The following is a 238,941-nucleotide window of genomic DNA, read 5'->3' as shown; positions in this document are numbered from 1 at the left end:
CTTAACTCCAGCACCAGCAAACAAACCCATCTGAATTCTGCTATCCTAGATAAAAAGTGCTTTGGGCTTGTTGTACTAAAGGTGGACCTTCTGGTCCCCAGCCTGGTCATCCTCCACCAAGGTAGGTCCATCTTCTTGCTCCAGATTTCCCCCTGGTCTCAGGACCCCGTGATTCCTGAAGGCTGGACTTAACCAGAAAGATGGTGGCCATGGGTGCTTCAGCCTTTTTTGGGGGGTCTTTTGTCACCAGCTCCCCAGTCCCATTTAGCGTGGGCCCACCAAAGGTGAACTATGGGCTGAAGTTTGTATTCCACCCAAGTGCCATGTTAATAAGCAGCAACACAATCCACTCACCAACCCTCTTCACCAAAGGGAAACCAAAATGTTGTGCAGCACCAGGAATGTGTAAAAGCCGAGCTGACCAGTTACCTGGCTGATACTTTTTATTTGGCTGCAATTATGATACTTGTTTTTAAAGAAAAGAGCTCAAGCTTCTTAAAGCTGTGAGCATTTCTGCTGCTGCCTCCATAAAGAAAGGTCTTCCTTAGCTTTTGCTATTTCTTAGTGGGAAAGGAGCAGCTGAGGAGCTCGGGGTGTTCAGTCTGGAGAAGAGGAGGCTGAGGGGAAACCTTACCACCTCCTACAATTATCTCAAAGGAGGTTGTGGAGAGGTGGGCGATTGTCTCTTCAGCCAAGTGACAGGTGATAGGATGAGGGGAAAAGGCACATTCCTTACTGAAAGAGTTGTCAGGGCCTGGAACAGGCTGCCCATGGAGGTGGTTGAGTCACCATCCCTGGATCTGTTTAAAGAAAGGGTAGATGAGGTACTTGGAGATATGGGTTAGCATAGGACAGGAATGGTTGGACTTGATGATCTTAAAGGTCTTTTCCAACCTTGTGATTCTGTGAAAAGATGCTCAGAGATTCAAATATCGCTAGGAAAGGCACCTCCTTGACCTTCAGCTAATCAAATAAAGAAAAAAAAAGGGAGGGGTTAGAAAAGAAGAAATGGAAATCAGGCAAGGCAAATGAAAGAATCCTGTATTTTGGTCTATGGAATGAATTTATTCATGTCTCTAGCCATGAAGAGGAAACAGCTGTCCCTAGGTAGACACTCTAATGTCAGGATAATGTTAGCTGAGGCAAGAGGTTGTAGGAGTTGGTGTTTTTTGCTTGTTTTTTTTTTTTTAAAAAAACGTGCTGGCCAATTTTCTTGAGGGAGTTCCCTTTACTTTGCTGCATGAAATCGGAATCTAGCAGCACTCTGAAACGCTGTTTGCCTGCCAAGATTTTTGGGATCACTCCCTCCCCACCATTTTCCTTTTTAACAGACTTAACCCTGAAAAGTGCATTGAGCTGTTTTTTAGGAGAAGTTGGCTGGAAAAGGGGATGGTGGTGTATGTTATGTTGGTGGTGTATGTTATTGGTGGTGTAGCTCGAGAGGCTGGTGTGTTGCTCCCCCCCCCCCCACCACATCCTCACAAAACTAAACCGAAATTGTGCATCTTACCCTCACCTCCCACCCCGTGTAACCCACTTTGCAGATGTGAATTAGAAATGAACTATCCCCTTTCTGGATCTGTGCTGCACAGCTGCTGAAGGGCATCCAGCCTGGGTGCCCAAATCATACCTGTAGCCGGCAAACTCCTGGTATTCTTCTTCCTCTTTGCTGTTGGGGTAAGGACTTCCATGCTGTCCCGTTGAAAGATCAGTCTGTATTTGGTGTTAACACCCCATCACAGCAAGCAGGTAACAACCAGAGAACACAACAGGCTCTGAGCAGGACTCTTGCTTGGAGCTGCTGTGGCTCTAACGGGTGGGAGGGCTTTTGTGTTCTGTGCAGGTTAAAGGTTTTCTTCACCAAAAAAATCCCTGAACAGGAACTGTGAATGTTTGGAGCTTAAAAGCCACCCTCCCCCAATAAATCTGCAAACTGAAGATTTGGGTGAGTTATTATCTGAACCAGCTTTCCAGAAGGTTCATCTCTGCACTAAGCTGGAGCCTTCCCATCACTATAGTCAGGGGCTGTGGTCACCTTTTGATCTAAGCTGTGCTGAGTTTCACAGGTCTCCCAGATGCCTAGAATTATAAGGAAAGTTAAAGACCTATTTTCTAGATAAAAATCTATGGCTCATTACAACTTACATGGGCTATGGATGCTACAAATAGTAGAAATAGAATTCTATAAAGGTATTTTTTTGAGTTCCTGAAATTTCCCCATAGTTCAAGGGTAAAATCTGACTCTTCCAGGAGGTAAGCACTCCTTTTGATCAGATTGCTACAGGTAATAAATCCCACACAGATCTTAATTCGCATTATCTCCTAACAGAAGGCTGTACTAGCACCTTAGCTGCTGACACACGTGGACATTTGTGTACAGCTCGATACACACTGATACGCAAACACATTTACATATTAGGACTGTTAATCACAGCAATTTGGTCATTTGAAGGGCAGGGTACATACAGATGAACTTTGGAAGGTTTCTGAGGCGGCTGGGAATAAGCAACACAGACCAGCGCAGGCCAGCAGGAGCTCACCAGGCCCCAACCGTCTGATTTCCCCCAGCCTTAAATAACTCGGACAGAGCTTTTTTTGAGGCAAACAAAGGGATACAATTATGCCTAATTTTACAGCTAGGTACACCTGGGCACCTGCTGTAAAGCTGTTGTCTGTGGCTGTTTTAGTCCTTCAGGTGCAAAGCAACACAAATGCCTCCTGTTTCACACCTCCCCCTGCTGTCCACTAGCAAACCCCTCCCTCCCATCTTACGCCACACCCCACACTGACTGGAAGCCATATTCCTTTCAGCCTTACAGCAAATTGGTGTGCAGGAATAATGGCCAGAGATGAAAAATTCCAGCATGGAATTGCCTCATCCCCATCTTTCCAGCCCCAGCGACACACCTCACCAGTTTTAACACTTGGTCATGGGGCGCTCTGATCTCCTGTCCTCTCGCAGGGCTCCTTACAGCTGCTTTCTCCCAGCGTGGGGCTGGTTTTTCCCTTCCTAGCCCAGCAGTGTTTGCTGTCAGGCAGTACCATTCCTCCCTGAGACTCTAATCTTCTAGGTAGGCCGGCACAGCTGCGAGCAAGAGGGCCTAACACAGCACACCTCCTGCTGTGAAGAAACCTACACCAGCTCCAGCAGTGGGAGTGTCTGTCTTTGCTCACCCGTTTACTCATTGCTAAACAAGCCCATCTGCTGGCGATCACAGTGCCCCAACTGCTCAGCGTTCTCACAGCAGCAAAGCTGAATGGGCACAGTGGCATTTCTGACCTACTGCACTGGCTTTCTATTTTCACAGCTGGGAGAGGAATTGGGAAAAAATAAATCCGTGAGGCATCTATAAGGATGCACTTTCAGTTCTTGATGGACAGGACTTCCCTCAACTTCCAGATATAGCTCTTGATCTTCGAGCATTAGCAGTGGTACCTGTGGAAGTTTCCATCTGCAGTGGCTAAGTTAGGAATGAGTACTTCACCTACTCAACCTAAACTCTCCCAGCCCATGGGTAAGTTTTCCTGAGGTGAAGACTAAGAACAAAACACCAACCCCTCTATTATTTGGGCATGAACTAACGCCACTCTTGCTAATGAGCTTCTGCTCTCAAGCCACAGTTCATAAAGCTGATGTTTGATCTGTACAGGACAAAGTACCTGCTTTTTTATACCTGAAAAATACTGGTAATGCAATAAAAGCTCAGCAAGAAATACCTAAGAGCATGAATGTAATGATCACTCACCACAGGTAAATTTGTCTTTAATTCTCTGCCATTATGATGCTTTGTTCTGCAGATGGAGAACAAAGCTTGGAGCTTCTGGAGGTGTGAAATAACAACGGTGTAAAGAAAATCTGTAAAGTACTCGGACTTTTTGAGAATTCAAATGGGGATAAAACTCCCCCCCTGTGCAGGGATGGGAATGAGAAGCCCAGTGTGCCATCCAACCGCCTGGAGAGCCTAAAGCTGCTTTGAGCAAGAGGTTTAATTGCCTAGAAACATCATCTAGGCTGTATCTGGTGGTCTGGGCCTCACCCTAATTGAACTCCACAAGAAAAGGCAGGGATATCGCTGCTTAATTGTGAAGTTACTGGTTATTTCATTAACTGAAGAGAAAGCCAAGCCCCGGTGTGGTGAAGCAGATGCACCACATGTGTTGTAAGAACACACCCACCACACATGTCAAAACACAAAGGACAACCTGAGCTCTGAAGAAGAAGCAGAAAGACAGCAGTGCTGCAATACACAAAAGTTTATTTTCAGGTTTTTCTTTTCTGAAGGCAAAATATAATAGAACCTAACATCGATGTATTTTGTACAACAAAACAGTTTTTATATGAGAACAGACAATCCATGAAGAGTTTTTAAGTCTTAGAACTGCTTCCCTTTTTTTTTATCATGCTTTCTTGTGGTCAACAAAAAGTTGGCACAGAAGATGTCACGGCAGTCAGTCAGTGGGCGTGCTCCCTCAGATCCTCGTCAGCTGGTGCCACAGGCTGGAGGGCAGGATACTCTCTACTTTTTCCATCACAAAATTTAAAGGGGCGAAGAGGGTGCTGAGAAACTGCAAAGAGACCAAATAGATACACATTCAGATCAAAATCCAGGAGAAAAGAGAGAAAGCTGCCCAATGCGATAACAAACAGTTGCTGCACTCCCCTGTAACAACTCTAGTGTGATAAAAATTACATAACTCGTGTACAAAGACTTTCTGTCAAATTCTGAGTCTTGCATATAGAAAAGAGCTTTGAATTTTGCAGTACAGACAGATAGAGCCCCATCTTTATGAAGATCAAACTAACTACTAAAACTTCTCACATCCTAGATTCAGGCTCACACTGAAGCCACTAAAAGCTCAGAACAGAACCTACTGAAGGCAAAGAGGTTTTTTTCACAATGGCAGAATCTGCCAGACCACCTCTCAGAGACAAAAAGCAGGTCTTGAGACTCAGGTTTAAAAGGGTTCTGCGTTACCTATAGATCTGCTACGTACCTTGAGGCACCACTAAACTGGAATTCATCTTAACTCCTTCCCTCTATTACAGACCGCAGTTGGCCATGTTGAAAGAGGTTTCAATAGATTAATGTTAAGACAGGGATATGTGACAAAAATCAAACAAATAGAGACCATTTGATCATGAGAAAAACACTGCCAGCTACACATCTCTAGAACTCAGGTACTCAAAGTGCTCCCAAAATTTTGGGAAATACACATTAACTGTGCTTTATGTTAACAGCAATTCAACCATACACACAGCTAAGCCTGTGGCTTCTAACCACGCGAGCTGAGGAGGAGTTGAGGGAGGGGGAAAGGGAAGGAGAAGAAAACCCAAGGAACCAAAACCTTGTGGGGTGGGATAAGGGTAGTTTACTGGGATAGCAGAAGAATACATATAATAAAAGGACCTTATAGGAAAACATACGAAACTGGTGATACACAGTGCAGTTTCTCACCGAACTGCACAGCTTGGGCCATACAGCTCAGGGCCATCCTGAAACCGGACTGTCCCCAAAACTGCTGTCCTCAAAACCATGCATCCTGGAGCTGCCCACTCCTTTCCTCCCCCCAGACTCCCTTTTATGCTGAGCATGATGTAATTGGTATGGAATACCCCCTTTGGCCAGTTCAGGTCATCTGTCCCGGCTGTGTCCCCTCCCTTCAGCGAAATATGAACAACTGAAAAGTCCTTGATTGCTTCTCAAACAGCTAGAAACAGCAGTGTGCTATCAGCACTGCTCCCATCCTAACTCCCAAACAGGGCATTCCATCCACTGCTAGAAAGACATGAACTCCATCCTAGCCAAAACCAGGACAGACATGTTCACATACAATCTGGACACTACATAATGAACAACTTGAGCACCGTGGCAAAACCAGGCAACACCATCACTGGTAATGTGATCTTGTCACAAGCTCAGGTTGAAGAAAAAGCCTCTTCTGGCTGAAGCCAAACAGAGCGTTTCGGTTGTAGTGCTGAAGGTCAAGCTGTGCAGCGTGAATCGCAGCTGAATTCAGGCAACGCCGACTTACCTCATCTCAGAGTGTGCTGTGACTATTTCAAGTGGCTGTAGCCAAGTGGAAGCACTCCCTCTGGCTAAGCTGACAACTAGTTTAAACAAACACGTCCCTTTCATTTTGCCAAATGCAAAAGGATTTTAAAATCTCCTCACCAGAGGGTACGTTCTGCTCTTTGAGTAGCACTTGATCCATGTGGTAAGCTTGTGCTATCGCCTTCACTTGAATACAGCTCAGCTCTGAAAACAGTGCAAATTACTCCTTCTTAGATCAGTGAGACAAGAGCAGTTTGCCTGACAGTTTTATTGCAATCCACAGGAATTTTCTTGCTGAAGTAGTTTGATTGTGTCCTATAAAAAACTCAGCAAAGTATCTGTGGCTTAAAACGTGCCAAGATTTCCCTCTACCTGGAAAATGAATTTGTCTAAAAAATCCATTTAAACTCATGGATACCAACGCCTGGCTTCACTGAAGGCTGAGCAAAATGTTTGCTGACAGCGTGAGGTACAAGCCCAGGTAAACAACATCTGCGCTGGGGCTGTCTGGCCTTGGGAAGCTCCTGCCCTCAGAGGCAGGCAGGCAGATGCCTACCTGGCTTGTCTGCCACACAGTAACACCCAGGAGGGTTTAGTCTGCCTGATACACGTTGTGGTTTTAATTTTTAAAATTTTTTATTTTTAGCCTTTCCTTTTGACACTGTTTGTTGCCTGGAAGCACCTTCTGAACAGGTACAAAACAGTCCTTGTTAAGGTTTTCCACCACATTGCTGGTGTTTGCACAGACAAACCAAGTGTTTATTGGTCAGTCCCTGTGATCTGATCTACATGGTTCCCACCTCAGCATCTGCAGAGGTCCAAGCAGATGAAACATCCCCCTGGGCAAACCTGCCTGCTGAACTGAGGTCGTACAGATCACACAGGAAATGCTGAAACACACCACGGCAGTGATCTCAGGCAAACACAGGGATCAAATCCAAGAAAAAACAGTCTTTCTGAAGTTTACCTCATTAAAAAAAATTAACCAGGCACTACACTACCAGACACGACTGTTGACTCTAACTGTATAGCAACTGCCTTGTTAATACAACTCTGTTTTATTTAAGATACATTCTTATTGCTACCATGTTATGAAAGGACCCACACTTACATATTCTAATGTTTTCCCAGATATTGTTATATTCTGCATGAGAATGAAAGAAATTTAATACCCACACTGTGCTGACCATTTTATCCCAGCCATGTAATCAGAAATTTATTCTCCTTGTATTCATACCTTAAGTGACCTCCAAACCCTTTTGTTAGAAAGCACAGCAAAAATTAAAACCACAAGCTGTGAACATGTTTCTCCCCAACTCTGTGAAAATGCTGAGGTGTCCTGTGTCCTGGTTTCAGCCAGGATAGAGTTAATGTCTTTCTAGCAGCTGGTGTAATGGTGTTTGGGAGTCAAGAGGAGAGCAGTGTTGATAACATGGTGATGGTTTTAGTTGTTGCCAAGCAGTCAAGAACTTTTCAGTTGTTCACATTGCCCTGCTAAAGAGAAGGCAGGGGGGCTCCCAGGAATCTGGGAAGGGATACAGCCAGGACAGGTGACCCAAACTGGCCAAAGAGGGTATTCCATATCAATTACGTCATGCTCAGCATAAATTGGGGCTGGTGTGGGAGGAGGAGCATGCAGCTCCAGGACATGCAGTTTTTGGGGACAGTCCAGTTTTGGGATGGGTCTGAGTTGTACAGCCTGAGCTGTGTGGTTTGGTGAGAAACTGCACTGTGCATCACCAGTTTCATATATTTTTGCTATAAAAGTCCTATTATTGTTATTTCTCTCTCTGCTGTCCTGGTAAACTGTCCTTATCCCAACCCAAGAGGTTTGCCTTTGGTTCTTTTCCTTTTCCCCTTCCCCTTTCCCCACCTCCCAGACCAAGCATCTGCATGGGGCTCAGCTCCTGGCTGGGGGCAGAACCACAGCACATGTGCACAGTTTCTCAGTGTCACATACCACATCATGAGTACCAAACGTGCAGGGTAACTCGACACACAGAACCACAGCAAGAGTCAGCCTGCCCATCTTTTAGCTATTTATGAAATCAGTTATTTATGAAATAATCTTCCCCAAAATTGAATGGGAAGAGGCAGAGCTGGCCAACCTCTTCTGTTCTGATACAGCTGGATTTCAAAGAGATGCCTGCAGGTGTGCCTGCAAAGGGAGTGCTCCCTCGTTTGCAAAGGAGTTTGAGAAAGCACTTAACAATCTGGAATCTGCCAAAGCCTTTCAGCCTTCCCTCCTCCACCCCATCCCCCACGCCCCCCAAATCAAACGGACCAAAGACATTAAAAACAAGTCCAGGAAGCTATTCTGGAAACACAAGACCTATACAAAATACAAATATATTTGAGAAAACATATTAAACCAGAAGATACTCAGCGTTTCTTGGAGAAGGGGACAGGTTTTTTATTATGCTAGAACTACTCTCCAAACTGATTTTTCATATCCTGCCACACTGGAGCAGTGATATTCTTCAGTTTGGGGAAAGAACACAGAAAGTTGCCTGGTTAACAGCACACTCTATTTCTGCACTGGAAAGCACAGCACTGTCAGGGGTTCTGAAAGCCATTACTAGTTTATTTTATTGGATTATATATGAAAACAAAGCTACTCCCTTCTCCCACCAAACCTTTTTTCCTTTTCTTTTTTTTTTTTTGGCAAAATCACAAGAAACCTAGCCTAACAAGAGCCACAATGAACCAGAGAAGACAGGCAGTATTGTGCTTTACTGATTAACTCTCCTACCAGTTGTTCAAATGTCCTCCTGCTCAGACATTTCTGGATGTTTTATTTATACAACTGAACACCCAGCAGTATTTAGGCCAGATCTTCCTGCATCCCTGTATCACCCAGAGGAGAGCAGCAGCAGAGAATACTCACAGCTTTTGCGAAGACCCCCATAAGCTCTGGGAACTGATGTGTCAGGAGGGCGAGCATGGCTGTGAAAGAACATAGCCCAGCAGTGAAGAGGATGAAGAAGGGAAGCTCTTTCTTGGGGTAAACTGAAACTTCATGAAAGGCTGTAGGGGAAAAAAAAAATGAGAAGGGGAATGCAGTATACATCAAAAACCCTAACAACCCAACCAAAACCAAACCAACATTCTTATGTGGTTTTAACAGAGACACCCAAAGATGCTTTTTAAGGAAGAAAGAGATAGGTCTGAAACATCTACAATCTTTCATTTTTGTGTCAGTTATCACACTGCCAAATAGATTTCATCTAAAGGTCATATTTCTGGCTTAACACTGACTGGTTCTATGCACCTGCTACTTTTCTTTGTGTCAGCACTAACTATAACGAAGCTGTACAACAGGTACCCCCAAAAAACTAACTACAAATAAAAATCCCCATTTTTTAAATGCAGGTCACTTACTATAGTCACATGGCTGCATGTTTGCTGATGTTGATACTCAAGAGTGTGCAGAAACACACACCCAGGAGTAGCAGTGAGACCGGCTCGCAGAAGCATTATAGTATATTGGTAGTATACTGGTTAAAGCAGGGTGTAAAAAATACAGCCTCTCTAACAGGAAATTCTGAGGGTTCGTTCTCCAGAACCAAGAAAAGTTATCCTAACAGTAGGACCTATAAACAAGGACTTTCAATTCAGATATTCAGAATTCTCTGTATAAATACAACAATACAACAACTTTTTGAAGTGTTAAAACCTGAAATTTAAGTTAATAGTGAATTTTTAAGTTGTTTCTTAGTGTACATTAAAATGGATACAGAAATTTCCTTGACTCTGGTAAGAAAAGTCGCTCACTGGGCTTTGGAGAAAGCAGAACTGTGAAGGCTAACAGGGTCATCACAAGAGGATACTATTTTTCAGGAACAACATATCCCTTAATGTTTTATGGTGGCTCAGATTCAAAGTGAAAATTTGGCTGGGTTGGCAAAAGGTCTGGTGGACTCCTGTCTGGCTGCTTCACTCATCCAGTCCAGAGTCTGGCGCTGCAGTCACAATAAATGCCAACTTGGAAACATTTTTTCTCATCCCAGACCAGCCTCCAGGCTTCCCACATACTCAGACCCTGTGACTACTACACAGGAAACATCCCTCTCATTTTGCCTACTGTCCTTGTTTCAGTGACCAGCTCTCATCTCACCCTACCTGCAGACAACACAAGCACTGGGTAATCCAGCAGCACGGCAAGGACAGTGTTCTTGTCTGCATTCATCCGGAGCGGAGTGGTTTCCAAAACCCACAGCAGGAATTCGTAGGAGTTTAAATTAAAATATTATCAACTAAAATATGAATGATTTCAGGGGTCTGCTAGTTCATTCAGTTTATAAGGAAAAATACAGATAATCTGCAGCTTCTTCTTTGATTCAGATTAAATGTAGAGATGAGGAAATGCCAGACTGTGGACTGTATGAGTCTAGGATAACTTACACTCAGCTTTTCATGCTGGTTTTTGACACAGGCTCAAACTTGTAGTTTGGGTCTGTTATCCAGTCATGGCAAAAGTTTTGTGATTGATATTTTTAATTCAGGTAGCCTATCAGATCTTATTGTTCTGATATAATTCCATCTGACTCTCCCTTAAAGCACACGCAATTAAAGGGTGTGGACAGGTATGCAAAACCCCTTGAGCTGACCTGCGCCTGTCACGGTATGTCAAACCCTGCCCTACTCAAGCCCAAGAGATTCTGCAGTGAAAGGCATTTCCCATAACTGCTGGAGCTGAACAGGACTGTCTCCATATCCTGTTAAAGAGTCCCTCGCTTCTAGCATTTGACAAGAAAGATTAGGTTTGCATCTAAAAAGAGAACACTGAGCTATTCTGCATGACTCTGTCATTCCCAAATCTCCTGACACTCCGCCCTCCCCAGCTCAGCATCCCTCTGAGTAAAGCAAGCAGAGCACACTAAGAGGTGTTGTTATAATTACGGTGATTATAATGGGGTGGGGATATACTGTCATTTGCCAAGGATTTCTGTGTAGTATCAGTGAGAACGTACTGTGAAGGAGAGACTCACAATGAGTGGATTTTCACTGTATTATTCTCACCTAATGTTTACTCACGTAGGCTTATGAAGTGTGGCAACACATTTTTCATCCCAAAGCAGAGAAGTTCTGAATGAAAAACTACAAGGAGTGAAAATGCCTCCAAAACCAGCCTTCACACCAGAAGAAGGCTACGTTTTCCTTTTCCAAAACAGATTTCTCTTTATTCCTTCTTCAGGATAGAGAAGGTGAGAGACTAATCTCCTTCTTTGGATCATCTTGTATTTGCCTCCTCCAAAAACCCTGACCCTGCAAACCCCTCTGCACTTGTGTGTGTTCCACTTGCGCTCACACAAAATCCCACTGACTTCAGTGAGAAAACATGTGGGAATGAGGCATAACTGTTTGCAAGATTGGCTGCTTCGGCCCTTCCTCTACATTCCTGTGCTTCACTGCATGCACTGCAAGACGTCCCATTAGCCTGGGCTGTAACGCTTCCCAAGGGCGGGACCTGCCCTCGTGTCTGCATCTTGCAGAGCACTGGGAACACTGCTGGCACTTTGCTAATGCATGCCATAAACATATATAATGAATGACTGAAGCAATTCATATCAATCTCTCTGTAACAGCACACACACCATTACATGAAGAAACCCTTCCTTGCTATTTAAGACTGATTTTCAGAAAACGTCAGCATAACCTGTCAGAATAACAGCTGCGTTAATGATCCTGATGTCTTCGAGCAGGCTGGATCCTGCCTTGGAATTTAAGTAGCTGGTGTGTCTACAAAAAGTGAACAAGGCTGTGCCACTGGTCTGATGGCTTGTTACTCTGGGTGAAAGATCAGACCTACTTTCCAGTGCTTTGGCAAGAGAGAAGAGCAAGATCTAACTGATTTCTGTGTCTTCAGTAATGTCTCTCCTTGTCCCTACACTGTCAACAGCAATAAAGACAGCTAATTGTTATGAGCTATGACTAGGGGCTGCCTCTTATACCATCACAGGAGCTCCAGAGACTCACTGTCAACCCAATTATTCTAATCCAGGCAGCAGTGGAGATCAGTGCTGCAAGACTCCAGTAAACGATTCTTTGATGTCAACGATAAGAGAAGCTGAACGTACATGGTAGTAGTTCTCTATCTGCAGTTTCTGTACAAATAGGGTAAGGGTAGAAAAGATGTCCTTTTTCCAGTGGATAGGGGATCATTCTGAAAGCTGAAAAGAAAAAGACACCGTGTACAAGTTACTGTGAGGCAGCCAATGCACATAATTATATTTACGATTTTGAAAAACACACACAAAACGTAACATTTATATTTAGCTGTAAACAGCATATAATTTGCTTAATGTAATGCCAAATACAAATCTACACTTAGCTTTTAACCCTGCAAACCCTTATGTTTAATTTTATTTTGGGGAGAAGGCTTATGACCCTCAAGGAAGGCCATATTACAAGTACATACAGAGAAATGTTTGGGTGATCAGAGTCTATCGCACTTCCACAGCAATAATTCCATAGGCAAATTTACACAGGCTTTTAGGCTGCAGAGTTTTTAAATTTCAAGGGAAAGAAGCGTATCTGATATAACAGGTATAGCCTACAAAAATGACCAGCCAAGTTTGAGAATCCAGTTCAACACTTGCCATCCCTGTGCATCAAGTGTTGCAGGAATTTTGCATGGAAAAAAGCAAACTGTTTTTTTTCCCATCACACTCCAGCAAACCAGGTAACGCTGATAACTTAAGTGCAGAGAACCACTTTTCCAACACAGTCATGATTTCATTTTATATTTGGCAATCAAAGATTAATACTGAATTATTAAAACCAGGTTCCTCACATGCATTCTTTTTAAATTCAGCAGATCAAGTCAGGTTTCCAATATAAATCTTCAGGTCATGGATTAAATAATACTTAATCTTATGCAATTTTAAAATTGAAAATAATAACAGAGAGGGAGGGAAATGGATTACTAAATCTGGCTGGTGATGATGTCACAGGCCAGTCAGATTGCCTGTGGTTTATGGAAACATCAGAATACTCGACTGAATTATAGCTTTGCAATCAAGGCATCCTTTTCCATTATCCTATATATTATTCTCACCGTTAAAATGTCATCAGCGTGTTATTCTCACTACTCCTATGAACATCAGTCACTGAAGCAATATTTTCCTCACCAGATGTCCTAGAAGCACTATATATTTCAGAGGTTAGGTACAGCCCACCGCCACACGCTAACACTCCATTATCTCTTGCTCACAAGGCAACGGAGGAATTAGTTTAAAACACACAAGATCCCCGTGTTTTCAGCTGCTCACGCTGGACTTGAAATAAAGTTCAGAAATCTTCAGACTCTAAACTACTCTGGGCTGGAATCCTCTTTTAATATTCCTCCCTGCAAGCACCCCAAAAAGCCAAGTGCAAATACAATAACCCAAGCCTTGCATGACCTTCACATGCAACAAATGAGTATCTGTACAAAAACACATGTGGAAGGATGTTCAATGCTCATTACTTTGAAATTACTGACACAAGGTTTTCCTTCCAATTTAGCTTAATATGTAAACAGACAATCAAGTCTCTTCTGCCTTACCCTAAATCACAGTAGTATTAAGATCCTAATTGAAATGAAAAGGGACGGTAAGATGCTGCTTTTACAAAACAAGTGTAAAACACCTAAATAGGATCTTCTGAACTTAAAGTGTCATCTTTAACATGCAACCAAAGAGGGAACATTTAGGGCCAAACAGTTTATTTAGCAAAGTTACCAGCCATGGAAGAAGGTGCCCTGGTTCATCTGGATTGGTTTGTGTTTATGTAGGTACTTCTCTGCCTTACTCTTATGGGGATTATCTGATCCTACTTTACATTCATCAATTCAGGTAGCACAGAGGCAGTTTGCCATCTAACTGATGCTTGTTAAAAGCTACTGTAGTATTTGAGAGTTGCTGGGTTTTTCCTCTTTGCACAAAAAATAGGAACCACAACACAAGTTGGGTAACCTCACTCTTCTCAACTGATGAATGCAATTTGGGAAGAACACTGAGAATTTTGGAGTTTAAAATATAGCAGAGACTTTTCTGCATACATTTTGGTAAAGGCTGTCTTAATTAGGAGTGACCTTATTCTCTTCAAAATGTACCCCCCCCCCCCCCAGGTGAATGACTTAGTGTACTTGATTCTGCCCAGTTCCCAAAAGGTCAGAACTGAACAGCATATATATGTGAGCATTACATTCCTACATACAAGCTACTAAGGAGAGACTTGTGGTTATTTACTGTAAAGACATGGCAAGGACATAAATACCTATAAAGAAAATGAGGGCAACTGACCATGTACTGCCTGTAGATTGTTGGTTGGAACTAGTATTTAAGTAATTTCTCTGTCATGTTTCCATTGGTTTTAACTTACAATTGTACAAAGATGCCAAGGAAACCTTTTAACAGTAAAGGACCTGAGTGACATAAATAGTTCACTATGGCAGTAAAGAATATTACCCAGACTAAGATATGGACCAAAAATGATGATTACTGGACTAGATACTGGTAAAACCATTAAAAACCATGGGAGTCTTTACATGTGAGCAAAATCTGAGCAAACTTTTTGAGGACTGGTGCACTTCTCATCTCTCTCTGAAACCACTGTGCCCAGCACATTATGGGTTTTTCTTCAGAGGTTACACAACAATAGACATTTACATCATTGCAGGCGACTATACAAGTAATAGCTAGTAATGTACATAATCAGATTGCTGTGGAGGTGATAAGGAGAGAAAGCACTTAATGCAGTTAGATGGCAATGCCCTACACTGCCTTCAGACACAGATGACTACAATTCCTAAGTGGCAGAAGGACTGCAGGGCAGCCAACCTCCTGTGCCAAAAGCTGGTCCTTGCAAACAGTCTCTTAGGGACTCCCCAGCCTGACAAAGCAAAAGAGGATCTACCTATTCAGGATTCCCTGTAAAATACTGCTACATAATGAAGGGATAATAAGCTGTGGGCTAAAGGACTTCTGCAAGTATCTTGGAAAAGAAGAAACACTATATAAAAGCAAACCACTGAACAAGCCACTGGGAAGGAAGCTCTGACACAGAAAATAATAAACAGGGAGAAATGTCAGGAAAAGAGCAAGCAGGTAGGGCAGAGAACAGTGCAGCAGAGCAAACCCCAGGTGGCAGTGCTATGGATTACTAAGCAAGGTGTTCTATACACCTAGAAAAGCCAATTAAGTCATTGCTCCCTCAGGGAGCCTGTATTGCAAATTAGGCAAGTTCAGGCCATTTCATAAAGTGACTGAGACAGTGAGTCACTTCTACAATGGAGGTATTAACTGCATTTCTGTAGGAATTATCATGGTGACAAACTTATCTTTCCTAACAAAGCTAAACGGAGGAAGCAAAAAAACCCAGGTGGTGTAATAACACATGGAGAGGCTGAGAGAGAGCCCAATAAAGCAGAACAGAAAAGGGGAACTAGATTACACATGGAAAAATCTGCATTTAAAAAGAAGCCCACAAAGTCTGGTTATAAACACTACTTTTTAATTCTCTGAAACCTGAAAAAAAACCACACCTCTGAGACAGGATAGGACAGATTAGCAGGTCAGTATATGGCCCCTGGAGGTCATATACTCCAAGCTCCCATGCAAAGTAAGGTCATCTCAAAGTTAGGACTTTGACAGAGAGCCATGTCTTGCTGAGCTCTGAGTATCTCCAGGAAAGGAGATTTCACAACCTATCAGCAACCTGTTTCAATACATCACCACTCATTCCTAAAATATTTTTCTGATGTCTAGATGAAATTTCTCTTGTTTTAACTTCTGTGTATTGCCTCTTGTCTTCCCACTGTGTCATTCTGCAGACCCTGACTATGTCTACCATAACATCTCTGTTGGGCAACTGGATCTGTCCTCCACCTACGTCTTGGGTTGTCAGATGACAACCTCCCAGAGGTTTGTTCCAAATTGAATAAAACCAGCTCTTTCAGCATCTTTTCAAAGATCAATGTTCCAGTCCTCTATATATCCTAGTAATCCTCCAATGGACTCACTCCAGTTTGTCAATTAAAAAAAAAAAACCTCATAAAATACTGTATTGTTTTCTACTACACATTAATACTTATCTGCCTATAAAGCACTTTCATAATTTCCCATCATCAAAGAATTCATAGAGTGACAGAATGGTTTGGGCTGGAAGGGATCTCAAAGACTATCTAGTTCCAACCCCCTGCCATGGGCAGGGACACCCTCTACTAGACCAGGTTGCCCAAAGACCCACCCAACCTGGCCTTGAACACTGCCAGGGAGGGAGCAGCCACCACCCTTACTGTAACAAACTTCTCCCTTATGTCCACTCTAAATTTACTCTCTTTCAGTTTGAAAACATTCATTCAAATAATGACAAACAAATCTCTACAACTCTGGAATGAGGAAGGTAAATCATTATCCCCTTATCCATGAGTAAGAAAATATGTCTCAAAGATGGGAAATGTTGTTCAGTATTACATAGAGAGCACCATTCAGCACTTCAGGGCCCTTTTTCTCATTAAAGTTTGTATTTTCAGCTTGAATTTCAAATATTTCAATGCTGGTGAGAGCATATACTGACCTCCAGAATTTCCACATACCATACCTCCCAAAAAGCTCTTAGTTTCTAATGACATTCAATAAAAATACTTTATTAGCTCCTTTGTAAGAAAAAAAATTACTTACTGCCTTCCCATGTACAGTGTAAGAGATTCAATGCCCCCTCTACTCTTTTCCAGTGTTGAAGATGAAAGAAAGCATATGCTATTGCTTCACTGTCCCCTCTCTTCAGAATATGTTCAGGGGGCAGAATTAAGCTTTTCATTTCTAGTAGATACTGCAATAAAAAATCAGAGCACAATTATTTCAGAGGTAATAAAAACCACACAAAGCTGCCTGCAGTTCTACAATGCACACTGAAAGGGCTATTTCCCTAAGTACTTTCCCTCACAAGTGTTTCATTGAATGTGTAACATCACCAACTGCACTTGAAGATAATTATTGAATTATTCCCAAAGACTAAGATATGCTGACAGATGGTTCATGTTCTGCTCTTCAGCTGTAGTAGAGGGACTACAGAGAATTTCCAAATGAGATGTCTCTCATCAAAGGAGATGGAAAATAGGGCTCAAAGCAGAAGAGAGAATCTAATCACAAGAGCTTTTTAATTAAAAGTGTTTATAATAAAATTAAGAAGACATTAAGCAGCTCAATGCACATAGTCTTTCTGTAAGGAAATGCACAGTACTAATAGTTTCCACAGAGATTGCTTTACTGCATTGCCATTGAGTGGTTGCTACTTCTATGAACATGGGAGGCTGGCAGCCACCTAAGTAGCTACCACCAAGCCACAAAGTAAAGTAAGTTACAAAATGTAACAAACACCCCATTTCCAGGAACAAAAAAGCATTGGATGGTTAAGCTTACTACTTGAAATAGTTATGGAAAATGATATGTAAAAGAAAAGCACCACTGACTAACCCCACAAGCAGTTTTCCCCATATACTAGATCCCCCCAAACAGAAGTGGAAGAAACGCAGAGTTCATGCCACAGGAGAAGACTGAGGTCCCTGACATTATTCAAGCAGGTGATTTCTCCTCCTCCCCCAGCCCATGACCTAGACCACTAGGAGTTCAGCAAGCATTACCTCATCACTGGTATTACTACATTTCAGTTAGTGGAGGGGAAAGATACAGCAGAGGGGAAAGATCCACCGCTTGTTGGCATGTTCTACAGGAAAAGGAGTGATGGCTGCCAAATCCAGCCCTGTTTGTCAGTTCTCTGAGAAGCCTAATGTTTCCCTGCACTGACTGCTCTTCAACAGCATGGCAAAACCATCACTCTCTTCCAGGACACTCAAGAGCACATGTTCTCCCCACCACATTATTTAAGTTAACACAAAAGGCATCCCGTGAGTCAGGCAGCAGACTGTCAGGCCCTTTCCTTGGAAAGTTATGGCTAATGATTGGCAAAAAGACAGTGAGTGTGCAGAACCTCCATCTCACCCTGTGCCCAGGCACCAGTCTGGAGGGAGGGCCTAGGGACTGATAAACCAGTGCAGACACCCACAGGAAGGCAACCTGAGACCAGAGGTGAAACAGTGCAGTGGGTGGTGTTAACCTCCCGCAGCTCTGGCTGAACACTGACTTTGGTGAATGTGATGAGGAAGAGGAGAAAAGAGGGCAAAAGAAATAAGCAGGAATTGAAAATCAGTCTTAGGGAGAGGAAGAGGAGAGGCCAGAAGGAAATTAGGCCCAGTAGCATGATGTCATAGATAGCATCTTAGAGGAGAAGGAGCCTGGAAGGAGTTAGCAAACTTGTAAAGGATTTGAAGAGACCATGATCAAAGCAGAGAACTGTCAACCCTGGGAAATACACAAATACATCAGAGAGGAAAAGGAAATCTGTTTCTGATGCAGGTAACAATATTGAAGAAGGAGAAACTGCATTGCACTGGGAGCAGTTAAGTGAGATATGTGTGGATTTTCTCTAAAGCATTTCAGAAAAATCTGAGACCACAGAGCAGGTGAATTAATGAAGAAAGCTCCAATTTAGTATGTAGGCCAGGGGATTAAGAGTGACAGAGAGAACAGAATAAATAGCTGACGAGGGAGGGAGATACAGCAAACATTCTTATTCATGCCCCTAATGAATGTACCATCCTTTTAAAAACACACATTACAACTTCTGAGCGGAATGGAATACAGCTACTAGAGCTGTAGGTTTCTATCTGTTTTATTAATTTAGAACAAAATTCTTTTTTGCCATATTTTTTTTAAAAACTAACAAGAAAGTAAGTCCTCAATATTGCAATATTTAATTGAAAGAAAAAAACCCCACAAAACAAACAAACCCAAATCCATGTCCCTATTTGTAGGAAAAGAAAAATCAGGAAGAAATGTCCTATTTCTAGGAGCACTGAGAAGCAAACATATCTTGATTCTTATGTTTTGCTTGTTATCAGCAATTAAAAACAAATCAAGTGACAATACCAGATGGAAGGATCTATCTTGACACTTGCAAATCATTCTTATTCCTCACTCAGTTGTGTTAACTTTTCAGTCTGCTTTTTTTCTCAGTTTCAGATAGAAAAACCTATTTTTAAGATTTCCTCAGATCCAAAATGTGAAACACTCCTCCTTCGTTACTCTAGCACAGCAACGTTCCCAAACAAGAAGCCCATCATCTGTTTTGGTGATATTCAAGGAGACCCACACACAAAGCTGATGGATGGCAAAAGTCTCGCTTGGGCCTCACAACAGTTTCTGTTTTATGCACAAGGGTCAGCCACACCTTCTGAGCACACAATCTGTCAATGAATTTATTCTGGAAGCATTTCCAGCAGGAATGCTAATTGTACGCAGCCCCAGAGAAACCTCATCTGGAACACTCTGTACAGTTCTCATCAGGCACTTTTAGAAACGTGAAGATCAAATTCTACAAGCACAGAATAGAGCTAATCAAAGAAACAGCAGGTCTGCTTTGTGAGAGGGCACTTGAAGGCCTCCATCTGTTAGACTTCGCTAAGTAGGACTAACAGGTACCAAAAAGGTACCTAGCTGTAGGTATGGCTTGATTAATACAGAAGGAGAGATATGACTGTTCGTGAAAATTAGGATGGTCTTGGTGTCCTAGAATATCACATCCATTCATTCACTGCTGTGTTTTCAAGGAGAGATCAAGAGCTGGGAGGGCATTCAGGTTCCAGGAGCTTTTTGCTGACAGGAGTCAGGGTCTACTGGGAGACAGCATAGCCTGGGGCAGACTTGCGTGGCAACTGCAGGCTACTGGCACCTGGGTATTTGACAGGCAGGACTGAGTCTTAGCAACCTGCTGGGTTTCTAGCAGGCTGTCCGTGAGATTAACATGGTCCTCCTGAAACATTTTGGATTGGACAAGCAAAGTCCAATGAAATTAAATGAAAAAAAAAAAAAAACCTTTCTTCAAAACCTTAAAAAACAAGCTGCAGTTCTTATGCTGATCACATAACGTGTGAACCACAGTCCCAAGGACTGCTGTATGCAACAAGTATCTCCAGCCCTTGGAAAAAAAATCAGCCAAAGACATCTGGTTGTAGTTTCCAAGAGGCTGCTGTTATGCTTAATCCAAGATAGACCACTGGACAGGTACAGTATTCTCCTCAGGCACCAAAGACTTCAGGGTGGGAATCTGACTATATACATCTCAACATTTCCAAAGGCCTGAGAGTCCAGAGCACAGTCTTTTTTGGTATAGGACTAATATGGATGCAAGATCCTACCATACCCTTAAGAATCATACCAGTATGAACTCCACCTATCTTTCCACAAAAAAACCACCTACATCTCAACAGAGTCCCTATTTACTGACTGACACACTGGCATCCCCTCAGATCCCCCCACAACCTTCAGAATTCACATAATAAAACTTCCCTACCTTTTCAATACTTTTAATACACCAGAAAGACAGGAGCCCTCTGTCATCCTTGGCAGGGCTCTGAACCTAAGCATTGTTCCACTTCAGAGGGAGAGCCAAGTAACAGGCTAAGTAAGAAACTTAGCAAAGAATTAGCCATCGTGGAGGAAATGGAGATGGCAAGCCCAACACATCTCCAGCTGCATTTATTTGTCAATGATGAATGAAGAAGTTTAACTAGAACAGGAAACAGCATGTCACCACCACCCAGGGTGACCATGTTCCTGTGAAAAAAAGGAATCAGCTCAGAAAAGACAATCTAGAAAATTTCAGCCAGAATGACCTAATCTTCGTCACATTATGAGTGAATGCTGAAGCTGCACAATGATTTCTGTCATCAATAGATGGCTCAATCAACCCTTCCCCACTGTGTTGCTTTGGCTTGGATTTTTTTGGTTGCCTTTTTTGTTTTTCTGGTCTCTCTCATCCCAACCTTTTTCTTGTCAAAACCCTTTATTTTAGGAATTACAAGGGTAATGTAATTTTTTCATGTGCTGCCAGGGAGGGCTTCTGGGCCAGTTATGTGACATTGTATTAGACACTGCTCAGCTATGACCGTTCTGTAGAGGGAAGGGCACGTGCCTTCTAACGAGCAGTTGGAGGATGACAATGGACCTTGTGCACATGATATGCGACGTGGTCGAGCTCATATTTCTCTTACTTGAATTGACTGAATAGACATTATTTATTTCACAACACTGACAGCCCTCTGGCTACTAATTCTCCTCTGCTGGGAGTGCTTTTAACATTCCACATTAATGAGCTACTTCAGTGCCCTTTTATAAAATAAATCAACCTATCTCAGGCAGGTTTCCTTCTTTTCCTCAATTGTGCAATTTGCCTCTGAAATTACAGCTCAGGCTGCAAAGAGGCAATAGTCACTCCTGCACCTGTGACAGCATCCCTCCGGGGCCTGAATAGGAGAATTTAACATTGTTTGAACAGGAACTCTCCTCCTCCCAGCGGGATGAACAGCACAAGCTTAAAACAGTTCCAAAATACTGGTTTCTACATGCCCAGAGAAGCCACTCTCAGGTCACCTTATAAGTTCTCATTGGATTGATGGTAATGAAGAAGTTGGGCCTTTTTGCTGGAGATAGGAAAACACATCACTGTCTCACCAAACAGTTAAAAGCTCTCTCAAAACATGTCTGGAATAGTTTCTCTGTAATATCATGGGGTGTGCAGGACAGAAACTTTTCCCATCTGGTATATGAATTTGTTTGCATTATTTGTTTCTATTAGCAACTACAACTAACTAGTAACCACACAAGCACAGACAGACACAGTTCTTATTGAAAAAAATAAGAGGAAAATAAATAAGAAAGTAGTGAGAGGGACAAAATGGAGAACAGTCTCTAAAAGTGTTTAAGTCAATGGTTTGTTACATCCTGTTAAGGAAATGTTTACACAAAGCCTGGAATTTCTTAAGAGTAATATCAAGTTGATCGATTCAAATGTAGCATCAACTCCACCAGCTACTCTCTTTAAATCAACTCAGCTCCTGGCTTATGTGGGAAAACAAACAACTGTGTGCAAAGCACACTTTTGAGACACTTTTAACAATTAGATACATGGATCATCATCTGTTTTCCCTTCCTTTTGACTTTATTGACCAGCTTGTGTCTCATAGATTACAGAAAAGAGGGGGGACTTTTCAGGAGGAGTTTGAATGCAGGGAGGGAGTCTTGAGATCTGTTCAGAAAGGGTGTTCCACAACTGAGGAATGTCCCAGAAACAGCTACAGTACTTTATCAGCGTTAGCTTGGGACGGTTGCATTACACACAAGTGAGGAAGCTCCAATCACAACATATAATAATACTGATGAAGTCGTGTGTGTCTGTGTGTGTGTATACACATACACTTCTTTTTCCACCCACTCCACAAATTACGTACTCCCCATGACACAGGATGTACTACTCTCTTTTCCACACAAAGCCCTCTGGAATTACAGTGATATCCCAACTGTTTCAGTGGCAATAAAAACCTTTTCATTTAACCCCTAAATTTCTGAGCAGCACTTTGTTCACCAGTGTCAGCGTATTTCCTTGGGACCAACATTCCACAGTGCATGGCACTACACTAAGCCAGAAGGACACCAGTCCATAGGACCTCACTTAAGACAAAGATAAAACAGATAAATCTTCACAAAAAAGTGATCCAACTTGTGATTCTTCTCATAGTGAAAATCACAGGTCTTTGCTTTGTTCTCTTCTGCTGTACTGCTGATTTCAATCTACTATTGGCTATGTCTTCCTTCTACTAAAAAGACCTCTGAAAACACTCTGTCTGGTGAAGTGCTTTCTTTTTACATAGGCAATCTCTGCCAAAGTATAAAGCTACAATTTTCTGTGGCTGAGTTGTTTCAGTAACATAAGCAAGGCAAACTATAGGCAGATATAATATCCTTCATCAGCTATTTTTTCTGATACAGCTTCAAAAATTAAGCCACTTTCAAGCATAGAAGCCTTTTTACAGGTAAGATGTCTTCAGAATGAGAAGTCTTGATCAGTTTGACAGTGGTTCCATTTTTAATGCAGTCAAGAAGGAGATCATGGTTGACACACCTGAGCTGGCCTTACCCTGCACAGCTCAGATTCCAGAAACAGCACAGTGGGTTGCACTGAGCTTTGTGTTGCCTTTGTTCACTTAAACCAAATTCCGATACCTCAACATGCTACATCTTGACTCCAGGGTATTCCAAAACCAATGAGAACTTATCAGCTATGGCTGAGATTTAAGGGACTGATCTCTGGGAATTAAATTGTCATAGAAATGTACTCAAAAATGGAAGAAGCAACCTATTTCAAAAGAAGGTTATTTGCTGGAAGGGTGGCTCTCTGAAGAAAGACTGTAAGCCTTATTAGGTCTCTGTAAAAGACATTTTTGTGGAGACAGACAATAAAAAGCAAGGTAGTAGCCATCTAGAATTGATGAAACCAGATGCCAACATCTTCATGACATAGGTACTGAGAAGACTCCAGAACCATGCACACACACACTGGCTTCTACATGGAAGGTAGGGGGTTTGTGCAGCGTTTCTCACCTCTATGTAAAGATGGAATCTGGGACTTTTAAAGTGCTTCTTCTTAAGGGGTTCCTACATCTTTAGATTACACTCAAAAGAAAGTGTAAGAAGTGTATCTGACCTCTGCAACATCACTATGGATCACTGGGCTGCAATCTGGCCATCATCTCCTAGGGAAAAATCAGCAGCATAGTAAGAATCCCATGGTTGTTTTACACAAACCTGCGCTGGGTCACAACAGGAGACCCATTCACCCTTTCTTCCTAAATCCAGCTCAGCAGCATCTCTCAGAGTGTTCAGTGTGTGTCCCCTGTGCTCCTTTTGTCTCAGAATCATATCAGAAAAAAATCTGTTCTTTCCAGTGAAATGGGTTGAAAATTCATATCTAGGAACAATCTTTTTAGTGATTTGCACTGAAAATGGTAAAATCTCCTTTTGAGACAAACTAGAAACGTATCAAGCCATTTTTTCCATCTTTAATAGTGTTCTTCCCTGCTTTCAAGGCTTCTGCTGGGAACTCTGCAGATGCTTTAAATAATTTGTCATCTTTGTAATTTATTTCTTCCTCAGTCTGAAGAAGAAACTTAGCAGTTGTTTAAATCCTAAAGAAGCTTTGAAGTTCAGCTGCACTGTTAGATTTCTTGTGATACTGCTTGCTAAAACTCATCTCCATTTCATTAAGAACAAATTGGATATGACTTAATTGAGTGGAAATTGAAGTGTAATATCCATACTGTGCATAAAATTAAAATACAAAATATACTTTTGCCACATTAATGTTCTTTAGCTAATAGCAGAAAGAAGTAGGGTGAAATCAGCAGTGCTGCATATTAATCTGTATTAGGTTACACTGTTTTACTGTTAAAATAGGAACTAAAAACCCCCAGAGTTTGCTCCTGTTACTGCCTTGTTATCTTGATAATTTATATTTTGCAGAAAGGTTTTCAGTTTCAAAATGACAACTGAAAAACTGAGGGTATCAATTACCAACGCAAACTGACTGGAAAAGCTCAGGAACCTGAAGTGGAAGAGGACTGGGATTTCTTTAAATCAAAAGTACTGAAAATAAGCCACAATCTGCATTTCACACACAGGGATACTTGCCAGAAATGAGATTCAGTCTTGTATTGAACAGCCAGCTGAACAGAAGCTGGCTAGTGAGAAGGAGGTGACAAGCAATGAATGACAGTACTGATATACAAGCAAAGCAGGATCTTGGAAGTCTGGAAGTACAGAGGTTATGGAGCAACTGCCACAAATTACAGTAAGGTAGATTTTGCCAAGAAAGTCAAACCAAAGAAGAGCAAGCTCTTAAGTATAAACTGAAAAAGAACAAGACAAAAGGTAGTAAATGAAGACTTGGCCTGAGTTTCATGGCAGTGCAGAACATGGAGACAACAGCAGTATGGACATTAGAAGCATGTACAGGAGTGGAGGACATTGCAGCCAGGATCTCTGTCCCTGGACAGTGAACGAACCAGTCCCAGAAATGGCCAGAGTAGCATAACTGCATTAAGGCTAAAAAAAAATCCCCACTCAGAAAGTGATCCAGTGATGAAAGAAGTAAATGCAATGCCTTTCATCCAAGAGAGGGAAACTGTATCTGTTAATATGGAATCATTAGTATGTGAACTGTTAAGAAAGATTCTGATTTAAAGAACTATCAAAAGCATGGAGGTAAAGTGATGAAAATGGAACAGACTTCTAAGGATTGCTCACCACAAGCTGAACTGGCATCTTTGCTTGGCAAGAGAGATAATTTTTTAGACAGAGAGGACAGAATACTCTAACAGGGCTTCAGTATAACATCCAGAAAGGTTCACCAGAACAGGACTGAAACAGACAGCAAACAGGCAACCAGGCAGAAGAGAAACATCAATGGTTGTGTTGGTGCAATAACCATTGGGATGGAAGAAAGTAGACAGAGTTCCACAGAAGCACTCCTGGAACCAAACTTCATTTAATGTTTTCATTTTATAGCTTGGCACAAAAATAGAAGATCAGCTAATAATACAAAGGGACTCATCTCACCTAAATCTTGTTGTCTAAAAATCAGGCTTTTACTGGAAAATAGTTGCTCCTTTCATAGTCAATGCAGAAACAGGCACCTCGGAGGGAAAGTCTGTCTAGAGATGTCTAAGATAGTTCCTTCTTTCCACTGCCTGTAGAAGAAGCCTAGATGATTTTATTAAACAACTTTCTGATAGCTAAACCATGCTATTTAGTGGTTGGCATAACAGATACAGCTCACAGAGAAAATATTTAATTCCTACAACACATGAGAATTAACTTTCTGCAATCCATGTGTACATATGGAAGAGTTTGGGGTTGATCTTGACCAGACTTGGTGTTCAGCAGTACCTGATGCATAGACTCCACATATTAACACACACCAGCCTTCTGCTCTCCAGCGGAGGCTGCTTACTTTCAAAGGGCAATGCTGGCCCAAAGGTTTGTGGGGTGAAGTTCAGAGGCAGATCTCCAAGATCTCTGTCTTTTGTTTGCCTTTACAACGAACTTACAGGCTACGATACTGAGTATCAGGTGATGAAATAATAAAATACATGAGCCTTTTGTAGCCCCTGGGCAACAGTCTTAGTGCTGAGATACATATCTAGAGAAGGGATTAGGGAATTAGAACATAAATCCCTTTTCTTACTTTGTAGTTCTCAGCAATTGTTCATCTCTGAGCTTTGCATTCTCAGAACTTAATGACAGGGTGCTGCGTAAGGAATTACTAATGCAACTTATATGAAGCACACCATGAACTCCAAACATAGGTTCCTTTGTACAGCATGCCAAAAACATATTCCTACATGTAATCATCAAAACAAATAAAACATGCTATTTTGAATTAGAAGATCTTTAATGGCTATTTGGTAAATAATAATCTGTCTTTATGTATGGTTTTGCTCTCCAGTGTAGCTTTTGCTGGTGTCTACCACTGCAATCCACCATGTAATTGTTACTCACAAGGAGGACTGGACTTCCACTAAGATTTCAAGTTGCATGGCTCACAGTGAAACACACTGAATGTGAAATACCAAATGAAAAAACCTATGCATACTGCCTGTTTCTTTCCCTTCCCATTTTTTGCTCCCCTTTCCACTTTATCACTTGTTAATCTAACACAGAAATTGGGAGTTAGGTTCCCAGCAGTATTAAAACTTCAACAGTGCTTTCTCCATACTCACTTTTGGCACATGTGGATTAAATTCTACTGCTCTGTGAATAGCTTCTACTGCATTCATCTCTGCAGTACTCAGCCCTCGCCTTGAGGCAGCCTCTGGAGAAAATCTACAAAAACAAAGAAACAAACACATTAGGTCAGAAATGCAAGTAAGAAAAAGACAGAAAAGGAATCTAGAACATGGGCCCGTGTAACCAAACTGAGTCAATTTCCTATGCTCTCCAAACTTCCATAGCAAGTGGAAACTCTGAATGACCTATTACATCAAGGCCAATGAATAACCCAGCAGAAGTGGAAAGCATGTTTGCATCTAAATCATGGCAGAAAGTCAGTTCAAACAGTCCTTTCTCTGTCACTAATCTAAATTAGCTCTAGGCACCTTGCTAAGGGGCATGTTCAAGGGTGAAGTTGCAGAAAAAAAAGAAAAGAAAAAAAAACCCCAAACCAATGCCAAATTATCATTGGGGGGGTTTCTATTAAAAACAGGTTTGGGGGAGGTTTTAGGGAGGTTCCCAACCCAATGCCCCTGGGTCAGGTTGGGACGGAAGCACGATGCAGCAGCAGTAGCGGGTGGTCTACTGGCCGCAGCACCATTGAGGGTAGCATGCCCAAACGGTGGGCAAATCACCTGCCCCAGTGAATGAAAAACCAGACCATGCAATCTCTTTCTCACCTCACACCCCACGGCTAACTCCAGAGCTGTACTTGGCAGGCAGACACCACAGGGAAAGCTGTGACAACCTTAGCCCTGCCCTCCCAAGCTGGAGTCGCTGTGTAGGGAGGAAAGATGTTGCAGTAGGTACTGGCGATCTACAGGATAAAAAGAATGAAAGAAAATTACTTAGATCTTGATGTGTACATACACTTTAAAAGCAAAAACTGTCAGGATGTCAGTCAAGAAAATGGCTTTCCACTCTACTTGCTTTCCAACTTTAGGGAGGAGCATTCGACCCTCAGGTGCACAGACACAACTCTGCCTGGGATTTGTGTGAAGGCACCCGAGAGCAGAATTGGGATTTCTGAGCTCCATCTCACAAGGGGCTGAGCACCCCTTCGCAGCGGGCCAGTGCTCTCAGGGCCACAGGCATCAAGCAGATGTGCTCAGCACCTTGGGAGGTTGAGACCCAAAAGAAAACCGTAACAGGAATGAGCAGATACTTGTGTCTCTAAAAATATGAACGTCGTCTACCTCTCAGAACCCCTGACATAAGAATGCTAAATCCACCTACCACTATTTAAGTAAATGAGCAGTTTTCTGAAAACACCTGTAAAATGACATTACTACCAGTGTATCCACATTTATTTATTACCTTTTTACGGACAGGTTTATACACACTTCAAGTTGCTCAGCCACACAACACCTTTTAGTTGCATCTTCATTATACTATCTAGGAAGTGAAAGCTCACCCAGACAGTATACGTAAAAGTGAAACAAGAATTGAATTTATGCTATTTCTCTTCTTTTCTTCTTCTGTAATATTTGCAGTGCAATGTTAGAACACTACAAATTTTTCTTACATAGAAAGTAATGCTATGAATTTACTGCAGGACTGAATTCTCCTGCTAACCCAGCAGATTGTTAGGGTGTGGGCTCAGCTGAGAGAAATCTCAAGTTAAATCAGGAATTTTTCTGGACAGTGGTACTTATGCACTTACTTGTCAGAGACAGCTCTGGCTTTGAGCAATGCAGCTGTGTAACATATTGTTGCTGATTTTGGTAAGCTTATATCTGTTGAAAAGAAAGAAAAAAGTAAACATCTGAAAGTTTTAAAAGTCTTTAGAAGGAAAGTGTTTGATACTTCAGAGTATGCATAACACAGACAAAATCATTACATGAATTCAGAATACTTTCTGATCTTGGGACTTGTAGTCCTGTGTCATGGGGATTTTTAAATTTCCATCCAATCTACAGGTTTTAAAACCTGCGTTAATGACCACTGGAACCGCCACTGAAGCAGCAACTGGGTTCATTAGAGAGACGTGACAGAAATGTAATGAAAGAATTCATCACTTTGTACATAAATGTGTAAGTAACCTGGAATACATGAATCTTTCCAGAGTTCACAAAACATCTAAGTAATAGCTGAGGGCTATCTATTCACTCTTCTTGTTTTCACTCAGAAGCAGTTGTCTAATATGTGGCAGCTATACAAGTTAAGACAGCTATTTAAGTTATAATAGGTTTGACTTACAAGAAAACAACCAATAGACTTATTGCAGTTAAAGATCAACAATAAAATAAGGTGTTTTGCCTCTTAAGGAAATCTGGGACCAAAACAGTCACCAGTCTCTGGCCCTTTTATGCAGGGAGACATAAACCTGACTCAACCCATTTGTTCAACTTAAATTATACCTGTTCTCCACCAGCAGATTAGCACAAAGCATCCAAAAGGTAGAGAGAAATTCTGCTTAACAGACTGGAGTTATAGATTTGTTCCTGCTGTTACAGCAAGGAATTGACTTCCACACTGGGAATCTACCCAGCAGACACATGCTATACATCGGGAATTAAATATTCCAGCATTAAAAAGTTAAAGATTACAGCTAATTGAAAAAAACCCAAACAAACCCACAAATGAACAACATCCCCTGAAGTCTGGCTTCTGCAAACACTTGTGCACACTGCAATGTTATAGCTTCTTACAGTACGCAGCAAATACACAGCGTGGTAAACACAAGGCACTGGCTTAGGTCCTCTGTAAAAGTGAAGAGCAGCTAATCTGACTACTCCAAGAAGCTATCTATGCTTCTGTTTGTCATTAAAGTTGATTAGGAAGATGAAATTACCCTACAGCTCAGTAACTTTTGGGTTAAGAGAAACTTGTGATTTACTGAACCCCAGTGCCTTGCAAGACAGGGCTCCAAAAAGGAGTTGAAGAGGACAAGCAAGTTGTATCTTAGTGATCACCACCCTTCGCTTACTAACAACCAAGCAGCCAAGCAGAATGTTGTTCTGTTAGACAGCAAACGCTGCCCAAATGACCAAGGCACTCTGAAAACACTACTTGTTAAATCCTCTCTATTGTCTTTTCATGCACTTGCACTTCAAGTATAAGATGTGAAGTTCTCGTTGAAAGCACCTGTGTAATACATTCCAACTGCAATTTTACTGAAGTATGTAACTGTAGTGACTAAAGTAATTAAAATCAACAGCATGCAAAGCAGTCTGGGTGATAGATATGTTAATTACTCCATTAATAGAAGCTAGCTACAGACACAGATGTGAGCATATCTTCAATGATAGGAGGAGAAAATATTTACAGGCACCTTCAATAACTCTGCTTATACCAGGTTTTCCTTAACATTAGGAATTAAAAGTTATTTCCAGTAAACAGAAATGACCTTTACTGGAACGTACCTGTCTCTGTTTTTCAGTTTAAGCCTTCCTCATCAAATCATAAATGGAATGAAAGGTAGAGTAGTGGAAAAGAAAAAAATAATCCAAGAAAGCCAGTGATACGCTGTCATTATAATGTCTTCAACTGGTCAATAGAGTCCCTTATTTTCCCCTTACCTGTAAGTGTTTCTCTGGTCTATCAAGGCACCATTACCTCATAGGAAATATTTCCCCCTGCATCAGTTCAAACACTGGTTCAGGATCTGACCTTTACAAAATTTTGCACGAGTGACATAGAAGACATCTACCTAAAAAACCCTGGGAATACATTTTCCCAGGCAAAAGGCAAACTCCACAGATAATAAAGAGACCAAGAAGAGAACATTTGCCTGGACTTCTTCAAATAATGTAGTGAGATCACCATTTTACTTTTCTATCTGTTTAATGGAGCTGAGAACTAGGAGAAAACAAGAGGTCTGGAAAGTATAACTGATGTAGCAGAGGAAAAAACAGTTGTTATGCTGTTGAAAGCTGTCCACTCAATTTCATCCAAGAAAGCAGATATGCCAGCAAAAGCCAGAATGACAGTAAAAGAATGGCAATTCAGTCATTAACAACCCATGATGTTAAGCATAAGACCACTCAAAACACGAAAATCACACGAATAAAGGCTGGTTTCTGCCTGAGATCATTGGCACTTGAATGGAGCATGTTCAGTGGAAGTTGCATGGACCAAGTTGTGAGGGATATTGCAATTTTTGACTATGAGATTAAGATATCATACAGTAGGAACTGAGCTTGGTGCATGGTTAAATATACTAAAACAAACCATCATTATGAGAAAGCCACATATTCTAGTAAGCAGCAAATGCTCCTGAGCTGGACACATCTGTGCATGTAGATTGCAGAATGCTCCACAATCAGCTGCTGGAAGGGAAATGTGGTGAGGTAAGGCTCAGGTCCAACACCTGGGTCATTCCTGCAGAATAAATGGGATTTCTCAAGGAATGTTGTGTTCAAATCTGATCACCAATGGTCAAGAACAACAAAAGTAATCAGAAAGACTGATCGTTTTTTTACAACAATCCAAATTAAATAAAGTCTAAGAGAAGACAGAGCTATTTCCTAGGCATTCACACAAGGAATACCAGGAAAGCAAAGGGGGTGCTTAGACAAGGGATAATGTTGAAACAACAAACAGCTCTGAATTAGGTTTAGGCTGGAGAAAAGAAGGTTTCTGGGAAGTGAATTTCTGAGACAGATTTCCAGGAAGAATAGTGGGGCAAACAAAATCACTCAATCTAGGATGGAGTTTGCTCAGCTCGTGGAAGGGGTAATATAAGTAGTGAATGCAACAGCGGGGAACCTGACTCACCCATGAGGCCTCTTCCAGCATTATGCTCCTAACAAGCAAGCAGCAGTTATTTGAGGGTAATACCTACAATCCCCTGGCAATGGAATAAATACACACAAATGTTCATGTTTATGTTGCTGTGGAGATAGCCCTCAGTAGGTCCATGCCCACTTCCCTCCAAAAGTGTTTTGCCTCTTGTTTGCTCCGGATTAGAACATAAGTATTTGGTTATATTCTGGTCCAATCACTACAATACTTCAAAATCCTCATGTAATTTAGGCTTCGTCTCCAAAACTGGACCCTCATATTTTAGAGAAAAGAATAATAAGATTATGTATGGTTACAGCTTGAATTTAGCAAGGGAATCAAGTCTCAACTAGCCCTAGGAGATACATCTTCTGTCAGGAACCAAAGTGAAGTTTTTCATAAATGACTGTGTCCGGCTTTGTGAGCCATCTGGCAAAGTATATTCACATGTACTTTTTCCCACCCTCCTGTGATTACTTGAGGAGCTCCCACGATGTGCTGAAAGATGTGCCTGCTATTCTGTTGTCAAAACCATCAGGGCGTTTTTGCCTAATAAGAACTGATGTGTCAATCTAAAAAAAGGCTCTCCTTCATCCTTACTGCTTGTATCTTTAAACAGAATTAAAAATAATCTAGTCTGAATTTATGATCATTTTCTTTTGATTAGCCCCAGTCAGTTATGGGGAGGGTTGGGAAAGTGAATTCTTACTGGTCAGTTGCTTCTTAAGCAGTTGCTTCTGGGAGTGAACTAATGGAAAGATGCTTTGGATAGAGACTTGGTGCCAGAATATTGCTACTTCTTTGATTCAGGATATCCAGAACATGCTATATATCATCTAAATAGGTGACAAGGTCTACTGTTAAAATATCAACTAAAACAATAAATTATCAATTTGGATATGGACTGGTACAAGATCCCCTGTCCAAATCATCAGAAGAACCTAAATACAGAGACAGGCACGTTGCACTTGTTTTTGTCATTAATAAATGCAAAATCTAAGGCACTAATCAGAAATTACCCCATAGTGTATGCTATTCCCAAATCAACAATATGGATTTATATCAGCTTAATTTCAGATAGGTAAATACTTTCATTAGCATTAATAGGACTTAAATATTTGCTGAAATAAGCTGCAGATCTGGGGCCATTATTTGCACAGTAGGTTCCTTCCAGTCAAACTGCTAGTTCTTCTTCATATAGCACTGGAGAGAGACTACATTCAGTTGGAATCATGCACATTTTCCAAATATGTAACTGAAACTATAGCAACAAATTCAAAGAAGTTATGACAAGAGGTAAAACAAAAAATGATGGAATACAGGGCATATATTGTGCTACAGTTTGGGGGTGAACCCCAGCTCTGATTTTCTCTCTCTCAGCCTGTCTGTAGACTCTCACAGTTACGTGATAGGCCAACGCTTGCCCTGTCAGCACAGCACGCCCCCAGTTCTCCACACCTGCAGGCTAGGTTGTCAGCTCTTGTACAGGTGGTAGGAAGAACTGCTTATGAGAAAGACTGAAAAGGCTCTGGGAAGTAAGTATGTGCAGGCTGGATCACTGATAACAGAAAAGAGATGCAGTCACCTATAATGACACAAACATTAAGGAAGAAGGGGAATTAAACTGATACAAATGGTTAAAAGCAAGAGCAATGGGATGGAATTCAGTAAAGGAAAGCATGAGCTGAACATCAGGGGAAAAACACTTTGTCTAAAAACATCTAATATCCTGTAGTATTGTCTCCCATGAGGATGGTCATTGCATTTTTCCACAAAACGTGGTAGAAAACATGCTGGAGGGAGAAAAATACGAACACAATGATCTAACGCTTACTTTGTGCTTGGAAAATAAAGCAGTTATGACTCTCTGTACTTTTGACATTCTTCCTCATCAGTGGGAAACACCCCAATTAAACACAAACATATAGCCACTGTGTATGCTAAAGCTTGGATTTTTGTCTCCTGATAGGATGGGAAACACATTTCAGCACAAACAAGAAGTGCTTATTTTTCCATAACCACAACTAAAACTTAAAGTCTTCAGTTATGGAAAGGTTTTGATGGTCACTGCTCATTATAAATGCTTCATATTCAACTCTTGATGAGAGGCTTTTCTCAGTGACCAGGCAGGTATCACCCCCTTTGATTTGACCAAGTTCAATCCTAAATGCATATAGAGGGGAAGGATTTATTTCTCCTATAGGAGATCAGAAAGACCAAGATCAGTAAAATTAGTTTAGACTTTCTGTGCTTTTGCACAAGCAGGAGAAACAAAACCCCCCACAGAATCATATGGCAAAAGAAAAAAAGAAGAGAGAAAGACCAGATGGTATGAACAGACACAGAACTGATGCAGGGACCTAGTTGAAGTGACAAGTGATTTTGACATGGAGGAAAGAAACTAGTTCTTTGAAGCAGAAGCTGAAAAAGATGTTATTAGGAAAAGAGACAAACTATTCTCTTGATACTGCTATTATGCAAACTGGAGGCCTTACCTGATTTGCATCTCTTGGAGAAGGTATACTAGGCTTTGGTATGATCTTAAGTAAAAGGAACTTTCTCTTAAGGTCTCTTTCAATGAAATACAAGAATTATAAAATAGTGTGCATGAGGTAATGGATGCTTCCCTATTGCCACTTACTCCATCTTTAACTCAGAAGAAAATGCTTTCTTGCTCTTAGAATATCTACCTAGTTAGCTCCACCAAGTAAAACATCTTCTCAAAAATACCAAAAATAATCATGGCAAGTAATGAAACTGATGGAGTGGAGCTGTCATCTCAAATACATACATACACACAAAACCCCTGGGGACCACAGCTAATACAACCATACAATCGATCCCCAACTCTTATAAAAGGAATGCCTTCAGGGTCAATGTAAGTAGAGTTTACTCATATCACAAGTCTGAAAGGACAAGAAGTTGTTGGACCAAAGGGAACTGGAGAAAGGAGAGTAGCCCTTAATATGTTACATATTAGATAATTAATTTCTCAGCATTACCTGTTTGGATTTCACTAAGTTTAAAGTATTCCAAGACAAAGAAGACTCCGTTTCTATTTCTTCAAAGGCCTGCATTGTGATTTGACATTAATTTAAAGTGGGACTCTTTGAAGTAAGCCATTGCCAAATAAAAAAGTGTCTGTGCCTAGAGCAGAGTAAGACCTTCCTTATTTTAAAAAAACCCACTTTCTTTCTATGTATCCTTTGGTCTAAATTATCTTCTCAAATTAACTCTGAATTTGGGACTCTGTCTACATGTTGACATGGCCATTCTGCTTCTTTGCAAGTGTGTAAGGAAAAGGAATCTGTATAAGGTGTTCCTCCTGCAAACCAGAAGGCTTACAGGCTCACTGGAAAACAGTGTAATTTAAAAAAAAAAGGAAAGGACAGGTTTAGGGAGGAACCATTGCATCACTGTGACTAAATGCATCTGTTCTTTTTATATCTGATTTTCAATTGCCCGAAAGGTCTGAGCTTTCACACAGTGCCCAGGTTACCAGATAGTAACAGTCAAAGCAACTGGCTGCCCAGGGAAGTTAATAAATCCTTTGCTCTAAGCATCACAACAAGCAGACCTACTCCACTGGAAAACAACCCATTTAAAAGGGAAAGGAAGAGGAGCAGAGAAACTTTATCTACTATGACTACCAGAAGCTTATTCCATCAAGTCTCTTCAGCAGCCATAACTATTTCTGCTGTAAATAGCATGGATATGTGTTAAATCAGAGCCAAAAATCTTTTCAGAATTCAAGAGTAATTAGGTCATCTGCACTCTATTGACAGACACTGAACTCTGAAACCATAATGATGTAGCTCAGCAACAGTGCACGCGTCCCACTAATGAGGCCCTTTTTCCATGAATAATGAGCATGGACATCAGCTCTGTTGCCAGGTACATAATATAAACACAATTTAACACATGGCTTTTGGTAAAGCAGTGTGTCTGCTTGCAGAGGCTGAGGTTTTGCATAACTTGATCCAACTTTTTAGCCCAGGGTGGGGGCAGAGAGCTCAAGGAAATAATTTGTTCATATGTTATCAAAATACAATAAATCAGGTTTGCTCTTCGTCAAAAAAAAAAGAGAAAAAAGGAAAAAAAAAGAAAAAGGCAGTGGAGTGGGACCAACAGAAACTGCAGATAGGAAAGTATAAATGAGTTCATTGTTTTATATTCCAATAAATCTTACAACACATGAAGTTGATGAGTTCTAAAATGAGCTGGGACTCCCTGAGATGGGCCTTCTGAGACTCATGAACTGTTAGGGTTATACTGGTTAAGCCTGCATTTGCTGAGTCCTCCTGCATACCTAGTGTGTGCACACACCTTTGTTTATATATGGCAAAGCATGAGTTGAAATTGCATGGGTTCAAACAAAATAAGAATTTTGTTTTAAAAAGCCTCATCCATTACATCTGCATCAGTTTTCACCGTATCAGATGCCTCTGAGAAAACAAAACACACCTGCAAGTTTTATCAACTTCCATGACACAAAGTGCCACCATGGTATCAACACTAGGGATCAGTGCTTTAGTATGCAAAAGTAGAGCTGGCACAAGAGTTTAGTCTGAGATTTGGGAGGTCATGGCTTAATTCTCTGTTCTGCACAGTTCTACTATCTCCCAGGACTATTATAACAACAGTAAAAACTAGAAGGTGCTAACATCCTGCAGTGCCTGGGGCATAAAAATGGGCATTTCTATTTACTTCCTTCTTAATGTGCCAAAATAAGCCCATGGGGATCTACACCTGTGTCACAGGAATTACTGAAATACAAGAAGTTAGAAGAAAGACTCGGATGTTACCACAGTTCCTCAACCAGACTAAGCACAACCACAAAGTATCTGAGACTCATTACTGCTATTGGGTGGTAGTCCTCAAGGGCCTGGGTGACATTCTGATCTCTGCTTAGAGTGATATGACTTTTTCCAAAGTTGAAAACATTCCAGGCTGGACTGGTAGCAGTGACTATCACTAATGTTGCCTGTAATCAGCTGCTTATTTATCTTTCATTAAATAACCTCAGGTCTGCCACAGTCTACTGCAGGGGTCTGACATGTGGCAGGATGATCACGTCAGTAACAAGCCAATGGTCTACTGTTAGCCTCATTAAAAATTATCATTATTTATTTTGAAGTGGGTAGTAACACAATTGGAAACCGATGGCTGTAGGATTCCTGATTCACTTGTTGCAGAAATTGGAATGTGGATAGGGAGTAAGCCAGGGACTGCAGGAAGATTGGCACCGTGCAGGTCGATGAACGCTGCTCAAAAGAATGAGATGGTATTCCTGTTTCTGTCAGAAATTTTCTACACAATACAAGGAATACCTATTTAACTTTAACTAAACAAAGTATGCCAGCTGGTGCTTCTTACTCTGTCCTTTCTCTATTTGAGACCCCGGTGTCTTGAATTTGAGTTCAAAGGGCTAGAGCTGAAGTCAGCAGGAGCTGTGATCACGTAAAATAGTGATGTAATGCTGCATAAACCAATGCTTACTGACAAATACTGAAAATGAGTAAAAAAAGTTCACCTAGTCTCCCAAGCTTTCCAAGTTCTCCCCATAAGACATGAAGGCTGCTATTCACTAGACTGCTATGAAGTTAAGTCAATTAACGTTTGTACAGCACTTGTATGCTACAGAGTTAACACTCATAGAGAAGTCCACAAGAGAACTGATAATCCTTCCTTCAGACAAGGTTTGAATAGCATGCAACAGAAAGTCTGCAGGACCTAGATAGCTGTTCTTTAACATCAACAGGAAGCAAAGGATGGACTGAAGAGCTGCTAGTGAGTTCCACTACCCTGTACAATGAATTCAGCAGGGCTTGGCAGAAACCACACACAACATTTAATCTTTGGATTAAGGACTGTGAAAGGGGATCTGAGAAGCTCATGCCAATCACCTTAATTACAATGTTTCCTATATTTTAAGAGTTTGACTTAGAAACATTGCTTCTGTATGTACCATACAGAGAAAATACAAGTATAGATGAACTTACCATCATACTTTGCTAAGACTGCCTGGACATCTGCATAGGCTTGCAGTTCCAACAAAGCCTCTAACAGGTTTTCATGGATGTTGAACATGCTGAGCAGAGGAAACTCCTTCATCAACTAAAATCAATAACATATGAAAGGGTTAGATTATTAACATGGAAAAGAGTTTCTTATTCAAAATGCATTGAAATAATCAACACCAAGTTAAAACCCCTCAGTTACCCTTGTTCTTGGCTCTTTCCCAGAGATCACTTTCATCTCATACATTTTTGAACTCTTAATGGACATTGGGTCAGGCTCTTGGTAAGACCTGCTTTGCCTAGGATGTGATTAGCCAAGTACAAGAACCCAGCTGTCTGAATACCTAACTATTTAGAATGCAATTACAATTGTGGCCAATTAAAAAAAAAAAAAGAAAAAAGACAAAAAGGCAGCAACAGGAAAAGTCAAGTCCACACAAATCTAACACTATAACTGAAGAATCCATCTTGTATGACAAACTGAATGAAATGTGTAGTTAAAATAATTTAATCCTTTCATATCTAAGTGCCTTCATGAACTAACCCTTGGAGAGATATCAGAGATTTGTTCTCAGACATCCTCAGTTTCAGCATCTGCACACATTCGAACGGCTGCAGCTGATATTCTGCTGTATCTCCTTATCAGAGTCATCCATGGTTTTTACTGCGGAATTGATCAAATAATAGTTTTTATTGTCTAATTGCTTTTCTGAAGAACTGAAGTGTTAAGAGATCTTTGCTTCCTTGTATCCTCTCTATAGCTGTTACACCTTAACTGCCTATACGAGGTATACTCAACCAGGTCCAACACAGTGTAGAACTAGGATAGCTGGTAATATACTGCTGTTCTTCAGGAACTCTTAGGAGAACACCATCATTTACAGTCTCTCTGAAATGGTTTATGAGAACAGAAATACTGTAACAAGTCAAGTAAATAAAATGATTGGTCAGCCTTGCTCAATGTGAAAATGGTAAAGTGGACCTAGAAACTGTCATTTAATAAACCTACCTTTGAAGATATAAATAGAGAAAAACTGATGAGACCCAGCAAATCCTGATGTCACAAACAGGTAACAAACAAAAATGAGCCAGGAATGAAACAAGAGAGGTGAAGATTCACCAAGAACTTTAGAAAATGAGAAACAGGTAGTGCACCAGAGCTTCTTCACTCTTCTGTTACGAGAGCTGGTGCTTACAACTAGAACCTTTTCTCTTTCTTAACAGAAAGAGATCTTAACATGTAGACAGAGCAGCAAGGTGCAGAGTACTCCTTGTGTAAGGATCTGGCATAAGCTAATGTAAGAACTATTCTGACCCTAAAGGATAAGTCTGTCTGGGTAGTACTGACCTTTTGCAGTTTGAAGATTATTAAAATAACAAAGGCAAGGATAGCAGTGTTTTAACAGATTATGCTCTCTCTCTGGAAGTGTATGCCCCCTCCCTGGCAGTGCTCAAGGCCAGGTTGGATGGGTCTTTGGGCAACCTGGTCTAGTAGAGGGCGTCCCTGCCCATGGCAGGGGGTTGGAACTAGATGATCTTTAAGGACCCTTCCAACCCAAACCAGTCTGTGATTCTAGTATTATATAAATTTCCAGTGAGAATCACGATCACTGAGACAGCAGCTGAAAGAGTTCATTGAATGTTTGATGCTAGTGGTATAGGATGGCCACAGAGCTCCTAGTTGTAATGCTAGGAGCTGAACCTGTGAAAAAGAACACCAACAAAACTACAAAGTTGGCAGGTTTTCTTCCTTCTCCAGTTTTGCAAAACATGGACCAGAGGCCTTGGTGCTCATCTAGGTAAACTGAAGGATTTAACAATTAAAAAAAAAAACATTAGGTCATTGCTCATGAAGAAAAATCACTGCAGGTGAAAAGTCACATTGCTGGATTCATCAGTTAAGGACCCAGCATAACCTTACTTCTCTTCATTCCTGTCCTTACTCACTATTGCATTTTTAATGGAAGAAGCTACTATTTGGCAGGAAAATGCATGACAGAATCTGGCCCTATGTAAACGGTGATTTAAAATTCAGAATGAATATATTGCAAAGAAACCCCTCCAAGGGATTAAGAAAGATTACCCCTGCTCATTCAGAATGAATAATGGCTGGAAGAATAACATTTCCTCCATCAGTGAAGAAAAGGGGAGAGCGGCAGCTAGTTATAGATGCGCTGTGGCCAGTAAAAGCTCTTAATTTGCTTCTCTGTTTCTCACTGACATCACTCACTGATTATTTTTTTCTATTTTCATTAGGTTCTGTCAGAGTGATAAACCCTGCCTAAACCAGCAGCAGAATAAAAGTCACTGTCTGGACTGCCAGGCCTTCAAACTGACAAGTGTTAATAAAGGTTTTGTTTGGGAAAGGTCAAATGTTAAGACATTAACTGACCCAGTTGTAATGGACCCAGTTGATACTTTAGCTACAAAAATGGAACACCTCTTCAGTAACCACTCAGCTATTCGAACAATGACTATGTACAAACAGCAGCACCTCTGCTATTAAAAAAAGGAAAAGAAAAAGAAGAGAGGAGATGAACTCCTTTCTCTATCATCTCAGGGTGTAGACTATATAATTTTGGCTGCAAGTAATTTTCAGTCACAGTAAAAAAGGTTTTTTTGAGAAACTTCCCAGAAAGTAAAGCCACTTAGATGGAAGAATACTGTGTCAGGACACCTTTTGGGCCTCAGAGTGAAAGCAAACACTGGGGAAGACTGCTGTAATTATTGCAGCACAGGCTGGCTGGACAGTCCAGGCAGGTCAAATACTGCATCATGTTGAAAAGCAATGCAGAGTGGACCGTGAGCTTGCTGCCTCCCTTCCCTAGCAGATGGGGAGGGAGGCTGGCGTATATTCACGCAGAGATGTGAAGATGGGCATGCTATCCCTGAACACAAGATGAAGAATGCACTCTTGATTTCCCCAAACCTGTACAGCATCGAGCTCTGATCTGGACTCTAGTTGAAGAGTCACAGACCTCCCTTGGCACCCAAAGATTTGCTTCCTGTGAAGTTACAGACTAACATTTGCCAAATCATTTGTCTTATCAGTTTTAATTCTGTTTCCGACTTCACTGTAGCCTGACAAATGTGACAAATGCCTTCTCTTCAGTGGCAACCACTGCACTTAAAGACAAAGACCCTGTTATCATTCTTCTTTACACCTTAAGATCTCAAGAGACAGTTGTCAAATTCAGCTCTCAAGATTTCTCACCAGAGCTGCTACAGCTTTTTACATAAACACCAGTTAGGACTAAAAGTTTCATTGTAAAATTCCAGCTAGTTAGTTTCTCAGCTGGTATGAAACTAAGCTCTGCTCAGTGGAGCACAGCTCTTTCATACAATATGAAAACAGACACCAAACAGCTATGATCATATTCCTCCTTCACAGCGTAAGGATGTTCAAACAGCTATTGAACGTATCATACTAAATCTATGTTCACAAGGATTCTACTTTGAACCTGTATTGCTCCAAATCCTTTCTAGTCATGGAATTCAGCCCTAGAGATGGGTTAGCCCATATGCTGTTCTAATTGCTCTGCATGTTTGGGGGGAAATAGATACATGTGTAGAGAGTGGAACTGCTTTTTGCTGACTAAGTACACCGCAAATAGACAGAGATGGTGGCTTTTGCATATAATTAATAAATTTCTCTTTTTTTTAGATAAATACTATTTTGGGAGTATAAGTCCACAGAAAAAATCTGGAAATAAGGCTGACACAATTGGTTATCCTATCACTAGTCCTGGGAGGGCCGTATTTCCAGATTCACCCCAATCCATATTGCAGGGTGTAGGCTCAGTGATCATTGTGATGGATATGAAAACGTGATGAGCACAAAAAATGCTTTATGGTGCAAGGAAATCCACATCTGATTTATGGGATGAGAAAAAAGTTGTATCTTCCAAAGAACAGTTTAATGAAGAGGACTCCCTTCCCTAAAAATATTTCAGTCATCAGCATTTTCTCATTTAAACCTAATTTTTGAAACATTGGCAAGGAATGTAGCTTTAACTGTTGCAATTGTGATGACACTAACATCATGCATCAATTAGCAACGATCCATTATTTGTGTAGAAAACAGCTTTAAGTTACAGCTTATGCCTACAACTAGACCATGGGACTCAAGGGAATACAGAGGTGGATAAATGAACAATCTTTATATATAACCTGGTGTTGACACATTTATTCTCCATTTGCATTATGGCTGTATGCATGGTCACATATTTTACAGACAGTGCATACAACAACTCAGTGCTGCTTACATTCCTATCTTCTCAACACACACACAAACCCATTTTGAGATCAATGCATTCAATCAAAGGCATTCATAAATACAAAAAGTTAATTCAGATTAAAATGAAGAAATAACAAGAAGCAAACAACAGACATTCAATGCAAACAGTGAAACTGCTACAATCTCAATTCCTAGTGTCTCTGTTCCCACAGTGGGTATTTGATATGGTAAAATCGGTCTCCTAAAAGAGGAATCACTAAGGCTGCCATCTTCCAGGTGCAACTGTCCACCACCATTAAATCAAGCACGCAGTATGGCTGGCTCTGTTATTTTCACAAGTGCTCTGCATAAACTGCTCTCTGGTATATAATTTATAGTCTGTAAGAATTACTAACTGAAAAAAGGTAGAAAAGGCAAAACTCCAAGTAATTTCTGAATAGAAAAACAGAAACTTCCCTTTCTGTGGGCTTCACTGTCTACAGCTGAGGTTTCAGAAGGCTGAGCTCTGACTGAAGTTTACCCTGGGCTTGAGGCGTTTGCTCCACTGTGACACCCTGATGTCTAGGAAGATACATAATGCTTAAGTTTTTCTCCTGGCCATCTAACCTGGCAAGGACAGAAGGGAAGAGGCATTGTCAGCAGACTAAGGCTAGCACACAAAAAGGCTCTGTTGACAAGGTCAGATGTTTAAAATTAGGCTAATTCCAGGTCCTAAAAGTGCAACTTATTCCAATACAGTCTCATTGTGAGTGGGATTCCTACGACGGCGACACTCTCGTAGCTCTTGGACCTGGCAGATGATCTGAAACACGCTGTACCTACCTGAATTACAGTTCTGATTAATTACAGCAAAAGTAGGATTCTGTCATTTCATGCATTTATGTGCTGCATTCCTTTTGGCAAGTAATCACTGTTTTGTTTGGAAGCAGCTCCGCGGTTACTCTTTCACGGCTCAGAGAGGGCAGAAACTAAGAAGCCAAATCTGACAGATCCTGTTCTCTAGAGCTTGGAAACGATTAACATATTTTCATTCATATGTGGAATTCAGGGAATTTGACATGTCATCTATATGGTTAAACTTCAGAGTGTCAGTAAAAGGGACCCAGATCCAGTTTACACTAAAACTGGGATGGCACAGGTATAAAATCTGCTGACGTTCCATTTCAATTTGACAAATACTTAGTCCTAGTGCTCTACAATATTCATGGATAATATGACTTCTCTTCAGTGCAGGATTAACAATGAGTCAATAAAGTGAAAAATATCTTACCAAGTATGCAAACTCTAAGGAAATATGCTAGAGCATACAGCCTTTATGTTCTCTTTTAAATGGAGGATTAAAGCCTTCAAAGTATGACTTGAGTTCTTTAAGGACTATAATTATGAAAATGCTTTTATTTGGAATGTGTTGTACAAATTCATGTATTTCAGGAATAAAGAGAATTTTAAAGGCAAGATGTGGCATGAAACCAGAAGAGCGCAAGTTGTTCCAGATGTAAATTTACTACTAAACAGTAACTTCACATAAAAGTAGTAACAGTGATAAATTACAGTTTGCTACATCAAAGATAAGTAACTTTCTAAAGCATGAAAATCAACTTGTTACAGCCCTCTTCAAAAAAACATTACTTTTATTTGCATCATCCCCAAATACTTTTTGCAGAAACTTTGCATATTTTTAAAGTACATTTTTAAATGAAATTAAAGTGAGGAAATTGTTTAGTGGCTCAAAAATGAGCTAGGAGATTCCAGAGAGCTGGAAGAGCATAATTATAAGACAATACAAAGTCCCAGAACATGGAGTGATGCCAGAGGGCAGACAAAAATGAGTTCCAAGTTATCAGGGCTACTACCAAGACTATATGACTATATTATAAGACTACATTTTATCTTAACAGATTCATATGCTGGAAACCCATACAAAATGAAATCACAGAATCACTAGGTTGGAAAAGACCTTTGAGATCATCAGGTACAACTGTACCTGTTCTCTACTAAATCATATCCCTAAGCACCTCATCTATCCATCTTTTGAATACATCCAGGGTCGGCGACTCAAGTACCTACCTGGGCAGCCTGTTCCAAAGCCTGATAACCCTTTTGGTGAAGAATTTTTACCTAATGTCTAATCTGAACCTGCCCTGGTGCAGCTTGAAGCCATTCCCCCTCATGCTATCACCTGTCGCTTGGGTGAAGAGACCAACATGCATCTCTCTACAACATCCTTTCTAGTTGTAGCCAGTGATCAGGTTTCATCTCAGCCTCATTCAGGCTAAACAACCCCAGTCCCCTCAACTGCTCCTCCTAAGGCTTGCTCTCCAGCCCCCTCACCAGCCTAGCTGCCCTTCTCTGGACATGCTCCAGGACCTCAGTGTCTTTCCTGTAGTGCCGAGTACAGAGACACAGTCACGTTCATGGACCTACTGGCCACACCATTTCTGATACAAGCCAAGATGCCATTGGCCTTCTTGGCCACCTGGGCTCACTGCTGGCTCATGTTCAGTCAGCAGTGAATCAACACCCCCAGGTCCCTCTCCACCAGGCAGCTTTCTAGCCACTCTTCCCCAAGCCTGCAGTGCTGCACAGGGTTGTGTCCCAGGTGCAGGGCTCTGAACTTGGCCTTTTTGAACCTCATCCCACTGGTCTCAGCCCATCGATCCACCCTGTTCAGACCCCTCTGAAGACCCTCAGGCAGATCAACACTTCCTCACAGCTTACGTGTCATCTGCAAACTTACTGAGGGAACATTTGATCCCTTCATCCAGGTCACTGATAAAGATATTGAACAGGACTAGACCCAGGCCTGAGCCCTGGGGAACACCATCTGTGACCAGCCTCCAGGTGGATTTAGCTCCATTTACCACAACTCTTTAGGTCCAGCCATCCAGCCAGTTCTTTACCCAGCAGAGGCTGCGCCTTTGTAAAGGAAACACGTTCAGGTAGTAGTCACACAATTTCTAGTTTTTCAGGGTTTTGCGTAGGATCACAGCCATGACAAAAAGTGAGGGCTCCAAGTCACATGCAGGTAAAGGGAAGGGATAAACACCATCAGGGGGTATCACAGGAGTCTCAGTTTTATTTAAGAGACCTTTCAAATGAAGGATGTTTCAACCTGCCCTTCTCACTTACCCGTAACAATCTGTGATAAAACAAACCACATTTGAATTAACAGACATATGGAAATGTTTAGATCAGCATTTATCACTTGTTGCTACTGCAGTGCTTGTGTGTCAGAATAAGAATTAACTGAAGATACTACTCAGTGGTGGAGATTGGCAAATGTCACCATTCACAAGAGTAGCACTCTTCTAACATTTATTAGATAACTCATAGTCTCATTTAACTAAGAAGTACCTACCTTTCCTTCAAATTTTAATAAACAGTACTTTAAATAACTGCTACAGATGTTAGTAAAGCTAGAATCCCACTCAAGGCAGAGCAGCCTGCTTAACCCGACCTGTGTAACACAAGCCAAAGAATCTGACTCACTAATCCTTGCCTCAAGCACAGAAGTCTTGGGGAGAGACAGACAGTAGCTGCGGACAGAAGTAGCTGCAGAAGTTGTGTTGTTAAGTTGCTAGGGATTGTAACATCTTTATTAGCAATTAGACTCTGTTTCACACAGCTTGATAATTCAAGGTGCAGAACACTGCCTCAGCTATAGATTCCCATTACCTAAGCGCAAATCAGCAGTGCACGTAATAAAGAATTCAAGAGAACATGGAACAGAAAACCTTATTCAAAGCCCAGCACAAGAGGTTGCCACAAAAGTATGCTAGATTTGCAGAACCATCATAGAAGCAAAAATCACTAGTACCACTGGTCATAAAAAGGCAACTCAATCTACTCCAAATTTAGTGAGGTTAAGTACCCTTTTGAAGTCTTCATGTGACACAACCTCTTAAACCTTTTTAAATGCTTAGGGCAGCCCACAGCTAAGCACACAGCACTCTAACAATACAAGCTGCTCAGGTACTGGTAATTCCTCAGTGTCTCCTGTGGCATAATATATGCATTCAGAAACTACACTCTAGGCACTGAGATGTCACACATAAACACACCCAACTGAACTATCCTCAGCAAGGCACACAGAAGTAGACTTCCAGGTCCTTTATTGTGTTCTGAAGAGTGATTTCTTAGCAGATATGACTGATCCCAGAAATAAAATGCACTTTTCTGTCCCTTGAAAAGTGTTTTGGTTTTTATCCTCCAGAGCTGAAGAAAGACCTGGAAATTCTCTCCCTAAACCTCTCTTATTTCTAAACAAAGCTGCAAAGCATGGGGCAAGTTGCAATTCCACTGTCTCAGAAACATATACTCGTTAAGACCACAAAGCAGTCTTCAGGGGAGTGCAGGGCCATAGGGTAGGAGATGAAGACACTCTAGAATGAGTTTCTTTCATCTTCTCTCTGAAAGAGGAAGAAATTAAGATCTTCTGTTCACTTTGTCCGCTAGCATGCCATCTGTCTGCCACCCTTCTCTTACCTAAACATATACAACCCTGCAATGAAAGCCTCTTCCACATTCCAAATGTTCTCCAGAACAATCCCAAGAAGCTCAAATTAATTTGACAATTCACTTTCTTTCATAGTACATTTTCACCTGGATACTCCAGTGACCCAGTCAAGGGAAATAGTGTGCTGGTCTCTTCCTGAATGCAGTAAGGCAGTCACTGATCCAGTCCTCCACAAAGTGCAAATGTCTTTTCATACCCTTCATACCCCTCTGTTTATAAACAATGAAAAACACTAAACGCAAACCCAGCACACTTTTGTTTTCTTCCACTGTAACAGTGATGGAACCAGCAAAAAGCAGAGAGTGAGCAGCTGGTACAAAAGCTGGTACTGTTGCTCATCAGCAGCTCCACTTGGAACATGGTCCACAATAAAGATTCAACGTGAAGGAATGCTGAAAATTCCCCACAGCCACCATTCAGGTCTTTCACCTCTGAACATACCAAATTTTCCAACATTATTTAGAACACACTAGTTTAAACCCCCCTAACACAATCAGCACAACAAATTAAACAACCAGCACTGTAGACATTCTCCTCAGAGACAGTAAGAGAGATCTAGTTTCCTCACAGACCATATCATGCTCTGTATAAACAGGAATAACACTGGAATAACTCTGTTGACTAGACTGGAATTATTCCAACAATACCCTAATCAAAATGAGATCATAAGTTAACTCAATATATACAAATAGTGACAGCTGCTGGTTTCTATAGCAAAATATAGTAAATAATTATCACCAGAAACACAAGCAAAAAGCAGTACCTATACAGGATTCAATTATACGCTTCCATGAAAATTACACGTTCGCAATTCTCATTAATTCAGCTCAGTTAAATGAATGACATCCAAGCAGCCAAGCTACCCACACAATGCTACCTCAAAATCAGACATGGAAGCAGTGGAAATTCCTACCCATTTTTCTTAAATTAGGAAAAAAATTGGTTTCAACAGGGGTTTTTTAACAGTTTAGTATCTTCAACATATTAAAGAATATAATTTTCCTATCAGCAATATATAGAACCATAAAACCAAAATCTTAAGTCACCAACAACTCATTTTCTTTCCATTTAGGTGTTTTAAGCAGGATCTCAGCCTTTTCTTGCATGAAATTCAAGGAAGACGATCTAATCCATCAGTAATGTCCTCAAGATGGCCTCCTATATGCAATGAATTAAACACTCTCAAATATTTTATTTTTTCAAAGTGGCAAAGACTCACTACATCCCAATCATATTTCCCAGATGGTGTCATGAACCTCTTAACACTTCATTTCCATCATGTTCCATGTCTTGAGAAATCTGTTTTCAATCTTTCAAACACAAACAGGGCCTCCACCCTCTGTCCCCTGATGCTGGATTCAGCAGTCCCCAGCCAACATACTCTTCATATTCTTTTTAGGGTGAATAAATTCATCTCCTCCCTCATCAATCACACAGAAACCTTCAATGACACATTCATGTTCTTCAAACTTCTTCCTAAGTATATTATTTATGTATTCTATGAAGAAATGGAGGATATGCATTCATCAGAAATAAGTAGCTCCAAGTCAGTCTAAGAAAAGCAGCTGCAAAGCTGACTTGACCCTACTCTTGATCCTAGGGTACTGGAGCTGTGACCTCCAAATACTGCTGCTTTTATATTTCATCTAGGGACCTGCTAATTCACAGCTCTGCTTGCTCACAACAACAAACTCTAGAGACATCTAAATTCAGTTCTGAGGATTTGGCTCAGTGTCTGTATGTGGAAAAATACTGAATGCATTGATCTGAGTTGAAGCCCTTGAAGCTGAAATTCTATCTTTATACCTCCTTTGTTTTGCACCCAGGCCTTTCATTTTAGGAAAAGGTTGATACTGAGGAGAGTGTTTTGCATCCTTCAAGTGTCTCATAAACGACAACTCGGGGCTGCCTTTTGAGATCCACACTGTACTTAACTTCAACAGCACACATGTTTCTCTCTAGTGACAGAACCGGCCGTACATTATAATCAGAGCACTCTGGGTCTCACTGTGCTTAAGGAACCTCGGGCTAGATGGACCACCAAGTCCCCGAATCCAGGGCTCTGCATACACAATTAACCATACGCACTGCCATCAGCAGGAGGCAGCTTCACAGGGTCTCTGTCCCCCATAGGCCTATCTACAAATCACAAAACACATTCAGCAGCCCACAGTAAGCTCCAGAAGTTGCCATAATTATGAAGTGTGACATCTGAATGTGAAATTAAAAAATTTTATCTTTGTTATATATTAATGCCAGAACTTGGAACTGCAGTGTTTGTCCCCAACCATTTCTGTATTTGTCTCAGAGTGCCTGTATAAAGAAATTAATGAAGAACCAGTGGAGCTGGCTGAACTGAAAAGAGAAATTTTGGAAACCAACATTCTCCCATCTGACCACAAGACTGAAAAACCAGGTCTTTCTTCCTCGTCCCTCTTTCTCACATTCCTTGCTGTAAACTGGCTGGGTTTTTGACAAGTTCTTTCTCAACACCTCTGCCTGGGAGGCTAGTGATTCTGGGGAGTGAGCTGTGGGCCTCAAAACCCCCAGCTAACAAAGGGAAACAAAAGGTACTCACAGTTTATCTTCTGGTAGATTATTTAGGATGAGGACATGGATTATTAAATTGAAGTCAGGTCAATGGTTTCGAAAATATTCCTAAGTGTCCCAGTTCCAGAAGAAGATGCTGGGTACTGGATTCCAATCTGGCAGACATACTTGTCCTACTTGTCCTTTTTATTTTAAAATTCCTACTGATTCACAGCAAGAATTTCCCTTTTCACTAGGTAAGTTTTGGGACTGTTCATCTGAGCTGCCTAAAGCACACTTTACAGATGCTTTACTCTGGCCTGGGATTCCATTTTGCACATTTAAAAGTTAGATCCTTCAGCTTCATCTGCAGCACTCTGAATCTTGCTGGATTCATCTCTACCTCACTTTCGTGGGAGCTGGGAAATGAAGTGTAAACAAGGAGAACACAGGAAAGGGGTAAACAGTTTTACCATCATTCCCACAGAGCTCTAGGGTTCCATTCCTCCTGTCACAGACATGCTACCTCAGGTGAGGTAAGTCACTTCCTCACAGAATTGTGTTTCTAATCTGCATCCAGGGGATCTCACTTGAAGACATGCTGGGAATTCGCAGCTATCTCTAAACCTGAGCATTTTATATACTTTACACATACACAGTGCCTTATGTGGATAGCTGCCTCTCCTGCTGTCTACAAAATAGCAACTGGTTGGTGTTGCAAATTTTGTAGCTTACCAACTTATGACTACCACTGGTAGCTCCCCTGCCTACAGAATAGGGATATAGTAGTCATTGCCCATCTCAGAGGGAAATTGGTTCATTATAGATTAATTACTTGGTTTTGGCTTCTCAGTAATAGGTTTTGCATGAATAAATAACACTGTCCTCAGATTTGACTAATGTGATGTAAAGAACACTCAGAACAAAATTGCAGCTTTGCAGGGAGGAAACAGAATACTAGGACCTGTTTATTAAATTATTGGCATTCATTACATGCTTCAGAAAAAATGTTAGTCACCTCATGATCAAATAATTAAAGATGCACTCTACTGCACATGTACCAGAATGGGAAATTCAGCCTGTATGGGCAACCATCCATCTCGTATTTTGTGACTTCACCGTGTTGCTTTCACAACCTTATAAATAAATAATCTCTTAACTTAATCTTTATGTACATTACACATACAAAATTACTATCAGCAGTGCTGCATGTAGTGGGAATGGATGCTAACCTGTAAGCAAATCCTACACTATTATCTGAGTATCATATGCAAAACAAATCCAAACTCACATCTCTCATCATTTTCACTGCTTCCCTGGTCCTTCCCAGCTTCCTTGCACACATTGCCAGCCTTCTCTTTATGTAAACTAACACATTGGTGTCCCTTCCTGTGTAAGAGGAAAAAGAAACAGCATTAGGATAAAAAAGATCAAACAAATGTTGATTTAATATTCCAATACAAAAGGAAACAAGAGTTTTCATGCCTTTTGTTATCTGACATCATCAATGCCTCCCCAATAATTTTAATAAAAATTGGATGTGGCATAACGTCACTGAAATGACTCCAGGTATCAATTGGCATAAATAAGGACATTGGTCCAATAATGACTAAGGTGTTTGACCTTATACCTATGAAATACAAGCAGTTCTGAAGGTACAGAGAGCGCTATAGGCTACCAAGTAACCAAGTGAGGCAAGGAGAACCCCTGTATAGCTAGCAGTGGCACAAAACTCTGTGGCCCCACACAGCAGCCCTAAATTACTTACTAGTTCACACACAGAGTTAAGACAGGAACATCCACGAAAATGCATGTTATAGCCTGCCTTTCTCTAAGTCATGATGTACATACTTGTTAACAGAGGATGTAGCAAAACAAATCCTCATCCTCTGACAAATTTTTTCTTAATGCTGACAAAGAAAAAAGTATATGCTGAACTTTTTGTTTACAGAACATTTACTTGTTACCCAATTATCATCTTCAAATTCCTCACGCCACTGATTACGGATGGCAAATTAACATGTTTCAAATGTGACAGTCTCGTGTGCTGGAAGATGCTCCAACAGCAGAAATGACAGAAAATTAACAGCTGCAGTAATTATTCTGTTGGAAAATTCCTTCTCATTTCATTTCTCATTCTCCTTCCTATAATTCAAATGTGTACACTTAACATGCTTCTGGACCAACAGATAGTGAGGGACAGCTCGTAATCTATAAAATTATCACATCATGAAAATATAAGACACCTGCTACAAATTATCTTTGTGTGTAGTATTCAGCATGTAAAGATTTTAGCCTGTTCCTAACAATTTCAAACCTTTCATAATAAGAACAAGATGTGCTCCAAAAACATTCCAAGTACCTACAATTTGTTTTAAAGCTGTGATTAGAATTTTCAGATAGATTAAGCAGCAAGTTGAAAGGGTCTGACTTTAGAAGAACAAATAAGTAACTGAAGGAATTTCTTTAGCTGTATTTTATATTATGCAATTCCTTATCTCTGTATTGTTTCCTATATATTTAATAAACAATTTATTAGTTTCATCTGTTTCAACATGTTTATGTAGTGTAACTGAGAGATATACATTTCAGGCCAAGATCCTTCTAAGTCTTTTCAGCAGGAATAGTCAAAAGGCATTTACTTACAAAATCAAGATAACCTTTCAGGCCAAGATTTTCTAGGGTGACTAACATGAGCCACCTTAAAAAGACTGCCTGCACTTTCTATAAACTATCCATTTTTGCAAGAGGTTAAGTTAGGTTATCGAGAGTCATTATTTACTCTTCAAATTCACAGTCTACCATCAAAAAAAACCCCACAACTGTGTGAAGGAAATGGAACACATGAATAAAAAGAAACAAAAAGCAGTGTTCTGGAAATTGCATACTATTTTTCTCCTGTAAAAGATGAAATTCCCACTTTTCATCCCAAAGTCAACCTCAAGGACCAGAAATGGAATGACAAACATCTCAGAACCATCTGCCCGTGGTCCTTCCTCTCTAAAGAGATCTGAGCCCTTCACTTTTCTAAACTACGCAGAAAACCAGAATATAATCAAGAGAATCCTACTTGAAGCCACTATGACCAAAGCACCACATGAGACTGGAACCACCCTACCTTGCGTGGGTGCTCGCTGACATCATCAAGGGGAAACTGGGTGGTACAGAGAAGTGCCCAAATCTACCCCCTCCTGAAGCCACAGTCAGAGCTGGTGGTCACTTTTGAGCCACTCCTGCTCTGTGGCAACACACTCCATTTTGCGGTTCAACTGGTTATTTCCTCTGCTTTAATACTGAAGGTTCAGGGTGCCAAATTTGACGATGGCAGCTGCCATCTATCACAAACAGGTTACAAAAATACCATATTTATTATTTGTCTGCACAGACTTAACCAGGTTATCTTGGACATAAACATCATGATAGGGCTTAATTACTCTTAGTGTGTATTTTTCATAGAATCACTGTTATTCTTTGCACTCAGGATGGACTGAGTGCCCAAATGAGGGTTTCATAGACAACCATGAGCTGGCTAGAACCTGAAAACACCTCGAGGGCTCAGATGGTCTCTATTTTTATTTTCTAAAAAAAACCCCACATCACCCTAAATGCCATTTTATAAACAACAAATGTTTAAAACACTATCCCTAAGCTTTACAAAATCTCAGGTTTTCAGGTCTAGACCTGTGTACGCTTTTGAAACAAGAGATCACAAACAATTTCACTATGTACAATTCTTATCAGCAGTCTTCAAATTATGTGAGAGCCAGAGGCTGTGAATTCAGGTCCTGAGAAACCTGAAGATGCCCAAAGTATGCTAGTGCTTGTAGTGATGTAATTAACTGGTATTATTTTTGCCTGAGGTAGCCATTGTAGACTAAAAATAGCCTAGACTCCTTTATTTATCTTTTTGTTCATTTACTGCTAGTGAACCCTCATGTACTTTCTTAGGTTTAAGAAGCATCTAATAAATATCATCATGGCAGCTAAATCTGCTTATTCACACTTTTTTTGAAAACAGTAAAAACCTGGACTTTCAATTAGAGCACTGTATTATTCCAGTTGTTAATTTTTATGTTTCTGTGACCTTTCTTAATGTATGCAACTAGCTTTTCAAATGTCACCCTGGATAATGAGTCTCATTAACTTTTACACAGAACACCGTGGTGTGAGTATTACCCTCTCAAATGATGCAAAAATGCTGGCAAAGCATCACTTCACTCCTGTTTCCATCATTCTTTACTGCCATTTCACAACATAAGCTCATAGTTTCAAAATGGCTAAAAGCACTTCAGAGCCAATCCCTAAACCAGCATCCAGCATTTTCTGAATATCAGATTTCTTTTGGCTCTGCTACCTGTCCTGTTAAGTTCATGCTACAATATATTTTGCCACATCAAAGAAAAGGTGCATCTGTAATCTGAGCATCACTAGCTCAGCAGAAGAATGAAACAAAACCACTGAAACAGAATAGTCTGGTTATAGGGCCCTATTCCAGCCAACGTTGAACACCGAATACATAGTTCTGAGAGGGAAAAAAAAGGAAAGAAAAAACACAACCAACCGAAAAAACCTCCCTGAGTTCTTTGAACTGAGTTCCCTGAACTTCTCTCCCTTTAGAAACGGCTATTGCCTCCAAAGAAACTTACTGTGTTGGGCTTCATACTGGGCACCATGGTGCTGCAACTGCTGACTGCGCCTGTAACAGCCCTCTCCAGCTTTCAGAGCTTGCTTGAACAGCTTCTCTGCTTCTACTATTGTTGTTGCTTCCTCTTCAGCCAAAAGAATATAGGCAGTAGCACATCTGCAAAAAATCAGAGGAAAAATCATAAGAAAGCTGCATGAAGTAAAAAATAAATGAAGATATGCAGACTGGCAAGGATGCACCAAATACAAAGGCTGTGAAGTTTTGTCCATATACCTTTCTAATTAACTACTCTGATGAGTAAATATTCCGGCAACCAGATCATGACTCTCGCTTGTAGGTACTCTATCGCTCCGCCACTTGAATAAACCCACTGACAACTGCCCCAGAAAGTAAAGCTGTCTCACTAAGCAATCACAGCCTACATCACTAAAACTCCCTCTAGAAACCAAGACTAGTTTTATGCACTATTGTTTTAACACAAAATGTCTCCATTACTGTAATGGCATTAAAAGAATCTACAGTTCTGTAACACTTGCCATAGGCAAAGAACAGATTACAAATGCAACTGTGGAGATTAGAAAATGCAACAAAACAACCCCCAAACCCCCCAGACAGGAAAGCAGCCTTAGGGATACACAGGAAGGGTAAATGCGTAACGGCAGTCACCTCATCCAGGTTTTTAGCTGCATAATTTAGAGCTCTAAACTATCTGTGTCTCTCTGCCTCCGTTAAGGGGCACCATCACAAAGCCATTCATTCCACATGTTTAAACATCTGCCTAAGAATAGGGTGAATTGCTGAATGGAGACATCTCTCTCATTGACTATAGAGGGAGCCCAGGGAACTACTATGAACTTAACAGCCACATTTTTAGCAGCTGAAGCTATGTGGGATATAGCCTGTTGACTTCTCTCTGATACAAAGCACATCCCTGTTAAGATTCTTCCTTATACAGAAATAGAATCGGGCTGTAGCTGTGTATCACAAAGAATCATCTGCTGAGGAACAAGAAGCAACAGGTCGAGGTGCAAACAAGTTTCCAGGCACCAGTACTTTGTGTGGGCCATCCAGCTGTAAGGCAGCTTTGTAGAAAAGGACTCGGGAGTCCTGATGGACACCCAATTGTCCTTTGCTGTCCAGCAAAGGTGGTGAATGGTATCCTGAGCTGCATTAGGAGGAGTTTTTGCCAGCAGGTGGAGGGAGGTGATCCTTCTCCTCTACTCAGCACTGGTCCCACACCTGGAGCATTGTGTCCAGTTCTAAGCTCCCCAGTACAAGAGGCACGAGGACATACTTGAGAGAGTCCAGCAAAGGGCCATGAAGATGATTATGTGACCAGAGCATCTCGTATATGAGGAAAGCCTGAGAGAGCTGGGACTGTTGAGCTTGGAGAAAAGGCAGCTCAGGGAGATCTCATCAGTGTTTGCAAATACCTGAAGTGAAGGTGCAAAGAGGACAGAACCAGGCTCTTTTCACTGGTGCCAAATGACCAGATCAGAGGCAACTGACAGAAACAAAAGCCCTGGAGGCTCTGTCTTGAACATCAGGAAACACTTTTTTACTGTGAGGGTGACCAAGAACTGGCACAGATTGTCCAGGAGGTTGTGGAGTCTCCCTCCTTGGACATAGTAAAAAGCCATCTGGACATGATCCTGTGCATACTGCTGTAGGTGACCTTGCTTGAGCCACAGGGGTGGGGTGTACACCAACATGATCTCCAGAGGTCCCTGCCAATCTCAGCCATTCTATGATACATGAGTAGAACATGAGAGACTTATAGGTCACTTCTCCAAAAGCCTTTTATGCTACAAGCTTTCTCAGTTAAACTGCTGTCCAGGAACAAACAATTCTTTTTCTCCTTCTGATGAAACACACAAGGACAATCCATAATGCACCAATTTATGGAACTGTACAACGCAGTAATCTCTGACAGCACCCTAAGGGACTCTCTCCAGCATACATGCTTTGGCAACATTTATGGAGTTTGCCAGGCCAGTAAAGCATCACATAAAGCACTGAGTTTGCTGTGGGATCTCAGAATACTACACTTCTCATTGAGAAAATAAATTGCAGACCGAAAATCCCAGAAAATTACATCATATTCTCTCACACTATGAAATGAATATTTCACAAGGTGTTTATGAGTCCCTTCTTTCTTGCCTCTGTTCGGGATGACTGAGGAATCCAAAAGGGAACTCTCCATCCCATAAATGCATATTTCATATGCTCATCATGAGGCAACTTAATTAGCACTTTGCTATGCTGATCCAAAGCTTACTGACATCAATGGGAAGAACCCCATTGTCATCGCTGCCCTAAGGATCTTCTGGGTGGCTAACACAACATGCAGCTGTGCTTTTTTCCTCCCATTGTAGGCCTTCCTGTGACAGGCCTGTAATCATGGTTAAAAATGACTGTAGCAAACCCTCTGCCTTAAGCTATCATCAAATGGATTTTTAAATGACAGGAAATAAATGTTAATGTTGTTGTCACTCACTCATTCAATTCCAAAGCTTCATGTGCTGCAGAAATTCGGGCTTGGGGGTTTCTCTCTCTCCAGGCCTTTTGCATTACTATTCAATAAACAAAGCAGAACAGGGGCATGTCAGTCATTACAGTGTTAACAAGGAGAATCTACTGTATTCTAACAACAGAATTTATTCCTCTCAGACTGACTCCAGAGTATTTCAAAGAGGTCAGTAATGACTCAGGATATATCATCAACATGAACTTTTGTCCTAAATACTCAACTTTATTCTTTCATTTAATTGATTTTTTTTTTTTCTGGATGAGAGAGATCATGCCATCTGCACTGTCACATACAGAGGTGGCAAGCAGCTTTTTCCTCGTGGGGTACTAACTTCCACAAGGAATACAAGGATAGTTGAGGTTCTTATTCTAGTTCCTTACTGTGCTGTTGCTTCAGGTGAACGTTAAATGGCAACAACAGTCAGCCTAATCAGACCACCTCATAATTAGCCCACCAAGTTCAGGGACCAGGATTCATGTTTATCATGTGTCAAAAAAGCATAGTATGTTTATTTCCTTTGTAATTGTGGCCTCTCAATGGAGCATCTGTCAGCATCTCTCCTTTTCTAAGAGACAAAGAAGATTTGTCTCTTCAGAAGCAAATTCTGACAATCTAAATCATCGTTGAAGATTTTCAGCAAAAGCGAAGTCTGCATGTGGACTTAACAGTAACAGCTGAACACAACTAAAGCTGCTTATATCAAATTCAGCTGTAAATATGTTATTCCCATTTTTTACAAAGCTTCTAACTACATCAGGGAATGAAACACAGGACTCAAGTTGTACATAAGCTGTTTCTTTTCTGGCAGCATAGACTAAATCGGACCTGGATAATGTAACTCAACATACTACATGGCAGCTGAAAAGAAATTAGGCTACATGTGTTTCAAGCCACTTCAAGAGACAGAAGGAAAAAAGTCTTTACACTTGCAAATGGTACCTTGAATGACTTCATCAAGAGAGCAGAACAAAATAGGGACATGAATTAGATAGTTTATATCTATATAGATAATTGTTCAGATCTAAAATACTATGAATACAACAGCAATGTCTTTGCAGGCATGATCAAACTTTTGCTTTTCCTTATCTACCCAGGAGAACTGTCTGACTGCGTTTTTCTTGCATCAGTTCAAAACAATCTTTAACCTATTAACAAAAATAGTTGTTCACATGTTCTCTTACTCGCATCTGCTGGCCGTAAATGATCTGTGTCACATGTAAAGAATGTCTGATGGTCCTGTGCTGAAAGATTCATATCGTAGTAAGTCAAAGGTTCTCTCCCTGTTACCCATGTATACCTGTGAACATGCCAAAAAAGAGACATTTTGGTTAATGAGGTCACATTCAGCAAAATGAATCTAGACAAGAAACCTAAACTTTAGAGACAGGCATAGCCTACTAAGGTCACCCAGGCAATCTCGTAACCAGCATACATCACATTTCACTGTACTGTGATGGAGCAACAGCTAATGAGGATGTTGGAAAGTACACACTGGAAATTGGTAACACACATATTTGAACATTAAGACTGCATGAAGCCCAGATATAATTAGTAGTTTGTTTGCTATAACTGATTTGAATGGAATGACTGTATTATCAGTAGCAGGTACACGGCACTTAGGTTTTTCCATGTTTTATGAGGTAAAAAAAAAAAGCAGAAATAACAAGTGCATGAGCATGAATTAAAATTCCTTTTCATTTTACAAATGGCAGAAAAAGATGGCATGAGAGCACATTTGTCCACAGTCAGTTTTGGTTTTCCATCTCTGAGTTAGATTAATGGAAAAGTAGAGTTAAGGTCCTTAACCCAACACTATGCCTGGGACGGTAACATCGTAACGCTTACCGATTATATTCAGCTCCTCTGAAGAGGTTTAAAGGATTTCGCCAGACTTTGCACTCTGTCATAAACAGAAACACACAATAATGAATCTCTCCAAAATTACAGCACTGCTTGAGCTTTATCAGAAACATCAGTTACCTTCTAACGAGCCTTATCAAATTACTTTTTTCATTTTTTATAGGTGCAATGGAAAAAAAAAATCAAGAGCACAGAGATGCAGGTAACCAGACTATTCTTCCTTTTTAAATAATAATTTCATTATAAATTAGTGTCAACAAATGTAATCATTCCAGACTAATAACCACTAACAAAGCTCCAAATGCCAGATGAAAAGATAATACTGATTAGTGCCAGGACTCACATTTACCATAATGCAGAACTGAAGAGGGATCACACTGGGTTATTGCACTGAAAAACAGCAATTAACTCAGTCCCTATGGACTTGTTATTTCTACAGAAAAACGTTCCTGTCCAGCTAATACTGTAAATCACTGAGAATCTCGGCTACAGTTGCCAAATTTAATTCCTCCTCAGCTCATGAAGTAAAAAATCCATGGCAACATCTGCTGACCTTACTCAAGTTATAAGCATCCCAGGGTTGACAAAGGCTGCTGAAGTTGATTAGCTGAGAAAAGTTCATCGCACTGCAAAGGTTTGGGAACACTAAAAGCATTTCATACATTTCTTTCAGGGGGAAAAAAACTGCAAATTCTTCACACTGAATGTAAGAAGAGACAAGAAAACCTACAACAATGTAATTTAGAACAGAAATAAAAACCTTCACTAAAATAAATTTCTAGAGCTTTTGAAAAGGTGAGGTCTTGCTTCTGGCTTTTCTTCCTTTAATTTAAAACCAGACTTGTTCTCTTAATTTCAACAAAGACAATTTGCCCCAGTGAAGGTGAGACCAGTATTTGCACAAAGACTCACCAAGAGGCAGCATGTCATTCCACCACAGATCTGCTACTTAATGATCCCTCACACTGTGCTCTGCAAAACCTCATCAGCAGCACTGACCCTGCAGCATTTCACCAGCTGCTTTTCACCACCAAAAGTCAACCCGCACATTTTTCCCTATGAAATTTTGTGACATCATTTCTAAAGAGCTCACAGCAACAGTTTTCTGGTGGGATACTGAGTCAGCAGGGTATCTACCCTACTTTATTTAACACTGGTAAGTATATGGCTGTTCCCTTTATGGCTGTTCCATTAATAAAAGAAACAGAAACACAGAATGGCAAGTCAAGCCCTTTTCTCAGAGACATAGCTCCCACTTCTGAGTACAAGGCTAAAGCGGCACAGACAGAAAGCATTTTACACAAATTATTTGCAGTAACATAATGAAACCCACAGCTACACAACAACTACTCAAGTGGCATTGGAGGTGGACCCTCAGCTTGCTGCCTCCATCACTTAAGCAAGTGGGAAGAGTCAGTGTGCTGATTATTTATCTGCATCTTTCAAATAACCATCAGTATCACAGACAGCTAATACTAGCTCCACGGGTTTACTCAGAAGAGCTTGATCGACATTCAGCTGTTCTGTTGTGTAGCCAGAGGGTACAGCTGTTTGACAAGCTTCAATCTGACAGTTTTTACATGACTTTCAAACCCCCATAAATACTAAATCAACATCACATCCAGAGGTACAATTCAACAGCTTGGCTTACTCTATCTGCAGCCAACAAGATTAGGCAACACCTATTTGATCACAGTGACACTGCTCTTCTTGCTCATCTTCATTAAATTTATATCTGAAGTATGCAATACTTCAGCCTTGTAGCAGGTAAAAGTGGAACTGGGGAATAAAAAAGGAGGCAAGGAAGAGATTTTATTACTACCTCCCGACCTGGGGGTAGTTTGGCATCTGTCTGGCTAGTTAAAACATGATGGGCTTTTTGTTCCTTTTCACAGAATCACAGAATTGCCTGGGTTGGAAGAGACCCTTTAGATCATCGAGTCCAACCACAGCCTAACTCTGCCTAGCCCACCTCTAGATCATGTGCTTAAGGACTTTATCTAATACGCCTTTCGAATACCACCAGGGATGGAGACTCCACCACCTCCCTGGGCAGGCTGTTCCAATGCCTGACAGCCCTTTCAGTAAAGAAATTCTTACTAATATCCAACCTAAATCTCCCCTGGTGCAATTTCAAGCCATTTCCTCTCATCCTGTCACTTGTCATCCAAGAGAAGAGACCAACCCCGGCACCTCTGCAACCACCTTACAGGTAGTTGTAGAGAGTGAGCAGGTCTCCCCTCAGCCTCCTTTTCTCAAGGCTGAAGAAAAGTCTCAAGCCAGCTGATGAGGTTGCCTTTACTGTTACATTTCAAACTAACAGTATAGCCATGTCCTTATTTTATATAAGCAATTGGGATTTATTGAAAATTAATCTTTCAGCTCCTTGTTCAATGATGATGTTTTGAGCACCACTATCTTTTTGAAGGCATGATTAACAGGTTATCTGTACAGACACACTACCCAGAGACACTGAGAGAGTTCCAACTCAGAAACAAGTGCCAGAGCAGTGAAAGCAAATATCCCCCCCTGACTATTTCTTTGTATCAGAAAAGTCAAGATGCTTGGGCAAACCTGACTAGTCAGAACACTGTGCCTTCTGCTTTAAAACCATGGGGGCTATTTCAGAGCTGCTGAAATGTGACTTGAGTGCACTGATGAACGCACACAGGTGTTTTCAAGCCATCTCCTGCTTTCTGCCAGTTCACCCAAAATCTAATAGCCTGGGCCATGCAGTGCTGCTATTCACAGCCTCTCCTCAGATAGGAATGACAACAGCTGAATCCGCTGTGCTATGTGGAGGCTTCCCTAAGTAGAAATACTCTGTAGAGAGCAAGAGGCTACCTATTCTATTTAATTTAATTTTGTTTTCTGGTTTTCCAAGCAGTGAAGAACAGAAATAAAATTTGCCAGGTAAAGACATAGGCACCTCAGCTTCAAAACAAGAACATTTGTCCCATAAGTAAATTTGGGGTTTTTTTTCATTCCCTGTTCCTCACTTGTTAATTCTGATATATTTTAAAAGCTTGCAGATGAATAAATTTAATGAATCCATAATTGATTCTACAGGCACATCCCTAATTAATGCTGAAATAATTTCCAATATTAAGATTATGGTCTGTGAGCCAAGCTAGAGCTGAAACAGGTAAGCTTCATAAGATTGTTTCATAAGATGAGGAACATAAGCTGAGATGCTCCTGCCCTGACTTTCATTAACAATGAGCATCTCCAACTCAAGCCAGAAACAATAGTATTTCAGCATCTTCATCACTCAGTTCATCCCCCTACCACGCAGCTGAGTCACCCAAGCAGGGAGACAAGTCCCCCTGGGGCTTCTCTTCAGTACCCAATCATCAATGCTTGGGGGAGGGAGGTGGGTATGATTCATTTTAGGCAGGCTGGCCTACCTGTCAGAGGAACCACCTCTGGGAAACTCAAAGTGCTTCAGCAGAACCCCAAGCCCTGTGACATGAACGAAGTGACCTGTGGGGATATAGCCCTCCTGCAGCAGAGCTGTAACAGGACTCAAGCTGGCTCAGTTCAAAACTGACATCCTCCCCTCCATCATGGATGAGTTGATTTCTTCTAATTTAACATTTTCTTTTTCACCAGGGGAATTAATTTTGTGTTCATTATAGTAATATGTAAACACAAAGTCAAAATCACAACTCATACATTTATACTGCTCCTATAAGGCTCTTGAAACATTGCCTCATTCATACATTCATTCAGAACAACCATATGCACTAGAAAAGAAGCCCTAGAGTGTCAAGGTCAGCTTTTTAAGGGTTGAACTGCTTAGACACTTTTGGCCTGATTTGCAGCACCCACTCCCTGCACTGAAACTCACAGGGGCTGTGAATACTTAGAAGCTCACGAAAATTGGGCCCTAATCCCTGAAACCAGGCCGCTAAAATGAAGGCCTTTTGAAAACCGTGTGTTATGACTTGCCCAAAGTCACAAATCACATTGGTAGCAGAGTCAGGAACAGAACAAGCCCTTAAGCGATTGAGAGACATGATGCTTCCACTTACTAAAGTGAAATCCAAATGTGGTTTACATACTGCTTACTTGATCGGGAAAAAAAGTGATGCAAAAGCAGATGGGCATTCCCAGTATCTTTTCTGGTTTGGGTTTTTTTTTGCAGCTTTGTTATTATTCAAAAGAATTTAAGTACTGCTTGCTTGTAGAAATGATACTGCAGAAAGAGCATGGTACAATTTAGCAGAGCTCTCAGAAAAAGGGAGAAACAGATGCATTGGCAACACGGGCTGAATGATAACCACCGCATGAATTTGGTAATATATAATTAGTCAGAGCAATTAATGGAGCAGCTCTGCCTTTTATTTGACAACAAAACAAGTTTAAAAGAAGCCTTATCTTGCCTCACGGCTCAGCGTGAGATGGTGTTTGTACTGCAGGCCTACAGCGTGCCGCCCGAGGCACACCAGGCTTCGCTGCCACAACAGGCCTGGGTGAAAGTCAAGCATGGCACCTTTGGGTGAAGTAAGATTGGGGGCAGGAGGGCTGCCTGCACACAGCAGCAGCGTCAGGCCCAACTACCCAGCAGCCTCACCCTGCCCCCAGCGCCACAGCCCACCAAAGCCCTGGCCAGCTGGCCGCCAGAGAAAAGAGCCCGTTGTATGCCTCCTGGGGCACGTAAAGGGCTCTTTCCACCGGACCAAGTGGCCAAGGGCGCGGGGGAACCTCTAAGAAGCAAACTTTCAGCCTCACACCGCCTCGAAGGCCGCGGGGCGAGGGCTGAGGGGCCGCCCGCCTCCCGCCCCCCCCCTCCCCTCCCCTCCCCTCCCCTCACCTGAGACGCTCTGTCGGTTGGAGTCCGCGTCCCCGTTGGCGGCGCTGGCGGTGCTGGGCGCGCTGTTGTCCACCCCGCCCAGCAGAGGGCGCAAGTGGCTCACCGAGACCTGCTCGATGAAGGACGTCCCGTACTTGCGGAAGTACCACCACTCGAAGATCTGCAAGACACAGGGAGAGCGCGCCGCGTCAGCGCCCGGCCGGGGCCCCGCCCCGCGAACGGCCGTTAACGGCTCCCCTGGCTCCTCAGCCCCTCGAGCCCCGTCCCTCAGCCCCGCGGCGGAACTGTAGGAGAAGGGAAGAGGTTTCCCTCCCGCTCCTCACAGATCCGCGCCCTCCGCTGGCACCCTCAGGGAGGCACCTGCCAGCCTCGGCCCTGCCCGAGGAGCAGCGGGTCCCGCTCGCCGGTGCTCAGTGACATACCGAGACCTGACGTTTAACCCGAGTTTGTGCCGACCGCTTTAAAAACCTGGTTTTCTTGAGGAGGAGAAAAATCTCAGTCTTGTCAACAATTTATTTATTTATTTATTTTGAAATCCAAAGACCCTTAGGTCGAATTATTTCTTTTAAAAGGCATTTAAAATGGCTGGGAGCGGTCCTTTTAAAAGTGACTTCAGAAAAACCAGAAGCTCAGCTCCGGGCTCCGTCTGAGACCAGCTGTGTAAATGGAATGCTGGAGTCAGGACTCCCGCCTCATCTTTTCCCCAGCTCCCCCTGCACTCAAGCAAAAGCGAGGAAGAGCCGGTTTGTTTGTTTCTCCCAGTAACAACTCCAAAGGAATTTACCGAGTTTAACTTTTAAAATGTTAAAAATACCAAACAAACTCCAGGAAGCCGAATCCTGTTCCTTTTAGGATTTTTGTTTTTTTTTTTCCCCACCAGCTGAACTGTGTTCTGTTTTGTTTGGCTGACTTGGGCTGAATCTGAATTATTTTCAGGCTTTGGGTTCCGTTAGCTAGGAAAAATTACTATTTACAGAGCTCTACTTGGAAATCGTTCCACAGGCTAAAAGAACCCTTTATAATTGAAATTATAGAAATAAATACATATTTGTGGGATTTTCACTGAGAAAATATATTGGGGAAGAATATTGTGTATTTCAGGAAACCACATAAACCTGGAAAGGAGTACTATTTCATACATACAGGGAAAAGGTTTTGACTGTAAAATTTGTAAATGCGTGCCTACAATGAGCACGGAAAATCAGTGTGTTTTGCAGTTGCACGTGAGTCATCACCCAAACATCTATATACCAACTGAAACAAAAGCAAATCAGAAGGGTATTGAAAAATCTGGCATTACTTTGATTTAATATTGATTGCAACAGAAATCGTGAATGAGTGATCTTTGCCCTGTCTGTATTACTCAGTGTCTCCACGTTTCATGCCAGTGCTGAAAGCTTTTGCAAAATCTCTACCAAATAATAAAAAAAAGAGGTTAATTATTAATTCTTACTACAGCTAGGCACAATCAGCAACAAGTGAAAGGATTGTGTTCACATCTTTGACACCAGCAGCACGCTGTTGAGCAGGTTCTGGTGGGCTGGCCAGGAGCCAGCAGGCTCTGGAAGGCCTCTCTCAGGAGTCTGTCTACCTGTTCCAGAGAGGTTCAGGAGGCTGGGCTCCACTCTCTCCTTCCCATGGAATTTTTTCATTTTCAAGCTCCATTGAGCTCCTTACATAATTTAACTGCCTAACCGACTTCTATCTCCACAGGACTGCCTGCAGACCACTTTTTAAATTTATTTGTCCCCCTTTAAATCATTCCATGGGGAGTATCAGAAGGTAGAGCTTCTGGCATAGTAAGAAAATGCACTTTCCCAAAGGATACTCCAATGCATTCTGCACTGGGGCTTCTCCTAGGTTCAGCTGTGTTGTTTAAAGCACCTAGAGCATTCCTATGGACAAAGCTGACCCTAACTGCCCTGGGATGGAGTGGCAATGTAGCTAGCGGCCACTCGAGACAAGATCATGCAAGACTGCAGGGCAGTCCAGGAGATCACACAGTCCTCAAAGCAATCTAAAGGCTCTTCTAGGAGATGCCAACAGGGAAGAACGGATCGGTCTGGTGAGGAGCAGACAGAAGGACTATGTGAACGCATAAAGGTCACAAGCACCTGGGACACCAAACGGATGGTCACTGAGAAACCAGACATAAACACTCCCAGATCTTTGTGAACTCTGCATCCCAGGCAAACCGAAAACCCACACAGCCTGGACAGTTCCTCCTCACACATGCTCCACAGTGCGTCTGTCACTCTGCCCATCCCAGCAGTGCCCAGGCAGGAATCCTGGGAGCCAAGGACAAAACGCTGAGGAATATTGCTGAATGCTTGCTCCGTGCCCATACGCTTCCCTCGGCACACAGTACTGCCTCCAGATGCTGGAGATGGTGGGCAGGGAGCTGGCACAGACGAGCCGGCTTTGGGTTGAGCTGCTGTCATGCTCTTAGGCACAAAACACTTTTTGAAGGGTTCAGAATTTAGATCTTAAGATATGACAGAGCATCTTAACCTAAACAGGCAGCATGTGGCCAACCCTGAGAGAAAAACTGTGCCATGAGATACAGTCACAGATCTGCTGTGAGCATTGTTTTCTGCTTTATCTCTGGCAACGCTGAAGCTTGGCCAAATCAATGCACACAAGCCACAGTTGTACCTTTCCAAGGCCCCAGAGGGAGTGGCTGTTAGGAATCAAAGATTCAAAGTCTTGCACTTGGTAAGAGTATCGCTGTAACATTAAGTCAGGGACTGAAGTAGAGCTGCCAGACTGGCCATTCAAAGCTCTTGGCAGTTACAGATCATGTCTAACAGGCTTTGTACTTTAAGAGAAGGGGAAAAAATAGATTATTCAAAATGTGCTAATAAATTCCTGCTCAAAATCAGCTTTTAGATAAAAAGTCAGTAGAACCCAGAGAGGGAGAGTAAGCAGCAGAAGAGCATGCTTGAGCCCACGTGCCCTGCACAAATGTAGACCAGCTGGGAAACTGTCACACTGAATTTCAATGAAACCAAGGGTAGAAGCAGAAAGAATATACATATATATATAATATATATATATGTGGTCACTACTATAGTTCAGCTGAGTGACAGGAACTTGCTGTAAGTCTGCCTCCCTAGACTTACAAATACATTAATTACTGAAAAAAATGGCATTAAAGCTCATAAATTGTTTAAGGCAGAGTTGTTTTGTGATGTTGAGTGAATCCAGCTCATCCAGTGCCAGGAAACATCAGCCAGATCTCAATGCATACAGGCTCTTAGAAATTATAGCCATAAATCATCATCATATAAGCCTTTGCTTATGGAGTGATTTGTTCAGGGTGTATGAGAAGGTAATCTGTAACTTGGTACTGAGGTCAAAACAAGACATTCTCTTCACAGAATTTCTGCACCTTCCTCAGACAGTGTCAGCTGTTTTGAAACCTGATTTCTATAAATCAAGTTTGATTTCTAACTGTACCAGCCGGTTTGAAAGCAATGTGAAGTCAACAAGCTCTTGGTAGTTCAGAAGATGAGAGATCATCTGGCAGAGTAATTGCTGACTATAAGGATTAATTACCTATTGAAAGAGCTCTGGACTGTAGAGGAAATAAAGGCAAAAGATCGTTTCTGCAGCACTTCTGAAAGAAAAGGCCGTCTTGTTTCTATCATATACATACAGTGGGGGGAAGCTCATCTTCACAGACCTTGTCCCATTCACAGCAGGGTCAAACTTCTCTGTGTTCTTTCTAGTTGGTGCCTATGCTTTCAAATCCCAACAGGGTCAAACACCTCCAAACCCTCCAAGGATCTTGAAAACCATTGTGTTCACAAAGGCCAAGTTAAAACCATGTTATGAACATTTCCAGCTTTGTCTTTAGAATTCCAAAGCTGGAATTTTTGGTTTTTTATCTGGTATGGGTAATGGTTGAAGTAAGAGTATTTGATTTTGGAAAACTCTTACTGAGGATTTCTACAAATGCATGGCTATGAAAAAACAACTTGTAGATGACATTTGGATTAAGTAAGAGCTGGTTCATCATTCATAACTCTTCTTAATGCATTTCACATACTTGCTTTGGACTTTTTTTGTATTTGCTTCTCCATGCAGGTACTTCTCTTCCCCTGTGCAATGAAAACATGGCAGTCATCCACTTTCTTATCTCTGCTCTCACATACAGACAATCCTGGGTAATTTCACTTCTCTGTGCAGCAACAAGTCTACTCTGCATCACTTGGATATCTGATCTTTCTGCCTGTTTTTTTTCAGAACAGATATTCCATCGTAAACACATCCGTTCTCAAGGGGTGGTTTCGATGGTGGTTCTCTTTGGACCAAGTAGTGATGTCTATCAGTGATTTGCATTATGCTTTCCTGTTTATCACATCTGAGACAGGCATATCCTCTGACAGCGAACACTCTGTAGTCCTCTCCTAGTGTACTTAGTTTTCAGAAGAAGCACTAAAGGATTCTGCTTGCCATCAACTTCCAGAGCTCAGAGTTCTCATTCAGCCTTGTAATGAGGCTTTCAGGTCTCAGAGGAGTAAGCTTTCAAGTACTCTTCTAATACGAGGGGTGGTAACAGCCAATCTAATGGATTTAAATGAAACTTACTCTCTTGAGGAACAGGATAACAACAGCAGAACTTGATTCCATGGTTAAGCCTACTTTATATATACAACAGGACTGCTGGACTGGTTTGACTGTTTGCTAGCATGCTGCCTGGCTCATGCCAACCCTCCCGGGTAATGACTGGACACTTTCTAGGACTATCACAGCCCAGGGACTGCTTCCAGTAGGCAATACGAGGAAGATCATCCTGTTTTGGGAGGCAAGAGCGCTTATCCATATTCGTGTGATTATACAATACCACTTCCCCTGGTCTGGCGTATTTAGCTGTTAGGAGTAGCCAGTGGATCAAACAGATCCTCCCATCCTGCCCTGCTTGGTTCTAGGAAACAACAGGCCTCTGAGCATGCTCTCAGTGTATCAGTCTTGAAGGCTGTGCAGCCCATTCCTTCTGGATGAAATATATCCAATTAGCATCCTCTAGACTCTGCTCCTGGTTTCAGAACCCCCATTAGTCTTATCTCAAGCAGTCAGTGTGAGAAGATACAGGCAGTGCTAATGAGCAGCTTATTCAAAACAAATAGGTATTATACCTCCTCTACCTCTGGAAATACAGAAATGGGAAAGAAAATAATGCATTGGCTGGACTAAGTACAGTACTTCTCTCAACACTGGGTAGGCCCTAGCTATTTATGATACCTTTCTTTTGTCTGTGGATCGGGTTATAGCCTGCCTTCCTACAGACCCTTCCTCTCTCATCTGCTCCTTGGTGTTTCCAGTTTCTGAGGAGCTCCCGACAATGATTCTACCCTCCATGACCTGTCAGCCTCCGCTGAGAAGTGCAGAAACTTTGAACAATTACCACGTACAGCTTTTCAGCCACCAAAGATTGTCCCTGCACAATTGTCAGCCTTTCCTGGCGCCTGTGGGAACACCCAGAACTCAGTCACCTTTGTGTAGCCTCCCTGCAGCAGACTACACAAAGGTAACGAAACAAGCAAAAGAACAATTAATATCTACAGAAAATAAGACAGGTCCCTTTTGTGTTATTCATGCCCCCTCTCAGACTTCTTGTATTAGCACCACTGGCTACAAAAGGCTGGGACTCTCACATACTATACACATACCCAGGGAGTAGCAGAGAGCTCAGCTGCTCAATGCTAACCAATGTGTAAACTCAGCACTTAGCGCTCTACCTCTGTAGACTGGCTTTCTAATTATTATCTCTGAGAGACCTGACATTTGTGTATTGCACAATGCTTCTCACCATGTAGCAGGAACTCTTATTTTTGTTCCAAGCTATAGCAACAAGACATTCTTGGTGGAGATTCAAAACTGGGGTTCACTTCACTTCTGCCTGTGCTTTGTTAGAACTGAGACTCCATCCATTTCCAGTGCAAATGCCACCTGCATTTGCTAAACAACTTTCAGTCTGGTGATTACTGTATGTTAAATACGTGGCCTTATTTAGAAATCTCAATGGCATTTACATAGTTCCAGTTCACAGCATTTACTGGACGTCAGTTGTGCTTCATGACAGCTTTATTACCCTACCTGTGGAAAATCTTAGCCTCTCAGGCACCAAATACAATACAGCTCATTGTATTCCATGAGACAGAACGCTGTTTTTTACTGGATTAAAAGGAACTGTGGTGGAACCAAGTTTCCAATACTGTATTTTGCATGCAGCTCAGGACCTAATTTGGTTCCTGGTTTTGATGCTTAAAATAGTGCAGGGATGAACCCAATAACTTGTTCATTTTGTACCATGTGCTGTAGTCAAGTAATTATTATGGAGAATGCTTGAGATAGGAAAGAATGATTCTAACTATCCAGAAACAAAAAAAGCTCTGAAATCCTTGCTTCATTTAAGTGACATTGCCTACAGCAAGGCCAGAATTTTACCTAAGGAATGAAAACAAAGTAAGAGTCAAAATAAGACGGGGGAGTAGTGTTTTGCAAGGGAGTCACATAGCATGCAATTGCCCAAAGCTGAACTCTGTAGTCATTGTTTCATGACCCAAATGAAATAGGAAAAGCATTCACTTTCTTGTTGGTTACACACTTCTGAAATGATGGAATTTTCCATCATTTCATAACCTGCAGTGCTGTGATTTCTCCTCCTGATTAGGAATTGCAGCCAACTGATAATGGAAAGAAATCTGCCAGACCATATGGTGGAAAATTCCAAGGAATATTAGTACATCTAATCTGAAAAATACCCCAGTGATGTAGTTTTGACAAGAGAATGTTTATTTTATAAAAGTTTCACTTAATATCATTAGCAGGATTAAGAATCCTTTAGAACTGCAGATGCTATGTAACAGCCAGATAAGTAGATGGTAATGCAAGCAATTCAGCATGTTACAGGGCCACTGGTAAACAGCAAGATTATTAAGCAATAATTAATCCAAAGCATAACTGGGCTAGGGCTACCTCACTAGACCTTAAGCAGCATCTTTCATGATGCCTGGTCTGTTCAGCTTGCAGTTTCTTCTTTACATGACCATGGCTGCTGAGTCCCTTTTCCATCACACAATCACAGAATGTGATTTGCAATTTGCAGACCATATGTTGTTCTCAGTTGGTCCTCGGTCTCAACTGTCTACAGACATCCTAGCTGTTACCTGCCTGGCCTATGTATCTTTTGCACATATGGGATGGTGGCATATGAACAGCAGACAACAACTGATACCAGTAGTGAAGGTCTGCAAAAAAGGCTTTCAATCTTTCAATCTGTGTCTACATCTCAATCACCTTACTGTTCCTTCAACCTGTTCACAGTGGACTTTGTCATACAGCATTTAGTGAATTTAGTTGGCTTACTTGCTCTAATCTCTTCTTGGAAGGCTTCTATCAGTGCCCTTTTCTCTCTTCTTCATATCACAGTCTTGAACGCTCCTTGCCACTTCCTTCTTGTACCTTCCATTGAAGTGGAGCACTTAAGAAATTTCTTTCTCACAAGTCTCCTAATGAGCTCAATCCTCAGAAATTGCCTTGATCACTACAGTACCAAATGTACCTTCATTTGCAATCATGATATACAGAGAATTCAGTTACAGATAATTTAGTCTCTAGTGCTTTTGTTCCTGTTTGATTCCATAGGGCCCAAACTGCCTTTTTTTTGCTGCCTCCTTCTGCCGCCTTCACTCTCCAACAAAAAATAAGGAATTGTGGCGGTGGAACCCATGTTATTTCTCTCATTCCTTCTCATCTTGGTGATGGGGCATGGCTTTTTGAAGCGTCCTTCTTTCTGAGTGACAGTACTGAATGTAACATTCAGTATTGTCCTCCCATGCATTTGAGTGAGTTGTGCTGAACTGAATCCAATGTTTGGCTCCTGCTCATATTCTGAAAGATCTGCTGATGTCTCTGGAGCTCTGTCCTGTGCTTTGGGGCTCAATCCAAACAAGGATGATGAATGCCCAAGGTGCAGACATCAAGTAATTGCCTTCTGCTACAAGGAAACCCCAGAGCAAGGCACAGCAGCAGTGCACCTGATGCTTTATACTTGAAATCACCGAAGTGATGAGAGTCTCACAGGCATTCAGGAGTCAAGGATGCCATTTCTTTGTCTACATCAGCTACAGGCAATGTGGAAGCAAGAGGTGTGTATTTCCCATGCCAAACTGCAAACCAATACAGTTTAGCTAAGATCCTAGTCACTTTCATGCTTCTCTGAGGTCAATAGATCTGAGGTGACGTGAACCAGCCCCTAGCCATGTCTGTCTCTATTTATCACTAGGTCTTTTTCTACTTACTACACTTAAAATTGGTCTCATTGGTGTCCCAGTTACATGCCTAGTTTGGCATGGTGAGGGAGGGTCTACAGCTCATATCCAGCAGATTTTAGAAGGGTTCAACTTGTTTTTAGACAAAGGACCTATGGCTGAACAAACAAGACTAAAACAAAAACAACTTTTCCCTGAGGAGGGGAAGTGAAAACAGTAGTGCTGATCTCTTTTCTCCTGTATCCAGTGACAAGACATGTGGGAATGGTTCAAAGCTGCACTAGGAGAGGCTTAGACTGAACATTAGGAAGCATTTCTTTACCTAAGGGTGGTCAAGCACTGGAACAGGCTTCCTGGAGAGCTGATCGATTCCCCAAGCCTGTCAGTGTTTAAGAGGCATTTGGACAATCCCCTTAATGTTGTGACTTTTGGTCAGCCCTGAATTGGCCAGGCAGTTGGACTAGATGATCTTTGTAGGTCCTCTCCAACTTAAATAATCCTGTTCTGCCCTTCCCTCCCCTCTCCTCCTCCACTCCATTCTAGTAAGTAGAAAGCCAACTCTCAGTTATGAGTAAAGAGAAGAGCCCAGTGTAAGCATAAGACTGTACATACACCATGCAGATACTTACATTTTTTAAAACTCCATTTGCTTCTGTGAAGACATTGAATAAAATGCAGAGCAAATGCTCTGCTTTCAATCCCTGCACTGTGATGTTACTATGATTCACTCCACTGCATCGATCTACACAATGAAGCCTTCAGGGATTGCATATGGGAGGAGGGGTTTTTAAATGGTTTTAAAATACTCTTCAGTCTTTTAAGCAAGTAGACAGATAGGTATTGAGAAAGATTTTAAAAGTGAAGATCTGAAATAATTATCCCTTGGAATTCCAGCACCAGAATTGGGTTTACTGCTAATATGCTGCTCACTCTTTCTCTAATAAGTCCTGCCATAAAAGACAACCATGCTAAACTGAGACAGTTGGTACTTCTATTCCTCTTCTTTTTACCCATCCTTTTACTTCTGTTGTACTTGTTGATGGAAACACTTTTCGTGCAAACACTTGTATGAATTACTGTAGGGTTGTTACTGGGGCACATTGTCCTTCAAGACCTTTTCTTCAAAGACACATAGCACTGAAACATTTTCTCTCCCCCCTGCCCCATTCTCACAGAAAAAGAAGTATAAACAAATAAATACAAATTGTATGTATTGCAGAAATGTAAGTTTAAGGAAAGAAAAAAAAAAAAAGACACCTATTAATCTGGATAAAGCCTGAAATCCCATTTTGGATAATGAAATAAATGTGTAAAGTGATATTAATATGTTTAGTACTTACCAAAATGAGTCCGGAGATTAATGAAGAAGTGCCTGTCAGGGCAACATAGAACTTGGGGGTTAATGTGTTCAAAAACATACTCACTGAAAAAGAAAAGAGAGGAAACCATGAGTACAACAGCAGGACATGTTCTCCACATGTGTCCCCCCCTCCTTCCAACTGCTTCTCAACTTCAGATAAGTTATCACCTTAGCTCTGATAAAGGCAACAGTTTAAAGAACATCCTGTTCCATCTGCCCAACATGTGTTAACACACAGCATCACCCTGCCACGTGCAGAATTTCATTCTCACACCAGAGTCAATCACAAAGCCTTGTGAAACAGTTGCACACACGTTTGGATCTTTCCTATTCCAGTCAGCACTCCACTGACACCAAGTGCAGGATTCCCCATGATATATAAGGCCTTTTATTATCTGCTTCGCTACTCCATTCTAGTTAGAAATTTTAGGGGTTGATCTCAATGTCCTGTACAATCTTGGTGAAGCTATATGGACAATTTTTTAAAAGTCATTTACTTCTCCTTGCCTCAGTTCCTCACAAAGTAGGAGATAACAGCACTCCCCTAAGTTGTTCCACTGATTTAAGGTTGGTGAACCACTCAGCATGACAAGAGCGAATAAATGCATAGAACAGGTTAGGAAGAGACCTAACTGGCTTTCTGATAATCAGGGGTGAAAATCATGATAGCTGTCCAGATTATCTGGAACCCAGGGCAGAAGCAAAGCCAGAAAAGCTGCAAGGAATGGCATTTCAATCTATATGGACATCTGGAAATTCAAACGGCTTTTCTAGTTACATTACATTTTGGAAGCTGCTGAGAGAATCATCAGGTAGTCATGGTCACCCTTAAGAGAATAAAATCATCTTTTTATAGGTTTAAGATCACTCTACAATGAGAACTGGAGCTTCACCACTAAATTCTAGATATTTAAAGAAAAAACCCTCAACTTCCCATCACCTACATCTTCCACAAATGAAAACATCCTCTGGTAAACTATATGGAAGGTTAGAATATCTTCTGTAAAAAAACCCTACTGGTCTCATCCTTAGCCAGTGCCAAAGTATTTCTCATATCTATCTATCTATTCATATATATTTGTATATGTACATGCACCTATGACTGAGGGAAGAGATGATATTTAGCAGGTAAATTTAAAAGGCTTGTAGCAGACTACCAAGCGGTCACTGACAAGCACCGATAGAAGACCTGGATCCGTAGGTGGGAGACCTGCAGTTCATTCTGTTCCCTTCAGAAATGACACTTACTGAAATTAAATAATGCAGAGCCAAAATACGAAGAGAAGACAACAACAGCAGGATACAAATCATCAAACATATGATTAATTTCCCATGACTAGTAAAACAGAAAATTGTTTTCCAGCAATGCATCACTGAAAGAGACTGAAACCCTGCAATTCTGCTGCTTTGTTTGGGTTTTGGCTGCATGTTTTCCCTATTTTTTTTTTTCTTGGAAAAGCCATAAACTGTTAAAATGGAAGTGTCATTTTCTGCTCCACTGAAGTGGCATGAAGCACCAAGCTGATATAATAAAGAAATTGTTTGGTGGGTTTTAATTTCATAGTGCAATTTTTTTTTTTCCACAAATGAGCTGGGTGCCAGGTTTTTGGATAGTGTAAATCAGCATAACGTCCCCAAATTTACTGTGTGCAACACAGCTACACTGATTTATGCTGGCTCCAGCTCAATAGCCGGGGTTTTCCCACATCTTTTTTCTTTTTTTCCCTTGTTCCCATTCTTTTTTTTTTTTTTTTTTAATGTCTAATACAAGCTGACTTTGAAATAGTAGTCCCTGCTTTCTCCAGCCCCAGTACCTGCTAAGAAGGAAGAGAAATGGAGAGACTGAAATAGCTCTGGCTTCTACAAACCACCCGTGAGTCCTTTAGAAGAAACATTCCTCTTTCTGGAATGCAAATGTAAGCCAGAGACATAATCAAACTGTGTCACTGGGGAAATTTCTGACTGCCAGTGAAATTACTTCCTCTGCTTAGGTCAGGATATTCCTGAGAGAAAATATGCTATGATAGGATATAGATGTTCATGTCCCCCACGTAGCACAGTGCTGCTGCAGTGCCAACAATAACATGAAAAGTCAGGCAGCAGGAGACTTTACAGAGATGCTTTCTCTTCCATTCCCCCACCATGGTTTCACAGCTCATGGAATGCTGGAATTTTTCCTATTGAACTGGGTAAGTTTTCACATTAACCTGAAGGAAATTTGATTTCCAAAGCAGTGAAGACACCTCAGCGTCCCATGTTTCAGAAGATCCCACACGAGGATATCCATCATGTAAGGATATAGTCCATTTGCTTTAAATTCTTATTGCCTGTTTCACTATGAAACACAGCAAAGAGAGCATTTTTCTACTCAATGATGAAATACTACTCATCATTACTGACTGCCATCAATAAAATGTATTCCCATTTGGAAGAGCCCTCTCAACAAATTAGCTCCACAGACCTCATCAATGGAGTAGAATGAATGAGGCTCTTAAGAAGGGCTGTTAGCGTAGCTCTGTCACTACTCCTTTACAAGCAATGTATACTGATTTATAGACAAACCCTCAGATCTGAATGGAGGCAGGGTTTTCTTTCCCTGGCATCTGCACCAGCGTTACTGCTTACTGCTCCACTAGCATGTACGCTGCTGCTCCTCTATGCTCTTTACTACAGGCTGCCACAGTTCTTCACTCCTGCAGCTTAGTCGTGGGCACTGGCACGGTGAACAGGCTCCCAGCTACCTGCAGTAGCTCCGCAGGTTTGCTGCAGTGTCACTCAACTACCAGAGCTGCTTATCAGGACTGGATCTCCTGAATCCTTTTGCCATTCTTCTTCCCACCCATTAAATATAAGAATCTTCTGTTCCATTATGAAAACTATCAACTTCTGCCAATTATTAGCTACCCTCCAAGTCCCTTTGTCTGCACAAATATTATTAAGAAAAACAAACATTTTCTAATAAGAAACATATCTCCAGAACAGTAAAACTAAGCACTGGAGGATCTGTGGTCAGACTATTTTTGTTCTGAAGGCAATGAGAATTCAGTGGAATTCAGTCATTGTTTCAGTGGAAACTACAACAAGGCCCCGTTCTCATAATATTAATCCCCAAAGTAAAAATCCACCCACTTTTGGGTTATCTGATATGTATCACCATTCAAAATAGACTATTTCTTTACAGTCAGCATTCTGACACTGGAGATAGCACTATCATATCCAGTGTCTGCATCCTGTAGTGTAGGCAGGTTTCCTTCAGGGTAAAGTAGAGCCATCAAATAACACTAAATGTCCATCTGCCTAAATTTGGATAGCAGTCTTTTTCTCCTCTATTTCAGTTTGATGAAATAGCAGGATTGAGGAGCAGAGATTTCTGAGAAGTGAGAGTTGAAGATACTGGCAGACGATGACTGCAGAATAGACTGCCAAGTAGAATCACCAGTGAAAGTTGGTACTGTATGTCCTTTTTTCTGAATTCATAACATGCCAGTGTATGTTTAATTATTTCTGTCCAGAAAGGGAAGATGGTGAGTTATTCAGCTTGGAGAATCATCTCTCGTCTGTAACTTGGTAGGACTTAAAGAGGGCAGCTACTGAGTAGAGAAAGAACCTCATCTGATGTTCTTACAGTGCCTGCTCATTTGAATTACTGCTAAATCCCAATTATTCCCACAGATTTTTGACAATGAATTATTTATTTTAGGAGTGTTAGTAAAGATGATGGAATACAGTACTGCCTGCTGTGGGGTTTTCAGAAAGAAAACAAGCATGATCTATAAATGCTGTCTAAACAAGCCAAGCATGTCTGCTTAAGAGAGGCTCCTGGCCTTACAAATACCCACCCCCATTTTTCTTCCCTTCTCTTTATTGCTTTCATTTCCATCATGCCTGAGTCATCCAGAACAAGGCGCCATTCACATTTCCAAATCTGCCTATGTTACATCGATAAATCATTCCACCCTATTGTACAGTACCTAGGGAAGGACTGTTATTTCACTGTTAGCTGTGCATGATCACAAGATGAATTTACATCCAATTCAATTCATGGCAGATAAGCTAAAAAAAAAAAACCCACACAAGTCATATCTATCATCCTCTGTTGAGGCTAATCAAAAGAGGTGATGGAAATGTCCTTGAAGCTGATGCTGTTTCATTCCTGTTAACGTTATTCATTGCCAATACTCGTGATTCATTTTGAACATGGGAATAAACATGAGAGGAAAATCCCGCTATTTTTCACGTGACAAAATCCATGTAAAATGTATCACTTAAGGTGATAAAGCACCACGTTGCTTTACAAATTTAAGGCCTTTAGACACTCAGATTTCAAGCATGTGAGGAACCACAGTAAGAGGGAAATACTGGGGTTAAACTGCACAGAGTATCATCATTATGCTGGTCTATCAGTTAATTACTTTAGAAGATCGTAAGGGGAGGAAGTGTTGCAAACTACCTTCTATTCCCACATGTGGATCTAATGAAATTACAGCCCCATTACCTACTTCTGAATGTGAGGCTATGTAGCTTGCACAGTAAGGTGCAACTAAAAATCTAACAGCAGGGTTACACAAATCATATATACAGACTGATTAAGCAGAGACAGGACTGCATCATTTACTGTACCTGTAAGAGGAAAAATAATTCCCTCAAACAAAATGTTATCTTGAAATACATATAAACTTAAATATGTAATGGTATAGATAAAAAGATGCATTACAGACCCAGACTCAAACACAAGCAACCCAAATATACTGAAACAGACATGAAGGCACAGCTCATTTTGTGCCACACTATGCCCCTAAGCGGGGTCAGTAGGAACTTCTGTGAGAACAAATAGCCAGAAAACACAGAAAAGCCTATAGACACAGAGCCATTTTATGCATCACCTGTCCTTACAGCATCATAGCTGTAACATCTCCATCACTAAGAAATTTTGCTGCGCTTTCTGTCTTCACCCTCCATAATACTTGCCTGGTATGCAGACCAATGTGAATTCTTGTAACACTAGTGCCAAGAGCCCAAATCCTTTAGGCAGGTGACAAGCTAAGAAACCTGTCATTGAGGATCTCTGACACATTAATTCAACTTCTTTTCACTGTGACCATCCTCTCAGGCTGGTGTTCAAACATGGTACAGAGGATGGGGCAGCGACCGCCTTATTTCACAGGGGTCTCATCGTGGATGAATGCAGCCCCTGATTCAAAGTTGTTGCCTCAGTGAGGAACTTTCCTACCAAACTGTGAGCAGAGAGGGTAAACTCAAGTTCAATGAGTGTCTTTTAATGTATGTATAACACTCCCCTCTGAGTACAAAGTGCTGCATACTCCTGACTGCAATTGAACTATTTATACATAACCTGTTTGAACCCTCAACCCATTCCTCATAAGAATGTTAACAATATACAATTGGAAAAGCAGTCTGAATTATGCATTTTATACTGTGATGGCCTCCAGCTCAATAGCAACACAAAACCTGCCAGATTTAAAGCAGGCACAGGGTATTGTCTCAGAAACAAAATATCTTTTACCATTTACCAGGATTTTCCCTGGGAAGCTACCAAATATTTTTTTTAACCTTCTTCAGACTTCTTGAAGATACTACCAGAAGGGAAGTAAGCATTCAGAGGTCTAAAATGCTGCAGAGGGAGTTTAATTTTTACTTGCTGCGAACTCTACAGAACTTCCTTCTGTGAGGCCTTTGGCTAGATCTGTTTTCACAACTTGAAAAAAAAAGTAACTGTCACCTAGAAAGAAACACGTGGCCATTCCAGGCAGAAACAGATGGTGACCCTATGCCATGCACAAGGAAATCCAGCCACCCACTCTGCCCGAAAGGGATGAGACTGAATGAGAGTTACATTGAGACGTCTGGAGCCTAAGCTAATGGCCAGTGAAGTCGTCTGTTGCTCTCAGCAAATGCTGGATCAGAGCCCAGGTGAGAGAAAATGGCCATGTGCCAAAAGCTACCTATTACTTCAGATAAATAATGAACTCTGGTTGACTGAACAGTTTTGCATAATCAAAGTTCTGCCCTTACAGATAGTTCTTTCTGGACTGGAGAACATCACACTCTTACTTTCATGCTTCCAGTCTTAAATGTAGGTTTTCCCTTTTAACAGAATACCTTTCCCATGACAAAAAGGTAGAGTGAGTAGGGATGGTCTGTTCTGGAAAGAAGTTGGGTATCATGAGAGAGGCCTTAAGCCACAAAGCGCAGCCCAAAGAGAGGAAAGAGCAGAAGGCAGTAATATACCACCACTTCCAGGTCAAAACCATTCAAGATCATTTACTCAGAACTGAAAAATAAACAGTTTTGAAGGTTGCAGATTATTGCAATAATATTCTCTCCACCTAATGACCCAGTGGCCCAGTGAGCAGAGAATCACAGAATGTTAGGGGTTGGAAGGGACCTCGAAAGATCATCTAGTCCAACCCCGCTGCCAAAGCAGGATCGCCTAGATTAGGTCACACAAGAACATGTCCAGGCAGGTTTTGAGTATCTTCAGAGAAGGAGACTCCACAGCCTCTCTGGGCAGCCTGTGCCAGTGCTCGGTCACCCTCACAGTGAAAAAGTTTTTCCTTATGTTCACATGGAACCTCCTGTGCTCCAGCTTGCACCCATGAGCAAATTACGTGTGGCACAGAAAACTGAAACAGATCTCAGCAAATTCAGTCCATCTTTTCTCTAACAACCCCACCAGAGGACTGCTAACAAATTCAATTCAATCGTTCTCCTCAACATTTTAACGCATTAAATATTTGAAAACCGAAGTGACACAAGGATTGGTGCTGGCCTGCCTTTCCACACCAGGACTATATTCTTGTTACAATGTCCCAAAGTTATCTGGCTCAAAGTTCTGGCTCAGTCCTAGCAGAGATTAGTCTGTGCTTGTTGTGGACCCTTTGGGATTTACATTAATATACTGCGCCCTTCAGAGAGCACAAACCATTAAGCCTGTTTGACATTAAGATTGTTCATCCCAACTGAGACTAATATACAGGGAAACAGAGAGATAAGAGCTCTTATCTCTGATAAGAGACAAAAGCCATCACAGAGCTGAGGGCAAAAGGACATACAGGTGAATCAAGGACACCAGATTTGGAAGACAAAAAAAACCCACACAGATGCTACTGTGACTTGGGAGAGGGAAAATGAAAGAAAACCAGATTAAAGGTAGACAAGTAGAGCACAGAGATGTGCTAAAGGAAAATTTTAAAAAGAAATGGTGATAAAAAGGAACATGTGTAGAAAGGAGATAGAGACAAGAACAGCAGAAGCATGAAACACACAGAAGAAATGACACATGCAACATGAATGCAAATAAAGGCTATTTTTACTTTAGCAAAAGATGGCTGGCGATTCAGAAGTAGCTTTTCACTGGGAGAAATAAGGCTGCCAACACTAACAGCTTTGGTCATTTAGGCAGAGATGCTGTCAGCAAGTTATCCCATGGTATAAAATACTCCCCAAAGCCTTGTCTCACAAACTGCACTTAACGCAAGATGCTACTCAAGATTCCCATTCCTAACTACGTTTTCCCAGAATGTCCAGTTAAGATCAGCTGCTACACTTTCCCCCAGAAACAGAGAGACTAGACCTAAGGGCACAGGCTGCATCATACCCGATCCCAAAAAACCCCTCCTCTCATGTGAATTTAAATACTAAAACCGACCTAGGACAGCTAGACTCAGGCACAGTATTTTGCTTTTCCATTTGTCTGAGATCATGAACTCCCTACCTTGTGGATTTGGGGAGAATAATAGTATAGAGAAAAAAAGATCAGCTTTCCCCCATAAAGCAGCTAATTATAATGCAAATTTGCTGCCATATAGTTGCCCCTGCCAAGGGACAGGGGCATTTCCTCTTGCTTTCACAATGCAGTGGTGACATGAGTTAATTACACGGCTCCTGTTAATTGCAGAGCATGATGCATGAACAACAAGATTTGCTAATATATTGGCAGCAAAAACCCTTTTAAAAAAAACCAAACCAAAAAAACAATAAATAACAAACCCCCACATACAGAAATTCTCCCAAAACCCCTGTAAAATCCCACAGCATTTCCATTTAAAGGGAAAAGAAAAAACCCAAACCAAAAAAAAAAGGGAGAAGAAACCATTTCCTGGGACCTACAGCTGTCAGGGCTTGAACTACTGTGCATTTCTTTATGACCATCACCATATCCTAATGCTAAAAGCAGACTCCTGGTATTAATAATGTACAAGTGGAAGAGAGGAACCGGGCCAAATAAGAATGAGGCATGAAAGATGAGCAATGACATACTGAGTAGAGATATTAATATCTGGATTTTTAAGAGATGCGGATGTGTAAAATTGGGTTGTTGCTTGGTTCTTAGTCAAAGTGTCTTGCAACACTCTCAACCTCAACTCTTCTGAAATCAAGTTGCTTGCAAATTGATTTGCAACGCTGTCATTATACACGTCCCTCTGCAGATTTTAAAGCTTCAAGAAACATATGAGTCCTTGTTTTAATTTTTACTTCAGAGTCGCAGTGCATGAGGAGGTGGTCTCTTAGATTTGTAATGGGGGGTTTCCTTCACAGTGCAGTATTACGAGGTGTCTTTGTAGGCAGAACCAGTCCAGATATTGGACAAGGCACTTTCACAACTTGCAGTTTGCTTTTCTGATCATACATACATCATCAACATGTGTGTGTACCAGCTATTTCCCCAACACAATCCTGATGTGGTGCTGCAGTCAAATGAGGATGCAATCCCTGATAGTCTCATGTAACTGCAGAGCATCACCCTATGTATACAACTTCTGCCTTCTTTTAGATACTCACTGGGAAGAGAAAGCAGGAACATACTGAACTCTTCAGAGTACAGCTGTTGCACAGTTTGTCAGGTATAGGATTTTATGATTTAAGTCTTCGATTTAAGGCAATTGGGCTCTCCTGAAAATCAATAGTAATGTACATCATTGCAAAAATGTAACTAAGCACTGCAACAAAATTACCTTATTTTCCACTCTGCCCCTCAAAATGCTGAAACAACTCCGTATTTTAAAATTATTCTTAACATCAAGTAATCATTCATGTAACTGAACTGATATGACTTTACCCAGCTTGGACAGGCACTGTTTGGGAAGTCAAACCTACCTGTTACCTTAACTGTTGCTTATTCCAAGGCATTACACAGATCTATGTGGTTTAGCCTTTCAAAGCTGTATTAAAACAAAAGCCAATTACTAAACCTCATTATCTGGAGTCATTTAAGACAATTAATGGCTTTTGTTCCAAGTGCCAGATCAGCACAGTTCTCTCAATGGAACAGGGTAAGTTTTGTGCTCTTCTTTCATGCAACACTCAGGGAGGTAACAGCTCCATTAAATCTTTTTGGCTTTGGTTCATTAGCTGTCTAAAGAATACCCTAAAATAAAAGTTTGCCACAGTGATTAATTCCAATGCCACAGATAACAAAGGCTAATCTACTCTAGAGAGACAAATCATGCAAAGAGTTTTCACCACCAACTCCTGGCGTTCCACAAAAGAGAAAATATCCTGTGGGTTCCCATTATCTGGGAAACTCTGTCAGAAGAATTATTCCCATGCTAAGACAAAAAGAGGCACATGGACAAAGCACCCTCGGCCGCCCCCCGGCCTCCTTTTGTGCCTCCTTTTGTTGCAGGCAGGATCTGATAGGAGCACTAAAACCTACAGATATTGACAGTGTTACAACTTCCACCCTTGCTTGTGTGTTGCATTCACAGGCATATGAAGATGAGGATCACCATCTTTTGAGCATCCATAAAAACTATGTCAGCAATTAAAAACAAAGTCAAAACATGGCTGAAGTTGACATCTTGACTAAAATTTGGACTATTTTTCAGAGACTTTTTTTTTAAAAAATTCTGGAGAAATATTCTATTCCAATGTTTCTGTTCTAATCTTGAGCCTTACCCTATAGAGCACATCTATTTTGAAAGTCTCTAAGATGCTGAACTCTCTGCATAGAAGAAATTGCAAGGTGCTTCTTGGAATAGGGGTGACTAGAAAACATTTTGATAATTAGAGCCAGCAACTTCACAAGAACTCCCTGGAGATCTACGATTGTTAATATCATTATCCTGTCACTGAAGACTCATCTATGCTTCCTACTTACAAAAGCAATAGGGTGTTCATGCCATTTTTCTCCTATGAGAAATGTATACCTATGATAAATTTCCATATGCAGTAGGTATCTTTTTTTTTCCAGTAATTGATGGTCTGGGTAATGTGGCACAAAAAGAAGGAAAAAATGAGTTTTCCATCGGGCGTGATTCATTATTCTGATGTATCTAATAATCAACTTTCCCCTTCAAACCCTTCCGAAAGCTGAGTGACTCACACAGTAATTGTCCCAAACAGAAAAGAAGACAAGTTAAGTAGAAAACTTTTACCTCCTTGCCTCCATTTTGGGGTGTTTCAAAGAAAGCACAGCAGCAGGTTTGACAAGCACTGTATAATTTCCATTGTCTACCGGTGTCTCAGGACACCCAACACTTGTTAAAATGGAAAAGGCTCTGCGCTAACTCCGTAGACAGAACTGCAATCTGCATTCAGGACCCGACTTAGGAGGAGACAAACTTTGGGGGAGAATTTTGCATAATAAAGATTTTCAATGGAGTGAGCTCCAGAGAAAGAATTTCCAACCGAACACACGGCAAACGACGCAGTGGAGCCTGAGGGAGCAACCCTCTCACACGGCCTTACGGAGGTACAGCATGGAGACAGACTTTAACAGCACCACCATCTCATGGCCCAGGTGGTTTCCCTGTCCCTACAGGCAGCGAGTCTCCCTCCAGTGCAATTTCATCCATGGGTCTCGTGTGTCCGCCAGACAAATCCGGACTGTCCATAGTTTTAAAGCTTGGTTTGTTTCACGAGAAAACAAAATGAGAAGAAAAATAAAATGCCACTTAGACTAGCTCATTAACAATAATGATGTTATTGATTTTGTTTTGATGAAATCCCAGGACACAGGCAGTGCAAGACACCCACTATTTTTCTTGCGGAGTAGTTGATGGTTTTCATTCCAAACATGAGTCGTGGCTGACCTGGCTGAAAATAACTGTGAAATAGCCTTCTGTCTGATAGTGTCTTCTTTAATTTTCCTTTCTTCTGTTTAGAATTAACCAAATCCTTTTGGACACAGTCTCCTTGTGGGAGCTGGAGGGACCACTGAAGGAGTGGGGCAGAACTGTTGCTGGACCTGCCACAGCAGCCTGGCTGCTCAGGAACACCACACACACACGCTAACCCCAGCACAGCGCGTTACCACCAGCGACTGTCAGATCTCTTTTCCTCTGAAGCCAAACAGTGTGGAAAGAGAAGTGAGAAATGCAAGACTGAAGCAGCCAAACATTGCACACCTGACTGATGAGAAGCCTGCACGAGAAATACCACCAGCACATGACTTACTATAACCTCCATTCTCATGCCTGCTGTTGTCTCAGTCAGATACTGTATTGCCTCTAACTTGAAAATTCAAAGCTGTGTTTGACAGCTCCCATGCTTAGGTCCAGGCTGGAACCTGTGAAAATAAATATCCATTGCCCTATCTGAACTTCCCAGGTGGACATCAAAGAGCTGAAGAGGGCACACACATATTTTAGTAAATGACTCCATGGAAATATTGTGCACGTTGCACCATATCAAACTGTAGCTGGATTGCAGATACCGTGATGCAGGAAGCAGCTTAACACAAAAGTATTTATCTTGTGATTAACAGGCTACATCTTGGGTTTTGCACACTGTCCTGTGAGAAAGATGCTGAGCTAAAGGGAGGGCATGCCAGAAGCATGACCGGTCAGCAACACTGCCCTTCCCTTCCACTGCACCATGCAGATCAGGGCCTCAAAACAGGCAGGTAAATGGCTGAAGATCCTCTTTGCAAGTTCTCCCTCAGAGCCTGACTTTAGCTGCGAGAGCTCTGAGTTCCTCAAAAATCAGACCAACATCTCAAATCAAATGTCTGAAATTAGACTAAGGTTTTGAAAGTTTGGTCAGACAGGCAGTGAGTTACCGAGGTGACAGAAACCTCAGGAGCTCGACTTTCCATTCTCCCAGGGTTGGTAAGACCTGAGCACTGACCAAACCCCAACAAAATGCTATGGTTTTCTTGCATCTGCTTTTTCTTCTGTTCACATTAGTATATCTAGGACTAGTGACCATGGCTATGCTAATCCTCAGGTACTGGTGGCTAATTATGATAATCACTGCACGGAGACTTTTTTCTGCAGTCCTTCAAGTTGACCTACTCAGACCACCCATGAAGAATTGTCTTTGAAGCTAAAACTTGCCATGTTTTCTCTTAATGTGGCAGCAGTTCTAGGGGTTCAGAACACCAGCAAAAAGATTCAACAATCAAGGGACCTCACATCCCCTCCCAGGTTTCCCATCACATATGGTTAGGAATTAGCTTCCCATCTGGCCCCTAAGGAAGAGCAAGAGGGAAGTGTGCAGCATATGGAGCCAGTTCCCCTCTAAACATACTTATCTGAATAAGCAACTGCTCCAGCAGAAAAGTCCAGAAGGAAACTTTGAGAATGGCAGAATACCAAAATCAATAGAGTGATACATTCAAAGCCCGCTCTGGTACAGCAAGCTCAAAGAGGGAAGGCAAAATGATTGTGGGGGACTACTTAACTTGATGCTTTTTGAAATGTCTCTTGGCTCAGAAACAGAGAGATTGGGAACCTGCTAAGTGTGTTTAAGTGCTCGGAATTGTGGCATTTAAATGACCAACAAAACCCTTATTGCTCATTATTCAAAGCACGAAATACCAGGGAAGAGAAGGGGAGCTGACTTTCTGGCTAGAAGTGCCCATTAGAGAGATGCACTTAGGGATATATAATACCGGAGCAACATGGAATTTGCAATAGTGTTTGGCTTCTGCTCCCAGCTTCATGGCTGGATCGCCTGCACGCCTTTCAGTGCAGTGTTTTGGGGCTCGGGTTCCCTGCTTGTGCTTTGGGAAGAGATCTAAGTAACATTTGGTGTGCAGAAGCAGCAAAGATCTTTGCACTCATTTATAGCCCCTCACTGCCACCTTCTCTTACATGTAGCACCTTCCTAAGTCACCGGCAAAATTCTGGCCTTCTCCAAGGGCTGTTTCTGGTATTATCACACACCCTCCCCAACCAAAAAGGCATCACAGAAAATAGCTCCTCATAGCCAAAGAAACGTATTTCATTTCACGCATTCCAGCAGACCTGATCTCTGCCCAGCCTGTCCCAGGACAGCACAGTAGTCTAAGCTCCAGAGGCCCAAGAACCAGACTGCCTTGCTCTCTTGATATAAAGGGCTTGGGAGATGAAGCACAGCACAAGAGGATACCTACAGGTAATTGGAGCAAAAACCTAAGAGTTTCAAAGCCTTAAAAACTCTACGGCAGAAACTTGTGGAGACTACACACAAATCTGATGCACTGGGTTTCAGCCTCCCTGTATTTGGCTAACTTCACCCTGTTCTCTTAGTTACTTTTTAAAAAGAAAAATAGCTCCCCAAGGAGGTTCCTCTTGAGCTCCAGCAACTTCAGCACTGTTGAGGAACAGGCCTCTTGAAGAGCTCTTATTCACATCATGCAATTAAAATTTCACATGGTGAAGAGCTGCCACTGAGCAGGAGGATCCTGAACTTTGAAAATAGGAAGCATCGTCAGCCAGGGGAAGTAAGGAAAGCTATCTGAGCTTGTTAAGGCATTGCTGCCTGAAGGCAACTGCGTGACGCCCAAATACATGCCCCAGCTCGCCAGCAAAGCCAAGCCCTGGGTTGATACTGGCAGCAGAAGCCAAAGCCAAGGAGCTGCCAATAGGTCTGTGAGCTTGAAACGGTACGATGAGATGTTACCGCTCAGTAGCATATTAAAAAGTGCATTTGGCTGACACGCAGCGGCGCAAGATTTGTTTATTAATGCATTAATAAATAAATTAACCCTTTCCCCAAAGCATCCCCAGTTTTCTCAGTGAAGCAAAGCACTGAATAAAATATTTAACTGTTTTTCAAAACCCAGAAATTTCCTTCCTCATTAGCAAGCTTTTTGCTTGAAGACATTTAATTTTTTAGATTAAATAAATAAATCAATCTAGTTCTTTTACCTAGGAGCTATGAACACTGCCTTGTGGGAAAGACACACCTCTTGAATTGGAAACGTTGTAATAGGTTTTTAGACTTCTTGAGAAGTGGTGGTTTCCTTTTGGTGAGCAGGCAGGCTCCTGAGGAAACTACTCCAGGTTTGTTGCTCATGAAGTGCACTCGTAATTTGGGTAATTAACTAAACGCCACAGAGTCATTATGTTTCCCCTAAAGCTGTTTGTTTTGTTGGTTTTTTTTTTTCTGTAGGAGTTTTCCCAAGTTAATTTAATATTGTCTGTTTTCCCAAGTTAATTTAACTCTGTCATATAGGTAAATCCTTCAGAGATCAGTTAGTCTCAAACCACAGCTAGAAATCTGCAAGGCAGACGACTCGGTAGGGGTTTCTGCAGAGATTTTAGGTATGTTGCTCTTCTTGGTTTTCAAATACAAGGCAACATTTTTAATTCTATGCTTGATTGCTCCTATGAGGCAACGAAAAAAGGAAGGCAAGAGGACATTGTTTGGCAAAACAAAGCTCTCTTTGCCCCATCTGCCAGTGCCACTGCTGTCAGTGCAGTGACAAAACGCTGACTGCATCTATGTATGTCAAGGGAACTGAAGTGCCACAAAATGCCACAGAAATTTCTCCCATCCTGAAGTTTTGGGAAATGCAATTGAGTATTACAGAGGCAGCAATGCTAGGTGAGCCTCACTGAGGCGAAATTACAAGTAAAGGGACAGCACAGAAATTCATATGAATAATTAAAGCACGCTCTTCCGAGTCCCAGCACGCTGCCTGGGTGTTTGAAAACAAGCCCCCAAGGGGTGAGTTAAGGAGAAGCCTCTACCATGAAGTGGCCCAGGATGTTCTCAGGGGCTGGAGAACCTCCCTGAAAGAACCAGACAAGCTTCCCTTCAGCTGGGCTGCAAAGGGGAAACAGAATTATTATCCTGCAGCTTCACACTTTTTTCATACAGAACTAAGCAATTTCTGCCAAATCCTGAACGGTACGATCAAATAAGCAGAAAAGAGAAAGCAAAATCAAGAAAAAACATGAAACAAGCCTGGGATTCTTTACTAACAGTCATTAACCGTATGATTTTCCTTTTGTGTAGGCCCCTGTTTCTTCCTCTGGTTTGCTCTGAGCAGACAGACATTTTTTTCACCATGGTTCTATTCCTGTTCTTTGAAATGTTTCTCACCAGGAGCACTCCACAGAGCTGACAGGGAAGGCACAGAGGCTCTGCTAGCAGATGGGCTCATTAAGGTTTTTTGCTCGAGGCCAGCGTCAGTGGAAACCAGTGCTCTACGTACATCGGATTAGCTGAGGTGGTCGCACGGCTCCGAAGGGCTGAATTATTTGTGCCTCCACCTCTTCACGGCACACCTGTGGTTTGTAAATTCATTTCCCCAGCACACCAGCTCCTAGCTCACAAGGCCATTTTAACTGTCTTTCCTTCTGCAGTAGTTTTAAAGCCTCTTCTTGCCTTCACTTCTGTGATGTGCATTCCCTTGCCTGCCTCCACTGCAGCTCCTTCCTCCTCGACTTGTAAATTATTCATACTGGATGTCATCTAGCTCAATTTAGTTTCAATTTGCAATGTCATTTGCAAAAGCAGAGTGGATCTATCCTCCTATCCCACCCCACCCCACTCCACCCTGATGCATTGGGAATGGCCTCAGAAAGGAGAAGGAAACAGCGCGGAAAACTTCTGTTTATGTCTTTTCTGCCAGGAAGAGATAACACCCATTTCTGAAGAGTTCAGCAGAAACTGCCACTTTTCCTTATACAATCTAATCATCTGGTAAACAACAATGGGCTAAATGCATAACAAATGCTGATGGGCAAAAGCTCTAGTCAAATTTCCCCCCCCGACACAGAACGATTTCATTTTTTTCTCAGAAAATAATTTTGCTAAGCTTTCCCTAAAACCAGATTTCTCTGTAGTTCAGCTGGAAAGACCAGGAAGAAATTCCAAGAAAGTGGTTGATGAACAAACAGATTTGAAGGAGGGAAAATATCAGGAAATACAGCTACTTACTTAAAGGAGGAGGAATGAAAAGTTCCTTTAACCTTGAAGGAAAATATTCTGTTAAAGAAAAAGAACTGCACTGCTACCAGGATTCTCCTGCAAGAATGAAGTCCAGGATTGAGTTCTGCAATAATTCAATCCTGGGTTCTTGCCCGGTGGAGTCAAGGCAACGGCTGCCAGTTCACCAGGATAAACTGGGGAGGTGGCAATGACTACCCCTTTCAGACTGGGGCAGCAGTCTCTCTGTAGCCAAACCCTGCTTTGAAAGGGAGCCCCAAGAAACTGAAGTCACTGATTTCTCTAACCAGTAATGGGAGAAGCTGCCACGCTCCACCTGACAAGCCCAGGCAATGGACGACGCAGGTTGTCTCTGTGCAAGGTCCTTTAACAGGAGTGATACTGCCTGGGCAGCACAGCTGGCAGGAGGAGCAGTGTAGGGGGGCCCTACCTCATGGTGATGGGTTATGGTGCCCAGGACCCCAAGCCCTACAGAGGCAGAAATCCTAGTTTATTTTCTGCTTGCCTTCGCTCCTCTCCATACATTTGAAAAGGTACGTGCCTACTCTTCCTAGATTTTGCAAAGGTGTTAGATTCCTCTGGGTACTGCCATTTCCTACCCCATCCCCACAGACTCAGCTCCTCCTGTCGCTACCATGGAGTCAGAGAGCCACAGTGCTCCTTCTGCCATTAGCAAGAAGAACTAAGAAAGATGAAAACCAGTTCAGTGCCAAGGGGCTCATGGTCTAACTCTGCTTCCTTATTGTATGCTGCACAGTGCCTTGCCCCTCAGGGGCACCTTTCATTGAGGGGTGTCTGCTGGGGACAGAGGTGCTGTGTGCCAGGGCTGCAGGTATCAATATTCACCACTCTGACCAAACACAGCAGCACAGTGAGAGTTTATGTCATCAATCACACGTGCTGCACCTTATGTAACTTCATTTCTGACTCAACAGAAGGATTTATTATAAACCACCCACTAATGCCAGAAAAAAAGTACCTGCTAAAATATATAGTAGAAAAACAAAATTCACTCCTTAGGTTTTGTTCTTGCTTTTCCAACCCTCCTTCCCCTTTTCCCCCTTCTCACTTTGATGGGATGGGTGAGCCACAGCCCCTCCAGGCAGTTTCCCAACTAACCTATGCTTAAGATGGACTCCAAGGAACTGATTTCCAGCCCAGGGATTTCGCTTTCCATCTCCAATTAACGGTACCGGCAGCTCAGCAGCTAAGCTTTTGTGCGTAGCATCAAGCACTTACACTATTACTTAAGCTGGAGGGTTACATCAGATTTTGGTGATTTGATTCAGGTCAAGAGCTGCTCTGAATCTGTTTTCTCCCATAATGAAACCCCCTAGGCCTGCTCTACACCCATGTTACTGACTGGGCTTGCTCAATGGCAAGGGTCGTGTCCTGGGGCAGCATTTTCCCTCTCTCTCTGAACCACAAAAATGGGATAATTTGCTGTTCTCTTTCAAAGTAGAGGGACATTGTCAGCACAAAATAATTTCTTAACAGGCACTTTCTTTTTTCACTCCTGGTGAACATAAAAAGATTGTATTGAGAACTTCTGATATTAAATGATGAAGATCACCTATCTTAGCAATGCTATTATTTTCCCCAGTTTGTGTGCTGGGAATCTCTTCTGGATTAGTATTTTCAACCAGACACTTTCTCTCTTTCGGCCCTTCACACAGCAATAAAAGAAAAATCTTCCAATAAACTAGGCTTCTGTTACCCGTTTTCACATATATATTGCTTTCAATCTGTAAGTTACAATGTTGAGAAAACCTGAAACAAATGAAGATAGTGATAATTTGATGAGAATTTTATAAAATGCTATTAAACATCATTGTTTGCACTTGCATCTTTTGTGTCAATGCTCAAAGTAGAAATTAAGACTCTTCCTAATTTTGCAAAAATAGCCTAATATCACGCCAATTTTCAACTGGCATGACCAGAGCTAAAGGGACTGAGAGGTGTACCCCAAAAGTATCCTGCCTTTGCATTCATCACAATGTTCTATTTTTAGATTTCTAGCCTGGTCTGAAAGCAGTCTCTAAAGAGGGATCAAATGTCTGCTTGAGTGTAGCGTAATAATGGTGCTTTCTAATATAAAACCAATAGAAGAGTAACTTCTGGATATCTGATAAAAGGGATTTATTTCATTAGCAAAGTCACACGCGCGGAGACATGTCCCTTACAAGGAAATCTGGGACTTGAGGGAATGGCCAGAGCATTCCAGTTGTTTTTATTGCTTCACAATACAACATGAAACACTGATGAAAAACACCACGCAGGGGATGTTGCCTCCACTTGCAGTACATGGACCATGCATGTCTATCCTGAGGCAGGACTAAAAGCAGGTATAGAAAGAAACGACTAGAACTCACCAGCTCTTGCCAACCAAAATCTCCCAGTGTTTGTCTAATTACTCATTTTTCTCATACTATGGTTATAACCATTTGCAATTTGCTGTTATACTTGTATATCTGGTATGTTATTTTGCCCAATTAAAAAAGGACAAATCTAGGAAAAACCTAAACAGGTCCATTATCTGAATGGACTGAAATGACATCTGGTAAAGAATTAGTCACATGACTGTAATCTCTCACAAATGGCTTTTTCCAATTAAGTTCATGTCTCTTACTGTATTTTCCCCCATCGTTCCATGAGATTACTAATTCTTCCAGACCTCGATGTCATTTCTGTCTTTAGGCCATCACGACCGTACAAGCTCTGCTACCACAACCATGGAAGATACCAGAATCAGATGCCCAAAAGAAAGCCTCTGTAACTCAAGTCAAAAGAGAGCCAGAATAAGTGACATGACTTCTGCTTCGGAAAAGCTGATTTTTCTGGAAGCTTATTTTTTCCAACTGTAACAACTGGTCTGAGGACATCATCCCTTCTAACAACTTTATTTACCACTTCAGTGTCCTTTCCATCTCAGATCTCAAACTGCATCGCTGAAGAGACTGTGTATCAAATTCATGTTGTAGAAGGGGCAACTCAGATATAGAGAAGCACTTGTAAACAAAGTCAGTGGTTCTCCAAAGGGAATCACAGAGGAAATCCACATACCCACCCTGAAGCTGGGGGAAGTCCTGCTACTGACATTAGCAGGATCAGCATTTCACCCTTCCAATCTGATGTCTCTGTCGTTTCCCTCGTAGGGTTAACAACTCCACAAAAACCTCAGCCAGGTAAAGCCACTTTGCCAATTTTGTCTCCAGAAGGCTGTCATCATTACAGCAATAAGCTATGCAGGGGCATAATTAAGTGCCTGCAGCAGAATGCACATTTCTTGGGCGATACCTTTTCCCTTGCACATTGTTTATGATTAACAACCCTATACAGCAACAGAAGAAAGCATCATCTGGGCCCTATTTCCATGCAATGATGATCTTATAGAGCACACAGAAAGATAGACCTGACAGACAAAACCCATCTGTTTCTGAGCCTATTTCATTGTTTTGTACATCTGCTGGGTTCATTTAATTTGGTGTTAATACACCGTGCTTCACAAGAATCGTTTGCTAATGAAACAGTTATTAAAGGATGATAATTTGCTTGACTGACTACTGTTCCCTGTACTGCTGCCTTTCCTGGATATGTCATGCTGCAGATACTGGGAACAAGCCGCTCACTGTGGGGACTTTTCCAGAGAAACTTACTGAGATACAAGAGCTCCTTGTTTAAAGCAAGTCCTTTTATGCCACCACAGGAAGATCCTTCTTCTGCTCCCTCTTTTTCCTTGGGTGCTCTTTTTCTTCTGTACAACTGTTATGTAGTTTTTATACAGATTTTTATTACATGACTGATGTATGAATGTGCATGCCTCAGTGGAGGGAATGACAGACAAAACTGGGACATCTGCAGGTTCCTTCTGTTTGGTTGAGTGTATTTTGGGGTTTTATTTACAGCTTTGATGGTCATTTTCACTTTGCCTTCCATTTTCACCATCTACCTTCTTGATGTTGTCCAACAAGGTCAAGGCTCTCTTGATAAGGAGTGTCTACAGCAATGCTTTTTTGTGAAAGGTGAGCTGCTTAGCTCCCTTATCCTCAGGGGGTGAAACCTTCATCCTCTTCAGCTCTGACATTTGCTGCTGGCTCAGTGTGGCTGGTAAGAAATGAGCCCAGGTACCCTGCACAGCCACTCCTGCACCTTCTCTGCGACATGCTAGGAGAGCACCACATATCCATTACTATGTTTGTGTGCTAGAAAGAATCTATGAGTGACTCACAGCTTACAAAAAACTCCCTGCTTCATACCTAACACTACCTAAAGCCTTGTTGATTTGCTTTCCTCTAAGAGCAATACAGAATATGAAGCCAAAGGTGTGTGTTAAGATCGCTCCAGGCCTTCCCAGTTCTGAAGGGAGGTTGTAGAGAGGTGGGTGATGGTCTCTTCAGACAGGTGACAGGTGATAGGACAAGGGGAAATGGCATGAAGCTGCTCCAGGGCAGGTTCTGATTAGATGTTAGGAAAAAATTCTTCACTGAAAGACCTGTTGGGATGTGGAACAGTGCCCAGGTTGGTGGTTGAGTCACCATCCCTGGATGTGTTTAAGAAAAGGGTAGATGAGGTACTTCGGGATATGGTTTAGCACAGGACAGGAATGGTTGGACTCGATCTTAAAGGTCTTTTCCAACCTTGTGATTCTGTGATTCTGTGGCATGTCTCAGGGCTCACAGGGCAGCCCACAGGATTTGCTTTGTGATGAAGCTCCTATGAAATGTCCCTCTCCGCCCTAGCTGGGACATCAGAAAGAGACCTTGGGAGGCACTCAGAGAGTGGTCTTCTGCCTAAGTTTACAGACAGGCTTTTAAGACCACTTAGACATCTTTTACTTGGGCAAAGAAACTAGGAAAAGGGGTCTTCTGATATGTGGGGTTTAATGGCAAGCAGGAGAGAGATGCCTTCACACGCTGTAACATTAAGATGTGTTTATTTACCCATTTGCCTGTTGCTTTATGTAGCACATGTTGGAAAACAATATAACAAGAGGCCTGTGCAAAAAAGCTCAGAAAAGCAACCTATCCTACTGAGACTGCAACTGTAGAACTGTAACCACATCTGACAGGTTTATTTCCCAGTATTTTTCTCCAATCTCCTCCTCACTGCGAGCTAGAATCCTCCTGCCAATCTCTATGTGGGATGTTAGTGCTACAAATAGATTGGAGATGTAGATTTTATCTCCCCAGACTGTTTTTCACCTTTGTAACTATATTTCACGTCTTACTGCATTTTCCTGGAGAACAGCCTGGGTTAAGACCTTCACACTTTCAGAAGAGATGCTTGAGAAATACAGTGATGCTTCTCCAGGCTGATCAGAGCTTCCAGTCTTGGCAAAGCCTATTTTCCTTTACAGAGATTTCCTCCTATTAAGAATGGGCTGTTTTTCCCCATGTTTTGTAGAGGGGCTCTGAGAGATACAGATGAAATACTCTGGAGATTTTCTTGCCCCTAACTGAACATACTTGAAGGTTGTACCTGTTTTAGTTAAAAATAATCATAGTCATAGATTCGTACAGTGGTTTGGGTTGGAAGGGACCTGTAAAGCTCATCTAGTCCCACCACGAGCAGGGGCATCTTCAAGCAGGTCAGGCTGCTCAGAACCCTGTCAAACCTGACCTCGAACTTTTCCAGGGATGGGGCATCTACCACCTCTCTGAGCAGCTTGTTCCAGTGTTTCACCACCCTCACAGTACAAAATTTCTTCCTTATATCTAGTCTAAATCTACCTTCTTTCAGTTTGAAAGAACTACTAGATGACCTTTAAAGGTCCCTTCCAACCTAACATGTTCTATGATTCTATTCATATCTATTCTAGTCTATTCTATATTCTATTCATATCCATCCCTGGATGTGCTTAAAAGATGGGTAGATGAGGTACTTGGAGATACAGCTTAGCATAGGACAGGAATGGTTGGACTCGATCTTAAAGGTCTTTTCCAACCAAGTGAGTCTGTGATTCTATAATTACCCATTGTCCCATCACTACAGCCCCTGCTAAGAAGTCTGTCCCCTGTCTGTCTGGCTCTGTCTATACACTACTGAGAAGTATATTGAGTTTGAGTGAACTGTAACTATGAGCAGTAACAGCAACCAAAAGTATGAAATGTTAGATCAGGACCAGTTGTTGGAATTTGAGAGGTCTGATTCCTCACTCAGTGTAGCAATATAAGAAAAATGTGTTTCCACAGAAGGAACAATAAAATGCAAGTTTTTCCAGTATTTTCAAATGTCTATTCCATTTACAATATATATTGGTGCGGTAATCTAAAGTTATGCAAATTAGATGAAAACCAACTACTTAAATAAACTAATTTTCAGTACATTTTGATGGTAAAATTCTTCTTAGAAGGACAGTAAGCAAGCAAACTTAAACCTACCATTTTAGAGCTTTAAATCGAGACACTTCAAAAACTTCTCATTTGAAGAAGAAAACAACATATCTTCAGTAGGACCCTCTGGAAGGTCTTAGATAAAGTGCCCAAGAAAAGAGGATTTAAAAAAATATCACTGAGAGTTTTTTTAAAAGCAGGGTGTTTGTTCATGGTAGGGCCTTTACTGGTAGAAAAGGCAAAGCCCAAACCCAACTATCATCCCACAACCTCTCTAACAACAACAACATGAGTTTAGCATGGATCTGAACAAACCCCACACTCTAAAAGATGGTGAGAATGTCTAAACGCTACAGCAAGGTGCTACAGAGTGCCCTGGATGACTGCTTACTGCTTCAGAAACCCTGCGTGGTGCTGCAGGACAACGCCATGTGAAGATGCTCGTTTTCATCCAAGGCAGAAGTAAAACCTTATTAAAACAGCTTGATGGATTAATTAGCTGGAACACAGTGCTGAGAAACAATATCGCTTTGGTATTACTCCACTAGCTCACTCAAAGCTCTCTGTGCTGCACAGTACAGACATTTCTTCAGAGGAGAACCTTAGCTGACTCAGTTTGTCCCTCAACCTTTATATTAAATTCCTACCTTCAGCTTTTTGGAGCTAAATATACTGCTGTGTGCCAAATGCTGTAAGCAGCAGCTGAATCTAATGAGGCCTGTATCCAAAATCATAAAAGAGCTCAGCTCAAATGTCACATCCATATTTATTTGAAATGTTAAAAAACTTTCAGTCTCCTCAGGCATAATTAAAATTTGTGTTCTCTATATGCTTTTTACCCTCTGGAAGAATAATGATCTATCATTTTAAGGGCATCAAAGCATGTTTGTACGATTGTCATCTGACAGATTTCATTAAAGTCAGGGTTCTTTGAAAAGCAGTATCTATAATTCTGTTTAATGTTAGGACTCCCTCTGTGCATTCTGTATGTGTAGACAGCCAGCATGCCTATATTTTCTCTCTCTTACGACTGTAAATCTGTTTCTGGTATTAAAGAGCGATATGTTGAAGCAAGTAGAAATGACATTAATTTTCTATGTAAATTAAATGTATGCTGACATATTATACAATATATGCATGTGTGTGAATTATATGGATTTTTTTATTCAATGGAGCTAAGTAGTGTCACAGAATCAGAGAACGTTAGGAGTTGGAAGGGACCTCGAAAGATCATCTAGTCCAATGCCCCTGCCAGAGCAGGATCACCTAGACTAAATCGCACAGGAACACACCCAGGTGGCTTCTGAATGTCTCCAGAGAAGGAGACTCCACAGCCTCTCTGAGCAGCCTGTCCCAGTGCTCTGTCACCCTCACAGTGAAAAAGTTCCTCCTTGTACTCACATGGAACTTCCTCTGCTCCATCTTGCACCCGTTGCCCCTTGTGCTTTCGCTGGCCATCACTGAGAAGAGCCTGGCTCCATCCTCCTGACTCTCACCCTACAAAGTGACTAGATGACACCTAGTAGGTATCTATCCTGCTGCTGATTTCACAGAGCTGTCTTAACACCTGAAAAGGTGCTCTGCTGTTCAGACCCCCTGTAACCCAAATCTATGCCTTCAGGTCTCTTCAGCTTTCTGTCCTCAAGTGCAACTGCAGTAGCCTGCTTCCACACACCGCTGGCCCAGAACATCAGCCTCCAGCCAGCCTGGCTGTCTGTGCCTAATCCCCAGCAGGCTGAGTACCAAAGACAGACAAATTGGGGTTTTTCCCCACTTCTATGAGAGAGATTCAAGACTTTGCCCCACTCAGATGTGCGTCTCTTGCTTACCAAGTGCACTGCGGTCATTAGCTAACCACAGCTCCCATTCCCGTATTTGAATGCTCTTTCATTTAGCTCTTCCTGTGGTGACTGTAATTACTTTTCAGGGCTCATCAGCTGGGAAAGTCAAATGACACGATATGAGAAGGGTAAGATTAAAGCAAGTTTTCCCTGTCAAATATGCAAGAATGTACTCTGAATTGGCACCAAATGAGACTGTCATTCTTTATCCTATAGTCAGCTAGCCCTTTCTGTTCTGTACCTTTTCTTTACAGCTAGTGGTTAAATTATCGCACTCTGGTCCCTTGCTAGACCGGACAGTAGGAAAAGGGGGCATCAAGATAAAGGATATTGGAACCTGAAGTAATTTCTACAAACAAAAACCCGGGTTTACAAAAGAGATTTCTTCCAATAGCCCTGAGGCCAACCCTGCTCATACTCTGAATATATGAATATTATTCATATTTATCAGCATTACTCAGGATTGTCATTAGTAGCAGTATCTATCAAAAATTATCAATAATATTCATTACTGGTTTAGAGTGGTAAGGTGGTGGAACAGGCTGCCCAGAGAGGTGGTGGACGCCCCATCCCTGGAGGTGTTGGATGGGGCTCTGGGCAGCCTAGTGTAGATCCAGGCCTGGATGCTGGTGACCCTGCCTGTGGCAGGGGAGTTGGAACTCTATGATCCCTGGGGTCTTTTCCAACTGAGACCATTCTATGATTCTATGATCACAGGCAGCGCAGCTATCTACTTGGGATCAATAATACTCCTTCATCTTTCAAGGAGCTGCACGTGGATGGCACTACTTCAATCACGGGATAACCACGTAACTAAACATAACTGAATATAAATAGCTCTTTGTATGCTGTACAAATATGATCCAATATGGAAACTGATTTTTTTGGTGGCAGTATCTGGTTGTTTTTCCCCACCAAGGGGGGGAGGTAGAGTTATGGTTTAGCCTGTACAGGGTTGAGAGACAAGAATTTCTTCTGGACCAGAGGGGAAATAAATGATGAAGTGTCAGTATATTAATACATGACTCTGAATACCTACGGGGAAAGCACAGGCAGTTGCTGCGCTCAGTGTCTCCCCTTCTCCCAGTGTAATTATAGACAGCAGCAGCAGATGTTGCCAATAAGCTTAAAAGGAGAAAAGGAAGCGGTAGGAACAGAAACACAGTGTCATTACAGAGGAACCTGACAGGAGGGACACCTGGAAGCGCAGTGACTTCCCGCGGAGACAGACCGACCTGCGGCAGCGGCGCGTATCTCCTGCCGCAGAGAGGCGGGTGGCTGTGACGGTGCAAAGATCACGGAACAGCCCGCAGAGCCATAGAAGGCACGAAACCGGTAGCGTTGCTTAATAGCCTGCTTATTTTACAGTCAAGTGGATTGCCAAGCAACTAAGCTATAACAAGTCCCATATTTAGGGGAAGAGATGTTTGTCTTCTGTCTGTCCCTGCTTTTGCAAATGGCAAGTGGCGGGCATTTCTAAGCCAGATAATTCGAGTACAGCATGTTCCCTGATCCCCGAGCCCGCGCTGCTGAGCAGCCGGTGTTAATCACAGCAACAGTTGACACGAGCGCCTTGCCAGAGTCCAAGTTTATCATCGTCGTCGTCGTGACTTTTATTCTCTGCTGCTCAAAACAAAACAAAAAAAAAAACCCCAAAAGCCCTGCAGTTTCTCAGGAATCTGAGATTCCCACATTACTTAACACATCCGCATCTCTCGAGGATTATATAAATTACAACCTCTGATGACACAAAGAGCTTGATTTGGTTGCCTAAGCGTGTCCATCCAAAGCTGTCTGAGATGCATAGAGGAGCTGACGAACTGACACACAGCCCAGACAGAACACCCCCAGGGACCAACAGGCAGAGGTCAGGTGAAGTGACTCCTAGGGCATCTGAAATGGCTCTGGGTGCCTCATTAAGGCAACTGACCCAAGCCCCATACAAGTCCTTCCCATCTCGCATTCTTCAGCTGCATCCCCCACCAACAGAAATGGGTTAGTATTGCTATTAAAAAGCACCGATATAAAAGTACAAATATATACAGTGTGCACATTTGGGAGCACATCTTAAGTCACTGAGACTGAAGATGTGAATACCAAAGCATTCCTTCTGTATACAAGCAGATACTGAAGAGTCTTGCCCACGAGAATTGTCTTGTAAGCACAAAAGCTCAAGCCTGAAGGAAGATGTGGTTAGGCAAAGAATAACGCTTCAAGACTCCGTTCAGTTGGGTCCCTACTGCTCCATCCTGCTGCTGGAAAAGGAAAACACAGCAACAAAAGGTCATGCAGGCAAGTGGGGCAAAGTGACCCCAGCCTGGGCAATTTGACACCCACAACATTATTTCAAGGATAAATCTAATTGGTCAATCTCAGCACTACTAGCCCACAAGAGAAGATGTAATTATCTGAGTGCTTTGATACATGTTTGTTATCTCATTACTGGCTTTTCAAGAGGCACCTGACACACTCTATTCATCAGACACGCCTTCTTCCCTAGGTCAGCTCTCTGACATCAGTGTTGTCCAGAATCACTGCCTAACAGCAACAGAAGAAAATTTAAGGTGTGATGAAAAACTACAGTAAGCGTACAAGAAGAACTTCAACCTAGACTGATTTCACATTGATGCCCAGCTGAAATATTAAGGAAGAAGTAAAAAGAACTGTTCAACAGTAATTATTTGAAATGATGGTTTGGGTTTGTGTGACAAGGATTTGGTAGTGTTGGGGCTGCAGGGCTGCCTTCTGCAAGGAGCTGCTAGAAGCTTCCCCCGTGTCTGATAAAACCAATGCCAGCCAGCTCCAAAACAGACCCACCACTGGCCAAGGCTGAGCCTATCAGTGACAGTGGTAGCACCTCTGGGACAATGCATTTAAGAAAAAAAGAACTAAAAAAAGGAGTGGGAGCTTTTGCAGACAAAGAGAGGAGATGTGACAAAGAAGTTTGCAGGCAGCAGGGTCAGTGAGGGAGAGATAGGAGGCACTCCAGCCACCAGAGATTCACCTGCAGCCCTTGGAGAACATGGTGAGGCTTCCTGTCCCCCTGCAGCCCATGGAGGTCCATGGTAGAGCAGATATCCACCCGCAGCCTGTGGAGGACCCCACACTGGAGCAGGTGGATACCCAAAGGAGGCTGTGACCTCATGGGAAGCCTGTGCTGGAGCAGGCTCCTATTAGGAGCTGTGGCCCCTTGGAGAAAGGAGCCCACTCTGGAGCAGGTTTGCTGGCAGGACTTGAGACTCCATGGGGGACCACGCTGGAGCAACCTGGTCCTGCAGGTCTGCACCCCATGGAACGGACCCACGCTGGGGCAGTTCATGAAGAACTGAAGCCCGTGGGAAGGACTCACATTGGACAAGTTGGTGGAGGACTGTCTGCTGTGAGAGGGAGCCCACGCTGGAGCAGGGGAAGAATGTGAGGAGTTCTCCCCATGGGGAGGAAGGAGCGGAAGAGATGGTGTGTGATGAACTGACCACAGCCCCCATTCCCCATCCTCCTGTGCTGCTGGAGGGGAGGAGGGAGAGACATTGGGGGTGAAGTTGTGCCCAGGGAAGAAGGGAGGGGTCGGGGGAGGTGCTTTAAGACTCGGATTTATTTCTCATTGCTCTACTCTGTTTTGCTGGGTAATAAATTAGATTATTTTTTTCCAAGTCAAGTCTGTTTTTCCCATGACAGTAACTGTCCTTACCTCAACCCACGAGCCTTTTCTCTCTCCCCTGTCCAGCTGAGGAGGGAAGTGACAGAGCAGCTTTGGGGGGCACCTGGCCAGCATCCAGCCAGGGCCAACCCACTACAAACAATCAGCCAGTGTTGACATTATTTTTTATTTTTTGTAATTCACTGTTTTACTTCAGTCAAATTAACAACAAACCCATTAGCTTCCTTCAATCTGAAATGACACTAACAATCAAGGTAGAATTCAGCCATGGAAACATGCACTTACTGATCAGTGATAAAATTTAACTGGAAAATGATTAAATTTTTTTTGCTTGGGAAATTATTACATTTAAAGTCGCTGTTTTCAGTTCCAGATTTACTACATTTCGTATCCTCGACCAGTTCCTCTCTTTATATCGCACCACTAACGGTGACAGCAGAAACCCCCAAGCCCACACCTGCCAGCACACCTTCTCCTTGTAGCACTGTGCGTGTTACGTGAAGGATGTAACGTGGGCTCCCTGGTATAAAAAAGACAGGAATGTCCTGGAAAGAGTGCAGAGGAGGGCTACAAAGATGATTAAGGGCCTGGAGCATCTACCCTGTGAGGAAAGGCTGAGTGAGTTGGGACTGTTCAGCCTAGAGAAAAGAAAACTAAGGAGGGACCTTATTAATGTTAAGATATTTATAAAGTATGTGATGCAGGGGGAAATGGCCAGCCCCTTTTCAGTGGCCTGTGGAGACAGGACAAGGGGCAATGGCTGCAACTTGGAGCACTGGAAGTTCCGCACCAACATGCTGAAGAACGTTTTCACAGTGAGGGTGACAGAGCCCTGGGACAGGCTGCCCAGGGAGGTTGTGGAGTTTCCATCTCTGGAGATATTCAAGACCTGTCTGGATGCCTCTCTGTGCAATATGAGCTAGGGAGCTGCTTTGTTAGGGGGATTGGACCCGATGATCTCTCGAGGTCCCTTCCAACCCCTATGATTCTGTATAGCTCATTTATTAGGTGAACATACACGTGATCTTATTCCTTCTCCCAGTAACTGCCACAGACACAGCCAGAGAGCACAGAAATTAGGGTACAAATAACTACTGTCTAAAATTCTGGTGTTGCTTTGAGCATGTGCTGCCCTGTGAGCACAGCAGCGACCCCCCACCCATCACAGGCACTTGTGGCTATTGGGGCTAAACAGCTTTTACACCTTGCTCGAAGCAGATGGAATTAGTGACTGGGATTGCAAGAAACATTGTGCTGGGCAGAGATGTATTGGTGGGGAAGTGCTTCCAACGGTGAAGCTGGAGCTGAAGAGCCAAATTCTCTTCACTACCAGTTAAAGATGATCCTTGACGGGCCGCTCAGCAACCAGAAGGTCCCACTGAGCTGGAAACTTAACTGCCTCTCAGAACTACGTGCTTAAAAATACAATCCACCAAACAACATCTGAGAAAATGTCACATGCTATAACCACACAAACCACAGAGTGACCTTAGCAAGGGCCGAAGCCTGAAGACCAGTCAGATGTGTTTGTAGTATACACCACGAGTAACTCTGGTGCCTGAGATGCACTGTGCATCTCATCAGCCAAACCACATGAGGTACTGGGAGCGACAGGTTCAAGATAAAAATATGAGAGACCACTCCAGGCCAAATAGCTGACGGCGATGTCATAGATAACAATAACTGTTTTCTCTAGATGTCTGTTTGCTTCCCTTCTCCAGGAGGACAGGCTTGTTCTCATCTTACTTACCTTTCTCACCATTTCAGGGATTCTATAAAAAAGATTAAGTCTTTCGGCTTCACAACAGTTTTATATTCGCTTTCAAAACACTCAATCCTGTCTATTAATTAAAAATACATCTCTTTTGGCTACCCATACTTCAGACACTTTGGCTTGTTTATGCCAGAGATCCTCTCTGCAGCAGATCAAGCTCTCTAAACCCAGTCTGCCCACCACAGACTGAGAAAGCGTCTTTTTTTACATTTATTGAATTAATTCAGCATACCTTTTTGTGCTTATCTGGCATGCTGTAGGGGTTGTAACAGAAAGGAGAAAATCATGCTTTTTACAGCTGAGGACTGTAAAAACTAAGCTTCCAGGGAGAACCTGAACACCCTGACTGCTGGGAGCAATCACACAGCACATGGAACAGTGGGATGGTCAGTGATTTTCTCCACTGTCCTCTTTAGAGTTCTGAAAAACAGGGAGGAAAATCGAGGCAGATCTTCCAGTAAGTTCACAAAACACGTTCTGAAAATACAAAATTTTTCAGAGTAAAGAGCTATCCAGCAGGAAAATCTCCGTGGGGTGATGCTGTGGCTGTAGAGTGGGTGAATAGTCCTACGCTCAGATACAGGACCTCTCAACAAAAGTGCCCGTGGGGCAGCTGGGAGCTGCGGGAGATCTCGTCAATAAGCAGAGACTTTTCAGTTATTTTCTCCGAACTACATGATGCTACATCTAAAGCAAGCAATGGATTGAAAGGGATCTTACAGTAGACGCAGCTGAAAGGAGGGGAGGCATCACTAAGGAGGGCATAAATGCATTTGCTGTACTCACTTGTTCATTAGAGAAAGAGAAGGGGGGGGGGAGATGCAAATTAAATGGAAATGCCTCATTTTCACAGAAGCTGAAAATAACACGGCAGCCCATGGGAAGGCACAGCTGGTACTCAGGCTTATTGCTACCATCGAGCCTGAATGGCTAGCAGGATTAAGGAGCAAGCCAGGCTCAAACAAAACAGCACCAGGCAGTTCCTCCTCACCCCCGTTCCCACCCCGGTTCTGCTCTCTGCTGCTAACTACACCGTTAAATCACATCCCACTATTAATTCCGTTTCGAACGGCAGGCTGCAGCGATCTGTGTACAAGATTACAGCTTGGGCTCCTGCCCGTTTTGTTACAGCACAGATTGCTTCCCGTATTGAAGAGGGAACCATCTGGGAGGAAGAGCAAATGCTCGGCTACTTAATTGGTGCTTTCAGTAAAACAGGGTGCAGCCAGGATTGACAGACCTAGAGAAAAATCACAAAGGCACCCATCAGAAAGTGAAGGAAGGAAAAAGGAGCCTGCCTCCGCTCCTAACTCTGAAAAGATTTGGAAATAAAGTAGGGTTTGTGCCAACCGCCTCAACCCTGGATCACCTTGGCTGCTGCAGCTTTGCCACCCCAGTCCTGGAGACTAGAGACGTTTCCCACCCCACACAGGAGCAGGGGGACTGGCTCCATGACATGATAAACTCTTGTTCACACAGCAATCAAGGACCGTGTGTTACTGTTTAGTACGGCAAATTATTTGCTATCCACCTTCTCATCTAGATACTGAAGAAAAGGGAGACTGACGCCTGATTTTCATTTCTAAAATGGCCTCGTTGACTAAAATCACTTCAGTAGCATCTCCAGCATTTTCCACCATTTCCCTTTTACATCTTCTGGATATCTCTTCATGGGAATAGCGGCGGGTCTTCATGAAGGGAGGGTGGGCAGGTTTAAGCATTCTAACATCAAGCCTGTTCTTCTTCTACGGCTTCTCTCATCCTCCCCCCTCTGTTACCCACACACAGTCCAGCTGCCTATTTGGCATATGAGATTTTAGCTCTCGCAATTCCCAAATCTCCCCCAATTTCAGAATTTGCTATGCCAAGATCTTCCACGTTGAAGATTCCCTTCTCTCTTCTAGCTCATCACATCCCCTCAATTTTCTTGTTGCTCAAGCATGAAGACGGCCTGACCTCCCCTCTTCAGGTTTCGAACGATTCTTCGCATTTCCAACTGTCCTTACTCTTCATCTTAGTCCAGTCTCCACAGATCCAGCCCATACCTGGTTTTACAACAGCCTGCAAAATGTATTTTGTGCTCAATTCCTGGCTTTGGCAGAATCTCACAAGGCTTAAAACCTGCTCAAGTTTAGTTTTCAGATCGTAAACAGTAGGCTGTTTGGTGTAAAGGCTAACTTTTATACCACCATGGTCAATTCAAACAATTGAAGTGTTTAACTGTTACAAATAACACCCCCATAAATTTAAGAGGGCCTTCCTCATCTCATGCTCCCAGAATTGTTGCTGGTCTGCCACTATGGATCAAATGTCTCTAGGCCTTCCTACGAGCAAGCACCTCAGGGAAGTGTGGATGTATCTATGGGTAGGGTCATTAACACTACCTACTACCCATTTTCTTGGCATCCTCCAAACTTCTATCACTAGCCTTGCAAAAAACATCACCAAAGGGCCGACTGCATGGCAGCAAGATCAAAGAAAACAAAGTTATTCATTTGTTATGCTTAGAAACTGTAGTTCATCTGTGGCAGACGTGAACTTCAAACCCTTTATCAAAGGTCATTCATGCTTATTAAGAAACCCCAGAGCACAGCAAACAAGCCGGTATTTTCATCCTGAATTTCTGAAAACTACAGGTAGTGTTATGAAAGACATTAAAACCCGAAACAATCAACCATGTCGACATTTTTACACAAAGGTTACTTCAAAGTACTTTGACCTGCCTGCACAAACATTATGATGCGGTATAGTTCTTATTTCAGCTAAGAAAGTTTGTTTCAATTCACCTTAAACCTTAATAATATAGACCTGATTGAGAATCTGTGTAGGGTATTTTTGTACCTGGTTATTCGAACTTGTTAAAACAAATAAATCACAGTTAAACCTAAGTATGGACACGCAAGACAAACCTTGTCAGAGATCACATACTATTTCTGAGATTAGTAATCACAGAAAAGACTTACGTCGCCAATCAGCCTAAACTCTTAAGAGTTTAGTGGTAAACTGTGGTGCCGTTTACAACAGTTTACAACACCTATTCAGGACAAGCCTTTCATTTCTGGAACCCATCTTCACAGGCTGTTCCCAGAGAAAAGGTGACCAGCTGCAAATGGCCAGTACTCAAACTCTACTGCAGTGACTCCTACCCTAAGTCAACTGCTTTTGCTGGCTTATTTTTGGACATTATCATCCTGCAGTCTATGGTGTGACATCACTTGCATAGAAGCAATCAGATAGAACTTGAGTCCACAAAGGCCATGTTTTGCCTTGGGCTCATGTATGAGGCCCTGGAAAAAGCACCTTTATAAAGAAAAAAGGAAGTGACCTCTACATTTTCTCATAGCTAGCACTCCATTCTTCTTCCAAAGAATGAAAGCAAGTGAAATACTGGAAACAGCGTGATTTTTAAAAATGTTCTAAAAGATTTCTCAGCATCACCCGATTACCTCATTCACCACTTATAGTTTAGTTTCTCAGACTTTTGAACACGTTTATTTTGATTCAATTTCATTCTGACTGTATCCACTGATAACTTTTGCTGTTATTGGACTAGACGTCCTCGCTTTCTCCTTCAAAATTCTTTATTCAGACCAGTTCACTGAGTTTGGATGTTAGACAGCAGGAGCACAACCCAATGACCAATTCAAGTTTAGGATTTAATAGTTGAACATCTTTCCCTTTGAAAGGCATTTCTAGACTGAACTTCTGAAATAAAGACAGGACAGATTTTAGCCTATAAAACCAAAAAACAAACGAGTAAAGCAATAAAACACATACACACATACTACATACATAAATAAAACCTGTGACTGTTTTAACTCCTTCATCCATAGTTAAGATTGTTAGATGACAAAGACACCTCTTTCTTCCCAGTGTGAACCAAAACAGATTTGGAGTGCACAGAAGTCAGGGAACTAAAGGAAAATTACTGTAAGTAGAGACACTGTGTATTTACTGCCAGACTGCTGGCAGCAGCTGCTGCCCATAGCACCTCACTCTACAGTAATGACGGCTGCGCCAGATTAGAGTCACACTGCTTTGGTCCCTCAGGGAAGCCTCTGTGTTTTTTGGGGATACTATTAAGGATAGCCAGTCCAAACACCAGCCTTTCTGCATCATTTCTGAGTACTTACCGATACCTTATTTTATGAAGGAATTGACTGAATGTCACTACAGACGCATAACAAAAGACACAGCCTAAGGAAAAGCCAGGCACATGGCTCATGGAACTCCTGCAGTACAGCACACTGGTTTCCAGGCACAGAATCACAGAATGGTTTGGGGGTTGGAAGAGACCTCAAGAGCTTGGTTCCCCTAAGATATGTAGCTGAGGTCTGCAGAGACTCTTAAGTCATCAGCATACACGCAGTGCCCCAGAGCGACCAAGCTCGTGTCTCTGCACCCAGATGGGTCACTGCAGGCTGTGCCACACAATGCCCACAGCAATTACACCTTTTGCGACACAGAGTTGTACCCTAGCACAGCAAGAACCCCAGTCATGGAAATAGTTATACCTGTGAAGACAGCTCTAGAAAAGGTCCCACGTGAAGGCCTTTGAATGCCCACTCCTTGTGCGACCCTTCTCTGCCGTGACAGACCACCAGCGCTGCTGTACCCTGGGTAGGCGACTTATCCCTTGGATATCATAGCTGTTGTATCCCTACGGGATGGGGCAACACCCCCAGCCATCCCATTACAGCATGTGTAAGAGGATACACTTGAGAAATCCTAATTTGCAGTGCCTCCTCCTTGTGCTAGTCTAACAATCCAGCAGAAGCCTCAGAGACACATCACTAGTAGGTCAATGATTGTAGAGGAACCCGCTCCCACTTGTACGGCCACAGACTCCCTCCCCTGCCCTGTGACAAAGGACACCATATCCTCCCAAATAACCTGCATTAGGCCTCTGCCATTTGGGTGGCTTCTTGGAGGAACTTCCCCTCTTAAATGTGATGATTACAGCTCAGATCTTGATGCTCTTTATCTGGCTGTTCATTTCCACTGTTCAGAGCTTCTCTTCATCCATCTGCACAGCCAGGCTGATTATCACCCTCTTCACTCTATACATAATAATAACTTATCTGGAGTTATCACCACAGACCACACAAGCAGCAGAGGACACTGAGAAGCAGGCTGATAGACATTGCTGAGTTACAGGAACACTTCCCCCCAGCTTAATTAACCCTCTAGCAGACCTTTGCCTCTACTCACTGCCTATAAAACTTACTGGGCTTTTTAGATGGAGTATTTAGGCTCATGTCCACGTAGATGACAAAGCACAGCACAGGATCTTCACAGACAACTCTACGTGTTTCTTTACTGGGTAATTTGATACTTCTGCTGTATTCTCTTTGATCATCTAAATCGAAGCTTGAGAGTATTTTACCAACAGATGGGTGGCTTGGGTGACTGGTTATTACCTCTGTGCAAATAGGATAGCACAATTTACTACCACTGCGACAGTCTTAGATACCTCGCTAATGCCCATAATGACTGCAGCTGACAGGAACAAAGGTTAGTGGTGTTAATATTTTCCACACTCAGCTGCTTTCCTGAATGTTAAATACACCTTTTTAGCATCTTTCAGTGTAGCTAATTATAATACTTTTTTTTTTCCTTAGTATTTGTGACCAGCAGTATTTTCCTTGTGCTAAGTCAGTTCAGAGTCAGGGTAACTCACACTGTAAGCACTGGTAAGCCAGTGATTTATGCAGTTCAGGTTCTGCTTGGGATGCTATCTTCTTACAGCAGTTTTTCCTTCTCTTGTAGCTGAGATCTTACAAGTGGAGTAAGTGCCATTTTCTGAGCTCCATGGAGCTATAATACACATGCCTTTCTCAGAATCTGTTTTCTAGAGGTGTGTTTACCATGCAATCCCTTACTACTTTTAAAATATGCCATTGAGTCCATTTTCCTTCAGTTGTGCTTGCAAAACCACAGTGCATCAATACCAAGACCATATCCTCTTAAAACTCCTTGATGCACCACAAGACAGGTACTTCCACACTCCAGGCAAGAGCACCAGGAAATCCAAATTCACAACAGCTCTCCAAGACTCATTCCTAGTGGTAAAAATAAGTCAGCATTTGCTGGAGCAATCACATCTATGAAATCATATCATCACCGTGGATTGCAAAATCACTGGGCTAATGAGTGGCACGTTAAACATGAGAGGCCAAGGGAGATCAATTCAGAACCTCCTTCGTGGCTCCTCAGGCTGCACATCTTTTGAGCACAAGGCACATTCTTCCCGAGCCTATTCCCACCACTCTCCCATCCTTCTTCCATGCTCAGTCAAACCTTTACAAAAGCTATGTAAGGGCTATAAGAAGGTAGAGGGTCCCCACTATAGCCCCCACTTTCCCTGAAAAGCTCGTGAAATTTGTGCCTTCCTGCTTCACGCTGAAACACTCTCTAGCATGCTTGGAGGGTCACCTTGGCATCCTTCATTTCAGAGCACTGAGGAAAGATCTTCCCAGCCACTGGATTTCTCAAAAGAGGTCAAACATATCTTTGATTCTGTATCACTGCCTAGTAGTCTCACAAGAATTTCCCTTCCACTTCCCATGTACTGACCAAAACACTTCATCTACCTCAAGATGTGATTTCCACATGAAAGTCACAGAGAACCCTAAGAACTCCTAAAATACTTTCCATCTAATGATGGGAAGCAATCGTGCATTTCTTGGTCTAGGCAGGATGCAGCTTCACTCGCACTCCTGGTTTCTGAGCACCTTAAGTTGATCTCTCAGCATAAGCCTGGCTTTGATCAAACACTGCAAAACCAGTCCACTGAGCTGCACCAGATCCTCGGCAGTAAGTGTTTTTCTCCACAGCTGTACAGCTTATTGCCCTATTATAGAGCCTCAACATCCTATCCTTTACAATAGGGAACATAATGGCATTTCCAAGATGTAGTGATGTCTCATTACCATGACCTTCATATGAAAGGTCTAAACAGTGATCACAGAATCACAAGGTTGGAAAAGACCTTTAGACCATCGAGTACCATTCCTGTCCTGTGCTAAACCATATCCCTAAGCACCTCATCTACCCTTTTTCTGAACACATCCAGGGATGGTGACTCAACCACCTCCCTGGGCAGCCTGTTCCAGGCCCTGACAACTCTTTCAGTAAAATTTTTTTTCCTAACATCTGATGTTACATCAGTATTTGCCTCAAACTGAAAAGATATCCATTAATCTTGAAACCTGGCATAGTCTACCTCTCTGAATCCCACACAGTCTTTTCATGGCACTTTCCAGGCCTTTTCCTGGTGCTCAGTGACCAAGCAGGGTATTGTAGCTAAGATGAAAGGAGATGACTTAGATTGTTCTGCGACTAAGCTTTTGGCTGGGCATAACCATTAATTACCCCCAAATTTCATAAAACTCTACTGCTTCTACCCCAGCTCAAACAACACAACTCAGTCCTCACTGCATGCACTGGACTTCCTATGTGGGTCAGCCAGCCCAAAGTGACTCCAATAATCTTCAGTCATCCTTGGACACAGAGATTTATCCCTAATTCTGGTCCTTTGAATTAAACTTGCTGAAAGTCAAAGCTTGTTTTAATCTCATACCATTTCCCAAACACGCAGATAGATTGAGATGGTATCCTTCACTGGCTTTAACTTGGAGGCTCGTCCTGGTTGGAGGGAAGGCCTGATCCCTTACACCTAAATTATTCTCTGATGTTTGTCTTAGATTGGAAAGCTCTTTCATCACGTTTGACCAGTCTCGCGCCCCTCCACTAATTACAGCTCATGCTTTTAGCTACAGCCAGGACAAACTGCAGCTGGACAATATGAAAAACAGGCTACCCCCTACTCACTGGAGATTTCTTCCCTGTTGCCAAAGCTTGTGTGCGAGTGCAACTGCACCAAAGGCAAGAACTGTCATTTGGTACCTTTACATCAGATCCTTGCGACCTCTATGCCAAAGAGATAGGAAAGGCAATGCAGGGCGGCGAGAGCCAAACCGCCTGTCGGACGCCTGAGTCAAATCTAGGCTGTGAGATGTCTCCATTCACTACTTCTTTGGGGAGGAAGAAAGGACAAGGTGCACTTAAGCTTTCCAGACAGCTGCCTGCTTGTAAAAAGCTCAACACAGTGAGTTCAAGCTGCCCTTGATGCTGTCTGAGAAGGACGGCTGAGCTTCACGGCCCAGTCCTCCCGAGCACCCCATACACCCCAGCCCTTGGAGACACCACCTCAGGCATCTCACAAAGTAATACAGCCAAAGGAGGTTACAGAAACTGCAGAACTCTCTCCTATCTCGTGTTTATATTGTTTTAAAAATGCATTTATTTAAAATATAACTATGATAGCACTCAGTAAATCCTCAGAATCTGTTGTAAAGTAGAAGGTGGGGCTCTGCTCTCTGATGTTTCACTGCCAAACTCATGAAGTCTATTACAGCTCTTGCAATCTCAATCCCCTTCACAATCCAGGCTTACTCTGGCATTGATGCTGCTGTAGCCAAGTCCTCTTTGACCTGGTTCTGCAAGTTCCTCAACCACCCTGACTCTAGGGGGGAACCTCAGCAGCCAAACACATGGGTTTAAAGTTACGGCTTCCAGTACGTTCCTGTAACCTCTCTTCGATGTACAGTTGCCTGAGAAACCAGCGCAATGTCATTGTGAAACCGTGGCTGTCATCGGATCACTTACTACTGCTGAGTACTTACTATTATTAGTGGTCTTGGCAATTCAGGATGGCAGTGGGCTATTTATGCTCAAGAAAAAAGAATACTGGTCATCTGCTGGTTCAGTGAAGCCAGAGGCTGCCATCCCACTGGAGTTTAAATGGACACATCCCACCCTCCCTGGTGCTTCTGCTCATCTTAATCACCCCAGTGGAACAACCTGGGGACCTAACATGCTCAAAACTGACCTGCAGAAGTGGTCAGGTTTTGGATGGGTCTCCCACAGGTAGGGATGAGTGTTGGAGAAAGGAGAAGGCAGGCACACAAGCCCAGGATGGTAGAACCCATGCCGATAGGATCATCCTGTGCCATTGCAGAGCTGCATCCTGGGCAGCATCCCCCACCTCCCCGCAATGAAACACAGCACAAGGACTTCAGCTTCACTGTAGCACCCTTCCCCCTCCCCTGTCCCCAGCCGCTTCATGGATATTGTCTCTTCTAAGGTAGTAGAAATTGCTCTTGATATCTGAAGCTAAGGTCTCTTGTTTCTCTGCCATTGGCTGCTGCTGTTTTGCAGAGTTTATAAGACTACTTTCCTGGTGCCATAAAATCCATTATCTTAGTGCAACCTTTCCTATTTATTGCATTCTGTCTGGGAAGAGAGTTTGAGGGGGAAAAAATTAATGCCCAGGAACAGAAGCACTTTCTGAACAGACAGAGCTGGAGACAGTACAGTGAGCCTGGGAGAAGCACAGCAGCTTCCCCTGGCACAGATAGGTGGGCAGAGTTTCCCAGCCTCCCTGGGGAAAGCAGGCTTGCAGCATCAGCCCCAGGATGGAGGGAAGCTCCATCTGCCTTTTAGTTTTGCATTTCTCCCACCCTTGGATCAGCGCTTCTTTGGTAGAGAGTCCCTCTGCTTTCCAGAGGGCAGCTGCTGATTTACCAGACAGGGACCACCATAAACATGCTATGTCCACCAAGAGCCCAGGCTGGAAGAGCAGTTCCCAGACAGCCTCCTATATATATAACCCTCATGGCTCCTAGGTTAAAAGACCCCGGCATGAACAAACACAGCAGTACTGAGAACATCACCACAGACTTTCACAGCATGCATCTGGGTCCCTTCAAGAGCATCGGGGTGAGTGGTGCACACATCTGTGTGCAGTTCCCTCCCTGCAGCTTCCTACTGAGTTACTCCATCTGGGGTATCTGAAGCACAGCAGTGGTACATACTCTAATACACACCAGAAATAGCTCTCTGAGCACCTCCTTGCTTGTTTTGCAGGCTCTGAACTGCACCCTATCCCATTTCTGCTCTGAATGTTTGTGTCCAGAGACGGGCAACCAGGCTGGTGAAGGGGCTGGAGGGCAGATTTTATGAGGAGCGGTTGAGGGAGCTAGGAATGTTTAGTCTGGAGAAGAGGAGGCTGAGGGGAGACCTTATCACCACCTACAACTGCCTTAAAGGAGGTTGTAGAGAGGTGGGCGATGGTCTCTTCAGCCAAGTGACAGGAGAAAGGACAAGGGGAAATGGCACAAAGCTGTGATAGGGCAGGTTCAGATTAGATGTTAGGAAAAAAATTCTTCACTGAAGGAGTTGTCAGGGCCTGGAACAGGCAGCCCAGGGAGGTGGTTGAGTCACCATCCCTGAATGTGTTTAAAAGACAGGCAGATGAGATGCTTAGGGATATGGGTTAATAGAGGACAGCAACGGTTGGACTCGATCTTAAAGGTCTTTTCCAACCTAGTGATTCTGTGATTACACAGAGAGATTCGGTGGAGCCACATCGCCCTGAACTCCCCAGCACTGCTAAGCCCCACTGACTGTGGCTGCTCCCACATTTCAGTTTACTTTGTGCCTGTGTTGCCTCTCCTGCAGACCTGCAACTGCGAGTATGAGGAGTCAGGCAAGGGATGCTTGCCAGTTATTTCCCCTGGGCTTGGGGTTATCCCTTCTCCTGGGGACAAGCTCCTCACTTGTTCAGAGCCCCACTGCTTCCCCCCAACACTGCAACATCAGTTCACCTTCAAAAAGATTTCGTTCTCAACCCAGGGCTTTATCAAACTAAGTTTTATTTACCCCCTACAGAATGTAAAACAACACTGGTGAGTAGATAAATCTGTGAGGTCAGCCGGAGAGGTGGCATGGGATGGACAGCTGCACCCTCATCCTTTCAGTCCCCAAACACCACCCTGGGCAGCGCAGCTGCGACTGCACAAAAGCACCAAGGATGAAGGGACTCCTGTGCATACGTTTCCTGAGGGGATTATAAAAAGGACACGTGATGGATGGAAAATACTGAGCATGACCGTACGGCTGCGAGCCTGCCAGAGCACAACCCTTCCCATGGACACCTCACAGGGAGCTTTTTGCTTTGCATACTCTTTTCCTTGCTCATCACACGCAGGAGTGTTAGCAGCTGTTTGTGCATCGCCTGCTGCCTCATCCCCCTTTTACAGCCTGTTTGTCTTTCCCTGCATCCAGGAGGTGATAAGCAGATGCCAGTGTTCCTACAATGGCCTGCCTGGACTGTCCTCTATTGCCCTTCGGACCCCTGCTAAAAACAACGCGGAACAACCAGGATTTGCTGAATGAGAGCTGATCAGACATTTAAAAATGTTCTGAAGCCAAGTGACAGAATAAAAGGTGCTAAACCAGGATTTGCTTCTGACCATTTTTCTTGGTTGGTTTGTGGTTTTGGTTTGTCTTTTTTTTAATCAGAGAAAAGAGAAATAAAAAGCCTAAACAGCAGGATTTATAAAAAAAAAAAAGAAGAAATGTAAGCTGCTCATTTCATGCTTTCTGGACAGCAGCAGGAGCAGCAATGGTTTCAAGGACCTGATGGTGCTGAATTCTATTAATTGATTTTAACATTGCACAGGTCTGTCTCGCTGACCCAACGCTGCTCTAACTGGACAGAAACACTAGGAATTAGTCACACTGCTGCCAATTGACAGCTTGGGGGTAGGAAGGCAGGAGGAGAGGGAAGACTGAAAAACACTTCGCTGTGGTTGCGCTTTAATTTAACTCATTTTTATGTAAGTTTCTTTCATTGAAGCAAACCCACGGTCTCTCCAGGAGCAGCGTGGGCTGCCCTGCACAGGCATCACCAGAGGCACTCCAGGGTACCCAGTGGTCCCCTGGGTATGAGGTGCAGGGGATCTGAACAAAGGCAAGGCCATGGAGCTGCCCCAGCTGCAGGGTGCAGGCAGGGACTGGGGCACAACCTCTGCTCGCACTGTTTGCAACTGGCCATGGTGCATTTAATCCCTTTTTTTAAAGGCACATAGCACCACCAGACCCTCCTGGGAAAAGGGGCAGGGGCTGTTACAGAAGCTGCCGTAGCCTTTTTCTAAATTGTGGGAACCATGGAAACAAAAGCAGCCACAGCTGCTGGTGGTACAACCCAGTGACTTTAGCCAAAAGCCCGATGTGACAAGCAAGCCACTTATTAATGCTCCTCATACACCAAGAGAGGATCACAAAAACAAACAAGGCTGAATAATTTCACTTCCCGAATGCGCAGCAGACGCTTTCTGCAGGAGGGCAGGTACGCGGCCGATTTGATCTCGTAGCAGCTTAATGTGCATTTTGCAGAGGCAGACCCCAGGGAAACACAGGCTGGGGCTTAAAGATCTGGCCAGGGCATAAACAGATGCAGCTACAGCATTCAGCATCTCTGCTTCTGCTTCACTGACCCAGAGCTAAGAACACGTTTACAACAGGCAATGAAAAAACATCTCTCAAACAAATCTTTAAGTGAATTTTGTCTTTTATACTGTCTGACCTTGGCCAGACATTTTGGCAGAGGAGATGAGGAGCTGCCAGGGCCAGGCAGCATGACCCATTAACCCTTTGGGAAGCACAGGGATTTGACAGCCAGGAAGACATGGTTACCAGCTATCCCGATGCTCTTACCACTGCTCACAAAGAGCTGAGCTGCAGAACAGGTCTCAGCCTAACGGCACGGAGACATTACACCACGCTGCATGCTGTAACGCTCCGAAAGACATGAAGTACCACTGCTTCATATTCAAGTGAGACGGGTCCCCAGCACACGGGGTTGTTTGCGCACCGTACACCCAGTGCAAACTGACTGGTTTCTGTTTTTCAGTCACCCAACCACCACTGGATCGGGCTGGTCTCCACACAGCTGCACTGCCACCAGCAACAGTATTTATAGGTAAATCCCCAGCCTTCCTCCACTGCCAGATTTGCCAGGCAGGTAATTATTGTTCCCACTGAAGCAAAGGCTGCCTGCTTTCAACGACACACGTCTGCACCACTATCGCACAGCGCACTGCCTCGGTTATGATTTTCCAGCACAAAGATCAGGAAGAAACAAATAAATGACCCTACTGCCTTGCATTTTTTCTCCTCGTATTTAGAATTTCACCTAATTTTATCTTGGATTCTCCAGTTACAGGAGGTATCCCCCGCAAGTCTCCTTTTTCCCCCAGAGACAAAAATGAAGCGAGCGAGATAGTCTTTTCCTGCTCATTAAATCGCTCTCCCCCAGCTCTCGCCCATCTAACGCTGCAGCATTCCCATTCCCCAAACATCGCGCCCGAGTGGCGCGTTCATTAGAGGGTTTGCAACTCCTGATGATTACAGACACGATCTTTTCAATTAACACATTCAAGCAAAACTGCCTTTCCCTCTCCATCATCCAGCGGCCTGAATTCAGCAGCACTGACAGCCCTGCGCTGCTGCCTTGCTGCCGGCACCGAGGATGCACCCACGGTTGGGAGGTAGATGCATCCCCTCCGGCATCTTTCCTTCCTTCCTTCCTTCCTTCCTAAACACACAAGGACTGCAGCTTTTAGCTGGTGACCTACAGCAAAGGGAATGCAAGCACGGTGGATACAACGAGGGTCGAACAAGCCCTATTCCCAACAGATAAGAAAAAAAAGGATGTAAGTGGGATGCATTTACTTACATGAAGATTCGGTGCCAAACATGGCTGGCCCCAGCTGCTGCTATTTTAAAAAAGAGAAGAAGCGAAAAGAGTGGAAGACAGAGGGAGTGTATGAGAGTAAGGATGAGTGCTACGCAGCAGGGGTCATGGAGCCAGACAATGCAGTCCAGGCTATCCAAGCTGCCAGATCCTCCTCTCCTCTCTCCTCCTCTCCCCTCCTCTGCTCCACACCGCAGACAGCTTTTTTCCTCGCCACCGCAGCAACGGTCCTTCTTCAGGAAGCGAAAAAGCAGGAGCTTCTGTTTTAAAATCCAAGAGATAAGGGCAGGCCAGCGTCCCTCCCGTGACACAGGCAGGCACAAATAGGTAGCAGCCACCAGATACTGCAATCTCCAGCCCCTGCTCTCCGTAAGACAATAGCAGAGCTTATGCATACACTGGATGACGTCAGGACACTGCAAAGACTGACTGCTGCTAACCCAGAGGCTCGGAGGGGGCTTGAACGGAGCACAGCGATTCAAATGGGAATTCCTTTGTCACAAAAAGCAGAAGACAAAGAACCAGACATATACTTCCCTCCGTAATGACAAAACCTCTACCCGGGGCTGCAACGCAAGCAAGAAAATATCTGCCTTGAATCCAAGCTCCTCAGCTGCACAAGAGGCAAAGTGTTTCTGTGCAAACAGAATACATTCTGGGGACGAATGTCCTAGTAAATGCCACTCGGGGCAATTATAATGAGGAATAACCACAAATTTCTATCACTAACTCTCTTTGCTATTTTTCCCTCGAAGAAAACCCAAAATATTGGGCCAATATACCCTTCAGACCTCATTTTCCCATCAAAGCGCCAGCCAACTGCCTCATTCACTGAAATCCATTGTCAGAATACACTGTAGCACTGCTCTAACCATAATAAGTCACGCGCCTAAATAAAAAGAAAAATCCCAAACCACACCGGCAGCAGCGATAAAAGGGCACCCTAGCAACCAGAGAAATCATTTCCTTCTTTCTTCTCTACCCTACTAAACCTCCTAGATCCCGTATTTCTGAGCCTCTGTGGGCGCGTTTCTGAGCACACCGAGCTAATTTTTTTCTGATGCTCGGTTCAAATGTAGAAACAAAGCCCTTGGGCTGGCTCCGTCCGACCCTCCCGCAGACAAAAGGGCTTTGCGGGGCTTGTGCTGGTGAGAGCAGCCAAAGAGCGAGCTGGGCAGTGGGAAGGAAGCTAGGAGACACCATTGGGAGCCATCCATAGGAATGGCTGTCCGGAGGGGGCAAAACCAGTGGCACTGAACAAGTGTATGCGGTTCCAAAGATGGGAAAGACTGAAAAGCGCTGCTGGGGGATGAGGAGAAAGGAGATAGGTGCAAGTCCATTAAGTGAAGAACTTAAAACAAAAGCACATCCCCCCCCCCCCCCCCCATTTCTGAGCTTTTGTGGGTTAACTGTTCCTAAATGCTCTCGCTGCTCTGTGGGCTCAGGGGGTTCTGCTTTTTGCAGAATACCTGACGCCACCCTGAGCAGCAGGCTGGAAAAACAAGTAATGCTGAAAGCTGGTGGGACCTGCCACCAGAGCATCTCGGTACACTCAAATCACTAATCCTTCTCTAGAGACAGTCAAAATCTGCCTGGATGTGATCCTGTGCAACCTGCTGCAGGTGATCCTGCTTTAGCAGGGGGATTGGACTAGATGGTCTCTAGAGGTCCCTTCCAACGCCCACCAGTCTGTGCAAATCTGCGAATTAGGGAACCAAGCAGGTGTTGGCTGGGACCACCACTGCTCTGAAAGGAGACTGAAAGCATCATATGGGTCAGAGCCACAGCCATGCTCTGCCACACCAACCCCTCCACTCCTGGGGAGGGAAAACATGGTCCCAAGCTCATACAGTGTGTGCCCACCAGCATCCATACAGACCCTCAACAACCATGGCCTGCTGGTGCTGTGAGAAAGGAAAGAGATCAAGAGGCTGTATAGGGCTTGACCTCCTTACCCTCTCTGTCCCAATGCAGAGGGTGGGGGGCACCTGCACTGCACCCAAGCTCTGCTCCTGGTACCTCTGTTGGCACAAAACTCTCTTCAGCTGCTTCCTTGCTTTCCACCCCACAGGCTGAACAGTCTCTTTTTTTGTTCTGCACACACCATGAGAATACTTTGGAGCAGGAGGCTTTTGGGAGCATTTAACTGTATTTCATCTCTGGAAGAAAGCCACGGGAGAGGCCATACCCTGCAGTGAGACATCTCACAACACAGTCTCTAACAGGCAACTTCTCTCTATCGGCGGGCAGAGCACAGGTGCACAGCAGCAAATATCAACCCTTGGGCAACGACTAACCAGATGCCCCCGAGTCTGGACTTTAGCACCTGAATTAATGGCCTAGCTGCTCAATTGTAACAAATACCAGCAGTCATGCACATGGATACCCAGCACCAGGAGGGCACATTCAAATTGCGTTTGACCACAATGCTATAATGACAGTGGCACAAACCGTCTGACAAGGACTGTTGTTTTGGCTGTTCCCAGAACCAAACTAGTTATTTTGACTATTCAAGAGCTGGTAGCATCCCTTTCAGTCGTAACAGCTTGATAAGAAGCATCGGACAGGAACAGTTGGGCTTGATGATCTTAAACATCTTTTCCAACCTTGTGATTCTGTGAAGCTGCAGCACAGAGAGCAGAGCAAGTGTTCTGGCTTGGTTTTTCAGCCACCAAGGCAAGCTCAAAAAGGAAACACATCAGTGTAAATCTCCCAGCATCTTTAAATGCAAACTTCTAGAAAAAAACCCCTAGAGTTCATGTGCAACGGCTGAAGAGCAAGTTCTGCTCTGATGAGTAGATCTGAACTTCCCATAGCCTTCTTTCCAAAGAAGATGCAAAACCTCAGGGCTTCCCAATGACATTCTTGAAGGTGTCACACAGCCCAGGCCCTCTGCCAAGTTCTCATTACACTGACGCACACAGAGAGTCCAAAAACCTAAACAACCCGCACAGTATCTGTGGAAGGATTTCATAATAAGCTATTTCACTAGCCTTAGGCTTGCCAGGTCACAGCTTTGCCTTGTGGGGAAGGTGACTCTTGACAGGCCACTGAAACACTTCTGAAATTCTTTCAAGTCTACCTAAAACACCTCATAAAATGTTAAAAATCTGTTTCTGGTCTGCTGCTCCTGTAAGACCATAACCTCATAGCCAGGCTAGCTGGCTAGCACAATCCCAAATCTCTGTTTCCTACCCTGAGCTTTGCTGTTGCTCTCTTCTCTAAAGAAGGGCCAACAAATTGAATACCTGCCTACAAGAAAGCTCTTTCCTCTTACACAACAGTGAAGATAGTGTAAATTAGTGTATAGAGAATGTCAAAAGAAATGTCCTGCAAGCATTAGCATCGCTGTGATTTGCTTACAATGGGCAGAAGATACTGTTCAAGCATTAAGATACATTTACACCATAACTTCCACACATTTCTCCACAAGCCAGCATTAAGTATTTAAAGTGGCAAATATATTTGGCATTCAAAGCTCTCTGCTATGCATTCACATTTTCCAGAGAAGGGGATGTGCTCCTCAGCCATTGCCAATCTTGAGCTGACATCCTTTATTCCTCAAATTATTACTGCAGTAAAATAATACACTTTGTAAGGACACATGTTTAAAGCGTAGCTTGAATTTTAGTGAAGCTGGATAATGAAGTGTTAAAATTTTATACAGATGTAAATTTCTGCTTTTGAGTAATTTCTCTGAGGGAAAGCAGCACAAGCAAGAAATGGTGGGCTACCAACAGAGGCAGATTTGTACACGTGCCTTATGATCAACTGAACTAGAAATCTTCCTTCTCTCTTGTCACTAGAGAAACGTTTAATTTTGAGATTGACCTCCTTTTCCAAAGGATAAGCTCTGGGAATGGGAAACATATCCACCTCCACCTCTGAGGTTCTCCTGCCCTACTGCCCTGAGCAGCTGCCTTCAACACAGGAGGTCTCCCCTGTGGAGAGGGAGCAAGTGCCCTCAGCAGGGAAACCAGAGGAAAATCTTCATTGTCTTCAAAGATAGGTAAGCATTTTTATTAACTTGTTAAACTTTACTTTCCAAGTTCTTTGTTCTGTAAGGGCACTGAAACTAGTTTTTAAGGCATTACAAGTTTTAACGCGTTTAAGGTGCTACTGGAAATCTCTGAGGGACTGTATAGTTAATGCACACTATTCAGCAGCCCCCCAAAGGAATTTACTTTGCCTCTAGGAACATTAGCTCCCTCCTAAAATCCCAGTAAGACCCCCAGTCACCCATGCTGTGTCAACCTCCATCTTCTCTAGTTTTTGTGGGCTCTGACAACAGCTGCCACACCAATTACTGACTGATGTGACACCAAGAAAAAGGTGTTTTTTCAGGCTGTAGAGAAAAATAAAGCCAAATAGCAGCACAGGTCTTTGGCTTTACACTTCCTCTGGCCTTGCTGTGCTCAATTCCTCTGACTCTTTATTTAAACTTCAACAAATGTTTCTGGTGAAAAAAGTTAACATCACAATCACAACAGGAAGAACCTACCACAATGGCAGAACTTCAGCTTCTCCTCTCCCAGGATCATTTAACTAAATTACAAGCAAACCCTCAAAAAACCCAAATTGAACAGCCTGATCCAACAATCCCCCCCCAGTTTCCAACACAGAGGTGTGAGCAACTACCCATCTGCGGGGCATTTTTCCAAGCAGGCTCCCTCCTCCCTCTCTAGATGATGCTGCTGTCTCGGAAACAGAGACCTGTGGCCGTGGGCAGAGGGCAAGTAGGGGCTGGGAGGGAGGACAACCCTGAGGAGCACTTCCTAGCTCCAAACAGCTAGCTGGACAGGGAAAACTATCCCTGGGCATCTGAGGTGTCTGGAAGTTCTCAGTGGTCTCCTCAGAGCCTGCTCTTAACCACTTTTTGTTCGACATTTCCCACCTGCATTCCCTCTTTGCAACTCACTGTTCCCCTACTACACTGGCACTGAAAGGAAAGAGTCTGCTGGCAGAAAAATAGTCAGGGTCTTCGTCCTGTTCAACACACACAGAGGATTTTAGACCAGACCAATTTACTGACTGCTGGAATTTTTTATTTTTATTATGCTTGTTATTATTATTAATATTATTATTAATAATAAATATTATCTGTTGTACTGATTTCTCCAATATTTCTGTGTAGTCCATATTGCTTTTATTCCACCCCATCCTTTTTCTGCAGGATTTTTAGAGCGAATGCCTAGGTTTTTGAGTAAACATACACATGTGCACACATACAAATAGCAAGAAACAAGTAATTTTACCACAAAAAAAAATCTCTTTATGTCAGTGCTGGTCCTTATCCGAGAGATGAAGTTGAAAAGACAGATTGTTTTATTCAAAAGGAGATTCAATGAACCATAATTGCCAATCATCACATTACTGCAACGCATTTCGACTTCAATTGTAAGGCAGATCTTCCCTTCAGCACTGCTCTGTAGATGATTACCACAAGCCATTCACTATGGGCAGCGAGGAGCAGCTCGGAGGAGATGCTCAGCAATTAACAGAGGAAGTACTGTGCATTCTGCCTCTCCAGACCACCCTTCCGGGGCACAGCTAATGGACACGAAGCTCCAGCCGTAATGAAATGACAGAGTACTAGACACAACAAGTCCTGTGTATAGAATATTGTTTACAAGAAAGAAAATAAGAAAGGATTAGCCTAGCTTAAGCACCTAATTTTAGGGTAAGGCTGAGATGCTGGATCCCAGGCAGGCATCTAGCTCTCTTCAGAGGGATGGGCGTTTGCTTCTCTTTAGCCTCACGATCTTTAAGCAAATCCCAAATCTTGGGTTCCTGACTTCTCACAGGAACCAGGAACTTCTGTAGGTGGCAGAGTCTTGAGATAGTAAACAATATGGTATCTGCTTCTCTGGTAGCAGCCCCCAGATTCTACACACGGCCTAGTAACAGGGAGCACCAGAACAGAAGGATACTCCGATTCCCTACAATGGACAATAGAGAACAAATCTTCCATTTCCAACAACTGCTTCTCTTCCAATATTCAGTGTGAGACTGGAAGAGAAGGTAGTATCATTTTAGAAGTGGCACAGCACAGCTCACCTTCTGTACAGCACTGTCAAAAGATGAGGATGGTGATCAAACTCTTCTGTTTATTTCGGTTTTGTTGGTTCAGTTTTCACTTTGGTTGGTTTAATTTTAAAAATAAAGCTGTTTATCCACAAATATCTAAGACAGTTACCAACAAAGTGTGACAATCTACCTGCTGTGTGCAAATGATTTATCAAAACCAAATCAAATGCATTATTTTTTTGAGTGACCCATGGCCCAAGAGAGCACATCATGGTTTCAGTAAATTCTGAGAGCAGTTTTTGTCCCAAATGCATGCAGTTGTGTGATGAAATGGGGCCACTACCATACCTGAAAAAAGTACCAACAGAACACACTTCCTTTTGATATGATCCAAGGAGAACTTAAAAGTAAAGGAAGCAACCGATCAGCGCTGTGGTCAAATTAAATACATTTAAATAACCACCTATTTAACACTTTTTAAAAATAATGAAATCCTAGATGAAGAAAAGTGTATCTTTTCTACCCTGCAGGAAATGCATGAATTATTTTGGTTTGGGGTTTTTTTTGCATCCTTCTATTGGGGCAATTTCCAAGGATCTATGCCACACGACTGCACGTAACGTACACATGAAAGCCTCAAAGGTCAGAGTGAACAGAGCTGGATAACAAATTAAAACCCAGATTATAAATAAACTATCATCATTTTTTATGAAACTGTGAGGGGACCACAGATCAGGATTAAGGTCGGGCATAATATACTGCTTGTAAACTGGCATCAGAAGAAACATGTGTGCCCCAGAAAAAAAACACACAAATATCCAATTTATATGCATAAAAAATAAGTCAGAGATTTAGAACAGTACCAAACGTTGCCAACATTGCATTAGGATCCACATTAATTATGTCTGATCTAATGCCAAAACTTCACGGTTAGGAGCAAATTTGATTGTTGAGAGAGGAAGATCAAATTTAAATTACTTCTCAGTCTGAGTACACACAGTGAGAACATTAAATCCGACATTATTAATAGCAATTATTTCATCATGCACACGGGAAAAACCAAGAAGGGCTTCTAAGCCTATGAGGGAAGACCCACAAAAAAGGGTAAGAAGGTATGCAAGGAATGTAGCTGTTCAAATGAAGATGCTCAGTATGCTCCTGCTAGTAACTTGGGAACGAGCTATTTCAACTCGGCTTCACAAAGGGGTAGGAGAAACAAAGTTATCCTGTGTGCCCTGTGACAGCAAGGAGCCAGATAAGGCAGAGATAACTTCTGAAGATCCCTGCTGGATGCAGGAGTGCTGGGTTGAGCACAGTCCCTGAGACACAAAGAAGAATCCATAATACAGCCACGAGAAAAAACATCAAACAAGCATCTTATTTTCCCACATGGATACTCATGTGCTTAACAGTGGATGAACTGACACTGCAGCCATAAATATAAGGTAGTTCTGGAGTCAGCTGGGAAACCTAGTCCACAGAAAACTTTTGGTAGTTCCCCTGAACAAAACTCTAGTCATTTAAGGATTTCAGTTTCCCCAAGGCACAGCATTTCGGTGGTGGGAAGACCCACTTTCTATGGCTTCCACATGGTAGCACCCCAGCAGAGTGGAGATGCAAAATTTCTCTCAAATAAAAAAAAGAACTACACACAAAATTTAGTAAAAACTTGGATAACTTGATTCTCAAAGCTTTTTTTGAGAAAGATGAGCTTGTAAGAGTCAGGAAAGCAATCCAAGCAGGAGGTCCTTCTGAACCTGTTGCTTGATCGGGTTGCTGCAGGCACAGATGTCCAACGATGAGGCTCAGACTGCGGGCTTCAGGCAACCAGCCTGGACACAATAGTCTCATCAGCTCAACACTCAAAAACAGAGTAAAACTCCTTCTGGAAATGCAACGTTCTCCAAATTAAACAAGCAAAATAAAAGGCTTATCTGGATGAAGGCCAGCATGAGGAACAAATGATCGTGAAGAGGAAGGCTCCACCAAAGCACTTCAGGACAGTCCCACCGTCTTTTAGAAGATGTAGGCTCTTAAGCTTGACAGAGGCCTTGGAAATGCTCTCCTAAACAAAGCACCAGAGAAAACTTCTGGCGCTGAGTCATGGTAACAGCAGGCTTACCTATGCAGGCAGAATAAAGCAAGAGTGGAAAGGGTGATGGCAACTGCCCTCCTCACAGCAGATTCAACTGCACCAATGTGCTTCCCACCAGGCACGAGTCACAGATGAAGACTGCAGAACCTTCCATGTCCAAGTCTACGTAGTAACTCAACTTAGGATGTACAGTAGAACTTTACTAGGAGCTCATGGGACTTAGGGGTTCACAGGGCTCCTCTCACAGCAAAACAACAGCTGCCAAAACACAAAGAAATCTCAGTGACTACAGCCTAGCCCTTCTGCCTGATGATGGTCAGTCTGTCAACACCACGGTAGAAATGTTTCCAAATGGGCATAATCAGTGTCATGACAACTTAAAGGCAATTAAGTGATCAGACATTAACACTATTCAAATGTATCAGAAACTTGATATTGGTTGGGAGGCTCCCTCTGAGCAGACCACACCGCTAAGGGCCAGGGTGCCTGTAGCACCCCTCCCCAGCCTCTCCCACTGTGGGCTGTGTTACCCACAGAGCTCCTCTGTTCCCATACTGGGAGGAGAAGAGGGAGACATGGGGGTTGCAGCTCCCAACCTCCACAGCACCCATCCCAGGAAGGTCCTCATCAACGTGATTACAGAGCACTGATTTTCCCCACATGTTTTTGTTGTCTGTTCAGCAGCTGCCAACCCCAGGAGTGCCTGCTTGCTTCTCTCTGCCAACTACAAAGTACACACAGTTAAGCTCAAGCAGCTCAGATGTGGACACCTACACATACATAGAAGTGCCTCCTGTGTGTCTGTGAGTTTTAGGGGAAGCACAGGAAAAGGAGAAAGCTATGCTGGGGTCAGAAGCCCCATACTTTAAGGAAGGAAATGTACCTTCCTGTACACCAGACCTACCTTGAACCATGACCTCTGCTACAGCCACAAGTTCCCCTTGAACAGGTCCCAGGCTTCAGTGTGATTAAGTCACCCAAAGAGTAGATGTAAGCTGAGAGAGACTCCCTTTTCCCTTCTGTAGCTGCATAAATCTCCATTACAGCAGTGATATCTCAACACTTGGAAGTGTCAGTATCATGAAAGATTCAAGGGCTTGTGGATGGCACGCAGAGTTTATCAACTTCATCAGCCCAGGCAGAAAGGTCATGCTGAGCACAGCATTTGCAGATACACAGAGCTGATAAAAATCAGCAGGCTGTCACTTCACCAAAGAGCAAGTCTCCCCTACCACTGGAGACATTCCTCCTCCTAACGAATTTAAGCATGGAGATGCACACCTTTCTCCAGGTCAAAGCGTTTGTGGCCCTTTTGATGTACCTGATTTATTTACTTAAAGCCACCTGAACAGTTGTCAAATCAGACTGAAGAGCTTCAGCTTGCTGTAGAGCACAGGCATACAGCCCTGCTCAGCCAGCAGGGTAAGCAGAAGGCCTCCCAAGGGTGCCTCCCTGTTGCTTCACGAAACCCCTCAGCCTTAGGCAGCTATGGGCTCCGCTTAGCTCTATGTGTCAGTCAACGTTATTTACCCACTTTAGCCTCTGGCCCTGTTTACACTGCAGGCAAGTAGTGTTTGACACCACTTACCCCTCACAGAAGATGGTTTGGTGGTTGGCCAAAACACAACCTCAAGCACAAGGAGCAACTCGCCTCCCGCGTTCCTTGGGTTCACCAAGGCTGGCTCCGCAGCCCTGTGGGCACCCCCAGGGCAGAGGCTTTCTGGTCCTTTAAACTTCCATCCAACAGCATGAGAAATCTCTCTCCCTTGTGCAAACAGTTTCACCTTTTTTTTAATTAAAATTCCCAACAAAATGTATTCCAAAATAAATGACACAGACTACTGTGGTTTCAGGGGGAGAACGGCAGACATCCCTGGCAACACCACACTGGTCAAACGGGGTCTGGTATGGCACCTCCCCTGATCTCAACCCTCACATTTCTTTACAAAAGTGGTGGAAACAGACTTTCAGGCTTCATTATTTTTCTTGGTGCTACTTGTGTGTTTGACCAAAAATCGGTGCAACCCCTTACAGGTAGGTAAAAGCTAAGGGTTAAGTGCTTTTAATAGGAAACGGGTATGTGATATCAAGTGTCCAGCTATGAACATAAGGCTTCCCTTGGCACACAGTGTCATGTCCCAGGGAAAAAAACTCAGTGGAAAGTCCCACTATCTCTTAATCACATGCTCAACATGCCCCTTATTCCAAATATCTTCCTTGTGTCTGCACAGAGAGAGTTAAGGCTCTTCTGGAACGCCACTTTCATCGTACACAATTATTGCTTCCTACCAGAGCAATTATTTTTACAGAATATATTTATAAAAGAGAAGTTCAGTTGGTGCAACTTCAGCCCTGCATTACAGATCCAAATGAAAGTAATACCTACGTGGATTTGTATTTCACCAGCAAACTAATTCTTCAGACTTCCCATCCTTATTTACTAGCCCGAATTAACATGGATTTAAATGCAGTTAGTTAGATAAAGAAACACCAGGAAATTTTCTGTTGCTCTGACACGACATAAAGGACCTGAAAAAGTCGCTTGCTGAAATGTGCCCTACGTGTCCTTTGATAAGGGCCCGCGCTGACGCAGGCAGCGGACAGGCACAGGCTGGTGCGCTCACCGGGGAAGCCAAAAGGGAACTGGAATATTTTACTCGCAACAGCCACCATCAGAGCTCAGCCCTGCTGCAGCACAGTGGATTTACACATACTCAGCTCCAGAGGCAGGGGATGTCACCAGGGCAGGGGCTTTCTGAAGGGGTAGTTTCCTGGTTAGCAAGCTGCAGTTAAAAACAGCAGTTATTGTCTTTTAAAATCTGACTTTTTAATTGTTCTTGCTTCCTGTTGTTATCAATATTGCCAAGGTAAAGCAGAGTGCTTGGCTGGTGTGTAACAGGCAAGGACTACTACATAAACACAAGGCAAAACCAAACCAAATAAAAATCTACAGGACCCTGTGATGGTTAGCACAGACAGCCCCCTTGCAAAAAGTCACAGTGAAGCAGTAAATCACCCTCAGGATGGTTCAAACAGAGCAAAAGAGTCAGGCCCATAAATCTTTAACCAAGCCAAAATCCAAGTTAGATTAAACAGGTATAGTGAGGTGGCAACTTGTTTCACGTACTCTGCCACAGGCAAGCTCAGGTCCCAGCTCTGCTCTTCCCAGCCCTGCCCGGCACTTCCTAGCCCAGAGCTCTGCTGCACCCATCCTTGTCCTACCCATCCCTTTCTGATGCACAGACATGACCTACCTTTTCTCAAGCTCTCAGAAAAAAAAACCTTCTCCCCTCTCTTCTGCCTCGCTTGATATCCTCTGCTTTAAGCCTCTCCTAAATCACCAAGCAGAAGCACAGGTGGCAAGGCAGTCCAAGCCCCTGCTCAAGCAGGGTCAGCTGCAGCAGGTTCTCATGGTCACATTCATGTGGGGTTTGAATGTCTCCTACGATGGAGACTTCACAGCTTCCATGGGCAACTGGTTCCAGGGCCTGATCAGTCTCAGAGTAACTTTCTGTGTTTCAGCATGTGCCCATTGCCTCCTGTCCCACCACTGCCCCCCCCCCCCGGAATCCAGTCAGTGGATCCCCTGGCCCCAACTCTACCATTCCTTGCAATCTCCTGATGAAAACATCCTTCCATCTCAGCCAGAGGTCCCTCAGATGAAAATAAGGGGACAAGATGCACAATTTATTTATATAATGTCACTTAAAGCAGATACACATATAACGTTTTTTTTTGCCTTCCCTTTTCTAAAATCAGAGTGTCCAGGGTTTTTGCACATGCATTTGGAATGAACCTCAAATTGAAACTCAGCCTTAACTGCTGAATATTTCTCAGGCTTCTGTAAATTTTCCAAGGCTATTCATGCACAAAAAGGATTCTGTCCATCACTGCATTTGAGGTTTGATGTTTTCAGGCTGTCAGCAGGACCTTATGAAGGCTTTTGCCCTTTAAAAGTCTCATCTAATTGCTCCCACACTCAAAACCTTTCTCTTTCCTCTTCCATCCCATAACTCTCAGGATCTTTCTCTACAACTTGCACAACTGATATGAAAATGCTGATGGCAGAGTGCAGTGAGCCTTCTGGTGCAACCCCTTCCTCTAGAATCCCAAGAGCTTCCCAAAAGCTCCAGTATTAGTATCTATTTAAAAGCTTCAGACGCTGCCAGAAGGAGCTGGGTTGTCAAATTTTAGTCATGTTCTCTACAGAGCAGAGATGTGTTCCTGCAGTAATGAATATCAGCTCTCCTACATAGCAAGCACTTGCCCTTTACGTAGAGGTGACTGAAGCCTTGCTGAAGTCTTCCTCCTATCCCCCACTCATCCTTAAGACCAGACACAACCTTCCTCTGACTGATACAAGGAGCTAGTGGCCACTCACATAACAGACAAGGATCTGCCCTGCCAGGGTCAAGAGATTCTCCATCAACCACCATCACTCACCCTACCCAAAAAAACCTGCTCACATTGTGGCCCTCCTCACATCCCTCAGAGCCTATCTCCACTGCTCTGGAGGGGACTTGACTATCACACTTTTTTCAAATCCTTGATTTTGCTTTGTCAGGGAGCTAAACAAACCTATCCATCACTTGTTCTCATTAAAACCCACCTTCATGGGACTCAAAAGACAGCAAAAGCCTGAGAAATAACAGGCTGATGAAGGTGCTATTATATAAGACAAGCTAGTGTCATCACAGCAGTGCATTAGCCAGCCCTTTCCAGCAAACAGTGGAAAAGCCAAACTAAGTATCACTGGATTGCTGCTGGCAGCGATCCACAGGATGGACCAGGGTCACTTCCCAGGTCAGCCTCGGCTTTCACTGCTTCAGGGGTGTGCTGGCAACACCGTTTTATCCAACACCTTCATGAGACCGCAGTGGAAGGCTCTGCCAGTAGGACCAGGCTCTGCTGAAGCACCAGAGACCTGGCAGTCAAAGCACATGGCAGAGGAGAAACAGAGTCAGGACAGACTGAGGTGTGAGCACAAGAATGGCAGGAGGTGGGAGGAGGTTGGGAGGAGGTTAATGGAGTAATATGGCAGGGAGTGTCATCTGTCCCACTCTGCACGGCCACGGCTGCCAGAGCCACATCCTGTGACTAGAGACAGCATCAAACACAAACCTCCTCCAACCAGCACGACTGTCAGAGGAATTTTCCCACCGTAAGGATCTCATTCATCGCCCCGTGCCAGGAACAATATTGCATTGTAACATCCCCGGGATTCCAGCAGACAGAGGAAAAAACATCCAACCTCAACCACGAGCTAACTCTGAGCAGCAGCTGCGGTGATGAGGAGCGATGTTCTTTTGGCTGCACTGCAGCACAGCAGATTTTACATGTACTGACCACATGGCCAAGCACAGTGACATGAACTCAAGTGGAGAACAGGGACTAGATTGTAATAAACCTCAAAAGGCAAATGAGTAAACAACCACGCTTGACATGCTTTCTTTACCTGCATGGTTCTCTCAGGGGGAAGGGAATATGGAGATGACCATAGAGACAACAGAATCACAAGGCTGGAAAAGACCTTTAAGGTCATCAAGTCCAACCATTCCCATCCTAAGCTAAACCATATCCTTAAGTACCTCATCTACCTATCTTTTACAGGGACAGTGACTCAACCACCTCCCTGGGCAGCCTGCTCCAGGCCCTGACAACTCTTTCAGTAAAAATTTTTCTAACATCCAATCTGAACCTGCCCTGGTGCAGCTTTGTGCCATTTCCCCTTGTTCTATCTCCTCTCTTCACTTGGGTGAAGAGACCATCACTGACCTCTCTACAACCTCCTTTAAGGTAGTTGTAGGCAGTGACAAGAAGAGGAGGCAGCCTCCTCTTCTCCTGGCTTCACTGTTTCAAAAAACCCCCGCTAATATTTCCAATTTTTTTTCTGAGGGGCTCTTTTTTAAGTTCCTCTTACATGTGGCAAAGCTTATGTCCTCTTAAGAATTAAACTTTTCTTCTTATCTGTACTAGTCCCTGTTATTTTTCTTGCTAGACATTTTCCAAGTTATCTTTCTCAGCATTTGTATGAGAACAGGATTTCACAGCCACTCTGTTTTTCTTTCAGTCCAGGACCACTCTATGCTTTCTCACAATCCTTACAGCAGGAATGCTGTAGCCTGCACAGAGAGGAAAGCATAAATTACTCTATGACAGGTTTATAAGACTAATTCTAATAAATATCTCTCAATTCACTGTCTCCCTAGAAGAGCAAAGAGGGATTTTTCTGCTGGCAGCTTTCTCAGCTGTATCAATGTTATTTCATGGAAGCACATGAATTTCAACAGCGCTTTGTCTGGGAAGCCCAGACAGGCTTGCAGGCCAAGAAGAACGAGGAGGACCCTTCTGAGCCCCCAGGTCAGAGCACTGGTCTGAGGTAGGACAGACCAGAGACCTGATACTATTTGATGACCAGATGAATTCAGTCTACTTTTTTTTTCACCTCAGATCACTGTAACTCAGGCTTTGATCGAAGCTTTTTCCCCCACAAGACCATGCTCTGGTCAATTCAACTGACTCAGGGGCCAGGCAAGGCAGAGGTGTGAAGCAGCGTGCCCCACATCCCAGCATGCAGCCGCCAGCACCCACAGCCCAGTCCAGCCCGACCCACTTCCAAATGTTGCCTCATGTTTTCTCACACTGTTTCTTCGTGTTTGGTTTTGTGTGCAGAAACTCCACAGCATCACTCAAAGCGTCTCTCATTTCAGTGGGATCTTGGCCTGTACCTCTTTCTACCCTCAGATTAACTTCATTCTCTGTACCACGACCTCAGAACACGAAATAGCTAAGACACAAAAGAACAACATTTAAAAAAGAGCTCTTGCCACCTTCCTGTATCAAATCCAATTTTCTGATTATATATAGAGAGTTGAACCGACTTTCAAACGCTGAGAAAGTCTTTTAAGTTTTTCCCTTATGGAAGACATGCAGCTGGACTCCTCCTTTGGCTCTTCATCAAATGCCTTTTACCCAACCTCTCTGCATTTCTCCTTTCCAGCCTGAGCGCAGAGTATCTGACCCCATCCCCACATTTTGTCGTGAAACTGGAACATGCCCAACATTTTTTCCTCAGTAGACAATTTCTTTTTAAACCCATGGCTAAGAATGCAGCACAATATATCTTAAGACAAATGTTCTTACTCATCATTTCCATAATATTTCAACCCCTTACAAGGAAGTATGATTCAGAACAGCAACAGACTAAAAAACAATTGTTTCCCATTAGCAAGTGTCCACAGCTCTTCATTTCAAATCTCAACAATAATAAAAAACTGCAGTAATAAAAAAATACAGTAATAAAAACTGGGGATAAACAGTGATTCTTTCCAATAGCACTGAAAACCAACCGGAGAGCTGTGTGAAAGGTACACTGTATCTGGTCAGCCACTACTATGAACACCTAAATAATGCTGTCCCTGTTAGGAGCATGACAGACCTTCGGACGCGTAAAGTCTAAAATAGGAGATATTATAGGTCTAAAACTGGATCACCTTCCTCAAACACTCAACCAGCCTGTTCTAAGGAAGGCTTTCTATCTCAGATGACAAGAGAGAAGGTCTCCCAAGCTGTAGTTCCCTAGTACTTCTTAAAAGCATGTCACACATTCACAGAAAGTGAGACCAAATGCCTGGCACTTCTAATAAACGAGTTCATTCCCCCTTCTGCCCCTCAGCACTGATAAATTAAGGTAAGTGTGCTTTGTGTCAGTGATGAGGAATGGCAGATATCAGGTCTGAAGTGTCACGTTCAGGTCTGAAGGTTTTGTAAATTAAGCTTTTATAAATGCCAGGGCCACGAAGCTCCCCCACAAGTCTGGGCAGACAATTTTGGTGACAACTACGAACTGTTCTTTGCTTCCCCACTTAGTGTGTTACACTTGGGTCCAAAAGTGCCCCTGCAATGTAACAGAAAAGCAGATGCATCTCTCCACTGCACTTAAGAGATCTTCTAGGTAATGAGGTAACGATACTGACCAAATGCATCCTACTGTGTGCAGCTAGGGGGAAAAGCTGGGATAGTCAAGTTCCCCCAGTGGAGGTGGGTTCCGAGGCACACAAGGATGGTCACAATGTGAGCAGGTGTTTTGGGGTAGGATGAGTGATGGCGGTTGACAGGGAACAAATTCCTATTAAACCCCTACATTTTTTCTTTCCTTCAGTTGCAGGACTGCTTTGGCTTTGCTTACTCTCATTTTTTATGGTTTAAGTTCTTTCCATTGAAAGAAGTAGGAATAGAGAAAGTTATGCTGCTACTTTTAATATAAAATTATTCAAAACCACACACAGCTCAGGTACAAACCACAAATCCATGACCAAGCATGAAAACGTACTTTTATCCATGTTGCCATGACTTTTTACCTACAGAAGGCAATGAGAATGTACTGACATATCTGTGAGAAGGGCAGAAAAAAATGTAACAAGTTAAAGTCACCCTAGAATTAAATAAGTTGTGTAAAGAACATCAAGTGGTAATCAAAACATACAATGGTCCAACCTGTAGTAAGTGTTTTCTCTCAACACCATTAAAAGGTTAAAGGCAGTTACAAATATGCTGTTTTCTAAAACCGGCTTGATGGAGGCAGCATGGGCAGAATCATGGACCATGGCTCATGTTCAGAAGCTACAGCATTTGCTGCCCTGCTGACACCATGGTTTGCCACGGAGAAAGAACAGTATTTCTCTTAGAGAACACACTGCACCTGACAGAAACTCTTTGCAGAAAATGGAATCTGTGCCTTTGGAACTTAACACAGCCACAGACTGGACCCTCTTTGAGTACCTGCTGTACTCTGAGGAGGAGAGGACATTTGTCTCCATGGCCACAGAGCTCCCAAGGATACCTAACTTCCATGGCAGTATTAACAGAATATTAAATAAGAAAAGCAATTGCACCTCTGCAGTTATTTCTGTGGTTAGATTCCTCAGAAAACCTATTTGGTCACGGAGCAGAAATCCATCTTGTCTCATGATCGTAGTTGGTTTCTGTCTAATGGCACTGGGAGACTTTGTGAAGTCGGGGGCCTCACCAGCAGAAAACAACTGCTGTAGTTGTATGAAAAAGCTGTTGAGACCATACCTTGCTGTGCCAGAAGAATCTCCTCTGGCCCTGACTCTCTGTGAAGTATCACATCTGTGCTGAGATAGAAATGCTGTGAACCAGAACACAAGTTACAACTGCTAACAGCTTCCATACAGCAGAACGGAATTCGAGAGCATAAAAGCTCTTGAGCTGCTCACTTACCAGTAAATAAAGAGAAAAGTAACAGTGATTCCTTCAGTTTCTATTTCTGGCTAATGCTGGAAATGGAAAGCTATTAACAAACTAATAGCAGAAAACTGTCAATCCAAAAAAGAGCCCTGGGTACTGATTTAAGGTAGAGAAGGAGGATTTTTCAAACATACCTATCATTTGGAAATCTCAGTTCCAAGATTATGGAATCTTCCAAGTCCATAACAGAAGTAGCAAGCAGTGCATAAAAGGTCTTTAATCTTGACTTTAGAGAAAATTAGTAATGGAAAAATTCATCAAATGTCTACGTCATACAAATTAAACAGTCAAAACCACAACACAGAGTCAAGGTCTAGTTATGGGTGAAACATTCCTGTGCATGACGTTACAAAGTAAAACTTTTAACATCTACAATTATCTGTAATTTCCAAACACTGTAAAATTCTTTGGCACCTTGTTGTAAAGATTTTCCAGAGAGGCCAGTTTCAGGATCACAGAATCCCAGACTGGTATGCGCTGGAAGGGACCTTTAAAAAGATCATCTAGTCCACATCTTTCACTAAATCAGTTGCTCAAAGAGCTGTTCAACCTGGCCTCGAAGATTTCCAATAATGGGACATCCACAACCTCTCTGGCAATCTGTTCCTGAGTCTCACAACCCTCACTGCAAAAAGTGTCTTCCTTATGTCCAACAAATCTCCCTTCTTTCAATTTAAAAGCATTGCCCTTCGTCCTCTCACTAAAAGCCTTGGTAAAAAGTTTCTTTCCACCTTTCTTACAAGCCCCCTTTACATATAGAAAGACCACCATAAAGTCTTCCTGGAGCCTTCTCTTCTCCAGGCTGAACAACCCCAACACTCTTCCTGTCTTCACAGGAGAGGTGTTCTGGCCCCACGATGAGAGATCAGGAGTGACACCCCAACACACACCACACATTTAATGGTCAGACACTGGAAGGAGATTCATTTTCATCTCCCAGTTGTCAGATTTACATAACGTGTGCACAGGGATGCCCCACAGGACACAAAGGGCAGCAAATTGTGACCTTGCCTCTTTCGACCACACCAGAGGACACCTAGCACCTATTCACATCAAGCTTCCAGTACTCCCCAGGTTGCCCAGGGAGCATCAGTAGGCAGGCTTTGCCTGAGGCTTCAGCCACCACAGAGCTCCAGAGGAACCTCTGAAGCATGACAAACTAAATCTGACAGCATTTTTGGTAAATAATGTTTTCTATTAGCTACAAGAGTTATAAAATTAAAGCTTCTGGTCAGTCAGTGCCCTTCTGTTTCCATTTATGGTTAAGAACGCAAACACTTGACCATAATTTCTTTCCCAAACTCTGCTCAGCCTGTTCCAATTTCGGGACAGAATTCAGTCTAGTCAAAAAAATATTTTTAAACAATGTGGTTTATTTATTATCAGAAAAGTGAGCTTAGCAATCATTGAAATTACTAGAAGTTACTAAATTTGAAACACAACGACCACTTTTTCTCCTCTCCCCGTACAGATCAACAGAGTGAGCAGAGAAATCTGAGTACTGCCGGACACAGCTCAACAGAATCCCCTCCCTGCATGAACAGCAGCAGCCAGAGCCAGGGAAAAAAACCCCAATAAGTAGAAAAACAACCCAAAAAAATCCAATCCAGCCAAACAAACACAATATATTGTAGTTCACCTACACTATGTGAGCACTACAACTCTATCCAAAAAGAGATGATTACACAGGGAGACACAGTATTAAAACTAAAAATTGTTTAAGATTTTAAAAAATTAGCATTGTTTAGGACACAGAAGAGTTAAAGAAGACAGGATACCGCATGTGTGTGTAGAACAAAGAAGCAGAATAGCAAAAAAGGAGACACTTCCTAAAATACGGGATAAATGGAGAACTGTAGGAGAAAATAGCCTTTCATTAAACATGCAATCTACTTGCAAGGGTCACTATGAAAAGATGATACTGAAGTCAAAAACTAGCAAAACTCCAAGCTGGAATTACAATAAGACTATCCAGAAGAGCAGCTAAAGGAAAGCCAAAGGGCAAACTCGCGCATGAAAGTAAATTACAGATGAAGGAGAGGTAGATTACCACTGATACCTGCTCATTAACATGTAATTTACATCAGTGGCTGCATCTGCTATTACCTATTATCAGAAAAAAAACCTCCAAAACACTTTCCAAAAATATAACTAACCTCCCACCTCCCCCAAAGCAACACTAGAAATACCCTGACTCCACATTCTCCATAGTTTCCGTAGCACAGCCTGCTAGTACACGCAAAATGCTCTATATTGCTCGAAATAAACATTTGAAACTCATTTGTTACTACAGGTAACAGGAAACTGCACAATGATTTCCAGACTAACTTGAAGAAGTTTTCACTGTACATCATTTTATGCTTGAACAGGAGACTCTCTTTTCTTCCCAAGTTGGCACCACAATCCATCGCACTTACTCCAGCTACGCGACGCTCTGCAAAAGCGAGACTTAGGACGGTTATTTCCAGCTGCAGGTCAGGCATTAAGTGCTTTTTCACCAGGAGTGCCTGTCCTCACTGCTCTCCCCACCTGGGGTAACGAACCCCCAAAGGTCTGCTGGCCTGACAGCAGAGCAGACAACCCACCCATTAGCCCAGCCCTGGTCCCAACCAGAGCCACGCAAAACCACCCTATGGAAAAAAGTGTTTGAGTTAACTGAGATCACTTCGTGTTGCCACATCTGTCCAGATGTGCAGCTGGTACTGCAGCACAAGTCAGCTGGGTGAGAGCGATGAGGTGTGTCACACAGGCAGCTTCAAGTGCAATGGCTTTCATGCTGAATGAAACCTAAGCATGATTCAGCTGGGTTTTATTCTCCACACTCCCACCTCAGAGCTATGTAACAGCCAGGGATTCATCTGCCTTTGGAGTAAAAATGTCAGGATTCTGCCTTGACTAAGATTTTACAGCAGTACTGCAAATGGGTATTTATTATTTTACATGAAGGAGAAAGAGAGAAAAATCATTGTTTTGCTAATGAAGACTGCTTCTCAGTAGTCTCTGGATGTCAGTCTCCAGCTTATTGAGCATCATTTCCCACTCTACCCTACAAGACACTGAACTTGTATGTCTTGAGCACAAGAAATTAGCTTTCATGACAATTAAACCCCATTCTTCCTGCCTATTTATTTTCAATCAAAGGACCTTTCCCAGGAAGGCGGACAGCCCACTTCCAAGAAATTAAAATGTATGCTAGCAAAGAACCAGTTTTCACATTATCTGTGATGGCTCCTCCAGGGTTTCACAAAGGATGCAAGCATGGAACGGAAGCTTTATGTTCTCATTCTCCCAGTGCTGAAAGCTTTTCGCCTAAATTTGGGTTTAAAATGGTAAAGAGAAATTGATACATGGATTTTGAATCCTTGCGTTATCATTGTCCGTGCTCCTCCCTGTGCTCTCCCCATTTGGGAAGGGGCCAAGGTGACATGGCTGAAGCAAGAGAAAACCAAATTCAAACAAAACTCAAAAGAGGGGGAGCGTGAAGTTATCACTTAACTGGAGAACAAGCGAGAACTCGATGCTAAATGGGTATTGGAAAACACTTCAGAAATAAATTAATAAACCAGGTATTATTTAGCCTTTCCTTTATATATGAAGAATTGCTTTATGTGCAAAATATGTAGTAAGCCCCACTCATATTTCACATTCATGTACGTGTTCTCAGCTTGAGATGTTACAATACAGTTGGACAAATTTAGCTTTTCAAAGTACTTCCATAGGAAGCAACTTCACATGTAAACCTCTTTTGATTCCTCTGACCTTGCCATTAGAAGACACGGTGAGCAAAGAAAGGGCCAAGGGCTTGTCTACTGACACTGCTATTCATTAAAAGTCACCCCTCTTCCAGTTAATGTGCTATTTTATATCAGGTTTGATACAAGAGAGGACAAGGCTGAAATATGTATTACCTGAAGAGATGTAAAAGATGACTCATTGGAGCAGAGCACCTATCCCTACACCCTCATTCAATGTGAGTTGCTGGTAGCCATAAAAATCCATTTTCTTGTATAGCCTCTTTGAAATCTCTCCAAAATCTTGGTCAAGCTGCTGCCTTGAGAGACACCAGCAAATACTTTTGTTCCATTTATCACACCACAACAGAGAATGCTGTAACAAAAATACTTTACAGACAAAAGCTTTAGAGCATTCCAATTGCTTATACTTACTATGCCTCCTTGTAAGTGTCCTTAGCTGAGGTAGCCCTTCCCTTAAAAACAATCCACACACAGAGATCAACTCAATCACCACAAAGCAGGCAAGGACCTGGCATTACAAAACAACAAGACCCACTCAGCACTTTCATCTGCAATACTGTTTTTCATCTTTCATCATTTAGCTCTATCTTTGGTCTGTCTGGATAGAGCACATAAAGGTGGAAGCCAGCGTTTAATACACAGCCATATAAAAACCAATCACCTGAGCCCCAGTCTCAGTGATACTCCCCAAACATGGGTCAAACCCCAGTGAAGCAGATGTGAGGTGTATTCCACAGGCACCTGATGCTGAAGAGCCTGTTCTAGCTGTCTGAGCTTCTCAAACACCTACACACTTGTGTTTTTAAATGGTGCTATTGTGCATGCACACAGTATCAGCCACGGTCCAGAGAAAGAACATAAGCAACTAGAGAAGAAACTGAATGGAAAGAACTAGAGCTCGGTCAACTTGACTTATTGAAGAACGATTTATAGAAGAACAATGTGAAACACGATTCTTTCAGCAAGGCAGGCGTGCACACCAAAGGAAACAGGTGACTCCGTCCTGACAAATCCCTGACAAAAAAAAAGACAGCTACTAAAAATGAACAACATATGTATTCTTATAAACATGATATTGAATCAAAGGGCTATTTTTTAAAGACTCATCAGTGTCCGTAGCTACAGGTGCCTGAACAGATCTGCCCCTCTATGGGGGCAAGGCAGGTGTGAAAAACCCCACTACCTTTAATTTGCTTCTACATATAAACAACCAGCACCAAAATATATTTCTTGGGATATACACAAATGCTCAGACAGATGATACATGAGACTGATCTAATAACAACTGGTGAAGACATGAACCTTCAGGAAAAGAAGATAATTTAAGCCACCCAGTGTTGGGCACAGGTCACACCATGCTTATACAGGACCCCACAAGAAAGCACCCCAAGCCATGGAACAGAAAAGGGCCATACATGCAGAGATGTTCTGCATTAGCCTGCAAGGACAGATCTCTGCTGCTGGCAGGCTGCATGGCAGAAGGATGGCTGGTAGCTCAGGCAGGGGATTTGTGGTGGTTCAGCCCCAAGCAGTAGATGAGCACCACACACCATTCACTCATGGAGAAGAAACAGACAGAGCCTCCATGGGCTGGGATAAGGACCATTTATGGACAACAGCACCGTGAAAGGGGAACAGTAACAGGCCACAGCAAATTTCACTTACACCCAGTGACAACACAGAGTACCTTACCGACCTGATGATAACATAGTACTGCACAACTCAAGGACTGATTTGATACCCCAGTCACCCTCAGACTGCCCAGGAGGCACCCAGGAGTGCCCCTCCCCGAACAGCCCCTTTTATGGGGGAATGATGTCAGGTGGTGTGGAAACAGCTCGGGCTAACTCAGCTCACCTGGGCTGGCTGCCTGGGGAGGTTACCTCTGGCCTGGCCAGAACCAGGACAGCATAGCTCACCTCCTGCTGCTACAGGGTGCTCTGTGTTTTGGGGAGCTGCATGCTGCCAACACAATGTTTTAGGATAAACTACTGTGAGTTCTCCAGAGCCTTAAAAATAACAGGCAGTAAACTTTAAATGCTTTGCGGTCTTTGTGGTTGAGGAAGTGGGTTGAGCAAAGATAGGCAGTCTGGTAGCACCTACACTTCAATGTAAACTGTCCCCGCTGTCTTAGCATCCACAGTCTGCAGGAGCACTGGCACACCGATGTGGCACTCATCCCACAACTGTTTCAAACTCACAGTCTAGCTTGTTTTCTGGTAACCACTTCAGGAAGACAAATAAAAGACAACTTTAGTCAACAATCAGTCTCCCAGTCCTTCATTTTCCATTTTCATCCTGTTTAAAATAATCCGGCTTTGCAGCAGTCAACACTGTTCCTTCAATTTACTGTAGCAGCACCTGGGTCTCACGAAGCTCAACTTTCTCCCCACCTTGTAAAAAGTAATCTAAAGGACCATTTCAGAAGCAGACTTCTGAAGGTCAAGGGTGGGTGGGACTTGACTTTGCCTTACAACCTCAGCACTTCTAGGATGGCCTTGCAACTGCCTTTCTTACCTCTCACGTGACTGTTCAATGTGATACTTCCCCTCTGCAGATAATGTGATGCAATATAATGACAGTTGAGGGTCTCTGCTTGCATATGAAGGGCCTCCATCGTATCCACAAGTTTGCTGCATGGGGCTGTGTCTCTGTGCGTGCACTCATCTGCTCTCGGAAAGCAATGACAACCCTCTGTTAGGTCTTGGACATACAATCAGATGTAATTTGGTGGGTTTTTTTCTAGACTAGGTTTCCCAGGGCCACAGCTGGCTCTCCTCATCCCTGCTTCTTTAACAGGATGCCCTCTAGTGCGTAAACTGTACATGGACTTTCCCCCTTCTGCCCGCTTCACTGCCTACCCAGTGCAAAAACGTGTTCTAAGGCAGCCCAGGCCCAGGCATGGCGGGCCGCTGGGCCCGGCTCAAGCACTGAGAGGACTAGATGGGAAGTAGCTGAGACAAGGGGAAAAAAATCCCTACAGACCAGTGGTGTGGAATGAAAGTCCCACTTTACTGTTCCCATCCGAACAGCAGCCCCTGGGAAATGGAAGTGACTCTGCAACATAAACACATACTGAATCAAGAGAATAATTTTTACCCCCCTCATAAATAAACTAAATTAAATCCTTTCTAAGAAACCTGCAGCACGCCGAACGGGAATGTTAGTGGCTTCTGTAAATAAAAACACCGTTTATTTTGTTCGCTATACATTGCAAACAGAACTCAAACTTCTGGCTGTTCCCATCTTCTGCCATGCAGCGCTGCCATCCCCCGAGCAGAGGGACCCATATTTTAATAACCGTGCTGAGGGCCTGAGCCAGCAAGTGCTCCTCTTGCTGAACTACAGCATCCAAGGGAGGCAAACACACCGCAAACAAATTTGTTTGAACTGGCGGGTATTTCTGGTTTATTGTTATTTTATGGTTTTCACACGTCTCTCCTTGATATTAACTTCTATTCCAAACTGACAGTGTAACTTCCTGCAAGAGCAACAGCTACAAGGCACTGTACAGAATTACACTGGCGTACGAGTAGAAGGATGCTGCACCTTTGTGGATGGATGTGTTGCCCTGTGTATCAGACACTTGATGATTTTCTTGCTGTTAGCTTCTTCTGGCTTATTACTATGCTAATTATAAAGAATATATAAAGAAGCATGCGTTAATAAGTAAACTAATGGCTGACTAAAACACCTAGGTGATGTTTTACCACGTACCCCAAATAAACTAACACTTCTGATAGACTGGAACAGAGAAAGTACTTTTAATATTAATTTATTTTCACCTTAAATCCCAAAGGCAGGGAAAGGAAGAAGACAAAGCCCTTAGTTAAAGGGTGGGCTCAGCGACAGCTGGTGATGGCACAGCTGTATGGTACTGCTTCTGTATACAAACAAACACACATCCAGAGAACTGCAGAGCCTGTCTCACAGACGGCACATCACGACCTGCTCCATCAGCGTAATGGGTTTCTGATCCTTATGCAAGGGGAATGTTTCTGAAGGGCTACTAAGCCCAGGACCTCCCCTGCTGCAGCCTGCAAAATCTGTCGCTGGAGGCCCTGTGAGGGCATATCAGCCTGCCTCCCCGGGCACCACCAGCCCCTTGGGTCGTTAAACAAAAACATCTGTGGAAAAAAAGGCTTCATAAAATTTCATTGCTCCTGGCATCCTTCTCCCTTAAATGCATCTCTGTCACATTAGATTAGAAAAGGAAAAGAAATGTGAAATCAAACAAGAGAGATTTTGGTTGGCAGGCCTTTCGTTATTCATTGACTGTTTATTATTGATTTTTGTGCCTGTGCAGAAGGGTCACATGCGCGTGCATTGGAAAGAGGGTGACTGCAATCTACAGAGGGCTGTGCATGTGTGGCAGCAGAACGGACAGAGCGGCTCTCCCTCATCCTCTCTGTACCCGTTTTTTTCCTTCGGTTCGTTGTTTTCAAACTAAGTCTCCAGTGTTCACCCTGGGCTAAACCATCAAACCCCTTCTGTGGCTCTAAGGGCTCACTGCAAAGATGCAAAGAGGTCATTGTCTGGATAGGAAGACCTGAGATCCCACCACCTTGGGTGATTCCCCTGGGTGGAAAGTGCCCTGTCGATGGGCCAAGCTGGGTCAGCATCAACAGCTGCTGAGCTTCCTGACAATAACCAGATAATATCCAGTCTCATTTGCACCAACAAACCAAATGGCCCCTTAGCAGCCCTGCACCAAAGAGGAAAGCATAGAATTAAGAACAGTTAAGAACACCACCACTGTATCTAGGGAAGCACAGATTTGCCATGAAGGTATGACAGGCTATTTAATTTCAAGCCTATATTACTAACTTACCTTAGGAAAGCAGCAAACGATGCTGACCAGACTTGCACACCGCCGACTCTGCATCCCAACCCCCAGAGCATTTGTAGAGCTGTGTATTTATGAACCTAGACCCTCAAACACAAGGGGGGCGGTACAATGTAATTATTCAGAAACATAAACAAATAGCCATTCCCTGGGTATTGCCCCATAATCAGTCATTGCCCCATAATCAGTCATTGCCAGCTGGAATGTGGCCTGCAAAAAAATCGGGAATTTTAGGTCTACCTGAGTGAAGTAAAGTAGCACTTGAAGCACCCAAAATTTTTCAGCAGACTGATTTACTAATTGCTGGGTTTGGTTTATAGCATGTAAAATTAGTCATATTGTCAGAGTTCACACTACCTTGTAAAACTCAAAATTTCTCTTGCAACTTCAAGAACACCAAAAAACACATGGGAAGATAACTGATTAAAACAGTTTAGGTTTAGATAAGCCAGCTTTTCTAAACACATAATACTCACCAAGTTACTTTTCTGTAGTGCTGTCCAACCTGCACTGCTATCAGTTCTCAGTTTCTTGCTACCTCCAGTGTTCCAAACAGAGGAAGGCAGCTGATCTGCAGACTTATTTCAGATTGCTGGGGGTGTTATTCATGCTAAATACCTTCTTCTATCAGACTTAACATCAAAAAAGCTCTCACAGCAACACAGTCGCTTCCTCTGAGACAGTAGGAGCTCTGCCGACTGCTTCAAGGAGGCCAGAGCTGTGACACAGACTTTTCTCAACATAATCGTGGAAAGTTAAATTCCATTTCTGCCTCAGAGACATCAATCTTCAGCCAAGGATTTAAAATAAAGCGCCATCAGCCATGTACAAGTAACACCCACAAGACCTGGGATGTTTAAAGATTCCCCTCTGCTTTGGTAAAGGACAAAAGGCACAGAAATAAATTTGTTTGCTAACAGTCAGACCGAGTAGTATAAAAACAATATACATCAAAATAAACCCAGTGAACCAGCCAGATTACTTCGACAAAATAAATAATGAGACAGCAAGGCATCATATAGAAGCCAGATGACCCCAAAACAAAGTGAATACTTATTTCACTTCTGAATGGAAAAAAAAAAACCCATGTAATGTGGAGAGGAAAAATAAAAAGAAAAATGCAAGAAAAGAGATACAGTGACAGGAGAAACAGAGACGCAATTTGAAGAACTTAGCACATTCAAGACATAGCTGATTGCAAGATGAAGGGAATATACATAAATCTTCTTACTGAAAGAAGCAGCATTTGAAAAAAAAACCAAGCACAGCACTGAGACAGTTTCAACACAAATGTAACTCCCCGAACTACACCAGAATACCTCCGATCTCTGCATGTGACACGCAGACCCAAGCTACTGTGCTGCTGACAACGCATTACTATGTGAAACTGCAGGATTTTACAGATAACAATAAATTAAGCAACAGAGGTAAATGAAAAATTGGATAAAACGCAAAATAAACAAATCATGCCAGACCAAACAGATGTGCCTCTTTATTAAAAATAGCTAGTCTTCTAGCCAAGGAAAGTGAGTAGCTCTAAACCATCTGGATTTCAGTAGAGGACCTGACAGTGCCTTAGCAAGTTAGTTACAACAGGAGATGTGGGGAGGGGGAGGAACTGGCAGAGACGGAGGAACCTGCAGCTTGCCTGGGAGCACTGCGCTGCGAGGGGAGCCCACAGAGGTGGCAACTGGACCCAACTGGACATTCTAGTTACCAAAACCAGCAGGAAAAATATGGCTGAGGTCTGGAGTCAGGGACCCCGAGAGCTCCATCCACCTCTCCAGTCCCACACAGCAGAGCTCCTATCTCCTCCTCACAGGAGGCCAGGGCGATATGCTATGCCATTGGGGATGGAAATACTGGCTGCCACAGGGAGCCCTGACACACAGGCCAAATCTTCACTAAACATCTCTAGGAAAATCCTGAAGCCCAGGCAACTTCACAAGTCCTGGAGGTGCTGAGACCTCCTCACGGCTGGTGTACGCCCCCAAGACTACATGGCTTTTGGGGCTGTTCCTAACACAACTGGGATAAGTACTTTAAAACCATAGGCTCTCAACAGGGATTTCTGGAGGGAAATCCAAGTTAGGGGTATGTAGTGCAAAATTTACTGCTATGGAGATTCTCTTGTGCTTCTATCACTCCTCCCTTGTCCTGACCCAAAGAGCTGGACAGATGGACATAGGGACGAGAAGGCACTTCTGCACCAACTCTGTGCAGTGCAGGAGCCAACTCTTGAGCAGGCAGGTATATCCCTAAGGTCAAGCGCTACCAAGGAAATGCTCCTGGCTCCTAAAAGTGTGAGGTTGGTATCAGTGCAGCCCGCTCCTTCCCTCAGCAGGGAGGGCTCATCAGCTCAGCTGCAGCATCTTCCTGCTCCCCAAAGTTGGCTTCTGCTTGAGAAGTGGCTCCAGTTGCACTCAGGGACTCTCCAGCTCCTCGTCTCCTGCGCAGGGTACGACAGGCTGGCTGCATGCCCTCTCCTAACAGGGTCTGGTTTAACCCTCTCTCCAAAAAATTACCAGTCTGGGACTCCAAGCTGAGATTTGTATAAAATGTACCAGCTGGGTCTGCTGTGATCAAGTTCACTCGGAATTAAAAATAGCAAGAGAAATTTCACATGGAAGATTAAGTGCGTTAGTAGATCGTATAACCTTGCTCCAGACCAAGCCACGCTGTAAACAATTTTCCCTCCTCAGCATAAAGCATACTGCCAGTGCCATCAAAACATTTAGATATGTGAAGATCAGCATCTAGGGCACTCTCAGGTTACGAGCACATTTTCTTGAGAAATGAATGGCAGGCTCACAAAATACAAAAACGATGATGATGATAACATTTCTCGTGCTTTAAATCCGATCTCCAAGTGTCTTGCCACTGAGCACAAGACCTAACATATCAACCTAACAGGCTTGACATTTAATAAGCCAAGTTTATTTCTAGAAAGTGAGCTGGAAATTAAATCTCATGGCTGCAGTTGGCAAACCGTGCAGAAGAGGAATCTTACGATGACTGCATTTCATTTTTGCCCTATAGCTTTCATCCTTCTAATTGGTATACTTAAGTGCACTTAATCACTTAAGCATTGAATCTACCGCAGCGATAAATCTCCAGTTTGAACTCCACAATAATAAATCTTTGTCTTCTCACAGCAGCTGGCGAGTTTTGATTTGGACTTTGAATTTAGGTCCTTTCCTCGGGCTTAACAGTAACAACTTGTTTGTTCTGTCTGCTGAAAGCATGACATGAACTCTTGTCTTTAAATGTATTATCCCTGCTTAAGCTTAGTGTTCTCAGTGTTAAAATGAGTTGCCCTTGTGCAGCACCCAACTAAGAAACACACACACACATGCACAAACACACCCCAATATACAATCAGCCTGTGCTTGGAGTTTACAAAGCAACTTTCACTCATTAGTATTTACACAGCATCACTGGTCCACATGACACTTCCCAGACACCAGGACGAGCTGGAGTTTATAATACAATCTCTCAATAGATGCCTCCAGTGCCACAAAGAGCTAATTTAAAAACAGGTGGAAGGGGCCTTTAGACACTCTCTTTAACAGCCAAGGGAGGAGCAATGTCCCCACGAGCACCTCACAGTCCGACCACAGGACCACACTAGGCTTCTTCTTCAATTCTTCGACAAATGCCCTAAACATGTTCCTGAAGTAGCTCTGGTAAAAAAGGTAAAACTTAGATATGACCAGATACCGCAGGAGGGAAAACTGCCTTTGCACTGGAGAGCCTGGGGAATCTATCCTAGGTTTTGCCCCAGGTTTCCTGCAGTACCTTGGCAAACCATTCAGGCCCCAGTCGTTGAGAACTGATGTCTATTTATTGCCTTCGCAGTAAACCCCTGGAACTATGCTTGCAGAACAAATCACACCTTTAAAGACTCGCAGGGATGGGGGTCTCAGTTCCCCACGGCTTCGTTCTTCCCCATGACATTTAACATAACCCTCAGTCGTACTGAGCATACCCACAGGTGTCTGGAGTAAGGGCTCACTGTGTTTATATAAAGTACCTCCTTAAACCACTTGCTATAAAAAAGCCAAACCCTGCCTTGTGACTGCTGCACAAAAGACACTTCTTCGTCTTCTGATGATGATGTTACATTTCTGTAGGTTTAAGTCCAGAAGAAACTGCCCGGTCATCCAATCCAAGTCACCACTTGGGAGGTTATATTTGCTTTACCACTTGCCAACAAGACAAATGACTCTTCTCCCTTAAGCAAGGAGCCTGCCAGATGACCGAGCTGCACACAGAAACCCTGGACTAGGCGAGGACGGTGGTCTGGCACATCTGGGCACTGTCAGAGCCTTGGTGCTTGCACAACCCATCTGCACACCATCAGCAATAGCTTCCAGCTAGGTGTTGGGGGGGGGTTAAAATCTCAACATGATCCCATTTTTACTAGCCAGCTCTCCTGTCTATTGCACAGCATTAGATTTCATAGAATCACAGAATCTTTAAGGTTGGAAAAGACCACCAAGACCATCAAGTCCAATACCAACATGTCAACTAAACCGTGACCTGGAGTGCTACGTCTACATGTTGTTTCGAACACCTCCAGGGGTGGTGCCTCTACCACCTCTCTGAGCAGCCTGTTCCAGTGCCTAAGCACTCTTTCAGTGAATAATTTTTTCCTAATATCCAATCTAAACCTCCCCTGATGCAACTTGGGACCATTTCCTCTTGTCTTATTGCTAATTACTTAGGAGAAGAGATCAACCCCCACCTTGATATAACCTCCTTTCAGGTAGCTGTAAAGAGTGATATTCCTCAGGCTAAACAGGCTAAACAACCCCAGTTCCTTCAGCTGCTCCTAATAAGACTTGTGCTCCAAACCCTATACCAGCTTTGTTGCCCTTCTCTGGACATGCTCCAGCATCTCAAAGTCCTTCTTGTAGTGAGAGGCCCAGAACTGATCACAGTACTCAAGGTGTGGCTTCACCAATGCCAAGTACAGGGGCACAATCACTTCCCTTGACCTGCTGGCTACACCATTTCTGATACAGGCCTTCTTGGCCACCTGGGCTCACTGCTGGCTCATGTTCAGCTGGCTGTCAACCAACACTCCCAGGTCCTTCTCCGCGTTTTGCTCCTATTCTCCCTCTGTTGAGGTTGGCAATCCTCATGACACTCATGGTCTTAATACTATGATCCCCAAAGCCACAAAGCCATAGCATTGTTTGCCACAGCGAGTAGGCCCAAACACACACACACACATCCTCAAAAATCTCCTTTAAAAACATATTTTGCATATGAATTCAGCTTGCAGCCACCCATTTGCGTAAAACCTGTCTCCCCTATTATTAAAGCCTACATCAGTACCTGCTATTTTCTTCCCCCCATTCAGTTTACAGCATAAACAGCCACCTCTCAACGCTTTGTTTCTGTTAAAGCATGGGCATCGCACGCAGCATGTCTCCCAGCCAAGCTGCTGCTTCAAACCCCGGATGATTTGGCTCCAATTGTGCGATGAGGAGCACATGCTTTTCCACTCCAAACATTTAGGAAGCTCACTATGTGCTTGTCAGCTAGATTAAAGCTCTTATTCCTCCTTAGCTACCGTCAAGTTGCTTCTGTAGCTTCTCTGGGAATAAACAGTTTGAGCTTCCTTAAGCTAGCTGCGGGTTTTTTCCTGGACTCTCCATAGCTCCTCTCAGAGATGCTGCAGTTCTCAGAATCCATTTTAAAACACAGGCACACTATTCCTCCCCCAAAATCCCTGGTTTATCCAACATCACCTCCCTAATTCCTGCTAGGTGTTGCTCCCAAGGCAGGAATCACGTCCATCTGCCTTTCACTTAATGCGGACCTTTGCACAAAATTGCATGTTTCTCCTTCAAATCCTTTAGGACTGAACACCACTACACGTTTCTTGCATCTTTCACAGGCACAAAGTTATGGTCTAGATTTTTGCATTTGCTCAGTTTACAAAATAACTAAAGAAAAAAAATATTTTAAGTATTTTTCCTTTAATTTCAAATCAAAGTATTTTCGCAGCCGCTCAGACAATTAGGACCTATGACCTCTGTGAACAATGGGGCTTATGTTCTTTGGGGCTAATTTTATCCAGGCACTCAGCGGATGCTTTGGGAAAATCCCCAAAATGCAGATTTAGGAGCATCAGCACACAGAGGACATTAGACCTCAGTTAAATGCTGGCTGCGTTATCAGCCATCGTTACGGTAAGCTCACCCAAGATTTTTATCAAGTATTATTTTGAAAGCTCTGGCTTACACATTTCCCCTGAAATACTGGCTGTAAATCTTCTAGAGCTTTTGTAGTACACAAGTTGATTTCTTAAAGAAGTGTTTTCTGAAAACCTGGCATTTCCCACAAACGTCACTCGGGTTCCTGCATTTGCTGCCAACTGAAAAATTAAGCTCAATCAAAAAAAAAAAAAGAAATCAAACTTGGGACAAAATGCCAAAATTCTTAGAAATCAAGTATGATATTATGCTGCATCCTTTGGGAATCGATCTATCAAGTTGTGTTTCCCTCCCTGAGAACTCCAAGTTTCATCTGTAATGATTTTTGTCAAAAATAACACACTGCTGCTGTGCACATCGTGGTCTTAATTCATAAAAACAAACGGGAGAGTTTCCAAGAGTACGGTGATGAAAATACACGTGCTTAAAACAGTTACAATCTGCTTTAACCTCTTGACTATCAGCCTATATCCAGGTAACTGGTCCTCTGCAAACCCCTGAGGGGCAGACCAAAGAAACCTCTGCCACCCAAACCCCCATCTGGAGCCTCAGCAGCCACGCTGAACGCCTCGCAGAGCCGTAACTGATGCAACCCAAGACAGAGGTTAACAGTAAACAAAACGCTGTTTACTTTCATTCCATTAGGACTGCAGGGGAAAAAAAATAAAAAATTTTAAGAACAGTACTTACAAAAGGCCTAATTTCCATTCTGAGAAGTGCAAATTAAAAGATGAGTGATTAGGGGTCAGTGGGCAAACAATCTGTAGATGAGTTTATATATATAGTATATTACAGAATCACAGAATTGTAGGGGTTGGAAGGGACCTCCAGAGACCATCGAGTCCAACCTCCCTGCCAAAGCAGGTTCCCTAGCACAGGTCACACAGATAGGCGTCCAGACGGGTCTTGAGCATCTCCAGAGAAGGAGACTCCACAACTCCCCTGGGCAGCCTGTCCCAGGGCTCTGTCACCCTCACTGTGAAAAAGTTCTTCCACATATTGGTGCAGAACTTCTTATGTTCCAACTTGAAGCCATTTCCCCTTGTCCTGTCTCCACAGATAACTGAAAAGAGGCTGGCTATTCCCCCCATGTCCCACACTTCAGATATTTATAAACATTAATCAGATCCCCTCTTAGCCTTCTTTTCTTAACACTGAACAGCCCCAGTTCATTCAGCTTTCCTCGTAGGGGAGATGTTCCACTCCCTTAATCATCTTCATAGCCCTCCTCTGGACTCTGTCCAGGACATCCCTGTCTTTTTTATACCAGGGAGCCCCGAACTGGACACAATACTCCAGATGGAGCCTGACCAGAGGAGAGTAGAGGGGGGGGGAATCACCTCCTTTGACCTCTTGGCCACACTCCTCTTGATGCACCCCAGGATCTCATTGGCTCTCTTGGCCACCAGGGCACACTGCTGGCTCATGGCCAACCTGTCATCAACCAGGACCCCCAGGTCCTTCTCAGCAGAGCTCCTCTCCAACAGCTCATCCCACAGCCTGTACTGATTCAAGCGGTTATCCCTCCCCAGGTGCAAGACTCTGCACTTGGCTTTTATTAAACCTCATCTGGTTTCTTACTGCCCAGCTCTCCAGCCTGTCCAGGTCTGTGAAACCCACGTGCAGAATTAATGCTGACCTTGCCAGAAGCGGCCATGTACTGAACATTTTATTTTCAACAGTCTAGCTCATACAGAGAAAAAAAAACCCCAAACCCTCAACACTACACTTGCAGGGAGCTGTGAGTTTCTCCATCTCCCTTTGGTGGCGTAGGAATTTTGCTCCAGGTTTTCTGTGGTCACATCACCACGCTCGCTCCTGCAGTTGGTGCTTACAGAGAAAGCCCCAGACGACGATGGCAGGTGACTCTGAAAGAAGGCCAAGCAACTGCCAGCAAGTTGGCCAAAGTAAAAATAACTGTCCTTCAGCCCTTCTCAAAAGAGAGAAGCTGTTCACTTCTTTTTAATCCACTGAAATTCCCTGGCCTTTACCAGGTTAATGTTTTCCAAGCCTCATGATTGCCGTCCCAGGCTTAAATTTATTAAAGGGAACAATACCTTCTGACCATGCTGTCAAGATGCTATCGCAGCAAACGCACCGTGACGCGCAGGCTGGCTACGGTGACCGAGCACACCACATAGGCACTGGCAGCCCCAGCACCTGCAGCCACGCTCCTTGGTCCAAGGAGGAGAAACCTCCAGGCAACCAGACCCCATAAAAAACCCTTCTGCCCTAAGAGCGCTGCATCACCCCTAGGTCTGCACACACACAGAGCTCCAGAGGGCCAGGCACCTCCATTAAAGTGAAAGTGACGAAAGTGACCCTTCGTTACATTTTAATAACCAGAGGATTTTTTTCTGCTGCTACTTGGCTTTGAGATCAGGGGGAGGAGAAGTTACTTATTTCTCCCATGGGAGCCTAGGGGAGTGCACTGCGCTGGTGCTGAGCGGCTGTCTGCAAGGTCAGGAAGCCCAGAAAGGCAGAATCAGGCAAATGAGGTGATCTTCGCCGACAGCAACCACCACCCTGAGACAGCACAGCCTAAGCCTGAGAGGCATGCTCCATCTCTTCATCTCCTGCAGTAGTGCTGCTTACAGAATCACACCCAGCTTTCTTGCACGGTTAAATGCAGCACAGTTTCTGTAAAATCAGGGTTCAGTGAGACAGGAATGGTCCAAGCACTTTACTTACTGAAGCCTGTGCTATGCACACATCAGTGAACACATCTGAGGAGGACCAGATCACCGTGGTGCCTTGCTGCCTAAAAACGTCTTCGTTTCATGTCTTCAGAAAGACTCTCGTTATTCTAATTTGACAGGGAACAGAGGAGACACTTTGAACACGTCTGCTCTGTCCTCCTGCCCATTCATGCACAAACCCTGACCGTGAGTGAGTAATCTGGTGTTGGCCAGCGCCGCAAGCGTTGCTGCACACCAGCCTCTTCCTTCCCCTCTCCAGATGGCTGGCACCGTGTGCAGTGTTTCAGGCTCTGGGCTTTAAGAGAAGCCTCTTACATGGTCACAAATCCCACATTAATTAAAATCCTAGGTAATTATCGCAGTAGGAATTTCATAATTAAAAAAGAAAAAAATCGTAATGCAGAAAGACACAGTGTTCCTCAGAACACAACTCCGTCACAATCACCAGCTCCTCACCAAGCTGATGTGCTCTTCCTCCTCCAGCTGTGGTTCTCCAGGGCTCACTGACCTCAGAGACCTGTCAGGACAACATTACTTACTGTCCTTCACACCGTAAGCTTCTAACCCTCCCTTCTCCAGATGTTGGACTGGTAACAGTGTGGGGCCTTGCTCCAGTGAGATGTCCTGTGGAAAGCTACTAATTCTCTACGGAGACTGAAGGAACTAGATTCAACCTAGAGCCCATACCCACATCTTCACTACTCACACTCCTAGGAAATCAGGCTTTCTGATTTCTCTACCCTCAGCAACCCACAGGTTTCCCCCCCATCTGCCACATCACAAGCCAGTCGCACTTAATGCTCTGGTTATTAGATCTGTCTTTCTGTTGCACTTTGAAAGGAGAAATAAAGTCATCAGAAGCTGTTTAACTTCTGGGATTTTCTCCTTCTTAGGGTATGACTATAAAGCCAAACTGTTATGTCAGGAAAAACAAGCAGGGTTGCACATTTTTAGAAGAGGCGTGTCTTCGTTCAGACTAATGTGGCATTCAGAAGTTGTGCAAGCACCAACATGGGAGAGGGATACAGAATGTTATATAAAATAATCACGTTTGGTTTAATTATTTTGGAATAAGATTACAACATCCGCTTCCTCAACTACTTATTCCGTGTTGGGTATTCCAGCCTGGCATATTAAGTCTCCTGTCTCGCTTCCTGGCTAACGGTACAGTACAGTTGTAATGGCTCAAACACTCCTATTCATAAAGGACTTTATGATTTGATCTGCACATCAGTCTTCAAAAAAATGTAAAAAAACCCCCATTGAACACCACAATCATATTTAACAGCCATATTTCTATACAACAGGCAAGACTTCCCTTTGATTACGTCGCATTAACATACTCCACCGAGGGTACTGAAATTACCCTTGCCCCAAACTGCGAGGATATTCAAGCTGGGAAGCCCGCTGAAGCTCAGAGGGTGACTGATGTGCACTACCAGAGCCACCACATGCTCAGGGTGTGCACATCTCTACAGCACCAAAGGAGGGGAAATAAAGGCTCGGCACTTCACAGAACGTACCACTAGAAGTGACCACTGGACTATGTGGTGAAACCATAGCTCATCACTCTGAGCGTGGCTGTTGCAGAACCCACTGCCCAAGTCCTCGCTGAAAAACAATTTAAGGTTTTGCCCCCTGGTTTTGAGACTTTCAGATGTGGGAAACACAAAGGATGAGCCGATCCACAGTTCCTTAAAAATTAATGCCTGAATATGACTAAATTGAGTTTGCCCTCTGCTTCCAGCCATTAATTCTTATTATTCTCTTAACGATGAAAATGCCATCTATTTCTCCCCTGTGACAATACCTCTGTTACTGTAACCTAGTCGCCTCCCAAGCAAAATCTCTTACTCCAATGCTTCTACCTCAGACCTTAAATTTCCCCCCCCCCCTCACTATCTTCTCCAGCTTTGCAGCGTCCTTTTAAAAATACTGACAACAGGCATGGAAGAACAAACTCAGACAGCAGTGCGAAGTACCAGTCCCTCTGGCAGGTGCCTCCCCTTGCATGACGTGCGAGCTCCTCATGTCACAGCAGCCCACCGTGGGCTGGGGATAAGGCGCCTGGTCTCAGTATCTCAAACCTTTTCAAAATCACTGTTTCGCGAGGTGCAAATCGTACCCATGGAACTGCGTTTCTCTCTGCAGTTCCTACGCGTGGTGGTACTGCTAAAAACCAGTTTGTCTGACCTCCACTCCCCAGCAGATCCAGCTTGTCCTGGGAAAACGCCCAGCCACCGGTTTTAATCGCCTTATTAGTTCTTTACGTCACACGCAGAAGTTTTAACAGCAGCACTTGTACTTTTACCTGCACAACCCTGAGGCTGAAGTATGTGGTTAGTATCGCACCTAGGGCTGGTTGCTGGGGCACTTTTTCAGCAACCCTCTTAAACCAGCGACCATATCCTATTGTGATCCATTAGAGGGGAGAAAAATAACCCACAATAAATCAGATTGGGATTACTCCATTCACAAAAGCCTTGGAAAACAAAACAACAAAACAAACCCTCGTGTTATTGCCAGTGCTGATTTTTTAATAAACCCCCAGTTAGGAACAGATGATGCATAAAGGCCATATTGTGCCTATTGTTCTCCCCTGGTAACTCATTTTCATCACCCACTTTGGGACTTAACTGGTAATGTCTTCGGTCTTTTTAACCCCCTGGGTGCTTACAACACACACTTATGAGAGTCTCTCCCATTTACAGAGATCGTAGTGTCATTTTACTTGCATTTTGGGACACGTCAGTGAAAGCCAAGATGACTCAGCTGAAGATGTCCAGAGTAACATTGCAAATGAGAAAGTGCATTAAGGGTTAGTTTGTTCAAACTCGGGGGAAAAAAAAACCAAACCAAGTGGTTTGATTAGGTTTCAGATGGATGCCTGTGATGATTTTTTTTTCCCCCAATAGATAAAATGACAATATAAAGTGTTCTGACATTTCTGCCTGACAGCCACGGCCTGCAATGTTTACCTGGGACACATTGCATAAATTATTAAGAACTGAGCAACAACAGTAACACCCTGCTCTAATCAGTGTGCAGCAATGTCAAAAAGAAACAAGCTACTTGTTCAAAGACGTGGAGAAAATTTGACCCAAACTGTATTTTAAAGTCAGGTTTAATTGGTTTTTTACACTTAACTGCAGTATGCTGGATTTTATTATTATTATTAATTCTACTTTGATGCTGGATTTGCCAAAGGCTTATCAAATGAGAACTGTCCTGAAAGATGGGGCTCAGGTAACAGCTCCCCAGCAGCAGGGACGCTGCATGGGTTACATCTCATCTGCCCCCAAAACAAGACAGACTTCTCCAGTGTGTGCGTGGTGGTGGTGAGGGGAGGAGGGGTGTGAAATTTCATGATCCCAGTAGATAAGGACAAATAAGCAATTTCAAGATAAAGACGTAACCGCCCAATTCAGACTGTCAAACACTATTTACGGTGCTGCTGATACAGGCATAGGGAGTCCTAACAGTCAAAGCAAACCCCCTTGCAACAATGACAATCTTCCAGCAAATTTCTATCCTTATTATTTATAATCATTCAGAAGAACGAGCTGGTAGATAATTTTTATCAGAAACGTAAGGAAAGTTTTAATCCTGTTTAGAAATGTTGAAGTGTGTAATATAAATTGTAGAGGAAAAGATGTTATCATCATTCTACTATCACCGTTGCTACTGCCTCAGACTGAGCATCTTTCCCACGATAACCAGTCCTTTTCTGTCCTTCAAAGAAAACGGGAGTTTTCCACAAACACGATTTTCCTTTGGAATCCCTCAAACAGGCACACGCCACCTGCTCCTAAGGAAGCCCCCAGCAAGACAGAACTGCCCTGCAACTGAAGATGGGTTTGGTTCTGTACTTAGGCACGCTACACCAAAGATAAGCCTGTGAGGGGAGCGAATCGAGACCGGGTGCCTACGAGATAGGAATTACTCTTGGCTGTTCCTTACTTAGGGTGAACCAAGCTGCACGTTTTTGCTCAAGACACTGAAATTCTCAGTTATTCTCAAAAGCAGAGAAAAAAAGCGTGACCTTGAGGGGTAAGGGGGGAGGGGGGGGGGGCAAGGAGAATAGCAGTGTTGCTATTTCTCATTTACGCAGTAAACCAACAGCCACAGCTCCTACTTGAAAAATCAAACGTGTCAATGTCCTTTTTCCTCAAGGAACCTGCCTGTCACGCACGTTGACTCCGTTAATGAAAGTTGTGCGGCGTGAACCGCAACTCCAGGAAACAGCAAGCTTCAGCTGGGGCACGGCCGCCGTCTGCCCTACGCTCCTCAAGGCATTTTTCCCTTCTTCACCTCTACTCACAGCGTAAAGGAGGCAGAGAAGCCCCTCCGGTGCCACCACAGCCCCTACGCAGCGAGTATGTTCGCTGGCACAAGGACGGAGCAGAGTTTTTTTGAGCATCCCTCGGGTTTCTCGCTCTGGCAGGCAAAGCGAGGAGGAGGAGAGAGGGATGAAGCACCAGCAGATCCCCTCTCTGGACACCACAGACACTCCCCGGGCTGCGCTGGGAGTTTGCAGCTTGCTCCTGCTGCGGCACAAGAGCTACTTTAAGGCTTCCAGGAGGAAGCTCTCAGCTGAGCTCGCCGTGTACCTTCAACCCCTTCCCCTGGCTTAACTGCACCAAGTCAACAACCGGTCGCAAGCTTAACATTGCCCCCACCCCTCACAAAAACCCACCCGGTAGCACCCAAGCTGCTGGGAAGGCGCACACGCCCGGGGGCTCCCGGCTCACCACCACCACCCCGGGGACCCTCTAGACCAGAGCGTTTCGGGGGATACACCCCCACAGACATACACCGGCTTTAATGTGACCCACCGCGGGTTTTACGCCGATGGCCGGCATCCGATGGGGCAGCGACGCTTCCCCCCTACCCGGCTCCGCGGGCAGCCCCCCTCGGGGGAAGGAAGGGGGCGAGTGGCTGCCCGCAGGGAAAGGGGGGGAAGAGCCCCGCGGGGGTGATCGCACCCTACCTGTAGTTAAATTGTCATTGATCTTCAGGGGTACCCTTAAGATGTAGACCAGGAAGAGCATGATGAAGAACCACAGCGTCCAGAGATAAGTCCAGGACCAGACGATGCAAGACTTGAGCTGTTCCAAAAAGCTCGTCCCAGCTTCAGCCATGTTTTTGGAGGAGAAGGGAAAAAAAAAAAAGGGAAAAAAAAAAAAAAAGCCAACCAAAACCCAGCCCCGAACGCAACCCAAACCCTGCTCTCTGCTGCCACAGCCTCTCAGCGTGTATTCCTGGGATGATTCACGCCTCCCCGAGCGGGCTCTCCCCCTCCCGCCGCGGGGGCGCGTCCCCGGGGCGCTGCCGGGTCTCCCCCATACACCCCCGGCCTTGCCGTGACCGCGGCGCGCCGAGCCGGCCTACGGCGAGGGCTGGCCCGCTAAAATGGACTCCTCCGAGCTCCCCTCGGTGCTCCGGCGGAGCGGGTGGGCTTTTAGCACAGCCACCTCCGCTGCAACTCTGTGGTTACCCCCCTACCCCCGCCCGTCGTCTCGCAGCCTGCCTCCGAGGGGCGGGGGAGGGAGAGCGGAGGGCAGCTACCTCGAACGGAGGTTCCCAAACAACGGGTGTGGGGGGCGAAGGGCTCCTGGAGCGGCCTCGGACCGGCCTTCCCCCAGCCCTGCCCGCACCCCGCAGCTCAGCACCCCGGCCCCGCGCCGCTCCCGGCGGCGGCGGCTGCGTGATGAAATGCGGGGAAACAGCGAGTGGCTGCGGGGAAGGCGGGCGGGGGGCGGGGGGGAGGGAGAGAGAAAAAACAAGAGAGATGTTGCGGGGAAAGGGGGGGGGGGGGAGCGGGGGTTGGGGAGAGAAAAGAAAAAAACCCCGAAAATTAAAAATTGGGCCGTGGAAACCTCAGGCTTTTCCACGTCTTTTTAAAACAAGAATCCCAGGCGGGGCTTCCACGGCGCAGCAGGATTGTAAGCAGAGAAGAGGGCGCACGTTGGGCGGGTGTTTTTGCAGTTTACTTGTCTTGCCTCGCTAGGATAATACGGGGGGGGGAGGGGGGGCGGGGGGTGCAGAGCGGCCAGCAGCTCCGAGCCGTAAACCTCCCCCCTCCCCAAAGATGCTACGGGTACTACATGGCCCGAGGAATAAGTGCGTCTTGTTAAATCAGTGTCGATAACGCATCATCGTCAAGTCACAAAACTGCTTCTGTGAAATGGAGGGGGGGCGGGGGGCGGGTTTCTCCTTCCCTGGCTCCCTGGATGGGGCATTTCTCCCTAAAACCAGGCTGGGCACCAGGATGTGACAGAGAAATTCAGAGACCAGTTAACACAACTGATCCTCATGAGGCCCCATCTGGAGTCCTGTGTCCAGATCTGGGGGCCCCAGTACAAGAAAGATGTAGAACTGTTGGAGAGGGTTCAGAGGAGGGCCATGAAGATGATTAGAGGGCTGGAGCACCTCCCCTATGAGGAGAGGCTGGGGGAGCTGGACTTGTTCAGCGGGGACAAGAGAAGGCTGCAGGGGGACCTCATTGCAGCCTTCCAGTACCTGCAGGGAGCAGAGAAACAGGAGGAGAATCAACTTTTTAAAAGGGTAGATAATGGCAGGACAAGGGGGAATAGACTAAAGCTAAAGGAGGGAAGGTTTAGATTAGATATTAGGAGGAAGGTCTTTAGAGAGAGAGTGGTAAGGTGCTGGAACAGGCTGCCCAGAGAGGTGGTGGATGACCCGTCCCTGGAGGTGTTCAAGGGCAGGTTGGATGGGGCCCTGGGCAGCCTTGTGTAGATCCAGGCCTGGAGGTTGGTGTCCCTGCCTGTGGCAGGGGGGTTGGAACTCTATGATCCTTGGGGTCCCTTCCAACCCAGACCATTCTATGATTCTATGATTCCTCTTTTTTTTGGATGTCAAATGGGTTGCAGGTATTTAAGTGGACACAGGCTGTATATTGCAATTCGCTTGGATCTCTCTTTCCATAACCTCTATCAAGTGGGATGATACTTCCCAGCATTTTAAGAAACAGGTAGTATTTCTTAAGCTGGACTGAAAGAACAAAAAAACCCTGGAGAATTTTTTTTTTCCAGCTGGTAATAACCACCATGTCCTGGGATTTTCTGGTCCACCAATGAAAAAATCATCCTAGAAGAATCATAGAGTCATAGAATGGTCTGGGGTGAAAGGCACCCCAAGGATCATAGAGCTCCAACCCCCCTGCCACAGGCAGGGCCACCAACCTCCAGGCCTGGATCTACCCAAGGTTGCCCAGGGCATAGTAGCTTCTCAGGAAGGTTTGGGATATCTAACTGCATCGAATGAAACCAAACAACTGTAGTTACACAAATCGATACCTTCTCACAGAGCACCAAAAGCAGTGAGGTTCACACAGGAATTTTTTGTCTCCCAGGTTATGCTGTGGGGCTGGAGGCTGGGTGAGGCAACGCGAAGCTGGTTGTGCCGCAAGCAGCCGCAGGTGCCAGGACCGCAGTGCCTACGTTGGAATAGATGACACAAGGTTTTCCCTTCTAATAAGTCACAAAACTTTTAAAGTTAGGATAGATACACAGGGCCTTTCACTACACAGGGGTCAGGCACAGTTTAATTGCATACCGTAGAAAACCACATCTCACATATTTCAGCTTCCCCTTTCAGTTATAAAGGCAAGAAAAACTCAACGCCTCAGCGACATCTGAAATAAGTCAACCTTGTTGCACCATGTGTTTCTAAACCAAAATATTCATCCCATGTTTTTCTTATGCATTAGTAAAAAAAAAAAAAAAATCCAAAGCAATTTTTTTTCACTTTTATCAATTTTCATATACATATTTTAATTTTTAGGCTATTGTTGCTTATGTTATAAAATTAACTATGTGTATTGGGTTTGCATGGTGAGATTTCGGTAGTAGAGGGAGACAGGGATGGCTGCTGTGAGAAGCTGCAAGACAGACCTGCCAAGGCCAAGCCCATCAGTGATGGTAGCAGCTCTGGGGCAACATAGTTGAGGAAGGCGGGAAAAAAAACATCAGGAGGAATTGCAGCCAGAGAGGAGTGAGGAAATGGTGAGAGGAACAACTCGACACCAGGGTCAGTGAAGAAGGAGGGGGAGGAGGTGCTCCAGGCACCAGGGATTCTCCTGCAGCTGTGGAGAAGACTATGGCTGTCCAGCCCATGGAGGTCTATGGTGGAGCAGATGTCCACCTGCAGCCTGTGGAGGACCCCATGCTGGAGCAGGTGGAGGTACCTGAAGGAGGCTGTGACCCTGTGGGAAGTCCACACAGAAGCAGGTTTGCTGGCAGGACTTGTGACTCTGTGGAGGACCACACTGGAGCAGTCTGGTCCTGCAGGTCTGCACCCCGTGGAAGGGACCCACGCTGGGGCAGTTCATGAAGAACTGAAGCCCGCGGGAAGGACTCACGTTGGAGAAGTTGGTGGAGGACTGTCTGCTGTGAGAGGGAGCCCATGGTGGAACAGGGGAAGAATGTGAGGAGTTCTGCCCGTGGGGAGGAAGGAGCGGAAGAGATGGTGTGTGATGAAGTGACCAAGCCCCCATTCCCTGTCCTCCTGTGCAGCTTGAGGGGAGGAGGGAGGGAAATTGGGGGTGAAGCTGAGCTCAGGAAGAAGGGAGGGGCGGAGTGAGGTGTTTTTAAGATTAAGATTTATTTCTCATTACCCTTCTCTGATTTAATTTGTTATGGATTAAATTAATTTTCCTGAGTCAAGTCTGTTTTGCCTGGGACAGTAACTGGTGAGCAATCGCTCCCTGTCCTTATCTCAACCCACAAGGTCTTCGTTATATGTTCTCTCCTTGGTCCAGCTGAGCAGCAGAGCGATGGAGTGGCTTTGGGGGGCACCTGGCCTCCAGCCAGGGTCAACCCACCCCACTATGATCAATTCCTTTTATAAATGAAAGACAGAGAGGGCTTATGGGGCTTTTTGAAAAAAAAAATATAAACAGCTTTTCATTCTGTTAAGATGTTTTTTATTGAAAGAGTGGAGTTGGCTGTGTTGGTTCCTTCAATGCCACTTTCTTTACATCCCCCCCTTGTCTCTAGAAGATCGAAGCACTGTGAGCTGTGCACACTTAAAGCACAGTTACCCATTTTCTGCCTTGCATCCTTTAAGTACCACTGCTACTTCTTCCCCTGGAATTACAGTAGTTATTCGTATGTTGCAGTAAATTTACACATCTCAATCTTGGATCTGCAGTATTGTTATGGAGAGCAAAAAGTATTTAAAAATGAATGGTGTCCTGACTCTTCAGGCTCCCAGGAATACACTGCAGCAGATTTCCTGTTGGGTGCTACACACAAACAGTAGGAATAGTAATAGGAGGAGGAGTAATAATAATATTATAATAATTATAATTATAATTATAATAATGATTATGGTAATAATAATAATAATAGTAGCAATGATAATAATAAACCCAATGCTAACACAACACTAAAGCAAAAGCACGTGCCCAAGCTCAGACACACGCACAAGGAGAAGAGCAGTCGGATGTGTTGACTCAGGACTGGCCTGGTGCATTCACATGACAAATTATGTTTCATTTCTAGTGTCACTACTACAGTACCAAAGCTGACCTGCAAGGCAAGTTCATGGTTCTGGCTCTGTTTTAACCCTTTTTCTGTCTCCCCTTTCAATTCTGCTAGAAAGACGTGCCAGGTATTAATAGAAAGCCTTAAATCATGTACTCCACAAATGGAGAAAGAAAACTTCAGTACTAGGAAGAGACTCGGTTTTACTGTCATCTGGCTCCAGGCACTCATTTGCTAAGTCAAGACGTTGCAGAGCACAGCTGAAGTCGTCACTGGACAAAAATAATTTGGTAAAGCAGTCTTTTACCTTTCTGCTACGGTTTTCCACTCTGTTATCTCACTCGTTTATGTGTTTCCTCACACAACCCCTCAGGTAACCCCATTCCTACCTCAAAATAATACCCGCTGAGCCCGAACGCTACTCTTTCTGTTTGCCACAAACTGAGCTTGGGGCTCCTGGTTTCTCCAACGGCTGTTGATGACTTTGCTAAATGAAATCAGGAAGCAGAAGCGATGGCAGTTACTAAGCACGAGGTACAGCGAAGTTATCGCTTTTTTCCAGAAGAAAGAAACGCTCCTGAACTTGGGGACTGGCAAGGAAATAAAGAAAAGATGGAATTGCTGTGCAGCAAAAGCCTAGTTTGAGAAGTCTCCCTACCCAATGCTTTTATGGGTCAAGATCCAAAGTAATGGGGTTTAAAAAATGTTTATTTTTTATTTTATTAAATTTTTAATAGACCTTTACATATCTTCTGTCTGAACATTTCAGAGATCAATAACTTCTTCCAGGCCCGCAATGTACAAGCCTCTTGGAGCCCAGCTGTGAAATAAGATTGCCTCAGGTTTCTTGGCAGCTGAGAGGTGGTCAGGCATGTTTGTGGGGGATGTTCTGAAAGGGCACAAACGAGCCCCACATCAGCCCCAGACATCTGGGAGCACTGGGAAACCTCCTCAGCAGGGTTCAGAGTCGCCAGACCCCCCCTTGACCTCCAGCTGCCGCTGCTGGGTTAGCCACTGAGCCCAGCCAAGCAGCGGTGAGCTTTAACCCCTTTTAATCTGGACACATATTCACAGAATCACAAGGTTGGAAAAGACCTTTAAGATCATCAAGTCCAACTGTTCCCATCCTATGCTAAACCATATCCCTAAGTACCTCATTTACCCTTTTTTTAAACACATCCAGGGAAGGCGACTCAACCACCTCCCTGGGCAAACTGTTCCAGACTCAATATACAACAACAATATATACACCTCTGCTTGCACACATACACATACACAGCTGTTCAGTATGTGCATAAATACATACACGTGTAGTGCACCTATCACAGACGTTGGGTGCATGGTAAACAGTATCAGGGATGAACTGGAGATGGCAGTCTAAACTGGGATCAGCCGTGCTGAGAGGCTGCGTGCCACCCCATGAGTGGAAGTGCTGGAGGAGACTCGGTGGGATCCCATTCCCACAGGCAGCACGTTTCGGACACAGCGAGTTCTGAACACAGACAGCAAACGGCTGGTTTCAGCTGAAGCACACGGCCCTTAGTCACGGTTCAGAGAATGGAAAATACACTAAAAAAAGGCTGCAGTGAAAAATTAATGCTTAATTTGCGATTCAATCGATATATTTTCATTAAAACAAAGATATTCCAAAAGGATGTGACTACAGACACACCTGGACTGAAGTTTCTGTTCCCCATCTTAAAACTGAGGTATTATGGTATTAGAGGAATGTTCTTCAGCTGGAAGGAAGATAGTAATATTTCAATATAGGCTACAATTTCTAAGAAGGAAAAAACAGATAAGCATTCCTGTGCCTAGAGCATCGCTTTTCAAAACGCTTTTAAAAATATTTCTTCCTTGTTACTTCCAAGGTGGTGTGAAAGTGAGAACATGGGGGTGAAGCTTTGCCCATTTCATCGGTTCAGGAAGCAGGGGAGCTGGTTCTGAGGGAGCTGAATCCCCAATGTTTGCTTAAACTGAAGGAGAGAACAAGAAGGGCAAGTCTGCTAAACCCATGTGTCTGTGGCCACAGGGGAATCTGCCAAAAAGGAGGGTGACGTAGAACATGTGCAGGCAGTTGTAGGGGAGGGAGGAAAGGCGGCCTGAAAGGAAAGTCCCTTTAAGATCTTTACTGACAAGAAGATCAACCACTTGCCTTAATTGCAAGATAGGTGACATGGCCCCAGCAAGACCTGGCTCTGCAAGCAGTGGGATGTCAGTGTGAGCACAGGGCAAAGACAGAAGCTGCGGAGTCATCGGGGCAACTGAGAACATTGTTCCAGCATTTTCAGGTAGTGTTCGAAATAAATCTTAACCTGAAAGAAAACGCAACCCCAACCCTCCCCCATTTTCTTCTTTTACTTTGTTGCCTAACAAATTATTTTTATCCCTAGAATTGAGGTGGGAATTCCATGTTGACTGTCGGCACACGTAGACACCAGTGCGGGACAGAGGGCCCCATCCCAATCACATTACACATTTAACAGAGCACATTGAAATTATTTATTTATTTATTTTTAAAAACCCTGTGGAAATATCCCACAGTGGCACTCCCCTGTTTTCATGAAGTGGCTGGACACACACATTCATCGAAGCGTTTGATGACCCTTTGTAAAAGCCAGGTGGTGGTCGGAAGAGCCGCCAGTACTGGTACTGGGTGGTATGTGCTCAGGGTGCGTAACGCGGTCACGCAAGCTGCGAGCCTGGCGCCTGGTCAGGCCAGGAGCTCTCGGCAAGTCAGAGTCTGGCGTCTGCATCCACACATGTTCCGTACGTCACGGGAGGCAAACGAGGTTGTGGGAGAAACAGGGAGGAAGAGACAGATGGCGAAATGCCCGGAGGGGAACCAGCACTGCTTTTCCCCTCCCCTGTCTAGGTTGAGAAAAAGGACAAGAGCTTGGCTGTCCACATCCCTGCCTCGGACCGAAGCCAAACAGTAACTTTGCTTTCTTTTTTCTTTTTTAATTTTTTTTAAAACTTAGATGCATTTGTGGGTGCAGGAGACGGAGAAGATACTAAATTTCCTCGCTGCCTGGTGTCTTGTCTTTTTATTTTCCTAAGAAAAGAAGGTACTGAGAGCGGGTTTTAATGTGCTGAGCGTTGTTACTGTATTTTGTAAACAAACCTTTTTAAGAGAGGAAGTATCTCCAGTCTTCTCCTCTGAAATCCACAGCGTATAGAGACCACAGGTTAATGTTCACGTGTCAACACAGCATCTTCTCCAGCTCCGTATCAGCAGGAACACCGAAATCCACTGACGGTTACCTAAGAAGTTCAGAGGAAGGAGATGGAGCCATCGCAGCGCTGAGTGGCGTGCTGGGTGGGAGCTATTGCTGCTTGGGGCTGGCAACCATTGCGGAGGTCAGAACAGCTCTGTAGGCAGCCTGGGATGGAGCAGCAGCACATCCTCTGCCATGGAAGCAGGTAGCATCCATGTGGCACGCTGCAGCTCCTTGTATCACAGCTAGGCTTGGTTCTTGAACCAAATCTTGTTAAACCTTTGCAAAATCAAGTGCCAAAAATCCCCTCTTGCCTGATGTGATGCAATGCTTTCCTGCTTGGCTTGCTTGGCTTGCCTCTTCACATCCACATCATTGCTGACAAAACCTCTCTCTGCAGACCATGGAATCCTCATCTTGTTTCCCTCTCCACAGATGAAGATCTCCATGAGGTCTTGTTGGGTTTTTTAAGTTCAGGCTACAGATCACTTGTCTTATTTGCATGTTAGCTTCCTCGTGCCTTACCTTCTTCCCTCCTTCACTCTTCAGCCTGTTTTGCCCGATCTCTGCTCTTGCTGGTTCACAGCATTATCTCTTCTGCACCTAGCAGCAGCTCTTCATGTGGAAATTCCTTAATGCTGAATACGGTCACTCATAGGTGATCTCGAGCATCCCTGAATACTCATGGCATCACACCTGTCCAGCTCCAGCCTGACATCAGTTGGAAACAGCGAGTACTTCTGTGCATCTGGGTGATGTGAGGAACAAGGAGAGGAACACAAGCAGACTCCATAGCATTGTAAGGAGCATGAAATGGCGACAGAATTCTCCAAGCCCTCACAGCTGCTGCCCCATGAGGAGAAGGGTGGTGGCTCTGCAGCTATAGGCAAGCAGAGTGCTGCAGTGGCTGAGGGGGGCACCATGGCCTGGCACAAAAACGCTCTGTGACTGCTCCAAATACATCGCCGGAGCGCAGTAGTGTGGAGACCTGGGCTTTGCATGGGGCAGACTTGTGAGAGGTTGGTCCCTCTGTAAAGCTCACACTCTCAGGATGGTGATGGCACAGGGGCAGCTGCGCTGCCTTCCCACAGCCTCCCACGAGTGGTGCAACCAGAGGTGCCTTGCCCAGCAGCATCAGGGGTGCTCTGTGCACCATCTGGGGCCACACGTACTTGTGGTACTTAGCCACGTAACTTCCAGTGCCTGCCCTCCTCGACATACCCTGCCCTTCCCACGCACTGTCCCTTGGGAACAGGACTCAGGAAGAGGAGAAACACTTCAGTTCTTCATGAGGACATGGTATTTACTCTCTTAGCAGCAACTCTCAGATCTAGTCTTCTGCAATTGAGCTGGCTTTTGTGAGAGCTGAAGGACTCGCCATACTCAGGTTACGCACACAGGAACTTAAAACAGGCTCTGGAATGGCACAGGCTTTTCTGATCCCCTCTGTGGAGGTTCTGGCTAGCTTGGTGGAGGATGCTGCCTATCCCTACATGCAGAACTTTTGTGACATAGGGAAAGTACTTGCATGGATGTTACACCAACTACTATCCAGTCTTCACCAGTGCAGTTCAGGAGAGGTGAGATGAGCTTCAGTGCTTCTGAAAACAAGGCAAGTTCTCCTCCTGGACCCCTAGCCAAGGCTGCCTTGTCAATTCTGACTGGTCATTGATTCCTCTTCTTTTCCTCCACATAGAAAAACCGTTAGGAAAAAGCTTATTCCATACTTCCTAGCACAAGAAAGGGTGGTGCATTTGACCTCCTCGGTTTTGGCTGACATCAATGCCTACAAGGTACTGCTAAACAAACTGCTGGCTGTTGGCACAAATATCCCAGATAACAATGATCCAGCTCATCTCCCTGAACAAGTTGACAGCAGCCCTTTACTCTTTAATTCCAGGATGGTTCTTAGTTCAGAATCCATTTGCTGGCTGTTCCACAGCATTAGGATGTGGAACTGTCTCACTTTTGTGCCTACTTCATCAGTAGAGAAGGATAACATCGGGTACATGTACCTAACAGTGGTTGGTTGTGGTCTTCCCCCCCCCCCCCCGAATAATTAAGCATAGATTTAAAATGCTGACAGAAGTCTTCTAGCTGCTGCTGAAGGCACAGCTGGAGACTACTGTAGCATTCAAGTCCAGATTCTAGCAAGAAGATATCCAAGTACTATGTTAATATCGTGACAGCCCGCAATATGACAGGACCAAAATGAACAATCTGCCAGGAAAAACAAGCTTCTCAAAATGAACAGAAATGAAAAAAAAACAGGATGTAGAAAAATGACTTGAAGCATTGGATTTCACATAGAAATGAAGAGTTGCTGGATTCGATCTTTAGCCTTTGGTGGGCATCTGGCCTCCAGGCAGGCTCAAACCACCACAGCTACACAGCCTAAAATACCTAAAACATTGCAAAGACAAATGGGAACAAGCTGTTCTGTGTACCCACAGCTAAGATAAATAGAGGTTAAGATCCAACAAAGATTTAACTTTTCCTATTACCTGCCTTAATACTAATAATACCAAAGCCCTACCAGACCTTGGAGGGAAATGATCATCCTTATCATTAACATTCCTTTTGGAGCAGACAAGTCTCTGTCAGGCCCTGGATGGTCGAGTTCACCCTGCCACACTGCGGAGTAAAAAAAATGAATGAGCTTTTGCTCTCCACTCAAGGATTTCAAGGTTTCTACCACCACTGTTGTTCAGAAATCTTCCAGTCAGGTATCTGCACTTCAGAGTCTTTAACCGCAACTGGTTTGTTTGGCCAACTGTGGTTTTGGTACCTCGTGTTCCCATTTATACAGCGAAGTGAAAGGCTCGCAAAGCTTACCAGGTTCACAGCATCCCAAAGCTGGTGTGGCAACGCAGCGTCATGTAGGAGAGAAGGAAGCAGATTCTCCTTCCTGCTACTTGGCTAAAGCTGCTAATGGCTCTTGAAAGCTGCCTTAGAATCCTAGAATCACAGAATATCCCGAGTTGGAAGGGATCGGTAAGGATCATCGAGGCCAACTCCTGGCCCCACACAGGGCCAGACAAGTCATATGTTGTCAGTATTTTCACTGTTGCAGTACTCAAGTTTTAGCCCGTATTTCAAACGTGACTATCTTAGTGTTTGCTGCACTTGTAGCAATGCATCTTCATATAAGCATCAAAACCCACTGCTGACTTCAGGACAGGCAGAGATTACAGTAATTAACATTACAAAACATGTCTGTTTCCACATAGAGTATCTTTTCTGTGTATAGGCAGCAAAGTTTAAAATATAAAGACTGGGTTAGTGTTTCAGATATGGATTTATTATTAGCTAATGCTTTTTCCAAGCCTCCTTCCCTAATTCCCAAACGATGCAGAAGTTATTCCTGCCTAGTTAGACCAACAGCTGGAAGAGGTGCCTGGGCACTGCATGAACTGCGGGTTAGTAACAGAAGGGCCGCCGAGGCCTTTGGGGCAATATCCTTGGCCGTTTTTACTGGGTTAAGACAGGCTGCACTGGGACAGGAAGAACAGCTGGAGCAATACTGCAAGCAAGGTGCCAGGCTGGGGAACAGCCAATGCACACAGGTGCCCCTGATGTCTCTTCCTGGAGCACAACTTTTAAGTGAGCTGCAGCACTGGGCTCCCACCCTCCAGGCCGAACGGGAGGCTTGGGTACTGAGTGGAAACACACAGCACCTTCCTTGAGAAAACTCCTAGCAGGTCACATGCTTGTAGTCTTCCTGACACATCTTGTGTCACAAACACCTGTCCTGCCTCACCTAGGAAAGGCAGCGTGGCAGCACCCCAAAGCCCAGGGCTGGCCTTTGAGCCCCCAGCTCCAGGATGGGCCCTTCTGGCACCTTCACAGCACAGCCAGATGGAACGTTTCTGCCCTGGGGCACCTAACCTTCAGCAGCAGCTTCTGCACCAGGTGCCCAGGCCGAGACAACACCCCCCCCATCCAGCACCCCAGCACGTGGGGCAGGGAGACAGCTCAAGCAGGCAGAAGGAAAATATTTTAAGTCTGCTGGAGCCCAGAAGAGCCAAAGGTAAGTAGTTTTCCTGCACTCGAGAGCGCGTGGCTGTGATTTTTCAGTTAGGTTTGCAAATACTGCTTTTCTTTTAGCTGGCTACACAAACCTTTGGCCCGGGGGAATTGAGTCCCTGCTTTACCTCCTGGCACCAAATCTCCCTTCTCTAGGTCTAAAGCAAGTGGCCAAGGTTCCACATACACCTCACGAGGCAGATCCCGCCTCAGCAGGCTGCGGCACTGTAACCATCCGGCCCTCAGAAGACACTCTTCCTTGCTCAGGATTGCAGGTGTGTTTTCCTGCACCCCTCCTCACAACGCTGCTTGACTTGCACTGGTAGAGGTGTGCCAGAGAAGGAGGGAGCTCAGCCTTCTACCTTATCCTCCATTCCTAAGTGAGGCCTGCAGTAACCCTGGAGGGTAACTCAAGGTTTGAGTTACATGCTGGGGTGCCGTTTATTAAAAGAAGCCATCTCAATTCCTTCACTGCTGGCTACAGTAGCTGTACACAGTAAACACATGGCACTGAAAAATATCAAGCTCATTTAAATACAAAACCAAAATGAGTATTTTCTACAGGTCACTGGTAGCATGCTGTGGCGTCCTCCAAACCAACCAGCCCTAAATGGAGCAGCTGCATTTACAAGCCTGTAAGGTAGGGGCTGCTTCAGATCTAAAATCTGGCAGGTAAAAAAAGCCCACATACTCCTCTTGACTTAGGAGGAATAAACCCAACAGCTTCGCCCCTGCACAGCTTCACTGATTTGCATGGAAAAGGTGGGCAGAAAAGTCTAAACGTGGTCACAGAACATATCCCTTCAGGCAACGACTCCCACTCTCATCCTCTCTTGTGATGAGCACGTGGATACTATCGTGCCAAACAATACCTGCTACAGCGTAAGCCCATCACAGTAGCAAACTACTGCACCGAGCATGCATTTTCACAGAGGAATAAAGTACGTAATTCGCAGTTCCTTTCCTTTGGCTGCAGAAGAAAACCCCTGAACTTCTTTTTGGTTTACATCTGATGCAAGTTTTCCCCTTTAGAAAAAGCAAACAGTTGACACTATCACAGAAAAATTGACACTTCAAGGTGATGAACAAACTAAGTTTAATCTAAACCTAGTTTACAGTTGCATCAGAGGAAGAACAGTTTCAGTCTTTCCAGGAAATGAATGCAGCAGAAGCTTGCTCTGTGTCAGCACGGAATTCAGTATGATAGGAGCGAACCCACAGTAAGTTCAGCCTCTCCACATAGGGTGTGGAAATTCAGAGGCTGGGCTTAGCCTGACCCTCCAGGCACTCTGAACGCGTGAGGTGGGTTGAAGTAGCCCGAAGGGAAGCAGCGCTGGGGGTTTACATCACCGTCAGGAGCTGGCGGGCATTTGGCACAGACCAAATGATCCTGTTCAGATCCCTTCAGGAACTGAGCTCCAGAGCACAACTGCTCCTCAGCCAAACCACCACACAACGACACGTGGGGACAGCGGAAGCATTTACTCCCAACTGCGCAAACTACATCGCTGCCGTAGCTGCGGCTGGAGTCCTCCCCTGGAGAGAAGACATCTACTGGGGTGCTCAGTCTCACAGGGTACTTTCAACCCTGGGCTGAAGGACCGTTTGCTCGTGGGCTGGGCGGCCTGGCTCCCATCTGAACCAGCCGCCTGAGCTGCTGTCAGTGTGCAGAGCATAAGCACAGTAGCGACGTACCGAAATCACAGCGATGTCAAGAAGCTTTGGTCTACCCGTGGTGTGAATGAAGCCGTGCAGGGCTGCTCAGGAGAAACCAGAAGCAGAGCCGCCACTCCTGCTGCCGGTGTTCAGAGAGAACAATCGCTTACTTGCATAAGAATTCCCTCACAGAAAGGAGCGCTGTATAAGGTGTCACACACGCCATAAATGCAAGCATTTTACAAGTCCGTGTTACAAGCTATAATGTCTAGCACATCAGCATTCCACAATACAAAGCTTATCTTTATATTTAAAAATAGAATGTAAACAAATAGTAATTCACAGGAAGACAATCGCCACAGCAAAATTTCTCAGAAGTGCTTTACCTACACAAAATACCCCAAAAGCCTACCAAGCAAGCACTAAAGTTCTCCAATTTTAAAGGGGTGGGGGTGGAAACAAAGAAAGGGCAAGGGACATCCAAAATTTTGAGAGAAGTCAAGGGCTCCAGATGTGCCACATGTCCCAGCTGATACTCAGGTCAGCTTCACCTGTGGAGTCACCACCCTTTAATATGATACAGCATACCATTTCAACAAAGTAACAGAATAGGTTATTTACTTATAAATTGCTTTTATTGAAGCTATAACTTAATAAATTTGATGTTCAAGGTGTAAAATAATTTCACAGACTAAAAATTAACACAACAGGAAAAAAAATAAGTCATACAAATCTACTTATGTCATCCTACTGGTAGAATCGAACCTGTAGGATGCTGTTCTTTGCAGATAAGGAATTAAGACTATCACAGGACTGAATAAACAGAGGGAAACACAGCAATAGAGTACTTCACAGTAAAATACCTCTTTTATTAGGAATATATTTAAAATTAGCTTTTTATTTCAGGTAAGAAAAATAGCATTCTGACTTCCAGCCAGTGCTGATTCTGGTTATACGCACTATTCTAACAGCTAGAAAAGTTATGTGCACCGTGGTTGCCCCTTAACAGTTCTCCTAAGTGTCCATTCACTCTTATTTTATAGCTTGTTCTTAAATATGCTGAAGAAATTCTTCAAAGGAGCTTTGCATTTAGATCTTAGTTAAGATGGACAGACTGGCTTGACAGCGACTCAGCATCTGCTATTAGCTCACATACAGCTTTTATAAGCCTTTTTAAGAGAACAACACGGTTCAATAGCTGAGCTACGAAGACAAGAGGGCAACTCTCCAGGAAGACTGTGGCAGAACAAATCCCACCCATCTACTATACAGTTCAGTACTGTAAAGTAGCAGCAATTTGGGGAACTTCAGTTAATTCCACACCCCTTTATAAGAGAGCAGTGAAGAACAGAATCTAGGGGTATTGCTATTACACTTCGATCAGTAAATCGATTTGTGTGTACGTTTTTATACTCTGTACAAGTTTAGGCTCTTTCTCTTGCTACACTGTAACTTCACAGCTAAGGTCAGCAGTTGGATCACGCTGTAAGAGATACAAAACCTTTGTGTAAGCTTTACTGGTTTAGGAGTGTGCAAAAAGACCTGCCTTAAAAAAAAACCAAAAAAGCAGCTGTTTAAGTTTCCCATCATGAGCATATAATTAGGTAGCATGGCTCAGAAAAGGCTTTCATCCAATTAAAAATGAAATCTGTGCGTTTCACAGAAGCGTTACAGAGCATTTTGTAATGAAGTCTGTATTTTTAGATACCGGCCATCCATTCCCAATGTGATCTATCAGACAGTGGAAGCATTCTCCAGATAAATGTGTTATTTTTGGTCTTGTAATTTCTTCCATCCTCTGTAGCCAATACGAAGCTAAAAGACACCAGACTTCCGTATGCATGTGTTTCTTAAATGCAGATGAACCACTGGATGGTGATATTACAACAATCTCCAAGTACACTGAGAATAGCCAATAAGGCCACAAGTTTGTGGCTGTTTTAAGCAGTATTTTAAAAATATATAGAAACACCAAAAATAGGCTATATCAGGAAGCAATCTGATACTGAAATAAATAGAAAATTTGCATTTTAATGTCACATTGAATTTTAGTACATTTCAATCCAAGAAAAAAAAATAAACTGACATAGTAATGAGTACACGATTATATATATTACAATATGCCTTGTTATAATACATTTGTGGTTTCATGATAAAAAACCCTCAAGGGCAGATGGAGTTTGAGCTCATTTAAGTAACTGCCAGTATTAAATGCATTTCTGAAATAAGTACTTTTATTTAATTTCAAAACCTTAAAACAGCGTTAGACCATGGCCTTTTCTTAAAAAAAAGTTACCACGGAGCTAGCTAAGTATTCCGAAAGGTTTCAACGATCTAGAAAATGCTTTTTCCCATTTTACATACAATGAAAGGATAGATGAGTTCAAAACCAGTACCTATGGCTAACTCCATGCTGACCTTGACCTAGAAACACACATTACTGATCTCCACCAGGAATCCAGCAAATTTTAGAAGCTGTCTGTTTCACATGAAAGCAAGAGAAAGGGTTATTATATGTAAAAATATTTTCCAAACTGTTCTTAATGTGTACTTGAAAAGTAAAGGCATGGTCTTTTCATTATAAAAAAATAAAGGTACAACAGAAACCCTAAAGGAAGATATTCAGCTATACGGAAGTTGCAACCCTCTGAAAAGAAAGAAAGAAAGAAAGAGGAAAAAAGTCAATTATCTAAACTTTGTGCTCTAACCAAACTACTTACAGTGATTTTCAATGGCAAAAGCCCATGCTGACTGGGTGATCTGACAGTTCCAAATACTTTTTGTAATAATTTTTATTTGTATACAAGGACACTAAAATGATCCAGTCATGCAACGTTCACTTTAAGCATTCTGCATCTCTTTTCCAATCTTATAGCTAAGGATCTTGTTCCAGTCAATCTTGGTGCGGGTAACTGGCAGCTGTCGACGTAAGGCCTTGAAAGTAGTGTCCGACATAGTCTGGTAATTCTCACTGATAGCAGTCTGTTAAACACAAAGGCATACAAACAAAGGCACATGAAGAACAGAACTGGGGTGATGTATACATCAATGAGTGGTATGCTAACTCTTAAACAGGCTTAATAAAAATATGCTAAATCAAAACATTATTTTATGAAAGAAAGCTGTTAGAGCTAGATTGAAATCATACAAAGAGAATTCGTGAGAGAGATGCCATAACCGTGACTTTAGGCAGCCTAGGTGTTTCAGCCAACCCCAGTGTGGTTTATCAGCAGCACTAATGAGGTGCAGATCTCACAGATCACCAATTTTGGACACCTAAACGTTCTACTGTTTTTCCTTTTGGCATGGGAGAGTCAGTCCACAATCGCATGAACTTGAGTATAACATGTATGATATGGACTTGGTAGTTTTTTCTTAAAGAGCATTTTTTTAAAAAAAACCAACAGAACACAGTGCCTAAAGTCTACCTTATGTTCAAGACCCAAACACACACAAATCCACTTCTGCAGAGGATATCAAGAAGTTGTATTTTCTAACTTTACTGTGACTAATCTAAACAGATATGGCCTACAGTCATATCTAGCAAAGCTGTCAAACACAACAGCCTCTGAACAGAGCCTGTACCAAAGTTCCACTTACAGCACACACTAATACTGAAAGAGATCAAGACAGCTGATACTTAGTCAAACTAGGGACTTTCCTGCTCTCAAAAAAATGACTTCTAACATAATGTTATGTAGGTGAGTGCAATCACCAGAAGGTACAGAAAGGAAAGACACTGTTCATAGCAGTGTGAAATTGATTTCTATTCGCATCATCTTACTACCAAAAGGTTGCCAATTACCCAATACTAGCTTTGGTCCAAAATGTGGTAATGGAGTATGGAGATAGTGTTTGTTTCCAACATACCTGGTACTCATTTTCTGCAGCCTCTACGATTTTTATAAATTCCTTCGCTGTCTGGGCTTCATTCTAGAAAAAAAAAAAAAGCATTCAAATTAAGCCTGATCTACAGCACAACTCTAAGACTAGTTGGGTTATGTTTTTCCCTATAGTTATGCGAGGTACCATATAGTATCCATGAAAACATGTGACCTTTTAGTGGTTAAACCAAACCTGAACAAAGTATTAATCCAAAAGACACGTCACATTATTACTATCTTCATATTATAATATTAAAAATAACCGTAACAACCCCACTGCAACAAGCCTAAAAATTACCATGGAGCTCATTAAAATATTCTAATTTAAAATTCTATGGTATGATAAAGAGTCACATAGAACGGAACAGCACTTGGAAATATGACAGTGTACACATGCAAGTCTGAAACCATGCAAAGTACAGATATTAACAGTATCCATGTTAAATTTCCAGTACAAATTCTGGGAAACAAAGAACACTAGTTAACGCAGAAGTATGCAGAATCCAACCACAAAGAGAAAGGAAAATTTTGTTCACCTCTAAACACACTGAATCTGGAGACAAAGCTGAAGCAAACACTAGACTTCACACACCTGATCTTCTAAAAACATCCCCAAGTATTCCCATCTTGCAAAAAAAGAGGGTGCAATGCACCACAACGCCCAAATTTCATGATGACTCATGAACAGTTTCTTGGCGTTGAGTCTCATCATGAAGAGTGCAAGCGTGTGTGTGTTTGTGTTTCAGAAATAAAATGTGACCCATCAAGTCAGTCTGGAGACAAATGAGCTGAAGTGCCTGAAAGAAGTCTCAAGAAGGATGCGAGGGATCACTGAATTTCAGAACTTCCAACTTGGTGCTGGAGACATTCCTAAGGGTGCTTTTGCAGAAGCTGTTGAAAGTTAGGAGAATTGTGCCTTACGTCATCCCTCATACCTTCAAAGGCAAAGACTGGGAGAAAGCTATGGCAGCTTCAACTACCACTTAAGCATCAATGAAACTGCAGCTTGCAGATGTGAAAGTGCTTCTAGACATAACAGAAAGAGAAGAAAGAGGAGGTAGACAGCAAGTAGAATAAATGAAAGGGTTTTGACTTTTCAGTGAACTAAAGCAATGTTTTCAAAGACTGCTAACAAAAGGAAGAATTCAGGGGTATGTAAGTTCTTATTTGGCTCAGAGAAAAATTAGGGCTAAGAAAGAAACCTTCACCAAATTTTTCATAGCTCTAGGAACAAGAGAACTCTTCAGTCAATTATTTCAGTTGTGCCCTCCGTTGGTACAAAATTGCTTCTCTGCCAAACAACAACGAAGAAAAGAGCTGTTAGGTCTCCTTTTAATCTAGCTACCATTCCTTCTGTATGAAGTAAGAACCTGTGCAGCATCTGCCCTCTATGAAGCTCAAAGCCAAGGCTTAAAATTGGTAACCAGCAGCATACTTGCTTTTGTTCTAGCAGGAGGTAGGAAAGTTATGTAAAACATGTTTTCCTACTCATCGGTTTTCTGCCGCTTTACTGAATTGCGGAACAGGATTAGGTTTCTTCCCAATAGAAAGTGAAGCAAAAGCTCTTGAAAGAAGAACTTCTCCCTCTTAACCTTCCCTGAAGCAACTCTCAGCTGAAAGAAATGCCAAGCAGATCCCTTTGCTTAGGGGGTCAGAAGTAATTTTATATCTACAGCTCCAGAAGTATTATCAGTTGGCACCACACTCCCCCATTCTTTATGGTGTTACTGCAACTGAAAAGCCAACAAGCCTTGCTTTATGTTAACAAACAATGTTCTTAATTGACAATCAAGTTTTTGAGCCAAATTGGTCACTACGAGTCATTATCATTAAAATACTTCTACTGTTCACTTATAGAATTTCCCTTTGCCAGTTTAACTGCACTGGCTTAAGTTTTATTAAAGAACACTCCAACAGAAAATCTACTGTTTATAAATGCAATCTCCAGTAGGGATGAGGAGCATTATTTCAAAAGCAGCAATAGTTCATGTTGCAACATTACCAACACTTAAAGGATACATCTGGTATTACTGTCAAAATTTTTTTTGTTTCTACTGCCTGCTCCTTACTGCAGTGATCCATTTGGAAAGAAGTTGGAAAAAAAAAAAGTAGGCTTTAAATATAGAGTGTGTTACGCTTCTGAAGCTGGAGCATCTCTGAAAGGCCTTTTTGTACAGAAAAGCAAGAGGCTGACAGCACCAGTTGCAGATAGGGAGGAAAGGAAGGGAGAATACCCACTACTGCTTCTCAACTGATAGCGTTTGTGTGCTGTTTTTACCATACGGGTCTTCTCCCAGTGAGCAGAGGAGGCAATCTTCTACAGGCCGTGGGTTAAAAAAACTCACACCTCCCTCCCATTAGGAAATTAATTCTCTAGGTCACTCTGCAGACCAAAGTTTAAATACAATAGAGGTGTAGAAAGAGTAATAGTAAGTGAATTAAAGCATTACAAAGTTAATTTAATTTATATAAGCCACATGCAAGCATCTATTCATTTTCCTTTTTAAAAAAATGTAATTAAAAGTAACTGTATCGTTGGTTAAAGTAGTAAAAATACAAAATACTTATAAATGAGAACATTAATTCCTATTCATGCAGAATGCAGAAAAGCAAACTGGCCTCTAAGCTGTTGAGGGTTTTTTTAAGCTTGCTTCTCCCCTTAATTTAAAAAGTCACTTCAGTATATAAAATTACGTCTTTAGTGTTCACTTACAGACACCGTTAGAGAATCTTGTATGTCTTTATGGCTCACCAGCTGAACATTACCATCTTCATAATAGTGAACCTACAGAAAATGAAACACAAGATCCTCATACAAAATGTTATAGACAAATAGCAAAGGAAAAGTATTGCAGTATTTATCATAAGAACCACCTATACCAATCAAACAGGCATAAAATGTTACAGGCTAACAAAAACAAATAGGAAAACCAAAAAATTACAGATTGTATTTTGTTTTTGAGGGTGAATAGTAAAGAAGCTAAGCTGGAAACATTTTTGTATCGATGTGCCTTAAGTAGTATTTCAAGTTGAGAATCAGAGAACCATAGAATCATTTAGCCATTTAACTAAACCAAGATTTTGATTAAAATCACAAAGACAACAACATACTATTTATGTGACCTTTCTAAAATGTCTTGAAATGGCAAAGGGATATTTAAAATGAGAAGACTTTTGGCAAGGTTCCAAGATGCCATGAAACTGGTGGTGTTTTTTGCTTCACCCAAATTGTTTTCTAGACAGTACAACATTAAGCTTCCCTTTCTAGATCCATCTGTTTTTGGTATTTTCCCGTTAGATACAGCTTATAATAAAAGCTGGTTTTTATCTAGACAACGGAGCTCCTTGGGACAAAACTTGCCATGGTTAGATAGCAAAGCAGAATGAAACCTATTTAGACTTGACATGCTGTATCTACAGAGCAGCCTACTTGATTATTTTGCAGCAGGAGGAGACCAGTAAAACTACTCAAGTGAACTTTAGTACTTTTAAATTCAGTTGGAAAGGTTCTGGAAACATTCAGTTTCTAATGCAACTGCTGGAAAACTTGAAAAACAGGGAGCATATATAAAGCTACATGTAATCATTCACAGTAACTGATACAGAAGATTTATCCATCTTAGTGACATTGAAACAGGCATCTGTAAAGATTTTTTACAAATCAGATAAAGTCAATGTAGCTGACGTTACAAGGAATTGAGACATCTGTGTCTCAACCTATTAGGCAAGATAACATTTTAATTTGGAGATTAATGCACAATGCTGCAATTCCATACATATTATGATCATGACATGTACAAGAGACCCTCAGTTTTATAAACAGAGAAAACATGACACAGAATAAGAGCTGTATCTAAGTAAAAGAAAGGCTTCCTATGAGAAAAACTGTATTTCCTACAATTCATCTTACATTGTTATTTTGCTTACTGTCAAATATTTGTGGTTCACCAAAAGGTGCCATCCTAAACATAAAATAAGCTTCTTTTCAAATAAAATTTTACTGGATGAAACTTCTGCCAGCCATTTTCAATCCAGTTCCTAAAATAGGCAAGTGATTACTCAATGCAAAATCCTGAGACCTCACAATGAAACAGCAGAACCCAGAGAAGTATGCATCTTCCCCCTTCTCTGTCAAAATCCACTGCATTGGGCCTAAACCTCCCCTGTGCTCTGAGACAAGTGTCAGCACAAACTCACTGAGTCACATTCTTGGCAAACACTCAGGCCTAGAAACTCAACAGGGATGAAGAGTCGCATCTCATTCTGGGATGTGTTGTATCTTGAAGTACGAGAAGTAACTGTTCTGTACTATACCTCACTGCTGACATCCTTCTAGAATGCTAAGTCTGGGTTCAGAAGACTACAAAAGAAGGATGATGGTTATGAACCGAACCTCTTGAAAAGATTAACTAAGGAGGAGTGAGAATAACAAATCATCTAAGAGATAAAATTAGTAACCAGTATACTTATCAATTCTTTCCCATGCCCAGTTGGAGCATGTCAAGCACCACAGAGACTTAGTTTTTTTTAAAAGACTCTTGCGCTGTAATTTTCCCCTTCCATTGAATGTTTAATATTCTTTTAATTATATGTAATAGGTTAAGACAGTTGAGAGTCTCCTGTCTTAGAATTTATGAATACAATTTTTTTTTCAAAAGAAAGAAATTGTGCAAATTATCTTAAAAATACTAAAGGCATCTGACGACAAGAGGTGATGCTGGGATTTTTGCCAACATATTCACATAAAAGGTCTTAGCAATATGGCCACTGCCCTGTTTCTGATGTCAAAAAGATTCTGCAAATAACCCTGAAATTTCAGTACTCTAAAATTCGACTAGTGTAGTGAGTTCAGATTATAGAAAATTATTTTGCTCCTAAAAAAATTAAAGCACTTTTTTTGTTTGAAGAGGGGAAGAAGGAGCACTCCCACATACACTGAAGAAACTGTATACAATTTCTAAAAATTTGAAACTGAGTTCAAAATTCCTTGGTGGAACAAACAGTTCCTATACAAAAAACAAAGTAAAACTTTTCATCACAAAATACAGGCCTTAATGTATGTAAATAGTATCATGATTACTGTGAGAGAGTAATAAAGGACAAAATCAGCTGGTGCCCAAATTGAGACGCTGCTTAAAACCTGACTAAATTCTCAATTCATGCTATTTTCTAGACTACTGATCTGTCCTTTTCCAGAATTTGGCAGACACGTGCCTGCTTGTTCTGGAAAATCTCGAGACATTAGCCAAAAATCCATGCTGAGTAGCAAACGCTGTTTCTGCGGCAAGCTGGATTTCAGTGACAGATCCTCCCAAAGTCCTGAGAAGCTTAGAAGTTATTTAGGGTGCTTACCATGACCATCTTGATCTGACACCATCACAACAGCAGTCCATGTTTTGACTATCATTCCAGTTACAGAATTTTCCCCAGAATGGGAAATTAGATTCAAGCCCTCTGCTTGGGTGGATCTGAACACATCTACCACATCCTAAAACATCATCTAAGTCTCAGGCTAGAAAAACATTCCATTGCAACTTTCTTCTGCAATCAAGTTGTTAAAGAGTAAGGAAGTGCGAAACTCATGGGGGCACAAAAAGAACAGGAAAAGGGAACTTGATTCTTGGGTCTTGTAAAAAATTAATGAAGTACTACACTGAAAGCTAGACTGCACAAAGATTCTAGACCCTGATCCCAGAACTGTTTTAATAAACTCTTGCAAAATACATGTAGAAATTCCAGGGATCCAATCCAGGAAGTCAAGTCCCCTTGCCCACCACCCCATGACAGTCAGACTTCCTTTTGTCTCGAGATTTTGACATTCCTGCACGGATTGTATCTCTTTTCTGAATGTCCTAAAGTAAACAGGAAGGGCAAATTATGAAAGAAGAAGAGCTGGATTCAGAAATTTCAGATGGTGGAATGACTGAAACCAAAGGTTCCCACCTTTCTGAACGTAGAAAACCCCCTGGTATTATCAGTCAAAAAATAAAAAAGTTCTACTTCAGAAAGGGCCTACCCTCAGGAAAGGGCTGTGCTCCTGGTAATCTGAGAAACAGCAAACCAAAGAGGTGTATGTCTAGCCAAGGTGAACACACCTTCTGCAGCCTTCGGAATCATCACACTAAACACCTTTTGTGTTAGTAAGGATCAGGCACATATGCAATTAAGCTGCTAACACTTAACTGAATGGGCATCCCTGCTGTGCTTATTTAGTCCCCAAATTCTCTTAAAATACTCAATACCTGAGTCTGAGTCTCCCTTGAAAATAACTGGACACTTTACAGTTTGAGATAAGCATACCTGAATTTTCAAGATGCCGGCCACTTGAGTGGTTGAAGGGGTGATTGTAAACTTCCATTCTGACCTCCAGCGGCCATTCCTTTAAAAATAAAAATCAGAGGTTACCACAGCGATCAAGAAAAAACACAAAAAGCAACAAACAAAACAAAACCCATACAACTGACAAAGGAAAACAGCAAATGAAACATGCTGTGCAGCTGTAAATGCACAAAATCTTTCCCTAAAGATTCAGCCCTGTAAACAGTCAAGAAGAGATCAGTTTCCCAAGGTATTTATCCTCAGTTTTGGATGAGGACCAAGGAGATTTATAGTAAGGACCTTTTAACAATAGGACTTCTGAAAATACCTAAAGTCTCCGCTGTTCTTTCCCTCCTTTATTATTAATTAGGGGGGGGGGTGTGTGTGTATACTGATATATATATATATATCTCAATATTTTGTTTGTGGGACCTGAACAACTTGCCGGATCAGCCAAAGTCACACTTCACATCAGGCTAATAAAAACTTGAATGGAAGGAACATTAAAGAAGCAAGACTTTCCGCTATGCTGAACTGTAACTAGGCCATTCAGCTCTTCTAACATCTCTGTTCCAGGACAGCTATTTCCCTCCAGTTTCCTTCCACAAATGCAGTATCCTTGCCAAATTGCTTAAGTGAGTTTCAAACATCTGGAAAACAGTATGGAGTGATTGTAGTTTCACCTGATTTCTTTCCTGCAGACTAGACATTTTCTTATTTAGTTATGAGGCTAGTGGATTAGAAGGTTAGTACATTAGAGCTATATTAAGAACACACTGTGGCAGTCTCCTGACTTCTCCTTCACACTTAAAGGAGGAAAGCAAGCTGATACTATGAGTTCCAATCCTACTACTGTTAGGTGTAGATTCCAGTGCATTCAACAAGGGGAGAGAAAGAGATAAAGACTAAAGCTTAACACCTACTAATGGATCTATATTGGCACATCTTAGATACCAACCAACATTAACTCAATTATAGAAGCACTGGTTATCATTTCAGACAATATCCAAATTATAGATTATCACTGAAACTTCAGATTAAGGTCATTTAGAAGCTTGTCAGCATCTAAGAAAACTGAAATGTTCACTGAACTCAGTGACACTAATACTACCGGTAGCTCTAGGACTAACCCATTGCTTATAAGAGAGCTTATGTGCTGAACTACATTTCAGGCACAATATTTGGGCTTAGATGCAAGAGATTCAGCGGCTAGCTAACAGATTTGTTTGCTTCTTAGTCCCTTTGTGGTCCTCAAAGTTATGATGATAACAATATTTCCACTCTGGGATATCTTTTTTTGTCCTTAAGATGCTACTTCAAGGAAAAAGTTCTATAGGAAATGTTCTAAGTTAAAAACTTGTCATTATTTACCTCTGCTGACTGAAGATGCTTTTTAAGAAATTAACTGGCCTTCCTTTTCATTCACATTCTTTAATAAACCATCTATCCTATTCAAACATTTTTCTTTGGCAGGTATTGGTTTTCTATTATCCAACAAACTTGCTTCCACAGCAGGCTGCCAGCCTTCCAAATGCATAAAAAGCTGTGACACAGAGAATAAATACTGGCTGTGGCTTGGGCTGGGTATCCAGACACCGGTTGGATAACTGAGGAGTCCGGTTAATTTTGAATCTATTCTTCCATCCCCAATCTCCCAAACCAACATACATTTATTAAAACTTGTTGACAACAGGAATTTGTCTGACTATCCTCCTGTACTTCTCTTAGAAACATAGTCAATATTTACCCACAAATGTCTGACCATAGCTTTAATAAAGAAAACTTTCAAGAAAGACTTTCTCAATCTGTAAAAGGTTGTTGCGTAGCTGTTCATTTTCTTTAATATAATGGCTATAAGGTTAAATAACTATGTGGAATACCAAACTCAATTTATACTTCTGAACTAAAAAGAAATTCAGTGTTACTTCAAGGTATTTTTAATGTTGGTGGAAAACATGTCAACTTCACTTGTTAAGTCAGTAGGAAATATTAAGTCTGCAAATTCAATTAAAATCTATGGAACAGTATACTGGGCATATTATTTAACCCTGGCCAGTTTCCTGCAAGAAGCTCTCTGAAATTTACTCCAGACTGTAGAAAACATCTTTCAAACAAATACAACCCCTCTCCCTCCAAAAATAAACCCACCACCACCACAAATAATAAAAAAATAAAATCAAGCTTCTGCTTATAAAAGTTCATTTCATTCAAGATCACCTTTATCTATCTCACCTAAAAAGCAATGATTCAAGTCTGACAGCAAATTCATCTTTGTTGACCTACTTTGAGACATGCAAACTAAAAGGAACTGCTTTTACTCTGCCAGTTACAAAGGGAGTAACACAAGCAGAAGCAATTCTATAGGGAACACAGGCACAGGTATCAGTGTTAATGTGGTAAGAAATTTTACGAAGTTCCTTCTGCAAAGGAGATGCAGGCATGCAGCCTGCCACCTTATTTATCACAAGGAAGAGATTTCTGCTTACTTTTGGCAGAAACATTGTGACTTTTTTTTTACCTCCACCTAAAAACAAGAGCGTATGCACCTTGTCCTCTGAATTAAGGATTATCCATGTAATGGCACTAGTGCAGAGACCCAGTTTGCTGCTTTTGACTGTATCTGTATCCACACAAGAACTTACCAAAAATTTTTTGCTTGGAACTGATGGCTCTCTATGCATGCAATAATGGTCTGCTGTCCATCAATTGTTTTACCATACACCTTGTTTAAAAATGAAAAAACAAAAACAAAACCAGAGTTAAAGTTTCAGTATCTGTCTTGCTTAAACTGCTTAGAGGTATCTAGTTCTACTGCTGTTACACAAACTATAAAATTTAATTTTATAACCACTATGGTTCTTACATAATATTCAGTACGTGAAACATTAAAGTGTGTATTACAATGCAGAAAAAAATACGGTTGGAAAAATCTAAATGTCAAGCACCTTAACTGAAGTTTTATATACTGCAAACTCTATTTTTCTGCAACTACTGAATTCTGAGCCTACAGCTGTGACTGCTGTGACAATATATATTAACAGCTGGGGTTTGGACATTGGTTACTCTACAGCCAAATGATGATTCAGACCTTTATAGACTCATAAAAAGGTAAAATGCTGGTTTTGTTCCTCTGTGCAGCTTTATCCCCTAAAATCAAATATTACTAACAATTCTCAATGAACATGCAATTTGGTTTCATTTCCAGAAGCTGATTGCCTGGGAATCAAATTCAACTTGTTAAGTCAGCAACTTCCCCCCCTCAGTTAATTTTGACACTGGGTTAATACTTAGATCAGTTTCCAGAACTTTAAATAGTCATAGGGCTCCTAATGGCAAATGAACTCTATTTTGGTCCAGAGCAAGAGGCTTGATTTTAAGAAGCTATCAAAACCACTGATTCTAGATGTATGAATACAGTCTTTAGAGATGTGATGGAGAGAAAACAAGTTGTTTTACTGATAGTTTTGTTAGTAAACCAAGCCAAGATCCTACTTACGGATTTGGGGTTTTTTTTGGGTTTTTGTTTGTTTGTTTGTTTGTTTGTTAAGGTAAGCATCCAGGTAGCCAGAATCAACCTGCAGTAGTCTACAAAAGGTCTTCATGATTTAAGAAATTTAAATAGAAACCCTTCAGAACCGACAGTTTGGTCTTCAGTATGACCTGCAGTAACCATCCACTAGGAATCCAATAGCTGAAATGTTGAAGTCCTGAAATGTCTCCCTCATTTCCTTGGATGAACCTTTCACAGGACTGAATTCTTTACAATTGAAACCACCTGTCTTCCTGGTTTACAAAGAGTTAAATTTTTATTTTAGATTTCTATCTATAGCAGTACAGTGGTTATACAATTTAGAACTTACTGTGCAGACACCATTTGGGTAGTGTTCTTTCACATATGCTTTCATTGCTATTTCAACTGAATTTCTCCAGGATTCTATGGCATTTTCAACTTCGTGGGGTCTAGGATCAGTTGCCTCCTTTCTTAGATGATCAAATTTAAAAGAAATCTTGTTCTTGGGATCCAAAAATTTTCCATTTCCCAAATCACCATGTTCTGTTATCAAAACCTGTATTATAAAATTGTAGTTAATAACGTTTGCTATTGAATAAAGAGACAAAAACTACTATGCCAAGTCTAATTATATCCTACATTTAACCAGAACTTCTTCATATCCATAGACTCTCATGTTAATGAAATCCACGTACAGCAAGAGAGGACAAAACTAACACAGAACACTGACTTGGGGAAAAAAAAAAGATTAAAATTCCTCTTACTGCAACAAGCAATGTGATATAGAAATTCACATCATCTTCTACAGCTCCACATCAGGTCTACACTGAATTCAGAACACCACAGAATGAAAATTTAAGGTCTTCAGGTGCCCTAAATTGTTAACTTATGGAACTGGTACCACTGTAGGGCCATAATCTCTATATTTTGGCAGGGAAGATGCATTTCTTTCCATTTTCATGCCAAAGTATGTTCCAATACCAGAGCATCTTTAACAGTTTGAGGAACGTTGCAAGTATTTCATTGTATTCATACCTGTTCATCGTAACCGTCAATTTTTACTGGAGTAAACTGGTCCAAGTTGTACTGTGCAAAAGCACTGCAAGAGAAAAAAAAAAAACAACCAGCTTACCAAAAGCCTGCACCAAGCACAATCTTTTTCCTAAGTAGCTGTAAGATTTAAATAATAGCTAATAATCTGGGCAACGATGCATCCAAAATTACATCAGTGCTTCATTATCTTCCAAGTCCAAATTCCTGGAATCACCTTGGCTCGTTCAGTGCTCGTATTACGGATTCCAACCACCGTGACACATTGATTTATGTTCAAAAGTAAGCTGATACAGACACAACACACAAGCTTTACAGCAACCCAGAGAAACTAGGGGAACAGATAAAGTTTAAATTCTATAGGGATCTAGCGTACTAAGCTAGACATCTCCATTCTTACAGATGAAACTAATTTTGGCATAAAATAAAGTGAGGGCAATGTTCTGACAGAACAACAGGGTTTAAGAAAGCAGTATTTTACAGATGTTCAGTGCCTGTAACATCTACCAAGAAACAAAATATTAAATCCAAAAAGGTGGAGACTAGCTCCAAAAATCCAAGTCACCCATTTCCAAAACAGTTGCTTTAATCATCAGGAAACAATACAGATCTCTCCACTGCCAAGAACTTAATCTTGATCAAAGATGCACAACGCACATAACAAGGTTTTACTTGCCAAGCACACGTCTTTTTAAATGAATCACTTACTGACAGTGAAAGTCTTATTGAAAAACATCTTGCTTTTATGTAACTGAGTATGTGGCATCTGGTACTTACTGGGCTGCTCCTTCCCTGAGAAGATTGTCGTTATTAAGCAGCAACCGAACATCTGAAAGGAGATATTTACAACACAGAAGTACAGTTAACTCAGGAACTTGTTTCAGTCACGTAACAAATGTCAACAGACTGTATAGAACAAAAAAATCCAAACCATCCCATACCCACAGACATTACAAGGTAGGAAATTTATTCATGTTTCACAATTTTGACTGAACCAAATAAGAAAAGTAGTATGGAAATGGATTCCTTACAGACAATCTGGTAAGCAGATACAAGCCATATTCTACAGGCTGCGTGACAAATCTGTCAAACTAGTTTTTAGGGAAGTTCTGAATAAGAACAGCACAGGATTCAAATTAGTTCATTTTTAAGATGAAAACTACCAAATCCCTCACACTGTATTGATAGTAGTGGTAACTATAGCTTGATGACACCACTAAGTGCAACACACACTTTTTATTTAAGCCTTACCTTGGTCCTTAATAACATTTTGTAGTCAGAGAACAATATATCCCAGTATCACTTCTATCACCATACAAGAACCATGAATATGGAATAAAGTCAATATTCTCCCCAGAACAGCTTCATATTTACTCTGCAGTAAACTTATTTCTACACTTGACTTAATAAAATACTGCTTAGTAAATGAATAAAAACTTAATGCACTGATGATTAAAATGTTATAGTGAGATTAACCATCTCTTTAAAGATTCTCAAGATACCATGCAAATGAAAAAGAAATCTAGAATATGAGAGGTATTTTTTCTTTAGAACAACTGAAACCAAACCAAAAAAATACCCAAATCAAACAACAGAACACCCCAACTAATAACCTCACAAACCCAAACCCCCTCACACACCAAACCAAACAAAAATCACAATTCATAGAACTGGAATTTGAAGCGCTGTCTCTGTTTTCTACAGAAGTCAGCCTCAATCTCCTTGAACACTGGTCAAGCATTTATGACCAAATGTTTTGTTATGTGTTTTCAAGCATGTTACAGTCTGCTACTCAGCAGGTAGTTGCAACTATGAACTACCTTAACAAGAAGTTTATAGCAGTACTGCCATAAGAAATTGCATTAACCTTCAGGGAGCTGGGTTAATGAGCCACTAACCAACAGTTTATTTCACAAATGCAGTACAAGCAAAGTTTAAATAGTAATCTGCTGGTCACAGTTTAACTGAAGAAAAAGGTACTTATAAAAACATTACATTTGACAAATTTAATCTCTCTCCAGCCTAACACTGACTAGAAGTTTGGTACACTAAGCCTACTTCTTTAAATAGTTCCAGAGGTATTTGTAAGCTACAGCTACAAAAATGTATGTCCACATACCTTGATGCAAGACAAACACAACAATTTTTGAAGAAAAGTAACATCTTGGGTAAAGTTCAGGCAAGAATAGATAAGAGAAGCTAATGTCAAGCTTCCTTTCAGTTTACCAAGACACTTAGCAAAATGAAGCGTGCCCAGAATTTGAGTTAAAAAACGTTTGGAGATTAGTATTAATTTCCACAACTGCCATTAAGCAGTAGTTATATGTAAATTCAAGGTTAAGTATTTGTAATGATACTCCATCTTCAAGAAAAAACATCAAACCATTTTAGCTTCAGTTAGTTTCATTTCTGTTGAAAAGTGACAAAAAAAAAAAAGAGTACATGTATAAAAAAACAGCTAGAAACTATTAATTCATTACTGATTCAAAACTGAAAGGAAGCACGTTCTTACATCACCAAGAAAAGTGGTACTTTCCTCCTTTTGCATTTAAACTCCAAGCTGTCTTGTGATTGCAAAGCTTCCTATGCCAAGCTACAAAAACAGCTTACAGAGCAAGTGAGCTGCTCAAATATAAGCTACGTGAAATTCAGGAGAATAATGGCATTACAATTTTGGCTTTAGTACCTTAAGCGAAAGGACAGAGCAGACAGATACTCACCATTGAACACCTCATTGAATTCCCCAGGAGGAGCATGAATGATGAATTTCGCTGCTATACGCACCTTAAATACAAGAACAATTATGTGGTTGTATATACTTGCATTCATTCCTATACAATGCATGACTTGTTTGAATAGCTTAAATACCCAGACATTTAATTGTACAACTCCCACTGTTTCATATACATATTTGTTCACATTCTTTAAGCTACTCTGCCTCTGTTAGAATCTGAAGTTCCAACTCCTCAAACAGAATTGAGATTATATGTGATGGAAGCATACAGAGAAATTAAGTCATTCATATCTTGTGTTACTGGTAGGAGAAAAAAAAAAGATTAACATAACATAAAGATCAAGAATATAATCACAATTTATTTCAACTTTCAGTCCACAGATGCCTGGGAATCAACACACATTCCAGAAAAACCAAAACCCATTGCAAAGATGCGTCTGATCTTCAAAACTTCTCTAGTTTTACTATATATCCTATGGTTCTAAGTTTTCCAGAAGGCCCACTAGACAGTAATCAATAGATTACATAAGCTTAAAAACATATGTAGATACTAAATCATGTAATTCTACCTTCATCTATCTATAAGGCCTCTTTGTACCACAGTATCAGCAGGCAAAGTTTAAAAATCTCCTTGAGAACTTCTTTAATGCACATGCTCAAGTAATTGCCTTTGGCCACAACTTCATGCAGACAAAACACAGCATAAGCCAGTACTTTCACTAAAAGTATATGACCTGCCCTGGCTTTCTCCCTCCTCCTGCCTGCACAAGCACTTGCACAACTTCATAGCAAACAAAATGAGAAAAGTTATTTCTCTTTTTTATTTTTCCCCAGACCAGTTCCTTGAACTGGTTCACTGAGCAGCTACAGATATAGGTGCTTGCAGAAAGAACATAAAAATGTTTGGGGTTTTTTTTTGATGTGAAGCAGCCTTAAAACTTTCAAACTACTACATTAGTTGTAGAATTACCACTCAGCAGACCTGTTCTTTCCCCCTTCAACTGTTAATGGCACCCATTACAAAAATAAATGGAAATTGGTTTAACCTGACAGAAGTTGTTACTGTTCACACTTTATAGCCCTCTCAGTTCAGGAGACATGCAAAGCTCTCTTGCATCCTTGATATGATGTTGTTATTCAAATACCGGATAGTAACTGAACCCGGCTTCCATTTCTAACACCTTCAGTTCTGTTTCTATGGAACAAAGAGCTGGGAGATTCACTGTCCGCACTTTCTGGGCTTCCTGTTTCAAATTGAGGTGTCTGAGAAACACGTTCTCCATTAACAAATACCTAAAAATAACCAACGAATGCTTTACATTTGCACATTTATAAATATTTGAAGCTACAGAACAACTGTCTGAGCATACCAGACCTCTAGAACTGACCTGCCAGTGCTCAGGCCCCAGGTTCTTGACAGGGCCCGCACCTCAGACAATGGTCTCCAGGAGACATGACTCAAGAGAGAGTGCTTAGCTGCCTCATAAGCAGTGTTCAAATCTCAGCGAGATCCCCAGTCACTAGCCCTGGCAGCTTTCTGCTCACTAACAGCCAGCACGCAGCCACTTGCAGCTGGCTTATGGAGATGGAAAGGCTGTCAGCTCCCACCTTCCTAAACTGAATGGTGCATTTTGCATTGCATACAGCCTTTATCTACTGCCTCAAATACCTCAATCAGAACACTTCTTTCCATGTAAACATAAATTTGCATTATACCAAGATAAACGCCACAGGGCTCACTCTTCTGAGCAGGGTCACAGAGAGGCAAGAACACCAACTTCTGGGGCAGCTTTTTAAAGTACTTGCCCAGGTAAGAAGAAAGCATGACTTAGACTGTCTCCTTTGACCCAAAGGAATATAAACTCATCTGCATTCGCCAGATTACCCCAGCCACCAGCCTGTACACTTTTCCTGAGTGAGGATATGGTGCACACCTCTCCTGCTAAAGTCAGGGTACTTTGCACATTGAAAGACTGAGCTGTATGCCCCTGCACAGGCAATACAGATAGGTAACCTACAGTGCTGTTAAACCACTCATGAAGGAGAAGGGCAAGCCAGGCTCCAAGGCTCTATTATAAGAACATTTTTTCAAATGACCAATTAACTGAGTCTGGGATCTGACAGGAATTTAGGCCTCATACTCAAAAGCAGGTATTTAGTCATGCTTTCAGGGTGACTACCAGGCTGACTTCCAGCTCAAGTTAGATGAAGTAACATGATTTTTTGGTTCCAACTCAACTTCAGTATGTGAACAGGACTGACAAGGCCAGGCAAGCAGAGAAAAAAGACTTAGAAACACTTTGAATTCTGAAATTACCAGTCCATCAGTTTTGGATGGACAGCAAAGCAAAACTGGGGTGCTCAAACTGCTCTCTGAATGACCATGTGCTTTAAATTGGTAATATTTGTGAGATATTAAGTCTGTAATAAAACTGGAATAGTACCTCATTTACAGCTGCATTAGTAATGTAAAACTGGTTTTGCTTCTTTTTTTTGTTATCAGTAAGAACTCTTCTTATCAGTCATATTAGCTATAATGAGTAATATGCATTCAGAAGCATTCCATATTAACAGGTGTTTCCTCAGGACAGACCAACCTAAACATTACTTTTAAAGAACATTTTACTAGTAAATTCAATTCCTGAATGAGAATTTTTTCTTTGTGATAATTCATCACAGACACCACCTTCTACAGGAGAGAGAAACACAATCATGCAAATGCACAATGATCAGTATATTCATGCTTACAGAAACACAAAAACTAATGTGTCTTCTGAAATTTAAAGCCTGCCAGCTAAGACACTCCCTGCATTTTGCTCACCTGCCTCCGTGAAGCCCATTTAAACCTAATCTATTTCTCTTCAGGAACCAAATTATCCACAGAGATGAGTATCTGAAAAAGCCCTATTTCTCCAACTCATACATACAAGAAGCCTATGTAAAAGGATTAAATCCAGTAGTCTCACTTAACACACACAAACTGAAAAGCACTTATGGGTTCTTTATTGCCACTGAGTTTTTCCAGAAATAAATGCTCTAAAAGAGGTTTCTGTTTTGCGAAAAAGACTGCACTGAAGAATGAAGCAGTACACTTTCATGATCCTCACTGGGATGAAGATCTCCCCCTTTTGGCAGTAAAAAGCCACTGGCTCAGCTATCACTTCAGGAAGCACAATTTAAACAAAAGGACAATCCATATAAAATGTGGCATTTATGAACAAATAAAATTTTTAAAAGGCATATTTAGCAAGAGGCACATTACTTGTAATATGGAGCAACAGGCAAAAAATTCAACTGTAATGTAGTCCATTTGAGATAAAAAGTTATTTTTGATGAAAACTGTAACAAAATACTTTGACTGGATGCATTACAGTTGTAATCAATGCTGGTTATTCAATACATCAAGACTTTAAAATTGATTAGAACAAGTCAAACAAGAAATGACAACATTTGAGAAGTCTAAATGGCAAAATCCTTTTCGTTCAAGAGAACCTGCACCTTCACACACAGTACAAGAACCTTATACATGTTATCAGCAAGTAACAAAAAATTAGGTCACAGCTGAGTATTCTTTTAAAAAAATAAAATCAAAGACTGAGAAAACACCTGAACTATCTCTACTTATTAGTCTAGTTACTCCCAAAGATGGTATTTTAATGATGTAGTTTCCAAGGTCAGATTTATAGCCACTGTTTTCAGTTGAATGTCTGCAGAGCAGTTTGCAAGAGACTATAAATTTAAGAGCTCACTAATCCTTAACCTCTGATCATCAATGGTTCACAAAAAACAGGTTTTGCAAACAGCTTTAATTTGGACAAATCATACAGAGGTATCATATAGAGGTCAAGAGGGAGTTTTAAAAGAAAGAAAGAAAGAAAGAAGATGACTTCTGAAACATTGAGAAAGGAAGCATTTCCCACTGCAGGTGCTCTGTTTATCCAATTTTCACATATACCAGTCACAGTCATCTATTCTCACTTAATTAGAAGTCTGTTATCAGTAGGTAAGAGCTCGCTGAGATTTACTTTCTCAATCCAGGTAAAGCCAAATGCTACCCATCACACCAGTTACAAGCTTTTTGATTTTATAAAGTACACTATTTCAGTTAGGGTAAGAATTCAGACCAAGAAACCTACTAAAAGAATGCAGGATGAATTTATTATATGCAATGAGTGTGAATATTAGGAATAATAATGCCTAATTCTTCATTCTGATGGAGATGAAAACTACTGGTCTATCAACAAATGCCTACACTCAGTTACTACAGTATTTGGAGTCTTCAGATTACAGAGTAAGCAACATACAGAATGGTGTTGGTTATGCTAAGTCTGCCTTGTTTTCATACTGCTGCCTTTATTTTGCAACCAAATTTCTCCCAAGATGTGACATCCATCACACAAGCAAATTTTACTTTTTTACCTTGTCCAGACTGAAGACAATCTGAAGTTGGTTTTATTTTAAAGAAGTCACACACAGTGACTTCACGTGCCCCCAAACCACTCTTCCTGTTCATGGCACATCGGAACTGACACTGGTTGAAAAAGCCCGACCTTCTGTGCTGTATGTGCCTATATATGGTCATGAATACGTGCTCGCAGAACTGCAGCAGCTCCCGCAACACCACGCCACTATCACTCCACTAAGATACATGGATACACCTAACCCTGACAGAAGTACTGAAGCATTAAAACTCAAGCTAGCACTGCCTCCTCCCCGCGCTCCCTCCCCCCCCCCCGCCTTTTCTCCCCTTTAACTTAACTGAAATACGGCTGTATTTACCAGGCACCCTGACAGCTCACTCTTCAATCAACAGCCATGCTGAAGAGGAAGAACGTGCTGCTACGCAAGATGCTGGGAAAACACATATTTTGTGCTTACTCTTGCAAACACATCAACTTATTTCAAGTTCAGCTGTTAATGCCTTGCAGCAGAAAGACCCACCCTTCCTCTACACTTATGACAGGTTAAAGTTTACTGCTCCAGAGCAATAAAAATTAAATGAAGTAGATATTAAATGCCCTTTTTACGTAAAAATTTGAAGGGGGGAGGGGGACAGAAGACTTCCACAATAATTTCCACTCAAAGACAACTTTGTTGCTAATCACTGAGGGGAAAAGGAAAAAAAAAAAAAAGAGCTTCCAACAGCTACTTTTGTCAGTCATTACAAAAGCACTATAGTAGGAACAAGGAATTGCGTATCTTGCATTTATATTCTAGATTCCTGAAAGCACCCTTGCTTCCTTATGAAACAAAACAAATCTCCCATTCACCGGAACCTATGCTGGGGGGGGTTGGGTCGGGGGGAGTAGATGATGTAATCACATTTTGAAGAAAGGAGCTCTTTGGTTCTGGTCAAGGTACAGTAAAGAGTCCAGAGAGCCTTATTCCAAGAGTTATACCTTCTGCTGTGGTTCTCAATGCAGGAAGCGTTTCTGCAGGCAAGTGAGTGAATGGCTTTGTCTTGACCCACTGAACTCTATTTCAGGTAGCTACAGGAGTTTCTCACAATTAGCCTGTAGTTACAGAAATATTAACACAGTTAAGCTGATTCAAACTAGGTAAATTCCAATTCTCTCAAGACCCTGTAATTCACACTCACAATACCATGTAAGTCATTCAGGTATCCTGCTTATGCTACCTAGACAAAAGACTGGTCTAGTTTTACTGAGTTGAGTTTGATTCAAACTTGTGCTTTGAGTTCAGCTGAGCCGTTATTTGTATATGCAGCTTTACTTTCAAAGAACAACAAAATCACTACCAACACCTTCTACCAGTGAAAATGAATTCTGCATTGACACTTGTAGCACCTGAAGGACTGTAGTCTAAGGTTCAGTTATTTGCAAGATGCAATGCCTGATGATCTCTCAGTACTGCAAACTTCAACTTCAAAACCTAAGGTTTTGAGTTTGCAAATCTTTCAAATACTTTTTTTTTTAAATTAACTGGCTTCTCCTTTGGACAAATAGAGACTTGGTTTTACTGGCTTCAACTGCCCATTAGATTATTGGTTTAGATACCTAGCAGGATGTCATACTGGCAATAGCAATACAGCTTTAAAATAAAAATAGAACTGGGGGTGTTTCCTAAGTACCATAAAGTGTCCGTGCTGCTGCTGCTTTCAAAAGGACTAACCTGCCTGCCTTCACCCAAACGGGCCCTCTGATCCATTTTTATAAACACCTTTGTATCACCAGTGCTCATCTATTCACGCAAGCATCCAGTGAAGCAAAACGATCTGCCTAAAGAATAGATTTAGAAGGTGGCAAGAACACGTCAACAAAACCACCTACCAAGAGAGCTTTAAATAATTATTGCTTCTCTCTGTTAAAAGTTTAGTGAGGTGAATAAGGCTTTGAACAGCCAGACAAGCACAGAAAATGCAGATGTGAGAAAGGAATTACCCCATACCAGCAAACTGTCTTCTCAACATGTCATGAAACCTCACCCAAACCCATGAGTATAATTTCAACCAGTGAAGCAGCATCCCAAAACATGCAGCACCTCACACAAACAAGGAGCAAAGGCAGTGACCCTGCTGGAGAGGGAATAACTATAAAAAGTAGTGTCACAACTGCTTTCCTACAAGCTCAACTGAAAAGAGCGCTGTAGTATTCAATTCACTTCTGCTTCTGGGAGAGCTAAGGAAGAAAACACTGCAAAAATGTGGTTCTGTGGCACAGGAAAGGAGGGGCGCATTCCATGCCTATGGCTTTGACTGAACAGACATTTCCTTCACAGTAATGCCTGAAGCTGCATTGCATCTGTAGAACGTGTGTTTTCCTTAACTATTTTTAATACCCAAGTATTTCAGAGTACGTAACAGTACCAGCATGTAGTAGTGGTGCAAAAAGTAATTCTCACACAGTGTGATACCTACATTCTCTCTAACTGAGGAACTGACTTGGATAATGTTTTTTTCTTCTTCACAAAAATAATAATTTTGAAAAGACTTCTGAAAGTGACTGTATCAGGTACAGATAGCAAAGAGGAATATGAAAGCAACTTATGTTACCTGTGTAATACACAGGTCTAATTGGAAAAAAAAAAGAAGACAAGTCTCCTCCATGTCATTTTGCAGTTACTATCTAACAGTATCTAACCAAACACCTTTTCATGTCATGCACTTTCTATATTTTAACTCAGAAACATTTAAAAAGAAATGTACTAGCCACAAATTACTGAGGTTACATCTTGTTTGTAGACATTTAAGGGATCAAGATCAACCTGAAAATTCAACTTTAGTTATCGCCATCAATTAGTAAAGCTCTGAACTGAAAAAAAATACTTATAACACAGTCAATAGAATCCATTATACCGTTTTCCCCCACACCTGTATTTCCCTGAAAGCCTATGTCCTCTTAATAGTTGGCTGGAAAGCTGAGAAAATGACATACATGCACAAGTGACTCTAAAATTATCGGTAGCACTACACATCCCAAAGCAGTCATTCATTCTTCCTGCAGCACCTTTACTGCAGGTTTTTATCTTTAATAAGATGCATGTACATGGAAGTTCATGATATGAGCAATGGGTGGGAGTGGGGGTGTAAAAAAGATTAAGAAAGGTCACAACTTAGACAAAAGTTGCTTTCAGCAACTTCCAAAGGCCCTTCTGGGAAAAAAAAAAAAGGCAAATAAAAAAGGATGAATAGGAGGTGTGTCCAATAAAGAAGCATTAAGTTCCAGTCTCAGGAGACTATACATTGGGTGTTTAAAACATATCTGTATATCAAACTGTATTATTCTTTCTCACTTCCTTTTTCATTTTAGGGTTAACCCCCAACATACATAATCAACCCAAGAAACAAAATACTGGTCTGGGAAGCATGCTAGAGGCTAGCACTCCCTTTGCTAAATAGAAATCTCGTATGATTTGACAAAGGTCTAATGCAGTTCTGATGTGAAATTATTAGTAAATCTTATCCATAAAACTTAGAAGCTAAGCAATTGCATACTTTGGTTACAAATCTGATAGATATAAGCATAAAAATGCCTCACAATTTCCTTGCAAAAGTGATTCATTGAAAACTGAAAAAGCAGTAAAATTTTACATTTAGTGAAAAGTAAAAGCTTTAACTTTTGCTTGATTAGTAAAAAGTGTAAGAAATGGTTAACTAATGCTTCACAAAGAAATACTGATCACATCATCTCCCACCATACAGAAGAATGAAGATGTTCTTTTACCCCCAAACACCTGCTCCTCAATTGCTGCAACCAGACCTCTTTCTCCGCAGTGTTTACAGAGTGGCATCTACTATCATCTAAAATGTCATCTAAAAAGCACTCAGCACATTCGCAACGCATTCTTCCACCACAAAGCCTAAATTTTTAAAGTGATCCTTCCTGCTATTCCAAGATCATTATTTTTAATTAGATACTCCAAGCCTGGATTCAATAGCAGCAGGGAGAGAAAAGGAACAGTATCAAGAGCTAGCTCTATGAAAAATGTCTTTATTAAGTCACAGCATAAGGTGCCACCTTAACTGTATGCCTCCCCCTCCCAATTCCGGTGTCTTAACATCCTCTCTCTGTTACATATTAGTTTCAAAGTTGTAATGCCTTCTGTCAAGTTAACAAAGTATTCGAAATATTTTACATTTCAGAAGCTTTTTACTCAAGGATAAAAAGTCGTAATTTCCATATGCTGAAAAATCTGCTTTCAGTTCTGCATTCAGAAAGTTCAAACTCCTTTCTGCATTCAAAGTTCAAACTCCTTTATACCCTGCTTTTAGGTACTGTAAGTAAGTATTAAACAGCGTTGCCCAAGAAAAAAATATGCTCATTTGCTAAATAATGTGGCTAAAATGCCTATAAAATTCCTCTTTCTCTGCCAAAATTGAAATCAACCAAAGACAGTATTTCACAGCAGAACTGCAGGCTGATGACTGTCTTGGTGGGCACCAGAACTTCACCTATTATAAATCACCATCTCTCATTTCATTACTGGATTTGCCAATAATTTTTTCTGGCAATCTTTATTTTTGATTCAATTTGTTTCTCTTATCAAAACTATGGTAACTTCCACGGGAGTACTACAAATACAAAGGCAATAAGAATGGGGGGCTTTAGATGGTCCTGAGGTGCCACCCGCCTCATTAGAAGTTCTCCAGGACACAGCAAAACTCACAACCTACAGAAAGTATCTAATTTCTTCAAACTGCTAACATTAGAATACATGAACTGCAGTTTTAGAAATCACTGATCCTAATTTTTATCAACGTTTCATTCATATTCATCTTCAAGCTTCAGATAACTATTTTTAGCGTGTCAAAATTGTAGACAATTTTGCTTTGCACAGCAACTTTCTATGGAGTGGCACAGTGAAAAGGTGCAAGTTGCAACAATTAAATGTCAGAAAAAGTTTCTGACCACGAGCAGTCGAACATCACAACACGCCACCAGAGAGCCATCTCCATGCCTGGAGATACCCAAAACTCAACGTGCAAGACTCTAAGCAGCCTGACCTAACTTGGCCTGCTTTGACCAAGCGGCGTTTGAGTTACCTCAGAAGTTTCTTTCAGCCCATATGACTCAACCAATAAATGAAATGGTTATCTGTAGTTATACACATAGTACACGATCATTTATGCAGAGTTGAACATTTCTGTAATTTCCCGAAGTAATTAAAATTTCTGTTTAAGGGTATTGATGGATTTAAAAAAAAAATCCTAACTCAGGGCAACATACTGTGCTATCTCAGGTTGTACTGAAAAATCTTAATCTGATAAAGCTCATTCTTACTAAAAAATTTTCTCAGAATGGTATCAAAATGTAACCACTGAGTCTAACCTTACCTTTCTAACAATTCCTTGCATGCAATTTCTATTACATTACACTTGCGGACCAATGCTAACCTTCACAGCCTTGATAATGTCGTTCATTAAAGAGAAAATATGCTTAAACAGTAACTGAGTTATTTCACATTTAAGTATTAAGGGTTTTTCAACCTTTCATCAGAACCTACTACAGCATTTCCAGTTCCACTTAGAATTTAAATATGAACAAGAACCTGAGAGCTCGCAAGGTACTCCAGCCAGACACATTATAAGCCTGCACTTTTAATTACAAAAAGGGCACACTGACGAACTGCAAAGAGAGAACATTAATGACACTTGCAAAGCTTTACATTACATTTACCTTCAAGATTACAGCACAATCATACCCTGCTTCTACTCCAACACATTTTGCTTCTATGGTCTCCAAGTCTCATTCAGGCCAACTAAAAGTCAGAATTTGAGATACTTCCAAAACGAATGATTTAGAGCACATGTATTGTTTTAATATGTAAAGATTTTTTTTTAAGTAACAGGTTTTGGTCAGAAAAAAAGATCTGCTAATGCTTCCAAAGCCGTTTCAGGAAAAAAGTTTGTATTTGCATTAATGAAATACCTGAGCTTTCCACATTGGTGGGCTTGTACATCCCACCAATACTTAAAGGGGTTCTACAGGAAAGTGGGAGAGGGACTGTTCATCAGGGAGTGTAGTGACAGGACAAGGGGTCATGGCTTCAAGCTGAAAGAGGGCAGGTTTAGATGAGATTTCAGGTAGAAATTCTTTACAATGAGGGTTGTTCAACAAGAGAGAATACATTTCACTGGCATAGACTTTTTGGCTCGAAGCACAGACTAAAACAAGTTTTTCTTAAACAATGTGACAAAACTACACTGCAGAGTTTTGTTGGTGCAAGGCATCCACTTTTATTTCTTCAATTTGTAGGTTTTGACACCTAATTTAAGAATTTAAAGTTACCCGATGCACCAGGAAATACCTGGAAGCAATGCTGGCTCATTTTCACAAATGGGACTACTTCCTCATCAGCAGAGATTCTGCTCTAATTACAACGAGCTGACCTAGTGTTAAACCCCACCTTCCTGAGCAAGTGGAACTACTGAGACATCAGCTTACTGAAAGAGGCGTGGTTCTTTTTTTAAAAAATCATGTTTGACAATTCCCATATTTATATGCTCAGCATTTTAAAGCACAAGAGCTAATCTTCCATTAAAAAAACCCTAATGTGCTATCCTTTCTTTCCTATGAGGATTCTCCCCTTTCTTCCCTGAAGGCATCCCATTTTCTCAGGCTTTATCTTGCTATCAACACAGCTATTTAACTCCTGTGCTTTGTAGAGAACAGGATTCACATCTAAACCAAAAATATATATAAAAATCTACAGTAAATATATCCCTCCAAGTCACAAAAACAGATTGCAGAATATAAGTTAAATGATTTAAATAGTTTTAGTCTTGTTTTGCATTTGCACTGTTGTTTGTTAATGAATATTTACAATAGTAAATGCAACTTTTACAGTAAAATCAGCACCTTCCATTAATCATTACCTATATTCACGCATATAAAATGTAGCTTTTGCACCCACACTAATGTTTAATGAAAATGTGCTTATATGCACATTCATTTGACATAGCCACAGGTAGGAAAAGAATTTCTACAAAAACTGAAATAAAATTAAACTGCAAAAAATGATTACTAGACTTTAACAAAACTACTGCAAATATGCTGGATAGATAAATAAATAGGTCTTCCATTCAAAACTTAAGTGAGGATGCGTTACCAACAGGAAGGGCACAGAAGCTATGACTTCCCATTTCTATCTCCTTTAAGAGTTCAGGGCTTCAAGATTTCCACCTCTCACATCTCATTTTTATTTGTAGATGAAAGCAAACATAAATATATATTACTCCACCTATCCAAAAGCTTCTGAACTTTCAGTGACCTATATGAATAAATGAACTACAAAACACTGTAGTGTTTTTAGCTGTTTTTAGCACTGAAAAATCCCTTGTGCTAGATACTAAAGCCAGTAGTTTTATTTCACTGGCAATGGCCCAACTTCAGATCTTTCAATGTACACAAATCTTTCACGCCATTTACTACAAATAGTTCTCAAATGTTTTAAAAAAGCTTTTTCAAATTTATCCTCACACTTACTATAATCGCCCAGAGACAAGCAAGGCTTCAAAAAATCTCATGGTAAAATGTGAATCTAAGGAACAAGACGAGGTTCAAAGCCAGTTACACAATCTTACATATCGAAAATCATGTTCTTATGGGCAACCTGCTCCTCTCCTTCCTTGGTTTTAGAGATTCTTTACCTGAACTTCAACTCTGTTTTGCCACTATTCCAATACATGCCCTTTCTGTATTCTTAATTACGCTGAACGCTGCACGCTTTAAACCTGAATTATGTTACAGCTAAATACAGACATCTTAAACCAACTGCTAGATAGCAACAGGAAGGTACCGCCGCTACAAATAGAACTGCTTACTGCCTTTGCAGTACTTAAACCTACTGACTATATGCAAAGTCTGACATGAACTTGTCCTATCACGACATTACTTGATGTCCTATTTACTTAAGCTTTTACAGCATTATTACAAGTTTGGTACAGAAAGATCTGTTATTTTGTTCACCTTCTTCCTTCAACTTCAGCAATTTTGAGATGTGTTCCTGTCTCTATCAGAACTACCTTCAGAACGATACCACCACCATCATCTGTGTCAGACTTCAATGCCATCAGTTCCATATCACAAGAGAAAAGTATAAAAAGGAGCAATGTGATTTATTCCCTGTGAAAAAGAATGTTTGTCTGCCTGCTTCTACTCCTAAATTTATTTATAGTCCCAACTGGATGTGTGAGAAGGGTGTATTTTTCAAATGCTATGCAGTTGATTTATTTTTTCAGCTCAGTAAAGCTGAATGTTTGAGATACATTTAAGTCGTGCTATCATTTTACAATGAAAATGTTATCAGAATTAAAATCCTAAAGCATCACAAGATCTACGTAGCTATTTGCCTGCTTCTCCAAGAGTTTGCAGTGTAACCCATCTTTGCTTTATTAGCCAGTAAGATATAGTGCCAGACTTGGAAAATTCCACTCATAAGACAATCAATTTCTATGGGACTGAAGCAGATAAATGAATCCATTTAAATTTACGATGGAAGAATGCCGATTCTGTTCATTTATACCCAGGCAGGAAGAGTCTCTAGGTCTGTACTCATTTTGGGAGAAAAGAAAAACAGGAATTAACAGAAGAAAGTTCAGAACTTAAGTCTATCAATCACAAAAGCACAGGCAAGTGCTTCTCAGATGATACAGAGGCAAGATAAGACTGCCACTGTATCTTTAATTATTTGACACGAGGCAAGGGGCACAAACCAGAAAACTGGAGGTGTCATCTGAGTACAAGGAAACACTTTTTTTACTGCAAGGGTGTGCCACTGCTTGGTCAAGTTGCCCAGAGAGGTTGTGGAGTCTTCATCCTTACAGACTTCCCAAAGTCATCTGCATATAGTCCTTGAAAGCCTGCTCTGGATGACTCTGCTTGAGCAGGGCAGTTGGACAAAATGACCTCCAGAGATACCTTCCAACCTCAACCATTCAATGATGTCAAGACAACTTGCATTCTAACTATTTTCAAGTATAGCCTCTAAGAACACCATACTGGATTATAGTTACTTGTATTGTCTATAAGGGGCTAAAAGAATCACGGATTACCATGTGTACTTTTTTATTACATCACTACTTGCACTAAAAGAGAGGTAGCATTTGAATGTAAATTAAGTAGAGGAGGGCACAGTCTTAAATTGTCTTAGGAAAAAGATAGTGAGATCCTGGAGCTATGCATCAGTTGGCATACCAGTGCATGTCTAGTTCTGAAATGTGGTCCTGTTAACATCAAACATACAGAAAATCTACCTTACTGTAACCACTTAGACATCCTTCTAACTTCAAATAAGTTTGAAGAATCATTTATCGATGTCTCCCACATATAGTCATCTCACAGCTTCCACAGCCATGAAAATTTACGTTTTTAAGGTCAACAATGAATAATCCCGTGCATTACATAAAGACATTAGCCATGCACCAGCACCATGTACACAGAACACCACACCCTAGCTCTGAAACAGGCAGCTGCCATGAAGCTGCATCTGACAGAGGAAGACAAGGCGCATGGATAGCTAAGGTCTTCTTACAAGACACCCTGCTCCTTGTAAGATTTTTCTGGAAAAATCTGCCTTACATGTAACAAATTTCCAGCTGCCACAAAAATAAATTACACATACAGTTAACACAGACCCTCTGCTCCTTGACCTCACACTTTCTCAATTGCTATCTCCTAATAGGAAGTGAAACAGCCTTTCGCATGCTCACATCCCCCCACCTCTCCTAAATCTCCCGTATCTCATATCCTCTCCGGGGTGACAGAGGAGGCGATGGCCAAGGCCGGCCTTGATTCGAGGGCAGGGCCGCAGCACAGAGCCCCTCTGTGAGGAGGGCAGAGCCGGTGCTCTGGAGAAGCTGGCTGGCACGGGCACGGCGCCTCGGAAACGGGAAGTGGAGATGGGGGAAGGGGAGGGGAAGAGTCCCTCCGCATCTTTTCTGCCTCTTCCTTCCATCCTAGGCTCACCGTTGCCCCCGCCACACAACGGGCGGGGGCGGCAGCACACAACGGCCGTGCCCGCCGCGCCGGCGGTACCGGGAAGCCGGCAGAACCACCGCCACCGCCTTCACGGGACCCTGGGCCCCGCCCTGCTGCCGTGCCCGCACCGTACAAGGAGCGGCGGGAGATGCGCCGGGGCAGACGCGGCGGCCGGGCCAGGCCGGGCTGGGCTAACCCTCCCCCCGGCCTCTCCGACGACCCTCCTCCCGCCCCCCTTGACTGACAGGCCCGGCCGGGCGGCGACGGCAACAATCCGATCCACAGGGCGAGAACCGAGCTCTCCGCGCCGCTTGGCAGCCCAGAGGGCCGGGGGACAAAAGGGCAGCCCGCCTCGGTACAGTACCCCCACCCACCCCTACCTTCTCCTCGTCAGTCAGCTGCTCCTCCAGGTCCGCCATCTTCCCGTCTGGCTCCGGCCGCCGCCGCCCCCGTCTCCTCCCTCCCAGGCAGGAAGGGCGGGGCCCCCCCGCGCGCTGCGCGGCTCGCTGGGGAGGTCGTGCTTCTGCGCATGTGCGCGGCGGGGAGGGTGGTGCGGGGGTCTCGCTGCGGGGCGATCAGTGGGGCGGGGGATGGTGTGTGGGTTGTGGGTGTTCTTCGTGGTGCTTGTTCGGGGGGAGCCGAAGTCGTGGCTGGGTGTCGCGGCAGGGGGAGCCGGGGGAGAGCGGGGCGGCAGAGCGTGCTGCGCCCCTCGGGGCGTCTTCGGAGTGAGCAGTCGGGCTGCCCATCGCTGTTTCGGTAGCAAAGTGCGCCATTTAGGTAAACGGCTGGGAATTTCAGCAGGCGGGGCTGAAAAATGACAGGTTTCAGGCATACCCGAGTCAGTGTGCTCAGTGTGGGTTAGCGGGTGGGGGCGAGGGTTGTACTGAGGGGCCGGCAGTGTATGCAGGAGGTTTTGGAAAGCTCAGGTTGCTGCCAGCGGTGGGCTGAGGAACTGGGTTTTGTGACGTGACTTCCACTGCAGGAGATTGGGCACGGAAAGGGAATGTGGGCGGTGGAAGGAAAGAGGAAAATAAATAGATGGGACATTTTTCCTGAGGAGTAGGAAACATGAACAGTGTCTTCTGGCGGTGTGGCACGGCAGGGGCACAGAGGGGCATTTGAGATGTTGTCTTGCAATGATTGCCTGGAAGAAGGCATAATGGAAGTTTTGAGGAAAATAGTAGAGGAAAGAAGACATATATATGTAGCTCAAGCCAGGTGGGTTTGAGGCCAGTGAAATGCTATATCCTCTTCCAGGAGTGACCTAGGGGCAGATGCCCAGGAAGTGGTGAGAGAACAAGGCAGTATGCATTGGCATTTCCTGGGAATGCTGCCTTACTTCCAGCACAGGAGATGGTCATCCTCCTCAGGGACTTCCCTCTAATGAGGACTGTTGAATTAGTCTTCAAGGGTCAGCTAGACAGTGGGAAGTTTTGTTTTCTTCCGGAAGCAAAAGTCAGACTGGGAAAACAGGGAAACAGGAGAGGCTGTTTGGTAATGTTCTCTTCTGGCCACAGCTAGACAGTCGCAGACTCCATTTTGGAGAAGGTGAAAATCTGCAGAGGCCTACAAAGGAAACCGAAAGATGAGTTCTGTGACCTTTTTGAGAACCTCTTCCTGCTCCTAGATCGAAAGCAGAAAGAACATGGAAAATACTGGTGTTAGCCAAGTAGAGTGTTTTGGTTTTGTGGAACACTGGGCTAAAGTCTGAATAAAATTGGGTGCCTGGAGGCTTCATCTCATTAATATAGTTGCCAATTTCCTGGATGATACAAGAGCAGGAGCAGCTGAGAGAATAAAATAAATATCCTCATTTCACATCCTAAAAAAAAGGGCAACCCTAAAGCATTACGAAGTAAATCCAAATGTTACATTGTTTGTAAGGGGTACGCCTTTCGGTTTACTCTGGATTAATGTTAGGAAACTCAAACTTGCATGGCAGTGTGGAGCTTGAGAAAGATTGTATGGTTAGTATAGCAGGTGAGTGAGTAGAGTCTTGTATGATGCTGACATTGATGATAAAGTGCTATTTGAAGGCGATGGAGCACTGGTACTTCGGAGAGAAGTTTCAGAAGAATAAAGAATTACACAGTTCTAATTCATTAAGTGAAATGCTAGAGATTAAATTGAGCTTCTTAATGGTCTGTTCCTAGTGTGAGAAGAATGAAGTTTTTGTTGTTACTTCAGACTGAAGGAACTATGGTGGAGGAATTACATGTCTTATATGAAATATATATTCTTCAGTAACATTTAAAAAATAAGTTTTCTTAATGTCTGTCACAGACTGCTTCACCCCAGTTATGATGGCCAAGGAAAAGCTGATCATGGACTGCAAAAACACAGGTGTCAAGATAGATCAAAGTCAGTCCTGGCAAGTGGTATGAATGCAGCCAGCTTCTAGCCAAAGGATCTTGTTATGGAGTTCATTCGTGTCTGTTTCTTGCATAAGCATTTGTACACAATGATTAGTGCTGTCACATGCAATATCTCAAAATATTGTCAATATCCATAGAATTTTTCAAGGCAGTCATTCTGGGTCCTCTAACAGGACTGTTGCATGGAAATGAAGGAAAATGATACTGCAGAGGTCTCTACAGTCAAATTGATACATAGAAGCTACAGTGGCACTGAAAGTCGATAAATGAACAAAGAATGAAAATGGGGAGAAAAAATAAAAAAGATAAATGTACAAGTTGAACACCCTGACTGATCCAGAAATGTTGAAGAGAGATTTTAAAAAAGCCATGGAGTGTTAAGATGATGGGACAGTAGTTTATTCGCATCAGGAACAAAATAAAGGACAACCAAGTCTCATGTTTGATAAGGCCATTGCTAGATGCAGAGTGGTAAAGTGTAGAGTGAAAAAGGTACAGTCAGAAGGCTGTTTAATTTGGGAACATCTTACATACCTTATATTTGAGTCCAAATAAGGTAATGATGTTCTGCAGGAGGGGAAAGCATTGCACAACATCGTTTCGTGCAAGAGGACTTTATAGCTTCCACCCAGGAGTCTTAAGAGTAACTAGCTGAGGAGATCTGTGAAATGCTTCTGTTAATTTTTAACACACCTTGGGATTTTCCAGTTATGGGATGTTTCTTTATTTAATATGTTATAAGAGAATAATTCAAAAGGTAGATCTTGCCAGATAAACATGAATAGGGTTCTCATAAGTTAATATATGTGTCTGTTGGATGTGCCGTGTTTACAGCAGGCTTTTCTAGAAGTTTGGTGAAATTAGCATGATGAAGTGAATGATTCAGAGCAGGACTCTGTAGTTATTGTAAATACTAATGGAAACCTTCTGTGCTGTACCCTGGGAGGTACTTTTGTGACCTTAGGACTTAATGGGAAATGAAAAATCACGCAGAAATAAGCACTGTTCGTGCCTCATGACTCAGTGTTTTTGGAGTGCTTGTGTATCTTTTCAGGAAGAGTATGGAAATTTCAAAGGGAATTTAAAGGAGATCTAAAAATAATCCTGAAAATGCAGGATGTGAGGCTTAAAGATGTCAAGATTAAGAAGTGGTTTAGGAAACAGCAGTGATATCTGAGTTAGTTTGGAATTTATATGCATCTTATCTGAAATAATACATCTTCACTTGCCATTTTAAATTGAATGCAGCCAATTTCCAGCCAGTAAATCTTCTAATGCTATAAAATTCACCCACATTAGCAATCTTTTTCATGTGCCAGTGTCTCTGCACATTGATCAAAAGTTAATTTGCGCTACAGTTACACACAGAGCAGCAAAACATCCTATTGCTAACTAGCTACTTCATGTCTTTGTAGATGCCACGCTACATGAAGCTCACTGTGGGCTAGCAGATGTGTCTGATGAGCAGTGTGTGGTTTACTGATGCAATGAGAGGGAAACAAATGATTTTTTTTTTTTAAGCACTTACTAAATTCCACTTAATTGAATTGGACATGGTAGAGCTACCAAGCAAGTACCTTGCTGTTTTGCTGTACTGCTTCTGTCATTTCTTTTTGTATTAACTCCGTAGGGCCAGACCACTGGCCCTTTAGTAGCATTGGGAGGAAGGGCCCAGTAATCCTCCTTGCAAGGTCTCCCTGACAGGCTGTTAAAACAGCTTGAGGGGAGTGCAGCTTCTGTGATAAGGCAATCCTGGAGACTGGTGGGGAGGTGTAGAGGGATGTAGAGGTTAGCACAGAACAGTTCCTCTGTCCTGTACTGGCCCCAAAGATTGAGACAATGAGGGGCGGGGCGGGGCGGGGGGGGGGGGGGGAGAGATTACATTTTCATTCTTAGGTCAAATCACCTGTCTTGAATATTACATCTGTTCAGAGTAGAAATTAATGATTGGTATATTTGATACCTACTTATTTAATCTGGAGGATCTGTTTCCTAGGAAAGAGGTAGACTCTGGCCAAGCTTTGAGCCCCACTCAGATGGTGTTTCTGGCAGTGGGACAGGAGGAGTGCCCAGAAAAGTGTGGTGAGCTGTGTTCCTGCTGCCTGCTCCTTTCTGTGGGAAGCATCTCCCTGCATCCTGATACCTGTTGGTATAAATCCTCACAATCCTGCAGGTCGGTGGGATGCATATTCCAGTTCCTGAGACTTGCAGGATGTATAAAATCTTAGGGCCTTGGTGATCGCCTGTGTAATTGTATCTGTATTTAGGGGAAGCTGGTCTTTGCAAACCTCACAATTTGCTCTTTGTACCTTATAGAACCTTAGTGGCAAATGCAAATAGGTTTGCTCTTGTTGTGGTTTTCCGTGGCAAGGTTCTGGTGGAGGAGGGGGGGCTGCTGGGCTGGCTTCTGCAAGAGGCAGCTAGAGGCTTTCCCTAGCCCTGCCAGAGTAAATACCAGATGGGCTCAAGGCCGAACCTGCTGCTGACCAAGGCTGAGCCCATCAGCGATGGTCATAGTGCCTCTGGGAATCACATACAGGAGAGAAAACCCTGCAAGCAGCTGCTTTTTGTCACCAGAGAAGGGAGTAAGAAGATGTAAGAAACTGCAGACATCAAGGTCAGTGAAGAAGGTGGGGAGGAGGTGCTGCAGGCACTGGAGGGAGGTTCCTCTGCAGCCTGTGGAGCAGACCATGTTGAAGTGGGTGTCCCCTGGCAGTCCATGCAAGATGACAGGAAGCAGAGATCCTGCCTGCAGCCTGTGGAGAGGCCCCATGCTGGAGTGGGTGGAGATACAGGGAAGATGCCCATATTGTAACCCATGTTGGAGCATGCTCCTGGCAGGACCTGCAGCCTGTGGAGAGGCCCATGCCACAGCATATTTGCTGGGGCGGGGGGATTGCGTGTCTTGTGACTCCATGAGGGACCAGGCCAGAGCAGCCTGGGCCTGGAAGACTGAGAGACATACTATGATATATGACTGCACCCCATAGCAGTGACCCACACTGGGGCAGCTGGTGAAGAGTTGAAGCCCTGTCTCCTGCAGGTGGGACCCCGTGCTGGAGCAGGGGAAGGGTGTGAGGAATGCCAACCCTTCCCAGCGAAGAAGGAAAACAACTCATGAGGAACTGACTGAAACCCCCTTCCCATCTCCCCTTGTGACAGCTCGGGAGGGGGAGAAAGGGAGAGAAATCATGAATAAAAAATCAGCAAAGAAAGGAGAGGTGGAGGGAGGGGTTTTAAGATTTGTTTTTATTTCTCATTATCCCGCTCTGGTTTCAGTGTCTGTGTAGTGTAACAAATTAGATGGGTTTTTTTTAATTCTGTGTTGAGTCATGTTTTGCCTGTGACGTTAACCATGGAATGATTTCTCCCTGTCCTTATCTCAACTCCTAAGCCTTTCAGTATATATTTTCTCCCCTGTACAGCTGAAAAGGGGAGTGACAGAGCAGCTTTGGTCCAGCCAGGGTCAAACTGCTACAGCTCTGAAGTTAAATGTTAAGTTTTTAAATCTAGGAAACAAGTCTCTGACAGGAAGAAAACTATAATAAAGTGCAACTGTACAGTAAACCTGAGGCTCAGCTTCCTTCTTAAGTAACACGTAGGATTTTTTAGGCCACATCCAACTCAGTAGCCCTTCACCTGCAGTGGAAGTCCTATTTAGAGTTGTAGAACAGCCCATGTCAGAAGATACCCTGAAAGATCATTGTGTCTAACCTTTTGTGGAAAAGGGAGCATATCTACTATCCTGCCAACTGCACCTTGAAAACCTCCAGTGGTGGGGATCCTGCCACTTGCCTGGGGAGGCTGTTCCAGGTAATGATTGTTTTCCTGGTAAATCATGTCTTTCTTATATCAAAGATTTTTGTTGATACTTCAGAATTTATTGTCCTTTGATGTCTTTGCTCATTAAGTTCATGGTCTTGCTTACTGAGGCATTTTTGAGATTGTCGCAACATTCTTCATGCTTTACTGTTTTTATTGTTTTTTGCATCATATTCTGTGTTTTTAATGGCAACTATGCATGGCATAATTACTTAGCCAACAAACTCGATGTTTACAGTGGGGTTTTTTGGTCAGTTTGAAGGACCTTTATTACCACATTTACCCTGGAAGCTCTTTTTAAGTTCTTCTTAGGATTGCATTCAGATCTTATCTGGGCTTGTGCTGTGACTTCCTACTCTGTTTCTATTCTTGGCAGTTTTCTCGGCTTCTTTCACCACCCCAGCCCCTCCAAGAATAGTCAGCTGTATGTCTTGCCTTATGTAATTCAAATTCAGTCTTGCGTTTGCCTTTCTTTTAACATGTACCTATGTTTTATGAGTCCGCTATCCATGTTGTTTCTTAGATTTATCTTGAAATGCAGGCTATTAGTCTACTTCACTGGTTACAAGAAGATTTAGTTCTCCCATAAATTGAGATGCCTGGAAGCAGATAGACTCTTTCAAGAACTAAGAGTGGGATTATTAATTTGTGATACAGAATTTTTCTTCAGGGATGGGAATGCATAAAAGTAGGATGAAAAAGAGCAAGTGTTGAGTATTTTAGAGGAAGGTCACCAAAAGGAGTTACACCTAAGTCTTCCTGGCTGCTACTCCTGCCTCAGCAGAGATAAGGAGGCTGGGGGCCTTTGAAGGCAATGGGCAGCATCTGCAAGGAGCTGAAGGCAACACAATGATAAGAGTGAAGTGCTGCATACTAAACCATCTACTTTTGGTTCTAGTTAGTCCCAAGCTATCTTCTGGAAGGAGCAATGCTTATATAATTCAAATTATGTACAGATTTTCAGACATGCCCAAAAATGTCATGTTCTACTGATTCTGAAGCCTGCAATCTGCGTACAGGAGGTGTGTGTCAGTAGGTTTCTCTTAACATGTTTATCTTTGCTACCTTAGTACTTAGCTATTTAAAAGCCACAGTGTTAGCTTTTCAAATGGTGTCTCTACCTGCCACCTATTTTTCCTCCACTGCCCTTTTACTTCCTGAGTGTATTGTTTGATAAAGTTCTCAGACTTGCAAAAGCACTTCATCTGGAATTGCTTGATGAAAGAGTTCTGATTTCCTTCTGAAATGTAAAACGTAGTACTATCAAGCAAAGAGGATAAGTGACTGCTTATAAAACATCTTTCATTACAGAGCATCTTCTCTCAATGATAATGTATTTAATTCTGATGCAATGTAAGGAACAGCAGCATAGTACAAGTACATTCTGAAAGTATTCTTGAAGTTAGCAGTGCATGATGGATTGCCAGGACTGAGCAATTTCAGGGGTTTAAATTACAGCACCAGAGTTTTCAGGAAAAATAGGACAAGTAGAAAAATTGTCTCTAGCTTTGTTTACAGTGTCTGTGGAAAAGTTGCTAACTTAAACATTAGTCTGTGCTACAGCGATAAATATTTTATTAGCAAATTAGATCATAGCCATGTGCTGTGACAGTGTCTTGGAAAGAAAAGTATTAGCATGTCTATTTCACAGCCTGTCTTTCAAAGATAAGTGAATTAGCCATAGAGAGGTACAGCTAGAGGGTTTCAAGGAGAACATTTATGGATTGCAAACGGTTCAAAGAATAATCAGGGACGGGAAAATGTGAGCAATCCAAAATGGTTGCTTTATCAGCAAAAACCTTAAAGGTTTGTGAACACTTATTGGGAGATCAGAAGGTTGTTAATAGGATGTTTTGGTGTGTTCAGATAATACAGGATTCTGACACCAGACTAGGAGGAATGGCTGGCACACCAGAAGACTCGCTGTCATCAGACCTGGACGGGCTGGAGAGTTGGGCGGAGAGGAACCCAATGAAATTCAGCAAAGGCAAGTGTAGTGTCCTGCACCTAGGGAGGAATAGCCTCAAGCACCAGTACAGGTTAGGGGGTGACCGGCTGGGAAGCAGCGCTGCAGGGAAGGGCCTGGGAGTCACGGTGGACAAGCAGCTCTCCATGACACAGCAATGTGCCCTTGGGGCCAAGAAGGCCAATGGTGTCCTGGGGTGCATTAAGAAGAGAGTGGCCAGCAGGTCAAGGCAGGTTGTCCTCCCTCTCTACTCTGCCCTGATAAGGCCACAACTGCAGCACTTTGTCCAGTTCTGGGCTCCCCAGTTCAAGAAAAATTAGGAACTACTGGAGAGAGTCCAGCGGAGGGCTAGCAGGGTGATGAGGGGCCTAGAGCATCTCTCATGCAAGGAAAGGCTGAGAGAGCTGGGTCTGTTTAGTCTGGAGAAGAGAAGACTGAGAGAGGGTCTCATCAATAGTTTAAAGCATCAAAATGGGGTGTGTCAAGCGGAAGTGTCCAGACCCTTTTCAGTGGTGCCCAGTGACAGGATAAGGAGCAGTGAGCACAGACTAGAACACAGGAAGCTCTGTTTTTCCTCTTTTCTGAGGAAAAACTTCACTCTGAGGGTGCCAGAGCACTGGTACAGGCTGCCCAGAAAGGTTGTGGAGTCTCCTTCTCTGGAGATATTCAAAACCCACCTGGACGTGATGCTGTGCAACCTGCTCTAGGTGATCCTGCTTTAGTGGGGGGGGGGGGGTTGGACTAGATGGTCTCCAAAGGTCCCTTCCAACCCCTACTGGTCTGTGATTCTGTAGTATGGCCAGAAGTTAAAACAGGACAAATTTGGGGTAAAAGTAAACTTAATGAATAAACTTAATTATCTGAGTAGTTGACTATGGGAACAACTTAACCAAGTTGTTGACAGTGGCACTAGCAATTTTAAAGATTGACTGTATTTCTGAAATATACGTTCTGCAGTTCAGCAAGGCCTTAAGGAGTCTTGTGGACTCTTGCAGAAGAAGGTAGCACAGGAGATCCTGAAGCAAACCTTGCTGACGCTGTATGACATGATTCTCTGAGCCCTTTCGCTGTTCAGCAGCTGTTGGAGAGAAACTCAAGTGAGCATGGAAGTGGCTCCATGGAAGAGCCAAAGAGGGAATATGGTTGGAGCATAACGAACAGGATCCAGTGAGAATGGAGTACAGAAAGGGATCTGGCTTTTTAAAGGGAGCAAAGAAAAAGTACCTGGGAAGTTACTGAGTTTAGAGTGAGAATTAATGGAACAGGGAAGACCAGGGTCAAATAGAAGGTCTATAAAAAGGCTTAGTAGAATATTTGAAATGGGATTGTCTGGGGGGCATTTTTGATACTTAACTTATAAACACTTGAGTCTGAGCTGGTGACCATTGGCTTCCATTATGTCAACAGGGAGAAATAAGCACTCGAAGGGTGAGATTCATCTGACCTAGCTAGGATGTCTGACTAGAATTAAGTTATTGGCTGTGGATAGGTGGCTAGTTCAGACCCAGCTGCCTTAAGTATCAAGTGCCTGTGTTGTGAGAGCCAAATCCCCTTTTGGTGTTAGAAAATCAGCGGGCAAGAAGGACAAAGGCTAAGGGAAAAGAAATAAAGGACAGCTGAAGTTACAAGGCTAAGGAAAGGGGCAAAGGACTATGGTAGTGATTCAGCATTGCTCTGTACCCTGCAGGGAGCCTGTACTTGGGGAGGTAAATCACACACTTGTCCACAGAGGACCTGGTACCAATAAGGCTGTGTTTCTGTACTGTCTATATCACAGTTTCTCCTCAGATATCAGGAATGCAATATCATTAGCTATTGGTAAAATATAGAGAGAGCAGGATTAGGATTAAAAAAGCAGAACAGGTCTGGGATTAGGAAACGAGAGAGAATCAAAGTGTAAGGGTTCTGCACCCCATAATGGCTGAAGAATCACAGAATTGTAGGGGTTGGAAGGGACCTCCAGTGATCAAGTCCAACCCCCCTGCCAAAGCAGCTCCCTAGCTCATATTGCACAGATAGGCGTCCAGACGGGTCTTGAGTATCTCCAGAGAAGGAGACTCCACCACCTCCCTGGGCAGCCTGTCCCAGGGCTCTGTCACCCTCACTGTAAAAAAGTTCTTGTGCATATTGGTGTGGAACTTCCTGTGCTCCAGAAAGTGGGACTTTAAGATAACTGTGTGCCTCACCATAGCTCTGACGCTTCTCCAGCCTGAAGCAGTCTAGCTCTCATTTGTTTGGCTTTGCTCTGCGCTTGGATGGGTTGGGACGAGAAAAGGACCAGGAGAAAGCAGCAATGGTGCTAGGAGAAAGCAAATATAACTGGGGAAAGAAAAGGAGCTGGAGCACTGCTCTCCCCAGATATTAACTTGTTACAGGAATTGAGTGTTAAGTCATAGGAGTAGAGCAGCCACCCGATTTTTGAAAAGCTCCATGAGAAAAGACAAAAAATCCTTTCCTTTCCTGTCACTGAGCATGGTTCCTGTTTATATTTTTAGTTATTCCTTTCTGAAATGGGGAAGTGTGGTTGTCTAGCTGTATTTATTTATTTTCGTTTTAGAGGAGACATTGTTTTGCAATTTTATTTTTCAACAGGAAATAGCAAGTGTGCTGACTTGTTTAATGAAGTTGAGATTCATTGGAGGAGTCCACATTGCTTTTTCTGTTAATCTTGGTAGAACTGAATCTCTTAGGAAGATAAAAATCTCAGAAAAGTTAAAACATGCAAACAGATGTGACTGAAGGGCTGAGAATTAGTACTTGAGTACACTTGCATCCGAGCTCAGTAAAAGTCCTGGATGCTAAACACTTGTGAAAATTAGGAGGTTTCTTGAAAATTTAATGGTGGGAGGGTGTGAGACTTTGAGCTCTGCAGAGAAAGGCCTGGGAGTCCTAGTTTAAGCAGGACCTAGCAATGTGCCCTCGGGGCCAAGAAGGCCATGGTATTCTGGGCTGCATTAAGAAGAGAGTGGGTAGAAGGTTGAGGGAGTTTGTCCTCCCTCTTTACTCTGGTGAGGTCACATCTGGAGCACTGTGTCCAGTTCTGGGCTCCCCAGTTCAAGAAGAACAAAGAACTACTGGAGAGAGTCCAGTGGGGATCTATAGGGGTGATGAGGGGCCTGGAGCATCTCTCATACAAGGAGAGGCTGAGAGCTGGGCCTGTTTAGTCTGGAGAAGAGAAGACTGAGAGAGGATCTCATCAATACTTTCAGCCATCAAAATGGGATGTGTCAGGAGGATGGGGTCAGACTCTCTTCAGTGGTGTCCAGCGACAGGATAAGGGGAAATGTGCACAAAGTGGAACACAGGAAGTTTCATTTCAGTATGAGGAAGCAGAATTGGCAGGAGGCGGTGAGACACAGGTGGACCACTGTTTTCATGTGCTTCTTGCAGACATCATGACACGAAGAGCTGTTTCTATACCTGGTTGAGCTTATTTGCAGACCTGCTGTAACTGAGCCCAGCTTCTTTGTATGACCTGTGTCCTTGGACAGCCCTGGGTGTTGTTTTCTGTCTGTTCCCTCATGTAGTACATGATGGCTGGACCTGTGTGTGTTCACTTCTGGTGGGCTTTTGCTTTTCATTGCTAATTATTTGTTTCTGGGTTTAGTCTTATGTTCCTTTTATTCACAGTCTTTGCTTAGATTCATGTCAGGTTGCTGCTGCTTTGTGTGCTGGGACTTCTCCTGCAGTCAATGAAGAAAAAGAAGTCCTAGGAAAGGAGTGGGAAAACGGGATGGTGGGGAGGGAAGCAGATCTCACATCGTGTTTTTTCCCCATGGTGTTTTGCCCTTCATGGTTTCTGTGCAATTCAGCCTCCCTCTCTCCATGGGCTAAATTCCAGGGAAGGATTTACCAAATGGGCTATTATCAAACCCTCTATCTGATCATAAAAATTTCTGCAACCTTCTTGCCTTGGTAAAATTGGAGTTTCATTGTGTGAGTAGTAGAGGACCTTTTGGGGTCACCTACTGGCAGCCAGCCCTGCAAATGGTCAAGGCTGGGAGGGATGGTGGTAAGGGCCTGCTCCTGCCTGTGGCACGAAGTAGTGGAGGGGAGCAGACTAAAATGGGCCAAGTCTATGTCAGCCTGAGGGTTTTGTTAAAATAACACTTAGAGGAATTTCTGTCAGCAAACAAACAAAAAGGGAGACCAAAACAAATGGGGAAGCTGTTTCAGTGGCACGGACGGAGTAATTCCCCTGCTGTCAGGGGAGGAGCTGATGAAGATTTCAGAGGATTTTCAGTCTTGACTAAACTGCAAAGTCTGGAGGGTGCGTGCTTGACTTCTGTGCATGCTGCACACATCTGTGGGCCCAGTGTCATCTGAGACATGCCTGACACTATTTCTTACAGATTAAAGATCAGTGATACCAGGCTATGGGTGCAAAAACCCCTGGTGAAATACGAGTCCTTGGGGTAGAAAGGAACCCGAGGCAATTGGCATAGAGATTGTAATCTTTCTTTTCCTGCTGCAGGATACACAGCCTTTATTTTAGGCTCCCTTTTGTAGTTTAGGGCAATCTATGTTAAGAGCTGACAATGAATGTACATCAATCTAGAGCAGAGGGCCAAGTACGATGCTAGATGCAGTGGGAGGACTCTGTAGGGTTTGGGGAAAGAGAAACCAATATCCAGTGTTCCTGAATGGGAACATTTAATAATAAGGGTCATTACAGCAACCAGAAAGAAGCATAAATTTGGGTGGCAACAAAATGTTAGAGTGATCCTGTGGAAATGTGACTTCTGTGAGGGCTCCTCACGTGGGTTGGACACAGTCTCTTTTAGGAAAGAGGGTTTAGAAGCAACCCCTATGTGCTCTGTCAGTGACATATGGGCAAAAAAAGTTAATTGCTTACATTTCTCTGATAACAATGATCAGTACCCATTAGCAGGGGGTGTATTCAGCAGACCTTAACCAGTTACTACACCACAAAAATTAAAATGGTACTGTGCTAATGGTACTGCCCTTTTTTGCTTCCTATTTTTGCTCTCTAATGTGTGTAATAATAAAAAGTCATGTAAGGTATCCAAAGATTCTTGCCTAAGGTAATGTTAACCCATTTAAAGTCAACAAAGAGATGTTCCAGCATAGCTGTTTTGAAACAGAACAGTTTAGAAAACTGAGAATTACTGTCATTGTGAACTTTCCTTTCAGTTATGTCACAGTTAGTGACATACTACTGGATTAGTAGATTTATCTTTAGCGCTTTATTAATTATACAAACATAAATGTGATGTAACACCTTCCTGGTCTGGAAGTCATGTATTCCCCGGTGGTAAGACTTGGGACTTCGGGCAGATGGAGTGTGATAGTAATTTATCAGTCCTTTTTCATTAGCGTTAGGAAATAGCTGAAAGAATGAGTGATGCGAGCGGTTCTGTGTGGCGCTCCCTGCGTGTGACGTCCAGTGATGCACTAGATGGCACTGTTGGTTTTAGTTTTACTGCCGCCCGCCTCTTCTAGGGAACTTGTCTTAATTAGCTTCCTTTTGAAAACAAACATGCTGTTTCAACAGAGGGTCAGTGTACATTGTTCTGGGCTGCTGCTTTTATGTTTATAGTCATGTAATCAATATGTTGGAAGGGTAATTAATTTTTAACTTCAAGCCAATTGTAGATCAAATGCCAGTAGAGTTACTGGGTGGAGACAGTTTAATTTCTTTTGAAGCAATGATACTGATTAGCTGTAAAGGGTTTGCAGTGAATTGCTAGAGATCCAGAAGACCTTCTCCTTTGAAATACTGGCGTTAACTTTAAAGTAACATTATTACTGTGATACAGATTAATGAGTTGTGGCGTAATTCTGATAAAGTTCCTCTCATGCACTTGCTATATTTTGTCCTGTCGATTCCTATTTCAAAGCAGCTTTATTTGCTTTGACTGTTCCGTTCCTATCAAAGGAGTGGTACAAAATCAACGTTAAATTGATCAAACTCACTTTCTGCTTTTTATCCCTTTCCTCTCATTATCTGTCTTCAGGGACCCTTGAGGGCCCATGGCTATGGATGAGATGTGACCCTCCCTACAGCAGCATACAGGATACTGTAAGAACCTGGGGGATTTTGAAATCTCTCCAGCCCGTGATAGGGGGCCCACTGCTGTCCTGACCTCTCCTCCCTTCTCCTGCACTCTGGGGCAGCTCCAGCCTTTTCTTAGGTTCCTTACCTGGAAATACTTCCTAGCTCAGTACTTCCAAGTGCTTTCAGCCCATCCCCTTCATGCTTCCTTGTCCTCTGAGCTGACCTTTCTTCATCTGTTCTCTTTCTTTCTCTCTTTTATCTTCTTCCTTGTCTCTGTTGAACATTCAAACAAATTAGAAACTCAAGACTCGGCTCTCTATCCCCGTCTTATGACTTCAACATCTTCTTCCTGCTCCTTTTTTTTTACAATCAATAAACAGGTCCTTTTCATGGATAGGCTATTGATCACTTCTCCAGGTGCCTGGGTTCTTTCTGATCTAGTGTCTGTGCTTTCCATCAGTTAAAATTTCACTACAGGCTCTGGCTATCCATTCTTGGGAAAGTCTCAGGGCCTCTCTGCTGTCCTCATCTTCCTTGATCTCTTGGCCGACTTTTGATACTTTGATCATTTAATTGGATTTCATGCCAAGTAAAACGATGAATACTGGTTTAATCTGAAATGAAACTTTTGTTTACTTTAACATTAAAAGAATAAGGTAATTTTCAAAACAAAAATTAATTGCCTTTCTCTGAAAAAAGCCAGCCTCTTGTATTTTTGGGCTTAAACTATTAATTGAATTCAGTCTGGACTGAACAACAATTTCAGTCCTTTTGAGTCATACTTTTCAGTAAATCTGATCAGTTAATGGGACTGTGTTATGCTGTGAACCTCTCTGATTTCTGCTGGAACCAAGAAGAGCCCTCTGCATGGACGAGTGCAGCCATCAGCTATGGAGACTTGTCAGATTTTTAACCTTTTTCAGGAAGACAAAACATCGTGAGGAGGATAAGGATGGGCAGAGCTCAGGGTCCACACCATTACACTCTCTGTCAGAAAGGAATATTGTGACTAATAAAGGCAGAGCTGCCGTGAACTGCAGCAGACTGCTCTTGTAGACTGCAGGCTGCAGTTGTTTGTAAGATATTAGATTAAGATCGTGAAATTTATTATAGTTTTGAGACAAACTAGAGATGGATATTTGCAGCGGCAGAAGAAGATTGAAAACCCGATTACCGTAACCACAAGAACCCAGGAGAAAAATCCGTGCTGTCTTCCTGTCTGTCGGTTCTACGGGGTGCGTTTCGCCAGCCGTCTCTGCCACGGCGCTTCAGAGCGGTGCTTTCAGCAAAGCCCACCCGTTCCGGGAGGTGATGGGGTGCCGGAGTAACATGTGCTCCTGTGTTTACAGTAGAGGGAGCTGATGCTCAATGAGTCCGTGCGTGAGTTTTTACTGCCGTGCCAGTCTTTGTACAGTGTGAGCCATTACCAGCGTACCCGTGAGTGTGGCTGAAGAAGCGTCGTCTTCTCTTGCCAGTTTGCGGGGGACACCTACGCATCCCCCCCCACCCCCCCGCCGGCTGCAGCCATGACACAGCTCTCTGGCAGGGCAAGTGGGCAGTGACAAGCTCTCTGGGCATTATTCCATGCATCAGATTCGACATGAGGGAGAGATGGGCAGTAGCGTAAGGCAGCAAATGCAGACCCTTGCGTACCTCCTGCCTCACCTCCTGAAGTCTGATGTTTCCATCTTTCCAGTTATCATAACTTGCTGTTACATGGTCTTTTTTTTGTGTGTGTGCTGTCAGCTTTGCTCAGCTCCCTGGGTTTGGCCTGGTTTCTGCTGGGCCCGTCTCATGAATCAGTGCTTGAGAAATGCTTTGATTCACAGCACTCTTTGTAGAAGACAGACATCTCTTAATTCTCTGGCATTGCCTGGCTAGATGATGCAAGTTATTAAAAGTTAATTGATCAAAGTTAGTAAAAATAGAGACAAAGTAGGTGGGAAACAACAGAACACATATGCTTTCAAAAGCATGCAGAGTTATCATTCTTTTAGGTGAATTTCATTGGATAATGCAGGCTTATGGATTGAAGGATTTGGGTTCCGACTAACTTGAGTTCCTGCCCCTGGCTTTGCCATAGCAATCTGCATGAAAGCTGTCCTGCTGGGGAGGCAGCTTTCCTGACTGCAATGGTTCGGCTAAGGCAATCACAAAAGAACTGGTTAGGGAAGGGGCATTGTCCCAAGACAAATGTAAGGTATGTACTTAAAAAAGAGAGGACTCAGACAATCATGGACCCATCAAACTTGTATAACCAGAAAGATCCTCAAGCAAGTTATTAATTTGGGTTTTTTGGTTCTTGGAACCATAGTTCTCAACCTACATCTCGTTGTGGACAAAACCTCTGAGCATATAATGTGCTGTGGTGCCTTGCTTTTCCAGACAACTTGGATTATGTCACTGGTGGCTTTCTTTAGCCATGAAAACAGAGCTGCTGACCTAATCACTCTGTGCAGTAGTACATTTTGAGAGTACCAAGTTAATCCTTGGCACCACATATAATAAATGTGGATAGACAGGGAAGAAGCAGCAAGAAGAAAATATGTTTAGAAAATAAAGGATATGCCTAAAGATTGCAAAAAACTTTTTAGCTTGGAGGAGATGAGATTAAGATGGGACATCTTTGCTTAATCTTTTTCTATAAATAACATGACAGTCATTTGTTGCCAGTGTTGGGACAAAAAGAAAGGCTTGGGTCTCCTACTGCAGCAAGGCAAACTTAGAAAAGAAATCCCTGAGGACTTTAGTACTGTAGAAACAACAAAGCCCTGAAATCCTTGTAACACATTCAGATGTTGTTTTTTTAAAGAAAACCTTAGAGAAATGTTCGTCAAGGCAGCTTAGGTGCATTCACCCTGCCTTAGTACATGGGATGGACCAAATGATCTCTTGTATTTCTGTGCCAGTGCTTTGAAATTTGTTGATGAAAAGCATTCTTTCCAATCTGGGTAGTTCTATTCATTATACCTCTTCTTAGCACAGTTACAAAGGAAAACTCTTATCTCCAAAAATCGGTTTTCTGCTCATTCTCTGGTTAGCCCGGCCTTGGCACTAGTCCTTATCATAGCAGGCTGAAATTGTCACTAGCTGTTTAATAGGAGGGGTGTTTGATTAGAAATGTCAAGAAAGGAAACAAGGATGCTTTTACAATGACATTTTCATTAGGGAATTCTCCCAGTGTTTCAGTACTTCCTAATCACGAGCAATTTGGTTATTAATTTTCCTTAACCGGTCCTCCTCAGAGTGATTGATTTTTGAGCTATGTGCTTGTGACTGGATAATACCTTTGTGTTGGACAATGTACTGATGTTATCTCAGCTGATCACAGAGGTAGGTAGGATGGATTTGCCTCTTTCAACAGCCTTTTATCAGTTTTCCCTTGTCTTGAAGTATAAATTATTGTAGGCCAAGGAACATCTCTCTCATTCTCTAAGTGTAGCTTGGCTCTGTGGGAAGACGTATTATATGTGCAATCTGTATCTAAAGAAAACCCATTCCACACCGTAAGGATCTGAAGTTGTGTATTTTCACACACATGAAAGGTACAACACTGGCATTGCAAAACATAGATAAGCCAAAGCAGTGGCCCTCCTTGTTCAGATCCCCTGTATCTGACTGACACAGCTTCCTTCTCAGTTGTATTTTGCCACTGAGTTCCCTTGCAACCGTGCGAGTCTGTCCCTTTATGCTTAGATAGTTGGAACTTGCAATACCTCTGGGAAGTGAAAAAACACTGGGAAGCATTTCAGATCTTGAAGGAGTTGAACGCTTCAAACAGATGGCTTCTTTCCAGAGAAAGCTCTTCCAGCTTTCAGAAATGCTCCTCATAAAATCTGACCTAGCTGTTAGGGGTAGTATATAACTAAGTAAGGGGATGGGGAGGAGTGTTAATGTTAAAGTAAACTGCAGAAAACAGTGTTGGGTACCTTGAGCAGTAAAATTCTCTGATCTCATTGCAGTCTCTAATTTTCTGATTGGAGCTAAATGTGCAAATGATGGATGAAGTTTCTGTATTCTCATTCAGGTGGGAAAGGAAGTTGTTTTCGGGTGGTGGGTTTTGGGTTGGTTTGTTGTTTTTTTTTTAAGACCAACAAGGTGTTATTTCAGGTTGAAAATACCAGTGTTGTCCCTTTATGTTGTACTTTATGAATGAGTCTGGTTTATAATATCTGCTTGGCAGAACAGTGCATAAGTACAGTATGACAAATATGATCTAAACCAAGCATTTCATTAAGGAAGGACGTTTGTTATTGGCATTCGGTATGGGCCGTTAACCTTCATGGGCACCGATTTCCCTGCAATGAAGTTACTATTTTAACACCATTCAAGATTTTATGCATTAAAATATTGGACTACATAAATTTTAATGCACTCATGCTAAGTACTATAGAGACTTTGGAAGGGGATGGATAGGAAAAGTGCGATGTTGATAATGGTTTGTTTAGCACAGCAATACGGATTTGTTTATATTGATCATCACTATCCAGACATTATCTTCCTATGCAGAATTATCTGCAGAAAATGATATTAGGTAGACATTAATTTTCACATAGAACCTCCATTTCTTCCTTCTGGCAGTGTGAAGATACTAGAGACAAGTAAAAGGATGAAGTATATGGTAAATCAGTTCTAGGGAACAGAGTAACCCTCAAGTGCTGCAGTGAACTCTACTTTCTGCCAAATAATCCAAAATCAGTTTCCCTGGACTCCTACCCAACCAACTCAGCTTCAAGAAGAAACAAAAACTATTTCAACATGTCCAGAATGGCTTATAGAAGAGAATTCCCTTAATTTATCCAAACAGGCTGGCAGAAGGCATTCACTCTCCTGGACATATGACAGAGACTTGAACATATTTTAAAACATATTTACTTTGTAATTTTGTGATGGTTTTAAGAAAACCTTGCTGCTATAAATTAATACCAAGATACCTAGAAAATCTCTTTTATCATTGTTATTGCAGACGTACAAGTATTTTTCCAGGATATTTTTGGGCAAACTTAATACAAAAAGACATAGAAATAGTCCTGACAGAAACGCACTTTACTTACCTGCATTTCATACAGCAGGTGTACACTTTTCAACAAATGTACACTGAAGTGTTTTCATCACTGAAGTTGGACTTCAGTGACATAATTCAAGGTTTGTGGGGACTGCATGGGCCTGACAAACATTTGCTCTCTTCTCATCCAATTCGGAGATGCTGTTCAAAAGTTCTGACAATTGCTCTAACAATTTGGTGCTCAGGGATGTATGGAGGACACAAGCAATGCTGGACCATTTTTATAATGGTTGAGCTTTGACCTTTGAAGGAAATACTTCAAATGATGTCATGGCTCTTGTGGTCAGGTGGCAGCTGCATTACATAGGCGTGACTAGTGATTCAATCGGCAAGCTAGTGTCAACAGATACATTTCCAGTTACTGAAAATTAATGAAGAAGCTCTTCAGATAATAATCTCTACAAAATGCAGAAGTTGCATGGTCAGAGTGGTTTTGACTTCTGAAGATTGTTGTCCTTCAGGTAGCAGTTACCTCTTTTAAGAGTGACCTTTTCTTAAGAAAGCCATTAGCTTACAATTGGAGCTGGACGTGACCCACTCGCTTACTAGGGTATATGTGTTGTCACATCATTGCACGTCTTTGCTGTGAAATCTGTTGTTTTCTGAGCTGCACGACAGATAGACAATATGCCAGTGTTGTCTGAAGGCCTTTTTTTCCTTCCTAATTAAAGCTCAAATTGTATTTTTAGCGTTTGTGTTCAGTTTGGTCGCGCTCGCAAAGCATGCCAACTGCCCCAGCGAGCTGCAGCCTCACAGCAGCTGAGGTCTCCATGTTTGGTCATGCACCCTAAAGTTTTTGGCAATAATGCCTTTCACATCCTAAAGGAAGATGTTCAGCTGCCATTTGTACCCGAGGGGGGCTCGATGTACGCTTGGTAGTTAGAACTCTGGCAACTGTTAATGCTTAGTGTTTGTAGAAACACGCAGGGCCTCAGAGGCCCGAGTGAGGAGGACTTGCCTGTTAAATTGCCATGATGAATGTAAGAAGGTTTTGGCAGATACTAATGAACCTCCTAACAGCGCTAGGCTGTAGCAAAGTACTACTGAAAGAGAAAAGGACGCGGAAACCAGATTAAATAAATTGCCCTTCTTCAGTGTTCTACCTTGGATCGCGTGAACAAAACCTTATCAGGTCTGACCTACAGTTCCTGGCTCTGTCCTCTGAAATACCTAACTACAGCCATGCCCCGTTGTTGAACTTGGGGGGCTCCTAAGGCTGCAGACCTGGAAGGGTGGTCTGCTGCCCTGAGGCTTTCTGTGCCAACTCCAGACCTGGAGAGGGAGGGACTGGGTGACAGCAGGGAGAAAATAAATCTGACAGTGTCTCTCCTCCTCCCTCCAACTCCCAGTAACAACTGGGAAACTGAAAGCCCAGCGTGAACTGTGTGTCAGAGTCTCCTGTTTAAGCCTGGCTTGGCTGGCCTGCACCTGATTGCTGCTCAGGCAGCAGGGAGAGATTTACCCTCAGCTGAGGGTCCCTGCCCAGGAATGGGGTGTTGTGAGGAGGCCGCCAGCTCTGTAAGGAAAAGCACCAACGTTAATAGTAACACCAGCCAGGGAGGCAGCATTCCTTACAAAACAGAAACCGCTTCTGTCTGTCCCCCAGGAGGTCATGGAGTGGCCAGAAGTGCTTGACCTTAACCAGGAAAAGAGTCTTTCAGCATCCGCACTGGAAGTAAATGATTACACCTCGAGCGTTAGCAGGTGGATTGGGATTTCAAAAGACAAATTCAGGTTTAATATCAGAGCACTGAGTTCCAGGGCGAGAGACTGGTTTCCTCCGGGCTGGTGTCTGCTGTGTCAATCCAGTTGCTCTGAATTCTCCCTGCTGTCTGCGAGATCACAATTTCTTGTAAATGTTTTTACTAATCAGTCTGGCAAAATCCTAAGATTTCCTGTGTCTTTCTTCAGTGCTCGGAATACTCAGTTCATGACCTGTTTGTTAAAAGTAATGGAAATTGGAATTTCTCAGGAATAGATGTTTTGTTTAATGAGTAAAACTCCCATCAGGATTTGTATTTCATTTATCTGCTCTGACCTTTTCCTGTGATATAGTGTTATGGCTGAATTCCAGAAATTACGTTTCTGAAGGGAGAGTTTCATGTTTAGGTTTACAATTATTTTAGTGCCCTTTTGCAGTTGCTCACCTGTGCTACTTCTGCCACTGTAACAAAAATCACAACGTACCTTTCCTGTTCCTGTATTTGCCTGAGCCATGGGGGTCCATTCTTCATGATAGAATTGAGCACCGGAGACATAAAATTAGCAATGCACAAAGTCTTAGCAACCCAATGATACAGTGTACCCGTTCTCCTTGATTTTAGAAACCTTTAATATTGTTGGATGTATTAAAAATCTTATGTAATATAATTAAAATGGTTCATACTGCACTAAAAACAGGTAGTGTGAAATCAACAGGAAAATTTCTGTGGGGCGAGGACATTCCTCCCTGCTTTTTTCATCGCTTGGCCTTTGTGTAGGGTATCTGTTATGCAAGTTTTTGAACATGGGTCACGTCCACTGTTGATATTCATTCTGGGGGAAGGCTGCCAGTATAAGTCAGCTGAAGATCTGCTGCAGCGGGTACCTGATGTAAACAAAGTTACCAGGATGAAAAAAGGAGCATGGGAAGCTTGTGATTCTGTTGACCCTTTCAAAAAGGCAATATATAGCATCCCCTCGAAATCATGAGAAGTAATCAGAGGAATGTGTTACAAATCTGGTATTTCAGTTCAGACCATCGCTTGGCTGTGTGTTACGCTGGTAGTTTGAAGACCCTGGTATTAATAGCAGACAGTGGTAAAACCTGGGGGAATTTTCCCTGACTTTTCAGGGCAATCCTGAAAATGTATTGGAAAATAAATCAGATGTACGTAATTAGAATAGAAATTGTCAGACCTTTTAGCTGGATTGGGCTTGTGGTGCACCAGAAGAGTGTTTCCTTGCTTAGCTGCTATCTTCAATGCCTTTTTTCCCCAAAATACACTTTGAGTTGAAACAGCATATAAATTTTCTGTTAAGAAGCAAATGTGTCAGGAGAAAATGTGTTTTGATGTTGGTTTTCTAAATATTTTGAAATTACAAGAGCATATAGATACTGTTTGTAATCAGCTGAGACTTTGCACTAAAAATGTTTCTGAGCGAATTAAGTGTAAAATGTCCCCCCCAAGGTAAACCGCTGGGGAAACGAGCTTGTAATGTCACCCAGGTAAAGGTGGCACAGGATGAGCATTGCAGTGCCCACGGGGTACCCACTAAAGAGACGTCACAGAAGTGAACTTGTGAATTCAGTGGGAGGCATCTAATGTAATGGAGAGGTGTGGGAAGGGAGCGGGGTTGGCTCCTGTTCCCCCAGAAGAACCATGGTCTTCTCTTCAATGCCTTCTCTCTTCAGGTATCACAAAGCTCCCCGCAGGGATGGAAACACACGATGGACAGCTGTGAGGGACGTGGGTTCAGCTGCTTGAGGTCTCTTCCATGAAGTTTTCATGGCTGATGAGGGAGCTCAGATGCTGAACGCAAGCGCTGGCATCGCTGGGGCAAGCAGCTACCTCTTTATGATGCCTAAATGATGAGCTTTGAATGTGACCCCCAACATTAAGTGCTCCAAGAATGTCAAGGCTCTGAATGGGTGCAACCTGTGGTTCGGCAAGCAGCTTTCTAACCAAGCGGGCTACGTCATGATTGCTCATGACAGAGTATTGTGCACTTTTCTCTGAGGCATCTACTCATGGGCCAGAGGCTGAGGAGCTGCGTGTTTGGTTTATTGGGGGACTCTCTTTGTTTGTTAGTTTCTGAGCTGTTTCTCTCACACAGTTCCACAAGTTGCTCTTCCCAGGTTACTCAGAAAAAGTGTACGGTCTTTTATCAGCTTAGCAGTCCAATGTTAAGTCATTACAGCACTTGGGGTATAAAGTATTACAGTAATTCATTTTAGTAACGTTTATTAGGTCGTAACAACAACTATGAACATAAGTACCATTCAGCTCTTTTGCAGATATATGAACTTACTAACATCAAATCTTTACCAGAATCACGAATTCTTACAGGTGTCCCAGACACAACATTAACTTTATTAAGCAAAAGTTCATAAATAGTAAAAATGTCCTTTGTTTCACATTGCAGCGTTCCTCAAGCATGTATGTACAAGTTTTGGAGTATCTTCTCCAAATCTATGTGTCATAAACTTCCTTAGCTGTTTTAACAACCGTAGAGATGATTTTTTTTTAATATTTTTTTTGCCTGCAGCAAAGCCTTTTGTCCTTGAGCAATCTACAATTAGTATTGCTCTGAGCAGACATGAAAGTTCGTTCCTGAAATGAAAGTGGTGATGATACACAATACAACATTATCTGCTCGTAGTTTGCCTACACACTCTGCCCTCATTATAAATCTTTCGGTTACAACACTGTCTCCCAAGAACAATATATCTCCCATATATCAGTTCTTTATCTGAACCACCTCTTTGAAGATCTTAAATGGTTGGCTTGCAGCAACGGAGATATCATACTCAGGGTGGAGTGTGTTTACAGTCAGTTCTTTTCCTTTTCAATATTTACACAGTATTTTTTAAGGTTGCTACGATTCATGAATCACGTTCGTTGACATACGTTTTCTGAAATGTTCACAGTGCAGTATTTTGTGGCCTAACCAAACTTTGTAAATGTCATTAAAAATAAACTTCTTTTTTTTTTCTTAATATAAAAATAGAATACTTTATGTGTTTACACCAACAAACCCAGTTCTGTCCTATACTAAACAAGCTATACAGTAGTATGCACAGAATTCCACAGGAACAGAAATGACATGTGATGCTTGCCCTAAAGCTGTAGTACTCCTCCCTAATGAATTAAAGGTTTGTTTACTACCTCTTTTCAAAACCGTTCCTCTGGTCATACATTAGAAATAAAAGTAGGTATCAGAATTCACTGGGTTGTGTGATCCAAGAAGAGGCCTGAAGCTCCCTCTTCTTTTCATCGGTCTCCTCAGGTCTTCAGGGTTGGCATGAAGAAGTTACCAACATTCCTGCTGTGGCAGTGTTGTCCTAGGTCAGGGCTGGCTAACCCGCCTCCGCTCCTTACTCACCTTTGGCGGCTGCTCCACCCAAGGGTAGGTGGCAGGGCTTCAGCTACTTGCTGAAGTGTGGTGTGACTTGCTGGTGTGACTCACCAGGCAGCAGCTCCCTACCCCTGCCAGCCTGCCTGTTGCCTCTTCCTCTCTAAGATAATGTGACTACATCCCAGGGATCAGCCTGGCTTTTCATGTGGATCCCTTCAGTTTTTACCCTCGGAGAGTGGTTAAATTCTCTCTCAGAAGGAATGGGGGCTCTGCATTTTTCAGCGAGAGATCTGTCAACATAGGCTGTTTGACTCGAAGTTAAGTGGCTGAATGTTGAGGTAAAGTTGACACTAGGAATGCTTGAAGCTAGATGGTGTTCCCTTCATTTTATGTACCGTCTGACTACACCAGAGGACTGGCAAGGCTGGCATACTTCTTTATCTGCGCACTCTTTTCTGGTGTTGATTTCTGTTAAGACACTTACCGTGAGGCTGGCTCTCTTGGCTGCCTATGTTCTAAGAAACCTTGTTGATGTAGTGCAAAAATCCAAAGTTTGGACTGTGTGGGAGGAAAAAACCATTTTAAACTCCTTGTTTGTCTTAGCCTTTGGTGTGAAAACCATTTCTGCACTGCTCATTACCCTAAAGTACAGGTAACAGTAACAGTCCTTCCAGCCGTACTGAGTCGTATTCTACTTTCTCCTTCATGGCGTTAATGCTGAATCTTTGCTCTCGGGTCTGAGCACACAATACTGAGAGCCAGTGAGAGCTAGTGGGAACTAGCTCTGGGTGGCGGCACGCGACGCTTCCAGTTCGTAAATCGAGGCGGTTGTTCAAACACCTGGAAATTACTGTGACGGTTTCTAGAACCCCGTAGCCTTAAACAGTATGATACCACGTCCTTGTACTAGTGCAATTTGGGCAACAACATAAACATGTGCAACAGTGTTCTCACAAAGACCGGGCAGTAAAAACTAGTGGACAAAAACGTTTTGCTTTTTGTTCATACAACTAAGAATGGGGTTTTCCTCTGCTCCAGACATACCCGTCATGTGTCAACGTCCATGTCTGTGCTGTGTTGTGATGATAAAAGAGAAGGATAGGGAGCGATGCACTTCACGTTGACGTAAGTGGCGTTGACGTGAACGTAGTGTTCCCCAATAAAAGTGGAGAAGATTGTTGATATTTTTGAAACGAGTTCGGAAAACGCTGGGCGCATCTCCGGCTTTGGATGCCAGCACTTCAGCATGACTTCATACCTGACATTCAAATGAATGAAGTGTTCAGTTATGAAATCATATAAAAAGAGAAAAAAAAAAACCTCCTCTTACTTCCCACACTCCCACCCACTCTAATATCAGAATCGGCAGGCACTTGCATAAGGCTTTGCAAGCTGTTTACTTACAGTGGGTCGGGGCAGTATTCAGGTTGTAGCAGCCTTCTTCCTTGTAACAAGTAAACAGTTATATCAAAAGAATTCACATCAGGATAAGGTGGCGCCCCTCTTGTCATAAGTTCCCATAACAACACACCAAAGGACCACTGAGAAAACAAAGAAATAAGTAACATGTTATAGGGTTGGAGGGCTTTACGTTCCAGCTTTAGAAGATGGTTTGATAGATTTAAGCATTCAAATGCATAGATTTGCCCTTTGTAAAGTTGTTTTACTGCATTCAGCTTTCTTTTAAGTGGGCTAATAAACACTGTAGGGACTTGAGGAGCCACTTAAATTAGAGCCAGAGAAACTCAGCTAAGTAAATGAAAGAAAATAAAAGCCTATAGGCCTGCTACTTAGCTGGTATAAATTGGCAGACCTCTTTTGAGGTTAATGGAGCTCTGCCAATTTACATGAGCTGATGATCTGACTAACCTTGTGTAAATACATACTGAAGAGAATATACATGGTCAAAATTCTATGCATCACAGGCTAATTTGAATCTGGATTGAAAGGGGAGCTAAAATACAAAGTGATCCAGCCAACTAATGACTTCATCTTATAATTTTTTCTTCATAAACAGCCAGGTAATACTTGGGATTGCTGTAGGCAGGCAATAAGTATTTATAAAGCAAGTAATTTCTTTTTGAGAACTATTACATTTTATGAGTGTCAAAGTTAACCTGTTTTGTCAAGCTTTCCAGAGCCCCTCCTATAGCAGGGTTCAGTTCCAACTTGGCTTCTTGGAATGTCCTTAGTTTCCCTTGGAGTGTGATTAAACTCCTAATTTTTCCCTGAGCAGTAACAGATAATCAGGTTGACAACTTGTGGCCTTGTGATTGGGACAAATACCCTTTCTGTGTGTAGAAAGAGCCTCTCACTCTTATGTCAACTGCAGTTAGATTCAAATTTTTGGTTTGGAGTTAGTCCATTCATTAAACACTACAGAGGTGCCCCAGGCCATGTAAGAGAAATTAATAGGTGATACAAATAAGTTTGTACATTACCACATCTGACTTTGTTGTGAACTTCTGAGTTTGTAAACTTTCTAGAGCCATCCACTTCACTGGCAGTTTCGCTCCTGTTTTGTTGTGCACACTGTAGTATTCTTTATCGTAGACATCTCTAGCAAGACCAAAATCAGCCACCTTGACAGTGAATTTTTCATCCAACCTAGAGAAGTGACAGAAAGGATTAGCTGAAACCCAGCAGGCGAGATTTACGGCAAAGGTGGATTATAAGGAGCGACCTGCATTTTGGAGACGGTGACTTGGGGAGGCAGTACTTTGTCTTGGATCTGTTAACTACTGTAACAGCGAAACAAAACCTGCAGCAGAGTGGGTATGACGCCCATTTAACACAGTGAATGGACTCAGGAAATCAGTGACATTGTTTTGATAATACCATTTGAATTACAGCTCTTTTAAAACAATCGCTCTGTTTTAAGAAGACTTTTGTTGTACATCCTGATTGACTGCTACATCATTTCTTCCACAGCTGCTGCTGCTTCTGCATCCTTAGAAACCTCTCATTTTTATTTTTATTTCCAAGTCAAGGTGTCACCTTCCCTATTCACTCTCAATTTTGACAGGGATGGACCCGTCATTATCTCAGTGACTGCCCATCTATGGTAATGCAGCCCTGTAACTAAAGATGTGCTTGTTGTCTGTACTGGGAAAGCACAGTGGCATAAGGCTTGTTCTGCCTGGATTACAGTGCAGCAGTATCAGAAGATCTCTCTGGCGTTGCTCTTCCTAAGCTTGGCATTTGTCCTGATAGGCAGTGCCATTGTCAGAAAAGAGACAGAACATGGGTGTTGGCACACTTTATCCTTCATTGTATGTGCAGACCTATCTGCAACAAATGCCTGCTTCTGGGCTTCTTCACAGAATCACACGGTCACAGAGGGGTGAGGTTGGAGGAGGCCTCTGTAGATCACCTTGTTCACCATCACCTGCCCCGCTCAAGGCAGGATGCAGTACTGCAGGATGCCCAGGACCATGAACATGTGAGTGTTCAGTATCTCCAAGGATGGAGACTTCAGCCATCCTTGCAATAAAAGCCTTTCTTCCTGTGCTTAAGTGCTATTTTCTCCATTTCATCTTCTTTACCCCACTGTTTCAGGTATTCATAAACATGGATGAGACCTACCCTGAGCTTTCTCCAGGCTAACCAATCCCACCTCCCTCGGGCTCTACCTGTGGCATTTCCCTGTCTTGAATTTATGAGGTTTCTGTCTGGACCACTCTCTGGTCCACTGAAGTCCCTCTGAATGGCACACAACTAAACAGATAGGAATGAAGGGAGTAGGATGGAACTTCACTGGGTCCAACAGGGAACCTTTTCTGCCACAGTAGCTTCCTACACCTCTTCCAGGATCACGGAATAGACTAAAAGAGTCCAGGGAGGCTGTATTTGCATCCTGGCTTCCTTTCTGATGAATATTGCTGTTGTGGCTGTGCTTCTGAGTGATGGATTGCACATGGCCACTGAAGAATGTGGGTATTCAGCCCTACACCTTCCTGTCAGGTGGCAGTGGGTCTCCAGGATCTCAAGTGCTGAGCCATGCAGAAGTAAATAAGCTGCCATTCAGCTGGCAATGTGAGACATCCCAATTGCTGTTCCCTCCTCAACCAAGGAAGAGAGAGTAGGCCAGAAGGGAATGTCCTGTTGCCACTACTTCGACTCCGATTAGAGGAATCAGGACTTCTGCCCACTAACCCAATTCCTTTCTTCTTAGGAAAAGTGAAAATAATTTTGCTTGTGTTTTTCATCCTCCCTTAAAAAAACCATCAGCTTTAAGAAAATGTTCTTTTTCAGGGATTGTTTGTTCATCTGCAAAACCGTGCACCCTTTGGAAAAGGATAAGAAAGCCGGTGTCATGGGTGAATAACCGTCTTGCAGCCAGAGTGCCAGTTTATGATGTGCTAAAAATAAACGTTAACGTTTAATCCTGTACCTCATTAACTCCTCACAACAGAGGTGATGAATCAGCACAACAGTATCAGCAGCTCCTGGATCAGTTGTGTGAACTGCCTGGCTACTCAGACACTACTAAGATTCTTTGCATGCTCTGATTTTTTAATGCTAATTTGTGCATGCAGTTGAGCCAAAGTAAGCTCATATTCCTCTAATAAAAGATTACTGTCAATAAGTCTCACTGGTGTTTCTTTGTGTTTCTGTTTTTCTCACAAAGTTCCCCTGTGTTCCTCTCCCTCCTGCTAGGTGCGGCGGCAGAGACGTGCTGCTTCTGAAGAGGCTGGGTGGAAGCACAGCAAGTCGAGACAACAACAGTTTAACTTCCCTTAGGAGATGCCTTTTAAACTCTGTAACCAATGATTTTGAGAGACTAAACTTTTACCTCAGCTGTTCTTAGTTCCCACACTTGAGAAAAGCTTATGTGTAAGAAATGAGCCCTTAGCAAGCTGAGTAGCTCATCAGAATGCAAGACAAACAGCAGGATAATTATGGAACAATGAAAAAACCCACCCTGTTTTTATTAAAAACAAGGAGGAATCCTGGAAACTTTCATTTCTATCATCTCACTGTCTTACAGAGAAGAGTGTGATAACATGGCTGGAATTACAGGTTCATACTTACATACAGTTTCTTGCTGCCAAGTCTCTATGGACAAACTTTTTGCTTGCGAGGTATTTCATCCCTTTTGCAACCTGAAGGCCAAATCCAATTAAATCTTTTACTGTTGGGTTCTGTAAAACATAAACATTTGTGATACAATGAATGCAGAGCAGACTGCTGGTTTTTGCTGTGAAAAAGCCTGGTTTTGCAGTTTTTGATACACTGGTCTTGCTACCAGAATGATCAAGGCAGGTCGGTGCTCATAATAAAGCTGGTGTAAGCTTAGGTCAGGTTCTTACTTCCACTGAGGAAAAACACTTTAAGAAATCAACAAAACAGACAAACTCCAGAAGGGAGGATTTTGCAGTATAAACACTATGATATGGGCTGGGAAGTGGAACAGCACCCTGAAACCTGAACATCACAGCTGATGCTGATAGACAAAGTTCAGGTTTGTGAACCTAGAGTAAGAGTATAACTCAGTAGAAGGTGCTAACTATGAACTTGGAGCTCATCAGCTGGAAGTGACCAAGAAAGGAGAGATTCCTGTTTTGGGCAAAAAGGCACATGCTGTCATCAGTATGGTGCCATGGAAAGGCCAATGAGCAGTTACCTGAGGAAGATCTCTTTCTGCTGGTCTACAAGATGAGACCTTACTGAAAATATTAAATAGATAAATGAATATGAACATAAACCTGTAGTTCTTTTATCCTGCAGCACGACTTGTTATGTAATAGTGTGGTCCCACAGATTTTTCTGGTGTTGATGGTGCTCCATATGGTTTTCTTCTGAGGAACAATCCTGTTCAATTGTGGTCTTTCTAGTCTTTATTTCAGGAAGGACCATGGCACTATTCACAGACAAGGTCCCTGGTGCTTGCAGAATGAAAAGGTACCTCTTCAAAGGGGAAGAGGTAGCTACCTCAGAGAGCTTAAATTCCACCAACAGTATGTCAAGATGTGTCCGTCCTCCCCATTTTTCCTTTTAATTTTACTGGTATTCTTGACTGCCATAGAGGCAGGGGTGAAACCCAGTGGCTCACAAGTGGCTTTATACTGCCCTGGCACTGTGAAATGTGGGCTTACACAGCCTGAGCAAGACTTGTGGTCTCATTCTTGAGACAAAGCAGTGAGGCAGGAGGCACGTGTGAGAAATCTACAGGGAAAATCTGATAAGAGAGTACTCAGAGTTTGCATAACAATTGCTGGTTTCTTTTGGTGAGATAAGAATTAAAATACTGATAAAAACAGGACTGTGACACTTTCTAGCTGGACCAGAAGATCCCTTACCTAAGAGTTGGAAGAGCAGATGGTGACGACTGGCACAGCTGTGCTGAAGTCAACAGAGTTACGCCAGTTTAAACCAGCAGATGGTTGGGCCCCTTCACTTAGATCTCATAAACACATTTGTTTATAAAGAGGCTTATGGATGGGAAATGAGAAATACTTATTGCTGATAATTTCTGGGAAACATTCTAGAGAGGAATTTGAGGGGGAAGGGAAGGAGTGGCAGCGCTGTGGTTGGGCTCGGTGCCAGCCTAGGCAAGTGCTAAAGGTTAAGGTGTAGTAACAGCAGCAAGTTGTAGAGGTAAGGTAATTACCAGAGCTTATAGACTGAGCAGGGCGTGGCTAGACTGGCCTTACTGCTTGGTAGATCTGACCAGGTACTTACATGAGTCTCATTCCTAATGAAGTTTCGAAGATCTCCATGTTTCATGTACGGCAGAACGACTAAGGGGGATCCTTCATTGGGCAAACAGATTCCCAGGAGTGACAGGACATTGGGATGAGTGAAATCTTTCATGATTATTCCTTCTTTCAGAAACTGAGCTACTTCCTCAAGGTCTGTAATCCCTGAGAAATCCAGTAATAAAATAAATTAATTAAAAAAACCCCAAACCAAACAAACCACAGTTTAATTCTGTACACTGTGTCATTGCACAACGAAGTGATAATGAGAAGCTGCAATTATGCTCCCCACCTCCCACATTACAACCAGGTTATGTGCATCAGTTTTCTTACAATGACCATACAGTTTGTTGGTGATTTTAATTCTGTTTCTCTTTTTCTTGTTATGAATCATTTAGAACTGAATAACAACACTTGAGTAAAGCCTTCAGTAAATGTTGTTGTCTCATCCTGTTTTTCCAGCAGCTTTGCTGGCTCTTAAGCAATTTAACTTCCAAAAAACAAATGTTCAGTAGTCAGTAGAATAAAAAATGACACTGCACTTCCCTCATTTTCCTCTGTCCTTTTCTTTGTAGGGGAAATACATAGGAAATACATTTCATTTGATGCACAAGCATATACCAATGCCTCATGGTAATCTAAGTCACTGGAATCGCTCCAGAGATAAATCTGATCCAGCTGCAACTAAGAATCTTTATTTGTGAAAGTACATTTCACTGTAATTAATTAGTTCACTCTGGTTATCTTTGGAATTATGGTAATGTCTCACTATTAAACATGTAACTCACTATTCAGTGACTTTACAGCACAATGAATTTTCCTGCCATCGTTATCCAGCAATGTCCCATGGTACACACACCCAAAATGCCCTGTGAAAAAAAAAAACGAGGGAGATTAGTTTAAAATTAGCTTTCTTGTATTTTCCACTGGGTAGCAATTATGCTTTAAAAAAGTGATCACACTCCACTTCTGTCCAATTCCTAACACTTGTAATGTATACTTCCTAACTAACACATAAAACTATAATTACCTAAAACCATCATTACATCAAATGAAAACTCTATTTGCAGTATAATTCATATTTCTTGACCTAGATGGAGAGTATAAATAATGACCAGGCTGGCGCCAGAACTGCTTCAAATTCTTGTAATGACTCTGCACACAAAAGCCATGTTGGCCCATTCTCACAATACTCTTGTTAGATATATGGCAAAGGAGGGCACAGGAAGGCATAAGCCAGCGCTCAGAAGGGGCAGACAGGACCACTGGGTTGGTGTGTCTCAGAGGTCTGTAAACCCATGCTAAGTGATCCACTGGATTGTTTGTACAGCCTTGGTGCCTCTTTGGTGTGAAGTTGTATACGGAGGGTCACGGTGGGCTTACGCTCTAAGGTCTTGCTATTCCGTGGAAGATGCTGAGTGTGAAGTGTTGGCCATGAATGGTCTGAGAGTTGCTCTGTCGATTACAGACTGACCATGTCACTAGGCAGCTGTCTGTGGTTGCTACTGTGGGCTAGTTCTTAGTGGAGAAACTTGACTGCAACGTGAGTGAAACTTGCCTTCTTGCTGATGGACTAAGCAGTGAAACAACCTGCCAGGGACACAGAAATCCTTCCTGATCCTGTGCTTTCCTGTAAAGCAGATGAGGTAGTCTGCAGAGCAGGGAAACCTACTATGTGAAGTGAGATTGACCTCCTTGGGGCACGCAGAGAACATTGAGCTCCAGGCATGTGCATTAACTTAACCAAATCATATTATGTACATGTAATGGTGGCTTTCCTTCACAGATGTACTATTTGCTAGACACTTTAAAAATATTAATATTTGCAGTTAGAAAGCAAAATAATTTTGAATTTTTTTTTTTTGGCCAAGTGTGAGCTCTGCAGAGAACAGGAGTATCTAATTAATTCTACCAGGTTCCAGTCATAAGCGCTGGTGAGAGCCCAGTTGGCTTTGATTTTGGCTTGGGGTAAAATTAATACAAAGTTTGTTTTACAAAAGCAACTAAAATCTCATCAGACCACAGATTGTTTGGAGCCTGGGCACAAATCCTAAAGCTTGGATCGGGTGTGTCTGAAATATTTTTGGGTTTGGCCCATTTCTAGTTTTGGAAGAGAAAATTAAAAAAGGTTAATTATATCAGTGTCTTTCCTGATATTTTTCAACATTTAAAAAATGGGAAATTACTTGGCATCTTCTGAAACAACAAAGAAAAAGGCCCACCCTTGCTTTGGGGATGATGAAGTGTAATCCATGGAAGGGAAACACACTGCCTGTTTGTTTGATTTGTGGCTATTTCCCTGCAGAAGAGACATTAGGAATATAATTTATAGCCAAAGTTTTAACGGTATTCTGATACTCAACATGAGACCTCTTGTGCACCATCTGCAGAAGTACTGAAAATTCAGTTTCTACTTAGGATACTAATAGGTACACAAGAGTGCAGAGTTTAATAAATGCCCCTAACAGAAATACTGGCTTGGGCTATGAAAGGAGGGAACCCACTTGTGGAGATGTACAGGAATAAGAGTGGTGGAAGAAATCCAGAAAAACAGGGGACTTGCTAGATAAGGGACAAAAATAAGGGGAAGTGAATCAGGAGCTATGCATCGCTGCAGCTGGGATGAGAGAGGAATGAGAGGGAACTGAGAGCATTTCACAGAGGAAACAAACAACGAATTCCTCAGAGCTTGGGGAAACTTGGGGAGGAAAATGGGGTGCGTGCATTTCACCTGGCCTGCGGGGACTTTTACTGAATGCACTAGTGACTGCAGGAGTTTTCCTTGTGTGGCGGAGCCAGCCCGCCAGCTCTCAGGCTCTGCGGTTCAGATTGCTGGTGCCCCCACCTTGGCATCCCCTGCCATTCAGGTGTTGAGACTTAGGCTCCTGCAATATTCTGCAGCAGCCTCACTCCTGGATCAGAAGCCCTGGCTGAGCTTTTCCGTAGCCTGGAAAAGGATGAGAGTGAAGCAGCTGAGGGGGAACCAGCAAGTCTCTGAGTTCAAAGGAGACACGTTAATTGGCAGCCTCCTTCCTCCCCCTTGTGTCTTCTCCAACTGATCAAATGCACAACCCTTCATCTGGCTTCAAAGGAGAGCCCCTTGGTTCTGCCTATGGTTTGATGCACGGGATGCAGTCTGTAGGAGCTAAACAGATTGAAAAACCTCTCTGTGTCCACCTTACTCAGAATGGTTTGTAATGAACGGGTGTGCAAAACGAACAGCAGCGTGCAAGGTACGGAGTCGCGGTACTCACCTCTTCCTATTACTTCACTGAAGTGCACTATCAGGCTGTCAGCACCAATAACCACATGCTGCACTTCTTTGACCAGGTCAGGGTTTAAGGCACTGATGTCAATGTGGACATTAGTTTGGAGAAGTGGACTGGCTAAATCTGAGTCCCCGCTGGACAGAATTGGGGAGAGGTCAGAGTGAGGATACTGGGCAGGTCTGCACGATCCATTCTGAGACATGCTTGGAAACTGATCTGCAAGATGAACAGAAAGAGTTAGAACCCTTCCAGACTCCTCCTTGGAAAAGGAAGTGCTTTATTTCATTGGTGAGCAAGGGTTTGAATTTATCAGTTTGGAAGTGGCTTGGCTTTGCAGAAGCTTTGGTCACAAAGGGAAAATGAAAATATGCATTGCTGATCTGCCAGACTCTAGGAAAATGGTGTCACTACAAACTTTTGCTTGTCTCAGCTCTACTTTATGAAAGTAAATGGCAAAACTTCCACTTTTCTGAGGGGATGGAATGCAGCCTTGTCACTTCTTGCCAAGTGTAGGTCGTAGCGTTTCTAGTAATTGGGAGTAACAGGAGTAAAATGGAAAAATGACAGCGACACGGGAGGAGGAAGTAGTGAACAATTAAAAACACAAAACCGTTTATTAGCAGCACGGTCTCATTTAGTAGGGAACCTTACATTTCATGAAGGTTTCCAAACTGCTGGTGACTAGCTATATTTATCCAATGGTAAATATTCAACCAGGGAAATGCCTAGAGGTGATTCATATCCTGTAACTGCCGAAGATAATACAGTTGGTGCTACTCATGAAAATAACATGAGCCAGCTGATTTAAAAGAGCAGAAATTAAAACGTTCCAGTCAAGCAACGAGTATTTTTACTTTTATTACTTTTGTCAACAGCATGTTGTTCAGGTATTTTAAATTACTTTTGTTTCAAAGATTTTTATGCTAGCATTTTGTAATAGAATCAAGGAAATAAGTTTAATTCACACCAATTTCAGTCTGAAATTAGTCCAGTGGAGGGAATGAGCAGAATTTAGCCCAGGGTCAAAAAGAAAAGAAAAAAAAGGGAATAAATTTAACAGCAGAAATTATTGGATATTTTATCACGAAGACTAGATGGTGTTGTACAGACATGCTGTATATATTTATGTATAGAACCTGTGAAGTTTTCCTATAGGGGTGTTCTCACTCTAGGTGCTGAGAAAAACTCAGTGTTTTGCTATCTAGAAGCAAAAATACAAACTCTTGCATTAATAGGGCCATGTTAACGCCACATAAGGTTTATGTCACCAAGAGTGATTATCTATTTAATAATCACAGTAAAATACTCTAGCTGTGGCTGCAAATAGAGTGTACAGGTGCTACAGGCAAATCCGCATGTTTCCCAATGCTCCTGTAATTTTATTCTTTGGCAGTAACTGACATGAGCATTAACTGAACGTAGCTGCACCTCCTTCATAGAATCCTAGATACACAAAATGGTCTGGGACATCAAAGACCATCTAGTTCCAACCCCCTGCCATGGGCAGGGACACCCTCCACTAGACCAGGTTGTCCAAAGCCCCATCCAGCCTGGCCTTGAACACTGCCACAGAGGGGGCAGCCACAGCTTCTCTGAGCAACCTGTTCCAGTGCCTCATAAAGAAGAATGTCTTCTTAACATCTAGCCTAAGCCTACCCTCCTTCAGCTTAAAGCCATTACCCCTTGTCCTATCACTACCTGCTGTTGTAAACAGTCCCTCTCCATTTTTCCTGTAGGCCCCTTCAGGTACTGGAAGGCTGCTGTAAGGTCTCCCTAGAGCCCTCTCTTCTCCAGGCTGAACAAGCCCAACTGTCTCAGCCTGGCTTCATAGGAGAGGTGCTCCGGCCCTCTGATCATCACTGTAGCCCTCCTCTGGACTCACTTCAGCAGGTCCATGTCTTTCTTGCATCCCGGTACCCCAGAACTGGAGGCACCCTTCTTGGGTGCACTGCACTCTGTGGTGTGCTTTGCCAGTGCACACAGTGGTCCCAGCACCACCACTGATTTACCCTGCTCCACCAAAGTTCTTTGGATAGTTCTGTCTCATGTACCACTTTCCCTTCTAACCAGTGGCACAGACTCTCCTTTTCCTTTGGGACCCTTTCAATCAAGCAACTTCCTATGAGAGCTGGCAGCAGCAATTAAAAAATCATAAAGGAACCTAGGAATGTGCCTGGCTCTCACACAGCTCCATGACTGGGGATTACAAAGATGGAGTGAGTATTTGGAGTGATTTCTATTGGGTTGTATACAGCAGCAGCTGAAATAGTACAAGACTATGTATATACCAACACTAACAAATACCTGTGATATCTCGAATATCATAATATGGTAACTCTTAATAGTTAAAGAGTCTTTAATGGTAACCACAGAACATGGTCTCCATATATCTTAAAGATTATGTTCAGCCTAAAGTGGTATGGTAAAGTGCAGCAGAGTGCTCTTCCAGAGAATATGCAGTTTAAAATGGTGTTATAATGTATTCAGCTTAGGGTTATTCTTCCCTCGTGCCCACAGGTCTGAGAATGAACAGCGTGTTTTCTTAGACAGGCATCTCAGCACACATGGACCTCCACTCAATTTGTCACACATTTTGCATCCCTTTAGCTTAATTTTTAAAATAAACATTTCTGTATCATACAATGTGCCGTTTTATAGGAAGGACACAAGCAGAAAAAAGAATACAAGTGTGCAAAACTCCGTGTCCCATGTACAGAACTGCTTTATAATGACCGTACGGTGTCACTGAGACACACTAAACCTACAGCCACTTGATGAAATCCTTCTTTTTTTTTTTTTCCAGAGTGGATTTGTGCAAGGTGTGATGTACATCATGGTAACACAAAACTGCTAGAACTACTAGCTCCTAATAAATCATGGAGCATACTTACAGTATTTTATTTATTCCTCCAACCTGAAGAAAAGTAAAAATCCTTTGCACCTTAATGTTGAGAAGCTCAGTACAAATCACAAGCTTGTGAACGCATGAAAGTCCCAACCAATGCAGACACAAACAAGCCATACGAGAAATCGAAATGAAGATATATGTGTATATACAGCTATCATCTAAAGATATATGAAAATCAAGTTGTATAAAATATCATCCACACAGATTCATAATAGAGGTCTACCTTCTAGAAAAGTTGATCTGTAGTCTACAGATTCGCTTGAAACCATTTCTGTCGTTGGACTTACACTCCTTGCGCTCACCAGCCTGTCCAGGTGAGGAGTGTGCACTCTGCCATCATAGCGGACTAGATCGCTTCCCAGATCTGAAGGGGGAGGAGAAAGCAGTATTAGAAAACCCTCATGTTTACTGTGTGCCAACATTCAAGTAGGTATTTATTTCAGTTTATATGTTCTGTTTTGCTGGGAAAAGGGCTGGGTGGTTGCTGAGGCAGACGTGCACAGGACCTGAACTTGAGCTGTTCATGCAGCACAAGATTTGCTGTAACTTGTGTTAAAGCCCCACTCTCTGCCACACTGGAAGATCCAAGAGAGCTTCAAAGCCTCTGAGGCCAGCGTCACGATCTCACTGTGATACTGCGTCACAAGAAGACATGGCTATCTATACACTAACTCCCTTCCTCCTGCCCCCTTTGCATAGTGCTCTGGTTCCCACTGGAAGGAAACCAAGACACAGGGACCAGAGAGGAGGCACACTCTGACCCAGTTCCTGATTTAGGAGACCAGGAGACACTGCAGCACTCTGTGTCTTGCACAATTTAGGCACAACCTGGAGGACTGGCAGTTGGGCGAAGCTGCAGTACTCGTGATTCTGTGCATATCATTTACTCTTTCAAGCCTGATTGGGGAAGAGAAGTTATTAAGCTTTCCTAATAGCTCAGAGCT

The 238,941-nt window shown here is 42.8% G+C and overlaps 3 protein-coding genes across 5 annotated transcripts in view; all 3 read right to left on the bottom strand.

Annotated features, from left to right (window-relative positions):
* Positions 1-4,245: 4,245 nt before the first annotated feature.
* On the bottom strand, positions 4,246-155,647 carry ST7 (suppression of tumorigenicity 7). Its single transcript, XM_084262696.1, has 15 exons — positions 155,461-155,647; positions 72,199-72,281; positions 62,580-62,739; positions 57,749-57,803; positions 57,085-57,200; positions 55,871-55,946; positions 53,375-53,529; positions 50,020-50,117; positions 37,429-37,543; positions 28,365-28,437; positions 26,713-26,815; positions 16,721-16,871; positions 12,134-12,226; positions 8,941-9,080; positions 4,246-4,566 (listed from the first exon to the last, which is right to left on the bottom strand). Exons 1-15 carry the CDS (start codon positions 155,609-155,611, stop codon positions 4,471-4,473), a joined length of 1,665 nt encoding a protein of 554 aa, XP_084118822.1. The 5' UTR covers positions 155,612-155,647; the 3' UTR covers positions 4,246-4,470.
* Positions 155,648-170,882: 15,235 nt separating this feature from the next.
* On the bottom strand, positions 170,883-201,235 carry CAPZA2 (capping actin protein of muscle Z-line subunit alpha 2; the record flags this gene model as incomplete). Of its 3 annotated transcripts, XM_084279418.1 has the most annotated exons (10): positions 170,883-171,861; positions 172,750-172,812; positions 175,477-175,548; positions 179,064-179,142; positions 181,724-181,803; positions 182,942-183,148; positions 183,628-183,691; positions 184,420-184,471; positions 186,363-186,426; positions 201,195-201,235. In XM_084279418.1, 10 exons carry the CDS (start codon positions 201,231-201,233, stop codon positions 171,721-171,723), a joined length of 861 nt encoding a protein of 286 aa, XP_084135544.1. In that variant the 3' UTR covers positions 170,883-171,720. The 3 variants fall into 3 exon arrangements, with proteins under 3 accessions (XP_084135544.1, XP_084135545.1, XP_084135543.1); XM_084279419.1 differs by lacking the exon at positions 175,477-175,548; XM_084279417.1 differs by lacking the exon at positions 201,195-201,235 and having other exon boundaries at positions 186,363-186,471.
* Positions 201,236-226,166: 24,931 nt separating this feature from the next.
* MET (MET proto-oncogene, receptor tyrosine kinase) overlaps positions 226,167-238,941 on the bottom strand; it is a gene marked incomplete at its 3' end in the record, with an annotated part of 72,527 nt that continues 59,752 nt past the window's right edge. Inside the window, exons 13-20 of the mRNA XM_084264573.1 lie at positions 238,221-238,361; positions 235,075-235,305; positions 232,609-232,689; positions 231,804-231,985; positions 230,154-230,263; positions 227,561-227,726; positions 226,524-226,660; positions 226,167-226,377 (exon numbers count right to left, since the gene is read on the bottom strand). Coding sequence (XP_084120699.1) covers positions 226,167-226,377; positions 226,524-226,660; positions 227,561-227,726; positions 230,154-230,263; positions 231,804-231,985; positions 232,609-232,689; positions 235,075-235,305; positions 238,221-238,361 — 1,259 coding nt within the window. The remainder of the gene's footprint in view (positions 226,378-226,523; positions 226,661-227,560; positions 227,727-230,153; positions 230,264-231,803; positions 231,986-232,608; positions 232,690-235,074; positions 235,306-238,220; positions 238,362-238,941) is intronic.

This window comes from Gallinula chloropus (genome assembly GCF_964237585.1).
Source record: "Gallinula chloropus genome assembly, chromosome: 1".
NCBI lineage: Eukaryota > Metazoa > Chordata > Aves > Gruiformes > Rallidae > Gallinula > Gallinula chloropus.
Note: the sequence above shows the minus strand (reverse complement) of the source record. Positions and strands in the feature narration are given on the sequence as shown.

Bases quoted from the DNA above. Each gene is read 5' to 3' on its own strand.
- ST7 (XM_084262696.1), bottom strand. From the start codon at position 155,611: ATGGCTGAAGCTGGGACGAGCTTTTTGGAACAGCTCAAGTCTTGCATC. The intron at 62,740-72,198 runs GTAAGTACTAAA...TGTGTCTTGCAG, and splicing joins TAATCTCCGGACTCATTTTG to ATCTTCGAGTGGTGGTACTT. The intron at 53,530-55,870 runs GTGAGTGACAAC...GATTTTTTGCAG, and splicing joins GAAGCTTTGGAATTGAATGA to ATGTGCTACTGCCTATATTC.